At 41.6% G+C, this 276,170-nt stretch overlaps 16 protein-coding genes across 29 annotated transcripts; 9 read left to right on the forward strand and 7 right to left on the reverse strand.

Moving 5' to 3' along the window:
* Window positions 1-8,565: 8,565 nt before the first annotated feature.
* Window positions 8,566-45,997, reverse strand: tbcd (tubulin folding cofactor D). Of its 2 annotated transcripts, none has more exons than XM_049560885.1 (39): window positions 45,520-45,997; window positions 45,365-45,415; window positions 45,171-45,268; window positions 44,888-44,989; window positions 44,635-44,781; window positions 44,336-44,391; window positions 42,449-42,581; window positions 41,573-41,618; window positions 40,506-40,638; window positions 39,858-40,000; window positions 39,712-39,772; window positions 39,494-39,568; window positions 38,933-39,027; window positions 34,145-34,301; window positions 27,920-27,977; window positions 27,801-27,830; window positions 27,390-27,475; window positions 25,958-26,038; window positions 25,780-25,853; window positions 25,535-25,652; window positions 23,944-24,004; window positions 23,833-23,855; window positions 23,716-23,747; window positions 23,509-23,571; window positions 23,336-23,412; window positions 23,098-23,179; window positions 22,884-23,002; window positions 22,651-22,742; window positions 20,993-21,133; window positions 20,128-20,211; window positions 16,233-16,391; window positions 15,904-16,042; window positions 12,001-12,122; window positions 11,727-11,804; window positions 11,554-11,640; window positions 11,367-11,454; window positions 9,055-9,164; window positions 8,880-8,964; window positions 8,566-8,779 (listed from the first exon to the last, which is right to left on the reverse strand). In XM_049560885.1, exons 1-39 carry the CDS (start codon window positions 45,695-45,697, stop codon window positions 8,756-8,758), a joined length of 3,588 nt encoding a protein of 1,195 aa, XP_049416842.1. In that variant the 5' UTR covers window positions 45,698-45,997; the 3' UTR covers window positions 8,566-8,755. The 2 variants fall into 2 exon arrangements, with proteins under 2 accessions (XP_049416842.1, XP_049416841.1); XM_049560884.1 differs by having other exon boundaries at window positions 8,566-8,782.
* Window positions 34,887-38,809, forward strand: znf750 (zinc finger protein 750). The gene is made up of 3 exons (XM_049560886.1): window positions 34,887-35,048; window positions 36,547-37,838; window positions 37,954-38,809. The coding sequence occupies exons 2-3, from the start codon at window positions 36,568-36,570 to the stop codon at window positions 38,540-38,542; spliced, it is 1,860 nt and encodes a 619-aa protein (XP_049416843.1). The 5' UTR covers window positions 34,887-35,048; window positions 36,547-36,567; the 3' UTR covers window positions 38,543-38,809.
* Window positions 45,998-47,144: 1,147 nt separating the features above from the next.
* LOC125879721 (ketosamine-3-kinase-like) lies at window positions 47,145-49,259 on the reverse strand. 2 transcript variants are annotated; one of them, XM_049561740.1, is made up of 6 exons: window positions 48,983-49,259; window positions 48,560-48,711; window positions 48,335-48,426; window positions 48,122-48,204; window positions 47,911-48,033; window positions 47,145-47,825 (listed from the first exon to the last, which is right to left on the reverse strand). In XM_049561740.1, the coding sequence occupies exons 1-6, from the start codon at window positions 49,121-49,123 to the stop codon at window positions 47,487-47,489; spliced, it is 930 nt and encodes a 309-aa protein (XP_049417697.1). In that variant the 5' UTR covers window positions 49,124-49,259; the 3' UTR covers window positions 47,145-47,486. The 2 variants fall into 2 exon arrangements, with proteins under 2 accessions (XP_049417697.1, XP_049417698.1); XM_049561741.1 differs by having other exon boundaries at window positions 48,826-49,126.
* Window positions 49,260-50,379: 1,120 nt separating this feature from the next.
* On the reverse strand, window positions 50,380-53,072 carry LOC125879719 (ketosamine-3-kinase-like). Its single transcript, XM_049561737.1, has 6 exons — window positions 52,765-53,072; window positions 52,344-52,495; window positions 52,126-52,217; window positions 51,922-52,004; window positions 51,704-51,826; window positions 50,380-51,618 (listed from the first exon to the last, which is right to left on the reverse strand). Exons 1-6 carry the CDS (start codon window positions 52,903-52,905, stop codon window positions 51,280-51,282), a joined length of 930 nt encoding a protein of 309 aa, XP_049417694.1. The 5' UTR covers window positions 52,906-53,072; the 3' UTR covers window positions 50,380-51,279.
* A 179-nt stretch (window positions 53,073-53,251) lies between these two features.
* arl16 (ADP-ribosylation factor-like 16) lies at window positions 53,252-55,529 on the forward strand. Its single transcript, XM_049561519.1, has 5 exons — window positions 53,252-53,367; window positions 54,016-54,082; window positions 54,184-54,300; window positions 54,400-54,515; window positions 54,671-55,529. Exons 1-5 carry the CDS (start codon window positions 53,252-53,254, stop codon window positions 54,834-54,836), a joined length of 582 nt encoding a protein of 193 aa, XP_049417476.1. The 3' UTR covers window positions 54,837-55,529.
* A 66-nt stretch (window positions 55,530-55,595) lies between these two features.
* On the reverse strand, window positions 55,596-68,266 carry epn3a (epsin 3a). 6 transcript variants are annotated; one of them, XM_049561239.1, is made up of 11 exons: window positions 67,988-68,266; window positions 63,649-64,403; window positions 61,652-61,770; window positions 60,969-61,046; window positions 60,448-60,537; window positions 59,826-59,909; window positions 58,338-58,467; window positions 58,034-58,189; window positions 57,843-57,920; window positions 56,833-57,069; window positions 55,596-56,702 (listed from the first exon to the last, which is right to left on the reverse strand). In XM_049561239.1, exons 2-11 carry the CDS (start codon window positions 64,238-64,240, stop codon window positions 56,407-56,409), a joined length of 1,860 nt encoding a protein of 619 aa, XP_049417196.1. In that variant the 5' UTR covers window positions 64,241-64,403; window positions 67,988-68,266; the 3' UTR covers window positions 55,596-56,406. The 6 variants fall into 6 exon arrangements, with proteins under 6 accessions (XP_049417196.1, XP_049417193.1, XP_049417191.1 ...); XM_049561236.1 differs by having other exon boundaries at window positions 58,034-58,192; window positions 63,649-64,400; window positions 67,988-68,264; XM_049561234.1 differs by having other exon boundaries at window positions 58,034-58,192; window positions 67,988-68,264.
* A 6,723-nt stretch (window positions 68,267-74,989) lies between these two features.
* Window positions 74,990-76,404, forward strand: rasd2 (RASD family member 2). The gene is made up of 2 exons (XM_049561306.1): window positions 74,990-75,639; window positions 75,763-76,404. The coding sequence occupies exons 1-2, from the start codon at window positions 75,036-75,038 to the stop codon at window positions 76,272-76,274; spliced, it is 1,116 nt and encodes a 371-aa protein (XP_049417263.1). The 5' UTR covers window positions 74,990-75,035; the 3' UTR covers window positions 76,275-76,404.
* A 1,687-nt stretch (window positions 76,405-78,091) lies between these two features.
* On the reverse strand, window positions 78,092-83,714 carry rsad1 (radical S-adenosyl methionine domain containing 1). Its single transcript, XM_049562282.1, has 9 exons — window positions 83,356-83,714; window positions 83,052-83,185; window positions 82,763-82,967; window positions 82,325-82,690; window positions 80,497-80,560; window positions 80,269-80,416; window positions 79,992-80,046; window positions 79,761-79,864; window positions 78,092-79,367 (listed from the first exon to the last, which is right to left on the reverse strand). Exons 1-9 carry the CDS (start codon window positions 83,503-83,505, stop codon window positions 79,217-79,219), a joined length of 1,377 nt encoding a protein of 458 aa, XP_049418239.1. The 5' UTR covers window positions 83,506-83,714; the 3' UTR covers window positions 78,092-79,216.
* A 1,357-nt stretch (window positions 83,715-85,071) lies between these two features.
* LOC125879563 (GTPase IMAP family member 9) lies at window positions 85,072-87,798 on the forward strand. Its single transcript, XM_049561513.1, has 2 exons — window positions 85,072-85,090; window positions 86,697-87,798. Exons 1-2 carry the CDS (start codon window positions 85,072-85,074, stop codon window positions 87,719-87,721), a joined length of 1,044 nt encoding a protein of 347 aa, XP_049417470.1. The 3' UTR covers window positions 87,722-87,798.
* Window positions 87,799-89,259: 1,461 nt separating this feature from the next.
* On the forward strand, window positions 89,260-92,326 carry btr02 (bloodthirsty-related gene family, member 2). Its single transcript, XM_049561770.1, has 7 exons — window positions 89,260-89,396; window positions 90,247-90,519; window positions 90,605-90,682; window positions 90,761-91,009; window positions 91,093-91,240; window positions 91,332-91,358; window positions 91,782-92,326. The coding sequence occupies exons 2-7, from the start codon at window positions 90,250-90,252 to the stop codon at window positions 92,324-92,326; spliced, it is 1,317 nt and encodes a 438-aa protein (XP_049417727.1). The 5' UTR covers window positions 89,260-89,396; window positions 90,247-90,249.
* Window positions 92,327-94,156: 1,830 nt separating this feature from the next.
* On the forward strand, window positions 94,157-95,083 carry cldnk (claudin k). The gene has a single exon (XM_049561771.1). The coding sequence runs from the start codon at window positions 94,171-94,173 to the stop codon at window positions 94,816-94,818; it is 648 nt and encodes a 215-aa protein (XP_049417728.1). The 5' UTR covers window positions 94,157-94,170; the 3' UTR covers window positions 94,819-95,083.
* A 3,424-nt stretch (window positions 95,084-98,507) lies between these two features.
* On the forward strand, window positions 98,508-110,242 carry hgs (hepatocyte growth factor-regulated tyrosine kinase substrate). 5 transcript variants are annotated; one of them, XM_049560606.1, is made up of 20 exons: window positions 98,508-98,665; window positions 100,705-100,789; window positions 100,902-100,977; window positions 101,183-101,275; window positions 102,146-102,269; window positions 102,586-102,638; window positions 102,822-102,890; window positions 103,050-103,174; window positions 104,827-104,938; window positions 105,062-105,160; window positions 105,246-105,341; window positions 105,493-105,531; window positions 105,634-105,798; window positions 105,920-106,133; window positions 106,217-106,389; window positions 106,477-106,617; window positions 106,769-106,952; window positions 107,073-107,209; window positions 107,315-107,497; window positions 108,785-110,242. In XM_049560606.1, exons 1-20 carry the CDS (start codon window positions 98,629-98,631, stop codon window positions 108,917-108,919), a joined length of 2,340 nt encoding a protein of 779 aa, XP_049416563.1. In that variant the 5' UTR covers window positions 98,508-98,628; the 3' UTR covers window positions 108,920-110,242. The 5 variants fall into 5 exon arrangements, with proteins under 5 accessions (XP_049416563.1, XP_049416564.1, XP_049416566.1 ...); XM_049560607.1 differs by having other exon boundaries at window positions 105,923-106,133; XM_049560609.1 differs by having other exon boundaries at window positions 104,854-104,938.
* An 80-nt stretch (window positions 110,243-110,322) lies between these two features.
* Window positions 110,323-112,335, reverse strand: zgc:103625 (methyltransferase-like 26 B). Its single transcript, XM_049560611.1, has 7 exons — window positions 111,973-112,335; window positions 111,682-111,884; window positions 111,313-111,475; window positions 111,162-111,221; window positions 111,014-111,081; window positions 110,852-110,930; window positions 110,323-110,769 (listed from the first exon to the last, which is right to left on the reverse strand). Exons 2-7 carry the CDS (start codon window positions 111,879-111,881, stop codon window positions 110,722-110,724), a joined length of 618 nt encoding a protein of 205 aa, XP_049416568.1. The 5' UTR covers window positions 111,882-111,884; window positions 111,973-112,335; the 3' UTR covers window positions 110,323-110,721.
* A 922-nt stretch (window positions 112,336-113,257) lies between these two features.
* On the forward strand, window positions 113,258-118,867 carry mrpl12 (mitochondrial ribosomal protein L12). The gene is made up of 5 exons (XM_049560612.1): window positions 113,258-113,458; window positions 115,174-115,372; window positions 115,507-115,572; window positions 115,695-115,835; window positions 118,244-118,867. The coding sequence occupies exons 1-5, from the start codon at window positions 113,400-113,402 to the stop codon at window positions 118,358-118,360; spliced, it is 582 nt and encodes a 193-aa protein (XP_049416569.1). The 5' UTR covers window positions 113,258-113,399; the 3' UTR covers window positions 118,361-118,867.
* Window positions 118,868-123,937: 5,070 nt separating this feature from the next.
* slc25a10a (solute carrier family 25 member 10a) lies at window positions 123,938-132,921 on the forward strand. Of its 2 annotated transcripts, XM_049562286.1 has the most exons (12): window positions 123,938-123,986; window positions 124,079-124,295; window positions 124,946-125,065; window positions 126,474-126,588; window positions 126,657-126,705; window positions 127,210-127,251; window positions 127,348-127,391; window positions 127,687-127,757; window positions 127,839-127,931; window positions 129,637-129,714; window positions 129,897-129,953; window positions 130,096-132,921. In XM_049562286.1, the coding sequence occupies exons 2-12, from the start codon at window positions 124,206-124,208 to the stop codon at window positions 130,195-130,197; spliced, it is 861 nt and encodes a 286-aa protein (XP_049418243.1). In that variant the 5' UTR covers window positions 123,938-123,986; window positions 124,079-124,205; the 3' UTR covers window positions 130,198-132,921. The 2 variants fall into 2 exon arrangements, with proteins under 2 accessions (XP_049418243.1, XP_049418242.1); XM_049562285.1 differs by having other exon boundaries at window positions 123,945-124,295.
* A 59,740-nt stretch (window positions 132,922-192,661) lies between these two features.
* On the reverse strand, window positions 192,662-252,483 carry gcgra (glucagon receptor a). Of its 2 annotated transcripts, none has more exons than XM_049561893.1 (14): window positions 252,212-252,483; window positions 205,698-205,845; window positions 205,062-205,158; window positions 201,199-201,306; window positions 200,943-201,037; window positions 200,721-200,815; window positions 199,985-200,174; window positions 199,030-199,189; window positions 198,767-198,827; window positions 196,903-196,972; window positions 195,636-195,724; window positions 195,389-195,533; window positions 193,691-193,732; window positions 192,662-193,594 (listed from the first exon to the last, which is right to left on the reverse strand). In XM_049561893.1, exons 2-14 carry the CDS (start codon window positions 205,749-205,751, stop codon window positions 193,229-193,231), a joined length of 1,572 nt encoding a protein of 523 aa, XP_049417850.1. In that variant the 5' UTR covers window positions 205,752-205,845; window positions 252,212-252,483; the 3' UTR covers window positions 192,662-193,228. The 2 variants fall into 2 exon arrangements, with proteins under 2 accessions (XP_049417850.1, XP_049417851.1); XM_049561894.1 differs by lacking the exon at window positions 252,212-252,483 and adding an exon at window positions 210,796-210,899.
* Between the last annotated feature and the right edge of the window lie 23,687 nt (window positions 252,484-276,170).

Consider the following 276,170-nt stretch of genomic DNA (forward strand, 5'->3'; position numbering starts at 1 on the left):
AACTTTGCCTGTCAGAGTTCACCAAAGCTGAACTGTAATGTGAGGATGCAAATTCACCCTCCTGCTCGCACTGAAGAGAAGTAAACAGGATGCAAAAATTTGCTGGTGTTAATAATTTCGCTCCTGTGTAACTTGACCTCCTCTTAACACAACTCCAAAGCCCTGAAAACAAATAAATCACACCATGACTTATATAAGGATCACAGGATGCAGCTCTGCATGAAATAAAGCATATATTGAACAGTTACAGCCACACAGAAATATGGTGGCAGCCTCTTGCATCACATGACTGGAGAATAAAACTGTGGAGAAGCTGTCAACACGAGACAAAAAGACTCCCAGCAGCCACCGTATCATCTGATTTGAGAGTCCTGTGATGGTCTTTGGGCCCGCAGTTATAAAGTGTCCGTCTGTTAGCACGTCACAAGTTCATGACCAGCCACGGTTCGCACACTGCCCCGGAGTGAGCAACTTTGGCTCATCAGATGCACTCAGGGCTACAGCCTTATCACATGCTCCAACCGCAAACTAGTGACTCCCTGTGACCCAGTTCACGCTGCTAATTGGCAGCCTTTAAATTTGCCAGGAAAAATTAGCGCAAACTCTATTTGCTCCGTGCAGAGTGAAAGTCATCATCTGAGGCCACATGGCTGAGTCCTGCAGATGTGCACGCAGATATGGAGGATGTGCAAGTGGAAAATGAGTCATATCACCTGAAACTTGAACTCATGCTATCTGATGTGACTCATCTGTTTTTCTACCTAATGAAAAATCATCATCACTATTTTAGTATTGCTTAATGCCTATCTGTTGTGTTGTGTCAGATGAATTCCTCTCCAGCACAGCTTTTCCACTTCGACTTCTTTTGACATTATGTATGAATTCATTTCACTGAGTAAATGTATTTGGACAGAGGCTTCATGTTACTTCAGAGCTGTTGATTTTTATTCTCATATAACGTGGACATTGGAATAACAGATTACATTTTCATCAACTGGGGAGAGAGAAAAGGAATGCAAATACCTGTTGAAGCCAAGACCTAATAGTAAAAAAGTCAACGCTGTCAAACACAATTTCAGAGACGTGGGATGAACTCAATTTGACGAAGTGCACTTCTGGTGGGATGGTTTGATGATATTGTAGCAATGAGCTGCAATCACAGCGTGCCTGACCTCGGTGTCAAGCAGCCAAGTCCCCTGCCAAACACTGCAAGCAGATCCAACTGGGTCCAGAGTTGACCCACGGGCCCAGAATAGGACCTCAACTGAGTGACAGATGTTTTTGATAGCTTTCTTTTTTCTGTGCAAACCACAGCTCTGGCTTACTCTAAGTTGTACCCCTGAAGAACGCCTCTCCTCTAGCCTCTTAAAGACCCTCTCTGAATCCAAAATCCAAGCTCCAGACTTAAGACAACTTGTCCAACTCATGGATTTGGCTCACCACCATACACCTATCCTTCATCCCAAGACCCTTTTCTCCCAGCCCTGGCGTCTCCAGATCACCCGCCTCCCTGCTGCGTCAGCCCTCCAACTGGCTGATCCCAAAGAACAGCCGTTAATCTGAGGAGGAACGTTGGAGAACGTCTCCTTTTAATTATCAGAAAGCTCAGAGCTGGGTTGGATAATGGATTCCAAATGGTGAGCTCGGGCAGGAGCTGGTTGCAGGGTTTGGAGGAGGTGGCCATGGAGTGAGCAGGAGGAGGAGGAGGAGGAGGAGGAGGAGCAAAGAGATATGACTCCATCTCAGGTCCTGACCTTTGGCTGCCCCCTCGCTCGTGTGCTTTGCCACAGATTGAGACCAGATTGACTGCGTTAGCCAAGGACATGATTGAGTGACAGAATAATCTCACTAACAGAATCGCACACAGGCTAGTGGAGCTATCTTCCCCCTAGGGGCTATCTATCTGGGCTGTGGATACCTTATATGCTCTAGAGATCTTTAACTCATGCTGATATTACTGACAGAGTGGCACCTCTCTACTCAGAGTAGGAATGGGTTGTTGGAGCAAGCATCTCTCTCTCTCTCTCTCTCTGTCCCTCTCCCTGAGGACCAGAAGCCTATCAGTATTTATCTTCACAGAAAAGATGAATGAGTTAGAACCATAATCTGTTATGTTCTGTCCTCCTCTCTGTTCCCAGGACACACTGGTGGCTCGATGAAGATCTTACAGCCCGAAGGCTTAACACTAAAGCAAAAATAATAGAATCACACAAAAACAAAACACAAGCTAATCATTATGGCTCCGAACACATAACACATACACATTCATTCACACACACGCACTACAAGACCACCCCTGAGAGCTGACCTGGCCATGCCCCCTGCCGCTCAGCGCTGGCGTGTGTCCAGAACAAACTGGGCCTCTCCGTAGGGAACAGCGGAGGCCTGAGGCCGTGCTGCTTAGCAGGCGCCGAGGGGGCGGCAGGCTGCCAGTGGTCAGTCGCTGCCGGAGCTTCTGGGAACGGTGTCACACTCACACTAACCCCCATCCTCACACCAGCCAGCTCCTGGGTTCAGGGCCGGGTGCAGAGGTCGAGAAAGAACAGCACTCCTACGACAAAGCAGCTGGATTCGCTGTCATGGATGAGCTCATTTTGGCCACCGTCCAAACAAGAGGCGAGCCAGCCCCCCCCCCCCCCCCCTTCGACATGTGAGCTGTCTCCATGAAGTCACTCGCCGAGCATAGATCAACAGCAGAAGCACACAGGCTCTGTGCACACGGCCACAAACAAAGTCTAAAGCCTCTCTGAGGTTCAACCAAGGCCAGAGTGATGACAGGATGAGGAGGTACATCTTAAGGACGGACGGATTGGCAACAGAAAAAAGGACTGAAACTCATTTGATTAAAAGAAACTGCAGCGAAGGCAAGGAGGCATACAAGAAAAAAACAGCACGCCTTCAAAGCTAAATGTAGCCTTATCATACCCATAATCAGGCTACTGTAAAAAAAAAACTCCTTTGACAGAAAGACGACTCAAAGTGATGCTAAGTGAGTAGCCTCAGCTTCTTTAATCAAACAGACGCAGCACAAAGGGAGACATTTCCTAGAAGGCCACAAGGAACTCTCAGCAGGCCTCTTGATAATATTTTAACCCTGTCAGACAACCCAGTCTCCGGAATAAGTGTTGGCATTATACGTTTCTGCAAACTTTGGATATGTAATATTTGCACATTATTTTGTACAAACTTAACATTGTTAAATCAATGTTGAAACTGAACGTTTCTTTACATTTCAGCAACACTATGGTTGTTCTGTAGTTATGTTTAGGCACAAAAATCACTTTGGTATGGTTAGGTAAACATCATCTTTGGGCTTATAATACCCAGTTTTGGTGGCACAATGCTGCTGGAAATGCTGCCGATGTCTTGCTAAAGAATAAGTGCTGATATCTCGCAAATAGTTAACTGCTTTTGGTGGCTTAATCGCCGGTGGAAATGCTGCCAATGTCTCACAAAAAAAAAAAAAAAAAAAAAAAAACTTTATGGTGGCACAATTGCTGCTGGAAATGCTGCCAATGCCTCACTAAAAAAAAATAAGCCCCAGTGTCTCGCTAAAAAACAACCACTGACATCTCGCAAAAAAATAAATGCTTTTGGTGGCACAATCAGCACTGGGAATGCTGCTGATGTCTTACAAAAAATTAACAGCTTTTGGTGGCGAATTCGCTGCTGGAAATGCTGCCGATGTCTCACTAAAAAAACAACTGCTGATATCTCACAAAAAAAACCCAACTTTTTGGTGGCATGATGCTGCTAGAAATGCTGCCTATGTCTCACAAAAAAATAAAAAATAAATAACTGCTTTTAGCAGCACAATCACTGCTGGAAATGCTACTGATGTCTTAAAAAAAAAACTACAAATACTTTTGTGGCACAATTACAGCTGAAAGTCCCGCAGATACATGTGACTATGTCACTTCTGAAACATTGATATGATTCCTATGTAACATATCTGCAGAAATGTGCAATGCCAACATTTTCTTGTGGCGACTGGGCTGTGTCAGGTCAGCTGGTTTAACAACCTCGTCCCCTGCTCCCTTGTGCAATGATAATGCACAGACGGACACTGTATATATGCACCTACAAATATTGTTACTGCGAACAGTGTAAATATGAAATGACTGGTTAATATGGACTCAGAGAGGTGCTGGAGCTGATAGTGGCTGTCAGACTGCTCCAGGACAGCAGCTATAAGGAAGGAAGGCTACCTAGAGTCTGCCTACTCCAAGAAGGAAACACAAGCCAAGGAAACAGTTTATCTAAAACCCATTTTCTTTTGTACAGACTACAAGACTGCAGCGATAAGGTGGTTAGACCATATACAAAGTGCCCATTGTAAAACAGGAAGAAAACAATAAGGCTATGAGACAGCGTCAGGCTTGCTCAGTCCACACTTGTGACAGACAAGTGGCTTTCTGTACCACATGGAAAGGAGAGGAATAGCAAAGCAACAGAGGCCAACAGCAGAATATTATATTTCCATTCGATTAGCAAAATTATTTATAAGCATGTGTGTGTGCTGTTGATATAAAAACACACTGCCCATTAGCCCGTGGTCTATAAAAGGACAGAGGCTTAGCAATTAACCCACATTCCCAAACTTAACCAGCTGCCTCCATTTCCAAATGACTATAATTCCAAACAACGTGGTAATTTCCTAGGCAGAGAGCGCATGTCTGGTGTGCTGCTGATTATGGCTTTTTGGAAACTTATAAAGACTGCGGTTTCCTGGAGGGAGACCGCATCAGCTGTCATATTCATAATTATAGCATTTCTGCTATTTCTATCAATCATGTAATTATCGTATCTGCTATTTCTATCAGTCATATAATTATCATATTCGGTCATTTCTACTAGAAACTTTGTTTCGTGAAGTTTTCTTTACAGTTCAAGATCCATGACGGCCAAAACATTTGGGACAGTGTGTGCTGCTTTTCTTTTCCAGCCCATTTTCAAGAGCTTGACTTTGAGTCTTTGACCTGATGTTTGCATAGCTGATCCGCCGCAGACTTAGGACCATTTGACTGTGGAGAAAGACACGTCTTAGCACATCAGGTGTGTGCTGCTGTCTTTACATAAACATTACATACAGGTCTGGAGCGCACACACACACACACACACACACACACACACACACACACACACACACACAGCAGAATCCACTGAAGATGTGTTGATGCTTTTCTAATTACAGCTCCCTTTTCAAATCACTTAATAAAAACTCGCTCAAGACCATGACAACTCAGCCTTAAAAACAATTTATAACAACATGTTTAAACTTTAATTGAAGGGCTATTAAGAGTCGTTAAACTCAAAGCCAATCTAGTTGTAACAGCTGCTCCACAGAACCCCCACGCCATAAATTTAGGGCAATTAAGTCTTGAGCTCTGCTAATGAATCTGACTAACAAGCTGGAGGAGGGTTGGTGTTCTTGCACCAGGTGTCGAGGCCATACGCAGGAAGTCCCAGCAGGAGTTAACACCTGGGAATAATAAAGTCTCGCAGCAGACAACAGGTCCACTCTGACAATATGATAAAAACTTCAGTATATAGAACATAATGAAGCTTAAAGGAGTACTTTACCTGCAAAATGACCATTTGGATATCAGTTAGTCGCTGTGTGTTGCCTTAAATTTTTGGAGAAACCTTTGTTTTCCTTGCATGCCTCCATGGTGAATGAACAAAGAATCCACAAAAGGGCGAACATTCATGCTCATGGAATTAAGTTGTTTATCGCAGCCTATTGTGCAAGCATGACAAATTTTAGTCTTTTTTGGATTCTTCGGGCACCATGGAGGCATGTGAGAAACAGTTTTCTTCACAAATTCAAGGTAACACAGTGAGTAACTGATATACCAATGACTACACAAAGTTTTCTTTTAAACTAGTTCAGTTTAACCACAATGACGTGTGATTCAGAAGTACCAGTGAGTATTCCAGTTTGTACGCAGATAGCTTCTCTAGCTCTAGCTTTCTTTTCATCCAGAAAGGTATTAGACGGAAGTAAGAGGAAAAATGAATGAATAAACACAAGGTCATCTGGAGGGCAATTAGTGTAATATTGCCCCCTTGTCTAACACAGTTGGGCCATTGATTGCGAAGGAGGAAGTGATTTTAATTACATATGCGTCTGTGATGTTGATACCATCAGTGGATCATGAGGGAAAATTAGAAACACTCTGTTTCCAAGCAATAACAGAAACAAGTCTTCTGACTTTATTTACAGTAAAGCTACACAGGCACCCTCATTGTCCTCTGGCACTGAAGACAAGGATGAACCATAATAAAAATCATGAGCTCTGATAAGTTCTGCAATCTGCTGTATGTTGGGGAAACACTGCAGTGAGCGATAATGAGTGTATTATGTGCATATCTTTAATTTTAAGGCTGCATATATAGACATAAAATGATGTATATACCTGACCATGTTCTCTATGACAGATCTCAAGACATGGTCACCCTCTCCATCCCATAATCGTCAACTTGGGCAAACTGCTATGGGTACCACTTAATCTCATAATAACCAGAACAGTGGAAAGTGCACAGAGGTCTTTCCTAATATCACACCAAACTGAGTCAATGAGGGAGCAGCACCCCTCCCTTCCCCACTCCTCTAAAAGGCCACCATTGTGTGTGAAGAATTGCCATGGCTACTGCCGGCAAACTGTAAGCCTTTTAGAATTATTAGCATTCCTGTCTACCCCAAGCACTGTAGCAAAGCTGCTCGCTTTACCATCAATCCGCCTCGAGAGAAACACACCATTTCTTTCATTAGAAACTACAGGAATTTCCATCTGGCTGGGAATTAATTAAAGTTGAATTATGGGCTGTGAGCAATATTGGACGAGCCAGACAAATTCAACAACACCCATGGAGGGTAAGAGTGAATGTGGCCTTGTTAATGAGCATGGTAAGAGGCTAGCAAAGCCACTTGTCAGAGGCACAAACTCTGCGGTTATTAGGCAAGGCGGTGATAAGACAATGTGACCATTGATAGATCCATTTTTCTTGGCCACAATTGATCCTTGTAGCAGCGTCTCTGCTTGATGCTAAATTTGTTTTTCAGAAGTGTCCATTGTATTCATTTATGTAAGAGTAATGGTAACAGCTGAAGCATGCTGAAGTGGCTATAAATTTAAATGACTTCAAAGTGAGCATCACATGTCACGTTAGTACTGTTGCAATACCACGTTAAAGGGACAGTTCATCCCCAAATAAAAAATACATATTTTTCCTCTTACCTATGGAGCTATTTGTCACACCAGATTGTTTTGGTGTGAGTTGTCGAGTGTTGGAGATATCGGCTGTAGAGATGTCTGTCTTCTCTCGATATAATGGAACTAGATGGCACTTGGCTTGTGGTGTTTAAAGCACCCAAAAAATACATTTGAAAAGCTCAAAAGCAAAGTCTCTTTCCAGAAAACATGACCTGGTTGAATGTATTTTTTTTTGGCGCTTTGAGAACCACAAACCGAGTGCCATCTAGTTCATTGTACTCACGAGAAGGCAGACATCTCTACGGCCTGTATCTTCAACACTCTGCGACTCATACCAAAAGACAAAAGGTCTAATTTTATTAATCACCACAGAAAGAAACGAACAATTTATGATACCAGCATTATTTTGTGTTATAGTGCAGAGTTCCCACATTGATACTCAAATTAAGTGATCCATTTTAAAACAGGTGATGTGGAATTTGAAGATCCATTTCAACAGTGTTTGGAATAAAAGTCAATGGTTTCATGATTACTGACTGTTAAAGAATAACTAGGCCATGATGCTGCTGATGATCTGGCAGCACACACAATTACAAGAGCTGCTGAAAGCCAAAAGCATGAGATTAAAATAAAAAACATTTTTTTCCAAATAACTGGCAGTTTCCATGGTTAAATTAATCATATGACAGAAAAATGTAATGCAATATAGTGATTACCAGCTTGGGGAGTTTCTGCAATGTAGCATAAACAATCAGAAACCATCTAATTCTAAAATAATGCGACAATCGTATCATTGTCAGTGACACAGGGAACCTGAGTGAGACAATGTGGCCACTATCAGACTCTAATGAGAAAGCCTGGACCAACGGTGACACAACAGGCTCTGTTCCACAGGCAAGCTGGGAGGCTCCGCTATCAGACCTGGGATTCCTCCAGTCCCTGGCACCTCCACTGATGCAGAAAAAGTAGGTCTGCGTGGGACCCGAGGGAAAGCAGGGCCCCAGTGACATTCCACGGTTCGTGCCAAAACAGCTAAATGGCAACAATTTCCCTGGAGTGCACGCAAACGATAGTTTCGGTTTCACCTATCTGTGTTGTTCCAGGAACAGGTTACAAGTAAACAGCTCCACTGAAACGATCCCCAAAGTCTCACTAGACTGTGACCTCAATGGAACATGTGAGAAAGGTGTTATGTATGGCTTAGTGTGTCTAAAGTTTAGATGTTGCAATAACAAGGGCTGAAACACTATTAATAATGTGATTTACTGTTTTTACTTTCTGACAGTTAAGAGTTTTGATTTGATGCACCTGTGAACTGTGTAATAAAAACAAAACTAGCAGAAATAACTGACATTTTCTCATCCGTTTATTGTTATGTAAAACCATCAGATTGTGATTCACTCCATGTGTTGTTTTTGGCGCATGGATGGACCAGCTGATACGGGGCAGCTTCATAAAGAGCAGATCCATTCTTAATGCTTACAGCATGTCGTCCATGTTGTTGTTGCTTTGCAGCTGGTGTTCACAGCGAGCGGTGATCAGGAAACCTGGACAGGGCTCTGCTGCTGATGAAAGACAGTGGTCAGAGTTAACTCAGCCCAAAGGGGGGGGGGGGGGCAAAGAGATATAAGAGTTTTATCTGCCTACAGAAATCCTGGTTACCTTGGTAACCACCTGTGGCTTGGGGACTCCCAACCAATCGCAAAGCTGATTCCTGTGGGCCCGTACTGTGGCGAGGTCACTCTCCCTGGAACACCCAGCACGACAACGTGTCACACACACACCAAAAGCATTTAACACTTGGAGAATATTTGATAACTGCTATGTGTACACCAACCAATTAGTGTCGCTTAGCAGGGTCATGACATCATCCAGCACTTCTGGGTCTATGACATCATCGTAGGTCAGCAGCATCTCGTACATCTGGCTGGCTGTCGTCTTTCTTATCTACAGTAGTGGGAAAAGAACAGGTATTTATTTTTCTGCTGTAGCTACTGACTCTGCAAACGTTGCAAACATAGCTTTTTTTTTTTAAGTATTTTGGCCTCCTGTCATCACACAAACTGTATTTTAAAAGTCCATCAGCATGAAGATTTTTAGACACTCTGTTTGTGAGGCATTACAAATGAGGTAGCATTTCGTGCAACGATGAACATGACCAGGATATTCCTGGTTCTAACCTTGCTAACAGGACTTCTTAAATAGACAAAACTCCCTCTGCACAGCCAGTCTCAAGGATTAGGTGCTGGCCGGCCGCAAGAACATCTCAGATAAAATCATCACCATAAACCACGGCACACTGAACTGAATTACTGTGATTTTATTAAGAGCGAACAATGCGTTTCGCCCGTGGCTTCTTCAGGTTTGCTCAACACAATCACATGAGCACTCACAGGTGTGCTAAATATACACGGGTCACATGACCAATTATCACAGTTATTTGTTCTTATTATTTGTTATTTATTTGTTATATGTTCAAATGAAGCAGAGTTTTGGCCCTGAACCCTACATTACTTCCTTTCTAACCAGAAGCCAGAGGTCACTGTGTGCTCAGCTGAGAGCTGGTATCTACCCCTCGCTACTGAAGTGGGGCGGTTTACTGCGGTACCTGAAGACAATAGGATATGTAATGTCTGTGATCTGAAAGAGGTTGAAAATGAATTTCATTTTATGTTTTATTGTTCACAGTATGAGGATTTAAGGGTTCCCTTGTTTGATGAAATGCAAAAACAAAAAGCTGATTTATTTTGGGCGGATGATGGTCAGAAGTTGGAGTAGTTATTTAAGACTGAGGTTTTTAAGACTGCTAATTTTATTTTCAAAGCCTGGAATAGAAGGCAATCCTTGCTCTTTAAGTGAGATATATCAATGGATTAGATTAGGGTTCACTGTCCTAATCATGAGGACTGTTGTATTTACATTCTACTATTGTACATCTGTATTATTGCACATTTGTTTTGTATCTTGGTTGTTTGCAACTTGTATGTTTGATCATTGTTTCTGTTTTTGAGATAAAGTGTCTTATAAGCCCATAAGGGCTGGGCTTCTTTGAAGCATGACACTTAAATAAAGAAATCAAATCAATCAAATCAATATTTCACTTTTTCAATACTTTTTCTTTCACATTCTTCAAAAACATTTTTCAAAAGATCTTCTTCTTCTAACCGCTTCATCCTCTTGAGGGTCACGGGGGGGCTGGAGCCTATCCCAGCTGACATCGGGCGAGAGGCAGGGTACACCCTGGACAGGTCGCCAGACTATCGCAGGGCTGACACATAGAGACAGACAACCATTCACACTCACATTCACACCTATGAACAATTTAGAGTTATCAATTAACCTAGTCCCCAATCTGCATGTCTTTGGACTGTGGGAGGAAGCCGGAGTGCCCGGAGAGAACCCATGCTGACACGGGGAGAACATGCAAACTCCGCACAGAAGGGCTCCCACGCCCGGGATCAAACCGGCAACCCTCTTGCTGTGAGGCGAGAGTGCTAACCACCACACCACTGCCGCCCTTTTCAAAAGATCATTTTCAATAATACAAGAGTTACAAGAATAATATGAGACTCAACCTCATCCCATTGCGTAGATGACTGAGACGAAGATTTTTTACATGTTTACACATGACAGTACAGTTACTCTTCCACTGTACTGAGGCAGAGGCGTCAGAATATGCTACGGAGGTCACAGCTCCGGGTAGCCTTCAGGCTGCTGATTGGCCAACATCTTCTCCTTTGAGTGGTTATTTTGCCTGTGGGTTTCGGTTTGGCTTATTGTTAACAGCACTTCAGTTGTGTTTTTGTGCTTTCATTTAGACAGAGATTTTTTCATAACAGTGTGTGTGGATGGGATTTTTTTTTTTTAGAGTGGAGGAGGGAAAAACCCCATTCACAAAAATACTTGTGTCTGTGTTGACTAAGCCTGAGTAAAGTGTGTGTGCATGCAAACTCGGGGGATTACCAAAGTCATTAGGCATAATTTATCTCATAGTTATATAGGGATATCTCAGATGGGAAAAAAATGGTGGACCGACCAACCAACCAACCAACCAACATTGTCTAATAAACCAGAGTGGCTGCAGATTTTGTCAGTGGTTTCACACATCTATTAAGGATGGGTGAGTACTCCTGTCTCTTGTAAACTTACCACAGGGAAGGAATGGCAGAGTAGCATCAGCAGCTGGGACAAAACTTTCTTCCTCACCTCACCCTGGAACTGGATCAGCCCACAGAAGCTGGGAAAAAAAATGTCACGGAAAGTCAACACGGATGTCACATTTCCTCCTCTGTCCGGCGTACAATGCATACGACTGTCAGTGAGGATGGAGACTTACACAGATATACAGGCACGCAGCTTGGAAATGTCTTTGGCTTTCTTGAACTCTTTGCAAAGAGCCAAAAGGTCCACACAGAACGGATGGCTTAGAAAACAAAGACAGAGAAAAAACTTCAGCTTTTACACACATTATTCACATTTTATATTTAACAAAGCGGCTGCAACACTTACTTTGCTTGAGTGGTGAAGATTTCAAAGCAGCTGTTGGCAAGCATCTGATTGAGCATCTTAAGAAAGGGAACAGACACCCTGTAAAAAGGAAAAGCAAAAATATAAAAAAAATAATATAACCAAAGGTAAAGAACAGTTATCAGAATTTAGGAAGTGATTTTAGAAAACACCAGCATGACACATCATCCCACAGTCTAAGATTGAACGGGCCTGTAGTGATGCATCTAGAGAGATCAAGGAGGAAACGAAAGGGTCAATGTTTGTGTGTTTGTACCTGTCGTTGCGGAGATGATCTCTGAAGATACTCAGCAATGTATCTGCAAACTGTGTCAGAGCAGCACTGTCGTTTTGGATCCCTCTCAGGTAGTCAAATAACGACTGGGAGGAAAAATGCACCTGAATGAAGACAGCAGAGAGCATTTAAGGTTAAAATGGTGGACTCAAACGAACAGACTCTCTCTTATTGTTGCAGGGTTGGGTGCTAACTACACCTGTCTAACGCTATCATGTTCTTTAAGGACTTAACTGTGTAGCTGTTGTAACTTGTAGAGTAAGGTACAGAGTCGGGGTGGGAATATATACAACAAATATACAATGGCTCACAATAAAAACACAATAAGTGGATCATGGTGAATTTCCATTATTAGAATAATAGTAAATATCATGTTAAGCGGCACCCTAAGAGAAGGCTGGGCAACCAACAATAAAACAGACTCTGCAAAAATGGGCTCCATGTGCACCAAATAAGATCTGCTTGAACCAATCAAGCATTGGCATTTTTCGCATTGAAAGAAACAATACCATTTCAAACAGTTGAAAAGCCTGGCTTTTTAAGATCGTTTGCCACTGGAAAGGATGTCCCTTAAAAAAAATATGTATGTGCTATCTGTGATGCATTAAAAATATTTGTGTCTTCACTAAATATAAGGTAAAGTGACGCCAGTATGTTTAAGTGCAACTGTAAGAGTTTTAAAGGTCCAGTGTGGAGGATTTAGAGGCAGAAATGGTATATATATATAATATATATAACATATATAACATCTTAAACTTCAGGAGAAGTTAAAGATCTGCAACCTGACCACCAGATGCCACTAAATCCTAAACACTGGACCCTTAAGCATATTTTGATGATTATAAAATCAAGAATCGCATTTATTTTGGCGGAGACAAATGCGACATGAAATTTTTATATAGTCTCATGCCTAGTACAGGGAGCTCTTTACGTTTTACAATTTCCTGAACAATACCTTTGCCATGTTGTAAAATTTTGTTCTCTGTCAGCTTTAATACTAAAAAACAGACGGAATATAAATTACTGATAAAAACTGTGTGTTTATGAGCGAGTGAGGGTGAACCTGAGGGAAAGAAAAACACTTCAAATGATATCATCAGGCAGCAGGAAAGAAAGTGTCAAACCTTGACACTTACGACATAGCAACACAACATAGCAACACATTATGATAAAGATAAACAAAGTTACATGAAACTGATTGCCTAATTCCCCCTGAATACAGAATAGTGGGTTTTTTATATGTGAGTTTCTGTGATTAAATGTAATTCAACACCAGAAATGATGCACATTCATACTGTGAAACACTTGTTGGTACAGTTATTTTTCTCAGTCGTGGGTCTCTTGGGACTGTTTCTGCTGTTTGACTTTTGCACAGCCTTATGATCCGTCTACATTGAGGCTGGCCTTCATGGCAGTTCCTGGAAAGTTAGTGGATGCTTCATCTCTCTGGCGTGTGTGAATATGTGCCTGTGGTGTGAGAATGGTAATCTTGGCTCATGTATTGATGCAGCATTGGCTCAGTTTCCTGCATGCAACCCTGTACAAACATATCAGTCCTTCCCCTCTCCGAGGATGTATCTGTGGCAAAGACAGGCTGGGAGAGCAGGAGGTAAAAGCGAGACAAGAGCCAGATCTTCTCAGAGGGAATATGTTTACAGCCTCCTTTGGCAGATGAGTTTCACTTAACTGCTGCTATTACAGGCTTTAAACGTATTTTCTTTTATTACATCCACAAACACTAAAAGTTAAAAATAACCCAACCATCACAAATCTTCGCAGGCAGGACCTATTTCCAGTGATTGCTTTGAACAGGTTAGGTCATAGTGGAGGAGCGGGGAGAACTTGATCAACTCCGGTTTGGGGCGCCTGCTGTGCCTCCTGAGTGATGCTGTGCAAAGGGTCAAGAGTGGAAAGTATCGGACACGCTTTTTAAGCTGTTACTTAGCGCTGGATTGCAAAGATTTAACTGAAACTCTGGCCTGCCAGCACCACGAGGGACCCGTCAGATCAATTTGTTCGGGATAACTCTGGATCAACGCTTTGAGCTCAGGTGGCTGCCACAGTGCTGGCAGCAGGGACAGGGTAGAGATAAATCACATTAACACAGCCTGATATCTGTGATCTTAAAAATAAGTTGGAAGTGAGGCATTAGAAAGAAGAGTACACAGGAGTGCGTGGACTACATTAGACACATGGCTCCCCCTGTTGGCCTGAAATGCTCCTGAACATTAACAACGCAGTGCTGACTTTGCCAACTCATTACTGACAGCAGGATTTACCACCATCTGAAACAAGAACAACAAATAGCCTGATGGTGTGATGAACATTAAATTCCTAGAATGAAATGGCCCAGGGCGGTACGTGCAAACATCCCAGCTCGCTAATAAGCAAAGTGCAACGATACACCATTAAGCATCTCTATTATATGTACTTTTCCAGGAGGAGGAGATTTCATACCCACAGTAAAACACTGTAAGGGCAGTAAAATGCTAAAATCAATTATATTAGATCCAAACTTGTGTGTTCGGGCCAGGCTGTAATTCAAAATTCCCTCGGCATGAATTAGGTTGAGTTCTTTCCCGTGTTTTTTTTTTTTAATCTTCTTATGCAGATCTTATAGTCTGTGTCATGTCATGAATGTTGTCTGGTTGTGCCGTCATCAACCTATTATAACTAATGAAAATGGTGAGATTTAGATGCAGCTTTAACTGAGAAAACACTAGAACTATGGGGTAATTTGCTCACGTACCATACACAAATTCTAGCTCGCTGCACAGGAGTCTCATGAAACTGGCAATTCTCATGCGTAAATGGCAAGAGTTGCATTGGACTGGAGGGAAAACGAGAGACAGAGAGGAAGAGATGGGCTGCAAAGCAACTTGGTTGGTACTGTTTGAGTCTGCTCCCCCAACAGTGGAAGGGACAAGCGCAACATGCAGCAAAGAGCAGTGACCATCATCTGCAGGCTGCATCGGCATGGACAATTGTGCACACTCAAAAATGGAGACGCACTAAGGGTCACAGCCTGATCTGCCAAACTTGTGTGCGAGACGCAGAGCTGACAACAGACTCTTGAAAACAGCAGGAACATAAGAAGAAGTGTTGTGGGGAAACATGTCAGCCTTAAGCTTGTAATAAATGTTATATTTTAGTTTTTTAACTGGGTTTAGGCCTGAAATTGCTGCCGTGGTTTGGGTTCGGGTCAGGCTGAGATAGAAACAATGTGTGTCCATCTATGGTTTAGTTTGACTTTTTGGGCCAAAAACTCTAATATGTCGTAGGGGAACCATGAGCTCCTTATCATAGATTGTACAAGCTGCTGAAGAGATGGAGTTTAAGCAGTGGCAGGGAAAGAGGGAGGAGGAGCTAAAAGGCAGGGAGTTTTTTTCATTCAACCAAGGGTCAACAGACAGAGTATAATCAAACTGAAGAGGGATGATCATGTCAAACTGATTAGATTAAAGCTGGGGCACTACTGTTGGTAGGGAAACACCAAGACGGGGAATGTATAGAATGTGGAGTGATGAAGATGGTGCAACATGTGATGCTTCAGGACCGGCTGTACACAGAAGGAAGGTAGATGTTGTTGGAAGGAGTGGCCAAGTTGGAAGTGCTGAAATACTCTTTAAGAACTCTCTTTTGAAAAACCAAAATGCCAGAAAAATCATTGACTTTCTCCACACAATGGGCCTGTATCCCAGGATTTAGGCAGTAGGTGCCTGCTAAGGTATAATGACCAACACACCTAATCTGCCATTAAAAACCAACAGAAGAAGAAAAGGAGGAAGGACGGAAATCAATTCTTTCAATCATATTGCCTCGATTGTTGTTTTTCTTTGAAGTCTGCCTGTACATCATACTGCCTTAAAATGACAGTTAACCTACTGTGGATTCGGTGATCCCTCCCACAGACACAGTGAGGCCCAGCAGGGTGTGGTACTGATACTCGGGCAATCCCAGCAGCTGGGTGATATACTGGAAAGCTTGGGATGGAGCATTCCAGTTCAGACTGGTTGAGGTTTCACTGAAAGACAGAGAGAGTAAAGTCACAGATCAACAAGTATCACAGGTTGTCACACATTCAACTGTTCCTTATCAAACCTTAATATTTTATGTATATTGCTAAGACAGTCCGGTATAAAAGGCTGTTTAAAATCACTGCAGCTTGTAATGCTGCTGAATGAGCTGCAGGTTGAGGGCAAGGGGTGACTTACACAGGAAAAATGCTCATCAGCTCCTCTCTGTGGGGGATGTGGGGTACTGCAGGCTCTGTGCTGTGCAGGAGGCGCAGGAAGACGTTGCCAGCATGGGCTCTGTAGCGGTCAATCTTCTCTGCTGACTGCTGAGCCAAGCAGCACATCATACTCTTCACCCTACGTACAGCATAGCAGGAAATGAAGAAAATAAGTCCAACAGTTTATTCCACTCAATCAGAAATCCATGCAGTGAGTAACTTCACTAAACTTCAGTCAGGTATCACCAAATTGGCCATTTGGTGTTCTAACTTATACCAGTGTCTTAACTTTTTTTAGCTAGGGTGCTCAGGGTTCCAAATACCATATGAAAATACAGTAGTGCATGTAAAATTTGAGGTGTGAAACGGCTTACAGCTGCCAACTCTCACAGTAAGACCTCTGCAACTGACACGTTTCACAATCTTTCACGCAACATGTTCATTTTATCATGCAGCAAAAAACAAATATGTATCTGGTAACAATGTGGCATGACAATAGGACACTGAAAGTGCCCAGACAGAGAAGCACAGTGCTATAACAGCACTGAAAAACACTATGGTCAAACCAGCTGTGGCTGCCGAACCGTAGTGAAGTTAGTTTTTAGAGGGAAATTCAACGTTCTCTCCGAGCCCAACTGGGTCTTCTTACTCAGTTTGACCCAATGTAGACAGTAGGAGGACAGTTACTTGTTTATTCAATACCTTCATGCTGACTTGCTAATATTACTGAAAATTATTATTTAAAGGGCCAGTGTGTAATATTTGGCATGGTTTATTGTCAATCTGAATCTGAATCTGAATATTCTACCCATTAATATGTTTATACAAGTGTATAATCGCTATAAAATAAAATTTGTTTGGTTTTCGTAGCCTTATAATTATGCTTTTATATACATATATATAGCAAGGGCCTTGCTTTAGAGAGGTCGCCATCTTGCGCCGCCATGTATGTAAGGCAGCCCAAGCGGACAATCCAGCCAGCCAGAGAACACGTTTCGCGTGTATAAATGAACCAACGGAGACAGCGGAAGGAAGGAAGAAGGAGGAGGAAACAGCAGAGAGTGTTTGTTAGTAGTTCGTCGATAGAGAGTAGTGAAAAGTTTTTTAGTTATAAAGTTTGCAAATGGACCACACTTACCACGCAACAGGAGAGAATGAACCCGAACCGTCATCTGCGAGGAAAAGAAGACGCAACTTCACTCCTTGTGATGCACTCTCTGTGGCGCTTTTCCTCCTGGTGATATATCTCCCCAACGATGGCAGCAGTAGCACTGAATCCCATTCTGTGCATTCAGCCTCTCTTCTCGTCCGCTCAGCATCAAAGACATGGAGTTCCTCATCTGTATGCTCCGGCTCAAACAGGTATGGCTCTGGGTCTGTGTCCACTACAAGAAACTCTTCAAAATCGTGTTCAAAGTCGTCCACTGCAGCTACTATAGTCCGGAGATATTGCTAGGCTAAATAAACAGCTGAGCTCTGTTTACCGGCTACGCTGTCAGTCAGTGTGCGGGCTGGAGGTTGAGCAGAGAGGGGAGGGGGGTCCCCACTGGGTATGGTATTTAGAAATCTAAGGTGAATGTTTATTTAGAAATCTAAGCCATGTTACGATATTGTAATGAATCACTCACGAGCAGGAGACCAGAGGAGCGTTCGGGAAAAAGGCCAGTTTATTTGAGCACTCCAGAAACTCCGGTAACACTCCAGGGGGTAAAAGACTCCGTCCCAAACTCTGACTATTCTGGCGTAACACACACACTCCGTAACTTTACATACATACTCACACATACTATTTACCATACCGAGTGGGGACCCCCCTCCCCTCTCTGCTCAACCTCCAGCCCGCACACTGACTGACAGCGTAGCCGGTAAACAGAGCTCAGCTGTTTATTTAGCCTAGCAATACCTCTGGACTATAGTAGCTGCAATGGACGACTTTGAACGCGATTTTGAAGAGTTTCTTATAGCGGACACAGACCCAGAGCCATACCTGTTTGAGCGAGAAGAGAGGCTGAATGCACAGAATGGGATTCGGTGCTACTGCTGCCATCGTTGGGGAGATATATCATCAGGAGGAAAAGCGCAGCAGAGAGTGCATCACAAGGAGTGAAGTTGCGTCTTCTTTTCCTCGCAGATGACGGTTCGGGTTCATTCTCTCCTGTTGCGTGGTAAGTGTGGTCCATTTGCAAACTTTATAACTAAAAAAACTTTTCACTACTCTCTATCGACAAACTACTAACACTCTCTGCTGTTTCCTCCTCCTTCTTCCTTCCTTCCGCTGTCTTCGTTGGTTCATTTATACACACGAAATGCGTTCTCTGGCTGGCTGGATTGTCCGCTCGGGCTGCCTTACATACATGGCGGCACAAGATGGCGACCTCTCTAAAGCAAGGCCCTTGCTATATATATATATATATATATATATATATATATATATATATATAAAAGCATAATTATAAGGCTACGAAAACCAAACGAATTTTATTTTATAGCGATTATACACTTGTATAAACATATTAATGGGTAGAATATTCAGATTCAGATTCAGATTGACAATAAACCATGCCAAATATTACACACTGGCCCTTTAACAGTAAATAAATGCAGTTATTTTAATAGCTTCCGTGTAGTGTGATCCACTGAATCAAATTTAATATCAAAATAACTACAACGAACATAAAGGTCAAACCTCTCCATATAGGGTTAAAGTGCTTTTGCCATTTTTACAAATATTTTTATGAAAACATTCTTTCCAATAGCTCCCAGTGTCACCTTTACTTTCATTTATATTCATAGACAGCACTGTTGTAATCATGAGAAGTTGGTAATTTAATTAATAAATATGCATAACTATTCATAGAAAATAAAATTTTGCTAGAGCAGAAGTCCTCAATCCTCCCATCATCCTCTGTCTGGCTTAAATACCTGGTGTTTTTTTCCTCAAACTTAAATTCAACTTCAGGGGCTCTGAAGACTGTTTCTATAAGAAATAGCAATTGCTTAATTGTAATTGTACAATATTACTATTCACTGTCACACACTGTTACTTAAAAGACCTACTCGTCTTTTTTCATTTCCTTTCTTTTATTTGCATATCCCCCTTTTTTCTACTGTGCTTCCTTTTTTATATGGAATTAATATTGTGTGTACTGAACCTGTACCTACATGGACTTTCAAGGTAGGGTGGGAAGGGATGAGTGGGAGATAGGGAGGGATGTTTAATAAAGAAAAGAATAATGGAGGGAAAAGTATTGTTACAATTGTAAGTCTGTATGATTTGCAGTTATCCTTCAATAAAAAAAGAAAGAAGTCACCAAAGAAGTCCTAATTTGATTAGGAAAAAGGGTTTCCATCTTAGGTTTGTTGAGATAGTGCTCAAAATGTTTCTATGACCATATAAAAGTTAAAACAGTTTCACTGTACATTATTGTTATTTTGGTTTTGTGGATAAAGAAGGCCAAATACACAAAATGGTGCTGTCAATAACATTTTAGTGAGGGTTAAAAAAAACCTGGTTCTTTGACAAAGATAAATGGTGACAAACAATTACCATAAATTAATCAGCTCTTTTTTTTCAAGATACCAGCTAATGTCCAATCGACACTAAAAGTAAATGTTACGCAACTTTTTTGATCCTGCTCCTCTAATATCATTATTACAAAACCTGCATGACCTGCATTGGATTGACTTAGGCTGAGGCGTGTGGCCACGCCTGAGACACCCAAGTGACTTCAGTGATTACTCAAGCCAATAAACAAACAGCAAGTTTGTGACCGACAGGCATTTTAACTTTTATGGTCACCTGCTGGTGACGTGAAACACAGTGTGGAGTTTCTCTAGACGTTGGTGTTGATCAGACATTTCTGTTTGCTACTCACAGGTTTGGCAAAAGGATCTCTGGAGCACTGCTGGCCACCAGCAAAGTCACATCCATCAGACTAGTCATGGCTGCCTCCCTCACCCTGGGAACATGAAAGAGAGAGTAACTTAATGCTTGCTGTGACATGGGTGTGAATCTACCTTACACACACTGACCTGGGTCATTGTCATCTCAAGACTTAATAATGAGGCAACTCCTTAAAATTTTTTTACAAAGCAAACATGACAACTGACGCAATCAAATATTAATAAAAAAGCTTGCATAAGGACGCATGCCATCATCTGAAGATTGTATTTCAGTGTCGCTGGAGTTGGCAGTTTTATAGTCAAATTAGCTTCATGGCCGCAGGGCACAATTTGTTTATGTGAAATGTTAGTCACAGCATTCATTCAAAAGTCACACCCTGAGACAGGTGCTCAGTGGAGAGAAATCTGTCTCCGTTTGGGTGTGGGCTTGGGGAGGAAAAAAAAAAGGGCAGGAAAGTGTGGTACAGAAATAAAAACAGTAACAGGAGAGATGAGGAAGTGCGAACTAGGAGGAAAACAGAGAGAAAGAGTGTAGGAAAGAAGAAGGTTTCTAGACAGTGTGAAAGACAACGCAGCCCATCCCATGTTGTGAGGACAAGTGACAAGCCTGGTGACATTCCAGGCGAGGTGGTAAGCATGGCCTCGGGCTACTAATGAGACAGGCATGTGTGTCATTGTTATGTCTTTGTGTCCTTAGGTGGAGGGACAGAAAAACACCAGAAGCCTCAGGCAGGGGAGCATTCCTGATCCCTGAGGCAAATCAAAAGAGCATGTGTTTATTTGTGAGCTGTGAGTGTGTGTATTTACTAAAGTGTGTTGATGTGGAAGTTTACTCACCAGGCCCCTACATCCCCTCTGCTGTCTGTCATGTAGTCATTCATGCCGTTGAGCAGGACCCCATACACCTCTGCCACGTTCGCTGCGCATAGAGTGCAGTCTGGGGAGCCATCGGCACAAACACCCGTCTTCACACACACTCTGATAGAGGATGAAAAATGAATACATATTAAGAAAGATTCACCCACAAAATGGCCACTAAAGGAGATACAATATCTGATGAACTGGGGACATTAGAAAAAAAATACTGAACTCTGAAGAAAAACACTAAAAAAAGTTGTGGAGAGACAAATGGACAGACATGACAATCAGGTCATGCAGGTATAGTCAGTCAACTGTTGATTTTAGCTTTACTGCCTACATAACTACGCAGCTATGCTAACAGATAATGAACAGAGGAGAGACTGGGGGACCTTCACAGCATAAGCCTAAACCATAAGTAAATGACAAAAATATTAAAAACTGCAATTACTGCCTTGCAGTTGTATGCCTCCACTTTACACCTATGTCTGTCCAGATTCATACACTGATCAGCCACAACATTAAAACCACTAACAGATGAAGTGAATAAAACTGATCATCTTGTCACAATGCAAAGTTCGAATAGGTATCCTTTGGTCCACGCATTCATGCAAATGCCACCTGACACACACTTCATCCACCCAAACATCATTGCAGACCATAAACAAATCCCTCACAGCCCGATGGCAGTGGCACCCCCAAGCAAGACAATGCACCATGCCACACCGCAACAACTGTTGCAATTGCCCGAATTAATGACAAAGAGCTCATGGTATCAACCTGGGCCCCCAATATGCCAAATCCCAATCTGATCAAGCATCCGTAGGCGCGCTGGTACCCCACTTCACAACCAACGTGACTCAAAGGATCCGCCACCAATGCCCTAGCGCCATACACCACAGGACACCCCCAGAGAGGTCCTGTATCCATGCCTCTAGAGATCAGAGCCAAGTCCAATCAAAGGAGGCCCCACTATAGATTAGGGGTATATCTGGGGTACCAGCACGTTCCACAGATGTTTGAGCTTATTTTAATCATGTGCATTATTAAATCCATAAAGACTAAGTTGTTCTTTATGCTCTGTCATTTCTCCTCTTTTCTTCCCAGTGTAACTTGAGTCACTCACTATCAGTGCTCCCCTTTTTGGAAGTAATTTCTCCACCGTGGAGCCCATAGGAACTTGCTTTTGTCCATGACATCATCATGTCAACAAGCCAGAATACTGCCGTTATGATGAGATGATTTTTTGTTTTATCACATTAAAAATTATACCAGTATTATCTTAAACAATATGACATAACACACCCCTATGTGAAGTTGACCACTGACTTTTATCCGATTAGGTTACATACATATGAATATATACTAACATATGAATTCTTGAGTTTTGGTCAAAAACATTTTGTGAGATCAGAGTGACCTCTGACCTCGACCAAATTCTAGTCAGTTCATCCTTAAGTCCAATGGGACGTTTGTGCCAAATTAAAAGAAATTCCCTCATGGCGTTCCTGATACTGCATAAATGAAAATGGAACAGAAGACTCGAAAACATAATTTCTCTGACAAACAGCCATCTGCACCAGTAAGGCATAAAAAGAAAATAGAGGGAGTAAATAAAATTGTGTATGAATACTCACTGAGAAATTGCTGTGACTGCATCTCTCCTCGCCTCTGTAAAACTCCCCTCCTTCTGGCTGACAGTGCACATCTGCTGGAGGCCTTCAACGATCTAACTCAGACAAATACATGCATGCACGCGCGCGCGCACACACACACACACACACACACATATATACAATCTTAAATTTAAATACTGAGGCAGTGAGATGTTAAAATGGATAGAAAATGTACACATCCCCTCAGCACACACCTGCTCCAGTTTGCTGTGGATCATAAATCTTGGCAAACAGCCCAGGGCAAGGGCAGATCCACAACGAGTGAGCATCTGCGGACTCTTCAGCCCTTCAACGTACTGAGATACCAGGACATCTACACACAAACACACACACATGCCATGCAGAGATTACCCTCTAATTCAGATATACCGCATAACAATTGAAACCAGGGAATAATACTCAACTCACCCTGCATTTGTGAGTCAGCCTGACCCGGCTCGGCCTGGTAGTACTCCTCACACAAGGCGGACAAGGCCGATACCACGGCACCCTACAGACCAAGGAGGATGAAGATCAATGAGTAGTAAATGACAAATAATCTTCCTGAATGAAGACCAGTATTTTATAAACAAATAGTGGGAGTCTTCCAATCCACCATTTTAAAACGTACCATAATGTTACTTCAGTTTCATAAAGCAAAGCTTACCAATATGGCGTCCTTCACACCACTAGAAACAAGATGAAGAGTCTTTATGGTGTCGTCAAGAAGCCACTGCCACCCAGCTGAAACAATGTGTCACCACATTAGAGACAATGAACTAACATGCTTAATATAATAAAACATCTAAAAGCACAAAACTGTTTTAAAAACGTACTTACTGATCACAGGGTCGTTCTTAAAAGGCATCTGGGACAGGGACAGCTTTTCAATAAGACCACACACTGTAGAGAAGATAACACTGATTACATCTACTGCACTACGAAAAAATAGCAATGCTCTTAATGTCTCCTATTTCCTTCAACAACTAATTAAAACAAAAGTATTGTTTTATAAAAGCCATTTTTTAAATCTGTTGTTAGACTTACTGGCTGGCCTCATCAGCTCTCCACCAAAACCCCTAAGAAAAAGCAGAATTTTGATATGAACATTTACATTTTTTAACATACAGCTACTGAAAAATCAAACAGATCTTTTCTGCATACCTGTACTGTTTTCTGTCGTGTAGCTGGAAGTAAGTAAACAAATGTATATCAGCACAGAGGATGTTTTCACGACTTCATTCAACTTGAAACAACTTATTTTTGGTCACCTACCGTCTGGTGAATGTTCTTTAATGCATCCACACATTCTGAAGAAATTATGTCCACCACAGTCCTGTAGGACAAATACAGGAAGGCAACATGTTAGACTCATTCATGTTCAAAGTTTCAGTGTCTGTCATCATATTTCATGATGTCATCACCCTAAATAAATGAAAAAACTACTACTGCAGGTGCGTGCCTTGCTTAGTGTGCAGCAAGTGTGAGAACAAACTATTTTTGACTGCATTAAAAATGTTGTTTTTGAAAGATTAAATGCAAGCAAATGTGGATTGAAGCAGACTATTTAATTAAATAAAAATGTTGTGAATTTTGGAGGTATTATATCTATCTTTTTTTTAATACATTTTTACTTTGGGACTTAACAGTGCTCTGGAGTTATCAGCAATATTTGGATCACTAAGAACAATCTCCTGCAGCCACCACTGGAATCTAATTGTACAAACAGTGTAATACCAATAATATTAGTGTAGCCTAACCTTTATACTGGGTTGAATGGTATGAATAGAAATGAAAAAAAAAAAAAAAGCTGCACAACGCTTGAACGTTCATTTAAAATTCAAATGTCAACGTTTTAACTGAAGCTTCAAAGCTTTGTCTCTTCATAACAGCCTTCCAATTTATAAAGTAGGAAACAGAATTGCAAACTAAGGGTTGCTACAGCTTAAAGCAAGTTAGGTTTAGGACTTTTTAAGACTTTTATAATGCCACTCAGAATGAAATTTATATCAACTGTACAATGTTCAAAATTTAAGAGAAAAAACACCATGAACTAACATCAGTTATTTAGGATAAGGGACCATTTTGCCCAAATGAACAGAACAAGGAAATAGTTGGCATTTGTTGGCACGTTTTCTAAGTGCTTTCTTTTGTTTCTTACTCGCCAAGTGGGGTCCCACTGCCTTAAGTACCATCATGGCAAATCTCAAAAACATTTTGCATAAAGAACATCGAGCCTCGTATGTGTTGCCTTGTACCAGTTTCAGCCATGCTGCGGAATCTTGGTTAAATAGCTAATTTTCCCCTGTCGTCCAGGGTACAGTGACAACTCGCTAGCAGACAGCGCTCTGAGCATAGCAGATAGAAACAAACTATGCATGTTGCTGGTTCTATTATCTTTATCTGTGTGACGTTAATGTGAGAGGAAAAGCAGATTTTTTGAGGTTTTACAGTGAGAAAAACAATCATCAATCAGGAAAAACAGTAAAATCCTACCTCCCATGTCTTAGCATTTTTAAGACTTTTCAAAAATTGATTTAAGACATTTTAATAGCAGTTAAGGCCTTATTTTAGATTAATGAAATCAATGCCTTTAAGACTTTTTATAATTACTTAAGGGTGCAGTTCTTATCATTGAATTAATTATTACACAATGTTTTCTACAGTAGCTGCATGGCCAACAGGTACATTGTGTTGTTTGTTGAGCCACACAGTTTCAAAGCCTTCTGTCTCTAGCTGACATAATAGTTCACGTCATGCCAAATGCTCATCTTCATGGTATATCACCACTGTAGGAATGATTTAAAAATATGTCATATGTATGAACTGGGACATTTTGTTCCACCGGCTAGGTATTAAAGGCTACCTGTTGGTCTGAAGGCCCAGCTTGTAAAGAGCGTGTGTGATCTCTGCGCATGCCAGGATGGATCCATGGCGACTGTGGAGGTCAAGACCCACTGCCATGGGTAACAGCTGTGGCAAAACTGAATCCAACAAAAAAAGGCAGAATATAAATACTCAAGACCTCATGATTATAGGTTTCCAAAAGGCATTTTCTTTTGAGCCTGCTTTCTCCATTGCCTGTGGAACAGGTAAGGTGACATTGTTTACCTGTTGTTGCCATATAATCAGGCGCTTGAGGCGTCAGGTTGTGGAGTGCTTTGGTGGAGAGCTCTCGAATCACGCTGCAAAAACACATACAAAGACTATAGTATTGTGTTCAAAACTACTGTACCTACACAGTCATACTAGGCAGCATTTATGAGGACAGGGAGACACAAACACTCACCTATCCCAGTGGTTGATCTTCATGGCGATCAAATGATCTATCATGGCCTTGGTGTACTCTGGGTAACTAGCTACATAGACACTTTCAGAACAAAACAGAAAGCCTTAGCTGCAAACAACAGAAAATTAATACCAGCTTCAGACATTCGAAAGTAGGGGTAAAAATCATCATTTCCTCCATCTCTGTTTTCCTCTTTATGTGCCGTTCTGTAGTCAGTCATACCCCGAGGCTAGCATCTTTCTCCATTTTCTGCTTGAATGTTTGCTCCACTAGTTGTGACACATTTCTTCCAGAGGTGACAACTCCTGAGAGGGTGTTGGAGCTTCCTTATGTTGGTTCTTCTGATGCACTCAGTTCATTCCTCACATGCCAGATATGTACGTACAAAAGGTGGCAGAGGTTCATATTGGAACACATTCATTATAGGCTAATCGAGTTCAAGTAATGTATGTAGGTATGTATGTATGTATGTCTCGCTGAAGCTTGATAAATATGACCGTCCTTTCTTTTTCATGGTTTAAAATGGGTAAAATCTTGTATCACTGTAGAGCTGCACTTAGCGTAATGCTTCCCTCAGGGCCTCTTTGTCCTGCCCTGTCTTTCTCTCTGTTTATTATGACATGAACTCGCAGGGGACTTTGAGAGTCACACACCCAGTGACAGGGCTAATTGTTAGCATCACAAGGCTAACATTACCTTACAGGTTTAAGGACAGAGATGAGCTGTTATGGTGTTGGTGTGAGTTTGTAACGACCGTTTTAACAGCTCAGTTTCAGATGTTAGCTGGTGGTGCTAACCAGGCAGGCATTGAGCTGTCCGCTCTGTGCGGGGGTGCTGTAGTTGTTTCGCAGGAGCAACATTATTGCATTGCCCTGGCCACAATGTGCAACTCTAACCCAGGCAGCAGCCAACTCCGCTGTCTCATTATCTCCCCCCGTAGTGACAGTATATCACACTTGATACATTTTTTTTAACTGTTTAACGGATAGTATTAATTGGTCCAGATTCTTATTGTTGGTTAACAGTTCAACGTAATTCTAGTTAAACTAAGCAATCTGCACTATGTAGTTCTATTTCTTAAAAGCTGCACATTTCTGGGTACTTAACTGACCATAAATCATGATGTCTGCACACAACTGCCCTTTGACCTGAGTGCATTTTTGCTCACTGGCCAGTGGAACAACAGGTAAGGACTAAGGAGGAAAATTATTTGGCCACAAGTTCAACCATGAAGTTAGACTGGTTTCTATTTGTCACTTCCTTTGTCAATGAGGAAGGATGGGACACTATCTATTGCCACTCCTCTTTATTTTCAAGACTGTTATAACAAGTGTGCTGTCCAAGGCAATTGCCCAAGTGCAGCTTCACTTGAGTATTGTGTGACTAGGAAAGTATCACTGTAAGGTGTAAGAACTGCTAATGTGTTTCTTACCTGATGTTCAGATAGCAGTTGTTGAGATTCCCCACAGCAAAGTAGTCTGCTGCAGTTAAGATGTCAATACCATGAGGAAATGTCCCCTGTTGACACACAAACAGGCAACAACAGCTCAGACGTTTTCATTCAGTGCATTGTAGCTCATGTTGTTTATCACTGAGAAACATGGGAGATAAGTGATTTGGTTTCTAAGTCAAGTGATGATCTAAGATTTTAAGAGAGATTTATGGCTCAAAGACTGCTGGCGAATCAAATGTGTGCCGCTGCCCTGTGGCTGTGCTTGCTTCAAAAGCTTACGCTAACGAGGCAAGTTTGAGCAAGACTGGCATGTTTGGCAGCAAATAAACATCAAATCACAGTAATTCTCTTACTCATAATACACAAGTAGTCAATAGTGTGGTCACAAACCTGTCTGCCAACATTTTCCTGGAAGGCGGCCTGTGACAAAACAAGACATAAAAACTTGTGTCATGCAACTGAATCCTCTTTTAGTCAATTAATGGTAGGATGTTGACCAGAGGACTTACAGAGGCAGCTCTGCGGCAGTTGACGTTTCGGTCAAACACAGCCGTGATCAGCAAAGCGCTGCAGAGAGAAACACAAAGTGTGGAGAGTTTAAATTATCTGATGAACAGACTTGTACCTGGAAGTGTTCAATGAGGTAAATATTTCCTCAACAGTTAAGTGTATTCACAGTCACAGGATCATGGGTAAACCAGGATTTACATTAGCCGGCATATGCTGACTTTTTGCTGGCATCACACGTAGTTGTCAAGCAGATTAAAACATCAACAGTCAAATTGTCTGGTGGGAAAAACACCAAATAAATAGATTCAGTAGTACATTATTAAGTAGCATAATATTGTTGTCTATTGCCAAGACAACTTAAATATAAACTTAAATTATGCAGACCAGATTTTAGAGTTTTAATCATGCACGGCTCCACTACAGCTGTACATTTTGCATCCCTGCCTTTTCACAGCATGCACCACATCCATGGCAGTTAGCATGCTAGGTGTAGGTGACGGCATCACAGATCCCGCACGTTCTCCAGGAAGACCTGTTACACACTGCATAGATCAGACCAGAAATGAGCTTCATCACAGTCACAGAGCTTAGTGTTTCCCTGGATGTTATCACACAGGACTTTACGGTGATGCTTGGTGCGTCTTTAACCAGTACTTTTCCCTTTGCCTCTGCGACTCATCTTCTCTGATTAGTCACTCTGTTCAAGATACTTGATTTGATGGGTTTTGAATGCAAAGGGGTCATAGCGTTTGTGTTTTTTGTGTTTTATTACGGTTTAAGTGTGCGCTATTAGCCTTGGTCCAGACCTTTAAAGGTGCCCACTCTGCTGAGTTCAAGTTGACTTATTCTGGTCTGGCACGGTGACGTAAAACAGTGGTTTCTCAGTTGAAATACAAAACAACCAATCAGCGCCACGGGTGCGACTAACACCTTTGTCAAGCTGTTTTCAAATGTTGTCAAGTGAGTGCACCGCAACCAGCGGACTGATCTACGCATGCCTAAAGGCCTGCCGTTGTTTTGTGGTGAGTGCATTTCCATCACACAGTATAGCAGGTGAAAGTTGTTCACTTTTTCAGGGACAAATCAAATCCCGCTCCCTAACAGAAATCAGTTAGAGTGGACGCAATGTCAGACTGAAGATGGAAACGGGGTGCAACGAGTTGAAAATTCTGTCTGATATCAGGCAGGTATGCTACTGTATGGCTATTTAAAACATTATGTCCACTGGTTGTTCTATATGGCTGCAGTTGTGGAATATTAACAGCCATATTGGCTGTCATAAACAAACTGTTGCATAAACTTTGTGGTGAAAAAACAAAAACAAAACAAAACAAAAAAAAAACAGCGTAATTTCTTCCACTTTAGCTTTTTAAGTGTAAAATGTGCTGCTCTGTGAACTGTCATTCTCAATACTTCCTTAACACTTTGGTGTCATACTTTTATACATTTTTTTTTGCAGCTTGGGAAACAGCTGGTGGTGCAGCTTGGAAGACTGGTGAAAGCACAAATATGTTCCTTGCCCCCCCCCACCCTGGACCCCTTGCAGTTTGCCTATCGCACCAATAGAAGCACAGAGGACGCCATAAACCACGTCCTCTACATTGCACTCTCCCACCTGGAGGGCCGAAACACTTATGTGAGGATGCTATTTGTTGATTACAGCAGCGCGTTCAACACTATAGTTCCACCTAGGCTCGTCGGGAAGCTCCGGGACCTAGGCCTGCCCACAGCCCTGTGTGACCTGATCCTGGACTTCCTGACGGGCCGCCCCCAGGTGGTGAGAGTGGGCAACTGCACGTCCTCCTCACTGAGCCTGAGTACCGGAGCACCACAGGGCTGTGTCCTCAGTCCGCTCCTGTACTCTCTCTACACCCATGACTGTGTGGCCTCTCATCCATCCACCACCATCGTGAAATTCGCGGATGACACGGTGGTGGTGGGGCTGATCACCGGGGATGACGAGACGGCATACAGAGAGGCAGTGGTCAACCTGGGGAAGCTCTGTGAGGAGGACCGCCTCCTGATGAACGTCTCCAAGACTAAGGAGGTCATCATCGATTTCAGGCGGGGAAGGGACCCACATCTTCCTCTCACCATCAAAGGAGAAGCGGTGGAGAGGGTGGAGTCCTTTAAGTACCTAGGCGTACACATCCATGAGAAGCTGAAGTGGGAAGTCCACACAACTGCGGTGGTTGCCAAGGCACAACAACGCCTATATGGACTAAGGCGGCTTAAGAAGTTTGGCCTGAGTCCCCACACCACCAGGGCCTTCTACCGAGGAACAATCGAGAGCCTGCTGACAAGCAGTCTCACCAGCTGGTATGGGAACTGCACCGCAAAAGACCGCAAGGCCCTCAGTAGGGTGGTGAGCTCAGCCGTGCGGATCACTGGGTGCACACTACCCAGCTTGGAGGAGCTGTACAATCAGCGGTGCCTCAGGAAGTCCCAGAGGATTATCAAGGACCCCACTCATCCCCACAACTACTTATACAAGGTACTACCCTCAGGGAGGAGATATGAACATATCAAGACCAAGACTGACAGAAGGAAAAATAGTTTTTTTCCTCAGGCCATGAGACTGCTCAACAAATGAACTCTTTGACGTCATGACTGTATATTGCCTTGAGTTTTTAACTGTTTTAATTAGTTTTTTAACATACCTGCTTTTATCCCTTATTATGTTTATTCTAGTATCATTATTATGTATTGTGTTTTTAAACCACGGAGCAAAGACCCAACATAAGTTTTTCACAGTGTATGTACTTGTACATTATCTTGTGACAATAAAGCATCCTGATCTTGATCATCTTGATCTTGAAAAACTTACACACATATACACATATTTGCTTACATTATCTCCGTCTTCGAAATGCGGTTCCCACACTGAGATATTCATCTTGTGTAACTCTCTCCTGTTACAGTGTCTCAACATCTTAATAATTAGTTATGAGTCAATGACTCAGATAAAAGTGACGTCTAAATCTAGATTACATCACCACCATGAAACTGCCTTTAAATGAGGTGCACAGGTTCCTGGAACAGTCTATGTTTTAAATGCAGCTACATGATTAACCATGACTCTGCAGCATAACTGGAAGTCTGATAATGTTTTTGACCTCGATATCCCTCCTCTCTACACTGCCTCTACAAGTCTCAGGAGGGTGTGTGGATGTCAGAATGTTGAAGGGGGGGGGGGGGGCACCCTACTTCTACATCACCCAGTCACAGCCTGAGACCAACTGCTGTTCGCCTTGTTTGCTCTCCTCCCATGTTCCCTGACTCCTAACAGCAAGATCCAGCCTGGAGCTTTACTAACTGCCCCAGTTTGGCTATGCTAACTGCCCCTGCCCCGAAGGCTTAGAAACAAAAACTTTTCTGATTGCACTCTGGATAATGCCCGAAAGGATATTTTGAATTACTTCTGCAGCTGCCACAATTAATAAGTATACAGTGTAAATGTAACCGTATAAGCAGAGATCTAGTTGTGTGTGTGTGTGTGTGTGTGTGTGTGTGTGTGCCCCCAAGTCACTAAGTCGCACAGTCAGAAAACTGAGTTTTCTGTAAATGTCATCAAGCTGTAATGAACAGAGCAGGAACCAGCTTGTCTGAGCATTGCTGCCAAACGGCGACCGAAACCTACAGCAACAGGCGAAACCTGGCAATCCTGTAGGCTAGGGAAAGGGAGGGGTGTTGTCACAACTGCTGATGATAATGGTAGTCGCAGGGGTTCAAACTGACACTGCAGAGCTGGTCTGCACAGTCAGAGGCCGCAGGTTCGTACATGCACACCGAGAGAAAAGAGATCAAGGAGGAGGCAAACCGTTACTATTGACAAAGACTGAACGTACGTCATTGGATGATACTGCACTCTTGTTTCTCTCCACTGGTTGCCTATCAGAAGTGCAAGTTTAAAAATGTTACTCATTACTGTTCAGGCTGGCTCCAGCTCCTGATCCTGAGACAAGGCTGTCTCAGCCATTTTGCATTCTAGATTAAAAGGATCATTTCTGTCTGGTCTGTGCAGCTGCTAAAACTGCAAGTTAAACTCTTCATTGACCCAAAACAAAACACAAAAGTCATACTGTGCAGATTTGAGTCAGATAAACCATGAGCTCCTTTTAGACATGCACCCCTTTATGATAACCTGATGGAAATCTACCATGTCAGTCTCATGTCTGAATAAAACCTGGTTACTTTTACGCAAAATTCTTTCCTGCAATGTAGGGATTGAAAAAAATAGATGAATATCCAGAAAACGTTTTACACACAGCATGTGAGCAAATAGGAATATAATGAGAGTCCCTACTGCCTTGCAATCAATCAGGGTTTGAAATCAGCACCAGCCACCAGACAAATGCTGGTGTGTGCTAGATTTGCTTGTCTTAACAGCAAGTTAGTTCCAATATATTCCTGCAGTCGCCACACCTACATTTTAGACACACTTTCTGGTAGTAATAATGCCAAAAAAAAAAACAACATACCCATAAATTCCAAAATGTCCTCACAACTAAGGTTTTGAAACTCTACTGTGCATTCCAATACCCATACTATCTAGTACACCAGGAAAAGATTACTAAGTCCCAATACATAGTATGTCAAGCCGCAAACAGATAACAGCTTAACAGCTCACTGACAGATGAGTGACAGCTGTCACAATGACCGATGACAGTGCTTTCAAGGCTTTAAGTTATGAGACAGTAGTATGTCCTGACTGTGTGCATACTGCATGCAACAGTACATACTTTTTAAGGGCAGCTGCAGTACCTACTGAAAGTAAAAAGAAAAAGTATGCAATTAGGAACACACCCCTAGTTTTTGTTTTGAGATATGAAGCCTCTATTAAATCATGTAGCATACAGTTACTGTGTCAGACAGGGCGCACAGGGACACGTACAAAGAACAGCTGGCACTGCTCCAAAACATGACAGCACGTACTGTTTGGCAGCAGTAACAGTTTCATGATTTTCATTTATCGGTGCTACCATTATTAATTACTTTTAGACGATATGTGATGATCACCTTTTGATACCATGATCTTACAATGATATAGGTTTGTGCCACAAACCTATTGTAGCCTACTACAGGTATGTGTGCACACCATCAACACACAGGTACATCTCCTGGTTATGTGGGGACATGCAAGATTGTTGTGGCACAGAAAAACTGGTTTGAGGCATTAAATAACTGCTTAGAGGCAAACCATGCAGCTTCTATGCAAATTATAATGAAAACATAATTCACAAGGAGCTGCACCCTACAAAATCTTACTGATTATTACAATGTTTATTCTGCTGTCATCCCTTGATTGTAGGTATTACTTTTTTGAACAGCTGTGAAATATATTTAGAGGGCATATTATGTACATGACAATATTTACAAAAGTAGGAAATGTGTTTCTAGAGCAAGAGCAAATTAAAGTGGATCAGAAAACAGGTACGTTTTACTGACCTGGCTTTAGAATTTTTCTGTGGGGAAGAGTGAAGTATTATTAAATCTAAAATGTTCATAATTTGGATCATTTACTAATATAAGATTCACTCTTATGTCACTGAAACTGTTAACTTCACAGAGGATGGTGAATCCATAACTGGTTGCAGTTGAGAATCAGTTCAAAATTGTCCAATTGATCAGGATGGTATTGATTCCTTCTACCGATCCCGGCATGTTTTTGCACATTGCAAAACAATAATGTCAAACTCGTGTGTCTATGCTGCGGGAAACTTGCAACAAGATGGGGCCATGACGGACAGGAGTAAATGGTTAAGTGTGGCTAGGCAAGGAGTGTGGCAAGGAAAGTTGACAACAATGCTGCTTGCAGTGTCTGTAAAATGATTATTTCAAGTAACGTGGGCTTAAACTCCTGGAATGCCATGTATTTGACACTCTACACAAGAGCCACTGTTTCCCAGCTGAGCAGCATGTCTGTCACCGAGGGTAAATATCCTATTAAATGATAACATAGTGCCATGTGGGCTAGCTCAGCAGATTTTTTCGTTGCCTAGGAAAACCTAAATGAAAACAAAGGCTATGCAAATATTCTTTCAGTCCATCTGCACTGTGTTCAGACTCAGAGATAAAGAGACAGGTGCGTTGACACTGCAAACCTGTGAAGGCCTTCTTTTTTTCTTTCCACACAGAAAAAAATAATCAGGAATCAATAAGAGAAACTAAATGGACAAAAATGTGTTCTGCCTTTATGGCAAAGAAAGTGAGGGGAAGGTTACCTGGCGATCTGAGGGACATAGGGCTCGAGCTCTTTGGGTTCATAAGCCCTGGCGAAAGACCAGCACACGTAGCAGGCAGCGTCCCGCACATTGGACCCAACGCTGCACGCGCCCCTCTTTTCCTCGTAGGTAAGGGATTTGACAATGAGTGGCACAACTGCAAAACACAACAGAAGTGTATGAGTGGTTTTATCTCAAGACCAAAAAACAATAAGATCAAACGATGGAAGCAACATGTATTGCATTATTCTATGCAATCTGAGAAAAGGAGAGTTCAAATGTCACAATCAGTAACAACTAGCTGAATTAAAGTCTATGTGGGCTCAATGTACTGTTTATTTTTCAACAATGATCAGAGCTGACCATTTTAATTTTCCATACAATAAGCCTCCAAACTGTGGTGGGCATTTAAGAATTTAAGAACGAAAAGTGCTGTAAACTGTTGCATTTTGCACTTCCTGAAAATTTTAAAGAATTTGTGAGAAACAGTTTAAGTTTGAAATTACAGATTTGCACTGCAGGATGAGGCCTGTGTGGTCATTTCCACAAATTATGAGAGATGGAGCAGTTAAGAGGAAGACGGAGTGAGAGCCCCCACCCCATCATGTAAATCATTGCTTGAGGCTTGACTAATACCAGGTACATCGATGTTGCCTGAGGGCCCTGCTGTTGGGCTGAGGCTCCGCCCACTGGTGAGACAACATCCCAGAGAGAGGAACTCACCACACACCTAACACTACCAAATACAGCACACACATGCAGCATCACACACACTCACAAACACGCTCTGAACTTTTCGCACATATTGGAGCAGAGGTCCTGACTAACGCTGGCTGTGGACCGTGGAGCAGCTCTCTGCAGGCTGAACATTTAGGAGAGGACGCCGTTGCTACGACCACAGCAGGTATTTTTTATTAATTTATTTATTTTTATCCTCCCTTCATTAACAAGGAAGCGGCATTAAATTACATCAAAGCCCTTCTGTGTTATTGGGAAAGACTGTCTTTGTAAAAGTGTTGTTAACAAGTTTGTAGTGTGTATTATTTAGGGTAGGTATGAGCTACATATGCACCTGTTACCTATGGATTGTAATCAGCCCCTAGTTGCACTGTCATGACTGATGCACGGGTAATCCTTAAAATACCTGGCCTCTGCAGAAAAATAGTTCAAGATGCTTTGTAAGTTAGTAAGTAAGCTTTAAAAAAACAATTTTGTAACATATACAGACTGCTGAATTAATATAAAACTCATCTGAGCTCATGGGAACATTTTCCTTTTTTATTATGGAAAAACTGCAAAAACAAAATGTTTGACTGGATTATTCACAGTGGGAGAGATTCACAGTTAAAAAGGGATTTTCGAATGAATTTCATTACTTAAGAAAGGAGTGGCTTTGCGTGCTACAACAGTTGGACAGAAACTTGAGTGACAACTTCTTGCGACAGCGCATGACAAGCAGGTTCCTCCACGCGGCGCCCAGCAACACCTAACTCACAGCTTTAGGTGATGTTTCATATCAAAGGCGAAGCTGAAGGGTTTCAAATGCCACCTACACGTCATTGTTTTACTAAAATGCCTGGTTTAAAATACTGTTACTCGTGCAAGCTGGTGCATTACATTTTACACAGTTATGAAAGAATATTTCTCATGCTTGTGTATCCAGAGCTAGTGATCTCATCAAATGGTGGTTGGGAGCTGTGCATCCCGCAGGTGTAGTCATGGGAAGCAGGTGGCTCATGGTTCCCACGCCGACAGCACTGAGTTTAGTAAGGTTGAGATAGAAGGCAAGTTTCTGCATGCCCCCCAGGTCTGTGTTACTAAGTGTCTGGTCTGCCCAACACCTGCCTACCTAGTGCCTTCGCAGCTCTCTAACTGTACGGGATAGATGAGTGAAGTGATACCTGAACGGATAGATGGGTGAACAAGCACCTTGAGGCGTTTGTAAGCTGCTGCCAATCAACCAAAACCACACTGAGACAGGAGTGCACCTAAGCAAACATGTGGGTACACTTTCCCAAACAGCAGATGGGTTTTCATATTTAACTTTGTCTCTGTTTGGTGTTCAACCCAGTGTGAATTAACAGTTGCAGAAATACATTAGCCTGAGGGTGCAGTGTTTTGTGCAGCGAGAGATTTTTCTGCGTGAGCAGCGGAAGAAAAACAGAGAGGAAAAAACATCCAATGAAAACCACTCTCCGCCTGAACCAGTCAAACAACTCTATTAGCGTCATTACTTGACAGTCAGCTCAGTGGGAATCTGGTACAAAAGCTGCAATGATTCATGAGATTCTCTTATATGCTTTGGTGTCACACTCCCAGCAGCTTCAGTGACACAAGGAGCTTCAAAAGAATTTAAACCACTATTTATTCCTTAACTGTAATGTGCTGTATTTTTCTTTCAGACAACATTCATTAGACTCAAGATGGAGACTGCTCAGGAGCGCAAGCCAAAAAGGCCCCACTACATTCCCCGACCGCCAGGCAAGCCTTACAAGTACCAGTGTTTCCAGTGTCCTTTCACCTGCAACGAAAAGTCCCATCTCTTCAATCATATGAAATACAACTTGTGTAAGAACTCCATCTCCCTGGTGTCACAGAAAAATGGGCAAACAGCCAGACAGGTTAAGGCTGCAGTAAAGGGAGCCCCTGTTAAATCTAAGGATGGTCCAAGCCCTCGACCGGCGGTTCAGAACAACAGCCCTGAGACACAGGAAACCGAGGAGGACACAGTTGAGAGCAGAGAGGACACAGAAGAAATAGACGTTGGGTGTGACACTCCGGTCACTGAGGACAGCCCGAGTGTGACAAAATCAAATCCAGTAACAGCGGGAGAGAACAAGGAGAGCACTGAGGCCAACTCTCTGCCGCGCCCATCTGCCTTCTCCCCCGTCACACCCAAAAATGACGGAGTAGAAGCCTTGAAGTCATCTGTGCAGCAGCCAGAGGATTCACCAGCTCCTGTTCCCACTTTCAACCACCCAGGCTTCCCGTGGGGCACGATTTCATCATCCATTCCCTTGAAACCATTTCCTCCTCCCATGGTTCCTGAATACGCTCCTTATCTCCTGCCCGACCGGCCCCTGTATCCACCATACTATCTCCCGGCAGACCACCATGCAAATGAGCCAAACTCTCCGTCTTTCCGGCCAGAGTTTATGAGTCCCCAGAGGCCTGTGGTGCCACAGCCCATTGCCCCACCTCACACGTCCCTCTTTCCCCCATATCCATACAGATACACCCACCCTCTTCACCCGGGCCCCCCTCTCCACTACACCCTATACAGACCTCATGAGCTCTCCATGCCAATTACAGGACCCCGATATCGTCCTTTGGAATTGTACGGCCCGACCTTGTGGCATAAGGATTATGACTTATACATGCATCAAGGTCCAAGTCAGAACAGCCTCAACACATCTACACAGGAGGAGAGCAAGGACGGGCAAAGTGGAGACAAGGAAACAAGGCTGAGCCCTAAAGAGGGCTGTTCAGCCTTGGGCTCTCCTGACAGACCCAGTCACACACACATCATCCAGAGAGACACAGAGGCCCCACACTACACTAGCAAAGGTGACTCACAGACAACCAGCCAAGTGGGACACACAGCTACAGCCGTGCCACCCATCAAACCTGACACAAGAGAAGAGGAGTCTGCGGAAAGCCTGCTGCAGTTAGGAACTCTGCATGTGGATGGAGGGTAGGTAGAAATCAACACATCTTTCTTCCTTGGCTGGAGAAGCACATTGTGTTAGCGATTACTGGTAATTAATAGTAGTCAGTTCTTTAACTCTTTATTTTGCCGTCTCTTTCAGATCAGCTGAGAGCAGCAGGTACTCCTTGATACCTGGTTCTGAGCCATGTCCTGAACCTACAGCAGAGCATGATGAGAGGGACAACAGAGAAGATCTGGCCCCACTCAACCTCTCAACAAGGAACCAGGACAACGAAAACAGCCCATCTGACTACAGGTTAAGGTGCTCAGACACAGGGAAATTAAAAGGGGAGGAGTTGCCTCTGAACCTCAGCCTGCGAGCATCTTATAGCAGCCCTGTGCACAGCTCTGCCCCGAGCACTTCGGAAGATCTCCAGCAGACGCCCGACACTGACCTGGACGAAGAACCATGTGACCAGAGGCAGACTGCAGCACTGGCGCTCTGTCAGCTAGCCATTGCAAGCTCCGCTGCCTCTTCATGTGACTTCAGCACTTCAGATAAACCCACAGAGGATTCCACAGACACTACAAGTTGTGTCTCTCCGAGGAAGACAAAGCACACAACCAAGGCGAAGCCAACTGGCATGAAGAGGGCAAAGAGTAGCCAGGCTGAGAACAAGTGGCATAAACCAAGCAAGAGAGCAAAAACAGCAGGGCGGGCTCTGAGGAGGAGGCCTCGCTGCTGCTGAACTCTGACTTTTACATTTGATAACAAGGGCAGAGTATCTCTAACCTTCATCACTGCAAGCCTCAACTTGAACAGATCAACTTACTGAATATAATAATTAAAATGTTTATAGCACTGCCACAAGAGCAACTGTAAAAACAACTGATGAACACAAAGACTGTATGTGTATATTATGTCTTGTTGTCACACACACAAAGGTGAAATGTAATTTTTATAGGGGTTGTTAATATTTAAATGTGGACTTTTTTTGTACTGTAGAAAGCTGAAAATGGACAATGTAATGTACTGTAAATGTAAATATGTTGAATAAATAAATTACAAAAACTGACTTCCTCACAATATTCCAAGTATCTTAAGATAACTATCTTAATGTCACTTTGTGGTCACATACCATCTGCCAACCTGGAAGGAAGCAGCAGGCCTCTCCTACCAAGTTCTGCCAGTGCCAGGCAGCCTCCATGCCAAGCATTGTCTGTTTCCTGGAAGCTTGAAAAGTAAAATACCACAGCACAGGTCAAAACATAGAACATGTCAGAGCACTAACTTTTTTTAAATTTTTAAATACAGTGTTCTACATCTCTGGATTTTATTCATTTCTGTGAAGCAAACTTAATTAAAATATTAAATAATTAAATCAGAATTGTAGAAATGCTCCTAAAAATAACAGGAAAACTCATCTCAAGGAAATAACCAGCTCCAGATGAATTTAAATTGCTTGTTTTACACAAATTTCATTCAATATTTGAGTTAATTGTACAGTTAATCAGCAGTTCTGTACTGTTATCATTAACATTTCCTTATGGAAAGTGGGTATAGGGCTGCTTGAAAAATGTGCCCCTGTGTGACAGGTATTTTGAAAATAATAATAATTAAAAAAAAACAAACAGAAGAAATGATTAATGCCATAGCGTGACTGACAGAGAGAGCCAATACGCCCCCAGGAGAAACCGACCTGAAGCAGTCCAGCACTGATCCAACCACCTCATCTGCCAGCTCCTTGGGAAGCCTCCCAGTCACCCTCCCAATGCTGAAGGGTTGAATAAAACAAATGACTATTGGAACAGATAAACTCTTTCAGAGGAGCTGTCTAAAGAATACCAGAGACAAGTAGCAACAAGGACGACTTGTTGTCAAAAGTTCAGGTTAGGTGACATGTGAATAAACTGTTACCCCTTTGCTGCAGACCAGCGCACGATTGTTTCCTTATCTTTCAGTCCCACCAGCAGATGCTCTGTGAAACAACATGCAAATTATATTTCCTGAGAAGAGGTATGGCAATAACACATGCTTTAAAGAGAGCGGAGGCTGAAACAGACCAATAACAGTCTCCACTTCCTCAGGAATGTCGTAGTCCTCCTCCAGTTCTTGTGTCTCCACCTCAGGAATCACAGCAGCAGTGACTGCAGTAGACTGGGACATGGAGAGGTTTGCTGCGAGGGAGCGGCTGCCTCTCTGGTACCTGAAAAACATGCATAGAAATGTTTTAAGGCACTCAGCTCTGTGCTTCTGTCTGATCATTTCCCCCCCCTACAACTGTACTGGTGTCGACTGGCTTGGAATAAATCCGGTAATGTTGGTTGATTCAGGAAGTGGAGGGAAATGAATTGATTTGTGGCACACTTTTTCAAGAACATACTTTTTAATCTTTGAGCTTGGAGGAAAGTATCAAGTATTTTCAAGTCAAAAATCTCAAGTCTAAGTCAGGTCACAAGTCATAACTGTTAAAGGCCAAGTCTTTTTGATTTTGTAAAGTCAAGTCCAAAGTCATGAAATTTAGGCCTCAAATTTGACCTGAGTCCAAGTCAAGTGGCTACGCATGGTTTAGATCTAACAAACTGCACACACACACACTGAATTTATTTGGTTATCAGTGTGTTAAACAGATTAAGATTGTGCCAGCTGACTTCTGTTGGAGACCTCGTTTTCATAAATGTAAGATTTAATTTGCTAGCATTATGCCTGACCTCCAGGCGGCCAAACGGGGCTTCAAGAAGGTGAGTCCAAGCCTCTGGATGAGTTTGACATCGAGCTTACTCAGCATGGCCTGGTTGCTCTCTGAAAGACGTTTTTTCTCCAGACACTGCAGGACTGTAGGAGCTTTAAAACAAATAATGACATCAATATATTACTGTTATAACAAAGAAATTGATAAATACATACATGAATAGATGTGTTTAAGAGGTATCTGGCTAGAGGCTAAGAAAAATACAGGTGCCTTTTGGTAAGGAAAAAAAATTCTCACAATGTTGACAATTCAAAGATGTGAATATTTACACAAGAGTGAGTCTGCCACTCCTAACTGCCACTGACAAGGTTCACATGTTGGCTATAACTGGACTGTCCATACACTGGACAGCATGTCGAAGAGAATATAGATCATATTCATGTACGGGATGGCTCTGTTGCTGTACTTTTAAAGGGAAATATCGCCGTATATTTGCATTCAGATATCTCCCTCCGGCTTGGGACATTTAGATAATGATTTGTGAACACAAATAATTGTGTTACCAGAGGCAAAAGCAACTGAACAAAGACTGAAAGTGTGATAATCACATGCTTCAGGAACTGCTGTACAGGATATTCTGCATTTGCTTTAACCTTCACATGGAGATAAAAACTCTCTGAGACCCACCATAGACATATTTTAGTCATTTTTTGCCAAAATAGGCGAAAATAACAAGTGCAAAAAGCTGCATGGTGTATGGGACTAGCATCAAGTGGGCATGCCTGTGAAGGGGAGATTCGAGGGTACCCACAGACTCACTGTCATTCAGGTGATCTTGAGGTAAGAGGTCAAGTGACCCTGTGAAAATGGCCATGCCTGTTTTTACCCTTGCCAAAATGTAGCCTACTTTTGAAGCATTATTCACCCCCCTTCCTGACAAGCTAGCATGGACTGATGGACTTCCTGGATCTTATAGTTTCATAAACCGGTATCTTCACCCTACCTACATCCCGCTAAAGCCTCTGAAAGACAAAAACTCTTGATTCATTGCTCAACTATAAACGTAACAGGTGAAAGGGAACCTACCATACTGTAGGAGGTCATCTCTTTTTCCGTGTTTGAAAAGCTTCGCCTAGGGGACCAAAAAAAAAAAAAAAAAATCAGATGACCCGATCAGTCGAAGAAATTGCAAAGGACACATGATAGCATTAACACTTAGAAAGGCATCACCCATTTTTATTACACTAACAGAAATGACTCTCAAAATCCAAATTCATTCTAGCTAACTTCTTGACAATTCCATATTGTCTTTAAATCTTGATTCTTTGCAGCACTTTACCCTCAAACTACACGCGAAAAACATGCAAGTTTGGGTCCTGTAGGCTTGTTGACTGAATACACAGAGCCAGTTTTGAACGCCGTAAGCACCACATAGGCTGAAACAAGGTTAACTTCACAGACATTAAGTACGAAGAGACACTTTCTAAACATGTTATGCAAGTTTATGTGCCAATGATATGAATGTAATGTACGCGCTCGAGGGCTGCATTAGATTACCTTAGCTGACAGGGAGTGATTTCAAAATACCCTCCATCATTTATACAGATTTCCAGTGAGAACAAGTGTAATGCGAGATGCATCAGGGCAGAAGAGTGGATTTCACTGGAACTAAGAACCCTAAATTCCGCTTTCATTTGATGAAGAACCGTTTAGCTTAGAGCAGTGGATTAAACTGACACAAGTCACTTGAAACAGCAGGTCCCACACATGCAGCAGGTGCATTACACACCTGCCAAAACCACAGTAGGTATTGTGTGAGACATACCAGTCATGCCCGCTCTTGTAAACTACCCTCTGCAGGTTTCAATACAGCGGTACACACAGATTACACTGGCTTCAAACATCCACAGACAGGTGTCAGATCTGAGTGTGATGGGCGAGTGTGTGAGTGTGTGTGTGTACCAGAGACTGCAGGGCACCATCCAGCACCATTATGTCCAACACTGACTGGTCACTGGTCTGGGATATAGTGGTCAGGCTCCAGTCCAAAAAGTCTCCGAGGCACTTCTGTTTCACATCAGGGCGTGTCATGAACCTGTTCAGTCATGAACAAAAAGGCAAGAAAGCAATAAAAGCTTTTATGAGGATAAACACACGCCAGTAAGGACAGTCGCAGGACAACCATGCCCTCTATTGGCTGGAAAACTAATTACAGTTAATTACTTAATCATAGTTGTATTCTGTGTTAATCGGGCAGTGCAACGAAACTTTTAAACATGTAGTCTGACTTGCAAAAATAAACATAAGTAATGTCCTTCCAAATCCAGGTGAGCATGTGGTACATGCTGCTATCAACTGACTATGTCACAGAACATTACAACAACTACTTTACATAAATTATTAATACAGTGGTGCAGGAATGACTTTTATTTGTAGGCCAGCCTGTAAGTTAGGATCGCACTGGTTCTCTTGACAAAAAAATTACATCAAACATGATCAGTTTGATTTTTAATATCTACAATATAAATAGGTTCTTTCTACATTGTTAACATAATTATCATTTTGGCCAAATTTCATATTCACAGAGCCAAATATACTAAAGTTTAATGCTTAAAAAAAACCTCAACATTTCTTCATTTCCAGGAGTGATGCACAACCTCTGTCTGTCATCATATGTTAAAAAAAAAAAAAAAAAGTACTTGTCACTGAGTTTTGGACAGCACTGACTTCACCAAAAGAGAAACTGAATCTGTGTTCACCATTTTTCATATGTTCATAGTGGTCTGTGGGCATTAAGGAAGTCCACTGCCCTCGGTTGAACTTGGGGAATTTTGTGGCTGCAAGGGCATATTCACATTTTATTATGCAGAGCCTTTGACTAAAATTAAGTCTGCAGGAAAGCATTGAAAAACTGAAAGATATATACACTCACCGGCCACTTTATTAGGTACAACTGCTAAGTAACGCAAACAGTTAATCAGCCAATCATGTGGCAGCAACTCAAAGTATTTAGGCATGTAGACATGGTCAAGACAACCCGCTGAAGTTCAAACTGAGCATCAGAATGGGGAAGAAAGATGATTTCAGTGACTTTGAATTTGGAATGGTTGTTGGTGCCAGACAAGCTGGTCTCAGTATTTCAGAAACTGCTGACCTACTGGAATTTTCACACACAACCATCTTGGAATTTGGTGTAAACAACATGAAAGCATGGATCCATCCTGCATTGTATCAACGGTTCAGGCTGGTGGTGGTGATGGTGATGGTGTAATGGTGTGGGGGATATTTTCTTGGCACACTTTGGGCCCCTTAGTAACAACTGAGCATGGTTTAAACACCACAGCCTACCTGAGTATTGTTGCTGACTGTGTCCATCCCTTTATGACCACAGTGTACCCATCTTCTGATGGCTACTTCCAGTAGGATAACGCACCATGTCACAAAGCTCAAATCATCTCAAACTGGTTTCTTGAACATGACAATGAGTTCACTGTACTCCAATGGCCTCCACAGTCACCAGATCTCAATCCAATAGAGCACCTTTGGGATGTGGTGGAACAGGAGATTCACATCATGGATGTGCAGCTGACAAATCTGAGGCAACTGTGTGATGCTATCATGTCAATATGGACCAAAATCGCTGAGGGATGTTTCCAGCACCTTGTTCAATCTATGCCACAGTTCTGAAGGCAAAAGGGGGTCCAACATGGCACTAGCAAGGTGCACCTAATTAAGTGGCCAGTGAGTATATATTGTTAAGGGTATTGTTATTCAGTTGTTTCAAACTGATATTTTTGGAGACAACCACAAAATAAAATGTATTTACTTGCATGGCGTTGGTGCACTTACTTTGATACCAGTACAGATGCAGCATCCCTGGGAGTATCGCTGACAAGTAGATACGACTGGAAAAAATAAATAAAAAATGATGGGGGTTTTTGTCACTGTAAATATGGATATGTCACAGACTCTACAACAGCAGAGGACGCTTACTGTTTTCAAACATTTAGACCATTTATTTAACTATTTCAGAGGATCCATAAATTCTGGTAACAGAGCCAAGCCTTTATGGGGAGCAAGACCTGAACATACAGACCAATCTCTATGGCATATATCAGAATCAAAATTATAACATATACTTAACTTGCCTTTGCAATAGCTAGAATACGCTCCATGGTGGGCTCTCTGGCCCTGCTGCCATCTGACTCCAGATGACCATCCAGACGATAAAGGTCAAAGGGTATGAGGCAGGTCATGGACAGCCACAACAACAACATGTAGCGAGTTTCCCAAGTCTGAAATGAGTAGAGGACAAAAATGATGTATGCATGTGCACAGAGGTGTAATTGTGAAGGCCTAGATTATCTCTTAGTCTCTTAGTTAAAGTAATACCAGTCTCACCTCAGAGTCTTTGGGATCCTGCCTGGACAGCAGGTCCAGAACAGGCTGGACGTCTGCCACTTCATGCGGAAAAAGCTGCATGAAGATTTTATAGCCTCGGACCTGCCCAGGAAAAATCAAACAGATACATACATCCTGTGACGTGTCTCACAAATCAGGGTATTTGATCAGCCGGATAATTTTGCTGTGTCAGTATAATGAGTGTTCAAGGTTTAACTCAGCGTAGTGGAGTCTGGTGGGTTTTCACTGACAAAGCAGAGAAGACACAGCTAATGTGACTGACCTTACAGATGATGTAGAGAAACTTGAAGCCCAAATGAACCAATGAAGGAGGAGACTTCTCACTCCTCACAAACTCCAGTATCATGTTCAGCATCCATTCTAAGACAAAATAGGAAACATTGGAGACATATATACTGCAATGGATCTAAAGCACTAATACAGATTGAAGTTAGAGTTATACTTATCATAGTGTACCTAGGTGTGGGTCCAGTAGATGAGGCTGCTCTTGATATCTGTTCATTATCACTGTGGGAGGAAATGGGCACTGTCATCAATTGTCAACAAGCTAAAACCTCCTGATTAAAATGGTTCATCTAAAGACCCATGTACTCTGTGAATGACTCTCTCACCCAAGAACCTCTGCATGGTGGACTCGCTTGTCACCAAGTCCCCGTGGACCTCCGGGAGGCTGGAGATGAGAGCTCTGGTCTCGCTGCTGTCAGTGAAGCCCCCCAAAACACACGTCTTTACAATAGACTCTCCTCCGTCACCTCCTGAACACCCACTCTCTGTCTCCGATAAGGCCATTCTGCCAGACTACAACCACAACGAGTGTCTCTGTTGCAGACGCTAACGTCAACGTTTGCTGTTATAAGTTATGGAGCAGTTAGCTAGCTAATGTTAGCATTCATGCCTAGCTAAAGGATGGAGGTTAAAATATCTTACGAAACGATGGAATTATTAAACAGGTGCGACACAGACTTAGCGGAGGTATTAACGTGTAAAATAACTGCGCGAAAACTGAAATAAATATCACTATATAAAGCCGAGGCATTAGTCTTTACAGTTTCTATGCAGTGATGCAGTTTGCAGTTGCTGTTGTGTCGCGCCCTGCCCCAGTACGGTAAGCGAGAAGGTACAGACTTATCTCAGGTCGCGATAGGCCAGTCATAAAGGCGCTTCTGTCTCTGAGAGGAAGTAAAATTTGTTTCATGTTTATTAACATTTACCAGTGGTGGAAAGTAACTATGTGCCTAACTATTTTTATTTTATGCTACTTTATACATCTACTCCAGGGGGAAATGATTATTGTAAATATTGTATTTAACTGCATTTATTTGACAGCTATAAATACTAGTTAGTTTTCAGATCAAGGTGTTAAAAAACATGTTAATACATCAAGAATGGGCCAGTAATGTAATATTACAATGCTAAGAGGGCCTGTTCTGCTTTGCTTTTTGATAAGGCTACATTTTTCTGATAATAGCTGTGTGCTTTTACTTCAGTGAAAATGAATGCAGGACTTTTACTTGTAGTTAAGTATTTATATAGTGTGACATCAAACTATTTTTAGTATAGTACAGTGGTAATTAATTTTGGTCCTTATTAACATCCTTATTATCCTTATTATTTTTTAAAAGGAATGCATATCATGAAGAATAAATAGCAACAAAGCATTAAATTAAAAGGAAAAACAAAAGGAAAACGTTAAAAAAAATTGACCAAAAAGTAAATACCAAAAAATAGATAAATTAAATTAAATTAAATTAAATTAAAATAAATTAAATTAAAAAATAAGGAAACAATACCAACATTCCAAAGCAGTTCATACGCAGCAATAATTATACCTCGGTTTTACATTTATGCACCACCTCATTTTTTAAAATATATTTATTGATTTATTGATTGATTGATTTGACCGTTTTAATTCCCTGTCCCAACCATTCCACAAGTTAACCCCTTTGACAGATACATTCCTTGTTTGCCTTTACTAACAGCGCTGTGAATGGTTCAGTGATGCAGCCTATATTGTCAGTATGTCAGACAAATTCATATGATCATGATTTTCTACCTGGAAAAAAAACCTTAAAACATAAAACTTCTTAAGTCTATGGGTGCATCAAAACCTGGGCTATACAAGCTCTGTGTATGTTCAATTTAATTGCAAATAGAAGAGTATAAAATGAAAATGTACATACAACATAATAATGCACATATAAGCAAAGTAGCAACACAAATTAATGTAAGACAGCAGGTTTATACATGTATGTTTATTTTACTAAGTTGCATGTGAGTGCTGGGATGCAAGGTGCACAACAGCCTGGGAGAAGAAGCTAGTGTTCATTCTTGTGGCAGGAGGTCAAACAATCAGTAAGAGGGGTGGAGAGTTCTTCATGATGATGGAGGTCTCCAGGCTACAAATGCAGCATTGTGGGACAATCATTTCACTTCATCCTAGGCTTTACTGTTGGCTAAGCAGCGGGTATTAAGTATTGCATGAATTAATTAAAACACAACAACATTTTGTCAGTGTATGTAGTGTTTCAGTCTGCTGGACATCAATAGTTTGATGCAAGGGAAGTGACTGGGAGTACAGTTATTTCAGCAGTTTCTTCATAACACTTATTGAAGGGCGCCTGTATTCATTGCCAAAGTGGTTCCAGTGATTTAGATAGTTAAAGAGTTGGTAAAGCTGGTTTCTCTGTGCAAAGCCTGGTGCTTTAGGAATCTTTTCATGGTAAGCAGAGTAAAAAGCACTGTTGAAACCACCAAACATTCCAGCAATACCCAGCTCAAATTCTGAATGACCATAGAAAGAGGATGGGTCAAAGATGACTGGGCCGTCTGCACACTGTGCCACGTTGCCTCCCCATAAGTCTCCATGCAGGAGAGCAGGAACAACCTCTATATCTTTGAAGAACAGAGGCATTTTCAGCTGTAAATGACAGAAACACTATGTGAGTCAGATAACTGAAACAATAATAAGGATGCATGAAAAGTGAATTTGAGGGAAGGTGCACCTGTAGCTTGGCCCATAACTCTCTGGCCTCTCTGTCTCCATAGGATTCCTCCACCATGTTGAGCTGGTGCTGCAGTCTCTGCTGTGAGAAGAATGTCACCCAGTCATCCTGCCACTCGTTGTTCTGAGGAGGTAAGGGGGGGTGGGGGGGGGGGATTCAAGCTTAGAGACTACAATACAGTATTATACAGATGCAATATTCATATACTTACCTGTGGAAAAAATCCATAGCATGTAGCTACATTGAAGCCAAACTTCTCAACAACAGCCACATCTGACTGTCCAGCTCCTTTTCCTGTACAGTCATATTGTAGTTATAGTCCATCTTAATCAATCAGCAGTAAACTCTCATCTAAATGTCTAGAGAGTGAAAGATGTTTTTTGCACATTTGTCTGTATTTGCATGCGAGGTTAAAGTGAATTACCCACTGTCTGCTGCTCTTTATTTAATTTTTCCAGCTGTCTCTTGTTGAGAAGATGCATGTCTGCCAGCTGCTCTCCGAGGTGCTTTGAGTACCTGCACGTTGGATATGGAATTAAAGTATTTTATAAAAACAGAAGAACAACAACAACAACAAACTTTTGACTGTTATTTGCCCTCCATTCGACTGGTACAGTATGAAAAACACACTGTATGAGAGAGCTCTTACTTGCTCAGACCTCTCATGTCCAGATGTTCCATCACAAGTACACATCCTCCTGTGTCAAGCTCAATCACCTTCACAGGCTTGGGGACTTTAACAGTTTCTGTCTTTAAAATGGCTTCCAAACTGGCCATCTCCCCATCAAACATCAATTTGGCCTGAATAAAACAAAATAAATCATGTGAAAACGAAATGTAAAAAAGTAAAAAGTAAGGATTTGGGCTGGTAGGCAAAGCAACAGCACAGATCTACACTCGTTGGCATGTACTTACTATGAAATTAAATCCGTCTCCATTTCGCAACGTGTGCACAAAGTTCAGTAGCAATCAAAACTACTGTGCTTTCAGAGGGTGCAGCTTGCAGCCATATAAAAAGCCACTCACTGTCACTATATTGAATTTAAATATTAAAAAAACAATGATTAAATACCTCGCTCTTGTAATTTATCTTCACAAACACCCTCCCATGGTCAGTATCATAACTCTGACCCTCGCAAATGTATCCACCTCCTGCATGACCACATGACTCCAGCATGGATGTCCCCAACTCTTTCTTTAACTTCGATTCCATTGTTATTTCCCCAAAAAACAATTCTGGTGAAACTGTAGTGGTGCTAATATCAACTGCGCGGTGTCCTAGGCTGCACCCAAACCTCCACCATCTGGACCTGCGGACCTACCCTCGCAGTACTGTGACGTGTTCACCGTCATCACGTAAAATCTGCAGCGCTCCAGACTGTTTTACTCGTTGCCATGGAAACGTTCGAGCGACGATTACAGTTATTTACATGGTGGTCGCTGCCGTTATATCATGTCTGCGCATCTGTCCCTGCAGATAATGTGAGTGAAATACATTTCTGTGCAACATATAGGCTGCAGACATCCAAATACAGAGACGTACTGCTATGACTAAATAAATAGGGTGGGCCTTATGGTTACATCAGAAGATATGCTTTTGATGTTTTTCGGCCATTTTCTATATATTTGGCATGACACTGCACAAACTATATCTGCAATAATACAATGCATTTTGATTACCATCTATAGCCTATAGATCAGGCTGCAGAAACTATTTTGCTTTTTTTTCTTGGTCGGTTTTTTTTAATAACGTCACGTCCGTATTGCAATGAATTGTGGGTTATTAAATCAGTGAAGTCGGTTGTAGTCTGCACCTATGGTCTGCACCCCAAGCAGACTTTCTGGAACTTTACAGAAGGTCAGCCTTTGGCACCATGAGGACTGGATGACGTGTAGATTTGGACAGCCCGCAGCACACCCACACTTCCCAGGACGGCACCCTTGTTTCTAACAGGACTGTTATTTTTAGGATAATATAGTGGTAGTTTATTGTAATTTATTTATTATTTCTGCACTACATTGTTTTATTTTTATTTTTTTAATTTACAGAGTGGTCAACAGTTTTATTTCCCTGTCACAACCATTCCAAAAGTTAACCCATTTGATGTATACATAACTATTCCTTAAGTCTGTCCTAACCCTTGTTTCTTCAAATTATTAACCATTTCACATAAGTAAATAGACTGAATACTTACTTCTTCCACCACGTACCAGTTGTTATTATTCATATGGTTCAGTGACGCAGCCTATAATATTATGTCAGTTAAATGCATATAAGATTGTGATTTTCTTCCTAAAAAAACATTTAAAGTATGACAAAACGAATAACACTTCTTAAGTCTGTGGGTGCACCAAAATCAGAGAAAAACAAGTTGTGAGCATGTTTTACTGAACTGCAAATAGTAGAGTATAAAATGAAAATATACATACAACATAATAATGCACATACGAATGCAAATGCAAGACAGCCAGGTTTATATGTTTGTTTATTTTGTTAAGTTGCATATGAGTGCTGGGATGCAAGGTGCACAACAGCCTGGGAGAAGCAGCTACTGCAGGAGGTCAAACAATCAGTAAGAGGGGTGGAGAGTTCCTCATGATGATGGAGGTCTCACAGTCGGATTCACTGCAGTGCTCATACCAGGCTACAAATGCAGCATTGCAGGACAAACATTTCACTTCATCCTAGGCTTTACTGTTGGCTAAGCAGCGGGTATTAAAAACTGCAAGGATTCACATTTTGTCAGTGTATGTAGTGTTTCAGTCTGCTGGACATCAACAGTCAGGCTGTTATTCTGTAGAATAAAATATTGCATTCACTAGGAAAAATTAAATATTGTTTGCACAGCTGTACGATTCAGTCGGGTGCTGGTTGAATGCAGGCAATGAAAAATAATAAAACATTAAGAAAGGGTTCACAGCATAGCACAGCAAATCCTAAGTTGGTCCAGAGCTCAGTTTTTTTGGTGTAAGGTAAGCCTTTCTTTTTCAAACAGTATTGCATGTTAAGGTTTACTTTTGGCAACCTGCAAGTCAGCATAGAAAATACTGAATTTAACAATACTTAGATAAATATACCCTTGTGCAAACATACAATTTATGATAGTTACTGAGAGATGTGGATTCTGTTTTATCACATTTTGAAACCAGGTCAGTTTAGGTGGAGCAGGCAGGGCAGAATTACTTTGTTCTGTTAATTCTGTATTGTCTACACAATATGCAAGACATTACAATGTTAGAATGTTATGATTTGTCTATTTAAATATTAGCCACACTATTTTTTAAGACAAATTAGAGTCTGTCAATATATACATAAAACTTGGTTCAAGTTTAAGACTCTGAAGCTTCCACAAGTGACTGTGAGTGCAGTTATTTCAGTAGACTCTTCATAATGCTTACTGACGAACCCCTGTAGCCACCGCCAAAGTGGTTCCAATGATTCAGATAGTGATAGAGCTGGTAAAGCTGGTTTCTCTGTGCAAAGCCTGGTGCTTTAGGAATCTTTTCATGGTAAGCAGAGTAAAAAGCACTGTTGAAGCCACCAAACATTCCAGCAATACCCAGCTCGTATTCTGAATGACCATAGAAAGAGGATGGGTCAAAGATGACTGGGCCGTCTGCACACTGTGCCACGTTGCCTCCCCATAAGTCTCCATGCAGGAGAGCAGGAACAACCTCTATATCTTTGAAGAACAGAGGCATTTTCAGCTGTAAATGACAGAAACACTATGTGAGTCAGATAACTGAAACAATAATAAGGATACATGAAAAGTGAATTTGAGGGAAGGTGCACCTGTAGCTTGGCCCATAACTCTCTGGCCTCTCTGTCTCCATAGGATTCCTCCACCATGTTGAGCTGGTGCTGCAGTCTCTGCTGTGAGAAGAATGTCACCCAGTCATCCTGCCACTCGTTGTTCTGAGGAGGTGAGGGGGGAAAATGAAAGCTACAGTGATATTTCTAAGGATAACTGTAACATCTCAACAACCTTGAGGGCACATACACATTTTTACCTGTGGGAGATATCCACAGCATGTAGTTACACTGAAGCCAAACTTCTCAACAACAGCCACATCTGACTGTCCAGCTCCTTTTCCTGTGTACATTTAATAGGTTATGCAGAATATCTTTATCAATCAGCAGTAAACTCTCATCTAAATTTTGAGAGCTAACTGTTATTCAGTGTAACAATGGCAAGTCATGGCAAGGTGAATTACCCACTGTCTGCTGCTCTTTATTTAATTTTTCCAGCTGTCTCTTGTTGTGAAGATGCATGTCTGCCAGCTGCTCTCCTAGGTGCTTCGAGTACCTGCACATTGGATATGGTATTAGAGTATTTCATTAAAAAAAAGAGCAAACTTCCTATAATGATTTCACATTGCCCTCCATGCTACTGGTACAGTATGAAAAACACACTGTATGAGAGAGCTCTTACTTGCTCAGACCTCTCATGTCCAGATGTTCCATCACAAGTACACATCCTCTTGTGTCAAGCTCAATCACCTTCACAGGCTTAGGGACTTTAACAGTTTCTGTCTGTAAAATGGCTTCCAAACTGGCCATCTCCCCATCAAACATCAATTTGGCCTGAATAGAAAATAAATGAATAAATAAATAAATAAAAGGATTTGGGCTGGTAAGCAATGCAGTAACACAGATCTAACGTTACACTAGTTTGCATGTGCTTACAACGCAGTTAGATACGTCTCCATTTTGCAACGTGTGCAAAAAGTTCAGTAGCAATCAAATACTATGTGGCTTTCAGAGGGTGAAGCTTCAGGGCATGTATAGCCTGCTATGACACAAGTAACTGTCACTATAATGAGTTAAAATATAACACAATAATGATTACATACCTCGCTCTTGTGATTTATCTTCACAAACACTCTCCCATGGTCAGTATCATAACTCTGGCCCTCGTTGATGCATCCACCTCCTGAGTAACCAGTGGACTTCAGCATGGATGTCCCCAACTCTTTCTTTAATTTAGCTTCCATGGTTATTGCCCAAAACCAATTTTAGTGGAGCTGTAGTGGTGTTACTATCAACAGCGCGGTGCAACCGCACTCACAGAAGTTGAAGGGGCGTTTTCGACGTGTTTTTGGTGTGTTTCCGTCGTCTGAGCTAACGGAACTCTGCTCCTCTGCTCTGGACGTTCGACTTGTTTTTCTTCCGGTATTTGCATGGAGTGGTAACCAATCAGAAACAAACAATTGACTGATTTCTTCTTCGTCCTATCACAGAGACGTATCGCGGTCACGTGAGCGTCGCCATGGTGTCAGATAAAGCTACATGAGCTACGTGCTAGCTCAGGCTTTGCTATGTCTGTGCTTGAAAAGCGAGATGAGCGGCAGTGAAATTTGTTTGCTTCTTGGAGCGACTGGTGTCGGAAAAACGTTGCTGCTGAAACGTCTACAAAATATCCTTTATACCCGACTGAATGTTTCCAACTACAACTTGTAAAAAGTAGTATTAATTTGTTACTGTGTGTCAACGTGTTGTGTAGCTAACGTAGCTATAGCTAGCTAGCTGACGATAGCCTAGTGTAGAGCCGTTAGTAACGTTAGTGATCTAAGTCACAATTAGCTATAGCTAGTTAATTATAAACATACAGACGGGCTACACACTATAGGAAACCCATATAAGGTGTCTCTCACATGTGTGTTTAACTGTGTTGAGATTTGGTGGTTGAAAAGGCTATAGCATATGATTTATGTTATTTTCACACTCATGAAACCATTACGTGACCCCTCATCTCCATAAATGGGGGCATTGCCATCCTGGATGAGACCACTAATTTATTTTCCTTTAAGTTGTCACCCGTTTGTCTATCCATTTTTCCATATTTTTATATCAGTTTGAGTGCATACTCAGTTACTAAACACTTGGTAGACATGCATCCAAGGTAAATAAGTGACATGGTATGGAGGAAAATAAATTATAAATACATGGCATACCCTTATAAAAAGGATTACTACAAAATGCCACTTTCACAACTTATGGAATATATCATATAAGCTGTTCAAATAATATTTTGATCTGCTTTTGTGCATTTAAATTGTGATAACAGTCATAGCACTGGCTGCTAAGGATATTTTTCCTATCAGGTTTTATTTACAGCTCAGTCTGCATGGATTAGGTGAACTGGGGGGACCTCCTTCTACTCTGCCTACTGTAAGTAATATTGAAAGGTAGTTTTAATACGTTTACAGGCTCAGTTTTGATGAGACAGTAGACGTCCATGTAATGCCCTCACTCTCCTTAAACCTCCTCAGGTAGGGACCAACCTGACAGACCTGACACTGAAGAAGAAGAAGGTGACATTAAGAGAGCTGGGAGGCTGCATGGGCCCTATATGGCCGAGTTACTTCAAAGACTGCTCCTCTGTCATTGTATGTTTTTGTATACATGCTGCAACATTTGACAGAGTTAAATGAATTGACTGCTGCAATCACTTGAATAAATGTGTCTTTCTTTGTGTTTTGTTATAGTTCATGGTGGACTCAGCCAACATTGCTCAAATATCCTCCTCCTGTGTCCAGCTGCTGTCAGTACTTTCTGCTGAGCCTCTGCAAAGTGCCTCTGTGGTTATTCTGTTCAACAAGAGGTGACTCTCACATACACACCAATCACTATATTCGCTTGCCATACCTGCAAGATGTCAGTCAGCATGTTCAATACAAAAAATATCCGATATCATAATTTTGTCTCTTGTTGAAAGCTGTTACCATTGTGTATTTTCTTTTTTTTTTTTTTCTTCAGTGACTTGCCTTGCACTATGAGTCTCGTAGAGATGAAGTCCCTGTTCAGAATGGATGACATCATTGCATCTGCGCCTCAGCCAATCACAACAATTGAAATCAGTGCCCGCTCTGGACAGGGACTTCAGGAGGTGCTGAGCTGGCTGGAGTCCATCATAGTCAAGTGAACTATTGTATGTTTGTTTCCTATAACGTGATGCTACTCTCACAGGACTTGGGAATCTCACAGGCAAGCCTGTTGCCAAGAGATGTCAGTATCCTCAGTGTGCAAAGACTGTTAACACACATGTGTTTGATGCTGGACTCACTGAAAAACTGTTGGTGTATCTTTGGTACCAAATAACAATGGTGACTGACTGTTTGTAAGAGTGAATGAGGTAGGAGATGTTTTAGTGGGATGATGGCAAGATGGAATGATTGTGTGGTTGACCTTTTCACATTTGTTAAATCGACACTACTGTAGGTCTTACCTTCAGTTAACAACTATTTATACTGGTTACTTTTACCAATCAAATTCTGCACACATAAACAGTGAACTACTGAGATTCATGATGATCCTCATGCGCAAGAAGTAGAGGGGGTAGAAAGCAGGGAAGGGGCCATTTTAAGTCGCAGGACACTTTACTGTGTTTGAAATGATACAAAGATGGTCTCTTGTTTCATTTTAAAATAAAATAAGCCCTTGAACATCAGTTTAAAGACAAGTGGGAGGAATACGTTAGAAGAGCTTGGCTCGTCAAGAGTCATTACTGTAGGTGATTCAGCAGTGGTTATGAGTCACTACCACCAGGGGGCATAAAATACAAATTCTATGACGGATACTGGGTGTGTGCATGAGTTGTAATGATTTCATGTCCCTGATATGTATTGATTTCAGGAAATGAGAACATACAAAAAAATAAAACCAACTGAAGAATGAAACAGTGTTCCAATTATACCCTTATATTTGATGAGAGTCAGTGGTTCACAAGCAATGAATAAAACTCATGATTCATACATTTTCTAATGTTGCCTTGCTTATAGTAGATTCTGAAGCACTTCCAGTTCTCCCAAACTATCATTTCATTCAGTTAATCCCAGCAGTTCATTGCACTAATGGTAAAATCATGTAGACACTGATGTTCCTCATCAGTTCTGGTTCAACAGAAGCTCCACAAAGTTAACTTGAGTTGATGCACCATCATTTCAAGAATCGGAAAGGTCTCTAACTCTTGTCTCTTTACAGAAATCTATTTTTTATATTTGTATATGACAGCAGCAGTAGCCAGCTAAGCCGAACACACAAACAGCTGAGTGAGCAGGAGGCTTGTTGACTACTTAAAAAGCCGTAATACATTCGCCTGATAATTGTGGCTGAGTGAAGTGATGACAAAATATTATCAAACTGTGCTTTTGTGTATGTGTTTTTTTTCTGAATTCAGTTTGCAGTAGGTTATGGCCTTAAAGGAGGTTTACATGACACTAATGGTTTCTGATACAAAGGCGTTATCACTTTTATATCGTGTTACTGCATATATGATAAGAGGACAGTGTTGCAGTGAGGAGCAGAACCAGCTTGCATCAATCTAAGGGTTACTGTTTTATAACACAATATAAAAACAACTAAGAATAGGGTTTCCATACAAGTCCATGGGACTGACGTTCAGTCTGCAGTTAAGAGTTATATTTCAAGAGCATAACCTAATGGCATTCCCCTTTTTTTTTCCTATAAGACATCTTCTCCAGTTTAGTTGGTCCTCACAAGAAAGGGTTCTGACTGCTCTGTGCAGCCTGTGATCCCTCAGTGCTGGCTGATGAGAAGGGTAACAAGGGCTCAGGGAGGGCCACCGGCAGGCCCAGACCGGGCTGGGTGGGGTGAGTGAGTGACGAGGGGAGGCTGGCAGGCTGGTGGCTCGTAGGCAGGGGCAAGGAGGCACTGTATGGAAGAGAAGTGCCCTGGGGAGCTGAAGAGATGGAGCCGGAGCCCATTTGATTCAGAGTCAGTTTGGGCTGCTCAGCTTGGAATGGATTGTTGGGTGAAGGAGCACTTAGGCCTAGACAGGAAGACACAAAAAAACCCAACAAGTTATTGAAATCCAATTTATCAACACAGCTGATTTAAGTTAGGAGATTCAACTCGTCTTTCCCTCTGGGTGTTGCATCTACAGCCAACAAAACAAATACCTGACAAGAAGGGGTTCAAGGTCTTGGGTGGAGGATTGGCTGGGATCAAGCTGTCCAGGTTTACCAAGGAAGCCGCTGTGGGGCCAAGGAAGGCCTCAGGTGTCCGGCATTTACGTGGGCTGGGGGCGGCCAGGCTTTCTCCGAGACGTGACATGTCAAATAGCTCAGGGCTGCCCTCCCTTCCCCCATTCAAATTCACCTGACCTCCATCCATGGCTTCATCGAACAGATCCCCATCTGACAGCAGGAGAAAAAAACAAGTTCTGACATTGCAAGTGTGTGGGGATGCACAGGATGATAATGACTATGTTTACATGCACAAAATATTCCAATTTTGCCCTTATTCTAAAAAGAGACAATATTCCTAATAAGCTGTTTACATGGCTAATGAAAATGAATTTTCTATTAATATTCCCATTTACACGCATCCCTGCATACTGTGATTAACATGCCCTCATAAGACTTTTCCATCAGTGGCAGAGTTGTTCAACCGTACAAACACAGCCTCCCTCTTTCATTCCTTCAACCACCTTTTTGAAAATGTCAATGATGTGATATTTCTGCATACCAAAATACCTGTTAATATCTAAGTCTTACATAACGTTTAAAAATAGGTGTGTTTTCTTCTGACCAGAATTGATCGCTTTTCTTTTGGGCATGCATCTCTACCCTACAGCTTTGTAAACTGTTGGCTAGCTGGTTTGTGTACAATGCATCCATGTCAATGCACAGAGCTGACTGCAAACAGACAAGAGGCCACATGCTGCAAACTGCGATTAAAACCCCAGCTGAGATTCATATTCTGAATGTGCTGTATACGTGTTCAAGGAATGCTCCCGAAACCTGAATAATACCAGGATATTCCACGTCTTAGTTTGAAAATGCTTCATTCAAAAAAGGCCGTTATATGACCCTTATCAAATTCAGACAATTGTCATATTCAAAATAAGAGTGGAATATTCGTGTGCATGTCAACATAGTCAGTGAAAACAATTAAATGTATTCTTTACCTGAGGGGCTTCCAGTGCGAGGAGAAGATTCCCTGACAGCTCCCTTGAGTGCTGAGAATGGATCGACCCCTGAAGAGGCTATAAAAATACCAAAATACATTATGGGTTTATTATTTTAAATATGTTATTTCAAATATCTATGTGGTGTCTGCTATGTCTCTTTGGCTGAGCTGTTTGAGTGCAGGTATCACCTGTGCTGGCCGCAAAGCCCCATTCTCGGCCTGTGGCGTTGATGTTGTTCGACGGGCCATCCCAGGGGTCAGCTGGAGGCTCCCACGGTGGTGGAGGGCTATTGGAAGGTGGTGGTGCCATCCAGGGAGGATCTGCTCTTGAGGGGTTGGTGCTGCCTTCTTTAGTAACAGAGAGGTGAATTAAAGAGAGAGGCCTGAAATGAATCACTGCAAATGCTTCTGTCCTCAAAGGACAAATATGTAGGTGTAATTAACTAAATATTTCAAACATGATCATGCCATGGTAAGATAACTGAAGGCTCACCCAGGGAGTCCCAAGGGTCTGTGCCCCCCGGGAGAGCAGCTGCCTGGTGCGCGGCATTGTTCCAATGGTGGCCGCTAGGAGGCGGATCTGATGGGACTGCAAATACGTCTACAAGGTCCATGAAGGCAGTCTGACCACAAAGACAAGAAAATATTTGCTTCAGTTCAGCTCTCTATTCCTTAAAGCTACAGTTGGGAACGTGTTTAAAAATAACTTTTTGCCATATTTGCTGAAAGTGTCACTATTTCCACACAGTAGTACATGTAACAGATGGTCTGTGAAAAAATCATGTTGCTCCTCCTCCACGTACTGCTTCTTTATTTGTGGCACAATTTTTTTTTCGACACAACTTGCAGGTACTCATTAACCAATGACTGCTGTCAATATCACAACACATGTAGATATCAGGGCAAAAACAAACAGGTAAATGAACAAAACGGCATAACAACAAAAAAAATATTTAACAAAAACTGTCTGACCTTCTCTTAATGACATCATACCTCACATAACACAGGTCTACTGTTATGACAAAAACAGTAACAGACTTAAGGATGTAAAACAACATATATACCTGCACCTCCTCGTACTGTTTCTAATGGCATATGCAAGAATCCACCGCCCCTGAATGAAGACAACCAATCAGAGCAGAGGAGTCTCCAACACAGCTGTCAATCATGCCAATCACTGCTTGTGAACTGCGGTCAAACTAGGCAGCACTGACCAAATATAAATTGAGATTCAGTCACTGCATTGCCTATTTCTCACCTCAAATGTTTTCAAAACTGTATTTTAGTGTACTGTTTAGCTGTAAAGACAGAACGTTTGTGACCCAGCAGGTGGGCATTGCTTGTTTTTCTGCTTGACTGTTTCCAAAATGGTGGCTGGGTCTCATATTCAGCTCAACGGTACACTAAAATACGTTTCTAAAGAAGCAATTGAGGCCAGAAATAGGCGATGCAGTTACAGGATCTTGATTTGTATGTGATCAGCGCTGCGTGTTACAGTTTGACCGCAGTTCATGAGCAGTGATTGACAGCTTCTTCGGAGACTCCTCCTATCTGAACGGTGGTTTTTCGTCAGCCGCGGTAGATGACTGCAAAAGCCATTAGAAGCACTACAAAGAGAAGGAGGGATGTGATTGTTTTCACAGATTATCTGTCTCACGTACTGTGTGGCTAATATATTTTTTAAATAAAAGTTACCAACTACAGCTTTAATAGCAAAGTGATTGCTGGAATTAATTATTTATGAATTTTATTAAAAGAACACTTCTGAGATTTTCAGTGTTTATTTAGTGGTTGAGATTTAAAACCTGATCTGACTGGATAATCCTGCCCATCATTACCATAAAGCATTGTAATTTAGATTTCAGTCCTTGGTTTATAAGTACATGTTCTCAAAGCATGAGGAAAAACCAAAGTAAACCACAATGTACGGTCACATTTCATCACCCCCCAGTGAGATATTCCATACCCCAATATTTCATACCCCGCCTTTAGTCTCCATCTCACGTTTGCTTTCCTCCAGAGCTTTCTTGAGCAATGTCTCGTCTCCTTGGCGACTGAGTTGCTCCTGCCAACAGATACAAACACATGGTCACCTTTGGGCATGACGGCTTCCGGCAAAATTCACATATTGTCTCGTCATACTATATTTATGACTCAGCGACTGCTCACAAGCACAAAAGCCAGCTTGTATTCTTCCTGGGCAGTGTATGACCCAGTGATAGATGAGTGCAGTGCGCACACACTAGAAAATTCTGTGGTCAAAGAGAGGAGAGAGCAGAGCATCACGGCAGCTCTTTTGTGGCTTAGTGAGAAGGCAAAGACAAAGAGAGTGAGACAGGAAGAGAGAGGTGGGGTAAAAAGGTTGCCAGAGATAATACAACAGAGTGACAGATATAAAACTTAAAAGAAAGAAAAGGAAACGAAGCAAGGGTGTGAAAATAAGTTTAACATTTTATAGTGGAAGATTATTGTCCAAAAAAAAGAGAGAAAAACCTAGAGGATGGTTCCCTAAAGGCAGGAACACACTACGTTATTGAAATCCACGCAGCTCCAGAACAAAAAGTCCCCCAACCCCCACCCCTGGTGACCACCAAGAACCCTACCTGCTGGTGCTCCTCTTTACTCAAGCTCAGGGCTAACTGGAGCTGGGCGTCCTCATCCATCTCCAATGCAGGAGGTGCAGGTGGGGCAGGCTGTGAGGGAGGTAGCCAGAGAGGAAATTTCAATCAGTATTCAGCCTACAAAACTGTAAAATATGCCTGGACAAACTGGCAGCACATTGCATGCACTTCTACAGGTGTCCCAGGGAGAGTAAAGGGGTCAAACCCTTTGCCCTTCCTCGACACTGCTCAAGAAGAGTGTCTGACGTGAGTATCTGCTTAAGTAAGAGGAGAGATTTAATAGTTAGTGGAGCTGAAGGATGAAGCGTCGTTGGATTAGTCGCTGGAAAAAGTTAAATGTCCTTTTCATGTACAGGGAGGAGAGTGAGCAGTACATGCAGCTGTTCCTCAGAAGGGCCCGGACCAAGCCGTGAGGTTGGTTTCAGTGTGCAGAGCAACAAGAGATGTGCTACAGGGCAAAGGATGCAAAGGAAGAGTCATCCCTGGTCCCAGCATACTAATACCTTCTTAGTGTCCTCCTTGCTGAGAGTCATAGCGATCTGGAGCTGGGTCTGTTCATCAATATCCAATGTGGGAGGTGACTAGGGTCAAGCAGGAAGGATTAGAAGGAAGACTAATCAAAGGGAAAGGTAAAAGCTTGATTTTGCTTAAGTGATTCTTAAAGAAGAATAATGTTTTAAGGTAATTTAGAAGAGAGGAGTATCACAGAAAGTGCTGTGTACTGCAGTATATTCCCACAGTGGCCGTCACAGAGGGCAACGGCTGTCCTTGCCATTGAGACTAGGATGGGCTGTGGACGCTTAGGAGTGGATCAATACACACATCCTGTCTGGCTTCTCACTCTTTCACTCGCAGCTTCCTCATTCTTCAGCATGGCTCCCACTGATTCACCAGAGACAGAGTTGATGAAATCACTTTCTGTTAAAGGTTCTGGGAAATGGTGGCCTCGTAGAGACAGGGAGTGGGAGTGCTTCATCGCCACGACGGATAATTTCCAAGCATGTGTGTATGGGAGATATTTAATGTTTCACTTCAGCATTACAACATTAACATGTCAGCAGGGCGGCCGAGAAGCCTCTTTCTGTCAGGCGCATGAGCTGTCGGGATGAGAGTTTTGTGTGTGTGCTCAGTGTGTGTGCTCAGTGTGTGTGTGTGTGTGTGTGTGTGTTGTCTTAGTTAGAGGTACCTTTTCACTTTCTTCTCGGCTCATAGCCAGGGCCAGCTGCAGCTGCAGCTCCTCTTCTCCACTGGTCGCGGGCCGAGCTTGCTCCAGGTCTGGAGCAAGTCGAGGAGAGGAAGAGGAGGCTACAGGGACAGAGGAAGAACACAGGGGATTGGGTGTTAAGCAAGGAATGGGGAGCAGAGGGGTGTAGACAAAAACATTAACAGATGGAAATAAACGGGAAACAAAGAAAGAAACACTTTAGGCTGATTTTTAAGGCCAGAAAAGAGCTGGCACTGTTTATGCATGTTAATTTTTTTTCCACTGCCCGTTGTTTAGGGCCTTTGCTGGCATCGCTTGCCACGGCCTGCCTAACTCTGCCTGCACTGAGAACAATGGAGCGCCTGTGTGGAGAGTTAGGGTGGTGGAGGGGCAGAGGAATGGACGGGTTGGAGTGGGGCCCACCTTATTACCCTGAATCCTCTGGGTGGGTTCCAAAACTTAGGTCCAGGTTTGGAGGAGGGGATGGGGCAGGGAGGGGGCTGGCAGGATACCAGTCTGGGTGTCAGGCTGTGGGTCACGGGGCTAAAAGAGGGCAGCAGGCCACACGTTGGCAAAGTCAGGTCTCAGAAACTAATCATTTCCACTGTGCTGCCCCTCAATATCCCCCGTCTGAGCTGGAATGCGTGCTGCCAATTAGCTGCTGCCAACCTCTTGACCCCCACCCACGCCATCCGTCAGCATTTCATCTACCCCTCCATCCACCACCATCCTTTTGATCTTTAAAATCACATGGAGCAGAGTGAGAAAATTGCAAAAATAAAACTGACAAATGATTTCAGTTTCTCGCTATGATTCTCAGAGTGTGAAATTGTTATGGCTAACCAGCATGAAAGCCTCTCTCTGTTTGATAAACTGAGGATTTAAACTCAGCACTTTGTGGTATTATCACATCTATATGTTTTCCCTGCACATTACAAACCATGCTCCCATTGTACCATCACTAAACCGCAGACTCAGGCTCGGAGGTGGTAACGGTTTCGGCCACATGTTTCCGCTGGCACACATTCTAGCCCAGACAAATATGCAAGGAACGCGCATCAAGTGGAAAATGAATCGGAGAAAAAGGACTTTTTGAGGGATTTGAGGAAATAAAGCAGATACCCATCTGTGGGCATGTCTCTATTTACACCATGAAACCAGCCACAGACATCAAAGTTACCGGTGCCTTCATGAAACCACAGCTCTGCTACTGACTAACTCCTTCTAATGAACACCATACACCACACAGACCACACAAATGCCAAAGTATATGGCACACACCAGACATACCACATTTACAAATGCTACACACAGCTACTTAATGCTTTTCCACGGTATGTTTGAGCTGATAGGTCAATGATTTCCTAACCCTGACACACTGACAGAGGGATCAGTTAGGTGTCATGTTGTCTAGACACCACACCAACATCTCCGTAGTCGCGTAACAGCTCATAGGATCAGCAAGTAAACACGGTATCCAGTTGTGGTTTAACGTTAAATTGAAACAAGCACAAACAGGGCCTCCTCTCTTTTGTAAATCCAGTTTAGCTGACGTGACTGTCAGCAAGAGAATGAAAGGAATGCAGATGTCCATCCGTCAGTGGAGAGTAAAACTGAAACACCTGAGGACACGAGGAGCATTAATACTCATCAAAGCTTAAATGTTGCAAGGTGCTGCTGGTATTAAAATAGCATCGACTTTAATGAGAAATCACAGGTAGGAGCTGATTGATGTACACACCTCAAACACTGGGCAGAGAGGAAATATATAGCTGACAGCATCTCTATAAATCGCCATTTTCAAATGGAAAAACATAGGTGAGGAATGCAGTTATTCTGCTGCATCATCCATAAGATCATACCTTAATTTATCTAATCATGACCTGTCATGTGTGCATTCCTACCACGTGAAAGGTCACATGCCAGAGAAAATATTCAGGTGTCGCTCAGGTATTTGTGAAGATATCCCTGCTACTCACAGTGAAAGGAGGATGGTGAGCCTCTGCACCGACCGGACTCATCCCCATGGGCACCCGCCGAAGTGGGCTGGCTTGTGCGACGCCCTGGGTACGGAGGAGGCAGCGATCCAGAGCCTAACCCACTGCTCGCCATGCGCGTCTTGGTTTTCAGTGCCTGGCTCCTCTCCTTCTTCAGCTTTTCCTCATCCCTCAGCAGAGCCACCAGATGCTTGGCCTTCTCCCGGACGTTGACACCCTGGTCACGTCCGTCTCGGTCTATGTACTGGAAGTCTCTCAGTGTCTGGATGGTGTAAATGTTCTCCCGGCACTCCGTGGCCACACGTTCGGAGCCTGTTTTGATCAGGTAGTCCAGCAGGGTCAGTGCCTTATAAACATGGCGCCAGTTTTTACCATGGTCGTTGAGCCGCTTCCAGATCATCCCCATAACCTCCGTGAATGCCACGACATTGAAGGTCAGGTCTGCAATTTCAGACATGAGCGAGCTGGGAGGGCCCCAGGGGTCGTTGGAGGTTGCCTCTCGGACCTTGATCTCGGCCTCTGTGTAGTTGTTGACCATGTTTTTCATCTGGCGGCGCAGCGATGAGGTCTGCATGATGGCGGTGGTGGTTCACAGGTAGCAAAAGACAGTCTAACAGCAGGCCAGCCCACTGTGTTGCCTCAGGCGAGGTGGCTCGTTAGAGATCAGTTCAGTGGAAAAATGCAATGAAGTCGACCTCCTGTTGGGAACTTCAGTGACGTCCACAAGTGTGTTCCTGCTGGAAAGGAAATCAGATTCACAGAAAGCCATATATGTTAACATTATTGTTCTTACATCAGATATTCACAGATGACACACCACCATCTTCACGCTGCTACAAACAGGACTGGTGACCACAGCTGAACTCTCACACATTTTTTTTACTCAGTAATTGTGTTTGGAAGGAGAAAGAAACAACTCAGCACCTCCCAGCAATATGAAACACAACACCTGAGCTCAGTTTCTCCTGAAACAACTTGCAGAGATCTGTGTGAGTGCACACAGTGCAGTGCTCCTGTGTAAACAATGACCACCTTGACAGCTATTTCCTAAATTCAATTTTCAGAAATATTTTTATTTCTTTCCCTGAAAATCAAATATTAGTTTCAGACTGAGGGACTGCAAACCCAACCTAGGGTAGAAATCTGTGTTTTATCTTGGAGTGAAACTGGGAGGGGGGCGGGGGAGCTCCACCTCCCGTGTTTTTGTGACCTGATTACATCACCGCAGCAGCAGAGGGCCTTCAAAGCATCTGAAGACTCACAAAACTGTAACTCCCACACAGATACACACACAGTAGTCGACCAGAATCACTAATACGTTGCTATTTTTAAAGATTTTACATTAATAATCAAGACAATATTAGTGCACGGTGCAGTACCTATCACTTTGGCCTGGATGTTGGACTGCTTTTCCAGTGAGTCACTTGAACTGATAACTTTCCACTCCCAGACCTGCCTCGCCTATTTAACTAAGAGCTGAGATGCATGAACACGCAGGATCAATCCCCCTCACTTAAGAGTCAAGCACTGTGTCATGAGTTAGCATTTCCAAAATATTAAAAGGGGGCATGGAATGAGAGATGGGCTTTAAAATATATCGATATCTAACCCTTGAGTGGGTGGAACACTGAATATGACAAAACTGATTTATTACATTGAAACTATAATAAAGAAAGCAAACTAAAAACATTATAGTGTTATACAGGCTGTGGGGATACTATGAATAAAAGGGGACAGCACTACATTGGGCCGCGACATCAGTCATACTGTGAGAGAGCTCCCAGAGCTGTAAATAGATGGTGAAGTGGTTGTAAGAGACAAAATGCTTGTGGCTCAGCTGACCACAGGTTAAATCTCAAGTGGTGACCAACCCGAGCCATTCAGTCCCATTAACTCCCAATCCGTACACTGTGTGAGGAAAAACTGGATAGTCGGTTAAAAAGAGCCCTTCCTGTAAATGCAAGTTGGTTAAGCAGAGGTTTTAATGCTGCCAATCACAGAGAGAGGAGTGCTGTAACAAGAGAGATCAGAGTGGCAATTAAACCGTCCTTCTGGCCAGCTTTCTAATCTAATCTGAATGCCTCCACTGCTGTTGTACTCACAACCATAATGAAGATAAATTCATTTTGCGACATATCTGACAAATTACTATCACATACGTCAGACTGATAGTAGGGTTGGTGGGAAAGGCGGCACCAGCTGCCCATCACCATCACTACACACAGAAATGTTGGGCTGGGCGATACATCGTCATGATATTCAGTGGCGCCTCCAACGGTGGGGGCCAGAGGGTTCATGTCCCCTGCCCCCCCCCCCTTTGTAGGCACTCTGGCAAGGATGACTGAAGGCTGATAATACTGTCCTTTACGAGAGGCTGTGGCACACTTATCTTTTAAACTAGTCTAAAGGTAGTGGTATCTTGTGAGACTTGTCATCCTAATGTTGTGTTCACACCCGGTGCGAATAAAACAATTCATGCGTGAGAATTACATGTAAGTCAATGTAAAGACTCAATTAGACATGAATTCCCACCAGGCGGCGAGATGGGCGCAACATGAATGATGCGAAATACGCAAATTAAGCAAGTTTTCGCGTCATACCCTTATTTGTTACAGTTGGAAAATCGGAACTCCAGCAACCAATTCATGCCGCGATAGCCAATCAGCATTGAGATCCTCCAGGGATGTATGACGCCAGGGACGTACCAGCAGGAATTAATTCATCTATTCAGCGTATGACGCCAGTTATTAGCCCGTGTGAAGCGAGTCAGCACAAAATATTCTAGTGATCAAGCTTGCCCCAGTAAGGGGACGTGTTTGGTGTGAACACAACATAAGGCATCCACTGGTGCCAACTATATCTGTCAAGTTTGTTCGAATGGGGCTAAATAATGCTCCGAATTCCGGGTAAATTTTGGTGAGACAACAACTGGCATGGCCATTTTTAAAGGGGTCTCTTGAACTCTCACCTCAAGACATCCGAATGAAAATGGTTCTATGGGTACCCACAAGTCTCCCTAAACTTGAGAAGACTTTTTACCAATTAATCTTCTTTTTTTCCTTACAATCGATGTTCTCCTTCAAACTAAAGCTGTGTATTTGTCTTTTTAAGGACAGGCACAACCAGCCTCTTTGAAGAACAATGGATTACCAAACACATTTACACATTAGTAACACATTAAAACAGGATTGTTGTGGAACTCAACATATTAACTGTACTGGTAGTCTATACCAATTAGATAGTAAGTAATATTAACTCAAAAAAGACACCAAAATATATATTAGAGTGTGATTCCTAAACTCTCCACATAGTTTTCAACTAGCCTGTACTCAACAACAACAGCGTAACATGAATCCCTAAAATTCAGTTACAGCTTTTCATTTTGGTGTGCCACCCCAACATTTTCAGTGGCCCCAACTGTCTATGGCACTGATTATTGATACCTTTAAATGAGATTAGGCTAGAGATCATCTTAGATTTTGGATAATATCATAAGTGTTGTCTGTTCCTGGTTTTAAAGGCAGCATTACAGGAAAATGATGTAATTTGCTGAACTTGCCAGACTGCTCGGGCTATTCTGTTATCTGCCTTTGCACACTTTATTTATTATATTTACAATACTGTTGATTATTTATCTAATATTTTGTGAAAGTACAAATAGTCAGCCCAACAGTGTCATTGCTATATTATTTTAAGGTATTCAGGAAATCTTAATTTTCTTAGGAAAGACAGGAAGTGTGTTCTGACAGAGGTAGGGCTGGGTGATATAGAGAAAATCATAATATTTTAAACCAAAACACACATCCTGTCTTTCCCAAGAGAACAAATATTCCTCAGTCTGCTTGAGTATAACGTGACCTTGACATGATAAAACACTGGATTGAATTCTTTAAGTATCTACTTTGTCTGTTTTCTACTTCTGGGTTTTCCAATTCATCTGTCAAACACATTTTTCCTTGCTGTGAGTGAGCCAATCATTCCCAAACACTCTCGCTATATACTTACAGCAAACTGTTCCCAGATCAGGCCTTCATGCTCTTCCAGGTATGTTTTATTATGCCCTACAGATGTGCGTAAAAACACCAAAAACCGCTGGATGGAAACACAAGTCTCGATTCAACTTGTGTCCTTTCTGTCCCAAACTAGGACGGCTGGAGCCATTATCATGCACGTTGCGTCAAATGGGATGATCGGGTAGGTGAAGTATGTGACCGTGACTCAGCTATGCTTCCGAGTTTAAAAGTTAAAACCTCGACAGGAATAAGGAGAAAAGAATAAATCGCATAAACCCCCTCCTGTCTGCTTCCACTTTCCCTCTTACCTTCATGTCATAGCGCGTCAGTGGGGTCCCAACTTGGGGAGGCTTTGGGTGGAAGAAGAAACGCCTCCGCCTCTCGACATATCCCGTAGCTTTCGGAGAGAGAGAAAGGAACTAGAGTACATACAAAAAAAAAGATATTTAAGGCGCAGAGGAAAGCCGTGTGTGCCGAAAATGTATCCAACACTAGTGCGCAGCGGTGCAGTTTTGTTATCAAACTTAGTTGTGTGTGTGCATATCTCAATCCAGGGCTTGCAGATGGCACAGCCCCCCCTAAAAAAAAAAACACACACACACAGTAAAAATGGATGGAGAGGGAAGGGAGAGGAGAGGAGAGGAGAGGGGAGGGCGGCCTGCTCGGTGCATGCAGAGTCAGACTTAACCCTTTCACTGCCTGGTGGAAACGCATAGGGGAGCAGGTGATCTGGGCACACTCCAGAGTCACACACAGGGATTGTGCTGCACAGGCACAAAATGAGTGGAGACACACTGTGAGGACAAATCTGCTAATGCCATATCTCATATCCTAAATAACAACAGTGTTCCTATATTACATTTCAGCAGATCACTGTGCAGAAAAATCACTGCAAGTAATCTAATATCTAAATATTTCTGAACATACACAGGTAGAAGCATGTTGGATTATTCCAGCAAAGTGTGATACAAAGGTCTGAATGTATATGTGAATACCACAGACCCTTTATTATCCCATAGAGCAATGCTGGTAACTCTTCCTTGCAGGCTGAGTGAACATCCCAGAGGGACTTAGCAGCAGACCACATTTCCTTTTCAGCTGCTTCATCATTGCATCCTTGCTCTTTATTTATTTATCACAGCTAATGGGCTGTTGTCTGAAGTCACATCCCGTATATGCATTATACCTGCATTATGCCTAAACCTCGTCTGTATTCACCTTGGCTTGGGTTCAGTTAAGAAATGCGCAGAGTAATCTCTGTCAGCTACAAGCCGTCTATATGAAAGTACAGAGGGATCATATTGTGACGCTGAGTGGGGTAATGATTACCTAACTGAGGGAGAAGTGCAGGAGGGAGCAGTGGGGCCTTGTGACTGGTTGACCGAGCAGGATATACAGGAAATACCAGCTCCACCTTGAAACAACAAAGGCACGACTCTTGGAGACGACACAAGGGCAAGTGTACAGAGATCAGGAGCTCATCAACCTGTGAAACTGGCTCTTGGAGAGGATATTTCAAGTTGTGATAAAGGGTTGAGGGAAGTTTGTAGTGTGGGAGTTTGGCCTCCGTTTACTTGTTGCAGCTCCCTGTTTGATTTTTATGTGACTCTCACTGATCAGGTCTGTCGAGCTCAACTTCATACACCTCCCCTGGCCCTCCTTCCTCTCTGTCTTGGCACCCTATGTCTTTATTTCTCCTGAAAACAGATGCCTGAACACTCTTTGTTTCCCAACAAAGGCGTGATGAGGTCAGTGCAGGGGGGACATGCAGGCGAGGTCTGGGAGAACAGAGGGGGAGGAGAGAGGGCTGATAAATAACACCAGCACTCTACTGCACGGCAGTGGCGTCACGCAGGAGAGGAAGTCTGACTTCTAATGTGTTTGTGTGTAGGTGCCAAAAACCAACATGTGTGTAAGGTTACTTTCTGTCCATGATAGCTGTCTCTCTTTGCTGCCCTCTAGTGGTTGTGTTTGTTTTCTGGTAGGTTGTATTCTTACCTGATTGTTTCTGTGATATTAAGCTGTATATTATAACTAAGGCTGCACAGGGCCCCAGGTTCACTCCATATTAGATGGTCCTATACAATGAGATTAGAAATTCTGAACCACTTAAACACAGTTTCAACTATCAGGTGTCCCTTTGACCCTGTGTCGAACTATTACATTGTGCTCAACTGTTGTAAAGTTGTTTTTTTATTGCATCTATTTTCTTCTGTCTATCAAGTAATTCTTGCATTATAATATTATTTCATCTATAGGAGCACTCAGTGTTCCTATAGATTTCATTATCATATCTATATGTATTCATTATCATAAGAGACCATTTTCATTATCATTCCCTGAATACGCTCCAGATTGGATCCACAAAATGGGTCCAGATCAGAGTCCACTTGCACAGTAAGACGGATCCAAAACATTTAAGGATTACGGATCCAGACCAGACCCTGCCCAGATCTGATTTCTACCTATTCCGAAGCAGTTTATCCTGCCCAGATTTGGATCCTCAATCGGTATGAACCATTTTGGATGCCTCATTCAAATTGTCTTATCTGGCTGAAACTAGCTAAAGAAACATCTAAAATGTAGCTGACCAACATCGAGATTGCTTCATTAAAGGTCTGACAGTTATTTTCTCCAATAATCAATATATGTTTACAGTATAAACTGTCAGAAAATAGTGAAAAGGGTCCATAATTATTCCCGAAAGCCCAATAAAACACATACAAATGTATTTGCTGTCAGAACAGTCAAAATATAGAAGATTTTTAGTTTACTATCATAAAAACTAGTAAATATTCACATCTGAGAGGCTAATACGCTGAAAAAATGACAAACAATTAGTCAAGTTGATTATCATAATTGTTGCCTATCTATTTACTGTCAATCAACAAGTTGGTTAGTCAGCTTAATCATTTCAGCTTTGTTTGTTCCATGGTGTTGAAACAGCACCAGAGAGACCAGAGATGAGCAAAATCCAGCAGAGTGGTGATGTGAGGTGTGACTCTGCCCCTGGAATCAATCAGATGACGTGTTCAGATGATGCTACAGTGTGTGACTATTTGATGTGTTGATGATGAGGTCATACAGTTTCTATAAATACAAACCTGACTATATAAAAATGGTTTCTATTTTTACAGCTGGGGGGTTGGGTGAGTGAATGGCAGTGTGTGTCAGCTCATACACTATTGACAGCCAATAACCCAGTGTGACGTTGCACTGTGACTAACAGTTTAGCACCAACACAACTGAGCATTTCACTATGAGAAATTACAGTAGAAGCATTCTCCCTTGGGTTTTGCTGATATTAGCTTCATTTCCTAATTGTCTGGGGTCCCACAGACTGCACCACCACTGTATGCAAAAGCTTTTTTTTTCTTAATATTTCTTTCTCTGTTGCTCTGACCACATTTAGATCAATAGGTTGGATGGTCCAGTTTGCTACGAAACAGACTTGAACATTTGTGATAACCGCAACAAAATATGGAGGCTAAAGCATTGCACTCACATGAAATAAAGAAATATTTCTAGTCTTATATGCTATGCCTCTACATGAACAAATATTACTTAAAAAAATCATCATATAGAAACACAATGTGTAGGGGAGACCAGGGGCAATTGTAACATCTCAAACTGCATCCATTAGAAACACGACTGAACTCATTAAGCACATGGTCTGTGATGATTCCTCTGCGCCTGCCGAAGGACAAACTGATGTCTCATGCTTGTCAAAGTTTTTCTGCCAAGACTTATTTTTGAGATATGAAAGTTATTGGTGGCACAGCGGTGCACTGGTTAGCACTGTCACCTCACAGCAAGAGTTCTGGATTCGAACCTGCCAGCCGGCTGGAGCCCCTCAATGTGGAGTTTGCATGTTCTCACCTTGACAGCGTGGGTGTTCTCTGGATTCTCCAGCTTCCTCCCACAGTCTAAAGACACACAGGTTAGGTTAATTGGTGACTTTCAATTGTCTGTAGGTGTGAATGTGAGCGTGAATGGTTTTCTGTTTCAGTGTTTCAGCCTGGTCCAGGGTGCATCCTGCCTCTCACCCAAAGTCAGCTGGGATCGGCCACAGCCCACCCCCCACCTTCAAGTTGTTTTTAGGGATAAGCAGTCACAGTTGATGACTGAAAGTATTTTTTCCCTCTACAGTATTTTCCTCATACTTTCTTATCCTTTAATGTCTATGAATTAAAATATTTCAGTGACCACACTGCTGTCTAACATTTGATGTCTTTGTCAAATATTAGCTGCATTGTTTCTAGCCAGCAGGGTAGCTTGTGTCATGGGTGGTATGATTGGGGACAATTATTAAACTGTGTTACAAATGACCCTGACATCATCAAAACTGCCCTGCTTAGCAACATCAAAATAGATCTTTTCTTTTGCTCCTCAGTCTGAGGACCCTGTTTCAATGCCTGGCAAGAGCCAATTTCTTTTTTTAAGATTATTTTTATTGGCTTTTTGCCTTTTATTGACAAGACAGAAGGTGAAATGGGGAGACAGAAAGAGAGTGGGGACTGAAATGCAGCAAAGGGCCGAACCCGCGGCCGCTGCAGCGAGGCAATGCCTCGCCTCTGTACATGGGGCGCCGGCACTATCCACTACGCTACCGACGCCCCAAGAGCCAATTTCTTGTCCTTTCAAAATCTTCAGTGTCTATGAATCAGAAGTTTTCTTATCTTTAAATACCACCTTACTTGCTGAAATCAACATATTTTTTGAACTATTATTTTTGGTTTATAATAGATGCCTGATATTGAAACTCAGATTCAAAACCAGGTTTGAACCACTTAATTTTTCCACATTTTATACAATGGGCATTCTAACATCTCGCAATGCACCAATCAGAAACAAGACAGAACTATGAAACTCAGCACACGTTGGTGGTAAGTTAAGGTAAGGTAAGGTAAGGTTACTTTATTCATACTAGCAGGTCTACACATTCTCACTCCGATCTTGTCACATATTGACGTTTTGGCCATGGACCAAAGGTACCCTGGGTGCGTTGGTTGTTGACGTTCTGGAATGCCGTGTCAAGTTCTGCCTGTTACATGCATTGTCTTCTTTCAAGATACACTTAACATTTACATACAGTCTCTTTCAAACACCGCAAATTGATATTGTATTTTTCTTCAACAACAAAAACACGTGGTTAGGTTTCGGAAAAAAGAATATGGTTTGCCCTAGCATCTTAAGGGACACGAACACCACTCTCTCAGGTGAAAGTCCATGTTTGTCAGCCCCATCCACCACCCCTCCCGTCCACCCCACTCAGACTTTTGCTGCCTTAACTTTTGTCCTTGTCCCGCTGCGTTTCACCCTGACGCTGCCAGGCATTGTTAAACTATAATGGCAACCAGCCACGTATCATGCCGATGTCAAGGAATACCTTTTTCAGTTGGTTTCTGATGCTGCAGGTCACTGCCCAAACGCTGGACTTCGACCAGAGGGATCAGAGGGTAGATCTGGGTTGCAGTAACAGATGAGGCATCCTTCTTGACACACATTTCTGCTTGCCAACACACAAACTGATGTCTTATACTTCATATGATTAATTAGAATGCTTTAATTAAATTAGAATTAATAGTTCAATGAATAATCTATATTTGCGCAAGTTTATTGTGGTGCATGATATAAAGGCATTACACATGTTGTTACAATCAATATTGTGACTCTCACATTGCTTGTAAAATCATTTGTTGACTGTTAAGTAGCACACAGACGTAAGTTATCTTCATAAAAACTGTATTCAAATAATTAGGTTTTTGAGTAATGACATCGAAACCAAAAAAATGTTACACTTGCCCCCGGTCTCCCCTATAAACGAAGCAGCTACAGAGGGGGTTCATCAGTGAATCATCATGAATTTCAGGGCAGACCTCTATTATACTTTGCATCACAACATTTCTGCTGGTTTCCTCTTGCCCTTGAGCCGCACATGTTGAAACGAGATTGCATTCTCTATGGCAATCAGCCTTTCCTTTCAGTCCGACTGCATATCCCACCCACTCCTCAGGTCTCCAGAAAGAAACTATTATGTAGGCTGCTCATTCAGAGTGGCCTTGGCTTGTGTAAAGCATGGAGAAAAAGCTGCAGTGGTTCAGTATGTTCTAGCTCCTGCAATCAACAGACAAAGGACTGTGTGAAATGTTCAGTTCAGTGAAGTCAGGTGAGGCAGGACATGTCCTTCACAGTGTGCCCTGGCTAAGCTTTCACTCTCAAATACCTGAGATGTTGTTGCAACAACTGCCTTCATGCTCTTCACTATAAGGAAAAGTAAAGGTTCATGCGCTTATAGCAGGGCTGAGCCGCAACTGGGGGACCGGTTTCAATTGACACCTTCTGTGACCCACCCTCCAGGGGGGTGTAAGGGGAATTCACCTCAGGAGAAGTTTGCAGAAACTAAACAGCTAACCAGTTTTCCACTTATTAATACATATGAAAGCAATGAAATAGAAAGACACTACGGTGTTTGACACTGACTGGACCCACAGCAGTCAAGCAATGGCTTCTGCTGGGGTATGGCAACACTGCTTAGACAAAAACAGAGCATTTTCTATCAATATATTTTGAGTATGGGGATGGGGGGCTCCCTAATACATATTATAATTACTGCCTAGCCTTATTGTGTTTTTTAAAAATGTCTTTATACAATGACAAATCAAACCTGAGGCTGTATGAGTCCGAGAGCAGAGTGCGAGCTGTTTCTCCAGTCTTGACACTGAGAGCGTCGTGATCACTGCAGAAAACAGAGAGGTTTGCAAGTGCTGCTCAAAACAGCCTCATGAATAACTAAACCTCAGATGCTCAGTGATGTCAGGCTGCACAGGCACGTATCTTCAAGTGGCTTCTGTTGGGAGAACACTGTGTGATGTGAACACAAAAACACTTTGAAGATACAAACCACAGAACAACTGAAAATACACAAAATGATTATTGTCACCATGACAGTATTTTGAAAGAAGAGAATGATTTAAATTAGTGCTCATCAGCTGTGGCCATGACAACAAGCGTTTGGGCAATTACCTGTCCATCCATTTATTCATAATGAGGCAGGACACATCTGAACAATTATGTTTGAATATATCAGATTGCTATTTTTTACACAAAGGTTTATCTCAGGACAAAATATTCAGAGGCATAATTTAAATGTTATTTGAAGACTCATCTGGAGCTCATCTCTTTAAAGGAAAATTCCTGTAGTTTTAATTAGAGATCTTGAGTGCTGTGTCTGTATGGGGTGCTCATTTGTGTTTCTATAAAAGGAGTGTGTTATGCGTGATGAGACGGTGACGCAGACACTGCGCTTGGTGTGGGTGTATAAGAGGAGCCACTCGGCTCCGTATCGGTGCTCACATGGGGAAGCAACTGGGTCTTCAGACTCATGATAGCCTCTCGGTGTCTGGAATTGAAACAAACATGGAGATGAACGCAACAGAGAAGCTTTACCTTCCCGTTGATGGCATCCTCGAAATGTTCAACCATCTCACCGGGCATCACCATGCAGGCATCACGCACCCAGGTCTCCAGAGCGCAGCCCTCACCCCAGTAGCCCAGCACCCTAAAGTCTCAAGCATATCGAAGGCGGGCATGGGCATCATCAAAACGGTTAAAGGGCGCTGGAGGCAGCAAGAAAAGAGAGCAAGCAGGTCCTCGAGTTCTGGAAACAGGCAGGTATCGAGTGATCGACTCCCGAAACGGTCCGTGGATCTGCTGGAGCTGGGTCTGACCAAGCCCAAGAACTGTCACAGAGTAGTTGTGCTTGGCGCACGGAAAGTGGGTAAAACCAACATCCTGCATCGGTTCTTGGGTAAAGAGTTTGAAGAGGATTATGAACCCACGACGGAGGACTTCCACAGAAAGCTGTTCCACATTGGAGGAGAGGCTTATCAGATTGATCTCCTGGACGCCACAAGTGAGAGGGACTTCCCTGCAAAACGGAGGTTATCCATACTGACAGGTGAGCCCTCTGACTGATTATCAACTGAGATACAATTTTGGTGTTTCAGGAAAATGTTTTTTAACAAAAAAATGCCATGGAAATGTAACCTGTCACTAATTAAAGTGTTCTGTCTCTCTCCAGGTGACACCTTCCTGCTCGTCTTCAGTCTGGATGACAGAGAGTCCTTCAATGAAATCTGTGAGCTGCTCGACGAGATCAAAGCTGCCAAGGCAAAGTTACTGAAATTAAAACATCCCCCGAGAGTACCTGTGGTGATATGTGGGAATAAAGCGGACTTGGAATCGCAGAGAGCCGTCAGACGCTCAGAGGTGACACACATCCTCGGTGGGGACGTCGCATACTTCGAAACCTCTGCTAAAGACGACACCGGACTTGAAGGTGTGTTCAGGGCCCTCGCGGCTCTAGGTGGACTGCCGGACGAGACGAGTCCGTCACGACATCAGATCGTACCCATCCTCACCTACCAGTCGATGTGCATCGGCCAGCGAGGTAGAGGAGGGAGCCGGGGAGTCGGTGCGCCCTGCGCCGCCGTGGAGCCACTGGCGCGCCGCCCGAGCTTCACCAGCGACCTGCGGCTGGTGCTGAGATCCAGCACCAAACAAAACAAACCCGAGAGGTGTCAGATTCAATGAATTTGTGAGCCTTCTCTATAAACCAATTGTAGTAGTATGCTGCAATGTCATATTATGTAAGGAGTTATACTCTGTATAGCACCTGGCTGGACCAGTGCATTCATATTGTTTTTTTGTATGTACCTGTATATTATCCTGTAATAAAAGTATTTCTAATTGTCACATGGGCTTCTGTTCTATCAGTTTATTCCAGACATGCAATGAAACATGTCAATAGGATGGGGATATTGTTAGACTATTTTCATCACCAATCAATTGTCCTCAAGTGGTGGCACAAAACATGACCGCAAGTGTGTGTGGGAGGACGGAGATGACTCACACACTGACCTTACACATCTCCTAGTATTTGTTAGACACCAGAGATTGTTCATATTCCAAATCCTCCCACAAGGCTGCGGATGGCACCAAGGGTCGAGGTGTTACAATGCCCAGTTAGTCAGCACTATAATGGCCTACACTCTCATGTGTCACCGTGGTGTTTCTCAACACATAAAGGTTGGAGCATCATCTATTGAAGAGGGGGAGGTGAGAGACGCATTGAAGTCGGTGAAATCAGCACCATGGAGAGAGCCCACATCAGACTCGGCTCTACTGTAGAGTAGAAAATCAATTTATAGCCCGCCTTAAAAACACTCAGACTTTTCTTCCTCACATATCCAACCCACTCTTCAGGTTCCCGAGAAGAAACAAATGTGTGGGCTGCTCATTCAGAGTGGCCTTGGTGTGTGTGAAAAGGATGGTTTGATGGAGACAAAGCCTTGGTTTTTGAGTTTCCTGCAATGAGCTGACGAAGTTTGGTGCTCCTTGGAGGTTAATGTTCAGTTCAGTACTTAAAAGTGCGTCAGGGTGGCATGTCCTTCGCTGTGTTCCCTTTCTAAACCCTCTCTCGTCAAATACAAGACCTACTGACAGATGGTGAACACATTTGTAAAGCAGAGGTAATGATTTATGCCCTTATACTGATGTTACCAGCATTGTTTAGATCATTTACAGAGTGGGAAATGAAAGCAGACTGCATTTACTGACAGTGCTGAAGAGGACTCATCATCAGGGTTTATGAATCATAGAGCAGAGAGGGAGCTCCAGTCTTGATACAGTGTCGTGATTTCTGCAGAAAACAGCAGGGATCGTATACAAGAACGTTAAAATCATAGATGCAGTTACGTCAGGCTGTACAGCCACATTTGTGCATGTTCATATACTGACTGAATCCACATCAAACTGTCACTAACAATCAGGGAGAAAAATCTGGTTACACTTTATCTTTATGGTCCATAATGTCTTTAAAAAATCTATATCTATATATCTCTACAGTATATATTTCTCTATACCCTGTGCCACATTACAAAGTTCTGAGACTGTTATTTACCTTTACTTTGTTGAGTTTATAATCAGTGTTAGATTGCCAGAGGATTTTGCTTCAAACACAACTGAACATCATCTCTCTCTCCTCCATAATTGTAGTCCCAGATTATCCCGGTTAAGTTCAAAGGAAATAATTACGATATTAACAAATTGCTGACAAAGTATTGTGTGAAATGTACCTACTTATAAGGCTCAATTATTATCTTTATGCAGCCAAAGGGAGTTGGGGTGTATCTAAAGAAGGAGACGCAATTTCCTGTGTATTGGGAGAACAATAATTATGTTTGGATGGCAGTACAATACCTTAATGAGAAATGTCGCACTAACAATAACTGCGTGACAGTACTGGGGGGCTTTTAAAAATAGAATACATTATGTTCTCATCCAAACAAGAGTGATGGCAGTTATTACAGTATGATACAGAGTCAATATAATATAAACGCCCGTGGGGCCTGTTTTATTTCTCTGTACATGTCATCTATACAGCAGCGTAACACAGAGGAGGAAAAACTCAATACAATGTGAAAAATGGCAAAGCCTTTAAGACAGAGGTCAGCAACCTTTACTATCAAAAGAGCCATTTTTTTACCAAAAATAATCATTTAAAAAAATCTGTGTGGAGCCACAAAACATATTAAAGGCTTTTAATGAAGGTAGAACAGCATATCAAGTATAAAGCAGCCTATACTTATAGTCTAAATGAGCATTCATTCATGTTTACCATAAGGTGGCCACTCTGCAGGGCACTATTTATGATTGTTTGGTACTTTAAGTCTGCAGAGCTGGCAGTGAAAGCAAACAAATCTTTCCAGGCAGTACTAAATTCTCTATTGTATTCAGAGACTTTTACTGTTTTGGATTTGAGAGACTCAAGGCTAGCCACTGCTATTGAGGTTCAGCAAAATTTCAAGGAAAATGTGTACGCACATTTTAGCTGCTGAAATGTTAAAACAATTTTATTTGGTATAGAGGCTTCACATTTTTACAGTTGAGGAATATAAGAATTTTTGTAGGCTTGAAGCACTGACACACACAAATTAAAAAGTTAAATATATAACTGTTATTCATTTCCATATATTTTTTTTTGTCAAAGCCACAGGGAGCCATTGGAGAGGGGCTAAAGAGCCACATGCAGCTCCAGAGCCTTAAGAGAGCTTTAAGGTATAGTTCCAGTCTTTAAAAGTGGGGTTTTATGAGGTACTTATTCATAGTCAGTGTATTATATATGCAGTAGATGGTGGCTGGCATATCCCCGATTTGGAGAAGCAGGCAGGTGTACCAGCACAGAAGCTAGGTAATGCACTGCTGTGGACAGGGTTGGCAACAAGACTTATTTTAGCCGCTAAAAAAGGCCCACCTCAAAGAATCAATAAAAGTTTATGTGTATGCTATATTCAGAATATTTTCACTGCATTATCCGAATCAGACAGGTCTTGACAGGAAAGCTGTTAATGGCTTCAGTTGCACATCTATGTGCTCATCACAGTAGGTGAGCCTTATTTATGTGGCTTAAATATGTTTTGCTGCTATCCCCATCCACAACAGTAAATTAGTTATCCGCTCTATCAACATTACTGTCATCGTGGGTTGGAAGTCCTCTTTGTTTGTCCATCAGCACAGTGGTGGTCCCTGTGTAGCCTCTGACTGATTTGTCTTTCCAGCTCCACCAGCAGAGCTGGCAGCATGCTGTCCAGTAAGGCCAGTCCATCCCAGGAGCATCGCAGGCCTCTGATAATATGGAAAGAAGAAAAAACATGGATAAGAGATTCAGTGTAGAGCTGCGATGATTAGTTGATTAATCGATTAGCAAGAATGCCAAACATTCCCTGGTTTCAGCTGCTCAAATGTGACGATTTGATGCATTTCTTTGTCCTATATTACAATTTAAGTGAATATGTTTGACTGTTGGTCAAGTAAAACAAGCTATATGAATACATCAGCCTTCGGACGTGGGGAATTATTTTCTATCAAAACGATTAATTGAGAAAAAATAACCAGAACTTTTGTCCTAAATGAAAAGAATCGCTGCAGCCCTAAACAAGTGAGGTGGGCAATCTCTTTCGCACCAGTGTAAATGTAAAACTTTAAATTCAAGTATTGTTAATGATAGTCATGAGTCACCTGTCATCAAGAATGAGTTGTCCGCTCTGTAGCAACTCTTGGACATCGATGGATGTTCCAAAGACATCATGGAGGCCCAGCTGAGGGCTAAACAACTCCCAGTGCTGTTAAATACCAGAAAATGACCTTGAGATGTGCTGAACATTGAACAAATAAGACGATCACACAGTAGCTGTGCTGAATAGAACATTTTCTTTAGTAGTGTATTTCATGTAGAAATAAAGGGTTCACCTTGTGATGAATGCCCTGGGTCATTCTCATTCCCATCACCAACACCTCCTCCAATCTACCAAAGAAACAGCTTTCATGAGAACAGTGACTAGATGTTGATAATGACAAGGACAGGACACACTGAGTGAAGGGACGAGTCTGATAATAGCCTTTCACAAGGACAGTGTGTCTGGAAAACAAGCACATGTACAGCGACCTCCAACACCATGTTTCTCACATTGTGTAATTTTACTCATTGCAACATACAACAGTGCTGCCTGTAAGTGCAACTCCTCACAGTTCAAGATGGCTGAGGCGAATCCGCCTCCGTGTCCCATGTCCCCTCTGCTGGACTTCACGAATCCAGACGTCAGGCTCCAGAGTCTGGGTCCGCGCCTCCCGGATGACACCTCCCTCCCCCACAGGAACAAACCGTCCGTGTGCTCCTGTCACACACAAACATGTTAACTTTGCCACAAGAACACTTTTCATTAATCACTGCCTTCAATAAATAATAACAGCTGACCTGGGCCGACGCCGATGTACTGTCTTCCCTTCCAGTAACTCGTATTGTGATGACTCACTGCGTTCTACATAGCACAAAGTGAGGTGTTACTGTGCTGTCGTGATTGTTCTTCTCAGACAAATTCATGAGGCAGTATGGTGCGCAACAGAGCAGACATCTGCCTTGTTGATGGAGTGATGAAGGCACTTCATCAGAAACTAGAGCTGGATAACAGTCAGAAATAGGGCTGTACGACATGAGGAGAATATGTGATAACAGTGAATATCATGATAACGATACCGCTTGCGATATAAACAGATATTAGATATACACACAGATATATTTAAGCATTCCTTTACTGAACAAAGTGAACTAAACCTGAGACAGTGCTAAAAACTGCAGTTCCTAAAATGGCCACTTGAGGCTGGCTCCAAAAGGGATTCCACCCGCATTAACACCCATGTTAAAATGCCCAACTTTATAGCAGAAATAAACATGTTTACAGCCTGGTACAAAAAAGTTTTGGTCTCTATAGTTTAATAATAGCATAAAAACATACAAGGGGTTAATTTATATGTAACTCCCATGTTTATACTTAATTAAAGCCTAAAGTTACACAAAGAAAGGACTGCTTGAGTGACAGGCTCTCTGCAAGGTGTTGATACAGTCTGTAGCCCCTTTTACACTGCCAGATTTTCCGCGAACGTTGGGCCGTTTTGCTGGCAAGCTGCAAGTGTTTAAACACATAGAGGCGGAATGGCGAGTTGATCCGAGGTGCCCAATTTTCCGTATTCTGTGTAAACAAAAGTAGGTAGGCGGCATTTTGCCACACTCCCCGAGTTTGTTTTTATACTGCCAAGACTGAAAAAAGACTGATTGGGCTTTCCTGCAAATTTGCACAATTCCTATCTACAAAGGGCTTGAGAGTCAGATCTACCCCTCACTTCTCTACAGCTCCACCCTTGTGTCCAAATATGGTCACTTCTGGCTCCAAAAAAATCAAGATGGCGACGGCCAAAATGCCAGACTCAAAACGTGAGTCGACAAACCAATGGGTGACGTCAGGGTGGCTACATCCATTGTTTTTGTACAGGCTAGGATTCACTTTAAAATCATATTGATTACTTTTAAGGCTCTTCAGGGCCTGGCTCCAGATCACATTTCAGAACTGTTAGTCTCTTATGAACCTTTACGTAGTTTGAGATCCTCTGGCAGAGGTCTCCTGCTTGTCCCAGAATCCAGACTGAAGATCAAAGGGGACAGAACTTTTGCCACCAGGGCCCCGAGGCTCTGGAATGACCTGTTCGAGGATATAAGGCTGTCTGAGTCACTGGCTTCGTTTAAATCCCTCCTAAAACCATATTTCTATCATAAAGCATATCCTGACTTTATCTGAGATGTTCGTCTATGTTATTGCTATCTAACTGATAAAATAAAAAAAAATTCACCCCTGAACCGTTGTCACAAACGGGGAAATTAGCTATTGGGACCAAAACATTTTTTTTGTACCAGGCTTTTAACATGGGTATCAATGGGGATTGACTCAGTTTTTAGGCTAGCCTCTAGTGGCCATTCGAGGAATTGCAGCTTTTAGCACTTGCACATTGGCTTCATTTTTCAACCTTCTTGCAAGCCACTTGATTTTTACTGATATTCTCTATACCTTTATATTAATATTATGTAAAGTTATTTTTCATATTGTGTCTTACATGCTGTAATGTGTTTTTATTCCTTTTATAAAGCATTTTGTCCCTAGTATTCCACAGGTTTTCAAGTGATAAACTTCTCTGTAATCTTTATAAAATAATCAACGTCTTCTTAAGTACGGAGGACATCAGTGAGGACTTACATTTCTTGCAAAGTTAGACACCTCATACTGCAAGAAGCCATGCTGGTGGAGAATCCTCCTGGCGCACTGATACATCTCTGCTGTCACCTCTTCAGCGGGCATTGTCACCTTTCCTGCTTGCACCTGTTTAAACAGCTGGGTGCCTCTCTCCAAGGTCAGCTGGTACAGAGACACGTGGTCATCGGACACTCTCAACAACTCGCACAGCTCATTCTCCCAGGATTTAACGCTCTGTTTTGGTCGCCCAAACATGACATCCACCGACACCCTCCCGGGGCACAGCCTCCTGGCCTCTTCTACAGTTTGCAAAGCCTGATGGGAGCTGTGGTCTCTTCCCAAAACTTTCAAATCTTCATCCTGCAAAGACTGGAAGATTGAAAAAGTTATACATGTGCACAGTTCACAATCTAATTAGTCTTCTGTAGGCTATATATTCACCTGGACGCCGATGGAGAATCGGTTCACCCCTGCATGCATATAGTCCTCTAACTTTGACTTTCCTACAGGAGTAGGGTTGACCTCAAGCGTGACCTCAGCCTTATCCGAGAGATGCGCCAGCCTGGAAACAGTCTCCAGGACTGCAGCAATGGTTGAGGGTGGAGCCAGGCTTGGAGTCCCACCACCAAAAAACACTGAGGTAATGCTGCAGGGATAAATCAAAATTAAGTGTGGGTGATGGCATGTGTTGTGAGCAGAGATCATGTGAAGGTCTAATGAATGAACATACCAGGACACCTGACTGAGCTGCAGCAGTGTTTCAGTCTCCTTCTGAAGGCACTCAGTCATCATGTGGTCATTGTCCTCTCTGGGTATATACTTGTTAAAGTTGCAGTAGGAGCACCGTCTGAGACAGTAGGGCCACTACAGAAGAAGAGATGAGGAAGGTGACTTTGACATGATTTGGGCAAACTTTCTAGACATGACAGTATTTGCATTAGACTGAAAAAAGATTTATGTCAGTCAGTGCATGGGTATGCATATTTCTCTGCATTGAAATATTTAATCAGATCCATTGACCAAAGCCAGCTCACGTGCACGTAGAGAGACGCCTGCTTCGTGAGATGTGCAGAGCCTGTCCGCTCAAATAAATCCTCAATTATTTCGCCGCCGGAAGTCTGAGAGAAGCAGCGCAGCCCGGGAGAGAGGGCACGTCTGCAGGCATGGAGCGTGTGTTTGATCATGCTGGTGTCTGTCTGAAAGTTGTCCTTCACTTCAACACATGGTCACGTGAAGCTGCTACACGAGTCTCGAGGCTCCGTTATAAAAATATAGATTATATCAAAGTGTCAATAATGTGGCCGAAGTTACTACAAAGTAGCGTAAAGTCATTTCGTCCTGTTTACACATCGCTTCCTGGTAGCTGTGACGTCACCCCTAACAGGAAATACATACAATGTGATTTCCTCTTCGTGTGTAACACAGTTTGACCACACAGGGGCGCTGTTTCACTGGTGTAAGGCCTACCCATTAAATACATTTGAAGATAGATAGATAGATAGATAGATAGATAGATAGATAGATAGATAGATAGATAGATAGATAGATAGATAGATAGATGGTTAGATAGATAGAGTAAAACACGCAACAATAAAACAGTTTAAATTAATTTAAATGAGTAGTTTGCAGCCCTGCTCTCACTGGGCAGGTTTATCCAAAGTCGAGCAGCGCTGACTGCAAAGGCTCTAACACCTCTGTGAATTAATCTAGACCTGGGAACAGCAAGGAAAGGTGCATCTGAGGATCTCTGTGTGTGAGAAGGAATGTAGGGCTATAAAAGATCTGTTACATAACTTAGAACAAGGCCTCTCAGGGCTTTGTAAGTTGCCAATAAAATCTTATCTTCTTGGCTTCTAAAAGTAAAAGCCTGTAAAGCTGCTACGTCAGTTTGTATGAAGACTGCAGAATTACCCAAGAACCTTAAGTATCACTTGTACAATGTAGCCTAAATATACGCAAACATCACATGATGAACATGACATGAACATATTTTATTGCATGAGGCTGGTGTGCAGGTTTTTCATTCAAATTCATGCTCTGTTCACACAGGATCAAACTAATTTAATGAGCTATTGATTTCTCTGATTCTGGTGGACTGACAGTGAGATGACCTTGTGGGGTCACACACAAAATCAGAGTGTTCATTTTAACAGAGGAAGCAAAAATCAGCGCAGTTTGAATGGTTATGAAATTATTTTATCATTAGGGTTACAGTTCATTAAATCTCATCATTTTGAGTTCAACTCAGCTTTGTTATAGAACAAACAGCTCCTCAGTTACAGTTTGTCATGTTCAAGTAATTACCTCTGACCATTGCTGTTTGACGCTGGAGAGTTTGATGTGATGATAATGGTTATACAAATCCAATATATGACGTGTGGCAGTGAGTAAATAAATAAAAGAGCCACCACATCAGCCACAAAAAAAGGAATAAATCTTCTCACCTCCTCTCATCCTTCACACTTTTACCAAAGTACAAAACACAGCAGGTCATTATGTACTTAATCTAAATATTTCATTAACAATGTCAATAAATGTGAATGTGCTCACTGCCAGCCTCCAACCCCGGGGACATTTTCCATTTATTATTAAATCTGGCACCAATTACCCTCAGCAGAGAGTGATAGAGACAGAGCGATTGGTTTATACTGAATGCAACAGTTATGGTGATGACTTAAGTCCACACAGAAGCTGGATAACTTTGTGATAATCCAGATCAAAAGAGTGTATCTTTGCTGGAAATCTGCCAAATGGATAAGAGAAAGAAAGGTAAGCTCACTGACTGACTACATGGGGTTACGGGGGTTCACAAATACGACATAGACTCAAGTTGTAAAGCTGTAAACGTGGGGTCATATCAGTTTGCATGTCACTTAGCAGCATTTATGAGCTGAAAGAATTCTGGCATGGTAATGTTGGTCCGCCGGTTGGTCAGTTCACCACCACTTTGATCCAAATTGAAATATCTCAACATATATTCGATAGATTGACATATATTGTACAGATATTCATGGTATCCAGAGGGAAAATTCTAATGACTTTGGTGATCCCCTGTCTTACCGTAATGCTGCCATGAAGGTGACTGTGTATGGATTGCAGTGAAATTTGATGGGGCATTCTTCTGTTCCCCAGCTACTACATAATGGAAACCTGGAAAGATACTCTGTGTTTGCTTGGGTAAGGTTAGGAGACTATAATCATGACTTTGAAAGTGATTTAACTGCATGGCATGGAACTTAGTCTAGATAATGACTTTTTTTGTATGGAAAACAACTCCCCATATATATAATAAATTAATTAACCAGTTAAATGAGAGAAAAAAACAAAAGATGAAAAAAAGAGAAAAACAATTTTTAAACATTCAAGGTTTAGAATATCAATGGTAATTCAGTATTGCCATTTCCAAACAGGTTAAGAATAGGAAAGAGGTCAAGGGTCATAACAACAAATTATTGACATTTCAAACAGATTAAGTTTAAGAGAGAAAACAAGAAGTCAGGTTTACCGTGGGAGACTTATGTTACCAAACTGTTCCCATCCCCAAAGAGGTTACGGTTAGAAAAGGTGTCTAGTATTAAAATTGGGCTAATTTACTGTGTCTCCACCAGAGTAAGATCTAGAAATCAGAAACTGAATGAGAAGTATTTCACTGACACATCAGTAGAATAAAACAAGAATAGAATAAGAGCAAACATAAGGAATATGTACAGTTTTGTGCATTGTATGTTGCTGAAATGGAGCCTTAACCTCTTGACACATTATAATGTGTTTATGGCTTTTACATCTTGACAACTGATATGTTAGAGCATGGTCAAATCTGACCCGAACACAATGGGTTAATTTGTGTTAACAGAATATTGAACTGGAGAACATAGAACACTCTGAACATAGATTCGCTCCCACTTTGACACACATATTAATGTTCTCTTCAGTATGATTCGTAATCACTTTGATGAAGCTCTGACTTTTCACATAATATTTTTGTGTTTTTTGTTAGTTGGTAAAAGTTAGCATGGTGACCATGGCAAGCTTTATACCGGTTTAACATCAGCGTGTTATCATTCTAAGCACGTCAGCGTGCCAACCTTAGCACTTAGCTCAAAGCTTAGCCTCACAGAGCCACTGTAGTCTTAAAATTGTATTGGCAGTACTGTCAATTGGGATACAGCCTCGTATGAGTCACTTGTGTTAGCAAGGAGTTATTCTCCATAATCTGTTTATTCCCCTCATCTTCCAGCCTCTTGTAGAAAACATTACATATGAATTTGATGCACTTAAAAGCATTTTTTCAAAGAAAGACAATGTAAAAACTAGACATACAGTAACAGTTATCAGTGTGAGCAAATGCACATGATACATTTTGCACTTTTTGCAGGGTCTCCTACAGAATTGAGGCTAATGGTGGTGGGTAGCAGTGGACCTCCACAATTCCTTCTAACAAATGCCATACTTGGGAGAGAGGAGTTTTCTAAGGACATCACCGGTATTTCTGACAGCAAGAAGAACACTGGAGAGCTGGCTGGTAGGCGAGTGGCTGTGGTCAATGGGCCAAACATCTATGACAAAGATATATCTCGAGCTAAAAGGAAGAATGAGCTGAGAAGGTCTAAATGCTTGTGTATTCCCGGCCCCCATGCCTTTCTTGTTGCCTTTGACTTGGAGAAAATCTCCCCCAATGATATGAGAGCCCCCAAACTGATGAGGAAACGCTTTGGGAGACACTGTCTGAAGCACTGCATGGTCCTCCTGGCTTATGAGGGAAACCTGGAGGGAGCCGCCCTGGAAGACAAGGTGCAGAAGACTGACTGGCACCTGAGAGAACTGATCGAGAAGTACGGTGGATGCTTTCACTTTTTCAGCAAGAACTGGAGAGACCGCAGCGGGGACAGAGCGCTGCTGCAGAAGATAGAGAGGATGGTGGCCTCTTTAGGAGGGGGCTTCTTCTCCAGCAGAACTTTCCAGAAGGCAGAGTTAGCTGTGAAGAAGGAGGAGAAGAGGCTCAGGAAGCAGAGGACAGCAGAGATAGAAAAGGCATGGACGGAAATGGAGAAGCAGTACATAGCGGAGGAGTTGTATCACCAGAGGGACGCCTACACAGCCAGTGTTGGCGCTGAGATCAGAGCCAAGGCAGAGATGGACAACGGGTGGCTCAGAACCTCCCTGGCACGAGGACTGGGGACGGGTTTAGTTGTGGGAGCTGTCATGGGCGCACTGTTTGGTTCCATAGAGGGGCCAGGGGGGATGGTTCTGTATGGGATCATAGGTGGGGCAGTAGGTGGATCCGCAGGGGGAACGGCACAGGTAGCGATAGAGCATATGGAGGGCAGAGTGGCTCCTCCTGCCAGACTCAACTTTAACTCAATCTTCATTAATCGCTTCTTTGCAACTCCTCGTCCATGACAGCGAGGTATTGACTTATTATGACGTGTTTTTCAATAAAATATCATGTGCTCTTTGTATTTAACTTGCTTATGTAGCTTTCAGGCAGACTTGATACCAAAGCAGATAAGGAAATGTACAACACCCTCTCGGCTGAAACTGAAACTTGACTTGTTGTGCCCTCTGCAGCTCAAGGGGATTACTAATGGTCAACAATATAAACCTCATGGCTGATTTAAACTGTGAATTTGTATTTTGTGTCATGAAAACAACCAACAATTAATCATGTTCTTATCTGTTTGGGTTTTTTGCCATTTCACAAACTCTCCTGTCATTTAAGATTCTTCCCCCTCTTCTCATTGCTCAGTTTGTACATCCTTGATTATTTTCCTCGCCTCCTCTCCTTGTATCATCATCCCTCCCACCTGAGATGCAAGTGGAGGAGGCAAGGCAGAGACACGAGGAAAGAGTTGAGGCAACAGACATCTATCATTTTCTGTTGTGGCCCACTGCAGTATTTCATGACCTCTGTCAGATATAAGCATACCAGTGTTTTTGACAATTTATACATTTATTTCAATTGACTGTGGTTTGTATATCCCAGCTGTATATCTCACCTCTTTTATACATCAGGGGTGCCAAAAAGACTCCTGCAAAAGACACACCTGTGCATCCTCACTCATAGCTCCTCCAGCAAGCCTCCTCTTTCCTCAAAGTGTATTTTAGGGGTTCAATCCATCATGCTCGCTTCCTTTCCTTGTTTCTTAGTCCTTCCCATTGGAGATGCAAGTGGAGGAGGAGAGGAAGAGGCGCAAAGACAGAGGAGCCTTAGCTCTAAGCTCCTCCAGAAGTCTCCTCTGTCCTCTCTCCTTGACTCTTCGAGGTGCATTTAAGGGATTGGAAGATCCTTCATGAATGGGAACAATTTCCAGGTCACGGAAGGAGGCAAAGAAGCATAAGTTAGCATAATGAAAGACATTTGACATTTGAGACATTCTTCAAGATGGCGCACTGATATCGGTTTCCAGGTCAAAGGCAGGAGGGTGGAGGGGAGAGGAGTTGAGGAGGCACAAAATAGAGAAAAGTCCTTTTTCTTCATCCTCATTCCCCTCACCTGGTCCCATTTCACTGCTCTTTTGCCAGGTTGTTAAGTATTTTGCTGCTTAGCTATCCAATGGTTTCTGGCTCCTGTTCAGCCTAATCTCCCTGTGTTTAATCTTAATTCTCAGACCATGCCTTCTCTGCCTGCTTTCCCCTCATCAGATTTGTTGCCTGAGTGGCCCATTATCTCGTATTTTGAGTAAGCTGAACTTGTTTTCTACATAGACTGTCTCATTGTTGTAGTAATAGGTTCCTACCTGCTTGGTTTCCATTTCAGTTTTCAATAAATGGAGTTGTGATTTGTGTCATCACATGTGGGAGTTTGCTCTTAAGCAACATTTTATTTGACCTCCAACATTCCCTGGCATCTCGCTGTAGGTTAGTTGAAGAGTATCAGATAACATTCAGGGTGGAGTTTCAACTGAGAGTGCCATTGTCTAAAGCACTGCCTCTTTCCTAGACAACACAATCACCTCAGCGCACCTGTTCAGTGGACACCATTAGCAGTCTTTACGTTGTATTTCATACCTGAAACTGTGAACAGAATCAGTGCAGACCAGAAGCAGTGTTACCTGGACAAGAAAAACTTGAAAAGGTAAGCCCACACTCTGCTGGGTGAATGGTTTTACAGTAGTTTCTCTTTTATTCCTGGAAAAGCTGCCTATTTCCTGACTGTGAATTTAGACCATAAAATCATTCACGGACACGTTGCATCATCTGAGAGTGTTTCCCAGCGTAAATGTCAGAGTACGATGTGCTCAGGACAAAACATAACATTTCAGAAGTTGTTGTATTGTGTTGAGTTGTTCTGTAGCTCCCTAGTGACGTAACAGTTTGGGTGCTACCTGTTTGACCACATACTTTACATCACATATTTCACTGAGCCGCTTCCGTTCTCTGGTAGTACACCGGTCTCTGATCACAAAGAAATTCCTGAGAAACTCAAGCGCCTGTGACAATGCCAACAAGAAGAATTTGTGGTAGAAAATAAAGAGAGGGATAGACATAATTGTTCCTAGACATAAAGAAGAATTTCCTGTCCTTTTTGCTATCATTACATAATATGAGAGGAGTGCCATTCTGCCCTGAGAACATGACGTCCCATTTGTGCTGCTTATCTGAGCTGAAAATAGCTGTGCTCTCACATTTCAGAGTAAATGCTCCTTTTTAAAGCAGTGAGTGGACAGTACTTCGAGTTTAAGATGATTTGATGCTACATCTCTTTTATTAAATTTGCAGAACTTCTAAAAGACAACAAATTGTAAAAGGTTAAACCAATGTTTTCCAGCTTTTCTGGCTTGTAAACAGTATCTAGTTGTCTACCTAACTGCCTACCTAGTGCCATTTCAAATAGTACATTTGTCAAAAGGCTTTTGACAAACAAACAAACTAAAAGAAATGTCTTCAAACTTTGCTGACATTGATCATGTCACTGTCATTTTCAGAGCATGGCCTCTACAATTAGCCTCCTTCCCGAGAAGCACTTTTTGTGTCCTCTGTGTAGAGACATCTTCACAAGTCCAGTGACCGTACCATGTGGTCACAGCTTCTGCTTGTCCTGTCTCTCCCACTACTGGACACGACACCAGTCCAAATACTGCCCCCACTGTAGGAGACTGTTTGCTGACAAGCCGGACCTCAGTGTCAACCACATTCTGGCGGACATCTCAGACAACTACAGGAAGAATCGACCACAGAAACCACCTGATGAGGAAACGGTACTTTATTGCATTGTCAGTTATTCGGTCATGAGCGATCTGATTATCAATGCATCTAATATATTTGTGTATGTCACCATTGCAGGTTATAGATGTCGAGCAAATGATTCAGGAAAGGCTGCAGAAGATAGAAAGGTTTAAATATGCTCTCGAGCTCCAAAAGGTGTGTTGAATACTTCTACATCATTTAAGTCTCTTTATGTATATCTTTGAATGATGATACATGATGGTGTCCCATCAGAGCTCCTACCTCAGAGAGGTGCGAGAGAGCCAGAAGGTCTTCTCTGCCCTCGTACATGCCATGGAGAAGAGTCACAAAGCAGTTGTTGATGCAATTGAGGTGAGACAGAGAGAAGAGGCAAAGAGAATAGAAACGCTGGTGAAAGAGATCGAACAGGAGATCCGGGAGCTGAAGAAGGAGACCACTGAACCTGATCTGCTGATTCCTGTACACAGCGATCAAAGTGACGATACCAAGCAAGTTACCGTGGTGAGCACCTCTACCTTCTGCAGATGATATAATGATAATGGTGAATGGCTACCATCAGTAATAACTTTGTTCATGTCATGCAGAGCGTTGTTCCAAAAATGTGCCCCTCTGAGATGAAGGACTGGTCCAAGGTTACAGCAGAAACTGACCCTTGTATTGGGGTCACCAGACAAGCACTGACAGACATCATGGAGAAGATAAAAGTAGAAGTCAACAGGCTCTCCAAAGCTGGTGAGTAACGCAGCTTTTATCGTGCGTATTAAATGAGCATTCTGCTATAAATTCAATGACCTTTCTTCTCCCTTTGACTCTTCTTTGACAGAACTCAAGAGAATAGAGAAGTACACAGGTAAGACTTTTGTCTACACAGACACAAATATAAGGGACTGGACACAAGTTATTAGAGTGGGGAGATCCAAATAAAGCATTGATAATGCAGTAGAAAAAATGCAACAAATTGAAATATCAACCTTAGCACCAGAAAAAAATGTAGGCATTGTTCGTGTCTCACCTTGGTGTCACACCATCTACCATTCCCTACACCTCCTGATGACAGTCAGCTCATATACTACATAACTTTAGAAACTTAAAATATAACATATATGAGGTTTGTAGAAACATTCAATGCCAACATTTTCTTCTGATGACTGGGCAAGAAATATAAGATTTAACCCAACTTCCTGATCCCCAGTAATGTACTTCCAGACCCTTAGTACTAAAGATACCCATGCCATTTGACCCATTCTTGACCTTTCTCCTTCTTCTTTCTCAGTGGATGTCAACCTGAGTGCTAAGACAGCCCACCCCTCCCTCTCTGTCTCAGATGACAGAAAACAAGTGAGACACACGGACAAGCTTCAGGAGGTACCAGATAACCCCAAGCGGTTCGACCGTGTGGCGAACATACTGGCCAAAGAAAGTCTCAGCTGTGGGAGGTGCTACTGGGAGGTGGAAGTCGGGGAGAAGATCGAGTGGACTCTGGGTGTTGCGAGACAGTCCATAAATAGGAAGGGCAAGTTCACTGTCTGCCCTGCGAATGGTTTCTGGACTTTAAGCCTGAAGGCTGGAGGCCAGTTCATTGCCAACACCTCTCCTGTCACGCTGTTGGCTCTGGAACAGAAACCCAAGAGGGTGGGCGTGTTCCTGGACTACACAGAAGGCCGCGTGTCCTTCTACTGTGCAGAATCAGGAGTCCACATCCACACCTTCACAGATGCATTTACAGACAGACTTCATCCGTTCTTCAGTCCTGGTCGCCTGCATGGCGGCAAAAACGCTGCTCCCCTAATCATCTCTTCTAGCTTTTGCAGCATATAAACATCATACTTTTATTTTTATATTTGCAAATCTCCAATGATAATGCTTGTGATGATCTTTTCTGCACCAATCCTGTATATGAAATATATTTATTCTATTACAAATCCATATGAAAAACTACAATGAGCCACATTCTGCCTGTCAGAACAGTGAACAAGAGGTTGTGTAAGGACTGACTCCCTACACTCAAAAAACTTCAATGAAACCCATAAACAGATTGAAAAGGACCGAGAAGAAAAGCAAAGACTCTCAGAGATGAACAAGTGAGTCAAAGTCGAAAAAAAGCAGAGAAAATGGGCTGCTGAGTTGGATGGATGCAAGAGGCTGCGAAGTTGGGACAGAGGTTGACGAGGAACAGGGAGGGAGGGCACAAAGAAACAGCAGGGCATTGTGCTCGTACACCAGGCACTGGGAGACACACTCGAACACATTCACTCATTCACACACCGACACGGTCGTGCACACAAGCGCATGCTTCTGCCCACTGCCACACAGACTTGCGCTGGCATCTTGGAGGGCAGCCCCATCTCCAGTACAGTTCTGGGTGTCAGAGCTGATCGACCCTCTCTCCTTCAGTTCACCTTACCTCTGAGATAGAGCCTCCCCTGATCTGCAGCCTTCCTGTGGACTGAACTGAATATCTGAGGGCTGCCATTCACAACACCAAGCAAAGGACCAGTAACAGTAACCTGTGGACCGAGGGGAGCAGCGAGAATCCAATACACTTAATTTGAGGTAAATATCTATTGTATTATCTCCTAGTAGTGCATTAGCGACACTTCCAAAACTGTCAAAATCAATTGGACTGAAAATATGTTTAGCTGTTTCACAATTTAATATAGTATTTAAGTAGTCTCAGTGTTGGAGGCAGGGTTAAGGATCGCTCTCGCCTCATTGCGAGAGCCAATAGTTGTACCAAAGATAATGCTCAGACTCCTAATCTGGGGTCTGGGGGTCTTCTATGCCTTTGAGGGGCTTTATAAATTCATGCACAATCTTTTGAAACAGTGGGAGACTGTGGGCCTGCCAGAATGATTATTCTGGTTTCAATGATTCGATCCATTGTTGTCTGCCCACTTACAAAACAGACATTAATTCATATCAAAGCTACTGTAAATCATCCAGGATCGGGATCTGTTGGCTACATGTTCATCTAAAGGGGGCCCAGTAGATTAAGCTTCTGCCTCTGACATTTTTCTATCCGTCCTTGTCATAAAGCAACCCCTCGACTGAGTGTGTGGTGTGGGTTTGATTCACAGAATTGGTAAAGCAAGGCTTCTGAGAGCTGTGATAAATAGATGACATGGGTCCTCCTGGCCCACTCTACAAGCCTTCATGAAAGATGCTTGTGTTCAGAGTCTCCTCATGTTTTTCTGAGATAATCCACTCACCAGGCAAGGCGTAGCTCGACACCCACAGCTGTGTCAAAGACGGCTATTCTCTGTGGTGCTCAGTGGAATCCACTAAACATGGGCCTTGCAGCCTTTTTCCAAATATTTATGATAAATATATGCTCCATTTGTCCATACTTAACTGAGCTAATGCACATTGTCGTAAGTAGTAAGAACCTGTGAGATTTGCAGCACTATTTGTATGATGAATCAAAATTTCAATTTGCTCTGTTTTTGTCCTCTTCTGAATTTCAGGATATCTGTCCTTGTGTGACTCAGCTGAACTCAACGACATCATCACCTGAAGACTGAGGATCCTGCAGTGGAGCACAGTGTTTTCAGTACTGTAGACTGACACGTTTCTTTGTGGGACTATAAGCTGTCCCACTGCAACAAACAGAGACTGAGATCAAACAGTGACAAATCCATCTGATTCAAACGACACCTTTCACCATGGCGACCACGGGCATGCAGTTGCTGGGCCTAATCCTGTCTCTTGTTGGGTGGGTTGGTGGGTTGGTAGTCTGTGCCATCCCCCTGTGGCGAGTCACTGCCTTCATCGGTAACAACATAGTGACGGCTCAGATCATTTGGGAAGGCCTTTGGATGAATTGCATTGTGCAGAGCACAGGTCAGATCCAGTGTAAGGTGTACGACAGCTTGCTGGCCCTGCCCAGTGACATGCAGGCTGCCCGAGGCCTCACTGTGTTCTCCATCCTGATCTGTGGCCTGGCTCTGGCTCTGGGGGTCCTAGGAGTCAAGTGCACTAAGTGCATTGGTGTAAACAGTGTCAAGGCCCGTATCGCTCGCATCTCTGGTGCCCTTTTTGCCATTGCAGGGTTCCTCTACCTTGTGCCCGTCTGTTGGACTGCCCACTCCATCATCAAGGATTTCTATGATCCACATGTGGCGGCTCCACACAAGCGTGAGCTTGGCCCTGCCCTGTACATCGGCTGGGGGGCGTCAGCTTTGCTCCTCATCGGGGGATCTCTGCTCTATGCTGGGTCAAGTCCCCCTGGCATCCCAGGCTCTCCCACCTTCAGCAGTGGAGAAAGCAGTCCTCGCAGGGCACCTGCCACACAAGTCAAAGGTTATGTTTAAGTTTCCAAAATGTCCAAATGCCTTCAAGTCCCACAAATACGCCCCAAACCTGATTCCTCTCCTTTTGATTTAGCTCCTTGTAATTATTTTATATTTAATGTTATTCCAGTAAGCTTTTTTCTCTGAAAAGCTGCAGGAGGCTACTAGGGGAAAACTGAACTCATTTTATTATTTCATACCTGATATCCTTCAATAACCTTGTTCTCTGTCTGTCAGTGTAAAATACAATAAAATTTTGGTTCTCCAAATCCTCTACTGAGAGAAAGGGTGTGTGTTCACATTTTTATGATATCAGCTTACAACTGAATGTGTTTGAGAGGAGAAGTATAGTAGTTTTGAAAAGGAAATCTTTGTTTTGCTTTCTGTAAACACTACTGGGGGTTCTGCTGAGTGGAGAAGAACAATAGAACAATGGGGGCATGTGTGCATTTGCTTGTGGTGCCATATTGTTGAGAAGAGCGCGTGTGTTTGTGTGTGTGTGTGTGTGTGTGTGTGTGTGTGGTCCACCACCTCCTATCTTCCATCTCCTCTTCCCTGTCTCGACTACCCTGTACCAGGAACAAAGAAAAACACTTTCATTTACAACATAAAAATCCTGTTAGTCCTTCGATTAACAGTGAGCACAGCAAACCAGCTGTCTTAGCACAAGTGATCCCAAAGCCCCCGCTACTCTTCCTCTGAATCACAATGGACAAGAATTCACTGACATAGCTAGCCTCCACCACCTATCATGATAACAGAATGTACAAGTTTGTAATGCATGTCTGTGTGCCTACTTGTCTGTGTCTCTGCGTGTAAGCCTGTAATGTGGGATGTTACGAGCCACAGTGGAAAAAGAATAATCCTTATTCATGAGACATTATTCAGATCGCTCAGATTCTGTGCTCCTTCACTTTGAACTAAATGTTCGTCCACAGACATTTTCAAAGACATTTGAACAGTGAATTGAAACCACCAGAGAGCCTTGGAGTACACAATGAATCATAAGACACATTATCTGAAACTAGATTAACTGCATAGAAGGACCCGGGCGTTTGCTTTTATCTGCTGTAAACAGTAGAATGTTTTTCTTTCTGTCTGTTACAGCAGAGGACAGAGCAACACAATGCCACTTTATAGAGCATTACAGCACCACACTGACAATGGGCACCAGTGTCCCAAGTGCCAGGTAGTGACTCATACATGACCTAAGTAGGCCTATACCAATGTTGGTAGAGCAATGCTGTGGATACAGTAAGGGAGACTGTACTGCTTTACTGTACAATTGTGTGCACTATTTACATTGTAAATAATAATGCAGTGTCTCAAAATAGCTTGAAAGGTATGATATCAACACAATTATAGGCCTATAGTAGCAATTGATTATACAAGTCTACTGATGATTCGTTGATGATATCATTCACAGTGTGGTAAACCGTCCTCAAGGGCAGCCCAACACTACTGATGGAGGTGGTGGGGAGTCAATGACTTGTTCAAGACACATCAGCACTCTGCTGCCAGCTTACATAAGATCAATGTTCTACACAGGTCAGAATTTAGACCTCATATCAAGAGGAACTGTCAGGGAAATAGACACAGGATTGAAATGCAAAAGGTTTAGTTCAAATAAATAAAAAGGTTGTAAAGCCAGTGGTGAAAGACATATCCTTATCTTATTCTTATGTTTACAAGAAAAAGTCCTGAATCTAAGGTATCCAACATATCTAATTTAATTTCTAACATATCACTATGTAAGCAGCATTATAGAGTAACTCAACAGCAGTAGCTGAGCAGTGTCTTGCTGGCTCTCTGGTTGAAAGTTTCAGGAAGTTTCACCTCTGACTGGGCTGCACACTGGTTGGGTGTGGACCAATTTGTTCCTGCTTTGTTGCACCTGTAACACTACAGTACACCTGAATGTCACTGCAGCAAGGTGAGTAGTTAACCACTGGAGGTCAGGAAAAAACAAGATGTTCAGGGTGTATGAAGTTGCTCTTTAGTTAATTTTCACTACTTTATATACTGATGGGTAGTTTAATTACAGTACATCATGTTCTATATAGTTATTATAGATCTGTAAAATCTTAACCTGCAATTTAAGTATTGCATATAGATGTCAAATAACTAAAGAATTAAGAATTGGGGTTAGGGGGAATTGATACATCAAAGTATTGCAATATTTTGGGTGGCAATAATGTATGTATACAAGAACGCCAAGTATTGATATTTTTTAAGGAAGCACGATGTTGGATTTTTTTTCAATCAGTGGCCGATAATTGATATAAATATCAATATATCAACTTTTTCCCCACCAGTGGTCATCAAGTCTCTTGTGTAGTAGAACTAATGTCATATTTTGCATGCATAGTCTTATCGTGATGGCCCTCAAGCAGATGGAGAAATGAAATGAAATGCGTTTCAATGTCTGTAATATTCATTCATTGTGCAAAATAAGAAAAAGCATGTTGGGCGATTCTAATAGTTAATTTTAAAGACAATATCGGCCGATAATGATGATGTGCCAATATCAACGTGCACCCCTAATATTTATTAAGGGTATAAAATATTTATTAATATTATTAAGGGTATAATAAACCTTAATAAATTAATATTAAGGTATAATAAACCTTAATAAATTAATATTATACCCTTAATAAACTAATATTTATTAAGGGTATAAAATTATCAATATTGCAAATACAAATTCTAGAATAATATATGGTAAAACTTCAATTAAAAACTAAGTCCCAATTAAAGGCCCAGTCCCTTTGCAGATGTATAAAACCGTGTTGTTGAACACCTCAAATTATGTGTCCATTTCTCAAAGTTATTCATATTCTTTTAGTCCATAAGGATCCTCAAGTCAAAAGAGTCAAAAGGGTGTTTCATAAAAAGCAATCCAAGTTTTGAATAATGTTTTAAGAGGATAAAGTGGTGCTGTGCTGGTATGCCAGGTGCTGTAATCCTCCACTGCCTTAACACTCTATCTCTTATGCGCTGTCTGTTGGACCTAGATCAGATGAATGACTCATAATTAATATGTGATCTGAAGCCTAATTTTTATACAAGTAATATTCATACTGGCTTAAATACACAATTTGATTGTATTTCCTGATCTTTGCTGATCAGCAGTTTTGTATGAAAGGAAGACTTGTCCCAAATGTAGGCCTGTTGATTTCACTGATTTAAGCAAATAATAGCCCAGGTTATTAAATGAAAATTTAAGGTAATCACCTGCTTTTTCAGTCCACTAGATACATTTTGCTTCATAAAACAACTTAAGTGAGATGAATAGACCAAAAACTTAGGGAGACAAACAGATTTTCCTTTGGAGACACAATTTGCATTTGAAAAGGGTAAAACACTGCAATATATGTTATTGTAATACTCAGCATATCGCAAAACATTTAAAATCTCTATCATGTTACATTGTCACTGAAGTATGGAGATAATATGGCATTGTGGGGCCTCCAGTGAATATTTCCGGAAGTTAGCAACGAAGTCTAAAGAAGCAGAAAACATGCTAGCAGTTTACCTCACAAGTACTGCAAATACTTTCTTCCACGCCCTTGACATATTATTTATCTGTGATAACTGCAAAAAATGTAGTTGTCATTACATTTTCTTTCAGTCGCCAGAGGGAGCAAATCCAAATCCCTCCATGCTGTTGTTCATTGGCCGGAAGTGGGAAGTAGGAAGAGCCATACAGCTGTGCGCTGTGCTCCGTGGCTAACAGATAAGCTAACAAGCTAACACCTCAGCGGTGAAAATACCAGGACCCGTTGACCAAACAAGACGCCTCGACAGCTACTTTGACACTTTGAATCTAATATGGGAAAAGGTGGAGGTACATTTGAAAGGCTTCTGGGTAAGTTATCACCACATCTGTTAGGTTAATAGTTTATTAGCCAACTGTGAGTCAAAGTGCGATGTTTTTCCAGCGTATTGTTTTGACAGACGCTGGGGCTGTGGCTCTCAGGCCAGCTAATTTTAGCCTGCTAACAATTTCGCTGCTATTGTTTGGAGGCCTAAGAAAGGCTCACTTAAATTAGCAAGTAGCGAATACAGTGTTATGTGTCCGATATTTTTACCCTAGCTCTCATGAAAGCTATGTTCCCTTATTCTTGTGTTATCTCCGTGGTACCATCTAAGCTAAACCGGGCTGTCGATTTCCTTTATGTTCACCCCAGCTTCATACACTATATAATATATTAACGTTAGCTAACGTAGTGATTCAGTAATAATGCCACTGTGTAACTCATGACATGGCCCCGGCTGTCCAAGAAAGCCAAGCGGCCGAGGACAACAATGACATTTGAGAGATAATTAACTTGTGACTTTTACTGTTGTAAGTTTTTTAAGTCCCCAACAGGTTGATTAGCTCGCTGCTAGACGAGTATAATTAGTACAGCTAGCTGCTAATCTAGTCTCTGTATAGATCAATGTTACACCGAATTAGGCACATTTCCATGAAAATACAGCTGGGAAAGGTGGTGTGAGGTGGCTAATTAGCTTAGCTTACCTTAACACTCATCATATCATATCATACATGTGCAGCATCTTGTAGGTTAAATTAATAACTAACACATAGTCATCTATTGATAATATTCTTACTTGAGTTTCAGTAGCAATTAAAAAACTGTATGTGGCACAATCAATGCATAAAATGAAACAAATAGTGCTTAACATAAAACCAGACAATAAATGGCCTGTCTTGAAGGGGTGCTATGAGGTAAAAATGACCTCATGAAGCCAGCTTGTAGACCACCCTCTGTGCATTTTGTACAATGTTTTTTTTGGTGGGACATTACCAAGTTTGCTTTGTTGTGCTTTGTGGTTTGTTGTCGAATTTGCAACACAAACATTTAGAAATACACACCATGTAAGCATAGTATTTTTTACGTAATGTCGTTCCCTAAAACTAGATGTTGACACCGGGCTTCAAGATCAGGTACAAACAAATCATGTCAGTGGATACTGTGCCATAGTTGTCCATATTTTCATATTCCAAAAGATACAGTTACGTGAAGTATTACCACGCACCAATTGCCAAACAGTTAAGCAAGGGCTTTTTTTGGTTGTCCACTTCATCAAAGTCACATTTCACAAGATGGAGTCAGTAATAAGACAGTATTTTGGGAAGAGTGCTGGCACCCCCATTCAAAGCAGTGAAATAAGTCCAAACATTGTGTTACTAAATCATAAGGCATCTTTTGAAACTCAGCAAATTTAACATGTATAGCACATGATAACCAAAGTGAAATTCCAGATCATATTTTCTCTCACGTCACCGCATTGCACATTACAAAGTTAAAAACTTGTTTGTTTCTGCATAAAAAACACTGGGATGTAGGTCAGTCATCTTTCTCTTAAAAAGATTAGTCTGTTCTTCTTCTACAGTATTTACTGTGTAATTACTGTTTTCAGAAAAAACATCACTGCGTGTAATGGTAACAAATCAAGAGAATGTGCCTTACACATAAAATACAGTATATGTATTTATAATACACACTTATTCGCTAGTTAATTTAAAAAATAATAGAAACATGTATCAGTATAATGCAATACAGTTGAACAGCACCTCTGTTACAACCTCAAAAATGATCAAAAGGGTGATTCAGCATCTGTAAAAAACATTTATAAACATTTAACTGTATTCAACTGCATTAGTTTCAGCAAGGTGTAACTAATAAACTGACAGCTGAGTGTAGATATTCAATATATCTGTGAAGCTCAAATGGACATTGTTTCTGTAAAGCTAGTCTATTATATGGTATGACTGTGATTAAGAGGAGAGGAGGCCTGCCATTTTTTATGACATGTTGGTTTGGGGTAGCATATACTGTGTAGGAAATATTAGATAGACAATACATGTGTTATAGCTTTTACCATCTGAACTAATTGCAGATAAAGCCACCAGTCAGCTGCTGCTGGAGACTGACTGGGAATCCATCCTGCAGATCTGTGATCTCATTCGACAAGGAGACACACAGTGAGTGATCCTGCCAAGTTCCCTCTACATTCATATCTGTCACTGAAGTTGAAAATAGCTCAGACAAGTGCTTGATTTTTCTACTGAGCAATATTTGTTTTTGTCTTTGCAGAGCTAAATATGCCATTGGGGCCATCAAGAAGAAGCTGAATGACAAAAATCCACATGTGGCCCTCTATGCACTTGAGGTAAGATGTGTGTACAGGAATCAGAGATGCTTTGTAGACTGGGGGAAATTGTGACTATGGAAAATGTACAGCTGTCTATTTTTGTGTGTGTTAGTGTGCTGTTTTTTGTTCCAATTTCATCACTTCTTTTATGAAGAAAGCTGCTTTGGTGAAGTGTGTTTAACACAGTTGGCATAGTGAATGATTTTGTGACCTCACCCTTCAGGTCCTGGAGTCAGTGGTGAAGAACTGTGGCCAAACAGTCCACGATGAGGTGGCCAGTAAACAAACTATGGAGGAACTGAAGGATTTACTGAAGGTGACACTTATCATTTACAATGTACTGTAGTTGTAGTTAATACTTTCTTTTCTTTGTGAAGCTCAATTTGCTGACAAAAGTGAACTGAAGTCAGAATTTAGGGCTGCAACTAAAGAATGTTTTATTATCGGTTAATGTGCCAGTTCCTTTGTTATTAATTGAATAAGGGTAACATCTTCAAATGTCTATTTTGTTTGCTCAACAGAACAAAACCCATATTCACTTTACAATGATATAAAACAGAGAAAAACAGCAAACCCTTATATTTTAGACACCTGAACCAGTGAATATTCATCATTTTTGGTTGATAGAGTATCTAAAACAATTAATCAAATGTCATTCTGTTTGTTTGTTTTTTCTAATGAATTTTGTGTCGATCGACTATTTGAGTAATCAGCTACTTCTTAGAGTTGAATAATATCTAAATATCTATCAACTATGTGTTACATAAACAAGCAGTTGGAATGTTTGGGTACAGTGTTTTTGCCCCATTACACACAGACGGGGTGGTTTGTCTGACCATATTTTGGCTGGAAGCCTCATCACATCAGGCAGCCAGCTGCATAACAGCGTGAGCTAGCAGTTTTTGATTGGATCCCTGCCGTGTCATGTGACACAAGCTCCTGCAGCCCATGCTGGTTGCCACTTCCTGATGATGTCATAGCCTTGTGACCGGAGTTTTGTTATTCATACCATAGGGACTTCCCACCTCAGTTCTTGTTACCAGACACAGTGTTGTTTAATTCAGCTTGTTTAGCCAGCTCAGTTGTACCACTCACTGTTATGTGACAACTGAAACATAGAATATAAACACAAGAGAGGTTTGATGTAGATACTGTTTATTTCACTGTGTGGTTCTTTTACCACCAGAAACAGACAGAGCCAAATGTCAGAAACAAGATCCTTTACCTGATCCAGGCCTGGGCTCACGCCTTCCGCAACGAACCCAAATACAAGGTGGTCCAAGACACATACCAGATCATGAAAGTGGAAGGTAGGTGGACACATTCTGTGTTATACTTGATTTTCTTTCCTTTCAGCTTGCCTGAAAGGAAGATTGAGATTCTCTTTAAGTATGAATCACCCAGATAACTGTTTCTCAACTCTGTCTTAGCTACAGTTACGTTTAAGAAAAACACATTTGTATGTGTATGTTATTACATTTTAAGCAATGTTTTAATGATTAAACTGAACTGAAAGCTCATGAAATATTCAAAAACATGTTATATTGTTTCACACAACAGTTATTATGAACAACAACTATCATACTGTATGCCGAACAGTTTTGTTTTCCGTTTCTTTTCTCATAGGTCATGTGTTCCCTGAGTTTAAGGAGAGTGATGCAATGTTTGCAGCTGAGAGGGTGAGACATTTTGTTTTTCTTGCTCCACTGCTCTAGACTTTATGAAGTGAGTGATATTTGTAGAATCAGCCTGAGTTGTCTGGTAAATACATGTGGCACTGAAGAATTATAACAGAGTATGACTGTGCACAAAGCTCCACTGACCTGAGATCTGTAGTAATATAGCATATCCGCTTTGTCCAGGCCCCAGACTGGGTTGATGCTGAGGAGTGCCACCGGTGCAGAGTCCAGTTTGGAGTAATGACAAGAAAGGTAGGCCGGGCTTTCTTGAAACTAGGGCACGTAAAGGTTTTATTGTTTCCTTCATTCAGTTACAGCACAGTGTGTGTGTGAGGAGTATATGCTTATAGCGCATTTGCGGGAGTTGACCTGGATTTGTGGTTTGTTTTTGGTTTTTTTTGCTTTTTACAGCACCATTGTCGAGCCTGCGGCCAGATTTTCTGTGGCAAGTGTTCGTCTAAGTACTCCACCATTCCCAAGTTTGGCATTGAGAAAGAAGTTCGTGTGTGCGAGCCGTGCTTTGAGCTGCTGAACAAGTGAGTCCCCAGATCTGATGGAGCCAGTGTGAATGTTCAAATGACGGTGACTCTAAACAATTCCTCTCTATCTGTAGAGTGCTGCCTCATTAGCTGCAGTACAACACTGGCAGTGTAAATTACTCTCTTGCGGATGTTATGTTGTATGCTTTTGTTGTTGTCTGAGCCTAAGTGTGTTGGTTTTAGATAACTTTCTGTTCCTTATCACTGTCAGCCTCCAGTGCTTTTGGCTTAGGGTAAAAGCTTTTAAGATTTATTTAATGCAGTGTCTTGTCTGTCATCCTTGCTCACCCTCACTGATGTGTTGAATTTCATTTTGTGTAGAAATGTCATTTTTTGTGTAGTTTATTGCTTTGCGACCTCCACCAACGAGGTCTTGTTTTATCCCTGCTCGTAGTATATTCTGTTATAATGTTTGAATTTGCTCTTTTTCTTTAATGACAGGTCTTCTGAAATTTAGCACATAATACATTAGATGACCCTGATTAAACAGTTACAGTTTTTTTGTTATGCAATAGACTATTTTATAACGATAAAAATGCTCTTAATTTAAGAGCACATGCAAAATCAATAAGCCACTTGATCCTGTAAACGACTCTGTGGAGACATTTTTTAGATGGCTATCATATTGTGGCATTGGGTTTGCCCTGTTAAACCTTTAGAGTCTTAACATTCCTTGGCATGACTGTGTGTTGTTTTTTGATGCAGCTCTAAACCTGAATGTACATTTAGAACTTGTGTTAGTCGAAGAACAAATGCGGAAAGCAAGCAGCAATGACAGGATGGTGTACTTCCTTGTATTGTTCTGTTCTGGAGCCTGTTTACACCTGGTATTAATCTGCTATGTGACTTGGGTGATCCAGTTACAATCAAGACACTCTTAAAGTCTGTCTGTTCTCAGCTGGCATTAGAATGCATCTCCACATGCTTCTTTACTACTTGTGATCGCATATCACGTCCCCACTCTGTCTGCAAATAAACACGGGAATCATTTCTGTTTGCACTGAGCTTTTCATAATGTTGTATGCACACTTAAGTGCCTGCTGCTAGAAGACTACAGCTGTGAAAGTGAAAGCTCCATGCTGGGGACAGTCGGTGAAAGTGTCCTCACACACACAGTGTGACAGGACTTAGCATCACACAGCTAACGTCACCTAAAGGCCTTATTTAACAATACAGTTGAGCTGTTTGCGGTGTTGGTGGGACCGTTTAACATGTGGTGCTGCTGTGTTAGCTTCTGGTAACTGAGCAGACATTGAACTGATCATTGTCCACGAGCAAAAAGGCTCCTGTGACTGTCCTTCAGCATTAACATTGGCAGCAATAGACGGTGGGGAGTCAGATAAGCAATAACGTCAGCTGAGTAGGCATTTTTTCAGTGTGGCCTACTGGCGTACACACTGCTACAAGAATGTGGCCATATGCTGTTCAGACTACTTCTAAATGTAGTCTGAGCATTTGGATCTCAAGACGTATTGAGGGTGCATTTGGTGCAGTCGCACCAGTTCTTAGAGCTGTCCACTTGTGATCCGATCATCCAGGACGCATGTTAATACCAGGTGTAAACAGAGCCTTGTGTTGGTGTCTTATACAGCATGCTCTCCTCTGATTCACAAAGCTGTTTGTCCTCCCTGATCCCTTTTCCTTACCAGCCACCCCTCCCTCTCTCCTCCTCTTAGGAAAGCCGAAGGAAAAGCCCCTGCCCAGGGCACCGCCGAGCTGCCTCCTGAGTACCTGACCAGCCCACTGTCCCAGCAGTCACAGGTAGAAATACAAAATTACAACTTGTCCTCACCGTGCTCTATATTGAAAGATTTTTTTCAGCCACCCATTAATGGATTTTGTGGGCTGTTGCTGGATCTCGCCACTCCTCTGCTTTCTCACCAGATGCCCCCCAAGAGAGATGAGGCAGCATTGCAGGAGGAGGAGGAGCTGCAGCTGGCCATTGCCCTTTCTCAAAGCGAGGCTGAGGAGAAGGAGCGAATGGTGGGTTGCACAGCTGAAATATGCTTGTATTTTCACTGCCTGTTTATAGAGTGAAGGTGACACATATACCTGTGTGTACTTACAGAGGCAAAAGAACTCCTACTCCATGTATCCAAAAGCTGATCCCACTCCAGTGACTTCTTCAGCACCCCCAGTCAGCACTCTCTACACTTCCCCTGTGGTATGACTTCTTCTCATGCTGCCTTTCTCTCTGACAAACTGAATTATTTACACCAACAAATATCTATTTTCATGACTAAAACAATGTTCAACTGTCTGCTGATTGTTGAGAAAATTATACCTGACCAATGTGAACAATATGCTCTCTCCAGAACTCCTCTGCTCCATCAGCTGAAGATGTAGACCCTGAGGTACATGTGGGATTGCTGTCTTCTTCAATATCCACGTTAAAGTAGATTAATGGGAATCTCACATCATGCTTTCAGTACTGATCGTAATATGTCACATTTCAGCTGGCCCGTTACCTGAACAGAACATACTGGGAGAAGAAACAGGAAGAGGCTCGCAAGAGTCCCACCCCGTCAGCCCCTGCCCCTGTGCCATTGGCTGAGCCCCTTCCGCCAATCAGTCAGCCTATAGAAACTCATGTTCCTGTTCAGCCTGTCAGCATAGTGGAGGTATGTTGAAACTTAGTAGTAGTTGTTGTTAGTAGTATGTTTTTTTATGTCTAGCAGAAGTGGAGTGTGCAGACCACAAATGACTTTCTGTGTTTTGCCTCCCACTCATCGCCGCCTTCAGCAGCAGTACCAGAACGGGGAATCGGAGGAGAACCATGAACAGTTTCTGAAGGCTCTGCAGAATGCTGTCACCACCTTCCTTAACCGCATGAAAAGCAACCACATGCGTGGGCGCAGCATCACCAACGACAGCGCTGTGCTCTCACTCTTCCAGTCCATCAACAACATGCATCCACAGCTGTTGGACATCCTCAACCAGCTAGATGAGAAGCGATGTGAGTGTTAGCCATGCACAAGATTGTGTGTAACACCGCATTTCTGTGTGTCCAGTCTCCTAACTATCACATGTTGCCTGTAGTGTACTACGAGGGGCTGCAGGACAAGTTGGCTCAAGTGCGCGATGCTCGGGCAGCCCTCAACGCACTTCGGGACGAGCACAGAGAGAAGCTGCGTCGTGCCGCAGAGGAGGCAGAGAGACAAAGGCAGATCCAGCTGGCACAAAAACTGGAGATTATGAGGCAGAAGAAACAGGTAATGGAGAGAGGCTCTTCATTGAAAATGCACATGTTCATATACTATTCATCGCCGTGCTCACAAGTGTTTGTCTTTGATCTGCAGGAGTACCTGGAGATGCAAAGACAGCTGGCAATCCAGCGCCTCCAGGAGCAGGAGAAGGAAAGGCAGATGCGTCTGGAGCAGCAGAAGCACACAATCCAGATGAGAGCCCAAATGCCTGCTTTCTCTCTGCCCTACGCCCAGGTACACACTGCATACTCCACCATTGGCTGTCAGGCTTAACTAACACAGCACATAGTGCAGTACATTTTATTTTAATGGTCATGTTTTGCCATTTAAATAAGTTGTCTTTGGGAATTAATGTCTGGTAATGTATGTATTCGCTTCTATGCAGATGCAGTCTTTGCCCCCAAATGTGGCGGGAGGGGTGGTGTACCAGCCAGGTGCTCCACCAAGCTACCCAGGCACCTTCAGCCCTGCTGGTTCTGTGGAGGGTTCACCTATGCACAACATCTATATGAACCAGCCAGGGCAGACTGCACCTCCACAGTACCAGGCTATGCCCAGCGCTGCCCCAGGTGACTTTTAATGGCTTTAGAAGTAGACAATATTGAACTGTCCTACTGCAATATATTTGATATTTTTATGTTTCGTTTCTAATGTGCTCCTGTGTGACTGACTGTCCTCTCTTCCTCCAGATCCCAATATGGTTAATGCATACATGTACCAGGCTGCAGGCACCAATGGGCAGCCTGCGCCTCCTCCTGGTCAGGCTCCGCCCACTACTAGTCCATCGTACTCCAACTATCAGCCCACGCCCACACAGGGCTACCAGGTCTGATTCACTCCCACTTTCGTGATATCATTGTTACATAAACTCCTGCCAAATATTGAAAGATGAATAATCAGCCCACTAACCGTTGTCCCTGTTTCTGTGCAGAACGTGGTCTCTCAGGCCCAGAGTATGCCCCCCATGTCCCAGGCTGCACCCACTAACGGTATGGGTTACATGGGCTACCAGCCGTACAACATGCAGAACATGATTTCAGCATTGCCAGGACAGGACCCCAATATGCCCCCCCAACAGCAGTACATGCCAGGCCAGCCGCCTATGTACCAACAGGTCAGTGACTTTTTATTTCTTCCTTTGCCACCAGCTGTTAACCTGAGGAAAACTTTATAAAGAGTTTGTGACATTTGTGGTAATTAGCTTGTGTCTTCCATATGCTGACTCGGGATGGGCATGAGCACTCAAATTGAAAGCCAGTATAAGTTCTACGTATAAAGTAATCCCCATCCAACCTCTAACATATGAACATGAGTTATCTATTTTTTTAATGCCTCTGCGCCATGGCCTAAGGCGTTATGTTTTCAGATTGTCCGTCCATCTGTCCTGTTTTGGTGAACACAATGCCTCAAGAATGCCAAGGAATTTCTTCAAATTTGGCACAAATGTCCTCTTAGACTACACAGTGAATTTATTAGATTATGGCGGTCAGAGGTCAAAGATTAGTCACTGTGACTTTGCTTATTTTCATGAATCCAATATGTCAAGAACATCTTGAGGCATTTATTTATTTATTTTTTTAAATTTGGCACATTTGTGACAACGAGATTCACCTAATATAGTAAACAAGCTTATTATGCTAACGATGGATTGGAAATGTGCAACAGCATTTTTTGCCGACACGAGATATCAAACAAAGCCAGAGACTGTGTCGTATTAAGTTGCTGTGAGCTGTAAATGTACCACTACTAACCAGAAGATAATGTTATCTTGCAACTGAACTGGGCCTCTCCACTTTTTCCGGGCAGCTGCCTTTGTGACAGCAGCTGCCTGGCTAACTGTTAACATCACATGGCTAACCTTACTTAAGGTTTTTTTTTATGGGTTTAATGACTGAGTTGAGCTGTCTGGTGTTGGTGGGAGTTTGTTGGGACCGTTAAATGGCTCACTGTCAGATATTAGCTGCTGGGTTAACTCGTGCTAATCGGGCAGACGAACTGATTAAAGGGAGAGTGGCTTCATGCTCAGGAGGCAGTCCTTTACCACTGCGTCTAAACTATGTAACAGCAGCAACAGAAAGTTTGCTTATTTTTCTTATGTTTGAGTTATGATTTAATAGGCTAATTGAAGTCTGGATATTCAGTAAACTAGTTTCAAATTGAGCTTCTTTTCCCATTGGCCAATTTATGTTCCTATATTTACGTTAGTTTTTTTTTTTTTTTTTTTTTTTTTTTAGTACTCTATAATAATGTAATTCGAGTACTTAAAATGCCAATCCCTAGAACTGACACAAGAAGCTGTAGCTAATGATTTATTTGTGTCTTTGTTTTTACTTTTAAAGTTATTCCAAGCTTAGTCCTCATTAATCTTCCTATTTTGACCTTTATTGTTTTTTCTTGCTAGGTGGCTCCCCCTGGTGGCCCGCAGCAACAGCAGCAGCAGCAGCAGCAACAACAACAGCAGCAACAGCAGCAACAGCAGCAGGTCCCTCAGGTTGCGCCCGGCAGTGCAGAGGCACAGCTCATCTCTTTTGACTGAAGTCCGCACGTTGCAGGGTCTGACACACTACACCCTCTCTCCTCCTTTGGTCTTTCCCCTCACTCTCCGGACTCTCTGCCCTCCTGAAACACACACACACACACACACACACACACACACACCTCTCCCACCTTCCACCTTGCTGTGATGTTGTGGCAATGTAAAATATTGTGATGATGTTGCAGAACTGTTGCTCTCCTTGCCTCTCCCCTGCTGAAGTACGGGAATGCGGGGTGAAGCTGCTAAAGAGGGCACCATAACCCAGACCCTTTCACCCTCTTCCTCCCTCTTTCCAGCTGATATGTATGTAGTATTTCCTTATTAAATGAATTACTGAAGCTCAGAAATAGTCAGTGGTATTAAAGTTTAAAAAAATGAATAAGAAAATATGATAATAATTGAGAAGAAAAAAAAGACAAGACATAACCATCCTTTGTCTCATATTTTTCTAAAGCAAAATTTGCATGTTAAATTTTCATTATTTTCTGGAATGGAAGTGAATTATTGCAACGTATCCCAATTGAGAGGCATCTGTACGTGCTGTTTAAGAGACTGTGGGTGTGAGGGTAAAGAGTGAGGAAGCACAAAGGTCTGAAATAAATGGCATCAACTCACATCTCTGTCAGGTTCACAGCTGGCCATTCCAGTTATAGTTTCCAATTCCATCCCTTCTCACACGTAGACAAACGAGGGTCATCTTTTCTTGTTTTGACATTTATTTGTTGTGCACTGCTGGAATGTCGAGTGTCTTAATGTAGTTTCTTAAATGATGCAATGCATTGCAGGGATTGTACATTATGGGAGGAGTTTCAGATGATTAGCTGGGTGGTTGTTTAACCCTCAATAAATACGCTTTCATAAACTAAATCATGACAGTGACACAACTAGTGACCATAAACTCCACATAATAAAGCAGTACAGCAACTCTTATAACGTCCCGCATCTCTTTTTTAAAATTGTTTGTGTTGTTGCTGATGAAGCACCAACACAATATGAGACTGAAACATCAGACCTTAACCCATAATTAACCACAAATAGCCTTCAGGCACCCCATCCCATGTGCATTTGGTTGCAACTGTCACAGATGAGGACTTTGACACAGTGAGTGCAGGTTGGGACTCTTCTTAAATGTACTCGGCTCTTCCGAAATGTGGAAATGCTTGCAGAGCGAACATTACGTGCCGCATGTATGTACCCAATCAGTGATTTCTGTAACCCTTCAGTTGCCATCTGTGAAATTCTTTACTCCATCATACTGATCTGTCTGACTTTAAAAAGTAATTTTAAAATTATATTTAATAAATATCTGGTTCTTACTGTCAACTTGCTTATTCTCGTTTTTATTCTACAGCTTTCCGTGGGATTTAAAAAGAAAGAGATGTCTGATATGACAACTTTTATTCATGTAAATACTGTGTGCTATGTCACATTCACACATGTTTCAACAAGAGGGGTAAAGGCAATAATATTACATCAGTGACTGAATGGATGAAATATGCTTTAAAGTTCCAGTGTGTGGGATTTAGCGACATCTAGTGGTGTGTTTGCAGAACTGAAACTTGAGCTATGGTGACCAATCTGGAGCCAGTGTTTGATTTGTCCATTTTCGTACTTAATGGAAAAGGACCTGCTCTGTATGTAGATGTTAACGGCTCATTATAAGGTAACAAAAACACAGTTCTTACTTTAAGGTGCTTATAAACTAATGAAAACAATTATGAATATTGTATACCATTTCTGCAAATAGATGTCCCTAAATCCTACACACTGGACCTTTAACATATAACTGCAGTTTGGCTTCTTTAAAATTTTCTGAAGATCAGACATTTGTAGTATTCTTCCATCTCAATCTGGAAATGAAAAACAATACAGGCGTAAGTTATATCGTACTTATTACCAAGTAGTTACCCCAAGCTACAGGAAGTGACTCACCATCCTCTCCATACGCATCCCGTTCCCATAGGCCAGCTGTCTCAGCACATCGATGTCTGGAAGACCCCACTCTGGATTTCTGTGCAGAATCATTAGATAAGTCCATGTATTTACACACCAAGGGCGACCATGTTGTATTAAAAGATATAAACGGCCACTCACAGTTGTCGAAGCTCTGCGTCAAGGTGTTCATTACAACTTGGCGTAATGGTGCCATTAATGGCGTACACCTGGAACATGTTTAAAAAGGTGTCAGCTTTTGCACACTTGTATAATGACATCATGTTATTAAACCACTGTTGGTACATACCCCATATGTCATTATGAGGCCATTTTGTCTGAGGATCTGACTCGCTCCACTGAACATACCCTTGGAAAATCATCAAAAAAAGTATATCATGGATTACTCACACAATTGAGCTCAATATTTTAAGCGATTTTTATGAGGACACCGGGCCTACCTGTGCTGTTTTGAAGGAGCTGTACTGCAGCAAGTTAATGGCAACAATAACGTCACAGGAATTGCGAGGAAGGCCTGCCCATTTCTCCCACGGTTCGCTGGCATCTAGGTGGACAGGCTGCAGCACGTTCTTTGCATGGGTTGCAGCAATGTATGCCTTAATACTGTAAGTGAGTATTCAGACTTAATCTTACATTTTTTATGTTAGAATCAAGTTCTCCTGAATTACTTGCTGCTATTTAATATTTACATAACTGAAAAAATGTACGACCTGTTGCCCATGAAGCTTACTGTCACACACTAGTCTACTGTACTGGCAATCATTTGAATCATTAAGAGATTGTCTAGCATATTTTTTATTAAGACAAACCTGTCCCGAGACTCTTCCTTAATGTCTGATGGCTGCCAGGTAACAAAGGGCATCTTCTGGGCAAAGCGTATGACATGCTGCCCAGTCCCAGAGCCCAGCTCTAAGGCGAACAGCTGCCTGTGGGACTGGTCCTCCAGCACATCCTCAAGCATTAAACTCAGATCCTCCCAGTTCCTCTCTGCCTGGGGAGACAGCAGCATGGTCTGGAGGAGGAAAGCAGAAGGACGTTACCCTATCACCTTGTATTGCCAGCCTATGCATTCATTTTCTGTCTCAGATGATTCCTCTTACCTTCACTTGTGCTGGTTGACCGAGACTAGCCAGGGAATAGCATATTGGTGGAGGGTGGACGTGGTGGATGACTGTAACAGCAGATGGGGTGCAGAGATTACCTGGTTAAGAGGATTCCCTCTGTGCTCCTCCTCAGTGTTCAGCACTGGTGCAGTACAGGTAGGACACACAAACATGTCCATGCAAGAAGACAAAACAGGGACAGAGATAAAGTCATACAATAAGTTTGTGTCTGAACCAACATGATAAATATCATCATAGTGTTTAGTGTCATATGGCATGATATCATCATACCTGAGTGTGTTTAGAATTGTGAGTATTTACTGCCATCTTGTGACCATAGTGAGGAATGGCAACAAAATGTTAAATAATGGTTAACATACAGTGCATTGATTGTATAAAAATATATATAACAATATAAAAATATGCAGTCTATGATACAGGGTTACTCTGTGTAACTGTATATATGTAGATAAGTATATATTTGTATGATATTAATGCAGATACTGTAAACATTACTACTAACTATAAATACACTTACTGATACCTTTAAGGACTTATAGTCTGATATAATCTATATCTAATATAATTAAAGATAGGCCTACTTTAGGACACCATCAACCATATCCAAGTATGTACAAACAAATTCCACTTGCTGGAGGGAATTTTTTTTACATGTAAAAACAATGCAAACTTTCAGGTCAGGTATGTTACATGTAATAGAACAGATTGTGAAAGTGGGGCATTTAGAAAAGCAATGTACTGTTGTGAACATGGACCAAATACTTATCAAAGGAAGAATTATATCTCTTTCAGATTTTAAGAATTACAGCAGTCAAGCTGTAACTCAAGTTACAAAATGAGTAGGAATGAAAAGTTGCTGGAAAAAAAAGATGGCCTTATTTTAAAGTAAGTTAATGACACATTAAACACATAAAAAAATAATTGTATCCAATATCCACAAAACTTTATGTCCCCATACACAATGACACCTCTGACTAAACAGTGTTATTCATTTTGGGCTTTATACAGCTATACAACTGTATTATAAACTGTGCTTATCAACATCCTGTTACAATGTATTATTGTTATTTAAGTATTCATACATTTTAAGAATCTTAAAATAAATAAAAATCATGTTTCGAGAAAACAACAAAAAAAATTTGTTTCAATTTTTTTTAAACAAAAAACAAACAAACAAACAAAAACTAATTGTGCCAGTGATATGCATGTAGCATGTAGCATGTACCTTCTGGGCTTCCGTAGGTTTTCCAACAGTTCACGCACTGCATTGTGGGTAGGTCAGCAGTTGAGAGGACGCCATGTGCTGTTGAGACAGAGGGACTGAAAGGGCTGTGACAGAGCTGTCTTGTAATATTTTTTGAGGGACACCGTGTCCGGGACAAACCGCTCCAGTAACCGTTAGCATGTACTGCACCAGACGCTGCCTCCGGACCGCGCTGCGGGCCGCAGCCACCACACACCGGTACGTAATAGTCAGTTTGTTGGTCACGTAACACCGGGGCAGCGGTAACGGTACAGGCTTTGACTGGCTGCATCCTCAAGGACAGGCAGCCGGTGACTGCTGCCGGTTATTGTGGTTATAAAACATGTTCTGGCTCTGCAGCTCGTGCTAATATACAGGATGTATTTAGTCCAGAGGCAGAGAGGAGTTTCATGTTTAACGGCCGTGTGTCAAGTGTGTTAGCTAATGCTAGCTTTAGCTAACAGTAACTGAACACTGATAAACTGTAACAGTTTTAGCCATAACCCAATATGTTGCATTTGGTCTCGAGAAAACGCTTCATTTTTTACTTAAGTTTGGTCGCGAAATTCAAAGATAGCATCTGTTTCATTCATTTTCTTCCAGCTGGCAGCTTCTGACAATCAAGGTCACACTCGTGTGACTGGAAATTCATGTTTTTGCCTGTCAAATAACCGCAAGCTGTATATCTTAACTTGTTTAGGGCACAACGGTAAACAGGTCATTAACAGGAGCTACAGGTTGTTTGTCCAGGCCAGGGTGCAACAGGAACAGGAAATAATACAAGGTGTCTGTATAACAGCTTTCATCTCATATCATCCTGCTGCATGTTTGACAACCCCCTCCCTGAAGAGTCACAGGAAGACAGAGATACATTAGGGGGATCACAAAGTGGTTAGCAGAATAGGAAAACTAAAGATAATTCATTTTAAAATTGTCTGTTTATCAAGTTTGCGCTCATAAAACAGAAAAGCAGCTGGAACTAAGGAATGATTGGTATTTTTGCTTGAACAAAAAGATAAATTATGCAGATAATCACCAATTAACATAGTCTAGTGATCTATGAATTGACATATCAGATTAGTTGTGTTTTTTTCCTGTAAGTTACTGCATGATTTTATCTCCTAAAAGTGTTCAAATCAGTCTTAAAAAACAGAAATCATTCAAACTGATCTTTGATAGGTGCTCTCATATAGACATATATTTCTTTTTGAATGAATGTGGCCCCAAAGTGCATTATGATTGGGTAACATTTGCTGAATTGGAATGAACTAGTCAGTAGTGCAATGTCACCGAAAATGCATCCGTTATCTGTCTATGCCAGACAATGATTGAAAGTCTGTACTAAGGCTGCAACTAACAGTTATTTTCATTGTCGATTAATGTTGGTTATTTTCTCGACCAATTGCTTCATTGTTTTGTTCATAAAATGCCAGGAAAATTGTGAAATTTGTCGATTAGTGTTTCCCAAAGCCTAAAGTAACATCCTCAAATGTCTTTTTTCCTCCATGACCCAGGGATATTTAGTTAACTGTCACAGAGGAGTAAAGAAACCAAAAAATTATTCACAGTAAAAGCTTGAATCAGATGATTTTGGACTTTCTGAAATTACTCAAACCATTAAGTTCATTATGAAATTAAATGGCAATTAATGTAATAGTGGACAAGTAATCGATTAGACGATGAATCGTTGTTGCACTGGTCTGTACCAAAGTAAAGTAGCGACTGTCAGCTAAGCTTTTTGGTAAACAATAGTCGCAATTTCTCCATAGACAAACTCCAAAAAGAAAAGATCACTCAAGTCACATTTAAGATGCCCTCTGATGCCAGATGTGAACTGCAGCTCTTAGCTGGTTTTATATATACTAATATGTGGATACAATTTGTCTTGTGTCTTGAGCACTGAACACTACAGTAAATCCATTCTCATTCTCCAGGCAACAGCTTCAGCGGCAAGCACCAGCCCTGTGCGCTCTCCGACTTCTGAAGACCAGTCCGGCCACCCACTCAGACGCCATCGCCACCCCTCCTCTAGACGGAGCACCCAAACAATATTCCCCCAAAATCCAACAGCTCGTCAATGACATAGCCAGCCTCACTTTATTAGAGGTGTCGGACCTCAACGAGCTCCTCAAGGTTTGTTGGAAAGTCACTGACTGTAAACCATGATACGCCTGGTCAGAAAGAGGTGGTTGAGATGCATCTGTGGTGTCGTGTTAAGTCATGATTTGCTTTTTTTTTTGTTTTGTTTTGTTTGTTTTTGGTTGCAGAAAACTTTGAACATTCAGGATGTTGGAATGATGCCAATGGGTGCGATGGCTTCAGCTGTACCCGCTGTAAGTACAGGGAGTCGATGATACAGGACCAACCTCCACATTGTATCACTGCAAATTTCAATGATTACCTATCGTTTAAGTGCTAAAATGAAATAGCTATTTTTTATTCTGTGTGATTTTAGGCCGCAGGAGAGGAGGAGGAGGCACCAGTCAAGAAAGAGAAGACCCACTTCACAGTAAAATTGACAGAATTAAAAGCAGCAGATAAAGTGAAACTTATAAAGGAAGTGAAGAACTGCATCCAAGGCTTGAACCTGGTGCAGGTAAGTCTCATCATTGGTGCTTGGGCCTCAGTCCTGATCTGAGTCATTTAAAGAAGCCCTGTGGAGTTTTTGACCACTGATAACACTCAGGAGTAATATGTGTTGATTGACAGTAGGTGGTGGTAACATACCAAGTATTGCAGCAAGGCATCAGCAGACAACGAAATAGAGGGCTGCATGTTAGCAAGCATGGATGTGAAAAGGCAGGTTCAGAATAATGGGGTACTTTATCAGCGTATACACGGACAGAAAGCAACATGAACAAGAAACAAATACAGAATCATCAATGTAACTGACAGTTCTGGAAGTATCTCAGAAAGGGGCCCCAAACCTTCTGATCAAAACTGCCAGTCTGGCCAGCAGAGAGGCAGAAGACAGTGCATGGTGTTGGATCAGAGTCAGGTGTACATCATCCTCTCCTGTAGTGCCAAAGAGGGCGACCAGAGGGTTGGATTGCAGGTCAAAGATGAGGATTGATGATAAGGTTTATAAAAGTGAGTTTTAATAAAGAACACTGAGGTGGCTTGTCTGATTCCCAGTGAAGGTTGTTTCACAGTTGTGGAGCCTTTACGGCAACTACTTCCCTCTATCTTAAGCCTGGCCCTGGGGACAGAGAGCAACAGCTGGTCTGCAGATCTGAGAGTACGAGCAGGGATGTAAGGTAGTTAGGGCATTATAGCTGATCTGGTGATGCAAAATGCTTATCAGACATCAAGGATGCACACAATGTGTCAGGAGGAAAAGCTTTTTTTTTTTTCTTTTTTCATAGAAGAAAACTCCACATGGCACACGTTTAACCCTATGGGCCCTAGGCCTTTTCGGGGTATTTCTACTACCTTTACTTTTAAGCTCATATCACAGTCATTCTAAAGGCTACATACACATGCTATATCTTGTTTTGTTTTTTTTTCCAGGACAATCTGGGCTAACCACATTTGCCATCTTTACATGTCCTCCTATGTGCCTGTATTTTATATTAATTTTTATATCAATGAAAAAAACAAATCTGTGTGACTAAATTCTTACATTTTAACATGCATCTCACCATAGCAAGTTGGAAGTTGACATATTCTGCCATATATGAAGAGGGGAGCCTCTCTGGAATCTGGCAATATAAGAACCATGATGCTGGGACATTCTGTCACTTCACAGCTGTTCAAAACATGTGGTTTGTGCCAGGCGGACATGATTGCCAGTATTTTTTCATTATTGCAAGAAATTCCATTGACTCATTCACAAGTCAAAAATGTGTTTTATCTGAAAGAAACATGCAATATTTACATCTAAGATAACAGAAAAATAGTACAATGATGTCCTCCAAGATAATATTTGTTTTTCAGTGGCAATTATATATTGGGGGGACATTTTGGGCATTGGTGGAGGGGCACGTGTCCCCCTCAATGTATATGGTGACTATGGCCCTCTCATGCATGCATAATTAGGCTACAGTTGTCTGGGTGCGCAAAGGTGAAGTGGCTGCTTTTGTCATACAAAGTTTGATGGAGTGAACTGGACAATATGGAGATATTTGCATCTTGAAAGCTGGACTACAAATGTGGATAGACAGGGAGAAACACACGCAAGCTTAAGACGTGGTAAGATACGATATTCCTCAATATATGAAGTGACTGATAACAAGATGGATTGTAAAGAAATTTGTCAGGTTTTTATTTTGTAGACACTTGATCTGGATTTATAGCGTGATGAGATGACAGCACAATGATGTGTGTGGTATCATTGGAAAGCTCTGCTCCTGCGCTTTCATGTGATATGCGTGGCATTTCTGTGCGAGCCTGCATTCGCGAGTTGTCCATCCAAGAGTATTGTGTGTGCAAAGCTGTATGAAAGCTCTGTTATACATAATTTTAGTGTAACTTTATCTTTTTTTTTTTTTTTTTTTGCTGTGAAAACATTGGACTACCGACAAGTGCTTGGTCTTCTCGGAAAGCTACGATTCCGCTGTTTCACGTGATACGCGTGGCTTCTCGCTATAACGCACGGTCGCCGAGAAAATCAATAGAGAAGAACAGGTGTGAATTTGGACGCACTATGCGTCGTTCAGGCCCATAGGGTTAATGTTCAGTACTTTCTGCTGAGATGGACTCTTGATCCAATACTTGTATTTTCTGACCATAATAAAGCTGCACAGTGCCTAAATAACCCTACTTAACGTGTTATATGACCGATTTAAAGCTCTCAGACACTTTAAAGCTGTCTTCTCACAGCTTTCCTTTGCAATGTCATGTGGTGTTAAATCTGTGGAAATATTAAACGAAAATACTGAGCGGACTCATGAATATTGGTCCCTTTAAACATTTATGTGATTTGTGTCTTTACCACTGTTGACAGTATCCCACTGCCTGTTTTCACAAACTAAATCGTGTTTCTCTCTGTCCTTCCTAAACCAGGCCAAGAAACTAGTAGAGTCCCTTCCCCAGGAAATCCGAGCCAACGCATCCAAAGAGGAGGCAGAGAAACTGAAAGCAGCCCTGGAGGCAGCAGGCGGCACTGTGGTGTTGGAATAGATCCACCTGCCCCCTCCGTTCTCCATCATATTGCTGCTCATGCACTTCATCCATTATTCTCTTGTTTCTTTTTTTTTTTTTTTTTTTTTTTTACATGACAAAGAGCAGGATCCCGGGAAACAAAGAAATGCCTTCTGACATTAATACTGTCTCTTAACAGCGTCAGGTGGGGCGGTACAACTCAGACTGAACTTTACAGGCACACAGCCTGCACACATACGGCCGCCCCGCTGTTTGCTTGTCCTGTTGTCTGCTTATGAGTGTGTCTGATGCTTGTGTAGCAAACGAGCTACAGAGATACTGGCCTGGGTGCCACGTAAGTCAGTCGGTCATTCTGTGTGTGTATGTTTAACTTTTCACAGAAGGAAAGATTATGCTGTAGGGATATGGTTACCATTCCCTGTGTTGAAGAACACCAGATACTGTATCTAGTTCAGGGGATGGCAGGGCTGAGTCCGTATTACTTATAGAATTGTTAATAATGTGATTAAAGTTGAAATATCCATATTTGTCTCTTATGTGTTCTTTTGGGTGATTTCATGCAAAATGAAAATTTAAGATCAATTTAATGTGTGTTGTGTTGCCTTAATCATCGTCATGCTGCAGTACGGAGACTGAGAATCTATAACTGTTGATGGAGGAAGTGATTGTCCTCACCCTAATACTGCACCCTGCTTTACTGCTGCTGACCACTAGAGGTCGTAAGATATCTTTTAACCCATCTGTGCCCACAAATTGAAATTTCCCTCAGTAGAAGACTTCTCTGGGCCACCCAAGCAATGAATCTGAAGACATTTTAAAAGTTTGTGTTATTATGCTGACTGTCATTAGTCTTTGGACATATGGGAGTACTGTTTTTTCCTGAAATATTATGAATAAAATGAATGTTTTATGTATTTCAGTTAAAAACAGTGGTCCCATGTGCCCAAAGACTAAATACAATATGAGAAATTAGCTGTATCTCACAAACTATATGAGCGCAATCAAGTATTTTGTGTCGGTGAACACAGACCAAGTTGTACATCACATATATGTACACATATGCAGTGTAAAAAAATCAGTGATAGTATTTTATTTACTTTTTTAATACTGACTTTGACCACTAATAACAGATGGTTTTTATTATGCGATCTAAAAATATTAGAGTTGTACTGTTAGATAACTCCCTTAAGTATGTCCAAACCAGATTCAAGCCTTCAGACATCAGAAGAAATTGGGCGTTTTTCCTCAGAGTTTTTTTTTATTCCTGTGTAAACTTACAAATGTGTTGTAATTGTGTTGATTTAATTTTGACATGGACATAAACCAGTTGCCAGACTGGAACAGGGGAAAGCAATTGCAAAACTGTCCTTCATCCATTCATTGGCTCTGAATGAATGAATAAATGACTAGGTCATGTATTCCTCTAATTTTTTTATATCACCATTACTTTTGACCATACAGAGTCTGTAAGTGTCTGATAAATAAAGTATAGAACAGACATTGATGGACTGGGGCTCATCCTTAATGTGCTATGTGAGGAGAGCTCAGTCCTGCATGTTGGCAATAGGAGAAGATATGCAGTGTCCCTGAGGTGAATCAACAACTCTCAACTATCAACCATAGGTGCATAGGAGCTCTGGGTCTCTAAGTCCCTGGAACAACAAAGGTGTGTCAGTTCACGAAGTCTGACCACCTGTCCTTTCCCTGACCCAGTAGTTCCCTGACCGAGAATCGAAGGCGTTGTCCTCTTCTCATTGGCAGTTCCACTTCCTCCTAACCACACCACGACCACCAGTGTTAAGCTGACTCATTCCCGCTGACAGTTTATTCCTGTTTGTGAAAGACAAAGACAACAGGTCTACAGTCGTGAATGTATAAAGTTATTTTATTATATTGGAGCTAATTTTGTTATATTTTAACCATTTACGGGGGCACATTTAGATCCTTCCTTCATCCATTCATTGGCTGAATGAATGAATAAATGAATAAACAGTATCATTTTAATTTTATATCAATATTTTGACCATGTGGTCGTTTGTAAGTGTCTGATACTGCCTGAAGTATATAAATATAGACATCAAAAATCAGTGCCATGAACAGGTGTACAGGCCCACCTGAGTTCATCACAAACAACAGGGTTCTTTTTATAGCTGATACAGCTCAGCACAGGTGTTAGTAATGATGGCTCCTCCGTGTTTGACTGTCAGGCACAATGCCAGCACTCTGATCTGAAGCTGCTTCGGTATGTATTAATAAATTATTATGAAATATTGCAATGAATTAACATTTAATCATTTTCACCTGAGCTTTTCCTTACGTGACAAAATGTCCTGTGAAAAGCCTACTAGTCATAATAAAAAAAAGTAATTAAAAAAAATATGACTGCCTAGACCTCCTTACAGAACAAAGTGGGTGTGTACACTGGCTGTTAGAAGTATTGTAGATTGCCACCAGGTGGTGCATGTTGTCTGTATTCAAAGCAGTGTTTGACACTTGTGCCTTGAGAAAGACAACAGTGTGATTAAAATGATGAAAAAGAAAAAAAGTAATAATCTCCCCCTCTCTCATAAATATGTCACTGCCAAAGGACTCAAGTGTTGCTGTGCACTGATCAGATAACATGCTGATTATGTCATTGCAGATAACACATTTAGTTGTAGGCCTATTATTTCTATTTGGCTGTGTTACCTTTCTTTCTTTTTTTTTATTAAATCCTTACTAAGTCCACTGTACATCGACACTATATGGAATGCACTTGAGTTTTATTGATAGCGCATATGAAATTAAATTCAGATTAAACCCAGGGCTCATTTTGCACACACATCAATTCCTCCATCAGATTACACCTGCATTCATTCACAATGATGCACTTTGGTACTACAACCGAGACAATTTATGGATGAACGGAGACAAATACATACTGAGAGTGCTAATGGTGCTAACTGTGTTCATGTGCAATGATAAATTGGTGATTTTGATTTACATTACACTAAATTTGAGCCTGTTCTTGAGAATTTTACCAAAGCAGCAAAACTGTTTTGTCAAAAAGCAGCATTTATAAAGCTGTTCCCTTTTGAGGCTTCATTGCAGGGTTTGCGTATATTGTGAGGCGGCTGACAAAGACGACGAGAGATGAATGACAGGAGTGGACAGGAGATGACATGCAGCAAAACTCTAAGGTTGAATTGAAACCAAGAGCAGCTATGTGGTAGCCTACGCACACCTACGCACATCACTCCACTCCCTCAAGAGAGTGTGACAGCTCAACCAGGAGAAATTTCAGACTGATGTTAAATTACTTTACTTGTTCAGATGCACTTGAAAACAAACTGAAGAGCCTGTTGACGTGTTTTCAAAAAGGGCTGTCCTTTAAGAAAAGTCTACTCTCCGGGACAACAAGCAACATCAGTGTTCCATAGAAGAGCTCATTCAAAGGCACATACCCCGTGCACAGTGCTGTCAGTCCTTATAACTTGGCACAGGTGGCAGGAAACATCAGACTGATAGTAAATAAGCAGATACAGTGCACACAATAGGGCTGAATTGCTTCCTCTTTTAATTGAGTCGTCATTTCAAATGTTACAAAACAACAAGCCTCATCAGGTTTGAAGCCATGGGCGCTGTTTGTAACATTTCAAATGAAGACTAAATTAAAAGAAGAAGCAATTCAGCCCTCTTGTGTGCACTGTATCTGCTTAGTTACATAGGAGGGCACTGATCAAATAAATTTTGGTAGTGAAATGACAGTATGTGAACTGTGGACATGATAAATTAAATTCAAATTAAAAGGTTAAATGCAAAAACTGAGGATTTAGAAGAGTATAAATGGATATGCTCAAACAAAATGGGAAACTGAAAGGCTCAAATTAAAAACACAGGGAAAAGGGAGGCATTTCATTTGAAACTTTGCAGGCCTTCTCGTAGTGGGAAAAGCATGTATTACCAGTAACATTAACAATGGCATGCCATGGACATGACACTGTCCAGGACCCTGAGACTGTTTTATTTACACCTGTGCATTTGTAACTGTTACATGTCAAAATGAGAAACAAGCCCATTGTGACATCTATGAAACAGATACATACACAAGGATGTAAAAACTTTGTGCCGTAAATGGCTTATCATATTTTTCTCTCCTTAGTGAGCACATTCCGTGAAATCCTGTCCTGCTGCGAGTCATAGAAAACTGTCCTGCTGTGTTAGTGGTGATGGTTTCAGGCTGCTTTATAGTGAAACGCGGATCACTGCAGGAAGGCATGAAATCAAATCAAGTTTAGCTGAGATTAGAAACAAAAAAACAAAAACAAAAATCAAACTGCATGTAAAAACTAGATGCAATCAGCGCAGGTAGTTTAGAGAGACACCCCAGGGTGTGACTTAACATTTCACTGCGGTGAAATCTAAAGAATATCAAGTTAGGAAACTCAGACTCATCGTTCTTTTCAATGGTACAACAGAGCTTCAAGTGGATATTCATTAAGAATACGGGCAGTTAATCATAAGGCACAGACGATTGTTATCATGACTGATTCATTTGGGTGCAGTGCAGTTATTGCCTGGAATAACAGCCACGCCACAGTTTTATTTTTATTTTTGATTTTAATTCAGTTTGGTTTCAGTTAATTTACAGTGTGCAGAGTTTGCATGTTCTCTTCATGTCAGCGTGGGTTTTCTGCAGGTACTCCAGCTTCCTCCCACAGTACAAAGACATGCAGGTTAAATGGTGACTCTACATTTGCCATAGGTGTGAATGTGAGCGTGAATGGTTGTCTGTCTCTATGTATTAGCCCTGTGATAGTCTGTGATAGTCTGTCCAGGGTGTACCCCACCTCTCGCCCAGTGACATCTAGGATACAACAGGATAAGTGGTTAAAGAAAATGAATGAATGAATAAACACATTGACATATTTAACCAAATGAACAGACTAAAACTAAAGACATTTTCTGTATATCTTTTTGTTTTAGTTTTGTGAGCACATAATATCATTTCAGTCCCCCAAGTTTAGTTTAGTCTAGTTTGTATTCTTCTTTCAGTTAGCTATTTTTTTTCCACACCTAGTTTTCATTTTTAGCTTCAGTTATAACCTTGAGCTAGGCACACCACAGAAACCTCTCAGAATACTATCGTCTGGTGTCATCACACATTTCAGTTCCTGCAGCACCAAGTGCTCGCTCACGTCTCACCTTTGCTCTGACTTGGAGCGGGTATCCGGTTACTGTTTCTGTCATCTGTCATGAGCCCCCTCCCTCTCTGTCCGCCTCTGGTCGGCACACACACACAGTGCAGTGCCAGGCTGCCCATTCATGCCACTGCTGCACTGCTTATTTAAAACCATGTCATGCCTAAGAAGCAAAACAGAAACTGTTGTTGAATGTTCTTATATGAATAGGCCTGAAGCTATGCATTATGGGTTTGACCTCATGACCCTTTGTGTGAGTGCTGAGCGGTTTAATGGGAGGGTAGCGTCTATTCTTGACAAATATTCATTTGAACTTTATGCTCTGTGTCAAATGTATCCTGGGATGCTGGTGTGCCACATTCACAAAACTAGCAGCACTCAAGATGACTTACTATTTTTATATTAGTCACGTACACTTCCTCCCACAAACCAGCTGCACCCCCGTCTTGGCACAGAAATATGGAGTAAGTACAACAGCTCTGCACTTACTCCACTGGACAAGTTCAGCCATATGTTAATCCAGAATTACCATGTGCATTTAATTGTGCATGAGCAGCATCCAGCCATCACCAGCAGCGCTGAGGGAAAAGGATGAAGAGCGCAGCCTTGGACAAAGTCGTCCCAGCAACCTTTGAGAAGCCGACACTTTGCCTTCTTGCTCTGGACTTTGTTTCGCCAACAACATGCAGCAGAATCGTGTTTCTCGTTGGTATTTTGGTGGAGTCTCCTCCAGCGCAGCCGCCTGTCTGACACATCCACTGGATTTAATTAAGGTAAAAGAGAAGTGACTTTTAATTTAATCACCATTGTAGCACAAATTTCACCTTAAGAAATTAGGATAATGGTCCAGTTAGGCCTCAGTGATCTTTCTGGGGTGCCTTTGGGTTGCACTGTGAAAAATGTTAATAAAATACTATTCTTAATATCCTCTCTTTTCTTGATGAAACTGTGTTTTGAAATAGCCTGCTGTTTTATGGCAAAAATTCTGTTTACCCAATTTCCTAAAATGTCAATAATTTAAAGAGCCACTTTGGCAATGGTGTGCCTAAAATGTCTTGATTATGGCAGTCAGTAGGCTTGTTTGGATGTCTAACCATCTACTGGTTTAGTTTTGCATTTCCTGCAGCTGTTATCCAGCTACTGTATTGATTTCCTTTAATTCAGCACGCTGACGAAATGCTCGTGTTGATGTTAAGAACAGGCTGTAGAAATTACTGCTCCATCTAAATATCACCTTGAGATGTCAGCTATAATTTTAGAGTCATATCTGAAGCAATTTTGTTTGCTTCACGCACACTGGCACCTGCCTGAGATAGGAGCAGACTTCTCACTTCTGCAGGTAGTTATTGCTCCCACAAAAAGTGTGACTGGACCGACCCCCCCCCCCCCCTTTGCTGCTTCCCTTGGTGGTTGTTATTTCCAGGTGCACTTACAGACGCAGCAGGAGGTGAAGGTGAGGATGGTCGGGATGGCTGTTAACGTGGTGAGGAGAGAAGGTTTTCTGGCTCTCTACAGTGGCCTCAGCGCATCCCTCTGCCGGCAGGTGGAAAACTACACACACAAACACACACAAATAAAGGGCCAGTGTGTAGGATTTAGGGGATATATTGGCAGGAATATAATATAATAAGTATTTTTTCTTTAGTGTATAATCACCTGGAAAAAAATGAATCATCAAGTTATCATTATCTTGGAATGAACCATTTATATCTACACAGGGAGACAGAGATTGCCATGTTGCACTGCCATGTTTCTACAGTAGCCCAGTGGGGATAAACTAGACACTAGCTCTAGATAGAGCCATTCATGGTTTAGCATTGGCCACCGTAGTTAGCAGGAGCATCAGAAAAACACAGTGAAACTGCATTATTTGGTGTTTTTAGTTGTTGAAATCACCTGGACAGTTTGTTTTGGAGAGGAAGAGACCACTGTGGATAAAAACTTACAGAACATCTGGATTTTAAATTATCATGGAAAATGGGTGAATCCACATTAGCAGGTGCTGGGCTAGCAGCCTGTCTGTGACATGCAAAGCAATGTAAAGGCCCAGACACATCAAACTGACTTCAAAGAACTAATGGCGAAGAAAGCCCCTTGCTGCATTGCCTTATGTCGCCTGTGTCTCTTCCAAAAAGTTGCATGTGAACACACCGTAAAGACTTCATCCGACAGCCAACCAGTATACGTTATGTGCTTGCATGAGAGGAAATGACTCTCCACACCAGAAGAACAGCAGTCAACTGTCATTGGCATTCATAAAGGGGAACCGGGAGACCTTCATGATGCTAGTTAGCCACTTAGCACAATAACAATAGAATACAATGTTGCCATATTTTTACAGTGTGCCAGTGAACAATAACACAAACCATCATGAACAGTTCCTGCTAAAAAGCTCAATGGCTGTAGAAAAGTAATCTCACCTCATGCAGCAAGTTTGGTTTGATCTCACTCCCTCTTGATTTTAGCTTTTTGTTTACTTTCCTCACTTCTGTTTCTTAACCTGTGTCCCAAGCTGAATTGCCAATCAGAGTGATTTCACTCACTGATGGGCAGTCGCTGATGCCAATTTGACATACTGAATCAGTGGGGAAAAAGCCAGCTAGTGAAGTCGAGGGCCAACAATGCGGGACACACGAGGGCCAACTAACAACCCAACACTGACTGAGTGCGGACTGTCGGCTTGGTGTGTGAGGGCTTTAAGAGAAACACCGATTTGAACGACGTTTCTGGATAATTTGGCTCATATTGAAATCCTCCTGCATAATGAACACTAAGGGAAATCTAACCAGGAGAAGTTTCAGCTGGATACAATGTGCAATCCTCACTGCTAGACGCCACTGTATCCCCCTAAATCTGACACACTATTCCTTTAAATCAAGCACTCACACTACATGTCCGTACTGCACAATCTTGAATAGACTGCTTTTTGGTTTTTTTTCTCCTACATGTAGATGACATACTCTTTGTCACGGTTTGCCATTTACGAAACTGTCAGGGATGAGATGAACAGGAAAAACAAAGGTGGCATGCCTTTCTACCAGAAAGTCCTTCTGGGTGCATTTGGAGGTATGTTGACAGTATTTTGCATCTAAGTCTATATATTATTTTACTAATTAAGGTGTTTTCTCCAACAGGATTTGTGGGTGGTTTCATAGGGACGCCAGCTGACTTGGTCAATGTCCGGTAAGTATAATGGAAAGATTATTTATTATTTGTGTGCTTTTGAGGCTAAACTCTTCTGTGCTGTACATTATTAATGTAGACATGGTGTTCAGCAGGTAGAAGTCACAACCTACACTTTCACTTTCATTGTACAATGCAGTGTTGTTATTGCACTGCTGCTGGGGTGGACAACACTGTGATGGAGAGCTCAAATCCAATGTGGAAAACTGCTTTTTCAGCATTGAAACAATAAATAAATCAACAAAACTGTTGTAATCCTACTAAAAAAGTAATTCCATCTGTTTTAAATTTTTATGTCGAGCAAATACCAAGTAGTATACTGCAATGTGGAATGGACTGGGTTGGTTTTAGGCTTGGATTTGCGTCACCAAGTGAAGAAATTACAGCCTTTTCTGCACACAAACTTAATAGGCCAATTTTTACTGCATTCAATAAAAAGATAATGACTGTAAAGATTACTCATTCTGACGATTGATTGACTTTAAAATATTTCAACGTGCGCAGGATGCAGAATGATGTCAAGCTGCCTGTAGAGCTCAGAAGAAAGTAAGTATAAAACATGGGGATACATCTTTTATTATGGTGGAAACCTTCTGTGTTCATCCAAATCACCACATTGTGAGAGTTTTCTTCTTCTACCAGTTATGCTCACGCACTAGATGGACTCCTGCATGTTTGGAAGGAGGGTAAGATTCATAAAGACTTTTTTTTTCTTTACATGACTAGTTTGTTTCCACCTCATGTTGCACTACATAGGAAAAATGACTTGAAAAAAGCTCTTCGGGTGCAAAAAGGATACATTTATTAAATATTTCAGACATGTAATCAATTGATACTTGGGATGACAAATCTGAGAGAAAAAAACAAAACTTTTTCCAGCATGACAAATATTTTCTAACTTTTGTGTGACATGAAGCCTAAATTCAAGAACAAACTTTTTCACATTGTCTATTTTTTCCTCCATCCTGGCTAAATTTGCAGAGGGAATGAGGAAACTGTTCTCTGGTGCGTCAATGGCTTCTTCTAGAGGTGCACTGGTATCCGTTGGACAGGTAAAGACCTCTGTGTTACACAACTATTCAGTCACGAAATGATATTACTTTACAGCATATGTGTGCATTTCATCCCTGCAGCTGTCTTGTTACGATCAGTCCAAGCAGTTGGTTCTGGCGACTGGTTACCTGACTGACAACATCCTAACTCACTTCCTGGCCAGTGTGTTTGCAGTAAGTACGTCTCTGTCACTGCATCATAGGCTGTGTAATAAAGATAGACAGCATGACAGCTCCCCCAGAGTGATGCCAAAACATGTTGATTGCCACCTGCTGGCTGGCTGCAAGTGCACAGCAATTTTTTCTTTTTCTCAAAAAATGATTTCTGTCATTTAAGGTAGTTCTTATTACGCTTATGTATGTTCAAGTGTTTTCTAATAAGTGCTTATATCAGATATTTGATGCTATAAAAAGGGAGTTTGACGTTGGAGGGCAGGAACTTGATACCCCAGCGATCACCACTACCCAGACTCTGGCTCCAAATGATGTTACTGGCGCAATAGCAGTGTCTGCATCCAAGGCCCCCATGAAATGCAGAGGCTTTGAAGTGAATGGTTTTTTTTTTATAATTTTATATTTTTACTTTGTTAATCCCCGAGGGGAAATTCAATTTTTTCACTCTGTTGTCAATTACACACAGACACAAACAGGACCTATACAAGTGGAGAGATGTCAGAGGGGGGTTGCCCATGACAGGCGCTCTGAGTGGTTGGGGGGGTTCGGTGCCTTGCTCAAGGGCACCTCAGCAGTGCCTAGGAGATGAACTGGCACCTCTCCAGCTACCAGTCCATGCTCCATATTTTGGTCCGGACGGGGACTTGAACAGGCGACCCTCCGGTTCCCAACCCAAGTCCCTATGGAGTGCAGAACTGTGGAATTACGACTTCCACATCTGTCTCATGATGTTATTGGGCCCAAAAGACTTTTCCCCATAAACCTACATTGTGAAATGATTCTTTGGTTCAGTAACATTTCCAAAGTCTTGAAGAGCTGCACGATTAAAGTAATTTACTCCACTCAGGTTAGTGGAGCACTCTATGGGCCCATTGAAGCCTTACCTAAGGGGCCCAAAGTGTGCCAAGAAAATATCCCCCACACCATTACACCACCACCAGCCTGAACCATTGATACAAGGCAGGATGGATCCATGCTTTCATGTTGTTTACACCAAATTCTGATCCTACCATCTGAATGTCACAGCAGAAATTGAGACTCATGAGACCGGGCAAGGTTTTTCCAATCTTCTATTGTCCAGTTCTGGTGAGCCTGTGTGAATTGTAGCCTCAGTTTCCTGTTCGTAGCTGACAGCAGTGGCACCTGGTGTGGTCTTCTGCTGCTGTAGCCCATCTGCTTCAAAGTTCGACATGTTGTTGGTTCAGAGATGGTCTTCTGCAGACCTTGGTTGTAATGAGTGGTTATTTGAGTTTCTGTTTCCTTTTTATCATCATGAACCAGTCTGGCCATTCTCCTCTGACCTCTGGCATCAACAAGGCATTTTCCCCCAGAGAACTGCTGCTCACTGGATATTTTCTCTTTTTCAGGCCATCCTCTGTAAACCCTAGAGATGGTTGTGTGTGAAAATCCCAGTAGATCAGCAGTTTCTGAAATACTCAGACCAGCCTGTCTGGCAACAACAACCATGCCACGTTCAAAGTCACTGAAATCACCTTTCTTTCCCATTCTGATGCTCGGCTTGAAGTACAGCAAGTCGCCTTGACCATGTCTACATGCCTAAATGCATTGAGTTACTGCCACGTGATTGGCTGAGTAGCTATTTGCATTAACAAGCAGTTGAACAGGCATACCTAAAAGAGTGGCCAGTGAGTGTGTGTATGTGTGTATGTTTATTACACTTATTTTCTTCTTCCTCTCTGCACAGGGGGGCTGTGCCACAATCCTATGCCAACCACTTGACGTTGTTAAAACAAGATTAATGAACTCAAAACTGGAGTATGGGGTGAGTGTGTGCACGGTACATGCTGTCTCATAGTTTCTCTGTACACTTCGGTCTTGTCGTTTCCTTGTGGACTCTCTTTAGGTCTCCTCTCATCACTCTGACATGTATGTTTTATTCATCATGGACTGTGGGGAGCATTTCACAGACTGACATGCCTTAGTTTTTGTGTCTCCTTGCTGCAGGGTGTGTTTCACTGTCTAACAGAAACAGCGAGACTGGGCCCGAAGGCATTTTACAAGGTGGGTGTCACATTCACTGTTCATAACACAAAAGACACGATGTTTCACATTGCTGACATGACTCCTCGTATGTATGCAGCATTAATGTCGCTACATTTGGAGACTTTTCCCTCGCTGAAATAATGATCTGATTTGTGTCCAGGGTCTTGTTCCTGCAGCTATCCGTCTCATCCCTCACACAGTCTTCACCTTCATGTTCCTCGAACAACTGAGGCAGCATTTCGGCACAGTGGTTGTTGCCTGAGACTGTTGTAGGGTACAGTTTCACCAGTGTTGGACAGCTTCTGTAATAATCCTGTTCTTACAATACCAACTCAGCAGGAGTCCACTAATAACAAGAACCAGGAGGAAGACACACACCAATGTACGTCTAAAAAACAAAACACATTTTCATGCAACATTTTTCACCCATAGTGCAAAATGAAAGTGACTCATGCATTATCATGCAAGGCACAGATAAGGCACTGCAGTGGGAAGAGTGATTTTGTTTAACTGTCTCCTACAGCATACCAAACACAGAGGACTTGATTTGTAAGGATTGTGTTAACTTTAAACCAGGAACATTACCTGTGGTGAAACGTACAGACACAGAGATTGTGAAATGTAAACCTGTAGCCAGAGGTCTATAAAGCTAATATCCACTGATGATGCTCTCTGTGACATGCTCCAGGCAATTACACTTTTTAATACTAAGCCTTCTTTGCCCTCTTGGGGACAGTGTTACACTGAAAAATAATGTGTGTATGTATTGTGTATTTGTGTGTAACGATGCAGAAATTAAGCTTATTTGTACCAGACCAGTTTTTGGTGACTATTGCCAAAACAATTATTTTTGCACTGTGGAAAATGTTTTCAGATTTGTGGCGTTAAGATAATGGTGTTTATCCCCAGGAGGACTTGTCTGAAGTAGTGCATTCAGAACAAATGCTGTAGTTTACACCATGACTGATTTAATAATTAAAAGAATCTCTCCTTATCTGTTCATGGGCCACTGCCTTGTTGATCATTTGTCTCTCTACTGAGCTTCTGTCAGGCTGAGCGGCTGCCTGTCAGATCTTCTCTCTCTTGAACAGAACTTAAATTGGCTGAATCAACATGTGCCAGACAGAGCAAAAGCACCCAGTTATAGAAACACGTTAATTCAGTTTATAACCATGCTTTCACGAGGACAATCAGCAGGCTTTTCATGTGAAGGCTCATAAATTCCAAGAGGGGTTGAGAGTCTTGCTTGGGTAGCAGTACGTGGGTTTGTGGCTCCTTTTATGTTGTTTCAGGTGTTATTTTAGTATTACCTTTTACAGTGGAGCAACAATCCATCATCTTCAGCTTTGAAGACACCTGATATTTGTCCCTGCCTTGTGGTTTACTTACTGGCAATATCGATGTCAGTGTTTCAGCGATGATCGTTGTCTTCAGGGACATGACAGCTTTACTTTTCTTTCTATGATGTAAAAGTAAACTCTCTTCCTGTGGTCCAACCTGATGAATGACAGATATAAACATGAGATTAATGTGCACGGGGAAGATTATATCCACATAAGCTTTTTTTGTCACTAAGAATTAACGGACAGGTTACATAACTTTGTTTAACAAGTGACATAATGGCGAGACAGTTATCTGTGGTTGTCATGGAGCTCACGATACATAATGTACAGTGAATACCTTCTTTTTCAGCGTACGTCCTGCTTTACTTTGTGGTGAAGACGCAGACGCGGGTTCATGTTTGTAGTCTCCTCTTTATCAGGCGCTGTATCACTGATAGAATACAGATTGACCACTGTTCTGGAAAACATCCACTGGGCATACCATTAATAATGTTAATAATACACTCAGACACACACAAAGAGGAGACAGAGACTTCAAACTCTGATCAAATATTTTGGAAAAAAAATCTGAGGTTTCAGACTCTAGTAACTGTGAAACCAGATGTTGCGGGGTCATATCTCAACAGGAAAAAATGATTTGTAGCTTTGAATTGATAGGATCCCCACTGTGTATATTAACCAACCTGCTTTACTTTTTTTTTTAACTTCATAACAGCATTGAAAATCATCTGAAAACATTTCAGTCTTTGTAAAGGTCTTATCAAAGCGAGCACATTTCTCTCTCACACAGAAACACGGCCTGTGCAAATAGAGGACTAAACATAGCGTTGACTGCTGTTTGATGAAAAACATGCAAAGGACAGGCATTCAATTTCATGGTGTCGAGACGGGGGCATTAGAAAGGTTTTTGTTCCACTGTTATAATGGCAAACACTGATGAGATATTTGCCTCTTAATGGAAAGTCAACACCAAAACAACTTAGGACTCATATGTCTCTTACCGCTATGTGACTGGAATAAAAAATTAAATCTGAAAAAGGCAAAATAGTGAAAAATGCTTATTTTAATGCTTCTACCTTTATCAGGGTCCAGTAGTGATATTTTGCAGCCTGCAGCCTGAATCTCGTGTTTCAGCTCGGTCTCATAGAAATCCATGAAATTGACTATTACAAAATGCATTATGTGATGATAGGCACAAAATGTTAAAATTACATGCTGGCAACACAAAAAAATGCCAATCCAAAGTCAACAAGGATTTTTTTGGGCACACAAATGAAGCATAAAGAGAGAGGAAGTCGGCATTGGAAAGGTTGGAGGGAATGTTGGTATGTGGGTCAAACAAACATGGACTTTCAACCAGGAGGCTGCTGGTCATGTCTCATGTGAATGAAAAAGTCAACCTAGTGTTACGGCTGTATGTGTCCTGTGTTGTTGTCCCTTTTCCCTCCATTGTAGCTCTGCCCAGGTGCACTGCATCACGAGGTGCATTGCACATGGCATAGCAGGTGCTTATGAGCTCTTGTGCCAGCAGTAGAGGAGAGAGGCCTTTGGTGTGGGGACTGCTGGTCCTGCTGCCTCTCAGCCTGTTGTCTTGTTTGCTTGTTTTATTTGTGAATAAACCCCATGGATTTGAGTGCTTTAAAGGCTTCTTATGTGGTTATTTTGCGTCAGTGGTGGAGTTTTGTTTGTCTCAAAGGGCTGGGGGTGTGACACCAGTTACTTGACTTTACAGACTTACAACACAACAACACAAAGTGCAAAAGATTATATCACTTCACATCCCATATGTAGTTACTTTAGCCAAAATTCTTTTCTTGTTGCCACCATGTACTTTTAACACATCTCTAGCCCCCCACCATGTAATGCATTGGGATGCTGTATCCATTTCATGTGCCTTCTGAGACTGTTGAGTATTTTGACTTCTGACCTCAGAAATTAATTTTGCAGTTTGAAAGTCAAAGTTGAGGCTGTCAGTGACGAGGGTCTGCTGAGAAAGTTATCCTCCTCAAACTCTTCTGCAGCCCTTAAAGGAAAACATGTGCTGACAGTATTTACTTGAACTATGACTGTCCTCAACATTCCCCATCCATCAATAAAAGTTTGTTCCATGAGAGCAAACTGCATCCATGTTAAAACTCTCAGGGCCACAGAATGTGCTGTATAATTATAAGCATGTAAGAGCAGTATGTGATTTTATATTTTTCACCTCAGCTCTAGTTTAATAAATACGTATCCCACACCACTGGCGTGCACCTGTTAACTATTTAATTCAGTTAAGATTAATTTAATTGTACAACATTTTCTCATTCTCTTGTGTGTAATAAGAGCCAGTGGGACAAAAAACATCCCCGTGATTAATATGTTGCCTTAATGCATAGAGCAGTGTAGCCTATCTGGCAACACTTTTAGCTGCACTACCCTAAACACTTAATTCAATTGCAAACAAAAACAGCTGCTATTTTCAGGCAGGTTGGTGTAAAGACTCCTGAGCAATGCTTACTGTCGTACCTCTGATGGCACCTTCTGACTAGCTGCACGGTAATCAGCTACTTCTAAGACTGCATCCACACTAATACGTTTTAATTTTAAAATGCATAACTATTGCTACACTTACACTGGGCATCCACATCACTATATTACGTTTTGGAAGGTCCCGATCACACTGAAAGTATTTCACACACAGATCTCCGCTTCCCTGTGGAAAACAAACTGTTTGCTTATGGCCTCTAACCCTCAACCAGAGTTAGAGCAAGTATCCGCTGCCTGTCCATTTTTGTAACTTGCTACTAATTACTGTGAAATGAATAAAATAAAGCAAGCACAGCAAGTGTTTTTTTTTTTTTTTTTTTTTACCAGTGGCAGTCAATTAAAAAAGGCGGTGCTGTGTGCCTCGCATTTTGCAACCTGCAAGCCACCTTCTATGTGATCGGGGCCCAAAGGAGACTTGTAAAAATGTTGCTGACCCTGTTTTTGTTTGAAAATCCTGGGGTTGCATTTTAGTGGAGCAGAAACTGAGACTTTTAAAAACAATCATGCAGACACTAAATTGGCTTCCTGAAAGCGTCTTTTCTTACATAATGTGTCAAGCCCAAACATAATAGCTAGGCCTACATACCTTTTGTGATTTCATCTTTCTTGTGTGGGTACTTTTTTCCCATTACCACGGCTTCCTGCGGTGTTGAATAATACTTCAGGTACTGCTCTATATTGCTGTATCTGCTTTGCAATGACTCCCTATCTTAAGTGCTATATCGTAGGCAAATGGATTTACTTGTGTTTCTTGAAGACGCTTCGCCTCTCATTCAAGAAGCTTCTTCAGTTCTGATGAAGTCCAGTTGCCTACGATATAGCACTTAAGATTACCATGACCTGGATGACTGAGAATCTTCACTGACACGACTCCCTATCTGTTTTCCACTGCATTGACTGCCTTATACTCATACTCTCAATAACACTTCCACTTTGTTGTCAGTCCAAGCAAAGAAATCTCTGGTCTTATTTTTCGCTGTCTCCATAGTATTTTCTAAAACTAAGCAACCGGCCACAGAGTAGACAATCTGCTTCCTGTTAACATCAACCCGTACATGCCCAGTTTGCGTTAATGGTCATGTGATATGTGTTTTCAGGTGTGTTAATATGGACGGAGATTATTTCTGAAATGGTGCTAAAGCGCACGTGTGTATGGAGATTATTAGCGTGGAAGAAAGTGTGACTCAATTTGTGATAATAGGCCACAATGTCGACCTTAGTCTTTTGAAAAGTGGTCCTGCCAACTGACCGTTCACTTAACACCTAACCTGAACAACTGTACAATTATAGCATAACTACACTCCATAGTCATTCTCCTTGATAGCATAATGTTCACCAAACTCGTTGATTAGTCCTACTAGTAGCTTTTTTTTACTTGCAATATAAAATGTGAAACATTCTAGCCCTTTTCTTGCTTGGCAGGGTATACAAGTTAAGCAACAATGTTATGAAAAAAAAAAAAAGGAAATACAGGTCTCATTTTACGTTTTCTTTAACAAAGCCTGGTTAAACTGTAGGATATGTATGCATATTTGTATGTAGCCATGAAGTGCATAATACACCTCCTAACAAGATTCTCAGTTTTATAAGAAAGGTTAAAAAAAATCAGTCAGAGACAACATTTTCAATGGACGCACACAGCTAACGTTAGCCTAATCAGCTAGCTAGCCACAGCAAAAAAAAAAAAATCTGTGGGCAAAGTTCTCATTTAATTCAACCAAATCAATGGTCAGTGGATAGTAATGAGAAGCCTATTTATGTCTACCTTGTTATCATTGTAAATTGCAGATGTGGTGCACCAATGCTAAGTTTGACAGGGGACTGCTGTTTGTTGTGACGGCTCATAATTCTGAAGCCCCAATCCGAAAAATCTATCACCGGATTGAAAGCCTACTACTCTGGCAACAATCCTGATCGTGGGCAATATTTCATATTGGGCTAGTCATTAATTATCATCCTTCGGCTGCTGCTTACAGGAAGCAACGTAGCATGCACATGCCGACAGGGAGGTGACGCTAGGGCGCAAACCAGGTTACCACTCCCATCTCTGGTAGAATTATGGAGATTTCTTGTCCCGTGCAAATCGGACATTTATGTTACAGACATCCTGTGGTAAACTGACATTAGTTCACATCCCTATGTAAAACTAATTCCGTCCAAATAGTACTTAAGAATATCAGGGTAAGGCCGCCAGAGGCAGAATAGGATGGGTCATGCTTTCAGGTCATTTGTTTTCAGGATCCCAGGCTGTCAGAAAAATGGCCTTTCGCTCCAATGAGACATTTTTCAGACTACTGAGGCTTAGAAATTATAGGCTGTCGGAACAATGACATGGCACTGCTTGACAGATGTATGAAAAGTAGGCCTAACGTAGCTTGGCAGAGGCCAGGACCAGGCCAGTTGAGCCCCTTCAGAGGATTTTTGTTTGCTTTTTTATGTCCACGTCTGCAGCATCTTTACTTGTGCAGGACTTGGTCATGGCGACACCTGAACCAATAAATCAATGCTTCTTTTCTTAAGTGTATTAAAGGAGCTTCATAAGACCAAATCTGTGCAACAAAGGAGCCATAAATCTGTAAAATTATATTTAAACAGGAACATAACCAGGCCTCAACTTGACAACAGTATTTGCTTCTCTTCCTCTCTTTAAGTATTTTGTTGCGTCCTTCTCACTGGGTGGTAATAGCGCTGATCTCCTTTGGAACAATAACAGAGTTGAGAGAATGAACGATGGTTTCATATTATGGAAAAGTTTGTGGGCTGGAGAGTGGGAGCCAGGCTCCTCTCTCGAGGTCTGACTGTAAGCCTGCGTTCCTCCATTCTCTGCTCTGGCCTCCAGCCTTTGCAGTCAGCCAGAACAGTGATCACATAAACATGAGCTACTGCCGAAGGGGAGGATGTCACAAATATGTTATATAAGGATCGTAGTGAATCTTGTGACTGGTAGATCAGAGCATCAGTCTGATTTCAAAATTTGGTCTAGAACCAAGTGTAGCAGCTGTAGTAGTTTTTCTCCTATGCCCATTGTACAGTGCCATCATTGGGCTGCATGCAATCAATCACTGGAGCCCTTATTACTGTGCGGCACCACTAAACACTATACACTAAACACCTGGCTTCTGTGTCGCTGGCATAGTCCACAGTTTGGCATCATCTGCAGTTTTGCATGGCTTGTTCAAATGCCATTTACCTTTGCATTTGGGTTCCTATTAAGTGCAGGCAGCCCAGCATGTTTCTGGCATGTTACTGCACAAGTATGAATGGTCACAGCGGTGTAGGCCATGTGTGTAGGCTACGGTGTAGGCTCCATATAGAGCTGACACACAAGTATAAATCATGCTTTACCCTCCCGCTGTCTGAGAAACTGTGCCTCTGCTCTCTGGCACTTGTATGCCAGGCTGTGCATCAAGGCCGTGACTTGTTCCAAAGTCCTGGCCTCCGCTTCCTGGTGTAACAGCTGTTTTGTCTCTACACATCTCTACACCTCCACTTGTTTTGTCTATAAGTGGCTTTGTCTCTGCATTATTTTGTGTCTACATCTTCCCCATAGGTGGTGTTCCTTTTTCTTTGCTTTTGCACTGCATCTGGTGTGGCTCCGCAGCTCTGTCTGCCCTCGCTTCAGCTGGAAGCGGTGAAGCTTCCCTATATCCTACACCCCTACTCACAGCACCCTTGCTCAGAATACACCTATCCTCAAACTTCGCCTTCGTTGTGATCTAGACTACACAACTCTAAAGTTTCGTTAGAGGATTGGGTGTTATTGTGCTGACAAAATCAGTCCACAGACAGACAGACAGACAGACAGACAGACACCTGCCAAAATACTCAAAATGGCTTCTGTGATTGTTTCCTCCACAATACAATAGATGTCACCAGGATCATATTCTGACATGATGACACACACACACACAGACTCACAAGGTGAAAACACTTAGAGCCGTCTGGATGTTGTCTTGGCTGGTGAATAGAAACCTCACAACTTGTTATTCTGTCCTGCAACACATAATCCAAGCACAGTGTGTGCTATGAAGCTATTGTTTGTACGAATTTGAACCGGGAATTAGTCCAAACCACAAACAAAGATGTTAAATTGTGTTTATATCTGTGTGTTCTTGCTTTGAATCACAATTTATGTAATTGCAAAGCAGAGCTAACAAGCTCTTTCAATCTGACAGCTAAATTATAGTGCAGTGCCGTGACCAGTAGAAAGCAGAGTATAAGGCTGCTGCTAGAACTGCTAATGATAATGATGAAGATGAAAAAAGGCAGGAGCCAGCAGGTTGTTATCTCAGTGAAAGCTCAGTATTGAAGACATCATAGGAGAGCAACACTTGGGCCATTAGTCCGGATCATTAGAGATGTTTTGTAGACTTTTTTTGTTTTTGTTTCCCAAAGACTTCCTGCTAACAAAGAATATCAGTCCACCGCGGTTGTGTCATCCAGCCTCCTTAGAAAGGTCAGACTCCTTCATCCAAAATAACAGCTGCAGTATTGGAGACATGATGTGTTACATATCCAAATGTTCAAGGTCCAGTTCCCTGTCAGACTAATTTAGTGTTTGCTTTAATTTTAGCCCATTTTGTGCAGCAGGAAGTGATGTTGCAAAACATAACTGATGACTGAACTGTGGTTTGCATTTATCACAATGCTTAATAACATCAGTGGACATACAGAAGCTATTAGTGGAGAAACGTAATCATATTGCTTATCAACCCGATATAGCCGAGACACTGAGTCAGTGACACTGAACCCTGTTGCCTTTGGCTGTCCCATAATAGAGGCATGTCTACAACGATAGAAAGTGAAATAAATTAAAAAATCATTACTCCCATGATGTAATCCACTTGCTTGTCTTCTAAATTTCACTTGAGATTATGCAGAAGTTTATGAAAAACAGCAAAGTCTACTCAGGCAGATCTTCAGCTCCTCTGACAGAGGGAGTTTATCCAATGCTTTTTATTTTCCTCTTGTTTTTCCTCAGGGGACGCCATTATACAAAGACTCACATTGAAGTTACAACAAATCACATCAGTTTCCTTAGCTGTCCTGAAAAGGCAGTGTGCATAAAAATTATCTGAAAATCTGAATACACGACATATTGCTCTGCACCATGGAGATACTTTTTCAAGTTTTGGTTAGATTTACTCTGCGGAATAAAACAGCTGATGCTGCATCAAACAGTTAATCTGCTATTAACGACATGATTAATCAAAGTGAACCAATTAGTGACCTCACAACTTAACTGTTTTACGTATGTTCTTACACACAAATGACTCACAGATGTCCGAAGCTGGCATCGAGCTGCTTAAAGTCCCTGTGAAACAGAAATCAGAGAGTGTTTAGCTCCTGTACTGTGACGTATTTCCCAGTGAAACAGAATATTTAATCAGTGTACAGTTACAACAGGGATTTTAATCAAACCCTTTCTATTTGATTGGATTGTTGAAAACTGGGTGCGTTTAGAGCTACACAGGATCTCTGGCTCGGAGCCAGCCACACGCACCTTTCTCAGCGTTAGATCAGGAGGAGGATGAGGGAGAGATGAGTGAGTGAATGAGTTAGATTAATGGATGAACAAATCAGACTTCAGCCACACTGTTGGAAATGAAAACAAAGGTTTGAGCGCTGAAAAGTGGGCGTTTCATAACAGTGAGGCCCAGTGGTGAAGCCTAAGGCATAGAGCCATCGTATGGTTCACGTAGTTGCTGAGGCAGTCCACTGTAAAATGCCTTGAGCATAATTTGGTGCAATTACGGTTACCACTCTTCTCAAGTGAATAATTTCGAGCCTGCGGGCTGTAACCCTGATATTTTTGGGAAACAAAGACACACCAGTGTAGCTTGCTGTTGCTAGCTTACTTAATCATAGCTCTCTCTGTGTGGCTTAAAGTTGGAGATTGATTGATGGGTAGATGTCGAAACTGGTTGGCACTAGCTTATGGAAGTGAAACTGATGGACTCCTGACAGCAAGTGGTAAAAACAAAATCTTTTGTCAAACACAACCATACAAACTTGAGCCCCTCTCCCATGGAGCACAACATCAAAAGGGCGCCATGTAACACTCAATTAAGTACAATATAACACAGAAAACATACGTGACAACAAGAGGTGAAAACAAAATCCTTCATCAAATACCACGTAAATTCGAGCCCCTACACAAATTAAGTGACAGGAATATGTTAGCACAAAATGAATTTATGAACATAGCTAAACAGCGCTAAAACATGGAAATTACCATAAGAGCAATGTCTCTTACTTCTCGGACAACAGCAAAAGGGGAGAGGTGAGGTGGGAAACACTGAGGCCTGAGCATGTCAGGTAATAACTACTGGAACAAATTTTGTGTAATTATAATGCTTATGATTACAAAATGTACTTTTTTACACATATTACTGTTGTATAATTGACCCTGTTACATAAGTACACATCATATTTTGTTTACAGAGAGAAAACATACTTGAATTTCAATATAAGAACACAAAAAAGGGTGTTGTAATTATGTTGCCATATTTTTGTTAAATAGGGGCACAAAATGTCTGAACAGCACAACATTTGAAGCAGGAAACAGGCAATGCAGTAACAGAATCTTGATTCATATTTGATCAGCACTGCCTATTTGACAGTTTGACCGCAGCTCATGAGCAGCGATTAACATGATTGACAGCTGTGTTAAAAGCTCCTCGGCTCTTCCAGCAAATGCCTGTCACAGCTCATGTTTTTTTTTATTTCATGCATTCATCTTGTTTCCTGTTTTACTTTGAACCTCACATCTCCCCTTGTTTCAGATCACCTCACTTCCTGCCCCTGTGTGTGTTTTACTTTTGATGACTTCACCTGTGTGTGGTTGTCTGTCCCACCCTGATTAGCCTCGCCTGTGTCTCATTATCCTTCCCCTCATAAGAGTACTGAGTGTGTGTTGTTTTCTCTCTGCTTAGCTCCTTGCATGTCTAGTGTTCCAGCCTTTTGTTTCCCAGTGTCCTTTTCTTCATTTTTTTTTATTTAGTCTCTGCCAAATCCCTATTGGATTTATTTGCCTTCACTGATAATCCCTCTGTGTACCGAACCTTCCTTTTGACCAGTGAAGGCTGTGTTATATTACCCAAACTGTCTCCAGAGTCATGTGTGTCCACTCTCAACTGGTTCACCAGTTGTTATGCAACTATCTGTCTCATGTACTACTGGTGGGATGTAGTGACAGCTTTAGCAAAGATGACAAAACTTATTTTCATAAAAGTTACCAAAGTTTTAGGTAAGATTTTAAATGCAGTACTTTTATTTGTAACAGAGTAATTCACACTGGTATTGCTGTATCGCTACTTTTATTTAAGTAGAAGATCTGAGTACTTCGACCACAAGTGACTCTTCACCCTGGCTACTCAGTTAGCCCCTGTTAACAATCTGCCAGCGATGGAGCTATTCTGATAATCGATGGGGCATGATCTCATTACTTATTGGCTGCCAAGTTGTTTCCAGTGGCTGGTTGCTTTGGAGAGATGGGCGCCCTGGCAGATGTCTCCTCATGTGGAGACAGTGCGGTCAGAGTGGTTTGCTCCTCCAGTAGGATGCATTGTTCTCACCACCTACACAAATGTCATAACACTTTCCTTCTCCTTTATACTGCGTCCAAAAATCTATCAGCAGTGCAAGTTAATGGTAATATCATCTACATTAATTTGACCCAGTGTTGAATAAGGCTCAGTGAGTTTTTAGTCAGATGAGAAACATGAGTAATAAATTCTTGCACATTTAAGTCATTGATCAGATTTAATAGAAATGGATTTGTTGATAGGTAGCACTGAGACGTTGCTGGATCTTTCTCTTATTTATCCCCCTTTATCGTTATTAGTTAAAACATATCTGACATTTAAAGGAATCTCGAATGAAAGGTTCTTTTCCCCTAATTTGGTGCCAGTTTTAACAGAGTATGAAACCACTGACTACCAAAACAAATTTCTGTAACATTTCAGACAGAATTCATTTTTATCTAAATTGCTTTTATTTCTATGGTTAAATGTCTCTGCCTCTCTAAAAAGGCTAATGCATTTGGTGCAACATAGCATGAGTTAAATGAAAACAAGCACAGCAGTGCTCCCCTTCACTTAAGCCTTGTTTGTTGCAACCTGGTCTGACATTTATTCCAAATAGATCTCTAAGATAAAGTCACATTTCCCAGCCTCTGTCTGCTTCTAACTCAGTTTAATGTTTTGCATGAATGTGCCTGGGGACAGTTCTTTACCCATTAACACATGTGAAGAGTCAAATATTGTTTTGTGGCCACATTATAAAACAATTGCTTTCATTTCCTTTCCTTGTATGTTTTGCCCCCGTGGCCAAATTGCTCTGATTTGAAATAAACAGTGGATTCACCTATAAATGCATATTTCAGATGATGGAAATAACACCCAACGTTATAGCTCAAATGTCCTTTTGAAAGCTGCTTGTGGCTGACGTCTTTAAGCTTGTCATTACAAACCTAATATGCCTCCTCTGTTTAACAGCGGAAGAACAGAGTTAGTGGGATATTGTTTTGTTCACATCGTGGCTTCTGATATAGAAACAATCCTGAGGGAGGCGGATGTCGGTCATTAGCAGAGCCGTGTGTCGTCGGCGTGGGGACTGAACATTTTCTGACAAAAGTGTGACAGGTCAATAGGTCTCGGGACATTGTATTGTGAGTGACACACTGAGCTGCAGCAGGCCAACTATAAAGGTGAGGGCTAATTTCAGTGCGGCATTATTCTGCATCTATTACAGAGTTAGACTTGTTTTCACACAGCAGTGAATCCATTTTCAGTAGTGGAAAGTAAGAACACTTTGGATTACAGCCTGCAGCGAACAGGGTAATGACTCTGTAATCTTTTGGACTAATGGTGTACATGGGTGGATTTTGAGACAATGGGCCCTGCGATAGGTAAAGGGCACCACCATCTCTCCTATGTAGGGGCTGTTTTGTGTTTTTGTGTCTCTTTGTAGTCATTTTTTGTCTCTCTGTGGTTGTTTCGCCCATTTTTGTAGTTGTTTTGTGTCTCTTTGTAGCCATTTCTTTGACACAAGTTTGTATCTTACTGAGGTATTTTTGCGTCTATTTTTGTTGTTGTTTTTTTGTTGCTTTGTAGTCACTTTGTGTCTCTTGGTAGTTGTTTTGTCTGTGTTTGTAGCTATTATGTGTCTCTTTGCAGTTTCTTTGCATCTCTTTGTTTTCTTTCAACCTGGTCTCACTCTGAAGTCATCAAAATCCGGCACTTGATCAGTGTCTCCCAGACACTGACGAAAAGAAGCTGTCCTCTCACGTCAGCATGACATGCGGCCGTTCGCTGTTATTGTTAAACAGCACCCAGCAGCATCAGGGGGAAAAACCGCGAGACAATAGCAAAAGTAAAGGCAGAGAAAGTCCGAGTAGGGTGGGTGGGAGTGCTGCTGGATGGGTCAAACAACCATCGACTTTCACCTGGAAGGCTGGTGTTTGCTTCCTAAACTCAACCACGTGTGTGTTCACAAAACATAACCATGTGCATTTGTTGTTGAAGGAAAAAAAACGTAAAATTGCGGTGTTACCGACGTAGTGCATTTATTTTGAAAGAGACTGTATGTAAACTGAAAATTTCCTGTGAAAACAGAAGTGTATTTCGAACAAAGACAATGCATGTAACAGGCAGAACTTGACAAGGTGTCATAGGATGTCACCCGGGGTACCTTACACGTCATATCTGGACTTTGAAAGTCCATGACTAAGCGTCAGTATGTGACGAGGTCGGAACGAGAATGTGTTGACCCCTGGGCCTGTGCCTGGTAGCCCTCTTCTTTAATCCATCCATGATGGTATACCGGTAAAGTATGTTCAATCCCATATATGTGGAATGGAGGTTGCTGCTTGGATGCAACAGCAATGAGTAACTTTTACTTTTGATACTTTAAATACATGTAACTGATGAAACTTTAGTACTTTTACTTGAGTATTTTTACACTGTGATACTGGTGCTTTGACGTCATTAATTTCCGTGTACACTTCCAAGACAAAATATATGCTATAGTCTGTAACAACATAATACTTATTCCATTATCAAAAAGAGCAGGGAGGGGAAAAATAAATGGCCTGCCGTAGATAGTCTGCCATTACATTCAGAAACCTTTTAAAGCACACCATAACACAACCCAGTACAGACCCTTATTAACAGCACAAACATAAACATCACTTATTGAGTCCATATGGTCCAATTACATGGTCTCTATTAGCATCTGAGCACTTCTTCCATCTCTTTTAGTTTTGCCCCTTTTCCCCTCTGACACACTCAAGTGGTGTTTTTTTTACATTTCAAACTAATGTAATTTACCACCACTCCAAGTGTGTATCTTCAAGTAAAACAAATAAAAAGATTGGTTTTATGTGTTTAAATCTGGTGCTGATTAATTGCTGTGTTTGGTTTACCGTTTAGCACCCGTGCCTCATGTTTGATTCTTTAGTTAATGAGGTGCACTTTGTGTTGCATCCAGATGTGGCCAAAAAAGGTGAAGGAATGCGGCGGACTCATGTGTGCGCATGTTTCCCACCGTGGGGGCACTTGATGACATTCATTCAGATACAAGAGAGGCTGGAATGGAGGAGATGATTGCCTTTGCAGCTGAACATCAGCTACTCTCATGGCTGGGGCTATTTGCATTTTATGTCCAGTGATTCTCGGATGGAAAAGTCTCGGGGGGAAAGAAAGGAACAGGGCAATGATCCAGAGAAATGACAGTACAGAGATACGACAGGGCCCGAATGAGAACACTGGCGGTGCTTATCAGGTGGAGACAGTGGAACATGATTATAACCGACTTGCAGACTAACAAGGTGGAGATTTAAATACTGCAAATGGGATGCGATCTGGCCATGGTTCTGTCCGCATGCAGCATCTAACACAGCCCCCGGTGAAATCCTCGTCATCACATAAATGGGCCCATTAAGCCCGCTCAACAGAGGACAACAAGCCTCTTAAATCTCTAATTGATTAATTATCCCCGCTGAGATTCACTCTCACACAAAGATATTCAAACAGTGATGAGTGAAAATGTCAAACGCATAAGCAGAAGCCTGTTTGTGTGTATGTAAGTGTGTGTGAGTGGCTTTTATCATTCAGTTGACAGCAAAAGGTTGTGAATGTAACATTTTGCTCCCCAATATCCTGACATAGCAAGAACAAATCTATCCACAGAGAGTGTGTGTGAAAAGGTGGCAGGGCGTTAACTCTTGGCAGCCTCTTTTCAGCTTTCTGCACTGGGTAATGACACCCAGCAAGCACCCCAAGAGTTCTACAATTTGGTGGAGTAAGCAGAGTCACAGGCAGGAGCTCTCACCATTGACTGCGTGGAAATATGTTTCCTCACACGTCCACTAACGTACAGATGAATCATACAAACACACCATAAACAGTGCTGTATATTCTGAATGACCTTTAAGCATCATTTAATATCCTTCCTGTAATCAAAGCAATTTCCTTCTGGAATTCTTTCAATCTGAATAATAACATATTGGAATTATAATGTGATAATCTTCAATTATAATGAAATGCAGTCTTCAGCCAGTGGTATGGCTCTGTTGGTCAGCCCACCACTTAAGTCCAGACTGAAATACCTCCAAAACTACTTGATGGATTGTGCAGGCATTCGTGGTCATCAAAGGAAGGAGCCTGTTGATTTGGTGCAGTTGACATTTTCACGACACAGCGTCCTCGTTGTGAATGTAGCAAATGTATTTGTGTCCACCTGTGTGCCAATGGGTGTGTAGGTCTTTAAATGACTTGTGGACAGGCACATTGTTGGTCAGTGCTAATTTCGGGCAGCACAAAGCGAGTACACGGACCAACAACAACCTGCTCTAAAATCAGAAGTTGAATATTTTCCTGCTGGTTAAAAGGTGCATTATTCTGATAATAAGAACCCGTTGTGAACCCTCTATAGGCGGGTTCACAACGGGTTCACGGGTGGGTGAAATAATATATCATTAATGAGGAAAATATTAAATACATTCTCTAAACTGTGAACATAGCAGAGAGCAGAGCAGAGCTGCAGAGCTGCTCTTTGACTCACCATTAACAGATGCATTGTGCTCATTTATGCACGAGAAACGGTGTAACTTCATTGATTATTTCAGAAGCTAAAAGTTTATCTGTGTTTCCTCTGCCAAGTTTACAACTACAGTTTTTTTGTTTTGCTACTAAAATGTCTTATGGCACCCAGATTATGCACTATTTCACTGGCAAAAGTGGAGTTGGACACGCCCTAAGTGCACTTTCGTCATGTTCTTTAGACCATGCGCTATAGATTGTTTGAATAGGGCCTGTAAAGACCACACCTGAAGGACATACAAAAGGTACAACCCCAGTTCCAAAAGAGTTGGAACTCTGTGTGAAACTTAAATGAAATCAAAATACAATGATTAGAAACTTCATTTTAACATGTATTCAGTTGAAAACAGTGCAAATACAAGATATCTAATGTTCAAAGTGACAAACTTTGTTTCTTGTAAATCAACACTCATTCTGAATTGATGCTACAAGTTCCAAACAAGTAGGGACACTGTGTTACATCACCTTTATTTTTAACAACACTCAGTAAGCATTTAAGAAAAGAGGACACTAATTTTTGATGTTTTGAAAGTGAAATTCCCGTTCTTGCTTAAGTTGCTCATCAGTCCAGGGTAATACTGGCACTTTGACGTCATTAACTTCCGTGTACACTTCCAAGACAAAATATATGCTACAGTCTGCAACAACATAATACTTATTCCATTATAGAAAAAGAGCAGGGGGAGGAAAACTAATTGGTCTACTGTAGATAGTCTGCCATTACATTCAGAAACCTTTTAAAGCACATGTGCACACATCATAATGCAAATATATATCCTACCCTGTGCAGACCCTTATTAACGTCACAAACATAAACATCACTTACTGAGTCCATATGGTCCAATTACATGATCTCTATTTGCATCTGAGCACTTCTTCCATCACTAAAAGTGAGTGTAGTGTACTGATTGAAAACATTACAAAGACAAGATATTTAACGTTCAGAGTGGAATACTTTGTTTCTTGTAGATGAACACTCATACTGAATTTGATGCAACCCGTTCCAAAAAAGTAGGGACACTATGTTACATCACCTTTATTTTTAGCAACACTTAGTAAGCATTTGAGAACTGAGGACACTAATTTTTGAAGTTTTGAAAGTGAAATTCCTATTCTTGCTTAAGTTGCTCATCAGTCCAGGGTCTCTCATGTCGTATTTTTTGCATCATAATGCACCACATAATTTCAGGAGCAGACAGGTCTGGATTACAGGCGGGCCAGTCTAGTACCAACACTCTTTTGCTACGAAGCCAGATGCTGGCTTTGAACTTTGCACTGGTAGCAATCAGGATGGTCCTTTTCCTCGTCACTCCAGAGGACATGACGTCCATGAGTTCCAAAAACAGTTTGAAATGTGGACTCATCAGACCACACACACTTTTCCACTTTGTGTCAGTGCATCTCAGATGACCTTGGGCCCAGAGAAGCCAGTGGCATTTCAGGATGTTGTTGATACATGGTGTTCTCTGCATGGTAGAGTTTTTACTTGCATTTGTAGATGCAGCAACAAACTGTGTTTACCATTCCTGCAAAGTAACATCCTTTATAATCATCTTAGTTTGTATTGCAGTGCAGCCTGAGGGGTCGAAGGTCATGGGCATCTAGTGTTGGTTTTCAGCCTTGCCCCTTACGGGCAGAGATTCTTTGAATTTTCAGAATCTTTTCATAATATTATGGATTGTTGATAGAAATACCTAAATTTCTTGCAAACGTGTGCTGAATTTGAATTTGAATTTAATTAGTACACAAAATGTGATAAAAACAAGTGTATAAAAATAAACATGGCGGGGATTGTGCAGGAGAGGTAGGAAACCTGAAGGGGCTTATGGTGAAACCCTCCCCTCTAGAATTCTATTACAAATAATATTTCTCTCTTTTACATTAGAATGTAACAGACAACACAAGAAGATATAATAATCATTAATGAAACAGACAAATACACATAACACATCCAACTATATCTTACTATATAATGATGAAAACTGTGGGTGTGTCTGTTCCACGTTTTTCTCCTCACTGACTTGGTCAATCCATGTGAAATCTGGCACATTGGTAGAGGGTCATGGGAGGATGCGAATGAAACAATATTACATCAATTGGCCAGAGGGGGACGCTATAGCAACAGATTGAAATTGCAAACTTTGAATGGTCATATCTCATGCCCCGTATGTCATAGACACATGAAACTTTGCACAGAGATGCCTCTCCTCATGAGGAACAAATCTGCTTCAAGAACCCATAACTTCCGCTTATATAGATTTTCCGCCATTTTGAATTTTTTGAAAAACACTTAAAATCGATCTCTTCCTAGGAAGTTTGACCGATCTGCATGAAACTCGGTGAACATAATCTAGGGACCAATATCTAAAGTTCCCTCTTGGCAAAAGTTGGAAAACTTACTAAAACTGAGCTTCTATAAGGCAATGAATATTGCGGAGGGCGTGGCTCATCACATAAAGGTGCATAACATCTCAAGGGTTTCACCGATCACAACGCAACTTTGTAGGCATATGACCACACATAATCTGAGGGGACCCCTCCATTATTGACCCCATCAAACAAAATGGGGCGCTAGAGAGCTAATTTCTTATCTAGGCCTAACCGCCATATGGATTTTTACTAAACTTGGTAGATATGTAGAACAGGACGCCTCAAGGTGACTGGAGACATTTAACTCTAATTGGCAACTGGGTGGCGCTATAACAACACAAAAATGCTTAAAAATGGCTGAAATGCGACCGATCGCTGTGGCTCCCCCTGTGGCCGAATGTTAGGGTTTTTTTTTCTAATTTTTGGTATGACTAAGTCATGGTATGGTATGCTGTACATAATCATGGAAACTGTTAGTGTGTCATTCTGCCAGTCAGTCATTCTGTCTGTCCCACGTTTTTCTACTCACTGACGTGGTCAATCTATGTGAAACTGCACATAGGCATTGAGGATTGGAATAGGTAGAAGGTGACAAAGCTACCAGTGGGTGTGGACTAGTAAACATAATTAATACATTAACTATGGCACACACTTTTTCATATTAGATTTAAATGAGAGTAATGATGGACAGGTTGAGACATGTTCTTAAATGTTGGACACTGTGGCCATGCAGTTTTTCATAAAGTGACTATCTCTGCTTGTTGCTGTTTTCACAACAGAGAGGCAAGCTCCCTCTGTAAGCATCGACTGGGGAGGATTAGCTGTATGTCTGAACAAAAATGTACAGCAAACAAGCCAGCAAGAGGCAAAAAACCCAAACTGGATGGCTTCATTGCTAGTATTACACCCACTCTCCTTGATTTGTATTCACTATTTATTTACACACACACACATATATATATATATATATATATATATATATCTATATCTATATATATATCTATATATATCTATAGATATATATATAGATATATATAGATATATATATCTATATATATATCTATATATATATATATATATGTGTGTGTGTATATATATATATATATATACATATATATATATATATATATGTATATATATATAAATCCGTATTATTGTGAAAGAGAGAGGGACAAGGCAGCTTTCAGGGATCAGTCAATCAATTGATGATTCTCCTGGCCTTAATTTAGCAGTGTCTGGTATAAACATCCTTTTAGGGAGCAGGCAGCAACACTACTGACAGTCAGGATGCTTCACAGGAGAGAGATCGTGTTACTCCTGAACAATCTGTCCCCTCACTTTTGAAATGATGGCTACATTCCTGATTGTAAGCATTAATTTATCTGATGTACGTCAGGTCTGAGACTTTCAGCTACACAAACACTTTTTAATTGCTTCATTGAATCCAAAGGCTAATGCGGATTTATTCTACAGTATGCAATTACACAGACTGCAGAAAGCCTTGCCAAGTAAATCAGCTTTGCTTTTGTCATTATATGCTCCCAAATGCTATTAAGAGTGCACTTCCATATGAGAATCCGCATGCAAATAACACATACTCATTAAACACTTTGGTCATAGCCACTTTCCAGTCACCGTGTGTGTTTAGAGGAGCAGGAAAAGCCCATCAACACTCTAATCATTCTGCTGCCCTCGCTGCCCCCCTGGTGTTTTCATGAGTGTCTCTACCATGCCAGTGTTGTTTTTAATGGGCGCCGGGCAGAGCACCTCATGCTGTTGACCACAACAAGCCAAAAAGATTAATTACATCTTAGCAGCACCTTTCTCGCCTCTGCATTCCCCCAGAACCAGTTAGCATGCATGGTGTTGAATGAAAACACAGTAAAAGCATGCATAATCAAACGCAGCCCTTAGCTGACAGGGCAATCATCTCGTCAGGGATGATGGTGGTGCCATGGCACGACCGGCACTGTTAACACTGGAGCACGAAGGGGAAAACAGCCCAGAGAAAATCATCCTTTTAACTCATAAACTAGGAAGAGGCTTCTAAAGGGGTCTGAGGTGATGCTAGGATAAGGGCTGCCGAAATGTTACGTTTACATAATGAAATGCAGATGAGGAGCTATTCTGCAGATATTCATGGAAAAACTAAAAGGTCACTTAAGTATGCTGTTCTGACGTCGGGAACTTAACGTTTTTGGAGGCATGTTGGAGTTGGTAATTTACACTGTAGTCTAATTATGTACTCCATACTCCGAGTGTAATGGTCCGTGTGCGCGTGTGACATTGAGAATCATTGCAAGCTGGTCATTGTGTGAGAAAAGAAACGTTTCTGCCTGAAAACTACTTCTCGTTAAGAATAACATCTTAAAATAAATTTTGTTATCATTTCTATGTTTGTAGCTGGTGGCATATTTTTCCTATGACTGCATATGACTAGAAGAATGTACATTTATTTCCAGTCCATCTAAAAAGGACATAGCATGAAAGGACAACTTAAAGCTCCAGTAGGCAACATTGTTTTGGTATAACTGAGTAAAAATTTTATAATATCCTCTAAGCATAATGTAAATCAAGTGGTCTGAGACAAACAATAGGTTTCTGCACCTCACCATGGCTCTGTGTTCAGCCTCTAAAGAATCAGTATCGTGCCGATGTGCATCAACCAATCAAAGGTCAGCTCAGACCAGGGGCGGACTGGGACCAAAAAACAGCCCTGGACTTTGACTCGGCCCAGCCCACAACAACCAGTGCGCAGAAACTCATCAGCCCCAGACACGGGTGTCAAAATACTTAAATCTTAACACATGATGGCGAATATTTCTGTTAACTTTCGACATTTAGAGGCTTCACTCTCTAATTGCCTTTGTTTTTTTTCCCTCACCTTCTCAGCCCCACCCTTTTCTTTCCGTTTTTTTGGATTAATACCAGTATCCATATTGTTCTCTTTCACGCTGTCTCTCCCATCTGCACCTGCTGCACACGGCTGCTCGATTTGCGTGACATCCTTCTTCTTCAATTTGATTGGCGGCCGGACGGCTCATAGATATCTATGGGCTGGCTGGCATCCAATTTAAAGGCTGCCACCTAGTGGACTGGACGTGGAACAGTAGATTATCAGGGAGAAAAAGGAAAAAAAACCCAAAAAAACCAGAGATGACTGTGTGGCGGCCACCTGCCGTCCTGGAGTACCGGCCGTTCTGTGATTCTCCAGAACCTCCAGATGGCCAGTTCGCCCCTGGCTCAGACCACTGCCTTCCTATTGGCTGTTCTACTGCATATGTGCGTTCCCATGCCGCCGGCAGAAGGGGAGAGCAAGTGGCAATGGCGAAATTAGCTATTCCAGCATTGGCTACAACTGCCTACATGGCTAAACCCAAAAAAGGGTGAAGGGTGAGGTGGGGCCAGGCCCGGCCGAAAGGCGTGGGGGTCGGCCATGGGAGCGGACCCGAGGGCTCTCCGCGGAGTGCCCCTCCTACCAGACGAGGGGCTCAGGGCGGAGACGAATGAAACCTAACTCAGATGAGACTCAAAAATCAACTGTTTTCAGGCTTTCTACCTACTGCAGCTTTAATCATCTCATAATCAAAATGTACTTAATATCAAAGTTACAGTGGCATGCAAAGGTTTGGGCAACACTCGTCAAAATTTTGTTTAATGAATTTAATTTGTTAACTTGGGTACGGGAGCAGGGCCACACCTCAACCACACCTCGAATTACCTGCCAAACCTACTTATAACCAGTCAACCCCTCCTGCTTGGTTTGTCTCAGATTTCTCGACCCACCCTCCCTTTCCCTTCCCTTCATCCATCATCCTCCCTACCTCATACTGTACCTACCAACACTCCTTTGCTCGGGTAGAAAAACACCTGAGACAGAACCCCCACGCTGAGTCTCCCTCTGCCCGATCTCCAGTACATCCTTCCAGATCAACCTAACAGAAGACATCCATCTTCCACCTTCATCCCCAACTTACATCCTTTAACCAGTCCTCAACAACTAACTGTTACGAACCCTTAAGGGCCTAGGGGAGGGGAGGTAACAATTAACACAAATAACCAATAACCAGTAATGAAGAACACGGGAGTAAACTAAAGCGACTGCAAGGCAGTGATTTATTTACGATTGCAAAACACAAAAGAAGCTCCCAAATAAGGGGAGCCAACTAGCAACAAGAATGATATAACAGATAATCAATAATCAGTAACAAAGGCAGAAGAATAAACACTGGGACTGGGTCACTAAACACCCGAGCGCACACAACCAAGCACACAGCTACGGTCTGCACTGCACACTGCCGGAAAGGCCCAATAGCCACCGGCTCCAGTTTTCCAGGGTGGTTTTAATCACACCGCTGTGATGGGCCACAGCTGCGGTAATCAGCGGAGGGAGGAGGGGGGGGTGGTACCTGGCGAGAGAGAACGAGAGAGAAAACACAAAACAACACCAAACACAACACGGCACGTAACACTAACACTTCCTAAATTGCAATTAAACATCGAAATGACACATTGTTGTGGCGTGGTCCTTGCTTTTGAACTGTGAGTAATTAAGAAGGTAGAAGATAAACTGATTTGCGAAAGACGACATATTTCTTCAACATTTTAAGCAGGATGACTTTTTGATTTCAATCTTTTCCTGTTTCAAAATAACAGAAAATGAAAAGGACCTGAAGCAAAAGTTTGGACACCCTGTGCGGCCCACTTTGGCAAGTATCAGTTTCTAAATAATTTATGTAATCAGCTAAGAGTCTTTGGATTCATGTTTGAGGGATTTACACATATTCTTTACTGCAAAAGGCTTCTAGCTCTGTGAGATTCTCGGGCTGTCTTGCATGCACTGCTCCTCTGAGGTCTATCCACAGATTTTTAATGATGTTTAGGTTGGGGGACTGTGAGGGCCATGGCAAAACCTTCAGCTTGCGCCTGTTGAGGTGCTCCATAGGGAACTTTGAGGTGTGTTCAGGATAATTGTCTTCAGCTTTTTAACAGATGCTGTGATGAAGAATTTGATGGAATTTAACTGAACTCATTTTCCCCTCTACCTGTGAAATGTTCCCCGTGCCACTGTCTGCAACACAAGCCCAAAGCATGATTGATGCACCCCCGTGTTTAACAGTTGGACAGGTGTTCTTCTCCTGAAATTCTGCACTTTTTTCTCCAAACATACCTTTGCTCATTGCATCCAAAAAGCTCTATTTTAACTTCATCAGTGCATAGAACTTGTTTCCAAAAAGCAAACTACTGAATTTGGGGGAAAGTTTTTCCTTCTGATGACTCTTCCATGAAGCTCATATTTGTACAGGTGCACCACCACTCCAGAGTCTGATAAATCTTCCTGCAGGTCTTTTGCAGTCAAACGGGGGTTTTGATTTGCCTTTCAAGCAATCATATGAGCAGCTCTCTCTGAAAGTTGTCTTGGTTGTCCAGACCTCAACTTGACCTCCTCGGTTCCTGTCAATTACCATTTCATAATTACATCATGCACTGAGGAAACAGCTACCTGAAAACACTTTGCTATCTTCTGATAACCTTCCTATTTTGTGGGCATCAGGAGTCTAAATAATTATAACCTGGCCTTTCCTAATGATGATTATAAACAAGCCATAGCTCTAACAAGCTGATTATGATCTGAAACCCTGGTAAAAGTTCAAACGTCTTGGGGTGCCCAAACTTTTGCATGGTGCTCTTTACCTTTTTTTCCCACTTTAAAATTGTATTGTATAGAACAAAAATAAAATGTCGCTTAAAATGTTGGAGAGCATGTTTCATCTTTAACTTCATGCATTTTGGAGATCAGTTCATCTTTCGTTTACTCACAATGAAATCTTGACCCTGGGTGCCCAGACTTTTGTATGCCACTGTAACTTGCAATCCTGACCCAGCAAGGTTCCACTATGTGTGTTTTCTTCAAACCACAAAACAGGGAAGTCTCTGTAGACTCTGTTTAATAGGTTGCGAAAATGCACAGAAGTAAATTCATTCAATTCATTATTTAAATCAACATAAGGTGGAAACAGGGAACAAGCATGAATCTCCTGTTACATATTTTAATCACAAAACCAGAGTGAGTCAATTTCAAGTCTTAGAGTTACAGTCTACCATATAAATGCCTTTTAATGTGGTTATGTAATTGTATTTTTGTTTGTTCGTTTTTGTCAAAGTGTTTTCATCCTGCTAATTAGTGACAGCTCAGCGCTGCTGATCCTGGGCGTCTCTGTCCCCACTGATGATGCTCTGTTACAGCCGGCTCTAATTTATACTGACTCTGAGCCGACCATGTGGGTTCATGCCTCTAAGGTCAACATGCTAGCCCTGAATAAGAGAGACATCCGGTCTTTGGGTTTAACTCTGTGGTCCTGCATGCTCAGTGTATGTTTATCCTGGTGCCCTGCTGATGTGTTTATATAAGTTTGGCTGTGCATCCATATCAATTCATCCTGTCTCTTATTGCATTTTTATATAACTACTGTGTAACAGCAAATATGTTTTGGAGGAAATGCAATGCTGCTAGAATTGCATTTTTTCTCAACATAATTAGGAAATATTTCAAAAAGCACCACTATCAGGTCTGTCATGATCCAGGGTTTGTTTATACTCTGTTGTCCTGTGGACTTTGTTTGGGAGGTTTCTGTTTGTGTTCCTTGTTTCATGTTGTTCATTCATGTTTAATCTGCTTCCTGTTATAGTTTGTAGATTCTCTCCTCATGTGCCGTGTCTGGTTTTACATCCTGTTTTTATGTTTTTTCCCGCCTGTTTTCTGTCACACCTGTCTCGTTAGTCCTTCCCTGTTCCAACAGTCTTCCCTTCACACCTGTCCTGTATTAGAGGCCGTTTACACGTACACAGTAATTTTGATAAACGGAGACATCTTCCTTCGTTTGTGCCCTACGTTTACACGCAAACGGAGATTTCTCCTCTGAAAACGAGTCTTTCTAAAAACTCCAGCCAGAGTGGAGATTTTGGAAAACTCCGGTTGCGCGTTTGCGTGTAAACTGAGATAAACGGAGTTATAGGCAGCCGACGTCACAGTATGAGCCGGAACTTGCGCCTGTGTCAAAAGTGCGACCTATGTTGCTATGGTGACAGTGGATACATGGAAGGCTTGAGTCTCTCATTACACTGCCACCTACAGGTTTGGCATGCTCTTGTGTATATATACACGGGTAAGTGTAAACGAAGATCTTTTTGAAAACGGAGACGGTGAAATGTCCGTTTATGAAAATAGCTGGCAACGTGTAAACAGCCTCTTAGTCTTGTTTGCTCTACCCTAGTGTTCCCCTCCACACCCTTGTTGTTATTTCTTGTGATTAGTTTTCTATGTATATATACCTTTGTGTTTGGGTTTGTTCTTTGTCAGATTGTCTGTTGTTCAACCTGGGTTCATCCCTGTTCATTATGTTTTTCCCCAGTTGGTTTTCAGTTTGGTTTTTGTTCTGCTTTCATTTGGGTTTTGAGTTGCCTGTCTGTACTGGATGTTTTTGACCAGCTACATTAAAGCTCGCCTTTTGTTAAAGACACTAACTGTCTGCATCTGAACTGACTCGTCTTCATCTTACATCCAAGGATTTCCCACACAATCCATCAACAAACACAATCCATTTGGACAGCTTCACTTAGTATCAAAATATTAGCATCCCAAAGCAAAAGTCTCAAAATCCACAAGGCAGATTAACATAAAATGTGCTGAGTGAAAACATTTGCAACCGAAATATCTCCCTTTGTGGGTGGCACAGTGCTGCAGTGGTTAGTGTTCTTGCCTCACAGCAAGAGGTTTCCTGGTTTGAACCCAGGGTGGAGGTGCACCTCTGTGCAGAGTCTGCATGTTCTCCCCCGTGTCAGTGTGGGTTTTCTCCAGGTACTCCGGCTTGTCACGCTTGTCTGTCTCTATGCATCAGGCCTGTGATAGTCTGGCGACAGGTCCAGGGTGTACCCAGCTCTCACCCAGTGTGAGCTTGGATAGGCTCCAGCTCCTCCATGACCCCAAACAGGATAAGCAGTTATGAAAAATGAATGAATGAAAGAAGAAATCTCGTAATCTTAAAGGCAGATTAACATAAAATATGCTGGGTGAAAACATTTGTGACTGAAACATCTCCGTTTGCCTTTCCTTTGGCATTTGCTGTGGTCCTTCTTGCTCCACTACTGGTACAACTTTTTGATGAGAAATACCTGCAGCCAAGTATTCATGAGCCAGGTGTATGACGGCCTTTTATGGGAGAGCCTAAACCCCTAATAGGCTGTAGTGTTTATCACAATCCACGACACAGGTGGTTCAGACTGAATTAACATCTTTTCTTGGACTGTAATCACACAGGCGACAATGTGAATTTGCAACAGTTTGTTCAATAAAAGGTTTGGCGATATTAATGCCAGCTTATTCTTCAAAAAAAAGAGAGAGATCTGAGGTTCCTTTTGGCAGTGGACCAACTACTGGGACCCTATTGAGCCAGAGCAGCATCTGGCTGGCTGTCTAAAGTAAGCTGTATCATCTAAACTACTGTGAATGGCAGTGAATATGAGTTCCCCATAGTAAACAATTATGCAGTTTATATGTCAAGGGCTTTAAACATTTGTGAAAGGTAAGAATAAAGGTAAAAACAGAAAGTTGCACTGCCTTTGCCAAGACTGAAAGGACTAATTTTGCCGTCATGGTTCAGACTACGTTGCCTCTGTGTTGTTGCTCTGCACAATGTGCTTTTATTTCATCATTCTAAAAAAAAATGATGAGGCTTTTCCGCTGCGTAATATTGAGATTCTGTGTGAAAGTGCTCATGGCAACAGCTTAAAAATATATTGACTTGCAAACTGCAAAAAATGGCCAATATATTCAAAGCAATCAACATTTAAAATACCTTTTTAAATGATGAGTGTCTCCATAAAAAAGTCTGGCTGTTAAAGCTCACCAAAAGAAAAGGCCTTCATTGTGTTTTTGAAAGTTGCCCCATCCTTAAGTAGTATATGGAAAAAGCTCATAGCTCTGATTATGATGACGATAGTGGTGATGATGGCTTGAGCAACGATATGGAGCTAATTCAGTTTTGTAAGATTAATGACACAGAAAATAGGAGAAATCTGTACTTCTGGCCACCTCGATCGATACGTGTCCATGAACCTACTCAGAGCAGGTTAATCAAATGCACCACATTGTTATTTGCGATCAGGAGGGCACAGATGGCCAGCAGACGACAGATGTGGAAGCAGCGGATTGGCAGAGTCAGACCCAACCATGACAGACACTGTTTGCACTCCAGTCCTCTTCTCCTCTCACTGGACATGTTTGATCAGCTGCCGGACATTATCCCGCTCTCCCTTTTCCACTCCACACTTCTTGGACTGCTCACCTAATTCCACTCAATCTGCAGTGAGGTGTTAACCACACCGTATCCTGTGCCAGGGCTGAATTATTACAGCCTGCCTTCCAAAGATAACTCCTTGCTGCCTTCTTCCTCCCCTCTCCCTTCCAGTTCCCGTCACCACGGTGCTCCCACCTGCCCTGCAAATATCACACTGGAGAATCAAACTGTCACGGCTGTGAACTGTTTTCATGTCAGTTTCATGTTTGGTCAGCTTTATGAGCAATATGGAAACCACAGAATCTAAAGAAATGGCTGTTTTGATTCCTGAATACTGACCCTGTCAAGCACATTAAGAGAAGATGCAGAGACCTGGACAGAACAAGGAACCTGCAGGTCAAATGAGGTTTCCACTTACGTAATTACTCCCTTTATATAAACCCCGTTACGGCTGATGTCATTAGAAATACACATACACACAATGTACGTGGCATTTTGCCGCAGCCATCCACACGAGTAAGCAAGCTGTAAACATTGAAGAAAAACTGCTTGTTGCGTGTTCGCTTGGCAGAATCGATATTCCAACAATGGACTTAAGTTTCACAGAATTCCAAAATGTTTCAGAGCAACTGTTTCAGTTTAACAAGTAACAAGTAACCAGTTATGTAACGTACTATGAACAACCATGAACACATTTGGCTGAAAATCACCAGTTAATAAGGGTCACTCATAAAACCGTGACACTGGCACTGACGTGTCTAGGGATGAGCGAGTACACCGTTATCTGTATCTGTATTAAAACCACGTTGATCACAAGAGTAAGAACTGAACAGACCACAGCAAGCTACTAAACATTTTGACTACTACTGGACTGAGGGCACAATCAAAGATTCTACTGTTAAACAGGAAGAGAATTCATGTTTTGTTTGTTGTTGTTAGAGCCATCAACACAAAATGCAGGTACAAACTGTTAGGATGTGAAGTTAGTATTCAGACATACTGGTCTTATGTCCTTCTCTTTGGCCGGGAGGATTTCTGATTTCAAGACACGAACTCAAAGTCTATATCATGGTATTTGACATTCTATACATGACCACAGATAATATTAGCCGGAAGCATCTAGTGACTTGTATGCTTGTTATTTCTTGTTGATGTACACGCTACTTTTCTCCACCAAATACATGTACATTTCTTGCCACCTGCTAATGTCTTCTACCCACTCACTAATAGCACACAGATCTGGAAGTCCGTTGCCATTTGTCAAAGGGTGGATGGGTCCAGCAACACTGATTTTCACTTGAGAAAGCAGCGTTTGTGTCCTGTGTTCTAAAGCCAAATCTTGTTCTTTTTGTTCAGCAAAATGCTGCTGCTCGGATTTGAACTAAAACAAGAAAACATGAGCACATAACTCCAGTCTTGTTCTCACTTCGCTGGCTTCCTCACCTCTTAAGGATTGATTTCAAGATTTTATTGCTTGTTTTAAGGTTTTAAATGGCACGGCACCTTTATGTGAGCTTTTACGCATCCACACACCTGTCAGAGCTTTGAGGTCATCCAGTCAGATGTTGCTGGATGTCCCTAGATCTAGACTAAAAAATAGAGGTGACCGAGCTTTTTCTGTGGCTGCTCCTAAGCTTTGGAATAGTTGCACTATGCACCACCCATGCAGATAAGAACTGCTCAGACCGCTGAATCTTTCAAGACTTTACTAAAGACATACCTTTATTTCTTTGGCTTTTAATGTGAGCTGGTCTTTGACATCTTGACTCCACATATTGTTTTTGTTTCTGTATTTTGTTAGTTTATTTTGTTAGTTTCTTTTATGCTTGTGAAGCACTTTGGTCAACTCTGGTTGTTTTTAAATGTGCTATATAAATAAGTTTGACCTTGACCTTGACCTTGAATTTATTTTGAAAGAGACTCTATGTAAACGTTAAAGTTCCTGTGAAAACTGAAGTGTATCTTGAAAGGAGAGAACTTGACACAGTCAGTACGTTTACATGGACAGTTTAATTCCACTTTTAATCAGAATGAAAGGTCATTCCGATTAAAAGTGGTCATGTAAATGGTCATTCTGACTGAAAATTAAATCCAATTAAAGGGGATGGTTTATTCCGTTTGTCGTTCCGAATCAAAGAATTTTGTGTGCATGTATACACTCATTCCTCTTTATGTTCATTCCGGTCTTTCTGTGCATGCTCGTTTCCTTGCAATTCTGGCGCGATGACATATAAAGCGTGCATAGCAACGGGCTGCATAGCAATGGGCTGAGATAGAGCAGTCGGACTCGTTGCACTCACCGGTTTCCATTCACCACAGCACGGTCTTCTACCTCCTTTCTCCTCCACAACAGATGAAGCATTAGCAGAACAAGGTTGTTGTCGTACTGCTGCTTTAAGAATATAAGCAAAATAAGCCCGAAAAAGGCACTAAGAACGGCATCGTCAAGCATCTTGTTATCAGGAGCGAGGACTACAGTGTAGTACACCTTGCATGTCGTACGTGAACATGGAAAGTCCAGGACCAAAAAGTCAATATGTGACGAGGTCGGAGCGAGAATGTGATAATCAGTTGGTCTTATCAATAAAATTAGTGGTCTGGTTCATTGCAAATGTTTGATATTCATATTGCAGCATTACTTGGGCAGCAACTTTCTTTACAAAAACATTATTAAAAAGATGATTTGTCAGACTTGCCTCATTTAGATTCAGTAGATCAGATTGATCGCTCACTCTGCCATGATTTGATAATCATTTTATTGTTTCTTTCTTTATTGATAGAATCAGATTTTAGCGCTCACTGTTTTATTTGTTTTGTGGTGCGAAGTGAAAGATGAGACTCCATAGATGAAACCATCAGTTCAATCTTTGAGTCTCTGCTCCAGTTATTTTGCTGATCAAGACAGACACAATGCAGTTTGGGCTTTTGAAAAAGAAAAAGACACAGAAAAATTACTCTGAGCATTGTAGCAGAACAGAGGCTGGCAGTCTGAGCCCTGCTGTGAGTGACACTGAAGATTCACAAAGAGAACAACAGGGAGGTCTGAGAATTAATCTCAGAGAAACACAACCACAGAGGAGTATAGCTGCGTTTAGAGCAACACTGTGAATCTGTCTTAAATGTTTCTCTCCTCACACACCGCAGGGTTCCTCTGACATTTGAGCACCATAAAGAGCCATTACAGGACGGAGTCCATTTAAAAGATATTTAGCTGCACTGATCTTAATTGAAAAAGAATAGTTTAGCATATGTTAGCTGTTTGATAGATACAGTTTGGCAATTTTAGTAATCCAATAAAACAGAAAGTGAGCGACACAAGCAGACAGAGAAGGTCATATTTAGAGGGAGAGATTTTCAGGCTACAACTGTCTCTGCCTCCTTTGTCTTATAGGAGTCTCTTCTGGTGATATTAAAGACATTTTTCCCCCCTTGCAACCCATCCTGACACCACCCACCCACATACGCACACACAAACGCACATCTCCCTTATTATTTCCTAGCATTCATTTGCCTGTAATTAAATAATTTCCTTGTATTGCAATTAAGGTGCCTAATGCTTTAGTCTTTCCTGCTATATTAAAATGTGATAATGATTTTTCAGAAAATGAGAACTGCAGTTCCATTAATATCTGAGACCTCTGATGGTGGTATCTTCCCACTGATAACTCTAATTACACTACATTGTGTTAATGGTACATTTGGGATCATTGAGCATATTCAACAGCAAGACTCCCTGAAGCCATTTTAAACAGTAATTAGCAGCACTCTGTCAAACTTTAATACAGTTCAACTTTAATACACTGCATTATTAGGTACTCTTAAATGTCCCTCATCAGTTATGCTAGTAACCCCTCACTGATGCCGAGATAATGATGGCAGCTTTACCACTCGTAATTATGTTTGAAACAGTGAGACCTTACTGTTGCAAGGGCAGCAGTGGTGTACTGGGACTTAAATTTAGCTCTGGGGCTTTGAGATGAACAGGTATTTTATAACACTGATACAGTTTTTGCGGTATAAAGAGAATCTAAAGCTGAAGACCTTCAAGACACCTTTGGATGTTACACCTACCTCCTCAGTTTGTATAAGCACATCCCCACTGCCTAGGTGAGCTCTGACACTGAACCCTGCATTCATGTGTTGCTGAGTTGACTTCATTTTACACAGAAACATGGCAAATTAAAGAAAATATTTGATTAATGGTATGAAACTTTTTATTAATTCACATATTTGTATATCAGTTTTGTGCTCACATGGAATTTGTAATACAGTATTAGGTTATTAACGTTAGTTGCTGTCCACTTAGAGTGACCTAGATTAGTTAGAAAGGTTATTTATAGTCATTAACAAGTCAAGTAAAGCAATATTTTAGTGGTTTTAGGGAATTTTAAGTCTGGGGACAAAGTCTTCCAACTTTTATCAGCCTGTTGTTTATGCTCTGAGCAATAAAATCCAACACATCTTCCTTGTAGTGTAGCGTTGTTTCAAGTTGGAAGAAAGACTTCCCAACTTGGGAAATGGGACCATCCGAGGCAGCCTGAATGCAGCGTAAGTCACTGTATACTGCCAGCTACTGCTAACTCTGTACCAAAATGTGTACAGTCAGAGTGGTAAAGAACATACTGACATATGCACACTCATGTCACATGTCATCAGTGGTCTGGCTAACCGCGGCCACAGCAACCTAGGCCTGTAAATTTGGCACATTTAGCTGCATGTTGCACATTTTCCTCCGTTTGGCTTGTAATTTTTCTGCACCACAAATATACCTTACCTTATGTCTGTTTTCTTTTCTCCATTATTGCTAATTGCATTTATGACGACAGATTGAAAGTGTTCACGATGATGAGGGTCAGTCCAAATTGGGTGGCGTCACTGGTTTCCCCCTGTAATACTGACAGTATTACATTGGCCCAGTCTACAGGCAGCTTTCACTCTGTGCTGTCTGTGGCTGCGAGGCTGTGACGACTGAGGACCATACAGTAAATACTGACATCAGGAATTAAAAAATTAAAAACTCTATGACCACAGGTTGGTTTGATGTGGAATGGGCCAGCTGTCAGGGAGTCTTCCCAAACCTCCTGATGGCCAGTTCTCTCCTGAGGCGCAAAAACATTCTTCTCATTGCTAGACGGTGATCATTGACTTTGTCCACTGAAAAGACTGATTTTTTTTGCAGCTGTAGCTTGATCATTAAGCTGCGTCTCCATGGGTTGTTTTAAAACACCATCTTTTTCAGGTTTTATAATGTTTCCAGTGGACTTACAAAATAAATGGATCAAGGAGTTTTAAATTATGCTCTTAATGGCATCACATGATAATGTGCTAATAGCCAGTGACACAGAAATAAAGAACCAAGGACTAACTACAAGTAAACTAACTAGCTAGTTAGGAGCTAGTTTATTGCTTTAGTACCCTTATGGTTTGAAAAATTTTAGATGAGACTGTTATTTCTTTTCCTTTCCTTTTTTTTTTTGCATATTTAACTTATATGAGGGGAGGCTGTTGAGGACTAAGGTAGGTATGCTAGCTCAGTGGTTCCCAATGGGTGGAAACAGCAAAAGCAGGTCATGGGTCCATTCTGAATGGACCACAAGTGACTTGCAAACATGTCAAGTTTGTAAAAAAAAAAAAAAAGCACTTCATTTTGAAGTTTCTGGCAGAGGGCTTTCATTTTGAAGTGCTGTTTCCTGCTGTAGAGTGAGTGACTAACTGTATGTTCACACCAACAGCGACCGGAGCTTCCAAAGCGGCGGAAGTCATTCATTTTCAATGAAAGCCTGGCGACTTGGCTGATCTGGTCATCAGCCACGAAGTCCGGAGGGGAGTTAAAACTCGTTTAACTTCATGGTAATGAGCTCTGACGCGGTTCGGCAGCACCCAATCAGAATGCTGACGTGAAGCGGGTCCCAGAGAACAAGCCATGTAACTTGGTCCGACAATGGATATCGAGAAGTTTATTACTTGCATTCGCGCCCACTCAGTCCTTTAACTAAGCAACTAAGCTGCTTTCAAGCCAATAGTCCGCTTTGCGGCTCCTTTAAATTGACAAGCACGATCGAACGTTCAATGATTCACATGATGAGCAACTAGAGCAACCAAAGCTGCCACAAATATTTTTGACAATCGTGCTTCTTGGGTGTCTGCGACAGACTTTGCCTCTTTGGAAGCTTCTGGTGTGAATGTACAGTAACAGAAAGCAGCGGCAAACTAGCTCAACGACATGGCGCAATGCAAGTATGAAGCTGAATATATGTAGATCATGAACTAATGGGTGAGGAGGAATCTGGACACCACGGCTGGACCAGTTGGGAACCACTGTGCTAGCTTACGTTACAGCAGACACTCACACTTTTGGTCTTTTGTTTTTGGAGATGGTAACTGAATTAACCACCATCAAAAATCATTATGTGCAGATCTTGCTCTTACTGCAGCCCCATGCTTACCACTTCTGGCATCTGACTATGGGGTGATAACATGCTTTTTCATCACACACTCCTTGTGTTGAGGCTACTTACTGTATTATTTCATGTTAAGGATATTTAAGTGCAAGTTGTGAGCAGAGTAAATGGCAATTGGCTGTCTTTTCTCTTATGCCAGAGGGCTTGTTTTGTTTTTAAATTTCAAGGAACTTGGCATCTGCAATATGAAGCCCCTTTTATTACAATTGAATGTAATCTGCCAGGCAAACTAGCTTTCATTCTCCAAAGGCGAACAAGACATACTCAAAGTGATAACGTGCTGCTGTGTGAATATGTGTGTGTGTGAGAGCGAGAGGATCCATTACTGTCTGTGAGGCTCTTGGGATCCTCCATCACCTCTAAACAGTGCAGACTGGAAACACTTAACCTTGGGGCAGAACATTAATGCCATACATCTATACAGAGATGGAGGTACCCAAAGATAACCAAGTGAGGAAAGGCATAAATAGTGGCCTAATTCTGTCTGCAATGAAGTGGTCTGAGTGCCTCACACTGAGCATTTCCATTACGGTGGCCCTGATTCCCATGGCCTTTACACTATTTGGTGTTGAAAGCCTCTCACAGCAGAGGCCTCTATGAGGCGACAGATGCTCCAGTTAAAGACAGTCAAGCAGATTTATTCATTTATAACTTTAATGTAATTAGACTTGCACATTATTTGAACTGTTGAAGTAAGTATGTAAGTAGCAGCATCATTATGAAAGGCAGAAAAATGAATCAGTGCAATGAATACTAATGAGAGGATTACGTTTTCTGTTACAAGTGGTTGGAGCAGCTGTTTTATTTTTAGCCCCATAACTGAACATGCTGATTAAATGTGACTGTAAGTGAGAAAATAAATGAAATGTAGCTTGACATGTTCACACCTGTTATCTGGGGGTGTGGAAGGGCAGTGTGGGAAATACTGCAATGGCAGAAGATGTAGATAAAGCCAACATTAAAGCTGCTATAACCACTGTTTTTATTGATCCAATGGCTACGCATAATGTGAAAGTACTGCAGTGACAAACCAATAAAGAAATAGCCACCTGTCCCATTCCCTTTGGCTTTGGCTTCCCTTTATTTATTTTATTTTTTTTACAGTACTCATTGAGAAGTTTTTTGCCAGAATTTTTTGATTTATTCTCATCAGCTTTGTGTTTCCAGCTGTAACAGGCAGCTGTTTTCTGCTAAAACAAAAAAAAAAAAAAAAAAATGGATACAGCATTGGAAGCAAGGCCTCATTCATTCCTGTGAAAGCTGCTCAGTGCTGCATGAAGCCAAAAAAGTTCAACTACCTCGTAAAAAAATGACCTGTATGATCGGCATTGTTTTCATACAGTGTGTTTCAAAGAGCAGGAGCAATAGAGACCACTGCTACCTGAGCCAGCATCTTCTGGTTTAGCGCTCTCCTAACTTGAAAGGGAATAAAATGATTCAGTTGATTCCGTTCTTCTAAACTTTCCAAATGTTCGATCGAACCAAATGGATCAAATCTTGATCATGAAATAAGCAAAATTTATCCACTGATTTACAGACACCGCTTTTGCCATGTTAGTCAATGGGAAAAAGTTGTTTTGGGCCACAGGGCGTCACGTGATGGTGTAATTACTGTCTGGCCACTACAAAAGTTGGCTTTAAAGGATAACATTCGCAGGTCTGCATGGGCAGTGTGTGGACAGAGTGTTAGGGTCCATTTGCAAACACAAACCACCCTTTACAACATAGGCATTTTTCCTAAGTGGGCAGAGTATCACAGCAACTCCAGTACTCCATGTCTCCCTGCTTCATGTCCTGCAGAGCCTCCACTGCCTTTTTTTCCTCTCTCTCTCCTCGTCCACTTTTCAATACATATATTCCGCTCACATGAATACCTGCGGCGATCAAATCATTATTGAAATCAGGTAAATAATCATCCATGACAATGACAAGTGACATCACTTACATCTCGTGATGTTTCAGAAAGAGACTTCTGGTTCACTGACTGGGTCAAATGAAAGGTAAAGAGACACTTTAAGCTCCATTTTTTGCTGAGCAGTACGGTGCAGTTCAGTTCAGTACACTACGCTTTTTCTTTGGTTACCACTATGAAAAGTTGTGGATGGTACCAGTGAAACCGTTTTGTACTGTCCCCATTTTTGGTCCCCCCTCTGTTGGGGTACCTATCACACAGATCTGGTACTAAAAGGTGGAGCTGTGAACACTGCAGTCCGTTGATTGGTCAATAGCGTATGGTCACTCTGCAGGGCTGAGTTGTGGCTGGTTTTTAAGCTCATGTAACCACTGTTCATAATGTGGAGAGTTTCATTAGCAGACTGTAACTATAAAACAAAAGGATGTTTTGCTGCCTCTTGCAGCAGCTGGAGTTGGAGAAAAAATAACATCATTCACTGGGCCGACTGCCAGCAACTTTTAAGGTGGAACACTTACTTGTAATGTTACTCAATGCATGAGTTGATGACGTGAATCAGTCAACACACCTTTATTCCATATGACAACTTTGATCATTACTTTAGTTTTGGATTTTAAAGCATATTAATTTCAGCCGGTTTATGTAAACGGAATATATTCTAATCTTCACTTGAAAAAAAAAAGCATTGCAGAGCATTTGGCTCCGGCTAACATTAAACCCCTGAGCTTGCCTTAGAAGGACTAACCGCTATTTTTAAATATCCCATGGAGAGAGACTCTCACTGCAGCCTGTTCTATTTTGTTAAGAAAATGTTGGCATGCAGCCTCATTCTGTGGGTGATAAATGGGGCACAGACTTCCATCTGTGTCACCGGTGAGCTGAGCTGCTCTGTTTCAAAAATAACCACTTTTAATGGACATACAGTGACAATGTTCAGTTGCCCCATGTGCCTCCATTGCAGCACGTTCTGCGGCTGCCGGCCACCGCTGGCTTGCTCAATATTGGACCAATTTCAAACATTGTTGTTTACATCAGTTTCTTAAGTCAGTTAACATGGGGAAATAGGGTCCAGGTTGAAAAATGTCAAAGTTATCCTTTAAAGCCTGGCCACTTCCTGGGGGCCTGTGGTAAACCCACTTTACACTTCCCACCCAGCAGCAAACAGCAGACAGGTTTGGCGACTATAACGAACGAGCATTTGGCACCTAAAGAACCAGAACTTGTTGTATACTATACATTTATTATGGACACAAACACAACTTTGCTAAATACTGTTGCTCTTTGCATGCTCAGTATGTAAATGAGCCACTTTCAGCACATCAACTTGATAAGGTTATCACACCCAAATGGCTCAAATGGCCAAAAAGGAATTAACACAAAATTGGCTCAGTAGGTACACCTTAATGATACGATTCAGATCATATAACAAAGTACACGTTCTCTACAGTGGACTCTTTTATTGGAATAGGTAGTCCCCTTTACGTTCTTCACAGGTCAAACTGAACCGTCCTAGGAAAAAACACAGCCTCTGGGTGGCTGCTATAGTTACTACACTCACATGCTCATTTAAACACAAATAATCTACAGTCACGTACCAGACAGTAACATGAAGGCTACATGCTTGCCAGCACTGCTTCGTGATAAATTATCTTTTCTTGAATCGGGTTCATTGGTGAGTCCAGTACAAAGAAAAACATGTTACAGTCTTGCAATGAGGAGACGTGACTTCTCTCCATAAATGTTCCTGACAAAAAATAAAGACTTGCCTCTGCAGCATGTTTCAGTAAATACTGCACTCACTGACGTATCATTGCCTATGGTGTTGAGTAACAAATGAGAATCTGTCAGTGGAGACGCGGTGTGATTTGCCTGTTCATTGCCAAGGTGCTTGTCTACGATTGATGAACTCCCCCAAAAGCTATCACAACAACTCCTCCTAAAGACCGCTGGGACTGTAAGAGCTACAGTAAGTAAATAAAAGTGTGGTTGGAATGGATTGTAATCAACATGGCCCTTATGTAAAAGGAGACTAGATGTCCAGTTTGCTCTTGGGGCAAAAACCACGACCTCCCTTCAATGGATAATGCTCAGTTTTTCCCCCTGCATCAGGCGCATTTGTTTTTTTTACCACTAACAGTCTGCAGGCATGTTGGCTCTGCTTCACTCCAGGATCCTGCTTGTTTTGCTTCTGTAGCTTGGACACATACGGACATAGAGATAAATGGTTACATTACTTAAGCGTGGATGCAAGGTCATTAAGAGATGTTATACTCAAAATATGCAGTGATGTGTTGCTGGAGGTTCACAGCTGTTTTAGCTACACTCATTATGCTTACGTCCTCGCTTACATTCTCAGTCAGGGGTCTTAAAGGCTGCAGTGGCACTACAGAGCAATTTCTGGCTCTCTGTTAGTACCCTTAAAAACATAATGTATGCTCTGGAATCCATTATTCCAATTACAGAGATATAAGAGCAGCATCAGCTTGTTTATTAAAGGAAACGTTCACCCCAAAACAAAATGTTTAAAGTGGGCTACTCACCTCCCTATATCTATGGTCCCAGAAAAAGTTTGCTATTGCACAGCAGTAAGGATAACTGAGTGTCTGAAGGTGCAAACACACTTTGATGGAGGCCTATTGAATGTTATAAAACGTTGAAAAATCACATCTTGCGTCTGACCCATTCATAGGCTCATGGAGATCCAAACACAGTTATTTTTGCTAAAGCATTTTTGTATTATCCTCTGGAGACGTCCAAATAAACAAATAAAAAAACAACAACAAATAAGACGGAATTTGTTGTACACGTGTTGTGCTTTGAATTATTTGATTCTTTTTAGCAGTGGTAGAGGTGTGGCTGGATGGACCGCAGTGTTGGGCAGTCGCTCTTGCACTTTGGTCCAGACTGAGTCATCATCAGATTAATATTGAGGTTAGTCCAATACTTTGCCTTATGACCAATATAGTGCTGTACAAAAACCTGGAAACGAGTTAGCATGTTAGATTCCCTTATCTTGAAGGATCATTTTAGTGGATTATTTGAACGGGATTTTAGTGAGATGCCTGAAATAAGGTTTGTGGTTAACATAGGCTTAAGATATTTTGACGTTTTGTTCTATGACATAAAATACATCAGCAAATACCCCACTTGTCAATTCTGATGCTTTAAAGTGTCTAAAAAAGGCAGGTGCTCAAAATTGGCAAATTCAGATGACAGAACATCATCACACCAAAACCACGTCAAACATAGCTTAACAGCCTTCTTGTGGTGGTGGTGACATTGAAGTCATGTGATTCTGGTGTCGTTTATTTGTAGCCTTTAGCTTTTTTTTTTTTTTTTGAGCCTGTGTTATTTTCTCCACAATTGCTACCATTTGGACAAATAATAAACAGATATAATATTGCATTATATGCAGATGATATTCAGCTCCACTTCTCAGTCACACCCAGTGAGCCTTACAGGTTCTCTAGGCTCCTTGACTGCATTCACGGGATCAGGATCTGGAAATTTTTTACAGCTCAGTGCTGACAAGATGGACCTGCATAATTTAGGGCTAATATTTGATCACCCAATGTCATTTGATACCCACTTGAAGCACTTGACCAAATCTTGTTTTTTCCACTTGATATATAGAAGTAAACTGAGATCTGTTGTTTCAACTGCTGAACTGGAAATGATTATACATGCCTATATCTCATCTCACATTGACAGCTGTAATCTCTCACTGAATGTGTCTGCTCTTGCTCAACTGCAAGGAATCCAGAATGCTGCTGCCAGACTACTAACTAGATTAAATAGACGCTCTCGTATTACCCTTATACTAAAAGCCCTTCATCGGCTCCCTGTTGAGTTTAGGATCCAGTTCAAAATTCTCATACTGACTGAACAATACACAGTCAGGTTCCCTCTTATGTGGCTGAACTACCACACACATATTTTTCAGCTCGCACTCTTCGGTTAAATACGTTACATTTGTTGTCTGTCCCTCGAGCTTTTGCGGCTGTAACACCTAAATTTTGGAATGCTCTCCCTGCTCCTTTACAATCTGCTGACTCTTAAAAGCCAGCTAAAGACACGCCGGTTTAGACCTATGTCTGCAACAAGCCCTATATAAATACATTTTACTTACTTATCTACTTTACTTTTGGCATTTAGGCTTCTAGAATCCTAAAAGTGGTGTTCATTATCCCGCTGAACAAAACTTGTAAATATCATAAACTTTTGTTTGCCACAGGTCTTATTTTCGGCAATAATCCAAAATCCAGTGAAAAATCCCATATCCACAGATGTAGTTTTTGTTTAGTGCTAATTGTTGAAGAATTTTCAGAGCTGATGATTTAATAGCTGAAGAAGACTTTGATGGATCACACATAGTATTTCATGAAGACTTGATTGAGGAGAATCACAGCTCAACATACAGAGTGTAAGAGGCAGTGTCCTTGCCCAGTTCTTTCCAACTCTTCCTTTGTGACTTGCTACACATTCCCAAATAAGGTTATTCTGTCCTGATTTATGGCTTTGTGAAGTTTCTACAACAAGCACGTACACCTCGCTTGCTCTAAATCACCTCGACTGTTTCTTACAAAATGCACATATCTAAAAGGAGACTCTTGTCTGTTGAGCCTGGAGCATAGGGCAAACTCCCCTCCCCTTAACCTTGGGAGCTATGGCAATGGTGTCGGCACCCTTATCTGGGCAGCTGTACTCCCTCTGCCACAACTGGGAGATGATAGATGGAAGGCGTTCATAACAAAGCTCAAGCAGCCTGACCTCGAGGCCTCTTTTAGGCCTTCTGCTGACCTGACTTTTGCCTTAAGTGTAACTATAATCCACTTTCTTTACTGACCAAGGCTGAAGGCTGTAAAACAACAAACCTCCTTCACACTAATCAGAAAATGTTAGCACACTAAATGCTAAACTAAGCTCCACTCAAGGCACAGTATGGCTGAAGACTTGTGCAAATAGCGGTGCAAATAATAACAAATCTGCAAGCATTCATGATTAGTTCCTTTTACTCTCATCCACACAACTACACAAATTGAAACAAACTAGGCAGACTCACTTCTGGCCTGGTTAGTCCATCCATCTCTCCATGTGGTTTAGAAAATACCAAGCTGTAAAAATGAACATTCACTTGTTTATGTTCTCTAGCTGGGCAGAAACATGGACATGCTATTACGGTAATGAGATACATCACTCTTGAAGAGTAATCCTCAGCGCTTGGGTGTTCACACTATGCGATGACAACAGGCAGAGCAGGTCGAGTTGATGGAGAGTGAAGTGCTAATGTATTTTGCTGAAGCTGCAGGTGGGATCAGGGATAAAACTGTCGACGTCTCAGATGAGTAGACTAATCTTCCCTACTCCTCAGATTATAGAGGCTTGTAGGTGGACTGAAGATAGGACAGCACAGACATTCTGTACACTGAGAGAGGAGTCTGTGGTCAGAGGATGTGGTTTCGTGGAGATGGGGCAATGGCTTGTTTTGTAATCAGGGTTCTTATACTTGATGGATTACACAGAGAGTTGAACGGCTTGGACATAATTTGTTTTTTCCATTTTCATAGAGCAAGCTCTCTTGATTTCCCTTCTTTGGATGAAACCTTTGAACCTGTGTCCATATCACGAAGGATGAAACTTTGAGCAAATTGGTAGAACCTGTAAAGGCTAAATAAACAGATTCACAGTCAAAGAGACAACCATGAGATGCCAGAGAGGTTTCAGTCAACTTAATGAGGAGTCGAGACAGGTTTGGCCTTTGATGTCTTTAGATCTTCCATTTTGACTACAAATCAGAAATAATTTTGTAGTTGTTGGAGTCTTGCCACAGGTTGATTTTTTCCACTTTAGATAAAGAAATGAATTCTACAGCACTTCTTTGGCTTTTCCCCGTCTTGTTTTTGAATGACCTCATTTGTCACTGCCACTCAGGGGAGCACAACATAAGTCTGGACACTAATGAAATGTCTGACTGAAATACAACATCTGTGAATGAGCTGTCTGTAGAGCGTCTCAGTCACGCCATCACTGTCTGCAACAGTTACCTGCCCCGGTGCAGCAACCAGCACCAGGGATTAAGAGCACTCGCGAGCTGTCGTACATGCAGGGAGGATTTACAACATGAATTCAAAGCAGCTAAGTTTCTTTTACTAAAAAGTATCTGCGTTGTAGTTGAGCAGAAACTCCAACTCCCAACAGGTAATCATTAACATGTTAGTTGCTTTGTTTGCATCTCCTACATGCAGAGAGCCAGGAGAAACAGCCTTAATCTCCTGGCAGCTTCTGTTCAGTGAACCTGTTTCTGCAGTGTGAAGCAGCAGCATGGAGCAGAGCAGCATGATGCTAATGTCTCGCTCAACACACAACAGTCTTGCTAAGTACTACATTTATTAGGGGGACACAGGGGATATGTCCCCAACAAAACAGACAAACAAAAGCTGCACACATTGTTTCAGGGTTGTAAAATTTCGTTTGAAGATATCTGTACATGGAGGTTTTGCCCTTCAGTGTGTTCACAAAAAAGCATAATGGATGCACAGACAGATTGCTCACTAAAGATCAAGAGAAGTACGCTCCATTACTAAAAACTGGACAGGAAGGTCAATACAATCTGCTTCACGTTAGCGTCTGATGCCTCTGAGACCTTGCCGTCAGCCTTGATTGCTGCGAGCGGGTCCTGGTGCTGGCTGAGGATGTGCTGCAGGAAAGCCTTCTCGAATTTTGTGATCTGGCTGGGCTCCATCTTGTCCAATTGACTGGAAAGTACCGTCCCTGCTTTAGAAAATAAAAATGTGTTTGCATACTTTGTCACATTTTATTATGGAAAAGAAGCATTTTACTATTCCCCACTGCACACATTTTACTTCATTGCATCACCTTTATTGTTTCTGTACCAAGTCTCTTAATGTGATAGCCTGAACTGTGCCAACATACCATCATATATTACCTTATGTGAAAGTAACTTTATTTTAAAAAGGTGTTCTGTGTGAAATTTCTGCCTTTGACAGCTTTGTATTTAAAAGCCTCTAGGCTCTAGTTTTATTATTACTCTCCATCACCACCTTCCTCCTCAGAGTGCTTTTATACCACTATTTTCCATGGGTGAGTCAATATATAGATCAATTCCATTATTTTTGCTGTGTAAAATATCTGTTACGACCATCCATTTCAAGAAGAGGACTTATTAAAATGATGCAAAAAACATGGTTGTGTTTCGTTCTGTTCTGAGCAGGCTATCTGAAAAACTAAAGCCCTTTTCATGATTCGTGTCTGCACTAACTGTGTCACCCTCACCTTTAGGATTAAAACTCCGCCCCTGCCAGACAGAAATGGCACATATGTTCCTGCTAACTCCTGAGTAAGACCATCAAAAAGGTCATGAAACAGTGAGCAGGAAGTAACATTTGGTCCTTCAGGCAAGGGGTGTATCCATGGATGTGACACTGTAATAAGAAGGTCATAGTCCCATTAAGAAGGCCATACAGATGTCAAGCTGTCCGCTTACAAGCCACAAGCATATTGATTTCAGTAGGCAGGAAAATCCATTTGAGCCGGGGCGTTGTTGCTCAAATTTGGGGGTTTATCTTGTAATGACGTGTACTTCCACATCCAGTACAGAGCTTTTAATGATGTAATTCAGATAATAAAGAGCCCAGCTGTTTAATTCTGATGAATTATGATACAGCTGAAATTCAATACCCTACAGTGATGACTTTATTATGGTTTAAAGCAGAAAGTGTTGGCTTTCATCACTGTTACTATCCACTATTCACAAATACTACTCCAGCAAGCTCAAGTTTCACCTGGAAGTGGTCATAAATATATTGTTTGTTGTAGAAAATGATGGACATATGACATTCAAAACTGCAAAGGATACATACCAACAATCAGAAACAAACAGTGACATGTAAGTTTGATAAGAGTTTGCGTAGTTCACAACTAGGGATGCACAATATGGATCTACTTCAGCCAATACTGATAACCTATAATTACCTGCTTCTTGTGACTGATACCAAAGATGACCAATAATTTAAAACTTTTTATATTGTGAGCATATAGTGAGCAAGCATGGATGATTCAATATTTTGGAATCTTCAAATGTGCATTTATATATTTTTAGTCAAGTATAAAAAAACTTCTCAAACATAATTTGGCTTTTATAGAACTTGACTTAATCTGTCACATTAAACATGTCAACATATTATACACAAGCAATTGAAGTAAGTGCATCCCTAAATACATTATAAAGGCTTTGTGTTTCACATACATTGATTATTTAGTGATGGCCTGCCACAATATCAACAACGACGTGCCAAATTTCGATTTTCCTTCCCTTTTTTTAGTTTATTAAAATGGGTAAACTCTGAGTGTATTGATTCACTCAGCCCCTCCTTGATCTGCTCTCTGCTGCTCTGTTATCATGAGACAGTAGCACGCCCCGTAGTATGCCTGCACACACACACACACACAGTGACAGGGCTAACTGTTAGCATTGTACGGCTAACATTACCTAACATTTATTAGCGGGTTTAACAACAGAGCTGAGCCATTTTGTTGTTGGTGTGCTATCCAGTGTAATGGCAACTACAGAAAGGGATCAGACCCTCGGCACAATTTTGTTGTCATCCTCTAAAACTGTGAAAAATGTCCACACTGGCAGCAATGATGGTCCATCCATCTGTCGGAGTAAGCATGGAGCCAACACTGTAACTAACTGCACTCTCTGAAGAAATATAATCATATTTTTGGAAAAATGAAACAGTGATTGCAGAGAGAAGCAGACAGAGGGGTATACAGTCTGTGTTTGAAGGATATATCCAGGATGTCAAACTGACTCAGCAGCAACAACAGGTTAAAAAGACAAAGATAGTTAGAAGCTAAAGCCGAACTGTAGGCTACAGATCACAGTGTAAAAGTGAACCACCACATCCCTGCTGATCGCCACAGAAGACAATGAATATAAAGGGAAACTTCGCTGATATTGAACCAGCTCTGTGGCATCACAGTGTGTGCAGGTGAACAGTGTTGCTATGCTATGTTATGATTGGCCAGTCTGCGTACACGGGCGGGACTTAGCAAAGGGTCAGTTAATGGTGTAGCTGCTGCGCCAGGTAAGTCAGTGAAGGCAGTAACAGCTCTATCTATGGGCTGTAATTGCAACAATCAATAATAATATAAATTTACCATTAGCAGGCTGGTATATATCATGCATCCCTTTTTCATAACCATACTACTTTAATTTGAGTGATAAATAAAAAAAAAAATAATAATAATTCAATAGATATGTCAAGTGTGAGTAAATTAAATAAACATATTCAAAGATGGTGATGTTTTTTCTTTTACTTTCAAGCCTCTTGAGATTTTCCTCATTTCAATTACATCTTCATCCTTTTATGTATTGAAATTACATTTTTGACAAGCTGTGTTCATAGCTGTTATCAAAGGCTTTTAGTGTTTCTCCGAAAAAACACACACAATGGTCCGTACTTTAACAGAGATTCGATTATCTCTAACATGAACTGTCAGCTTTGAAAAAATGATGATGTCTCTCTCTGAATAGGATGGGTGTCTTTATGTGTTTAAATTATCACTGAGTTACTGCAGGTCAGAAGTTTAACACCGCATAAATGTCATATTTTATATGTGTGCATGTGTAGGCTAATGTGACAGCGCAGGAATAACAATAGATGATAAATGATGACATAGATCATATATAATGTGATTCTTTTTCCTAAATACACCCGACAGTAAAGCATGAAATTAACCTTTGGGAGCTAAGAGGAAGACCTACCTCCTGTACGCCACAATAAGCATTTTCATCCCAACACGGAATTCGTTCTGCACTCATTTGGCTTCATCATCCTCACTGGAATAATTCAGGCATAAACAACACAGCCTGTCCGTGGCTCAGGCTTTTAAAGCGCTTGAGGTGAGGGGGTACAAGTCTCTCCAGGAAACTCTGCTCAGTTGCCCAGACGATTATGGCTACTATCATTCCCCAAAGAAACCATGAAGGACGGCAACATGACTTTGGCATCCCAAACTTTTTGGGATGTTTGCCATACACCATAATTGCTAACTTTCTAACAGCAAGGTTTTGTAGTTCAGCATTAAGCATGTAATAAGAACCCCTAAATCCGTCTAAATTGAAATGTGATGAAAGCCTGGGCCACATATGTTTTTCTTAACTAGTGTTTTATGGAGTAAATAAAACATAAAGTACATAAAGTACACTTGTGCATCCTGTGGAATTGAGTGTGACAAGCCTCTCTGAGCAGGCGTCTCCCTCCAGGGGTGGAGTCGGGTCATCAGGGAGATTTAGCTCATCTGGTCTGACTGCACAGCCATATAAACTGGTGGCAGCCAGCCAGAATATTTCTCCTCTGGCTCCCCTGTTTGGTTTCATTACAATTCATTTGTCATTACGCAAATTTCCCTTTTAGCTAAGGAGAATAAACTTTGTGGATACAGTGAGGTAGATGTTGCTGAAAACAAACAAACAAAAAAGCATACCTGGGAAAAAATCCCTTCATGTCAGTTCAAGGTGAAGATCAAATCAGGAGGAAGAAAAACATGGGGAAACACTCCTCTGTTTCCCCCCGACCTCACCTTGCAGCCTCCGTTGGGACTCAGCATGAGCAAATCTGACTCCGTGTTGCTGCTTTGACACACTGCAGATGTGAAGGGTTTACTGATAAAGGCTATGTTCACTTTGCAAGCAAATGTGGCTTGAATATTTTTTCAGAGAAGTGTGGAGACAGAAATCCATTTTTCTCCAATCACAAATGGTCCTCTCTGAAATCAAATGGGCTTACACATCCAACCACTGTCACAGTCATATCTGAATTCATGGGTGTTTTCCCATACAGCACAGTCTTAGGGCTGCTGTGAAACTGTGCCTACTTACGTCCAAGAAAGGACAGCAGCTGGACTGGACACCCACAAATAGTCCTTGACTATGATCAGTGTACTGTGATGAGGATGTTTCAAGGACCAAAACATTTGCTGCTGTTTTTAATCACTTTTATTACTTTTTGCACTTTGAGCACCCTTCTTTTAGTGTACGGATGTTCTGAATAAATTGATATTTTTTTGGCATTGATCTCAGCCTGTGAATCTTTTTTGTGGCTGTCCAGCCTGGTTGAATTAGTGTGCGGGTACTTCTTCTGCCATCCCTTCTTGTTTTCCCAATGGCTTTCCCATGCAGGCACAGATTACTGTACAGTGTCCGAGATTTTTGCTATTGCTGCAGTAGGCTGCAGGCCCGTAGGTGTTTTTTTGTTGTTCCAGCTCACATGTGTGTGTCATTATCAGTTGATGGCATTTTAAAGGCAGAGCTCCATTCGCACCAATGTCAAATATGGGACACTTTAAACATGAATGTAATCAGTCGATGCAAAAAAAAAATCATGATTGAGCATTAAGCCTTGTAGTGTAAGTATAGCCAAACAAGCAAGTTTGTCCAGGGCAAAGTTGTGTTGAGTCCAAGCGGAAACCTCCAGGGATGAGAAACGAAGCCAGTTCCTTGACTGGTCAGTTAATCCCCATAGACCTCCATGTTAAAATGCCCAACTTCACTGCAGGAATAAACATGTTTACAGCCTGGTACCAAAACCATTTTGGTCTCCTTAACTAATTCCCCCCTTCATGACAGCTGTACAGGGGTGATTCACCCATTTACACTTTATTAAAGGGGAACTAATGTTTTTTTCAACCTGGGCCCTATTTTCCGATCTACTTGTCATGATACTTGATCTACTTGAGTGACAGGATGTTCAATATTTGACATTTCTCCAGTACAAAGCTAAGGCTGACCTGCCTGCAGCCTGTGAGCGTGCACTATATTAAATAATAGGGCACTCAGACAGCGTCAAACAACGTCAAAACACGTCCACTAAAAGTGCATTTTTTTCACACAGATAGGCTCGGATTGTTAGTATAATTATCCGACAACATAACGGAAAGGAGAAATGAACGTCTGTGTTTACCTTTAGCTGGATTCGGACATGTTCCTCTGCCTGTTGCAATTTTAGTATATGTGCTACCGAAGTAACACTGCTGCCTCTCTCCTCGTCAGCTCTTCAATTTCAATGAGCTCTGCATCTGTGTACGTCCGTGTACTCTGTGTTCAAATAAATAAGGACGGTCATCAAATTCAAATGGCTCATCCAGATCCAGTTGGTCAAAATGTCACAGTCTGCTCTCCCTCTCCCCTGCTCTGCTGCTCAGCCACACCCCTCATCAGCTTCACTGCTTTCACCTGCTGCTGTCACCTGCTCACCATCTCCAATCAAGCCAGCTTATATGCAGCCTCACTCCACTCACTCTTTGCCAGATTGTCTTCGCTCTCATGCCTGACTCTCCAGCGTTTGTTTCCGGACTGCTTCCCTGGTATCGACCCGACTCGCCTCCGACCTTTGCTTCACGTCTCAGCCCCGGTAAATCCACCAGCCTTCTGTCCTCGACTACGAGTATTGCCTGCCTGCTTTCTGTCCGTCGTCAGTCTGTGGCTGGTTGGCACTCAGCCTGTTCCTGCTCTGCCGGTAGATCCACTGCGTCAGCTACACCCCGTCAGCTCCTCACCTCTGGTACCGTCAGCCTACCCGACTTTGTCTCAAGGTCCGGATCCGTTCCCAGCCCTCATCTGTACCAACTGCCAGGAAGACTTCCAACAGCAGTGAGTTTGAGACATTTCCCCTCCAACACACTCGTTGAGCCTGTTGAGAACTGTGGACAACTAACTGCTCACGAGCCTCACTGCGATTCCTGCCTGCCCTGTTGGTCTTGTGGTAAAGTCCTTGCCTACCACATGGGAGACCGGGGTTCAAATCCTGCCATACCCACTGACACATCAAGTGATTGTCTGTGTGCTTGCATTTACCTGCTGAATAAAAGCTGTTACACTGCAAACCTGGTTCAATTGTGCTGCAATTGGGTTCATCCTACACCCGTTACACAAAATCGTGTAAAAATTCGGACATGTTTGTTGTGGCAAGTCAAAACACTCACTCAGAGAGTGAAAGAGCTCACCTCTCACGAGATTCTTCTTCTTCTTCGTTGTTGCAGGAAGTTACCGCTGGAGTGACCTTACAAACGCCAGGAGCTACTCTGTTTGGAGTATTCATAGCTGAATTTTTACCTGATTTTGACCAAGCAAGCTGCTTTAAGTGACAGGCTGTCTGCTGATAGCTCTAATCAGTCTTTGAAAACTCTCCAGCTAATCCAGAATGCGGTGGCACCTGGGCTGACAGGGACTCAGAAACGAGATTACATTTCTCCCTTTTAGCTTCTCTGCACTGGCTCCCTGTAAAATCCAGAACTGGATTTAAAATCCTTCTCCTAACTCACAAAGCTCTAAATGGTCAGGCTCCGTCATATCTTAGAGAGCTCATAGTGCCTTATTATCCCACCAGCACACTGCGCTCTGAGAACGCAGGGTTACTCGTGGTCCCTAAAGTCTCCAAAAGTAGATCAGGAGCCAGAGCCTTCAGCTATCAGGCTCCTCTCCTGTGGAATCATCTTCCTGTTACGGTCTGGGAGGCAGACACCGTCTCCACATTAGACTAGACTTAAGACTTTCCTCTTTGATAAAGCTTATAGTTAGGGCTGGCTCAGGCTTGTCCTGTACCAGCCCCTAGTTAGGCTGACTCTCTCTCTCTCCTTTGCTAACATTCATGTCCTATTACTGCATCTTGCTAACTGGGCTGTTCTGGATGTCACTAACTCGGCTTCTTCTCTGGAGCCTTTGTGCTCCACTGTCTCTCAGGTTAACTCATATCGCAGCGGTGCCTGGATAGTGTGACGTGTGTGGTTGTGCTGCTGCCGTGGTCCTGCCAAATGCCTCCTGCTGCTGCTGTTATCGTTAGTCATACTTCTACTGTTATTATACACATATGATTATTGTCACATACATATACTATCATATATTAATATATACCTACAACATATTGTACCAAAATAGCCATAATTATTATAATATTATTACTTTCATTAATGTGGTTGTAAGCTACTGTCATTACCGTCTGTCCTGCATTTCTCTGTGTCTCTGTCTCTGTCTCTCTCTCTTTCTGTCTCATTGTGTCATACGGATTACCATAAATTTATTATGTTGATCTGTTCTGTACGACATCTATTGCACATCTGTCCGTCCTGGAAGAGGGATCCCTCCTCAGTTGCTCTTCCTGAGGTTTCTACCGTTTTTTTTTTCCCTGTTAAAGGGTTTTTTTGGGGAGTTTTCCTTATTCACAGTGAGGGTCCAAAGGACAGAGGGATGTCGTATGCTGTAAAGCCCTGTGAGGCAAATTGTGATTTGTGATATTGGGCTTTATAAATAAAATTGAATTGAACTGATAATGTCCTTGGCTTCTCAGTCAGATCCACCCCTCACTCCTCCACACCAACCGACTCTCATCTACATATGGACACTTCTGGCTCTGAAAAGCCAAGGCTGTGACGGCCGAAATGCCAAACTCAAGCCTTCAAGATAGTCCATAAACCAATGTGTGATGTCACAGTACAGCCATTCTTTTTACAGTCTATGGCTGAGCCATAGTGAGTGGTGCCCCCACAGTATCAGGAGGCATTATTGTCACTTTAAATTTTGGACACACCTCTCAGCTTAAGCTAAACACAACACATTATGTCCTCGGGCTATTCAGGATTCCCCACTGTGCAGTACAGAGTTGTCTCTGTGAAGTAAATGTCAGGCTGACATGAATTAATTCTCTGGTCCACCAAAGCTCAAGGAATAATTTCCATCCAGTCTCATGACCACCAGTATTAGTTTATCTTGTCCATCACAGTGAATGATTCAGTTAGCGGCTAAAAACCCCCCCCACATATTACTTATGTGTCAAATGCTGTTAAATGCATGTAAGTATGTAAGCTGTCCCATTTCTAATGTCATTATCAATTGACAAATTGGTCAACGTACATAATAATTACAGCACTCTCTTAAGTAAAAGCATTATAAAAGCAATTGAAGCCATCATTTATAGCATGTGTTAAACTGCCTTTCTAGAGGCACGGCTTCACCTACATGTAATATATGAAATTATAGAGTGTGACCTCTTTCACTGTCATAGTTTTTTGAAGCTTCTACAGAGGAAATTACTTCTGGATCTGAGTAAATTATCATAAGCAGTTCATCTGTCTTTTTTTTATTATTATTCTAATCTCCTTGGGACACAATAAGCAAAAAAAGCGTTTATATTAAATTGACATGACAGCTTGAATAAAGTTTTTAGATCAGGGCCACTTTGTAGGTGATTGATTCTAATTGTGGTGCTGCCATTACAGCGGTGACAAGTCACAGTGTCTGCTGCTGCTGGTGACAGTGAAAGCAGCAAAGGCTGTTGGTTTTCTAAATTATCTCAGTTTATTAGTGTCAAACTTTGGCATAAACTGTAGACATTATTGTGTGATTGTTTGGTTATTGTTGTGACTTTTAGACAAATACGTGCATGGTTTCTTTCTTTCTAGTAACTAAAGTAAGTAAAACTTAAGGCTGCTACAAGGACAGCTATGTGTTCTGTTTGCGTTTTCAACACCTGCCGTTGTTACAAGCAAACATGACGCATTCTGCTGAGTCACCAGTGAGTTAGTCCTTTACTCATTAAGCAGCTCAGACAACATTGTACATGTTATGTTTGTGATCCCAGCCAAATGTGTTTATACTAATGTATTTCTGAATTAGTTCATTTATCATGTGGGACCACCGCAGCCCCCAGACCAGCAATCCAGGTGTGCCGTGGGACTTTGTGATAACCACACTTTATTAATGCAAATTCAACTGGGTCTATAAAAGTTATGAATGCATTTTTAATTGACTGTATGTTGTGCACACCCATTTTCTAATAAAGTGACAAACTCTAGCTAAAAAAAAAAATTTAATTTAATTTAATTTAATTCCATTTAAAAAAAACTGTCAGGGTTTGAAGTTCTGTTTCCTGTTTTATTTTGACAGTCTGTTGCTTGCCTCCCCATGTCCTGTCAAGTTTCCCGCCACCGTGATAGTCTGATTGCTGTCACCTATGTCTCATTATCTCCCCTGTCAGGGTGTATAAGTCTGTGTCTTCCCTTTATTCTCTGCTAGATTGTCTTGTCCGTCTTCTTGTGAGCTTTACGGTGTTCTTCCTAGTGTGTATTCCTCGTGACATTGACCTTTTTTCGTATTCAGACCAGTGAGTTTTTACCTGTTGATTTGGTCACCTCTTCCTGTGCTGACTGCCTTTTGTGCACGTCTGCATTTGTGAATCAATCATCGTGTCTGATTTAAAAACAAAACAAAACAAAAAAAACCTTCACCTGGCTTTGTCCAAAGGTATGAAAACCTGCTCAGAAGCACCTCTAAAGCTCAAAGTAAAAACAGTTTCTCATTTATTTAATCTATAAAAAAATCTTTAAAGGAACATTTGAACTGCTGTTTCTATTGTGGGATATCAGCAATGGCCTTTTATTCCCTTGGCTATTTTGAGCCACACTGCTGAGCACAGAACGATAACGTGCACTGAGAGCTCCTCTTTTAATCTTCCTCTAAGAGAGGCTTTTGGTTATCAAACTCCCACCCGGGCCTGTGAATTTACCCGCAGCCACGTCAGTCACTTTGCCTCAGTGCTTCCGCTCCAACCACCACACTGTCTGAGATATTGGATTTATTCAACTTATTCTGTGTTTGATGGCGATAATCTGATTGCACATTTAGTTGATTTAATTTGCCTGAGACCAGGCCATGCAGGGCTGTTGACAGACTATTAGGCCATGGCGAGGGGGATCTCTCAGATGAGGCTGTGTGTGTGTGTGGTGAGCGTGTGTGCGTAAACTGAGAGGGTCTTCTTCATATTACATGGGGATGTAGTAGCTTTGGTAGATTGGGTTGCTTTGACCCAGAGTGTGTGTACCCAGGGGACTCTGCTCTGCTTGAGAGGGACGATAACGCGGCCTCTCAAACACAGCTAATGAGCTCTAACAACCTGACTGATGACGCTTGTGCATTAACCAAACCAATGAATCTGGTGTCTCTCTGCTTGCCTCTTGCCTTTCCTCCTCTCCTCTGTCTTCTGTGAAACAGAGTACATTATGCTAATTAAGCTGGGGAAATGTTTTTGTGGAGCTTAGCGACGCTTTTGTATCAGTCGCTTTTATCAGGGGAGACAAAAATTATGGGACTAAATGTTTGCAATTTTGAATTCTGAAGGGGAGAATAGTTGAATTTATCTACATGTGCTTGCTGGGTTGCAGGGTTTCTGACTTTGAATTTGCAAATTGGCACAGTCTGGATCACAATACATTTAAAAAAGACAGGTATTTTTAATTTCCGTTGTCAAATCACAGCCTGTATAGAATTCTGGATGTAGCCACCATGATGTCACCCATTGGTTTGAAACCTCAGGTTTGTCATTTTGGATTTTTGGAGCCAGAAGTGACCATATTTGGACAGGAGGGTGGAGATACTGTAACGCTAATGGTAGCTGCTAACTTGGTGTACAGCTATGAATAACTATAATACTACCATTATTAGATGACATGGTGGTGCAGTGAGTTTTTCATGTTCTCTCCATGTCAGTGTGGGTTTACTCTGGGTACTCCGGCTTCCTCCCACAGTCCATAGACATGCAGGTTAATTGGTGACTCTAAATTGCCCGTAGGTGTGAATGGTTGTCTGTCTCTATGTGTCAGCCCTGTGATAGTCTGGCAACCTTTCCCGGGTATACCCTGACCCTCGGCCAACCCTTAACAGGATAAGCTGTTATGGAAAATGAGTGAATACTAATGCTGTTATCTTGTGGACTTTGTCTTGAGTTTTCTGTTTGTGTTCCTTGTTTGATATTTAATCTGCTTTTTGTTTTATTTTGTAGGTTCTCTCTGGTTTTACTTCCTGTCTTTGTGTGTTTTCCCACCTGTTTTCTGTCACACCTGTCTCGTTAGTCCTTCCCTGTTCCCTGAGTCTTCCCTTCACACCTGTTCTGTATTAGTCTTGTATGCTCCACCCTTGTTGTCAGCCAATTTCCCTCCTTTTGCCCATGTCTTCCTTCTCCAGCTGTGCCTCGTCCTTCTGTGTATATATACCTGTGTTGTCAGTCCGTCTGTGTACCTTCTATGTTTGTCATCCTGCTTTCATCGGTCATCCATCCCTGGACATCATGTCTTTTGTAGCGACTTGTCAATGGTCAGCACCCACCTGTTACTCAAAACAGCCACAGCCTTAATTATAAATTTAAGCCTTAATAAAATGAGTTATGTGAAAATTCACCGCTTGTGCAGTTGTCTTAAAGGGGGAAATTAACTGTAAAGTCCAAAACCGTTTTTATCACCATGCTGTAAACATGTTTATTTCCGCTGTTAACTTGAGCAGTTTAATATGGGGGTCTATGGGGACTGACTCGCCCTTGCAGCCACCCTCAAGAAGCCATTCAGGGAACTGCAGTTTTTGGCACTTCTGTGTCGACTTCATTGTCAGCCCCAGAGGTTGCCACTTGTTTCAAGTAGTCAAACATCTATTCTTTTTGAGATTAATTAACCTGCAGATTGTGTGTACTGGCTTAATTGAAGTGTTTGTGCGTTGGTCTTGGGGTCATTTCTAACAAGCTTAACGAGCCAAAGGGATAAATTAAGGGCACATATTTTATTTCAGGGAAACTCTACACACATTACTGCTCTTAACATACCCAAGGACAGGTTAACTCTGAGATCAGCAAAATATACATGGTTCTTTGGTAATAATATTTGATGTTCCTATTTTTTCCCACGAGAACTTAAATGGGTCTAAAGATAAGGTATATGTCGTGATGTATCCACTGGCTAACCTTACAAAGGATGAAGCGGTTAATGCAGAGAAGTCAGTCCAGTTTTTTGCCTCATTTTGTTTGCATGAGCTGCTCCTGAGTGGGGGTGGAGTGGCGTGATGTATTGAAGCTGCTAAAGGCTGCCTGGTAAGGTGGATTTATATGCCAGTGAGAGAGGCTGGTAATTGATGACTCTGTGAAGTTTTACAGTGATCAATAGCTCAACCAAGTTAGCAACGAGCAGTTTAGATAAGCACCCACAGTATTTAATAGTTTTCCGTGAACTGTTACCAAACAGCAGAAAGAAAGATTTACTTTAAGAAACTTTTTTTTTTGTCATTCTTCACTTTATCTTCTCTTGGAAACATAGATCACACTGAGAAGTACTTTTTACCCATTTAGATACCAAGGAGAATGTGACAACACTGACATCACATCCATGAAGCAGGCCAGCCACCAGAAGAAAATGCTGGCAATGTACATTTCTGCAAACTATGAAATGCATTCGTACATATGCATATCAGTGTTTCTAAAGTGATGGAGTATAAGCTGACTTTGTCACCCAGAGGTGTAATGGATGGTATAACACCTAGATGTGACGCTGACCACTGTCTCAGACAAACAAAACCAGTTGTTTGTATGGGATCTTTCGCTGTTTGTCCCACGGCTTCTTAGTCCCCAAACATGGGTGTTTTTTTTAAGCAACCCGTTGCTGCTTTTCCAGCTGGGATTGGATATTTTAAACCAAAACATGATCTTTTCCTGACCACAATCAAGAAGCTCTGTGCCTAAATCTAACCACATGTTGACAGCATTGATGAAACATAATGTTTTATTGTATCCAGTACAAAATAACTTCCAAATGTAACACATCTTTGGTTTAGAGAATGCCAACATTTTTTCTAGCAATTGAGTTACATGCATATAGCTGATGATATACTGCATGTCACTTAGTTCAAACTAAAACGCTGATGTAATCCCTTCTGATGTAATACAGCCCAAAGCATGTCACAGATCACTCACACTGTTATATAGGCTTTTGAAGGCTTGCTGACATGGTGAGATATGGGGATGTTATATATTAATTTGCAAACATAAGCACTGTGCCCCTCCAGCTGTGCCACGCTAAAGATCCTGGGAACTGATGACAGCACTGAAGCCACCATGCAGCTGCCCTGAAAGCCTGAAAGCCTGTCAGGGAGAGCCGAGGGTGGGGGATAACACACAGGCTTTACAGCCCAATTGCAGGACACAAGACCAGTTCACAGGCCTCAGGGAGAAAACATGAACACAACATCTATTGACCTTTGCTCCATATATTTACTCCATGTGCAGTATGGAGTGCAGAAAAGATGCTGTTTCAAACCACTTCCCATCTTCTCATACTCCAGGGCATGTGGTAATTGTTCCATGCTGAAGTAAGCCCCTGTGGTCTTTGTTATTGGAAGGCAACCCAAGATCACAAGATTCTGAACATAATTAGTTTTAAAGGCACAACATGTTGTAAGTGGGTTGCCACTTCCAGAGCTGAAAAATGTAGGCAAAAGTGCTAAAAACTGCAGTTTCTTGAACGTCAATTTGACGCAGGTTTCACCCCTCACTCCTCCACAGCTCCACCCTCTCCTCCAAATATGGTCACTTATGTCTTTTCAGAAATTCAATATAATGATAACCAAAATGCCAAACTCAAGGCTTTGAAATCCAACACATTCTTCCTCTGACCTCATCACATATTGTCATGTGGTCATGGACCTTCCAAGTCCAGATACAACTTGAAAGGTACCCTGGGTGCGTTAGTGATTGACATTCTGGGATGCCCTGTCAAGTTCTGCCTGTTACATCTATTGTCTTCTTTCAAAATTCACAGGAATTTTACTGGTCACATACAGTCTCTTTCAAAATAAACAACTAACGCACGTAGTTGGCTTTGGGCGACAAAAACACATGGTTAGGTTTAGGAAAAAAGAACAGGATTTGGCTTTAGAATCTTACAGGACACAAACACCACTCTCCTGGGTGAAAGTTGGTGTTTGTTGGATCATCCACCAATCCTTATGCCCACCCCACTCGGACTTTTGCTGCCATAACTTTTGTTCCTGTCCTGCCGCATTTCCCCCTGATGCCACCAAGTGCCATTAATTTATAACGCCAACTGGGTGCGTATCATGGTGACGCTAAAGGACAGCTTTTTTTAGTCAGTGTCTGACACTGCAGTCACTGCCCAAGTGCCGGGTTTCGATGACCTCAGAGTGAGACTGGGTCCAAATAACTATGTCCATTTTTTCATTTAATCTAGAAGCTGGTTTAAAAATTTTGCAGCTAACGACTATTTTCTATGTAAAGATATGATGGAGCATTGGTGTCCTGAGTAGAGAATGAAGTCACCCTATCTCTGTGTGTGTTGTAATCCAGCGCATCCCGCTGGCTAGTTCATTGTGGCTGCTTTGCACTGCTCTCATACTGTGGTTACCGCTGATATCAGGACAGTGTTGTTCATAAACATCATGGGCTCTGTCGGCACAAGTGCGTTGTTAAGCGCTGCTACTGGAGTTAGCACTGTTATAGCTCCATGCTGAGAACTGTGTCCAGACAACTCACAGGCTTTGAACTTCACATGGAACCTCTTTAACTATTGATGCACAAATGAGCAACAACTGAAAACTTTATTACAGAAAGTTACAGAAATGGTCAGACACAGCCCCCTAAATTCTGACATAACTCTTTCTGAAGTTTTTCGACCATCTGGCAAGCAGCTCTTAGGGATACTGTTAAGTTGAAATTGCGTGGTTTCAATATGTCAGTGTGAGTTGACCAAACCAGTGACTCTTGGCCAAAAGCAAAACCACATGTGCTGTGAAACAACGGGAACTGCCCATTGGTTCGACAGCCCATTGGTTCGACATCCCATTGTTCCGACCATATTAAACTCATTGTTCCGAAGTCCGTTCCGAAATCATCATGATGCCCTGTGGTTAAGGTCTGGTTAGGTTTAGGCACAACAACCACTTGGTTAAGGTCAGGAAAAGATCATGGTGTGGGTTAAAATGAAAAAGAAAGTCACAAACACATAAGCCGTGAGCCTGCTGTGCCTCAAGCCGGTCGCGGCGCACCATACGCCCGCCGCGAGCCGTTCAGCACCGTGGACAGTCGGACTAATGGGATGTCGAACCAATGGGCTGTCGAACCAATGACATGGACCCAAAACCAACAGACCTCAGAGTTGAATCAATACTCACCCCTCTTGTAAACCAGCCTGCAGGACCAGCTGACCATCACAACTTGAATCACCAAAAAGCCACGAAGATTGATCTCTACATTATGAATATTCAACAGTACAGAAGACACAGCAACTTAAAATCCTCTTTCACTTACATTGTAATTTATTCTTTCACCATTTCAACAATGTTTGATAAGCAGACACAATATATGATGAACTGTATACACCTGAACACAGCCAGTTATAACTGAACGGTTCCTCACAGCAAATATACTGTACATAACCACCTTTAATAGAAAATAAAAAGGAACATACTGATTTGGGCCCTTTATAGAATACATTCAGACAGAACCACTCTGGTCCAGAAAGGGGAATGACCCAAGCTGCTGGCTTCAAAAACATACATAGTTATGGTCACAGCTTAAAATACATATATTAGCTTGAAATAAATTTAGAAATATATTTTGACCATACTTATATACTCTACTGAATACGATTTTACTCAAGGTGCACAACATACCTGTGTTACTGTTTCAGTATCCAAACATTTCTCCTGCTCTGGAAAACATGAAAAACACTGCAAACGCACCTCAGGGCACCAGCAGCGCCAGTGTGTGTGTCATGCTCCCAGCTCAATTCTCAGTATTTGGTATCTGCCTGCACTATTACAATCCTCAGCAGATGCTGATGAAAAATAGCCTCAGCCTGCAATTTTTTATTTGTTTTTTTTAAGCAACTCAACACCAGCACCTGGCTGAAGCGTAAATGCACAGAGCTATTATCTGAATGACAAACATGCTGCTGTTGTGCTGTAGTTTAGCTCTGAAAATGATAGAGGAAACACTGAGAGTCGCTTCTATAATAAAACACAGAGCCATGGCTTCCTGATGCCGCATATAGGCACAGCTTCATGTGTCATGCGTCACTGTCAGAGTTGGGTATAACGCGTTACTTTTTGCAGTAACGAGTAACCTAACATGTTAGTTTGCTGTTTGAGTAATCAAATACTTAAGTACATTTTCAAACAAGACATCAGTTACTTCCGTTACTTTTAGAACGCTGGTCCTTCAGCTCCGTTAAACCTATCAGTCTGAAAGAAGCCACGGAGCTTGTGGCTCGCTACGTGGTCCGAGAAATGCTGCTGTTGTCTACAGTGGAGTCTAAATAGGTGGAGTAGGACTTGCTGACAGACATATTTCAGACTCAGGACTTGCATTATGCCTGGTACACGCTACACGCTGGTACTCACCAGTTATCCCCGGTCGTCTTTCACGGCGTGTGTGATGTCATCAGATTATTCTTGTCCTATTTTTATTACTTTCACTATTATTTGAGTCACTGTGTCTGTTCATGTGCCAGCCGACATATTGTTGTAGTCACCTAAAAGCGTCAGCAGATGGAAAGAGCTACATTACAGCTACAGGAAGTTCTGAAAAATGTTTCAGAATAAAAGCCTATTTAGAAAATGGAGGGATTCTCTCAGCCGAGGTTATAAGGGGCTGAGTGTGTTGAGTTTGAAATGACGGTGCGATATGTTAACTTTATAAAGACACCGGAGCGGATAAAAAGTAAATATATAAACACACAGAGGGATTAATAAATAACGGAGCGTCTATAATGTAGTCTGTTTCAAATGAAGCTGGGAGCCTCTGCAGCTGTGGTGAGTAAAAGCCCCACCGCTATTTGTTAATGTTATTACTTTATGTCCGACTGTGAGGATGTACCATTGTTTGCTAGCTTGATGCTAATGACAGTAACGTTAACTCAGCGGGTTGACAAAGTGCCTCTGCTGTTTCACACCATCATTTCCCCTTTTTACTCTGTGTGGTAACATCCCTAGAGGAAATATTAAAATGCTGGGGTGTTGTTGTCATAGCTACAGTTGTCTACGGCAGCAGATCGTTGTGTGTTTCTACTGGTCAAAGTGACGGCTGTGATGGGAGAATTGGATCTCAGTGAAGGGCAAGTGGTCCATAACTTTAATTTTGGAGACAAAAAAATGTAGGCATAGCACCCTGTGGTCCATTGCCCAATAGGAAATGTAGAATACTCAAAAGTACTTTAAAAGTGCTTGAGTTACTTTTCTCAGGGAGTAACGTTGGAAGTACTTTTAAAGTAATTGAGTCACTTTACTCAGGGAGTAACGCAGTAACGTACTTTGGTTACTTTTTTAAAAAGTAACGCAGTAACGTACTTTGATTACTTTTAAAGTAACCCTTACCCAACACTGGTCACTGTGTATTCTAGAGTGGGACTGGCAGTGACCTCTGACCTCTGTGTGCAGCCAGTTGTGGTTTATATCAAAGCATTGCTTATTTGGCTGCACCCTGCAATTCATCCAACTGTAACACCTCCACAAATCTGGAATACTGAAACTACACACAATCATACTCACCTGAGAGTACACACACACACACACACACACACACACACAGACATGCTAAGAAATATATTGACAGCAATCAAATAAATCACCTGTATAAACACATATGTACACACAACATTTATCAATTATAAATTAACATTGTGCAAATAGTCATACATACAAAGTCATGATGAGTTAGCCCCTGCAAAAGATTTAGCAACTCAATGTTTAATCAATGCTCTGTGGGAGGCTTGCCTTCTTTAAAGGTCCAGTGTGTAGGATTTGGTGGCATCTAGTGGTGAGGTTGCAGAACTGAAACTTCTCCCATGTGCCAAGCGTGTAGGAGAACTAGCCAGTGTTTGATTTGTCCGTTCTGGGCTACTGTAGAACACCATATAAAGCTCCATGAAAGAGAACCTACTCCATGGGTGTTTCTCAAAGTCAAGGATCTTTTCTTGGGAGGACCCGTCCCCACACTCTGTAATGTTCTACAGTTTTAAACAAATGCATCAGTATTGTCAGAATCACATGACTTTTAGGGAGAATATATTTCTGGATGGTATTTAAGAGTAAGTGGAGAGTAAGTTCTAAATTGTAATTAACAGTATATACTCAGACTCACACACAGAATCACTCTGTCATTTCAAAGTGATCCATATTTTCTGTGTGTATCACCACGCGAACTCCGCCACACTAATATGAATAGCAGATCTGATCTGATGAGCCGTGCTGCTCTGAAATAGCTGACCCACTGCCTGCACATGATACCGCCAGGTAATCCTCTGAAATAAGTTCACCTCAAAACAAATGAGTGATGCTTTATCCTGTAGGATATTCTAATGTGTCTACTCTGGCCGTCCTCACCGCGATTCCCCCCAAAAAACACACCTATTGAAACTGACAGAATGAGAGTGGTTATCATGTGAATAGTCGGGGGAGGAGGGGAGGGGGACACTTAGCGCTCCATCTCTGCTGTGAATTATTCATTTAAAAACTTTTATGTTTTATCTAAATCACATTATTTCAAACAATCTCATTTGGCAGTGGACGCATTGGAAAGTGTACATTATGAGGTTTCTGTCAATATATTTTTTCACGCTTGTATGATAAAAACTCCTGGAGACATTAATCCAAATAAATGACATCTATCAGTCCATCGTGAAACTCGGAAGGATCCTTGACATTGGAACAGTCCCTCAGCGGGGGTCTATGACATAGCATCCTTCAAATTCGGCCGTTTGAGGATCCCTCCTTGACTTTGAGAAACACCCCATATGTGGATATATAAATGGTTCATTTAAAGATAACGAAAACACAATGATTCTTACTTTAAGGTGATTAGAAACTAATGAAAACATAGTTAAGAGTATTATATACTATTATTGTCAGTAAATGCCCCTAAATCCTACACTCTGAACCTTTAAAAAGCAAATACAGTGTATTCAGAGGCAAATGTACCACTGCTAATTTGGCTTTCTTTGTCACTAGAATGCTGTTTGTTCTACTTTTAGGGTGCAGAGTTTTGTTCTAAGTGTCCACAGCGCCTGCAGACGCAGGATAAGGCTGAATATTTAAACACTGTGTATACAGAGTAACTGGGCCGGGCAATCATTAGCAAAGGCTTTCAGAGAGAGGAGATACTGATGTGATGTCACTGTGCGGCACCCATCCTCTGCGAATGACTCACACAGCTTCAAACTTGAACTCACTAAATATGCAAAAACTTGCAGAAACAGCTGTGTGCCAGAGATGTCATGTTACTCTTGAGTCACGGTGTTGAATTCATACTTAATGCATGGGCGGCTTTACAGGTCATGTCTATATGCTGTGTATTTTTATCCTTGATATGAGTGCACGGTTTCCCCTGTCAGCTTTCGTCTTGAGGGTTGAGTGGGCTCCTGTGTGGAAGTTTATATAGTTTCATGCCAAGGCGTTTGAGTCAGAAAACATCTTGATGGCACGGGGAAGAGAAATCATATTTAACGGCACAGAATTGCAACTATCCCCCCTTGGAAAAACAGCTGGCACATTTACACAGTTAACTGTAGCACTCTGCAGTATCCAAGATTGACACCTATGTAAAAAAAAAAAGACTTATTTTTATTGTAAAACACCTAGTCAAGCGATGATCGTTATTTATAATTCACTATCTCTTGACCTCTTGTAATGTTTGTATAAGCCAGGAATGACCTGGTGAGAGCAGCTGCCAATTTCCAATGTCCCCTGGATGAGGCTGCTTGAACAGCACTGTGGTCACCTTACTGTATGAAGTACAGCCAGCACAATGTTTTCTGTACATTTTCATAAAAGTCAGTATGGACAAGAAACCATTTACAGATATCAGAGCAACGCAAAAAAAAAAAAAAAAAGGAAAACGTCTCTGTTCCCTACCATCTTGTTTTGAGTCACTTGTTTGGTCTTTTTTGTGTATGCAGTTCAATGTCCAGCTTGTCTTTAACCTCCAGTACCACAAAACACACATTTGATACACAGCACGATTTAAAGCAGAGGCTCAAGCAAGGACCCTGTTTCTTTTTTTGTTTCTGTAGTTGCTATTTGAGGTTTCAGGTTTTTTTCTTATTATTTTACATGGCTTATCTGCCTTGAGATGCTGTCATTGCACCGTTCAACATGCAGTAGTTTCTTTCACTGTATGGCAAACGTCTAAAAAAATCCATTCGCAAAGCTCACAGAACATTAGACACCTCAGTGTGAGAGTCTGCGGTAATATTCTCCCTTCTCTGGCTGCGTGCCTGCTTGTTCTCTCAGCGACACCAATCTCTGGGCAAAGACTGCTCTGACAGATGAGTCTATCAGCCCAGCTCTTCACAGCCACCCAGGGAGATATGTCAGAGCCAGATTAGAGCTCACGGCCGTCCACCTTTCTTCGTCGAGTTCTCGCTCCCAGTGCCTTTCACAGGTGGCTCTCCATGTTCTTTCTCTGACCCTCACAACACTGCACCTTGTCCGTAGGGCTGATGTCCTCCAGTAGGGTGCAGTTGCTGATGGTTCCCTTGTGAACCGGGGAGGAGCACTGGTCTGCCTCCTTACTGTGGGCCATACCGTTTTGGCATCCACCCACGAGCATGTGCGTCTCCTCGGGGCTGCAGACGGGGGAAGAGCTTTTGGCGATGTCTGGGAGATGAGGCAGTCGAGAGACGTGATTCAACAGGCTGGCTGTCTTGGTGTTGGGGGTATTGCTGTAGGTGTGGCGGTACTCCTCCTCGATGTTCCTCCCTAGCTTCCAACGCTTCCACGTCTTCAGGATCTCTGACTGCACCTGAGGAGAGACAAAAGCAGACGTTATTAATGTGATAGCGGGCGAAAAGTTGGGGGTCGACAAAGGTGTTTGTGTTGTGCAAATGCAGACACTCACTTCTTTGTTGACAAAGCAGTACAAGATGGCCACCAAGAGACCCTGTGGAGACAACCAGTACTGAGTCAGTCTGATAGAAATAGAATGAGAGTAGAACAGACAAATCAACATTGCAAGATACTCAGAGCAACTGGCATTTACCGTTGCCATTGCAATTGTATAGCGGGCTAACTTCAGTGAGTATCTTCTGTCTTAAGTGTAAAGCCTCATGTCTGCACTTGTCGTCTCTGACTTCTTACTGTCCTCTCTCTGTCGCCCTCTTCATCAAGGCGATTCCCCTGGTGGCTGGCTATAACCTCGACTCACGTCATCCGTGTCCTCATAGCGAAGAGGTCACTGTCATTATGTCACAGTGTGACACAGCCAGTTAGCAGCACAGATAGCACATTATACTAATGTAATCCCTCCTGACACTTGAGTAAATACAGGTCCCGGGGGAAGGGAAACTCAGACATGCAGCGACTGGATGGATCGCTGAACAAGCTCATCTTGAACGGCACTTAGACACGATGAAAGAGTAACTTTTTACTGTTAGTTTAGTAAAGCGTGAATGCCAAGATTTGGATTTGATTGGAAGATTGATGTAATTCTTCCACTGAATCTTGTTAGATTCTTGTTAGATTGACTCAAATTTGAGAACAAAGGCAGTGATTTAAACTTGTTTTTTATCCTGTTAGGCATGTCTTACCCATTTATCTCCCTCATCGTTCATTTCACACATCTTCCTCACATGCATTATATGCTTCCTTTTTCAATTTTGTCTCAGTACGCTAACTACAGGGGAGAATTATGAATCATAAGATGTACCACCAATTTCTCAACTCTCATCTACACCCCTGATCTAAGCTGAGTGATGCTGAGCTATTCCATAAATTATGCAGTCTTTGTTTTTGTCTAACTTACCGCCTCATGGTTGTATGCCCCTGCAAACAGTACAAGTTGCAGTTACAGTTACATTCATGCCTGTGCAGGCTCAAATGCTACATATTCTAAAATGTGAATGCTTCACACACATCTTCAACCCGGCTGCACAAAAGATCTGTACAAACAACAAAGTTTCAAGGTGGTCATCCAAGGTTAGTGTCACCAATACAGTAACCGACCAAATGTCTTCCCTTCTGCTCCTGAGTCTTGGCGTTCAACAATGGACAGAAAAGTGTTTTTGCAGAACACTATGATGTCACAATGCCATTTTATCCTGTTTGACATAAAATTTTGTCATAATTGTCATAATTAGTGTATGAATTCTTTAGTTATAGCCAAGAACATGTTTATGAGGTCAGTGACTTTTGACCACCAAAATCTAATCACTTCATCTTTGTGTCCAAGTTAACATTTGTGCCAAAATTCCCTCAAGGCCTTATTGAGAAATCACATTCACGAGGATGAGATGGATGCAAGGTCACAGTGACCTTGACCTCTGACCACCAAAGTCTGGTCAGTTCTTTATCAAGTCCAAGTTAATGATTGTACCATATCTGAAAAAAAATTCCTAAAGGTATTCTTGAACTATCTGCTTCACAAAAATATGATGGACGCAAGGCCATAGTGACCTTGACCTTTGATCACTTAAATCTAGTTAGTTTATCCTTGAATCCAAGTAGATGTTAGTGCCTAATTTGAAGAAATTCCCATGGGGTGTTTTAAAAAAAATTAATGAGACGGAGAGACAAACAGATGTATAACCCGAAAACCAACCTGGAAGGAGGAGAAGAAGAGGTCGCTGAAGAGCTTGGTGAGACGAAGCCCGATGGTGGCTTTCGTGGACTCGTCCGTCACGAAGATGAAGACCATCTGATGGATGCCCAGCAGAGGGATCAGGGTTAGAGTCGACTTAGCCAACCTGAGACGGAGGGGGATGAGAGACGAGGAGAGGGAAAGCACAGAATAAGACGAGAGAATGGTGCGATGTAAATAGCAAAGCTGTTGCAACACTTGAACTCACCTGAATTTGTAATCTGTGTATCTCATTTGGTGCGCTCGAAGTTTTGACACAAGAATTTTGATGATATGGATGAAGATTAGGAAGTTGATCTGTGAAAGAAAGAGACACTGCCAAGCTGAAACCTTGCTCAAACAAAACATACAATAAAAGGTACTTCCAATAACTTCTGCAGGTAAAACCTAAACTACCAGTGCGGACTGATTCATATAGTGGGAAGTGCAAAACATTTTTTGAATCTAATTTGAGTGAATTGACCCTTTAACATTATTACTTACAGTAGAGGCACATCAGGGGAGCCTCTGACACGAGCTGACATTTAAAGGATCAGCAGGTGATTCTCTAATGAAAATCACTTATGACGTGACATTTATATTATAATTAAGTCTTTGCTGGTCATTTGGCTTCAACAAAGGAAGAGAAAGGACTTAATTTGTACATACGGTCATGTGTGCAGGCATTTTGTGTTTATTAGAAACACAGTGCTACTCCACGTACTGTGTATGTACCCCCTCAATGTGCATCAGCATGAACACTGTATGCATGTTATTTCATGTTTGCCTAGACTTTGATCTTTGACCAGTCAGTAACAAAATCACATGCTCTTGCAGCGACACACGCACATACAAGTGTTTACTACTGAGCTTTCTGCTCTGATGTGCACCCTGTTGGGACCAGGACACAGAGGGAAACACTGAAATGGGAAGCAGCCCTCACGTCTCTGCGACAACTCAAACACAGGAATTCCTGTGAGATACAGGCCACTTAGCAAAAAGATTAATGCATGGAAAATGCCAGGATGTCTGTGTAACTGGTCTGGCATAAGAGCCATGACAAATGGGACTTATGTAAAAGCTCAGAACTGATCTTTGCAGAGTACATCTACGATAAAGGGCCTGGTCATGGCGTGAATAGAGTTTAAATGTGTTAGCAAAAATCATATTTCTTTAATCCAAACACTTTTGACTCTGAAGATGTTTCACAGATGTTCCCCCTACAGCACAGACAGCCTTTTACACTTCGTGAATAAATGAGGTGTATTTAATATTGTATACTATATGAATGGGGAAAAGCAGAAACGCAAGAGTGGTGGGTGAATATGAGAGGTTTTAGTGTGAATGCACTTTTTTGTTGATGTAAAAAAACATATGCATGTGGCACTTTGGATTCAAGTGTTTAGGAAAAGGCGTATCATGATGTGAAAGGAACTTGTGTATTGGTAAATAAGCAGGAGACAGCAACAGAATAAGAGTGAGGAAGGTGAAATTACCACAACTGCCAGCAGTATCGGAGAACGGATGATCCACCAGTAACTCATGTTTATATTTTGGCCCCAGCACCTGGGAGAAAAAAAAGTGTTGGAGGGAACATCAGTGAGACGACTAGAAACACCTTTCAAACAGGTTCACTCTGACACACAGGCTTTCCTCTCTCTGGCTGATGAAATGCCAGCGACGAATGACACCAGACATCTTTGGGTTTTTAAGCTTTACATAACAACACATTGTGTCTGCGGTTTTAGAAAGCGCAGCTTTAAAATCCCTTTCACCCCCATTACACTAGACCTTTAGAGATTGCATAATAAAGGTTGGCAACATGAAATATTAAAAACGTGCCAACACAACTCCTACTCTGACTTAGTCTGACTTAAAACGCGCCTGTATGAAAAGTTTAATTACAGCAAACTCTTTGTGTAGTAGTGATGGACGGAGTTTATAAGTTTATATTAATAAAGGTGAAATTTTAATACATCGATGCAGCATCTACTTGTACGTACGTAGGCTATGTGCGCTCATTACATTGTTAAAGAAATATCACTGTCCAACAATTTGTCATTTGAGGGGGGAGTAGCAAACTTCCAAGTAACCTTTACAGCCTTGTGCTGCATTTATGTGATGTCAGAATATTCTGTTTCCTTTGTCTTCATAATCAACGTGTTGTTAAACGCTCTGAGCCATCAAATAAAACACATCTTCTTTCTAAAGCCTATGTTGTTTCCACATTACAATATCAGCTCATGAACAAACCAAAGTCAGAAAAACCACCATTGCAGGAGCACAGGAATACACTGCTGGCATTGTCTGACAAGGGTCTTGGCTCAAGTCTGATTTTATCGGTCCCAGGTTGTTCATTCAGCGCTGTTCCTGCACTACACTATGACACCTTACAGATTCATGAGCACATGAACGTTCAACAGGCTGACCCGGTACATACTGGACACTATAAAGAGTTGTTAAAAAAGATTTGTGTGTTCAATTTTTGTCCATCCCTGTTGCGCAGTAATTACTTGTTGAATTGCACATGAGCTGCTGAGAATCAACGGGACTCCCTGAGAAACTTTTCACCCAGATGGGCGTGGTTTTGCAAGCTCCGTGACCTTTGTGCAGAACAGAGATCCTGAATTAATGAGAAGTTGGACTGTGTGGTAAAGTACGAGCTAGTTTTATTTCTACAGCTTGAAAAATGAGGCAAACTGGACAGAATAATACGCACACAATATGAGCTCAGTTTATGTATATGGTCTGAAACCTGTTTACATGCAATCTGATAGTCTGCCTTGTAAGCCTGTTTGGGCTGGGCATTTTGATGAGAGGTACTACACTGATAACAGACCCCTCCATCTCAGTGTTTTTTTGCCCTTGGATGTAATGTATTTAATCTAAATGTCCGTATATTTTCACACTATTTAATTGTACATATTTTCCAGTGTAACATGATGGTCATTTTGAGAATTTATCAGCTGTTGGGTAAAAGTCAGTTAAAATTCTGCAGGGAAGTCTAACGTAAGCCACGTTTGTATCTTTATAAATCGATGAAAAAACATAACAAGACATCATCTCTGTTTGAAGTTCCTGTTAAGTGTGAGGTCTCTGGTAGGTTTAATATGGAGTTAAGGCAAAAACTAGGTTATTAAACAACATTTTAGGACATAAGGCACTGCCCCTGGGTGGAATTACAAGTTTTTAGGGAGTCTATCTGCAAGCTATTTTTCTGATAAGAGGTGTTGTTATGAGTGTGGAATTACCACAAATTAGCTTAAATGTAAAATGTTTCGCAGGGTCTGATAGCAGCTATGGATGGAAGGAGTGAGGAAATAAAAGAAGAGAGGGAGACAGAGGACTGTGGACACTTACTGTTGATTTTCATATAAGTATTTAGCGATCACCCAGGGCACGAGGAATATTAACGGGGTACCTGTAAAGAAATGAGAGCTGTCTAAATGCAAAACAGTCATTTCGTACACCAGCGTTATAGTTGTTTACGTTTTTCTGATCTCACTGAATTTCCTTTCATGCACAAAGTGTCATACAGCACATAATTACCTTGCATCCTCTGACTTAATATTCCACTCAGACACACCTAAATACACACTCGCAGACACTTAGCAGCAGCTCACCCCAGCCAATGCACAGGTAGATTTTGAAGTAGTTCCTCTCTGTAAACACAGTGATGACCAGGAGGTTGTGGAGGTAGATGCCTTCCACCAGCAGCCAGTAGCTGTTGGCCATGATACTGTACTGCATCATCACCATGGCGATGCGGCAGCTCACCACCATCTGCGAGATGGCAAAGAGGTTTATTACACACATGATGAAATATCGAGCTATCTGATGCTGAGCGTCATTTAGTGATGTGGATGGTGAGAGCAGCGCCGCAGCAGATGGGAGCTCCTTCTGCCGCCAGGATTCAGGCTATGTGCCAGCAGCCACGAGATTTTCCAACAGCAGCAACTTTAACCTCAGCCACATCCAGCTGTGACCTCCCAAACAAACACAAGTACTCTACACATCAAATCACATGGCTGACCCTGGCCCCTTTTATGAATAATTAGCGGCTACAATTATCTCTGTGGTTACCATTACCCCTCACAATAGAGTTTCATTGTACTGTTATACAAATCATAATGGTAGCATCACATACCCTGCTACTATTCTTTGTACAATCTTTGATAGCTCTTATGCAGTTTGATGTTTTTATGTTCTATTATTATGTGCATTATTCATAAGGTATACCATAGACTGTATGGGGTGCACAAGCATAATGGCTACATCAAATAAGCAGCATTATAATGAGTACTTTGATGCAGAGCAGTTCAGCTGCAGATAATTAAATTATTAAAGACACAAAAGCAGCTTTAAGTGCTTTCTAGTTCTATTCTGTTTGGCGCTGTCCCAAATTTTTCACTTTATAACAATTGCTGCAGTGAGGAGGGAGGTTAAATGTTATATTTTGCTTTTTAAAATTTCAAAACTCTCTCTCTTTCTTTCCAAAAAAGACACATAACTCTTCCCATAGCAAAAAAAGAAAAACAAATGACTCCCTTTGTTGTTCAGCTACAGATCACCACTGACCTCATTGCTGACCAGCAGCTCCACTGGAGGAAAGGACGCCTGGGGAAATCCCTGCTCCTGGTCTCTGCCAAAGTCCCGCAACGGTGTGTTGGCCTCCAACAGAGCGTCTTTGATGAGGATGGACAGCGCTCGCAGGATGAAGGAGGCAAACAGGTTCATGTGGATGTTGTTCCTCATGCAGTGCAGTTTTCTTATGAATGAGAAGCAACAATGGTCAGTCCCTTTTCCACCGCAATAATAAACTACAATATAGCTTTCTGATTAAAGGAGTAGTTTGACATTTGGGGAAATATGGTTAGTCACGTTCTTTCTATGAGGCAGATGGGGAGATTGATGCTACTCTCATCTTCACAACTGAACACCACTGTTCTGATTTTTGAAGATGTAAAAAAACTAACATTATGCTGCAAACAAACTTCATCATAGTCACATGACTTCAGCGTCACCACCACAAGGAGGCTCTAAAGCTGCATTAGATGTGATGACATACTGTCATTTAATTTCCACAGACCTCATTTCAGGTATCTAATCAAAAATCAATTAAAAAAACATGATAACTTCGAGATGAGGGCACCCGAAGTGAAAATATGCTAACACATTTCTGTGTTTTAGTACAAATTCCTGCTGCAATTTATCAATTTAAATGTAAGTTTTCCCTTTCCAGCTATGTCAGAATCTACTGGAATTGTTATCTTATACTTCTTAGAAAAGATTTCAACAAAAAAATCATCATTACCTAAAGAATATGAGGATGCCAAGCGCCAACACCAAAGCCACCAGTGATAAGGAATAGCCCACTGTGTACATGATCCGAATGTGGCCATAGTACTGCTGCATATTAAAACACAGACAGACACGTTTAGATGTATTTCCTATGTCAGATTTAACAGGAACATCTCATATGTGCTCTTTAAATGCTTCTTTGTTTCTGTGAAGAATAACAAGAGCTATTTCTTACCTGACCTGGATCATTAAAGTCACACTCGCTGGTATTCTTCGTAGTTGCCCACTGGCCGTTTGCATCACAGTCCTGATATACCATGCCATGTTTAACTTAACACACACAGACACACAGACACACAGACACACACACACACACACACACACACACACACATGGTCTCTGTGATTTACAGGAGGCTTCATTCATCACACACAGCTGTCAGCAAAATAACGGCCATACAGTGTGTATCTGCTGACCCAAGTGTCTCTTACCTTTATGGTACCATGGCAGATACCACGGACATGGCACACTGACAGTGGTGTTGGGGAGTCCATCAGGCCAACAGGCATACAAGCCAAATTCCCTCTGGCACATGAGGCCTGGAGATGAAAGAAAAAAAATTAATATGGGTTGTTTTTTCATACAACAACAGCCCTCACACACTATGTTTTTGTCTGTATCTATAGCCTGGAGTGGTCTGAGGCATTGAATACAGTAGCATGTCTTTGAAGTGATGGCTGCTGGTAGCCATTATGGCGTCTGTACACCTCATGGTCTTTCATTTTGACTTCAGAGTCCATCGGGGACTTCTATCTGCTTACACCACACCTTTCATCTTCTCAACAGAGGATGTAAACAGCGCTGGCTGTTAGTGTATGGACAGGATGTTCAGGTGTTAAAAGTCTCATCTCCTCTATGCCTGCTAATTTGCTGTTACACTCATGGGGGTGACAGGACGGGTGTATGAGTGCCACAGAGTGGTGTGATTTTGTGCGCATTGTGGGAAGCAGCCTTTTTTTTTTTTTTTCAAAGTTGGAGCGTCTGTGTTCCTCACCTCTAGTCCACAAGCTAACAGACTATAATGTACCTGAAGGGCAGCATTCTCCGTGCAGTTAAACGCTGCTGATGGAGCGAACTGAATCCAGAGAGCAGAGAGTGTGGTGCAGCAAATAGAAAACTGTGAGCGGCTGCAAGCAGAGTGATTATACAATGGTTTGAGCAGGGAGCGGAAATTGCTGCCGCTCCACAGTCTGGTGACAGCGCGACCTAATCATTACCAGCTCTACTGCATTAGGTAGTTGCCACTGCACCACAAGGTGAGGGTGAATGCTGAATTTCTCTCTCATGTGAATTCAAATTATATATATGAAAAATATCTCTTGTATATCTAACGTCTAAGGAATGTTGTCAGGGCAGCGGAGATGATTTTGGATTCATAGCGTATCATAATGCTGCCCTTCAATGTTTCTCTAGATAAAAACTTTAATGCCTACAATCTTGATTAATTGCAGAGGGTACAGTCAATAACAGGTGGGATTTGAGATGGGATTTCAAGGATGTTACGCTGTCAGACTGTCGAATGTGTGAAGGTAGGGAGTTCCAGAGCCTGGGGGCAGTGCAGCTGAAAGCCCTGGCACCCATAGTGCTGAGGCGTGAAGTGGGGATGGTCAGGAGAGCAGCAGAGGAAGAGCACAAGCAACGGGAGGGGGTGTACTCCTGGAGGAGGCCAGAGAGATAGGTGGGAGCTAGGTGGTGGAGGGCTTTGAAGGTGAGCAGAAGGTTTTTGTACTGAACAGGGAGCCAGTGTAGTTGGATGAGAATGGGCGTGATGTGGTCAGAAGATTTGGTGCGGGTGACGATCCGGGCAGCAGGGTTTTGAATGATTTGAAGCCTGTTGATGAGTTTGGTGGGAAGGCCAGAGAATACCGCGTAACAGTAGTCAATACGAATGAACAGAATGAAAGTCCAGTGTTTGCTGACCCATCCTAAACCCTAACCTTGGCCTCTGACTTGATAAGTGCCCTTTTTCTTTTAATAATTTTACAATTTAGTTTTTAAATTTGGCCCATGCCATCAATTCTCACTTTGAATCATGTTGTATGCACATGCTGGACACCCATGTGAGTGTAACCCCTTGACCTCCCTTTTCAGCTTCCCTTGTTGTCACAGCTACCACAGTTCCTTCCTTTATGGACAACCTGGTAACGATAATGTTTGCAAGCGTCTGCATTGTTCTTACTAGTATGAAATTAAAACACTTTTAAAACATCTCAATACAGCCAGCCTAACATAGGCAACAACCCACCATTTTGCTTAACAACAAGTAAGATAGCTTGCTGTAAAATCACACTGTCTCGCTCCAACTCTCTCGCAGATTCGGGGTCACCGACTGCCTGAAACGGGCAAAGACAGATGCCAAATTTGCTTTCCCACTTCCATATGTCTCTATAAACCAAAACTCAACTCAAAATAATGTTAACATCTCCCACACTGCAGCTCTGGTAATTCATTTAAACTAATTTGATGTGCTGGACGAACACGGCGTGCACAAAGATGCAAAGGAACAGATGAGCATGTGTCTGTTCTCTGCAATTCTTTTAGAATATTCAAAGCTTATTTAGAAGGTAATTTTAAGAATTAGTACGTGACTGATTACAGAAGGAGAAGAAAATGGGGAGAGGAGGAGAATGTATAGAGAAGAGGAGAGCAAAGAGAAAGGAGTGGAGAATAGATTGATGACGAGGAGGAGAACATAATTGGCCTGATTGTTGCAGCTGAACATAGGCATTTGGAGTGTAGATTGGCTGGTTTGTTGCATTATTATTTTTTAATTTTGTTGAGACTTGTTGAGTGGTTATTGTATAGACCACTAAAGCCTTCACAGTGTGGCATTGTTCTCTGTTGTTGCCTATTATTGATGACTGTAGAGAGGGAATGTGTAGGTGTAGCAGCTGCAAGGTACATCTAGTACAGGCCTTGAGAGAGCTCATATGTAAGCCAGACAGACACCTTCTCATTACTGTGCACAAATGTTCTGTCTGTACATAGTCCTCAAGAGCCTTTCAGGTGCTTATAGAAACTTATAACACATAAAACTTTAAGCGCACAGTTTTTCTTGCTCGCAAAGGTGTGCCCTTTTTATCAGCTTGAGCACCTGCCCAAAATGTCCCTGCATGTCCCCACCTAACTTCTCTCTTGAATACCTATGGGGTCATAACACTAGAAGTATGCTATACAGGATTGTCAATAACTCTTTGCTAACAAGCTCACCAGCTAAAGTGAAAGAGAGTCGCTTTTGTTTGGAATTTTCTGTGTCTCTTAGATGCTTGCTCTTAATGGTCTGGCACCTTTTATAAAGCCCTGTCCTCCCCTGAGTGCTGTAGGGGTAAAGATCTAAACACAGAAAATAAGAAAATAGAGAAAGAGGCCAGAGTCTCTGCAGAAAAATACACTGCCAAACACTAGGTCATAAGTGATGAATGAGAGGGATTACTGCACATTGTTTTATAGGAAAATTCTGCATTAACCACCGCCCATTGCATGACAATGTTGAACCAAGGAATTCATGTCTCCACCAGGACAAAGAATTCTAATTGGCTTTCAGCTGGCACTGTTTCTGTGGTGCTGACATGTTGTTTCAACACAATACGCTCCACCACCGTGTCATGCTAATGGTATTAAAAGATCATCAAAATTTTTAAGTATCTCTGTGAGACCAGGTCGCAAAGAACACAAATGACGAAGACTTTCTTTATGCTTTATCCATTCACAATTCTCTCTCTATCCCACTCCCACCACTTCCACCAATCAGCTGACTATGGGTGCTCCCTCCTCCGGTTAGCCAATTAAACTTTGCTACAGTCTCCTTCAGCCATTCATGCTGCTGCCAAACTTTAAATCTGATCTCCTCTCTGCTCCTGTCAGCTGTCATTTCAGGTGGAATCGCCTCCAGTCACCTTTTCCAGGGCTCAGGACAAAAGCCCACTCCTCTTCATATCTCATCTAATCACCACCATCACCACCACCAGCATCTAAACTCCATAGGGGGAGATCCCTAATCTACCACGTCCTTACCACCCTCCAGGAATAGATGACATCACGATGGGGGTCAAATCACTGAAGACTTTTCTCATTTCTCTTACTTATGTGCACTTTTAAATAATTATTCTTTTCTCTCAGAACAAGTCTGTCCTGATTGACCTCCAAATAAATGTTTATATGTTGCACCGTATCTGCTGGATGTGTAAATAAGCAACTGTATGCTAACAAGTTTGCAATATCAAATGGAGAAGATGATTAGTTACTGCAGTTTTGTCCATTGAAAATGAGTTACATGTTAAGCTGCTAAGCTCACCGGTGCTTGGCGGGTCTCGGCTGATGTTGCGCTCACACTCCTCCCTGTACAATTTCCAGCTCTCCTTCACCTTATCCAGAGAAGCAGCAGGAGACACCTGAGGAAACAGTGGGGCATATGCAACAAAAAACTCCAGTTACACGAGGAGGGTCTGTTATTTGTGTACTTATCGATGTAGTGTAAGCAGGTGGGCAAGAAAAATGTGTGCTTTACACAAACAATGAAGACAGAATGTGTGCAATAACTGAACTGTCATTCATTTGTTTCACTTCAGTAGCTGTAAACAACTCATCCTCAGGATGGGGATATAATCCATCGGGGTGATGCTGTGTCCTGATGTGTCGTCTGTATGGGGGACTTGTACTAATGTATGGACAGGCTGATTTATTGTACACTGTAACACTCATATCATTAAAAAACAGGGACAGACAGTTTGTTTAGGCTCCCACACCACGACTCTCTGGCTTGTTTCGTAAGGCAGCAGCGCTAAAGAAACAACATCCACCTCCACACTGTAAAGGTCAGTGACTAATGGAAGTTCACAGACTTACATGGAGGCTGTTTACCTATGGGAAAAAGTGTGAATATGACATGTATATGTGCCTCTTTGTGAGAGTGCAAGCTCTCTGGACTTACCTCGATGCTGCAGGAGACAATCAGCATCGCCGAAAGGAGGAACAGCCGTGACATCCCTTATTCCTGCTGGTGGTGCTGGGAGGGGATACTGCAGGACGGGGAAGGGTTTTCACCTCATAAGGGGGCTTATCTACGCTCGCCACACTGCCTGCATGACACAGAGACACACAATCCATCAAAGCTCATTGCAAACACACCACTTATTGCCTCGACTGCACTTGGCCGCACAAATCAAGAAGACCAAAACAGGAAAAGGCTGGGGCATAATAACAACACAATTTGAGTTTGCAAGGTGTACAAGCAGCAGGATGGACTACCCAGAACATCCCACACGTAGCCAGAAACCTCCAGGAAATGCTGTTCGTCCCATCAATAAGACAGCTGTGGCTCAGCAGAGTTGTACCCACTCAGGGGACTCACAGTTGGCTGCCGTCCACCTTCATCTTAAAGCCTGTCAGTGTTTGATCGAGCGTGTGTCAGCGTGTGCCAGAGGTCACTCACCTGTGTATCGATCAAAGGCCGCAAAGTCCCCCGAGAGATTTGGTTCGAAGCGGGAGAACGGAACGAAATCTGAAACGTTTCTGCAAAAAACACCTTGACCATGGAAACATTTTTGGCTAAAACGTTTCAAATTCCATTCTGTTCTGGTCTCGTGGCAGGGAGGAGGATGGGCTCGTGTTGACATGTTTGGATTTTCTTTTGTTTACTGAGGCTACGGTGTTTGGGCAGGAGATAAGAGCACAATGCACCATGACAGATGTGCAGTACTGTGTGTAATGTATGTGCTCATGTGAGTTTTTTAGCTCACATTTTGACTGAACATGTCAGCAAGCTTCTAAAGTCTAGCCGCCACAAGGTTCCAGTCACAATGTAAACGTCCACCCTTATATTTCACAAAGCTTTACTGGAAGTCAGACTTCAGATAATATCTTAATCAAAGAGCCATACTTTCTAAATGGCCTGTTCAGTGTAATGACCACAGGATGCAGTTAGCGTTAGCTGCAGTACAGACTGACTGATTGCCCCGGGTGCCTCAGGGATCAGGCGACCTCTTGTCTGGTCTGACATCGGGTCAAGGCTGCTCCAGCTGAGATCATACCACTGACTCTTTTGCCCTTAACACCATCAGACATGTTGGAGTCACAGCTCAGTTACCACTCATATTATACGTTCTGACTTTCACAGCAACAGAAGTGGCTTGAAACACAGAAGCATCTCTGGTATGAGATGTTGGCTTTGATTCAAACACACTCAAGGATCAGTTATGGCTCATTAAAAGCACAGCGTTCATGCTTTACATGACTGTCATGAAACAAAAACAACAGCCAAATTGTGTCAGTCACACTGCTAAATCAAACATCTGTTCTGTAAGTGCAAGTTCTTACCAGAGAAAGTTCTCAGGCATCATTCTGTGAGTGCATGATGTTTAAGCATGAATCTGGGTGCAGATGAGAGGCTGACATGCATGTGGGTGAGCACATGCTCCTGCTTACGGCATGAGTGTTACGCCACTGTGGGGCAGTTTTCCATGGGTTTCCCCCTTCTCTTTCTCGCTCCTGTCACACAAGCACATATAGAGACTCATTTCCCAACACACCAACTGGCCTGCACCACTTTCTGCAACTTAGCACCAAGTAGGAGCAATGATTAACCAGACCCAGCGCTCGGTGCTGCACGAGGGTGACGAAAGAGACCCTGAGAACGCAAGACAGAAAAGAAAGAGTTTCTCAACCCTTTCTGACCCCTTTATTACGTCCCCACAGACACAGGGGCCATTACATATCTGTGAAGTGTCAACAAAAATGAATAGCCCACATTAGTTTTGTTTTTTGTTTTTTTTTTGTTTTCATGTGAAAACAATATCTCTTAAAGTGAAGCATGTCCTACAGTCAGGTGACTGACCACTAACACCGCACTGAAGCCCCTGCTCTGTTTACAGGAATACGTCCCCCACATAATGACCATTTGTTACTCACACCATGTTAAGTTTAATTTGTAAAGAAAACTTTGTTTTTCTCGCAGGCCTACACGTTGAATATGGAATTAAAAAAAGCGAACACTTCTCTTGCTTAAATGACTTAACAGGTGTTTAAATGGGACAAGCCTTTAATTCCTTTTACATATAACTGTTGCTCAGCAAATATGGTAAATGCAGTCAAATTGTTTATATAAACCAGTATGAATTTCTCTTGTATAAAAAATAGGCTTCAAATCATATATTCATTATGAATCATTCCTTTGATCTAGCTCTGGCGGACTGTTTCACAGCAACCGCTGGTTATGGCACCCGGCATACTGACACAACACCACTTGTTGTTTTTGTTAAAACAAAATTCACTTGGATTGATTTTAACAAAAAACAACTTTGATTGTTTTGATCGGTGAACCCTTATGGACCAAAGGAAAATAAGGTGACTACCAGGTAATTGAGGAATGGACACATATTCTGACTTGTTTACCATAGTGGTAAATCTGGATGGATTACTGTCTTCTTTGGTGGTGACGGTTATATTTGTATGCACAATCGAAGCAGCAAACTAATGTTAGTTCAAGTGGGTAGCCAACAACCCAGTTTCATACATTAACACCTTTCACAACTATTTAACCCTTTGAACTCTGAACTAATTGGTGCAAGAAATGAAATGAAAATGAAAAATAAATAGATAAATAAATATACATATAATTTTTTTTTTTTAAATATGGAACATAAGAAAAAAGCTAGGACAAAAAAATTATACTAATAATTATTATTTGCATTATATTTAAAAATTCAAGAGTTATCATAATTTTTAAGAACTTTTTCCATTTCCTTCTTTGTTTGTTTTTAACTTTATTTATATATTTACTTATTTTCTTGCATTTAATTTTCTCTTTTTACTAATTTCTTGCTGATTTTTCTGGGTTGTCTCATTGCCTTTTTCCCACGTTTTTAAAGAAATTAAGTCAGTTCGCTCAGGTTTCAAAGGGTTAAAGAACTTGCTTGGCAATCAGATCAGGCATCTAACTGAGACGGGCGTTTAATTGTTAAAATGCGTTGTCACACCGGGCTAGTAAAAGGGCTTTTAATTGAAGTTTTACGATATTGAGTCAAACGCTCAGTATCTCCCAAACACTTGCATTTTCACTAACACCCTTCTATTCAAAACACTTGCACATTCATGTAGCATGCTTTGGCAAGTGCGTGCATCTGTACTCTGCTCAGGCTCTCAACTGGGTCGCCCAGGCACACTACTCATCCATGTGTGAGACTGTTTATGCAGAAGTGTTTGTTGATGTAGATTTGTAAATGGATGTTCTGATATAGTTTTGCTGTTGTTAACCACGGTCCCCCTTTAACTTTAATTCATCAAGAATTTTCTCTGTTTTTGTATTCCTTATTTAACGTTGAGACATGCTTTCATGAATTCAAGGCAATGCAGTGAGGGTGATATACATACGTTCCTTTAATCTTACTCCCTGACCATCACACCAAAGGTCCTTTCCTTACACTCCAGATTTTCACATCTCATGTCACGGATGTGTTTTCTGCTTTGTTTCATATTGCATCTGTATGTTTTTAGATGTAGCATCACTAAATGCCCCAAAGCTAAACTCAAAATGAGGCTTTTCCTGGGAAAAGCACTCACTGCTTGTAATGCTCAAACAAGAAAAGCCAGAACATGAGAGGATTTTTAAAGTCACACCCTGAGGATATATGACCGTAAGTCTCTCGTGCTTTATTTGTGCAGATTTGTCACGTACGAGTGGATGCTTGGTTGCCTTTGATGCACGATGATGGGAATCACTTCAGCCATTTGGTGGGGGCTGGAGTGGAACTAATGGGCTTGAAGGTGTGAGGCTAATTAGGCTTGTATATTCTGCTGTTGTGATATCCTGCTGGACTCCCACTAAGCTGTGAATCGGTCGGTCTGCTGAGGATCCAGACCATTCGAGGTCCTCAGGAACATGTGTTGTTTTGCCCCGCTAGCTCTCTGTCTGTTCCAGGAAATAACCTGGAGCTCTGACTGCTATTGCTGAACATCTGATTTAAGAGATGAAACGACTGCGGAGAGTCAGGCAGAGCCAGAGGGATTGCTCGGATAGTTTGGGCCTGTTTCCTTTGGTGTTTTTCATCCTGAAACAAGTTAGCAAACCAAAATATTTCACCTTGGCCTGGGGGTGTGTTCAACGTGTGAAAAATGATGCAATGCTTTTTTTTCTCCCCAGACAACTAAAGGGTCGTTGCTCCCATTTATTGCAAGGACAGACAGCTATGTGTATGAATAATGCCTGGTCATTTTATTTATGTTTGTGCGAAAAATACACTGACAATCAAATGAATGACGCAAATTCCCTGAATGTCCCAAACAACATAAAACCTGCTCTTTGTTCAAGTGCATGTTGGATGGCTCAATACAATGCCCACTAACAATTACTGTTGTTTGCTCAAGAGTACTTACCTTTCATTTGATTACACTGTCTAACAAATAAAATTAGAAAAGGGGAGTACGCATGCATGAATGCGGGCTGAGGGGAGAGCAGCAAGGATTAAAAACAAACCTCTTGGAAAACACAGTAACTGTCCACTTCACGAAATGCCCCCGAGCAACAATCCATCATCCACATTTCCAGATGCAGAGGTGCAGCAGTGAGTTGAGGCCAACTATACAACTATACCTTGCAATGATGCGGCCTTTGTGCATTTATCAATACTGAAGCACTATTCACTAACCTAGCTTTCTAAAATATGTAACAGAGACATCAACCAAACAGATGCAGCACAACTCTACAGCCACTGCTTTGTATATTCTGTCCGCTCTCTGTGCTTTGACTAAATAAGCCACGGCAAAGCGCATCACGCTCATACCTTAGGGCTGCAGATGTTACTCTGAGCATGACAGTGCTGGATGAGAGCCTCACTATCAGATAATAGGGTGAGGCAGAGTTCAGAGGAGACAGAACATCGTGCTGCGACACATTCTGCAACTTGGGTTCCACAAGGAAGACGGGCTATCGCTAAAATCTAGGCATTGCACGCTGCAAGACAAATCTGATCTCTGATTAGCAAGTACTCTTATCTGTCCTATTTGTTATTGTACAATAAGTTCCATCAACTTACTTGACTTCTTGACTCTGAAACTGCTGGAGCGTGGGTTTCCTGTGAGACAGCTGTGTGGCAGATAATGAACCGTGCAGGAAACCTCGGTTCTCATTCAGTCTCGGTTGCTCTTTCTTTCAGTGAGATGTGCTGTAACCATTAACACGGCATCTTGATGGATTAACTTGTGTTCGGTGCATTTCAGCTGTTGTTCTTTTATCTGATCACCAACTACCTGTCTGCTTTAACTCCAGTGAGTGATTTTCCCACAAACCCTCTGGAGACATGCCAACATTTTGGAAACCCATTCTGAACTAGTTATGCATGGTACATTACCAACAGCTGTTCCCAGAAAAGTGTCAGCGTGTTTTTGAGGGGGATGTTTCTTCAAAACAAACAAGATTTTAATCACAAAATCAACCTTACTTCAATACGATCAAGGCAAAGTTACAGCTCATATCACTGTGACTCAACAGGCAATTCATCCTGACTAAAGCTTCCTGTTGATGCCCTACTTTACAAACAAACATATCAGCAAATTATAAATAAAAGTGGATCAGTGGTTTCATTTGCATTTTCAGCAGCACACCGAAAATGTTACCAAAAAAAACAAAAGGCTCCTGAGTTCTTCCAGAGAGCCTTTTGTAGCCAAAAGTCCTTCAGCTGTAAAGATTACAATTACACAAATCAAAAGGGAAGCTCTCCCTCAGCTGCTCACTGAACTCAAACTAACAACAAAAGCCTTTTTTTTCTGGAGTGTGCATGTGTCAGTGTCAATGTGTGTCTTGTGCATGAGCACTGAGAGCAGCCACCCTCTGTGTCATCCACATCTGAATATTTTCTTTCTGCAATAAGTCTCTGCCTGTATGACTGATGAATATCTGGGATTCAATGTGAATGCAGGAAAAAAAAAAAAAAAAGCTGCTGTGCTTTGATTCTGAGAAACTGCTTCCGAGGCTGAAAGTTTACTATTGACGTTTCAGATTGCTAACACGCATTTTGTGGTTCAACTGCGTCAGAACTGTGCTGTAGCAATGTGAAATGCACCATCACACAAGAAAACAAACCCAGGAGAAATCTTTACCTATAGAGGACAGAGCTTACAAACTTTTGGAGGAGATTTTACTGCAACTGTCAGGGCATGTCTACATGTAAACAGATGATGGATATTTTCCTCTACATTTTGGCCTCTTGTCCATGTTCAATCAGAGATTGCCAAAGGAGATCACTGAGACATATGTTTTTGAAAAGCGCTTTCTATGGTGCACAAATTTCTTGTTCAGGGGTGCCAAACTCATTTTAGTTCATGGGCCACATACAGCTCGATTTAGGCCCATTCCCATTTCTACCCCTTAAATCTTCCACTTGGTATTGAGCGCCCTTGTTTGCAAGATAACTCTTGATGAGGGAAGTGAGAAATATTAGGGTAGAGATCTTTCCGTAAGTAATGGGACACCATTTCATGCAAATCAGCGTGACTGACGTGCAGGCATATGTCACGCGTAGTAGCGACGCAAGGTACCGGTAGTCATTCAGGTTTGAAAATGCCAGCTCCAGCGCTTGTGTTTGGCGTGTGCTATGTTTATTCTTCTCCGTCTTCTAGTTCTGATCTTTTTTGTTCGGGTAAGTGGATTTGTTTAAATATTTTGACGCTGTCTTCAACCGAGTCGCTGATGACTTTACGCTAGTTCAACCATCTGTTGTTTGTATAGCCTTCATTCCAATCGTACAGTGAAAATGTTTTCCAGAACTTGCCGAAGTTGCTGACTTCGCAAGGTGTTCTGGGAAATGTCATCTTCCACTTCATTGAAAGCATGGGTCGGGGCTCCCTTGGAATCTAGGGCGGATTTTAAGTGTTGGAAACCACTTCCACTACCTCAATTCTGTTTTGGGACACCACTTTGATCTCAGATTGGCCAGACGAATGAAACCATCGCACAATAACCTTTAAGTACCATCAGCTCCAATATTTTCCCTTTTTTAGTGTAAAGAATTACAAGTACATTCTGTAGACATTTATCCTTTTACAAACAAATGATCAGCGTAAGATGTCTTAAGAAAAATAAGTGCAATTTTAACAGTATCAGTTTTTCTACATTCAGTCAGTCTACTGCTCACTATCATTACATGTGCATTTATCCAGACATTTCCTGATACAAATTCTTTTGAACTCAAGCTGCTGGCTGACAATATTTTGCACAATGTTCAATATCTTTAAACCTCATCACAGTAAGTCTTGATTGTTATGTCAGAGAACTGTATTCTTGTCAGGGTGAAAAGGCCTCTAAAGCAGAATTTTACATGGTGTAGGCAACACATTGTTTAACTTGCTCCTGAAACCTGGCACCTCTTAATCTAGTCATCTTGAGGGGTGGATTGGACCCTTTGGCAGGCTGGTTCTGGCCCACAGGCTATATGTTTGACACCTATGCTCCAGTTACTGTTTATCTCTGTGGACCAAGCAACAACCTCCATGGCTGAAAATTCACCAATGCCCATTGTTGCTTAATAATAACCAAGAAACAATAACAACAATGGCAGATGACCGGTTTGTTCTGTTAGCACTGCTTGGTCTAATGACTACTTTACACTTAAACTATTTCTGGACCACTTCACGGACCAACGGAGGCATCTTCTGTGCCCAGTTTTATTTGGTCCACCTCAGCGTCTGTGGTTTTGGATCAAGCTCACTTGAAGCAGCAGATGGTAGGATAACTGTAAGAGTAGGATTGTTGTCTGTGAGGAGTGGAAGGAAAACTTTTGCATGTCCAGAGCATCAATCATATCTCTGAGTGTGCTCCTCTGGTAATATCAAAGGGAAGTCAACAGTGATGAGAGGGTGAGAATAACATAAAGTGGTGGTGCTCTGTAAGCTAATAATGTTCCATACATATGACCTTTTCTCTCTCCCAACCAACACAAACATGCTTGTCTGGCTCTACAGAGTGCTGACAGATGTGTGCTAAAGGGTGCAAAGTGTACGTCGTTAGTCTATGATCTGTATACTTTACTGCCTTTGCAACGAGGAGAGTCTGCAGAAGACAGCTAATTCTTCTCATGTGGACAGAGGTGTTTTGTAAAATGAAGGTCACGTTGATAATAGAGGGGTGAAACAGCCATCTTCATAAATATCTGTATGTAGACAGGGTCTGTAAGATCGGCACCCCCACTCTCAATCTTTACTTCTTTACACCTGCTACATAAAAGTCAGTGCATGAAGAGGAGAATCCACTCATTCCAGTGATGAGTTTGACCATATATAGTTCAAGGCTTCTAACAGATGTAGCTATGTCACCTTCACCAAGTCTACATAATCCAGGACGTGCCTGTGAGGGATAGCACCTCCTGTTACAACATGTATATACACAGCATATACATAAAGCTAACAACCACGTTACCATGCTCATCACAGTTGTAGCCTAATTTGGTCAGTCTGTCTTTCTGCAGGATTCAGTTGTCAGGTCTGTTAGTGGATACGTCATGCACTGCTTGGCTAATCGTTCGCTGCATGCTGGCATTTCTCTGCGAAACGTTCGGAAAATGTGTCAACTCAAAGGTTTTGCTCGCCCCTTTAACACAGGCTTCTACATTTTACCTTTTCCATGCCTCGGTAAAATATGACAATTTGCTAGTGTACTTTTTTTTCCTGGCCTGCTAAAATATTCCATAACTGGGCTTTAGCCACTCTCACATGCCTGCATTTTGAGAAACGTGCTCAGAAAAGTCAACGGGACATTGTACTTCACTGAATATGCAGGTCAAATGTGTCGGCTGGAGGACTGTACGACATTTTGTTGAAGGACCGACACTTCTCACTGGAATATGCAAATGGTCACTAAATTGTGCTTTGTAGTAGTCACAGAAAAAATATCACATCTTTTTTCAGGTATTTCACTCTTCTTCTACGACATCTATGAAACAATAAACGTGTACAAATACAGTGAATCTCTAAGTTTTTGATTATTCGTCACTTGTCTCCTCTCCACAGCCTCCAGAGGAGTTTTTACTGGGAGGAAAACACACAGTATTTATAGCCTCCAATCAGTATGTACAAGGTTGTGTCATTCTCACACTACATATGACAGGAATGATAATGTGTTTGTGAGATGCATGGATGGAATATAAATGGAGATAATGTTAAGCCAAAAACAAAACCAACAAAAAAGTGGTTCAGTTTTCAGCAGCTGTGTTATATGGCTAACCTCTGAACTGCTCAAAACGTTTGTCACTGACCCGGTTACAATGCCACAGAGCAGACCGCGACTCATCTGCATCCCATATGGGTCACGGCTCCAGCTGACCCTGCGGCTGCATGCTCCAAGCCTCCTCATTATTCACAACATTCACATTTCCTATTCAGGGGGTTACGTCTGATGAATGTGGGCGGGGAACAATGACAAACACTTGTATAACATTGGAGATGTACCTGTATTGTGTGAGGGTGAGTGTATGGGGGCTTTTCTGTGTTGTACATGGGCATGTGTGTGGGAAGTACATACACTCTTTGATGAGGTGTGTTAGACCTGTGATCTGTGCCTGCTGTGAGGCAACAACAACCCTACAGGGAACCTTTGATTATCAGTTACCATGTTCACCAGCCTACACTGTTGCTATTGTTTCATACACTGAGCTGCCAGTGTAAAGATTTATATGTAGCAATCATCACTACAGGGGATGAGCCCAGATTTGACTTTTTTAGATTAAAGAATATTATAAATTAATAATAATAACTGATACATATTCAATGAGAATTGCCAGCAACTGCTTCTTTATAATAATTATGCATGTGACATTAAAAGAACTGCATTCAGAGCATTAATATATAGCAGCAAACCACTATTTTCCATGTAAACATATGGTGGAGTAATGGTGTCCTGAGAAGAGAATGAAGTCACGCTACCTCTGCTTGTGTTGTAATCAGAGCGTCTCTGTGGTTTGTTGTGGTAAGCCGGTCTGGCTGTGTGTGCATGTGTGTATCTCAGTGGCTAATTCATCACCGCCACATTGCACTTTGCTCACAAGATGGTTACTGCGGAGTCATCACAGAAGTGAAGTACCCACCCTCTGGTTCACTCTGGTTAACATTGTTAATCATTGTTGCTGTTGTTTAGTGCTGTATATGGAGTTAGCATTGCTAACTAGTAGCTGCCGGCTCAGCCACTTCCATGTGCAGAACCGGGTCAAGACAACTCCCAGATTCTCAATTTCACATGAAGCACCTTTAAAGAACTTGAAACTTGAAAACTTGACAGATATATTCCATTTTCATACACACATGCTAAACCACAGCGGACGTCTGTATCTCCATACAACAAGGCTACCCACTTGAAGGCATGCCCTTAACTGATGAATGTTGACAACGTTTTTCAATTTTTGCTCAGCACTGCACAAACGTACATCAGATGCCCATCAATGTCTCAGAAGACCTTCTCATATCTTGCTGCGCCACCTGTGTTACATCACCCTGCAAGATATGCTCCAAACAGCAAGCAGGGCTTGTACTTCACCCACAGACCAAGTGTTAGCCATTCTTTTTTTTCTCTTTGCTGTTTTTGAGAGACAGTTGAAGCTATTTAAACATATCACTGAATTGTCAATTAATGTTGACACTAAATAATGATGAGAAAGCCCATCTGATGTCACCACAACCCACTTGGAGGCGATCAGGCACTCTTTGGCCCAACTCCAGTTATGGGTCATCTGGTAGGTGACTCGGCACAACTTGGCAAAGGACATGTAAATCAACATGGCATCATTACGATACGATACGATACGATACAATGTGATATGATACAATATACTTTATTGTCCCTGTAGGAACATTTGTCTTGGACTCAGGAGCTGCACAAGCATTGCTGCCTTACAATAACAATCCAGAAAAAATGAAAGGCACACATCATAAAAAAAGACATAAAAACACATACTACACATAACAGCAGTGCACATCAGCCACTAATGTATTGCACATAACCAAGCACACAAAAGAGCACCATACGCAAAACACAACACAACCCCTTAACATCAAGCAACATTATTTAAAATCTGAAAATGAAAAAATTATTTGACTCGATGCGGCCAAAACTGGCAACGGAAAAGCCTTAAAGGAGGGTTCATATATCACCCAGGTCCATATACTGGCTGATATTTGCTTATATATTGTTTTCAGTGTTATGCTGGCTCATAAGTAACGAAAAAATTGCAGTACATAAATGTTAAATTAGGTCTGAGGTAATTCAGCTGGGGTGAGGTGACTGCATGACAATGAGAACACTGAAAACTCAGTGTTTCGACAGTGAAGTGTCCTGCTTAGTATGTATTTTGGTCATAAATCTGTACTGGGATCTGCATCAAGTCTGTCTGTTTTTACATATGTGTTTTCATTCTAAACAAACATCAATATCAGTCTCAGTCTCATTATGGTCAGTGGCGATCCTAAACACTGGTGAAGTTCCAGGCAAACAAGCTTATTGAGGCCCCCCAAAACCTCCTGGTGTCATTTATCCCCCTCTTCCAGTAAGGTTTGGTCATGTCATTGTGCTAATATAACGTAGCTGTTTATGTTTTCTTTAAACCAATACATAATTAAAATGTGAATAGTAAAGTCCCAAAAACATCTAATACAAACAATGACTTCATCCTCTCGCTCTTCGGTCACTGATCATAACAGAAAGCAGGGTTATGTGCTGGAAAACTGGCATTTCTGTTGGCTGTACAGTTTTTTTCCTCTTTGCGGATAACCACTATGTATTTTGGCAACTGTAATAATAAAGCACATTGCAGTGCAATTTCGGTGTCGAATATTACAGGTTTTTTTTTTTCATGTATCAGATCTACATGATGCCGTCATTTCTTCCATGCTGTTTTTGTGACTTCAACATACAATTTGATCTTATTGCTTATTGCTATAAGCTTTTCAACCCCTTAAATGGATGCCATGCTGGACACGTTGATACACAACAATTCCCCAAATCAATCCATCCATGAATGAGAGGGGAATGTGCTCCTTCCCCCAAATCCAACATCATCTGCCCTCAGCTGCTTATTTCAGCTAATATATTCACGGGGTGATTCTTCAGCCTCTGAGCTAAAGCAGCACTTTCCTCCTGGGAGGACCTGTTTGTGCTCTTCATCACGAAACTGTTAAGATTTCCATTACAAGAGGTGCGCTGCTTTTAAAGAAAGGATTATATTGATCATGAACCAAGCCCAGCCAGTCACGCCTCCTGATAACACAAGCCAACAGTTTCCAACTATGCCTTAGCCTCTAAACCACGAAATGAACAAAGATAACTTCTCTGAGACTAAAACCTGATTTTGAGACAACAGTGTAATTACAGTTTGAACAAAGAGCAGGACCACCATCCAGCAGATCCTGTCTGCGGTCTGAGCTTGGCAGGAATAAACCCGTTCAAGCTACAAACAAGAACATGTGGCTTATTTGTCTCTGCCTGTGTACTCGCTGATATTCACTGATTTCGCTGGCACAGAAATGCAGGGAAAAGGACATGAAGACATATCATTATTTGTATTACTTGCACTCACTGTTTCTGTGGTAACCCCACTTCAATTTACATCTCACCAGCCGTGAAGCTGGCCCACACAAGGTCCTCAGCCACTGGCATCACTTGTTACGCATGTGTCAATAGATGCATGTCATCTATACAATATATATAGTATGCCAAGAATCATTATCTGAGAACTTGCATTGAAAGGTACTTGGAATACTCTAATGGAGGTGGACAAAAACACCGCATGGATTGGATGGTTAAAGTGCACCTAATTAACTGGTTACTCAGATTTGTAAGTAGGGCTGTACTGAATGTCTCTTTTTAAATTTGAAGCTTCTTTTGAGGGGTTCAAATGAAGCTTTGAATGTCTCATGATATTTTATAATGTCGTCACCATAAAAAAAAAAATCCCAAAACAAGTGATTCATACAAATGAGTAAGCCTTGTTTTTTTAATCAAATCAACCTTCTTTAATCAATTTAACTTATTTGTTCTGTCCACATAAACACAAGTATGCAGCGGGCTAACCCAGTGACTGTATATGAAAATGGACAACATGTCTCCACATCCTCACACTGTGCAAAACTCAAGCTAAAACATTCCAGATATACGGCCACTGCCATCTTGTGCTGGTAGCATCCTTTGGAGCCAGAATCTGCACAGTGCGAGCTCCATGTTATCAAATTCCCTTTCTTTTCATAACATCAAATAACTAATTAAAACCAAACTTATCAGAAAAATTAAGACTTGAACATATATTAGCATGATAAGAGCTACCTGAAAAGACAGAAACCATTGTTGGAGAAAAGTTATTTGATGTGTACTTAGTTTTTTGTGTGGCTCATGTCCTGTCTGGGAACATGAAGAGAGCAGGATTAATGACCTTGTACTGACGCCAACCACCAGCAGGCTATCCAGATGTTTTGGATTCACGTTTGGGGAGGTGTCATGTCATCCATGTTTATATGCAGTATTATGGGCTAATCCAGTAACGGCATTAAATCATCATTAAATAGTTCTTACGCCTTGTAACATTACGCTACAACAAACATTGCAATAAAACGAATAAGAACTTTTCAAATCAAAGTATTAGCGATTTTTTTTTCTTAATCTGAAAAGTCCAGTGCAGATGTCTGGTGTGAGCAACCCTCACAAATTTTACAATACTAATACAAGTAATATGAGTGTAGCCTGATCATTATCAGCAAATTAGTTCAAACAGAATGAATAGACATGCGAGAAAAAGACAAAGCTTGGCAGAAATTTGAATGCTGATCTAGAATTTGAATGTCAACGTGACGAATGAAGCTTGGAAGCTTTAAACTATGTGGTACAGTCCTAATAGTTGGAATCAAAGGTCTCTGTTCATGGCAGTTTTGAGTGTTTTTGCAACTTCTGCCACACAAGACCAGGAGGGACAACATCGCATCTGCAGAGAACCTCAGTGCATGTATCCATGTATCCACCCAGGCAGTGGGTGTATCATCAAGTACTGTGCTTGAGTGCAAATTTGAGATACTGTACTGCCCAAACAACTCAGAAATCCAGTTGAAAGCTGCTAAATAAATGAATTAGGGTGATATATGCAAATAAAGTGGCAATGTCCTGGGCTGAAAAATGCAGCCAATGCGAAAGTGGCTAAAACTGTAGTTCCTTTAGTGGCCACTTGAGGCTGGCTCCAGAAGCCAATCAATCCCCACAGACACCCATATTAAAATGCCAGAATTTACAGCGGAAATAAACATGTTTACAGCCTGGAACAAACAATGGTTTTGGTCTATATAGCTAATTTCCCCCTTCATGATAACTGTACAGGGGGCAAATTTTTATATAACTTTACATTTTATTAACGCTTAAATTCATATTTAAGGGCAGGGTTGCTTAAGAGACAGGCTGTCTGCAAGGCATCACCACAGTCTGTGAGTCAGATCCCCCTTTTACTCATTCACACCTTGACCCTCTCATCCAAATATGGTCACTTCTGGCTCCAAAAATCCAATATAGAGACGGCCAAAATGCTAAACGCGAGGCTTCAAAATGACAGTCCACAAACCAGTGGTTGGTGCCACCTTAACTACGTCAATTATTTTATATAGTCTGTGATCCAAACCAGTGAGTTGTGACTGTATATTTCCACCAAAAGCATTATATAAAGCACACAGCTCGCTAGTAAACATTTCAGAGTTGTCTCTTGAGTATAAAAATGACTGCTCTGTTACAGCAATAAATCTCCCTGCAACGTTCAAAACGATTGCCTGAGTTTTCGTGTAAACAAGCGAGCAAGGAGCGAGGAAAACACAGCAGTTTCAAAACATTTCACCTGTCAGCACTTGCAGGTTCGCATGACAAGTCAAACACACTCAGCTGTGTAGGAATAGAAAACAGTCCTTACTGTGACATTTACTAAAAGCATTATCTTTGCCAAATGAGTATCGTAAGGCTATAGTGTCAACAGCCTTTTATGTGTGAAAGGATGAGGTTCATTTATTCAGTGATGTTGCTTTAAGTGAATTACAGTAAAAGTCAGGATTAGTAACAAGGGGGCTTTCTTACGATGCTTTGGTACTACACAACTTGGCTTAATAAGGGTTCAAGTTCAGGGACAGGGGCCACTGTTTGACAAACAAACACTGTTATCAGAGCCACATGATAAACCTGCCTAATTAAGTCTGATGGGGTTTGGATATGTTAAGGGAATTAAATAACTAAATACAGAGTTTCATGAAAGACAGAAGAAAAAGCAATCCTTTCACTATCTCTGGACCGAGTTTCTCTCCAAGGGAAATTCTAAAAAAAGGTTTCTATACAAGCGAAATCCCATCAGGAAGAGTAAAATTGGACTTGGCAGGGTGACAAAGCAGATCAGGAAACTTCAAAGAGCCACAATCAGCATTTTCAGGAGATATGAGGACACTAATGAGACTCCTCTCGTTAGATGATTTATGTCCCGTACGAAGGATTGATGGGATTCTGAGAATACAACAGAAATGAGGCTCCATAACAAACACAGAGGCGACGTACTAGAGATGGAGAAAGACACAAAGACGTATGCAAACTTGCTTGACTTGCTGTAACTCACCAAATTCAGAGGTATTCCCAACATGAACTATTCTCACAGTCATTAAATGTTTGATATGTGCAGCGGAGGAACCCCCTCAAGCCCTCCAACAGTGCCCTCTGTAATGTTTAATGTTTATGAGTTAACTCCAAATAGACGTCCTGAATTATGAAAAGGCCTGGGTGATCCCCACACCATGTGTCCTCTATGTGTATCCATGCGGCACTATTGTGTGTCGAGCCCTTATGGATGCTGGCAGTCAGTGTTTATGTGCAGTAATCCCCTGAGCTGCGTCATGCTGTTCTGTCACTCCGCAATAAAGCCTGGAATTTATCAAACACTAGGAGGAAAGTGAGGTTTGTCATACACAGTGGCAAAGCTGCACGGCGCCCTGGACCCCATACATAGATACACTGGCTCTCTTAAACCATATTCAGCAAAGCAGTACAGCCCCAAAGAAAAAAAAAAAATTACGAGAGAAGAGAGAAGCTGCAGAGGGAGAAGTCATACTGTGTACTCAGGGGCTGCTTAATAGCAAGGCAGACAATGAATGGAACATTTAAAAAGAGGTAATTAACCCTGGGTGTTTTTGACATTGGTGCACTTGCGATACTGCTCCGTACTCATGGCTTCACTTACAAAGCTCAAGTAAACAATCAAGATAATGGGTGCTGACGACGACTTTATGCTTTCTTTTGCAGTTTCATTTTTGCATCAAGCCAGTGGTGATTTTTGCTCTCGTAAACACACTACACATCTCCTGTGCAGCAGCGAAGAACCTCCACAGAAGCTTTAAACAGTTCATGTACAAAGCATTTATAAAGTGGATGTTGGTTGAGTTGCTCCTGTTAGAGAGGATAGCCAACAATGAATTTATCCCATTAAAGGGAAATTTCGGTTTATTTCAACCTGTCTCCTATCGTCCTAAATTTGTTTCAAGTGACTAGTGAAAAATAATAGTTAGCATGTTAGCCGTTAGCCTAGATACAGCCGGGGCGCATTAGTAGCATCAGACCTGTTAAAACATAAGTGAACGGGCAACCTTCAAGTGCAAAGTTACAACACTAAACAAGCTTTTCTTCACAAAGACCACCTCATATCGTTAGGATAAATGCCGAGAACATATAGAAAACGACAGGTAAACGTGTTGTCTCACCTTACTGGTGTGCTGCCATGTTTGTTTACCATTTAGCTCTGCTTTCCAAAGCAAAGAACTTTATTGCCATGAACTTTGTTGCACTGGAAGACCAGTTGCTTTGATATAACAAACATAACTGTTAAGTAATTTTTCGATCTCATGTGCTGAGAGGAATAAACAATACTCCTCACTCCGATCTCGTCACATCATTGGGTGCGGTTACATGGCTTCTCATTCAGAATGACATAAATCTGAATGAAATCATTCGGAAATAAAGTTTTTCCAGGTAGTTTACATGGGAAATATTCATTCCGAATGAGGGTTTACACGGGAGATCAGTTTAATTGCCTGTATTCGGGTCTGCGCAAGGTTTGGGGCAGGGAAGATTTCTGATTGGATAGGGGGCGGGGCGGATGTTACGTATTTACATTTACCGGAAGAAAACACTGTAGTCCTCGCTCTGGATAACATGATGCTTGATGAAGCCGTTCTTAGTGCCTTTTTCGGGCTTGTTTTGCTTATATTCTTGAAGCAGCAGTACGACAACAACCTTGTTCGGCTAATGCTTCGTCTGTTGAGAGGAGGTAGAAGGTCAAAGAAGGGAGACAGAAGACCGTGCTTTGGCAAATGGAAACCAGTGAGTGCAACAAGTCCGATTGCTCTATCTCAGCCCATTGCTATGTGCGCTATACATCATGGCGTTTCCGCGCCAGGCAAGGAAACAAGCATGCACAGAAAGACCAGAATGAACTTAAAGAGGAATGAGTGTATACAAGTGCGAGAAATTCTTTCATTCGGGATTAGAAACGGAATATTCCAGCCCCTTACATTGGATTGAATTTTCAATCGCACTGGCCATTTTCATTCTGAATTAGGTGTTTACAAGATCACTTTAAATAGGAATGAACTTTCATTCTGAATGAAAAGGGAATTAAACTGTCCATGTAAACGCACTCATTGACGTTTGGTCATGGACTTTCCATGTCCACATATGACGTGCAAGGTATCCTGGGTGCGTTGGTTGTTGATGTTCTAAGAGACTGTGTAAAGTTCTCTTCTTTCAAGATTCAAAATAAATGTACTATGTCAGTACAACACCGCAAATTAACATTTTTTTCCCTTCAACAACAAACACACATGGTTGGGTTTAGGCAACAAAACCACGTGGTTAGGTTCAGGAAAAAAGACCAGGGTTTGGCTTTAGAATCTTACAAAATGCGAACACAGTTCTCTTGGGTCAAAGTCAGTGTTTGTTGGACCCATTCGCCCCCACTCGCACTTTCGCCGCCTTAACTTTTGTCCTTGTCCCACCGCTTTTACCCCTGACACCATCCGGCACCATATTAGTATAACGGCAACTGGCTGCATATCATGCAGACGTTAAAAGGCGCTTTTTTCGTTGGTTTCTGACGCTGCAAGTCACTGCCCAAGCTCTGGATTTCGGCAGCTTTGGAGTGAGACTGTGCTAGAAAACAACACTATATTCATTATGATGACAGACATGCTGTATATTGATGAAAAGTTATTTAATAAATAAGTACTATAATTAAAGATCCCCCCCATCCCATATGTTTTAAAGCTTGGGAAGAGTATTTTGTGTCTGATATCTTCTTTACTTAGTTTAATTACAGTTGTACCTTTTTAAGCTTGATGTCAGATTCTTAAATTAGACCCTCCCTCATTGAGAAATCTTGAATCTATAAATGGGAATATTTTATCAAGTTTATTTATAAGTTTAATGACTGGACACAGATGTCTATAAACCCAGTAGTACATGAGGTAATTAAAATTAGCTGCACCTTGAAGTACCGCTGGAATAATAAGGCCATATCACATATGAGGGAGAGCTGTCGTAATCCCAGCTGAGCTCATATTCACTACAACAGCCTGACCTCAAGTGCCATTTAGTAGTTACCAGTAATAAGTGGCAACAGATTATGATTTATTTGTTTATTTATTCACTTATTTGGCTCCACCAACACAAACAGTTCTCTGACTGGACTGGGACTGGACTGCTGCCAAGCAACACGTAAACTCTCCTGCAAACTAGCTTGCTATTTTGTGTAAGACAGGTCTACACATTACTGCAGGCCAGCTGCTTTGTATCATCCTACATTTATCTGTATGCTTCCACTTATTGTGCAACCAGAGACACAAGAGTCGCTCCGGTGGCATATGTGTGACTCAGATGAGTTAACAGGTTGAGACAGTATGCTTGGACTTTGACTGATGTCATACGAACACATCTGAAGGCTTGCAGTGAAGCACCAAGGCTTCTTTACTCCCCCTCTCCCTCTTAACGTCAACCATTCATAATTTAAAACAAATGTTATTTGTGGAAGTATGTTCAAGTGGAATGGATAAATGCATAATTTAAAGTGCAGCACTAATGGAGTGCCTCGTCGAATCACATTACTCAGCCAGAACTAACAACTGTATGATAAATCATGATCCAATCACTTGTTTATAATCATGTGACTACTGTGATGCAATGAAATTCAGATGGAGGGCAGTGTGATGGTCACAGCCACACTCTTTAAACCCATTAGTTTGTTATCTACACAGGTTACTTTTATATATGGTCAACCATACCTAAACAATTCACATCACACAGTTGCACACAATTTGCTTTTAACCTTTCATTGTTGTTTATTTAAGTGGACACATTGTAGGGTTACACAGGCAAATTGTCTGATATTAATAATCTGTTTCTTTGTCTTTGAGTTACCGTGTTTGTTTAGGGAGGTCCATTCCTGGTGGAGCAAAAGGTGTAGCTGAGGGCTGAGGAGTCTTAAATCCTGGAGCCAACTCACTGGACAAAACCACGTGCTGTCATGTCATGTCTTGTCATGTTTAGTGAGTTTTGCTTTGTGTTTAGTTGTAGTTGGCGTCCATTTTGGTTACCCCTCGTGTATTATTTGGTTTGGCCAAGCCACTGTATATACTTCCACGTGTGTCATTTGGACAGGTCAGTTTATTCAGTGAACACCTTGTTTAGTTATTACATTATAGTGAGTATAGCTATGTTATGTTATGTTGACCACTTTTATAGCCCTAGTTATTCATTCCTTTGTTTTTAATTGTGGGAGGCAGGTATTAATTAAAATTAAAAGTCATGTTGGAAATGAAAAATATATTTTTTCCCACAACTTGACTGATTTGCCCAGTGTGGACACATTTTTAAAAATGACTTGTCCTCCAGACCTCCTAATGTTACTAACATTACACAGCACGCCAATGAAAGCATACAACAGTCCAGTGCAGTGATTTTCAAACACTGTGTGTCCAAGGCACACCAAAGGGTGTGCCAAAATCTCAAGGCACACCTGTATTTATATCTGTGCACAGTAGCTTCTACAGTGTATAAGGTGTATTATCACTCATATCATGGCATAAATGTTTGTTTTTATTTACTAATATCAAATAGTAATTGACAACTATTACCCATGAAATATTACAAAATGATTCAAGAATTCATTTTGAGTTTGCCTCTTAATTAGGAAATGAGTGTGCACAATGTACTGATACAGTCAATAAAGAATGTATACATAACTAGGCCCAGTTTAATATTACAATAATAATGTGTGGTTATCAAAAGAATCCCACACACCTGGATTTACATCACGTCACACCGTTTGAGAACACATTTTGTATTTCAACTCTGTAATGTATCGCTGTCAGGCTAACCTTACAAGCTAATGTTAGCTAACTTTAGCTATTATTTTCCACCTATAAAGTCAACCGTTCCCAGAGGTCTAGTGAAACGCTGTTAAAAATCTGGACTGTGACTAAACATGAAGATGTCATTGGACATTGTAATTGCATCCAAGTCAGGGCATGATTAGCACGCTTTAATGTTTATGTTTGAAATTAGTTAACTCCACTCCTCCAGACTGAAGACGGAGGTTTTTAATTAACATCTGCCGCTGTTTCTCAGTGCGTGGCCTTTGTTTTTTTCCCCAGTTTTGTTCAACCAGAACAGCCGTAAACAACGCAAATCATTGCCATTTATGCGGTGTCTGTAGTCTTTGCCTCCAGCTGCCCTCCATCTGGACAGCACACTGATGGATGACATCATATGCAAAGAAGCTATAACAGAATAATAATGTAACCCTGATAGGGACCTTTCTGCATAATGAGTCGGACTATAATGCCATTTTGTTGCTAATGCTGCTATGCTTTTACATATGTGAAAAAATAAATGCTTGTAATGCCACTTGTACTGAGGTAAATGCTTTTACCACTGCATGTCATCCAGATGTAATGGCTATTTCATGTGTTTTTAGAATACTGGAGGTGTACCACAAAGAGGCAGATCATAACCTTCAGTATATCAGACTTTAGCTAAACACACAAAGCTTGTTAACAACTTGAATCCATTGTTGATTTTGGTCCTTTTGTGGGATTTTGTTGATAGAACCAAAAAGATAATATCACTGCAACCTTATCTTCTCTGGGAAAAGGTTGTGATTTATTACTTTGCACACCAAGATTGTTCCCAGCTGGTTACTTTCTAACCTTCAGGCCACTAAAGTGGGAGATATTAATATGATATGTGTGTGTGTGCAGCTGCTCCCTAAAATAACTGGTGAGACTGAGGTTCCTTAGAGCTGTAAGCAGCGTCATCCCAAGTGGCAAAAGAGTGAATCCTATTAAGAAACCAATCACTACAGTTTATTAATGTTTTCCAAAATATGGAGCACACTCTGGCTCAGTTGACAGTAATAGTGAATAATTACCTCCTGAACTACAACCTGGCCACAAGCAGACGTCCAAGAGGTTTAAACTTGTATATCTTAATGCGTAATCTGTTGGTATAACGTGGGGATTTTCCCTCTATGAAACACAAAGTAAATTGAGGTGATTTGTCTCGATTTCACTCGACTCCCACAGGTCCTGCCCCTCCTTTTCTTTATCGCTTTTATTCCTCATCTGTGTTATCTCACTCCATTTCCCCCTCTTAGCATCTGTACCATCCTTAATCTAAATGAACTCAATTCCTCACTACCACTTGGCAGAGGAAAGCAGAGCGACTTATCCGCCGCACCATCTTCTCAGTTGTACACACATTGTGCTCTGCCACTTGCTCCCGCTCACCTCTCAAGCGTACCCATACAAACACAAACTTACAGTAGATGCTTAGAGCCATGATTATGTAAACTTTGCCTCAAGTGCGCTGCAATGCTCCCGAAATAATTTGGGTTTGCCGGAGGTGTCTCATTTGTGTTTTGTCATGCATAGATAAGCTGTTGTTTTTTTGTGGCTTCCAGCTGCTTGTTTGTTTCGGGCTACAGAGATGCCTAAATAGGACTCAAGGGCCCGTTATTCTCCCATGAGGAGATACAGGTTCAGTTGTTGCAGCTGACCCCACTTATGAATGAATTAGGCATGCTGGAGTTGCAGGAGCAGACAAGGAAACATCAGCCTGAGATATGATAAGACAGTGAAAAGCCAAAGAGAGATCTGATCCATGAACGTGGGCTGCATGTCGCTGAGCACTTCTGCACTGGTTTGTTTTCAGACATTTAATTAGGCAGCCAAGACCTCCAGAATTATCATTTCCCATGTCTGTACATCGGAAAATAACATATAACATGTCCTGGCTCTCATCACTGTAGAAGGAGCGACATGCGCTGCGCAGCATCAACATCCTCAGTCATTCATGAGAAAGTGTGGTCAGAGGCAAACAAGATATTAACATGTCACGGAACAGTGAGCAGCAGAGTTCACAAGGGGGGGAAAGCAGCCCCGGTAGCTGTAGATGTGATGTAGGTCAGGAACGTTAAGAATAAATCCAGAGCTCCTGCAGTCTGTACATTTTATCTGAAAGTTTGTGTGCTGCTATCATACTGTCATGTCACCAAAATATGTGATTACAGCATATGTAGTTAGGGCAAGGACAGCAACAAACAATTCTTTTTATTATCAATTAATGTTTTAGTCTTCAAAATGTCAGGAAATAGAAAAAGATTATCCAAGGTAATGTCTTCAAATGTCTTGTTTTATCCAACGAACATATATGTATAGTTGCATTTCTTTTTAGTGAAGCAAAAACCTCAGGGTGGAAAAAACAACAGAACAAATCAAACATTAACTAAATGTGGGTACTTGATTGTTTTCTTTTTTACTAGGGACGTCACAAATACCAATACCTCCATACCAAGATGATGCTAAAATTCTGATAATGTGATGTAACTTGTTTTTCTCCAGCACTGTAGATACCAGGGATGCAAATCTTCCGGACCTAATGGGGCAACATATATGTCTACAACGGGAACTGCCCATTGGTTCGACAGCCCATTGTTCCGACCATATTAAATTCATTGTTCCGAAGTCCGTTCTGAAGTCATCATGATGCCCTGTGGTTAAGGTCTGGTTAGGTTTAGGCACAAAAACCACTTGGTTAGGGTCAGGAAAAGATCATGGTGTGGGTTAAAATGAAAAAGAAAGTGGCAAACACATAAGCCGTGAGCCTGCTCCGCCTCAAGCCGGTCGCGGCGCACCATACGCCCGCCGTGAGCCGTTCAGCACCACGGACAGTCGGACTAATGGGATGTCGAACCAATGGGCTGTCGAACCAATGACATGGACCTGTCTACAACTAAGCATTCTAGTCTGCTGTGAAATGTGTGAGGAAGAAGAACACGTGGAAGATGCAAGCCCACGGGAACACTGCCTGGCTTTGAAGCCAATTTCACATAGTGGTCAAGCATGGAATTACAATATCTGTGTCACTGGGTCCAAAGTAGACCTTTTTCCGCGACTCGTTTCGTGTTTTTATCTAATTTAATTCACTTGGTCCGATAACATTTCTAAAGTCTAGACGAGCCACATGATTTTGGTGGAGGGTTTTTTTTTGTCCCCATTCAAGTGAACACTAAATCAGAAGTTACCCACTTGGCCACCGAAACTCTACAGTTCGTTTGGCCCCATGATATTGAAGATCTGGGTAATTTCATCCTGCGGAACCAAGGCTTTGTTGGCTCTTTTATAGGAATGAACGGCACTGTGCCTCCAATGCTGTATCCAGCTCTTTAGACAGCCATGGGATGATGGCAACTAATGCAACTACAGCGTTCTTTGTTAATTCTTTGCAATCGTCAGCTTGATGAGGTGCTGAGCGTCTATTCTGCACTTTCAGCTTTTTCCCCCGGTTGCCGAGAGCTGAAAAATGTTCAACTGTACTTAAAACACTGCGCTTGTTACTGTCAGTTTTTACCCAGCAGTCCAGTTACAGTGGAGGAGGAGTGGGACAGATGGCCTACTACAAAGGCCAACTGTCAGATCTTGTATGTGCTAGTGAACAAAAACAATGGGGGAGAAATACGTTAATATACTGTAGGCTGTATGTTAACATATATAAATGATGAATCCACATAGACTTGTACTTTGCATTCGAGGCAAGCCATCCGGGAGTAAAAGTAACATTTGGATTCAATTTAATTGAAATGTTTGAAATTATGAAGGAGTGTGTGTAAGTACATCAACTTTTTTCACCGTGGTATTTCTCTTATTGTGACATGCCTACTTTCTACTGGCATATTTTGACACCGTTATCTGTGAGAGCGATGTGCAGCGAGCTTTCAACATGTGAGGAACGTAAAGAAAAACGTTCTCCTTTTAGAAATATCATGTTTTTGTTTTTGTTTTGTTTTTTTACATTAAAGCTGGTTAAAAATTGAAATGATGAGCCATGGATGTTGTTGTGTCACAGCTGCAGCAGTTACTTCATCCTGCAAGATCATGCCTGTTGGAAACATTTAGGTGGCTCTGTAATGCAGGTAATGCAATCAGCAAACAGAGACTAATTAGGCAGTAAAACAGATGAGCACATAAATATACACAAGCGCACACACATGTTCTTGTACATCTAGCCTCATGAGGACCCTTAAGTGACTTCACTCTCTCTAGATCCACTAACCCTTCACCATCAGCGCATCATGTGTACACAGTTCTTATTTTACAGCTAAACTAACCCTAAAAAAGAATCACCCAGAAACACTGTCGCCATGATAACTTAACAGACTAGAGGAGGGCATACAAAGAGAAGTGGGGGATTGAATTTTAATGCGTCTATCTTCCACTTGATTATATGTTTGCAGAGAAGATCTGCTGTTCCTGAGAAAAGAGCGGCTGGATGGATGTTGTGTGCAGCTGTCTTGAGCTCTTGAAAGACCTTCAGCAGTTGAACACAGGTCTGTGGAGAGCACGAATAATACTCCACAGAAGAAGTGTGTCGGTGTGCAATGAATGTTTAATGTTTAGTTTACGTCAACACAGCATAGCTAATGGCAGCTCTTTGAGGGAGGGGAGGAGATGAGGGTTGACAGAAGGGAGCTGTAGAGGCAACAAGCATAAATCATTGCGCAGAGAGAGAGAAGAAGCCAGCGCGTCAGTCTGCTGCAGACAGGTGAGGAGGGCCAGGGAGGAAAATAGAAATGCCCCGCTCAGTTCTGCAAGTGTATACACACACGCTCGGCACATGATGCCAGCAGATGGTACAACCAAGAGGAAATTATCTGTGACATCTAAATCTTCACCAGAAGTGTTCCGATGCAGCAGAGACCAAATTTTAGAGGACGCCCAATGACATTTAACAAGAAAGCAGCTGATTTATCATGCCTGGTTATTAAACACTGCTTCATTTATCGTAATAATATAAGGGTTTAATGACTGATAATTAATCTGATAATCTACTATGATACAAGGTGAACTTCTCCACTGCTTGTTTGTGTCACGTGTTTGCTCCCCACGCTGCTCCCATGCGGCATGTGACACACAGTACAGTTACAGAGTGTATTTTCTATACATCTATTTTAAATGCATCTTGGCCCAACTTGACCCAAACTTCACAAACTTGCTTCTCAGACTTTTTTCCAACCTGCTACGACGCTGAGGATGACAATGTCAGTCTGCAGCAAGCACTGGACGGATTACCGTAAACTGCCAAGATTGATTTATGATAATCCTCAGACTTTCCCTCTACCATGAGGTTTGTATTTGTGGTTATGAGTAAAATGTCTCAATAGCTGTTGGATAGTTTGCCGTGAAATTTGATACAAACATACATGTCAAGATTTCAGTTGTCCAGTACTTGGGGTTTCTGACCAAAGAGCCGCTAGCACTGCTGTAGACTCTCAGGCTGCCAGTATCAGAAGTGTTTGTCGACTAGTGGTATAGCCTCTGAAATCTCCTCCTCCCACACATTTCCAGCTTCAGATTAGTGGGGGCTATGTCAGACCATTTCCATACTAAGCAAGCCAGCATTTACACACACTTCTTTGTGTGCCCAGTTCAGGTCAGGTATTCTTCCTTTGCATATTGAAACAGGACGTTGGGTTGGAACAAATGAGGATGATAGATTTTGTTTTTTATGTGATCTCAATGAAATTGAAAATGAAGTTCATTTTGTTTTGTATTGTCCATATTATCATGATTTAAGAGTAAAGTTATTTAACAAACTGGAAGTGGAAGAGATGAGACAGGATACAGATTTGCTGACATGGTTATTTGAATATAAAACATTTTTATTTGCAGAATTTATAGAAAAGGCCTGGGTTAAAAGAAGTATGACATTGTACAGATGATTATGTCTCGTTTTTGTTTTCTTTCTTTGTGTGTGTGTGTGTGTTGTGGTTATGTAAAGTTGAATTTTGTTATGTGTACTGGAAGTCACATATGAAATGTTTTTTTTTTTCTATGCTTCATTGGTGTCATGTAATCCCGTGTGGGATGGGCCACTTGTGGCATGACACGTAAATAAATAAATAAAAATCAATCAATCAGTCAATCAGTCTTGACATGCCTGATATCAGACTCCATTTCCTTTTTCCATCTGAGATTGTGTCCACAGGAACTGATTTCCATGGGAGAGGGGGATTTGATTTTCTCGAACCAATCACTAGAGACTAACATGCCTGAATCTAAGGGGGCCTTCACACCTGCCTTTTGTGGTTTGGTTCAATCGGACTCAAGTTTGTTTGCCCCCTAAGTGCGGTTCGTTTGGGGCAGATGTGAACACAGCAATTGCAATGGGGTGTGCACCAAAATAACCAGACCAAGACTTTCTTGAAGAGATGGTCTGGTTACCATTATGCATTGTTTGGGTCAAACAAGCATGAGCAAGTTACAGTCCTGGAGGATTATTAATGTGCACCTCCTCATGTACTGCCTTAATATGCACATTTGGCGCATCCAAAGCATCAAAACATTGTTTTCTAGTTGGAGCCGCACCTCGTTTTCAAACTGTATGGTTTGACTAAAATGAACAATGACAGCAATATAGTCCACGATGACCAGCACTAAAGTCAACCTGCGTAGTTGTCCCTCCACTGTGACATTAGAAAGTGTCACATTTATCTTGTAAGTGTACTCTTCTTCAACGTTTGGTTTACTTCCTGGATTTTTCCCACATGGAAATTCAGACCAATCAAGAGCAGCTTTCTCACGCAAGACATTTTATCTGGTCCACTTGTAAATGCTGCCGTGAGAACATGAACCATCTTGAGGCAATTATGCAACATTGTAGCTAAATGAGTCCCTGATTCAGACCAAAGCAAGCAAACTGTAGGTCTGAAAGCACCCTAAAGTCATTCTTAGTCCACACTGCTGCATAGCCATGCCAACATATGGATTTTAAGAGGGGAACAGCAATGTCTGCCGATATTGAGGAGACATGTCGATTTATAACAGCGTCAATAGCAGCATATATCTTGTCCATTGCAGTCGCCGTTGTTTTTATCGCGTCTCATTGGTTCCATCCTCAAGCTCGACAACCACTTGACAACCACATGAATATGGCATTAGTCCTATGGTCTGTTTGGCTATTCATTTGTCCCCCTGCTGCACTCATTGGTCGTTTTGTAGTTCAACTGCCAAACCACTGTTTCATGTCATGATGCCAGATGAATCACTCAACTTGGTGGAGTGGGTGGATTACAACGCAACGTCTCCATGTCTCTTTACACTACAATCTCTGCTGACAGCTCTAAGTCTGCCTGTTCACACCTGACATTAGAATGTGTCTCCATACACATCTCAAATGACAACTTAGACCCGATCTCACCTCCCCACTCTATATACTTCATGCTCTCACCAGCAGACAAAAGTCATTCATCTGCTTCATATAGTGTTGTTGACATAACGGCCTGGACACACCAGATGCGGAAGTGCTGCAGAAGTCCTGTGAGTATACTCGCAGGCGCTTGACTGTCCACACAGGCAGGGCATTTCTCCTGCGCTCTCCACTCCGGTTAAACATCGATTCCACTCGTCTGTTCCCGTCAGTACTCGTTTTTTCACTTCAACAGGTCATTTTAAACATGGGTAAGGCCATATTTTAATCGTTTTTTATAACGTAAGTTAATGACAATTTGTCATTGCATGTCCATGTACTGAGCGTGTTGGATAAACACTGAATGAATAGGGCATATTGTTCTGATCATTTTATTCATTATGTCTATAGGCTCGGTGACACAAAATTAAAATTGTAATGAAGTGATTAGGGTAGGCCTATTGAAAAATGTGTTCGGTTATGCATTGTTGTGTTATTTTGAATTATAAACACGGTATTTTCTCCTCACATTCCTCAGTGCATGCTCTTGTTATTTTATTTTGAAAATTGGCCGGATTCTCTCGTCTTTTCTGTGTCCAACTTCCTGTTTGGTACGATCCACGATTTTGCTGTGGCTCAGCATTTAAATAACCTTTATCAGATTTGATGGTTTAGTCACAGACTTTCACAAAAAGTGTTGTGCTTTTCTTTCACAAATGTGGGAATGAAATTGAGTTAAAATCTACAAAACAGTGAAATTTGTCTGGCCGGGCAGCTCTCTGGGTGCTCAGCACCCCTAAACCTCTGATCCTAGAATTGCCCCTGGTGTACACAATGCTGAAAGAATGTGGCCATATGCAGCCAAGACCATCTGCAAATGTGGTCTAGGTGATTGAATCTCAAGATGCATTGAGGACACATTGGGTGTTTTTCACGCTTGTACTTAGAGCTGTCTACACATCACTTATCTGATCACACAGGAAGCACATTCACACCAGCTATAAACAGGGCCTTAGATAACTTAGTAATATACGAAAGAGTGGCAGGGTGACACACGCCAGCAGAACATGCATAAATTATTTTGTTGTGTAAAAATTATTCTTGGCAAACGTGTTTTTTTAGCAAGCCTAAAACAATATTCAAAGAGACATGTTTGTACGAATGTTTGATTAAGTCACTAAAACCAACATTAAACCTTGAGGGTGTTTCCTGTGGTTTTGTCACAGCCCTCAGTACTGAGTGTGTGTTTGTGTGTCGTGTGTGATGGAGGTCAATGTTTCCCGTTGTGTACACAGCACATGAAGGCCCAAGTCTTGTTCCTCAGGACAAAAACACACTGACATCAGCAGTCTTTTCTGTGACGCAGGAGGGCATGGTGGGGTTTTTTTTTAACTTTCACTAACAATCACCCCCACTGAAAACTTAAGAGAAGGGTTTCATTCATCAAAGGTAACGCAGACAAAACACTCCTCTGGAAGACATTAGCCCAACAGTGTCTGCAATTCACATCCTATAACTTGTGTCCAGCCCTCATTCCAAACTGCTGATGTCCTGTTACAGCGCTAACTACAAGCAGCAGTGTTGACTCCTGCAGTCATGTGAGGATATCTGCTTCTGTGGACGATAGCATAGGCCTTGTGTTGCACTCTTAAAGTTCTTCCAATACACACACTCACTTACAAATGCAAAAGAGGACAAGTTGAAAAAAAAATATGCTATAAAAATCACAGAACAAAGACTATTTAAGGCTGAAACTTTGACGTTTTAAAGTGACAGAATTATGTACAAAATTAGCATGCGAACCAGCTAGCTCCAGCCTGTGCTGTCTTGTATCACCACTTTTCCTTAAGTAAGTCACTGTAGCATCCAGTCTGCCCTCAGTCCAACATGAGAGGATGAAGAACAGCTGCCTCGAACCCCCGATTAGTGGCACAGTGAACTACACCACACTAACACGCTTTCATTTTAAAACACATAACTTTTAAAACGAAAAAGATACTGCTGTTCTTGGCAAGCAACCTTTATCACCAGCCCAACCACCACCTCCCAGCAAGAAACCACCTTCGCCGGCAAAGAAAACAAGTATTATACCAAAAAAGCTAAACATAAACACTGGCGTGGCTTTTCACTGCTGGAGACTCTTGGTGCTCTTGGCGAGTGAAGAGATGCGGTTTGATGCTGCACTCACAGTGTTTCTTTTAGAAACACCAATCCAGCCACGGTGTCTAGATTTCACCTTACTCATTAATTCAAGGTTCACACAGTTTAATATATTCAGCCTCATACTTGTGTTTGCTGTCTATGTTAAGTATCCATTAGTCACTTATTCTACAACAGGAAACGGCACTTCAAAATAAAAGCCTTGTGCCGGCAATTGAGTGTACTAACAAACAAAGTGTGGTTTTTTTTTTACCAACTTCACATGTTTGCGAGTCACTTGCAGTCCATTCAGAATGGACCTGCGACCCACTTTTGGACTGCAAACTGCTGTTTTAGACTGATAAGTAACATCTAAATTGGCTGTTAAGCAAAATGTATCTTTAGTGAAACTAATGACGACACAAACAATACCAGAAAACAATGTTGCCATATGGTTTTGATGTGACTGTTGGCCCACGCGAATGTTATTTTGACCGGCTCTCAAAGTTTAAGTCAAACAGTTGGGTCAAATTTTGCACAATCTTGCCCTGCTGTTAGTTAGTATTTGGCTTTTTTTAATATCACTGATGACTGTAAATTAAGGCTCTATAGCCCCAGTAGTAGACCAATAAAATGCTGCCCCCATTTCTTTGCAGCATGTGGCCATGCATTATACACTGCACTTCTGATGATGTAACACATTGTGCTCTTTTCTTTTCTGTATCAATAAAACAAAAGTTTTCCCTCCAAATGCACTTCTGTGTCATAAAAATTCTTATTCCACGTCTGTGGAGCATTATTCTGAAGTTATTTCACGGTGTTGTGAACATGAGTCTTAGAATAGTCAATATGCTTTAGTAGCGGAAATAATCTCTACTGTGCTGCAGTGGCTCACCATACATCGACATACACGCTCTATCTTGTATCAAAATTCCCATGCAGTGCACCCCTGAGACCATGCACAGCGTCTGCGTATTTTAAACACCTCTTTTCTCCAAAGCTGGAGTAAAAGTCAGCCAAGACTCCCTTGGTGGTTTCATCAGTTTTAAGGGAATACTGCCACATTTTCTGGTCGAGGTCTGTTAGCCAAATGACGACCTGAAGCTGTGCTGGAAGCAAAACCTATAATAAATCATCTAAAGTCACGATCCATTTCATGAGCAATGGTTCAGTTGAACGGTTATTTGGCTTTACAGATTTTTTTAATGTGTTGAAAACTGAACAAGAAATACATTGTGTGTAATAATTTACTGGGTTTCACTTCAACAGTTGCTTAGTCTGAGATCATAGTAGTGATCAGACCTTTGTAGTGAAAGGCCCCGAGATTATGCAGCTACGCAACTATTTTCAGACCTTTTTTTTTTTTTCCAAATGTTTTCACTTTCTTCTCAAATACAATTATCACCGAAAACACTGTAATTTGAAAAGTGCTTTGCGCCTGTCTTAAAGAGCAATCACCAGCTCATTAGTGTTTGTGTTTTCCCCCCTTTTCTCTTTTATTTCTTTAACAGAAGCATTGTCTGAGCTGTGTTTGCTGCATGAGGACCTAACTGTCTTGGCTTTTCTTTGTAGTGATCTTATTTTGTGTTTTATATCGATTGTTTTCGAGCTTTACATTTTTATTCTGTGTTTTTGTTCTATGGTGTCTGTCTGTAATTTATGGCCAGGACACTCTTGAAAATTGGATTTTTAACCTCAGGTTTTTCTGGTTAAATTAAGGTTAAATAAATAATAAATAAAATTTTACAGTAAACTGCAGTAATTTCATTATTTCCACTCTTTCAGATGAAAAAACACAACAAGAGAAAGATGCCCAGGGACTTTTTTTTTTTATTTATGAAAATCATTTTAACTCAATCTGCTCCTAATATTTTTGCAATTAATTATTTTCTAATAATTATTTCCATTAAAAAAGCATTATTGTCTCTTGAAATTAAATCACTACACTAACTCCTCAGTTCACATCAGTTACGTTAATGGGACCCACATTATCTAATAATTAGTGATTGATGAGGCTAGAAAATATTACAGGCGGTGCGGATGGGTGGTGCAAAAAGTGACAAAGCAGCGTTTTGAGTTATTAACAGTTTACAGAAACATTGCATGAAGTAGTCCAATTTGTCTCCTCCTCTCTTAGTTTCTCTGTAAACACCATGAAGTAGTCCAATTTGTCTCCTCCTCTCTTAGTTTCTCTGTAAACACACAAAAACAGGGGTGTAGCTCCAAATTTTGGGCCCTATGCATAAAGCTAGTCTTTGTGGGACCTCGCCCTTCCTCTCTTAAATCACGTCTCTCTCCTGTACCTTTTGAAAACATTTTTACAAAGTCAGTTGGCTTTATTTCCCTTTCTTTTCTTTCTTTCTTTTCTTCTTTAGAACCCTGGTTTCCCATTTTTGGGGAAACACATTCCAGTTTATGTCAGTGCCCCAGCACCATAACGAGCATCACTCGGCTCTGGCTGCGTTTAGAGGTTAATCCTATTTCAGGGTTGGACTAAATCATTTTGCAACTTAAGGGGTGAGAGGGGCCTCAGAGAGCTTCCACTATTTTTATATAAAGTTGAGTCCTCTTTAAACAGTTTATTCAGACAATTTAAAGTTAGATATGGCACTACTTACTTAGAAATAAAAAAACACCCCTGCACTCGCACAGTTTGGACAGTGCCATGGCAATTATCCTTATCCCTGACAATTGTGCTACTATAATGTATACAATTTGCAGGTTTGGGTGGATGATTAATGCACATTTTTAACACCCTATGCATCGTTTTTTGTGTCGTTTTATATCCACTCCTGAACCCTGATGCTATGAAATATGACAGCTCGTTTGGTGTTTACTTTCTGCTGAAGTACCTCCACCTCAGAACCACTGAATGTCATTGTCTGTGCCTTTCCTTTGTTCCTCATGTGTCAGCTGTTTTCCCCCTCCCCTTTGTTTCTTGTGGTTCCTTGTCAGTCCTGCTGCCAATCTGCCTGCTCACCTGAAAGCCATCCACCAATCAACTCCAGCAGTACCCCGGCTCTGCAGTCCAGTCTCCACCAGGTCGTTCAGTCTGCCTTGCGGTACTAACCGTGGCCTACTTGTTGCTGATTGCTTTTTTTCCCCTCATGGATTTTTGCTTAAAACTTGTCTTTTTCTGCCTCAGATTGACACTTACTGGTTACCTGTGTGCCTGCCACTTCAGCCTGCCACCTGCTTCAGATCCACATTCACTGGTTACCCATTTGCCTGCCGTGTTTCTCCTGAGAGCCCAGCCTCAACCCCCTCGCTTTTGGGTCCAGTTCTCTCCATTTCATACAACACTGAAGGTTTTTTTTATGCTTGACATCCAGAGCTTTTGACTTTTGTTTGAGTAGTCTTTACTTAATTCTCTCAATTTTTTTTCCCTCTTCTTCTTCATCCATTTCCATGTGTGCACACAGCCCCTGCAGATTTGTGCCCTTTCATAATGATTTGTGGGGTGTTTGCCTATGCTACTTGGGACCAACCGGCACATGCTTTCAATTTAAAAGGACAATGGGATTCATCAGTATGAAAACACAGATGCAAACAGTTCTGCAGTTTAAGAGCAGGTCATTAATCTGACACTGACTTTTCGAAGGACCTTTCTTAAGAACAGATAAAAAAAAAACTGAATGCTTTATCTGCCATTTTAGATGTATCCATCATCATTACTTTTTTTTTTGCTTTTGCCCTTGTATATATGTTTTTAATCCCGTGAAGGCTTTGCGACTTTAGGAAAGAATGTTATTTTATATACTTGATGAAGGACTAGAGACATCGAATGCACCTGATAATCGCATCAAATTTTGAAAATGCTCTGTCTTTATACTTGTGCAATCATTTCACTCAAAAAAAGCAAAAAATAGCAAGAGTTGAAACTGTAATTTAAAAACAAGCATCACCTGAAAGTTTAGAATGAGCAGCGAACCAGAAATTTCAGATAATTTGTTTGTGGCTGGATTAAAGTTGTCATGCGATCCAAAGCCCATGGCAAAGGCATGGTTGCGACAGTTTCCAGTTGAGCAGTTGATGAGATAAAGCAACTGTTGTTTGTGCTCTGTACTGTGATAATAGGTCGTGTTGGGGAGCAAAAGGAGCTGCACTTGACCCTCGACCCACACATGTTGCAAAGGAGGAGGGGTTATTTTTAGTGCCTCACAGTGTGGATGTGAACAAACAGAAAATGGCTCAATAACGTTCCCTTCTCCAGGGTTTACAAAGCAGTTCAGAGAAAAGCAGAACCTTTTTGTGTTCTTTTATCTTCCTCTGCTGGTATTGATTCTCCTGCGTGAGTTTTTTTTTTTGTTGTTGTTGTTGTTGCTCCAATCTCCACCCTGCATGGAATTGTTTCTGTGTGCATTGAAAAGGAATTTACTTCCCGCGGGACAGGCAGGTTAAGTGAGATGTGAGCCAGACATGAACACAACCTTTCAAACTCTCAAATCTGATCCACAACTTGACCAATGGTGACCTGTGGACAGCCACGTGCACGTGGCCTCTGTTCAGTCCACACTAGAGCGTGTAGGTTGGTCATTAGTGAGTAATCATATAAGCCACATTGAGCCTGATTGTGTGATTCATCTTAGAGCAAAGACAGCAACAGTGATGTGTTTCCATCATCACAGCCCGCTGGCTGCTCTCAGGCCAACATGACTTATCTGAGTCCTTTGAGATAATTCCAGTCATGACCTCCTGAGTACGAAGCTACATATCTTATATAAGCTCTGATTGAGTTTAATGGGCAGGCTGATTGTCTGTAGAGGGCTATTTACCAGATACCCAAAGAAGTTTGGCTAAGTATTAACATATGGGAAGGAGCACTAAATTATTACTGCTCCACATCTTTTGAGCTCAAATATCAAAGACGGTTGGCTCTCCACTCTCACTCCCGTACCTGGTTCATTTTTTTTAATCACAGGTTTTGACAGTTTAATTTCTAAGACTTCAAAATGCTATTAATACATCACAGAAGTTGATGTTTTTATCATGCAATCCCACCTGACTGGTTTGTCACCAAGAAAACCAACGTCTTGTTCCATCCTAACTGACGTTTTATACAAAAATGAGGCAACACAGACTTTTGAGTATGACATCCAGTATTGCCTGAAATAATGTTCATCAGCTCATTGTGTTCTACACACCTGAAAAGTGAGCTGTTCATTGAGTGTTAAAGTCAAACTGAAATTAAAAGTAAATTTCCGCAAATAGATCAGTATGTGGGCGTGAGTTTTTCTTTCTGACAGTGTAATTTGATAGATTTAATGTCTGTGTAGTCAGGCACCTGGGGTCGCTACCTGCTGCTTTTTGCTGTTAGTACCATCTGTGATTAAAGTACTATGGACGTCACTCCATGTGAAAGCTTCCACCTTCTGAGTGAAATACAGTGTTAGTAGCACAAAGCAACATGTTCTCACTCCCAACTCCTTAACACAACTCCTTAACTCCCTACACAAAGTATGCAACAAATTCTCACACAACATTTTGCATGCTACCTTACAAAAATACATATATATAATAGTTTGTAGGATATCTAATGACAATGCATGATGATGACTAATGAATTCACACAGTAGCAAACCCTTCGGGGAAAGTCCTGTTTGTTTTACCCATCCACCACCACAACCTGCCTCCTTACATGGACTTTCGGTTTTTATTTCCTTCTTTACTTCTAACAGTGCATTGGTCATGTGATTGTAGCCTTCCTGTTTACGTGGGTTATACAAATGTCATAGTTATACATTCAAACAGTGCATGAGAACAGGCTGTAGTATGATGTACTCTTTCACATCAGTTTTGGATGCTCAGGGACAGTATGTCAGTTTCCGCTCATTACATGCATACTGGCTTTTTCAGAATCACAAGTGTTCACAGGAAACGTAGGTTTTGTCACCAAAACTATTTTAGGTTTAGGCAACACACCTAATTGGCTAGATTTAGAAAAAGATCATTTGGGTTAAAATATGTCATTGATAATTATTTCTATTATTATTGATAATTATGTGATTAAAATCTAGTTTTAAAAAACCCACTGTTTCACAAGACACAAACACCGGTCTCCTGGGTAAAAAGTCCTGTGTATTTTTGAACCATTCACCACTGCTCTCTCCAGACTTCTCATCATAATATGATATTTTGGTTCTTTGGAAAATAAAACAATATTTACTGATATCAAAACGTCTGCCACACTATAATTTCAATTTGATTCAGTTCAAGAGCCTGGGATCGATATGAGATGATATCGGTAAATATCCTCATTGTCTTTTTCTTGGCTGCTTACCATCATCTGAATGGCACTAGGCCGCCAGCACTGTCTGAATGTTTTGGACAGAGGTTACTTTAAACTATGTCATTACCACGGATGGGTTTATATTGGAGCTGGTTGAAAGTCCAGTATGTCTCATACGGACACGACACTGTACCTAGCGCATAAGGATCATTGGCTAATGGACACTGACAAAGCTGTTGTATTTGTTGCCCTAGGAATGAGAACAGGCTGCACTGTGGGTCCTCCAAATGTTTGACGTTGTAGAGCAAAAGATGCCGTACATTACTTATAGTACATAACCAATGAAATGTGAGCTTGTTAAAAAAGGAGGGAAAAGTATCTTCTATCAACATTCGTGGACTATACAAGGCCATGACGTGCTCCAGTCAGTAGCGTAACATGGAAACCGATATCTCCTAACCACACCCTCAAATCTCGGTATAGCACTACCATGGAATCACCTGCCCAGAGTCTTGAATCTTAGGTGCTATATCACAAATGTGTCCATAATATAGTTTTATCCTCTTTCCAAAAACTAAAATAGCTACAGTGTCATTTTTGCTCATGTTTACAAAAATTCAGGGAGTACAAATGTAAGTTCGACTTAAAAAAATGAGCTATCTATAGGCTACAGTGTCTAAACCATCAGTGTGTTCATGTAATAATGATACTTATTCATAACTTTTTCGATTTCATAATATGAATAATCCTTTCCTCTGCAGAAACTCATTCTCTGTAACAGCTCTTCTGTAATGAATTAACAGGATTTCCTTTAAAAGGATGAGTGATTTTAAAAAGCCATTATTAATGACACCAACATTACCACTGAGCGGGTATTGATTTAAAATAATGGATAAATTAATCTCTCTGCTTCCCTGCACAGTGCCAGCTCCAAGAGTCGCCTTTGAACCGCATACACACTGGGACGCTGTAATCCTCAAATTATTCCTTGTGGAACTTTGTTAAAATGATTCAGTAAAGACGGGATTTAGATGTTTCAATGTCTGGCTGATACCCAGAGGCAATGTGGTGAATCTGCGTGCTGTGAGGCTTAAATAGCAAACCTCTTACCGAACCAAGAATGAAATGATGCAGATTCCCCAGAGCATCGCATCACTGCTTCTGCTTTATTTACAATATTGGAATAGGTTTCTTATGATCAGTGTGTGGAGGAATGATGCGGTGTTTCCTAGCTGCGGCAAGAAAAACACTAAGACAAATACCTAGAAAACAATTTAAAAATCACATTTAGCTCCTTTTCGTTGACATCAGCTCAAGTGCTGATTCCTCTTGACTGGCGTTGCAGAAACAATTCAGCCTGTCCACCATGGTGGGACGTACGGCTCTGTCAGTTTGATTAATCTTGTTGTTTCCCGACTGCAGAGCAGGCAACACCAAAACATTGTCTGGATTTGTTCACAGGGGCAGGAGGGTGAGCTGTTGGCAGCCACCCAGACCAAAGTAAGTGATGGAATGTGTTGCACTTCATATCTGATATCTGAGAACGTGGAGGAAAAGCAACAGACGCGACCCACTACTCAAAGCACAATACGCTCTGAGCTGTGGCCTTAATGACATGTTTCGCCTGATGTATCAATATTGAAGCATCCTTTAAAATCCCCAGCAATGGAGCAAGGTAGCCACTGCGCGCATCCTCCGCTTCCACCAGTGGTTTTCCGTTGCTATAGCAAATGCATGTGTTTATTGCTCCATAAAAAACAAATAAGTAATTTGATTTTCCCCTGGAGGTAAAGAGCTGGTTTCGAAGCGGTTTCATTAAAGGATCTGACAGTTGCTCTGCTACTGGCACACTGTTGGGTGCACTTGGGAAGATTTAATAAACTCTTAACTTATCCGTTTAACCCAGCATGTGCCTGAAAGTTGGGCGACAAAATCACCGATCAAGTCGTGGCTCGAAGCAATATGGGAGTCGATGTCTATTCAATAAGGAGTAGATGTTTCCTGCCACTAACAGGAAGGGATTGGTTCTGATATTTCCCGCTGAATTGTGTATACAGTAAACACTGTGTATCTGCACATACAAGTGCTGTGTCAGTTCAGAACAGGCTGACTACTCGGCCTGTGATACTGCTGCTTGCAGCTTTCTGGAAAACTGCTCATACTACGCACTTTACACTGTGCTTATTTGGGTACTTAGTAATACACCTGGGTCCAAAACAGCTATAGATTTATTATGATGTTTTATGTGTGAAAAATATTGAATTTTGTTGTTTTTGTAGCCTGAAATAGCATACAAAAGGCCCCAGTGCACTTAAAAAATATGCAGCTTCTACTTCAGTAACATTAACACCCCACTTCCACCAAAATTAGCCTGTGTACATGGGTTTTTAAAACACGAGTAAACCTGCTAAAAATAGGCTATAGACTCCTTTCCCATTGTCAGTAGACCAGAGCTTTGTCTACTGACAGACAAGTATGCCTTCCTGTGTGTGTGTGTGTGTGTGTGTGTGTGTGTGTGTGTGTGTGTGTGTGTGTGTGTGTGTGTGTGTGTGTGTTTTGTGTTTTGTTTTTTGGTGTGTCATGTCAACATCACAGACAGGCCGGAGAACAGGTTAACAGTAGACAGCACTATAAGACAGTCTCTCTTTCAAGATCAGTGCAGACTATTTTGGATCGATGTTTGAGCACTGCTTGGGTGAAGATGGACGGTGTTGTGTGATGCTGCATCATTACATCTCGCCAGTTAAGGGGCTAAAAGTAGCATGTTCCCATCAATGCTGATCGGAGCGGAAGGCGATAAATAGCTGTGACTGCTGCAGAGTGATTTGACCCAGGTGTGTAACCATTCCCACTGCATTAAAAAGCCACATGTTTTTGTTTGTGTTTTGTTTTTGGTTTTTTTGCAGTGGCAAAAGGGTTTCCCACACATTCATGTATTTGTGGTGGTCTGCCACGATGTCAACATCTAGCGCCACATATTGATTTTCTATTTGTTGAGCTTGACCGTTCCTTAGGTGCACTGTTAGTGTTGTGTGATATTCATTGCATCACACATTCAGAGAGCAGAGTGTACTCTGGACACAGAAGGAGCAGAACGTTGACCTCATTCTAAAAGTTTTCTGTCACTCGCCTCTGCAGCAGCTGCTCCTCTCGTCATCAATCTGATAAGCTATAATCGGATCGACTGACAATTATCAACCCTGTGACTCAAACTCCACAACGTACTGCTGAGAAACGATAAACTCATGAAGAGATCAAATTTGTGCTGGGTTCACAGACCTGCAAAAACCTCAGAATTTAGAGAAGGGGACAGAGAATGATGCGAAGGTACACACACAAAAACGACTGAGTGTTGCAGCTTCACATTAAAAGCATTTAACTGTCGGATCGCAAGTTGACTTTTATTTTGAAGCGGGTCACAGCAAATCCAATGTGTTTTTTCAGTGAGCTTAGAATTTTCCGCTATTGTTCATCAAAAATGTGTCTTCAAAATACTGCATTTTCTGCCAACACATCAGTTTAAAATACTGCAGGGAGCAATGGAAAAACAAGGAGCAGCCACAGTAAGCTGTTAGATGACGAGCTGCAGGTGACAGGCTGCAAACCTCCAACTTAGCAAGGTAAACACAGACTGTATAATAAAGACAGACAACATGACATCTCCCCAAATTGAAACCAAAACATCTTGATCATCCCCTAATGGCTGGCTGCAGTATAGATCATAAACCCCATGTTAGCTGATAGGACATAGGTCAAACTAGGAGATTAAACACGCGTCATATAATTCTCAAAGATGGTTTCTGTCATTTTAGATAGTTATTATCATGCCGATGTGTGTTCAAGTGTGTTTTTCTGCTAGGTTTGGCTTTAATCAGTTACTTGATTCTATTAAAAGTAGTCTATAAAAAGTTTGACATCATGACAGACAGCTGTGTGCGCTAATCGCTATCAATGGCGCTGCTCAAGATTGGTCGTACAGGGCAAAGTCGATACCGCTGTGCAGACTTTAAATTACCTCACCAGTATCTGCTGGCCGTATCTGCGGTATTTTGGCTTAATTTTTCTACAGTGGAAAGAAGTGGAGACTGGTTATCCATCTTATAGTCATTGAAGGTAACCAACTCCTTTCACAGTGCCCAGCTGCCTGCAAACTCATGCCATGTGCAGTGTAAAATCAGACCACGGTTGCTCACAGAATGACAGAGAAAGGTCAGTTATTACCTGACTGCTATATTAAAATGAAAATAGTTTAATTTGCTGCCCCCAGAACTCTGTGACTACGGCTGTCGTCAGATCAACCGGGACTGAAATCTTTGGGATTACCACCGCAGAATTTTGTCTCATACTTGCTGTTTCTGAGGTGTCTGCATCATTAAATTATCCACCTTGCCATTTTTTGTATTTGCTCATGTACCTATTAGTGTGTGCACATGTGTGTGTTCGCAGACAAGGTGTTAGGAGCTGTACGGCAAAGTGGAACCCTGCGGTGGTATCCAGTCAGACCCTTATCACCGTTCTGTTACAATCCGGAGTGACAGCTCTTTGTAGTGGAAGCTATTCTTAGCCCTCCTGGGTCCATTACAGGGGTCCGCTTGAACTGGAGCCTGTGGAGCAGCACGGGACATCCATTGCAACTTGACAGCTGCTGACACCTACAGACCTCCTCACACCTGTCCTCCGCGCCACCAAAGGCCATCAGCTGAGGATCTCCTGATCATCTCTCTCTTTTGTTCTGTTTCTTTTGTTGCTGTCTCAATCTGTCTCTTTGTCTGTCTGCGATCTGTGTCTGTCTTTATGTTTCTTTCTTTCTCAGCTCTATTCTCGACAATACAGCCAAAGAAAAGAAGACACAGAGCAAGAAATAAGCAAAGCCACTGCATCTCTCTCATCTCACTCATCCATCTCTCTCTTTCGCTCCCATGTTGAAAGCTGGCTCATACTCAGGAAACCACAAAGGGCAAAGAGACGTGCAGAGATATGCAGGGCTGTCCTCTCTCTTCCCTTGTCAAGCGTTAAGTCTGTCTTTTGTTCACCTCTCTTTCACCTCAATCTTGCAGCGTGCCAATTATGCACTACAATACGCCACCATGGACCAACCAATGCATTTCAGTGTTACGTACTTAATAGTCTCACAGTGTCCATCAGCTGTGAAGATGCACAGTACGGTTGAGTCCAAAGAATCAATTGCTCCCTCTCATGCATCCTCCCCATCCCTGATTTATCCCACACTGACTGTCTTCACAGTTTATCTCCAGCAGTCACAGTTCCCGCATACACAAAGCTGAATGTTTACAGACAGGATAACTCTTGTCTCGGCAGCATGAGTGCTTGACTCAACAAATTAAAGATCAAAGACGTGCAGGACGAGCGCATGTTCGTGAATGAGGAAAGTCCTAAAGTGCTTTGCAGACAGCACTGTGATATATGTCTGTTTGACCTGGATCTGGATCAATTATACGAAGACATCTCCATCTTCTCATTTTTCTTCTGTAAGTGACTGTATGAAAATTTTTAGAGGGGGAGAGGAGGTCATTAAAGTGAAAGGGTGTTGCATTTGTTTTGGCTCAAGGCTTAGCTATCATTTCTTTTGCAATTAGTTATACAAATGGTTACATCATAAAGAAAATGTTCCCTTGTGCCGGGGCTCATAAAGGTGCACTTTGGTTTGCACTAAGTTCGGGGAGAGCGGGGATAGTTGGGACACTTTTCTGCCATTGCAAAATAACCTTCCATTACTCACAGACTACTTATGCCTGGTTTGCACTACACAACATTTCTGCCCGTTCTGACAGTCACTATGTCACACTACACAGTTGTGGAGTCATAAAATCGTGCTGTGACTTGGCCGACAGACATGACACACTACACGATGGTCCACACCAATTATTCCCGGTCGTGATGTCATCAGGTTATTTTTGTCCTATTTTTTATTATTATTACTATTATTTCAGTCACTGTGTCATGTGCCAGCTGAAATGTTGTTGTAGTAACATAAAAAGCACCACCAGATGGCAGGAGCTCCATTTGAAGTACCATACGCAAACATGCAAGTCACTGAATCCTCCACAACAAGTTCCTGCAAATGTTTCACAATAAAAGCCTTTAAAAAAATTAAGGGATTCTCTCAACCGAAGTTATAATGGGCTTTTAATTTGAAACAGTACAAGAAGTGTTGAGTTTGAAATGATGGCACGATGCATTAACTTTATCAAGGCAAAGGAGCGGATAAAAAGTAAAAATATAAAGATGCAGAGGGATTAATAAATAACGGACTGTCTATAATGTAGTCTGTTTCAAATGAAGCTGGGAGCCTCTGCAGTTGTGGTGAGCAAAAGCCACTATTTTAAAATTGTATTAGATGAAATTATCACTTACGACACTCATTGTCGTTCACGATCCATGCTGACATCATACGTTGCTGCGTCGGGCTATAATCGGGCTGATATCGTGTAGCGTGAAACAGGCATTAAACATTAGTGAAAATAGTTTGATCCCTGTACAGATATAGGTAGCCTATCTACTAAAAATGTAACACGTTAAAACGTTAAAAGCACTATTTTGTTAAATGTACAAGGAGTACATTTTCCCCAGGACAATTGGAACAGTGAGTGACTCTGCTGGGACACCTTGTTCTAAATGTGCAGTGTAAATTTGAACACCTTATATTTATAAAATTGCCTATTCACACATTTCCTTGAGAAAAAGAAAATGTGTAAAATCATTATCTCTTCATAAATTACTGAGATATGGGATTTGGCTTTCTTCCAACTTTTTACTGGTACCCATCAGCTCAATGTGGTTACCATATGCTACATGTAGCTCAAAGGTTTATGTAGGCTATTGCAACACAAAAAAGTCAATAGCAACAAGGGGTTGAACTCCGCATTGCTCAGGGGTTTAAATAAAGTAAAGTAATAAAGTACCAGTATGGTAGAAGAACAACAACAAAAAGGCCAAATTTACGCACTGTTGAATTCAAAACTGTAAATAAACTGTGAGGAATAGACAGAAGGCCTCCACTTTGAGGTAGAAACTGAAGAGGTTGTGGCTGAGTATGAGCAGGGTGAAAGGCATAGTCATATAGCTGCTTTCTCACTAAAAAGACACTGTCCTTACCTGTCCCAACTGACCCCGCTCTCCCCCATGATTTAACAAGTTGCACCAATTTAACCCTGTTTTATTATTTTCAGAAGTTGTTTAGCAATTTTTTTCCCTTAGTCAAGAGATGAGTCATAGAAAAAATAATATGCCTGCTTGGGGATTTGCTTTTTTTTACAACCGCAATAATTTTCATACAGTCCCTTATTCAATTAAAAAGTTTGTCTTCTTAAAACAGGTTAAAATATACCTGCTAGGTACGACTATGTCCCCTGACTCCAACACATCCAATTTTTGTTTCACAATGTTTATATAAATGCCTTTTTAAAATTATTTTACTTTTGTGATTTTTTTTAAAGATCTTACCACGTATTTCTAAACAAAATCTTTAAAAAAATTTAAAAAATCGTCATGAAGGCCAAATGTAAGACTCAAGACAGTTAAAGTTTAATAAATAGTTCCTTGCCCCGTAATCAGGTACAACTTGGGTGATCAGATCAAATGTTGGACAAGTTTTTTATGTCTATTAAACTTAAAAATAAACACATCTAGGATGCCTTACATGTGCTCTCACTTCATGTCACATTTCCTCCAGTGTGGAATTGAAAAGTACCTGATTAAAAAAATAGTTTCCAAGTTTATGTGGCAGTTTCCATTATAGTCCACCTTAATCTGCACAGCTTCTGATTTTGTGGTTATCTGCAGTTTATCCCCTTTGGGCACAACATCTATACGACTGTGACAGGTTCATCTGCACTTGTCATCTGATGACAGCCTTACCTGCTTTCTAAACATCATTTGGATAAAAGCAAGATTTTAGAAAAGCTTCTGCCCTGCAGTGTTTTGACTTTTGAAAACTAGAGCTAATCAAAATGCATGTAAATAAACTGTAACCACCTGTTTCAACTTATCTCTGTGGCTTTCTGCTGAGATAACGTAGAGCTTGCTATAGGAACACAATACCTCACTCTATCAAAGCACACATCCACAACACAGCATTCGTTTTAAACAACTTGAAATGACATCAGAGGTGACAAGTGAAAAAAAGCTTTTGGTATATTTTTGCAGCCAGAAATGTCCATATAGGTATCCTACCACACAAGCACACTCACGCCTCAATGACAATTACAGCTGAGATGACACTATGTGGTACTGATGCTGCTTTGCTCAAGGCACAAAATTCCACAGACAAAGAGAGGAAGGAGAGTGCAGTCATTTGAATACATCGCTTCCCATATGAAATTAGTGAAAAAGACCTCAGGAGGATGGAGCTGAACACTATAGCACTGACGTACAGCACTCTAAAGAGTGCAAAAATATCAGCAAGCACTCGCTGCTTTCAGTTTCAGCCCCTTGACGCCTGATCACAGTCGCAGTCTCACAGTCATTTAGCTGGTGAGCTTTGCAAATGCAGTGTGTTGCATGCATATGAGATTAAAATGTTTATGTAACCTCTGAACAAATGCAATCCTTCACACCAAACTGATCATTCAGCATTTTCACGCGCACACATAATGGCACTCGCAGCTGGGAAAAGTTCACCCTGCTGATTGTAGTAGCACTCAGAGAGCAGAAGATTACTTAATGCATCACAAAACTGCACTTGTGTTTATCTTGTATGCACTGACGCACCTGTACCACCCGTTAATGTTTGCAAATTACCTCTACAGACAACATACAGTGAGGCAGCACTCATTCATGGAGTGCACCTGTACGCACCGAACTGATTCCTCAGCAAGAAGCACGCATCTCTCTTATTACTCCAGCAGATGTGTCGGGGGATATGAATGAATGTGTTTGTTTAGTTATGTGTAAGAGGTGTTTACCTAACAGTACATGCAGAAGGCACTAGGACATGTTGTTCTGTCACTCGCGTGATGCTGCCCAAGTGGGTCTCATTAGGTATTCAAAATCACTCCTGGACAATTAGCTCCCCAAACAATTAAATGTGTATGTATTCAGTGTTAAAGTGTAAACAGAGACTCACTAATGTGTTTATCCTGCCTGGTACATAATGAAACACATTTTTCGAATGTACAGCACAGGATGCCCACACTTCATTTGCCTCAGAGTCAGAGAGTCTATTGTAAAATAAATGTATAAATAAAATAATATATGAGAGAAACACACACAAATATTGACTATTTTCATTCACATAAATAAAAAAAATAAATACATTATGTGTAGCCCTGAGCTTGTGCACATCCTGGCCTCAATATATTTTACAATTCTGCAATTATTTGCACAAAGAGGGCAAGATAACTTATTTAGTTTTGTTAAAAAAAAAAAACTAAAAAAAAAAAACAACTTTGTTTGGTCATGTCTCACAGTCCTAAACTTAGGGTGCCCTATTATTTTTGGTCCTCCGTGCAAATTCACGCTGACCTTAGACTTGGTTTCAGTTTGACAGATCTGGTGTTGTCTCTTAACTACAGCCCTCATTATAAACTGTTTGCATCACACAGTACACAGGGTGGACACAATAACAGAAACACATTACCACAGAACACAATGCAGAAACACCACAACTTACAACAGCACATGCCTTTAAAGTAAAATCTCACCTCTCATTAAAAATTTGCATTGTAGCCTATTTAATCACATTGCATGTGCTGTTTTATTCATCCCTAAGCAGCCTGACTCCTTTACAGCTATTAAATAAGCAGTTTCAGTAGGCTACTATGTAGGTTTCACATGCATCTATGTGCCTGCACTTGTACTTAATATAAAAAATTCTGTTTTGCAGCAATAAATGATGTTATAATTAAAATAATTTAGAAGTGCAGTTGTGTTTAACTGGTGTTTGAAGCCCATTCAGAGCCAGAAAACTCCTTATTTTTATGAATAACTGCATGACTGTGCTCGTAAATAGGGTCACATTACCTTGACATCCACTAAGTAAAACATAGCCTACTTGTGGGTTTGACTGACCAAGTGCAGATCCCAGATAGTGGATGGTCCAGATAATACGGCATTTGAATGGGAGCGATAAGTGACACCACCAGCAGTCACTGTACATTAAATTCCAGGAAATTAAACCATGACCACGAAGTTTGTAAGTCGTATAAATACCCATTTACAATCTCCCTATAAAGTCGCAGTTTTCTTCTTATAAAAGCCCGTGATTTGTTTTAAAGTAAGTGATATTTCAGTTCACTTGCAGCACACGTGGAAATATCATCAAACTGGAGGAAATAAATAGAGAAGTAATTACCGTTGACAGCACAAGATTCCGCTGATTTCCCAAATCTGTACTTCGCTGCTGCTCATCTTCTGAGCAGCATCTGGCAGACAATATTTCCTCTCAGTTCTTCAAGAGACTCCGCTGTAATCCAACTTTCAAAATAAATTACCGCCTGCGTTCAGCTTCGGAGGGAAGTCCTGAGTCCTGTCAGCTGCTGCAGAGAAGTTAACTATCTCTGGGACAACGTTTCAATAAGAGGTTTATAAAGTGATCGGTTGAGCTTTGTGGTCGCAGTTGGCAAGGGGCTGAGTGAGCGCGAGCCGCACCGCTGCAACTTGCGCTCCTTGTACCCTGTGACGTAACCGGGAGGGGGGTAGCTACTAAACCCAGGGATGTAGTGTGTGTGTGTGTGTGTGTATTAGTTCACAGATTATCTTACCATCATGGTTTATTGAAAAAGGAACAAGATTTACTGGACTTCTGTTTTTGATATTTATTGTACCTGTTTGTTTTTGTCAATATGCACAATGTGCATGAAAGGAACTCAGTCAATGTGACGCACAGCACTCATTAAAGTAACATTTTAGGCACATCCGGCCATCAAACTCAGCACAATTCTCCTAAACTGCATCCAAACTTAGGAACTCACTTCTCTCCTACATGCGCACACCTGGTGGTGTAATAGTGGGTCTACACGGGTATACGGGGTATAACCACATTTCTTTCTACGCCTGAAAGCCATTGGGATATATCCTCCCAATACCCTGTGCCCTCATATGAAGACATCACAACAAGCTAAGACACTCAGTATGTTTACATGCACGCAGTAGTCGAGTTAAGCTCATAGCTAGGCTAATCAGTCAAGTCAGACTTCTCCTCTTGTTTTGAGTATACAGAAGAAAAAAATGAATTTCTGACCAAGTACATCTGACTCCGCCTCGATAGTCGGCGCTGTGTCCTTTTTAATATAGTGTTTATTGAACTAGTTCCGGTTCTTGTTCAGAAACTTCTTAAAATGAATCCGCATTTTGCGTTTTCCTACCATCCATAAACTTCAAAATGTTTAGCTCCTTTAGCTGTCGGAGTATGAATGTAGTTTCCTGGTCCGTCCATAATTGCGTCTTCTGCTTCTCCGTTGCCATGATGTTTGTTTGTTTGTTTTTCTGGGAGTTGCTGCACTGCTTCCAGGTGAAAGCTCACGAAAGAAAAAGTGGTGCATGCACAGAACATAGTAATACTGTAGTTTGATTTTCAATCAAACTATTGAAAGTCCAGTTTCAGTCAGACTAAGCCAATAATTCAATTTTCTCAAGCTGCGTGTTAAAGTACTAACTAGAAAGTACTCATTTGAAGAGATTATGGGCCCTATTTAGATGGTCTAAAGTGGACGGCGGAGGGCGCATAATCCATGTCGCAAGTGTCATTGCTATTGACATGCAGGCGCAGTTGTCATTTTCACGCCCTGCGCCCTCGTCGTTTAACTAGCAAATGAACTTGCGCTTCTCTGGGTGTGTTGGTCTAAAAATGAGGAGTGGTCAGGCGCAGTCATGGCGCGTTGCTAGTTAGATGACGTAAAAAGCAAATGCGCCAGTGACCAACAAAAACCTGGTCTAAAGTCAACGGCGCAGTATTTCGCTGTTAAACAAGTTAGTAATATGCGTCTCTAGGCGGGTGCACAACGCACGTGCACTCTGCTCAGACACACACGGAGCAGCCACACATATGTAAAAGATAACAAATAAAAATATGATTACAATGTGAAACGTTATTATTGTGCACATTAAAATATTTATCAGGAACACGTCTTAATGGTCAGTCATTAATCAGAATGATCTAATCGCAGTAATAATGATCATCATAATCCAGGAGGTCCAAACTGCAGTGTCCGAATATACGGAACTGCGAGCAGACCTCCACGGGCTGATGATGCATAGCCTGTAAAATGAACTTGTCTTTCCCAATTGAATTGTGGTCATTTTGGCATGTAAATCACAAACTCAAAGATGAAAACTGAAAATCATCTTGTCAGGAGGAGGAGGAGGAGGAGGAGGAGGAGGAGGAGGAGGATGACCCCAGCTCCGCAGCCAGCGCACAGCCAGACCAGACGGCCCGGGTGCAGCCACGGGACCAGCCCTTCCTGCACCTTCAGGCGGGGAGGGGGGGTCAGGATGCTGGAGAGGGAGCTGGGCTCTCTAACCTCCTGGGTTAAAATAAAATAAATTGAATAATTTACAATTTGTTGACAGCGTTCCTCTCGTGCGTGTGTGTTCTCTCTTTCTCTCTCACAGTCTCACTCTGTTTCTTTTCTTTTGACTTTTCTAAGATGACAGATGCTGAATATATTCTCCCTATCTGATGCTGTGGCTGTTTGTGGTTGGCTGAGAGGGATGTGAACTTATTACTTTGCAGCTGTGTTAATCAAATCAGGTTGGGTTTCCATTACAGGTGCCAAACGTGCCACTAATTCACAGAGTAAGTCCAACCCTTTTAGACTGTCCGCCATGGCACACAGTCTGAAAACGCGCTGTTGAACTAGCAAGTGACTGGGACACGCCCATGCACCGCACGCCTGGCGCTTTGCGTTTTAGACCATCTAAATAGGGCCCAATGACTTTATTATCATCTTGTCTGACAACATTGGGACTTCATTATCATTGACAGTGTTTAGTTTTTTAAACTTATCAGATCCAAATGATGCCAAATAACCAAAAGAAATAAAAAATGCATACCAAACAAAAGTTCTGTTTTTAGGAGGACATGGGAGAGTATAGCCACTACCTTCTCTGTAACCTACTTATCTTTGTAGTAGTACATCTACCTCATCAAGTACCACAACACCTTCTCATCCCAGGTCATCACATATCACCATTTTTCAGTGGACTTTCACATCTACATTTTACATGTCAGGTATCCTCCTGCATCTGCTGCTGATGTTCTAGGATGCAGCAGCCAAGGCAGGAATGTCAGCAAAAGTACATGGTTAGGCAACAAAAGGATACCTGGTTGGGTTTAGAAAAAAAAACTCATGGTTTGGCTCCACATTGGAAGCAAACACTGGAATACCGGGTGAAAGTCCAGGGTTGGTTGGACCCATACACCGGCCCTTATATTACGTTGCTACTGGCAGAATTTCAAACTGACGCCACCTGGCAGAAAGGCAGCTTTTGCTGTCAGTGTCCGACGCCAAACTTACTGACAAAGTGGCAGTATTTGACAACCTTGAAATGAGAACAGGTTTAGTACCACTACACCACTGTGCATACTGAACAAGGAAACAAAGAATAAAAGGTCATGGCATCAGTGACAACATTCAAATTTTGCACTGGCACCACCTCCATTGATGTTAATGGGGCGGGCACGGCAAACAACACTATAACCCATCATATCTTTGTTATTTTATCACTGACTGAAAAATATTTTCACAAAATAAAAAAACAAACATTATATGATGTTGACTGATGTTTTTTTGATTTAATATGCACATTTGCTTTCTTTGTGATTGGCCTCCAAACAGATCAGCAATTATATCCAGATCAGTTTATTTATAGCTCTGATCATTATTCTGACTCATGAAGTAAATACCCACCAAACTAGGACTTTATGCTTATGCTTTGTCTGTTTTACATTTATGTAAGTTATCCTATGTCAGGCTCTATCATTGTCAAGCACAACCATTAAGCTACAACCTTTGCGACCACTCACCAACATTGCAGACCTTGAGACAGAGCCATGATCTGTTTGGAGACCAGTAATAAGAAAAATTATCGCACACATTAAGATAAGAAACATCAGTCAGCATCAGGTAATGTGTGTTTTTAATTTCGTGAAAGGATTTTTCAGTCAGAGGTGAAACAACAAAGATATGATGGGTTATAGGCTATTGTGTCTTGCCGTGCTCACTCCATTAACTTGAATAGAACTGGCACCAAAGTCTGGCTCCAAATTCGAACACTGTCACTGACGTCATGTCCTTTCCTTGTACTGAACTCCATTATGGAATTGCTGCTGAACTGCTACTGAGAAAACAGCATCTTTTTAAACTAGCTTACTCATTTTAACAGCATCAATTGTAGCTTATTTATACTGATTTTAAATCATTGCTGAGCTATGCTATGTTGTTCTTTGTGTGTTTATTGTCATTAATGTTTTAATACTGGTGCTTTGTTACTTATTGTGTGTTTTAAGAGCACCTTAAGTGCTATTAAAGGTAACAGTAAAAAAATAAAATGTACTTTTATTATTATTTATTCTTGCTGAGCATTAAATGAGATCAGCACTAATGTCTGAATGATAAATAAGCTACCAGCAGCCAGCTAACTTAGCTTAGCATAAAGACTAAACACAGGGAAACAGCTGAAAGGTAACAAAATCTGCCTACAGACAGAGCACCTGCAGCAGCAAACCAACACGCCGTCTGCGGTCATTTTCTAAAACCAGCCGCTGACAGTTTGGCCAGATGAGTTGCACCTGACACCATCAGCCAGCTTAAGGTCCCATTTATACGACAACAATTTCAACTGAAAATGACACGACAGCGGCGTTTTGGGTACCTGAAAATGCAACGTTTTGAAAACGGGTTCCAGAGTGCAATTTTTTGGAAACGGCACTGTCTCCATTGTCATGTAAACTTGCAATATGCAGTCCCTCTGAAAACGGAGACTTTTCGCATTGCGGCTCCAGTCACTAGGCATGCGCGAGAAAGTCGACCATCACAACAACAATGGCAGACTCCCGAGCTCTGTTTGTGCTGCTCACCCTATTGAATGTATCAACGCTTCTCCAGCAAAGTGTAGATTTACTGTAGCAACTCCACCTCGCCGTCCATCCAGACAAACATTCGTGCGGTTGCCATTTTCTGTTTTCAGTGGATCGTTTCTGTGTAAATATGGCTTAAGTCAAGCTCAAACGGCCAGTTCACACCCTTGCAACTTTTCTCTGCAATGTTCTAAAACGGTTTCGTCTCGCCACCAATCTTTGGTCCCGACTGGGTTTTAGAGGTGCTGGTGGCTTATAGGTGGAGGTATCTCTCCATGTTTCACTTTGTGCTAAGCTAAGTTAGCCGGTTGTAGCTTCATATTTACAGTAGCCTACGTGCATAGAGAACAGTAGTTATCAATCCTCTCATCTAACTCTCAGCACAAAAGCAAATAATTGTATTTCCCGAAATGTCAGACTACTTCTTGAATAATGAAACATTTATTGACTGAACAGAATTGGTTTTTTGTTTGTGCATCCTCTAACTGCAACGTTTATGTAATGTTCCTAAAGGGACTGATAATGTTTGCATTCAGTGACTCCATTAAACTGTTCTATCTAAAAAGAAATTTCTTCTTGTTCCAGAGAGACCAAACTTCCCTCCATTTTCATAAATAGGTTATTGGCTGAGTGAACTTTGTCCTGCTCTCTCAAATGTCTGGTGTGCCCTCAGTTGTCATTTCGCAAAACTGTTGTGCATTTTTACCCTTGGCAAAGCCATTTCATTTTTTATACCGAGCAGAACGAATGCCTTTATCAAGGGGCTTTGCAGCATGAGTAGTTCTTTATTGCAAATGAGGTTTGAATTTGGTGTGCTCACCACTGAAATGTCAAGTTGAACTAATCAGTGCCTTCCTTCATACCTGTCTGGATCTGAGTTTATGTTTTAAGCAGAGAATCCATTACGTGAGAATGTGGTCTGTGTTGTACCATGAGGTCAGATGGATGTGCTCAGAAAGGATTAGGCTACTGAAAATGCATGGAATACTGTCAGCGTTTCCAGAATTGATGGGAAAATCTTACTTTTCCCACTACAGAGCCTAACAGTATATTAACACTCACAGTCTGGGGAATTTCTTGGACCCTTAACCAACTAATCAATCACCTCGCCCTGCAGTGAATTCGGCGGAGGGTGAGTAAATCCATCCTTGGCCTACAACTGCGCCTAAATCCAAGGGAGGCGTACATGGCTATATGCTGCTGCAGTAAATCCCTGAACAAAACATTGTGTTTCTTCTTGGAAAACACACACACACACACACACACACACACACACACACACACACACACCCCTACAGTTTTAACATGAACCTTGCCCATAAACAGGGTTCAAGGACCGACTGCATGTGTCAATAAACTCTACAGAGCTGAAGCAAAGAGCTTCACAGAATTCTCCCTCAAATATAGTATTGATAACCACAATATTCCTTCATTTATAATACATTTTATTTCTTATGTGATATCATGAGCAGTTCATCATGTGTATTGCATCTAGAGTGTTGCTTTCGACCTTTTAACGCTTTTGTTCTTTAATTTTCTGACTGATTAGAAAAGCGATGGGCCGATTATAGGACATTGGGCCCCTGGGCACAGGTATGCAAAGGAGCCCACCACCTCTCTGACACAGGAGCAAGACACACAGACTTTGTAGTAGTTTTGTGTCTCTTTGTAGCTGTTTGTAGTTGTTAATTTTGTATCTCATTGAGGTGATTTTGTGTCTCTTTGGGGTAATTTTGTCTTTTTTGGTTGGTTTGTGTTGCTTTGTAGTCATTTTGTGTCTCCTTGTGGTTGTTTTGTGTCTCTTTGTAGTCATTTTGTGTCACTTTGTGGTTGTTTTGTGTCTCTTCCTAGTCATTTTGTGTCACTTTGTGGTTGTTTTGAGTAACTTTGTGGTTGTTTCTAGTCTCTGTAGTCATTTTGTGTCTCTTTGTGGTTGTTTTGAGTCTCTTTGTCATCATTCTGTGTCTCTTTATGGTTGTTTCACCTGTTTGTAATCATTTTGTGTGTGTGTTTGCATTTCCTTGCATCTCTTTGTTGTCTTTTTGTGTCTCTTTGTGGTCATTTTGAGTCTCTTCCTGGTTGGTACATTTTAATATGAGTGTTATTTGCAAGTGAAGGCCCTCCTAACACGTTAGCCCCTTGGACCTGTGCCCACCTGACCTGTAATCCATCCATGAGAAAAGCCACAAATTCCCAGTAGGAGTCAACACTGCCAGCAGATCAAATTTCTCCAATTATACATTTGTTTTTATCAGTCATGTGCTGTGACAGCTGCTGTTGAGGATGTCCAGCTTTGAACAGGCCAAGAGATGGCGAGCAGTCTCTGTGACTTTTGGCCTCTTGATTGGTATAGATGAGATATGCAGGAATAAGACTTGACTGATTGGTGATGCTCAAACAGTCTCGAGCCCTCTGAGGCTACAGAGTCCCACAAAAAATGCTCAAAACACGGCAGGCATCACTGCCTTTATATTGAGATGCTTTAAATCAGTTGGAAATAATGAAAAGTTCAGCTAAGGGCCGGATGTACATCGACCCCTTCTGTCCCCTGAGACATTATAAATAACAGCATCTGAGTTAGCCTAGTGGCACTTCTACATTTGACTCTAAATAACAATAGCCTTTTGCTTTACAAGTATGTGATCACAGCACCATCTGTATCCTTTTTTTTCTAGAGGCAATCCATATGCTATAGAGAGAGAAATGTCTAATCATTAAATCCCAACAACTGAGACATATTCCTCGTTCTTTAAAGCAGACCCTCAGGGCACAAAATGGAAAACACATTAAGACTACTCACTTATGCAAAAGTGTAATGTCTCAGACCAGCAAAAGCCATGTAGTATTAACTAGATGACAGTGAACGTCTGTGTGTGTTGTGTGTGGGTGTGTAGTAGGGTGATATGTATGGAGCATCAGGGGAGCAGTCCCCAGACCATCCAACAGAGGGAGCCAATACAGAGACACACAGCTGTGTTAGATTAATAATGACACACATTCCATTATGAAATATTAAAATACAGCTTCTGATGCATTGAAAGACGCACATGCACACAGACAACTCTCTCCCTCTCTCTTTCTCCAGGGTCTCTGCAGGCTGCTATCACATCACAACACACACATCTGTTGGCAAATGTATGCCAGGTTAATATTTAAAGAGAGATTAGCTGGACTGTAAAAGGTAAACACTGGATGTATAGTTAAGATGATTATGTTTTCTGCCCAGAGCAGCTTCAATGTGGCTGCAACAACAGTTTAAAAAAATGTTTGTCAAGGTGTTTGTTTACATCAGAATAACTGGCTTATGCAAATGTCACCAGTGGGACACACTGCTGCAGAGATATGTTCAGACTAAGTAAAAAAAAAAATCCCTGCTACTCCTGATTTACTAAGCTGTTGGGAAAAATGTTGGGAACCGTCAGCGATGAGATGAAAAAGGTCTAAAAAGGCAAGCTGTCAGTGGGAACAGACAGGTGAGAGTGCAGTAGTATGGAGCAGCGTGTCGTGTGTTTGGGTCAGCTGTGGCCTGGCCTCAGAGACAAGCTTGTTTTCAGAGGCTGGTCACGCTCTTTGAGTCTGGCCATTCAACTGGCATTTGGCAGGATTGTGTTTTCCGTGCCAGACAATGAGATCAGTAAGATGCAGCACAGAAATATTCCTTCATAGTTTTGAATCTGATTAGAAGCTTTTTGTTATTACGGCTTGGTTTTGTTATGATATAAAGTGATCAGCCAGAAACTGGGTTTAAATTACAGTTTATCTAAGGCAATTACCTGATGTGCAGTAGGCTACAAGTAAAGCAATAGAGGGAATAAGACAGATGCTGTGTAGAATATAGTTTTGAAGACAATATATATGTGTCTTTCAACCCAGTCGCCAGAAAAATGTTGTTTTACATACATTACATTTGTATTGAATTTCAATCTAAAAGTTCACTAAAGGCCATTAAAGGGGCACTTTGCCAGTTTTCAACCAGCTTCGTATCAAAACAGTGTGGGCAGTATGTGTAAATTGTTTCATATTCAAATGTTTTCAGGAACATTTTTTTGCTTACTTTTGTAGGGGCCCTACACATGCTGCATTTTGTGCTCCCTCAAATCCATTGTTTTCAGTGAGGACGTGCTGCAGGCACACTCAAACGCCAGAGCGACGCCGTCACAAAGAGCCTATAGAGCCTACAAGTTCAAATTTTAGAATGCAGCAGCGCGTACTGCATGTCATGTGACACGGCTCAACCTGTCACAGCCAACAGATATCTTCCCTTCTTCCGTAAATATCAGTCTGGAACAGTCAATCATTTTGGTGCAGGGCTACCCAGAGCTTTACATCTCTTCCACGGATCACAGGCCTACACAAACAGCACCTGGAAGAAGATCAGCTGTGCACTCAGGATTTTGGGTAAATAGGCTATGATACAGTGCTTGTTAAGGTTGCTTAGCAACCTTGGACATAACCTACCACTGCACTCTTGAAAGCTGACTCAAAAAATTGTAGATCATTTCTTGCCAGCCAGCGGCAAGGCTTCAAAAGAATGCGTTTGCATTGCATCACTGACCAGTGGGAGTGTTTATTGGTCTGGTACGACGCAGTGCATTCTGGTAGTTGTAGGTTTTCCCCCTCTTGAGCAAAAGCGGCGTATTGTCTGTTTTCTCTGGTTGTGTAGTACCAATTTTAAAGGCTGCATAGACATCCTAGTTTTATTAAAAGGCCATCTTTCCAGCAGTGAAATACGTCTTTCATTTTTCAGTTCTTACAGCTCAAGCTCTGACTTCTTCTTGTTTCATATATATTAACCTCTTTCACTTTTTAACAGTCTTGCTGGGTCAGAGGATAAACTGAATAGGAGAAAATAACAAATTAATTAACTGTGATCATGTCTAATATTAAAAACAAAGAGAGTCCATACTGAGAATACTTGAGCGACTATGATGGCACGAGCTAATTGACAGCTGGAGCAACATGTACTAGAACAACACGCATTCCCAAACTAGGTAACATGCAAACAACCAGCCTGTGCATGTTTCCATTCAAGCCTTAACATGTGATGCTCTGAGTGTTCTTATGCCAGATCTCCATCAGCAGTAATGGCAGGGTGCTCAGAGTGGAGCTGATGGATGTACAGTCATGCTGAAAGTATATCAGCTCTGTTCTCACCTTGCTACCTCTGACAGCCAGCTGGCCAGAGCATAATCCCCCCTCGCGGGAGACCAGGGTGGGCGGCACTTCTTATCGGACATCAGCTCTCCTTCCACAGGGGCAAAATTAAACTAGTGAACCCTCTCTGAATGTCCATGGCACCCACGAGAGCTTTTATAAATGATAGAGGAGCTTAGATGGGTTATTATTATTTGATAGCATCCCTTAGATTTGCACTCACTCATCATGTAGATGTGCATATGTGCATTACTATGCTTGTATACTTTAGTTTAACCCCATATTTGTCATTTATTTGCAACATATAATTTGTTTATAAGGCATTACAATGTAGTTATAAGCAGACATGAGGACATTTAGTAATTTTATCAGTTATAACTTTTCCTAGGAAGGAAGGAAGGAAGGAAGGAAGGAAGGAAGGAATGTTGTCACATCGATGTGCCCTTAAAATGACCTACAGTCATCTTACTACTGCTTCTTATGTGTAAGCCAGAGGTGGGAGTACATCACACAAGTACAAGTCACAAGTATGTCTTAGGTTTCAACCTTTCAAACAAGTCCCAAGTTACAGTGGTGAGAATCAAGCCAGTAAAACTGAGTCCCTGCCATAAGTCAAACAAGATCGGGCATTGCTCACATCAAACAAGTCACAAGTCAAGTCATATGTAATTCTAATGATCTTGTCAAATGTTAGTATTCATATACCTTTCTCTGTGGGTTTTGTAGTGATTGATGAAGTTGGGTGTTGTGGTGATCATGTCTCCTCTCATTAACATCACTGTCTATGTCATCCTTGAATCCAGATTTTGTTATTTTTGGACGAGCCCCCAAGCATGAAGCTGCCTTGTGCAATGGTCTCTGCTGCTCTGCCATGTCTGGAGCAGGTTGCCAAGTTAGTACACATCACAGTAGAAATTACCCAATCGTGGTGCGAAAATAAAACATCTCAATATCTTGGAAAAAGCAAATATTTTATTAAAAAAAGTCCCTTTGGGTCATCTGCCTCAAGTCTAAGTCCGTCTCTGGTCATGAATACCAAGTCAAAGCTGAGTCTTTTATCAGTGTTGGTCAAGCAAGTCTCAGACTCAAGTCAACTTAGTGACTGGAGTTCTCCACCTTTGGTGTAAGCTAGTTATGATCAAACGGCAACCTCTGGGGCCCAAAAAAGAAAGCCAATGCCGAAGTGCCAAAAACTGCAGTTCTTCTAATGGCCACTTGGCTGCCTCTAGAACCAGCTAATGCCAAGAGACATGCTAGCATGTCCAAGTTTACAGCAGAAATGAACATCTTTCCAGTCTGGTACAAAAATGGTTTTGGTCTCTAAAGCTAATTTTCATGTTTTTTGACCAGTGTAATATAATTCACCACTTACATTTTTCTAAGGCCTAAAGTTATGCATAATTAAGGGCCTCTTGTCCAAATTTGGTCAATTCTGGCTGCAAAAAAAGAAGATGGCGATGCCAGAAATGCTAAACTCAAGGCCACAAGCTAATAGGTGATGTCACAGTAGCTATTATTTTATACTGTCTATGGTTATTAGATGTTTATATACTGGTAAGAAATGCTACACAGTGGTGTTAAAAAGCAGTGCCACATCCTTTAAAGGTATAGTTCAGGTTTTTGGACATGAAGTTGTGTGAAATGCCGACCATCTGTAGCTCTGATGTGATGGTGTCACTACTGTCAACGAGCCTCCTGCTCTGAGAAATGGCCCATAGCATACCGGAGAAAAAGTAGTTCTTAAGATATAAGGGGGACACGTAACCAAAAGGTTTTAAGCTACAAAAAAGTATGCATGCATTTTGTTAGACTATTTCAATAATTGTAAAACATCCCTCGCATTACATCAGACCTTGCTATCAATTGGGACTATTTTCTGGCCAGTATCACTCCGCCGTGCAGGCCAGTAAGACAGCACGTGAAGAGGCAAAAATCGGTGCCTGAAATTGGGCCTGGAGGCTCCCGACCTTGTCTTCAACGTTGCTTCTCAGTTGTCCTCTGATGATGATCTAGTACCTTGGATTCAGCTAATTAATACTCAAAGAAACACTGGAAACAGGCAGAGTCCGATGCAATCGAGTTTAACGTGTTCACAAGCTTCAACAACTCATGAGTCAAGCCCCGGAGCTGGACTGAAAACTCGCTCTCAGTGCGTCTGCTTTTATGCTGGTGGAGACTGGGTAGAGTCTCCACCTCCTTCTGCTAATCCATCCCACTCCAATCCAAATCTATTGGTGGCAACCTTTTTGTTTTTGTCCAATCATGAACAGGCCCGTTTTTAATGGTGTATCACTTTCATTTTGAGCCTGGAATTTCCCAAATCTTCCACCCTTAGCTTTGGATTTGCTTTCACTTTATTTTTAAAAAACATGTGAATCTTAGGGACTTTCTTTATGCAGCGCCTTGTGCTCTTATGCAATATAAACCTTTAAATGTGCATCAGGTAATACAAGCATTTGAATGTGTGTGTGTGTTATCATTATACAGAACATGATAGGTTACTTGTGCTCTTTAGTGTGGATACAATGTCAGCTCATAACTCTGTATTGTGAACACTTTGACATGTATGACAGTGCTTTAACACATATAGATGCGTTTCAATCAGTTTTATAAGAACTTATACATAAAACGTGGATATATGATAGTTATGTGACTTTAGCAACGGCTAACGAAAACTTCATCGGCTGTTTCCAACAGAGAACCAGTAGGCTATTATTAGTTAGGAAAAAGATGTACTAGCCCTATATATACCTACTACTACAACGCAAACACCGGCTCAGGCTCACGACACACCCTCGTCAGCTGCTGTAGGTAAACAGAGGAATACCAAAATGGTGCGAACTTGTGATTTCCCCAGCTGTGGGAATAAAAAACATCGCTGGCTCCCAACTCCATCAGTTTCCTGTTACAGATGTAACCCGGAGGCAACTTTGGCTAACCCACCACCAGAACAAAGCAGAGACTGGTCGTAATCACATATGAATTCACGTTTCTATGTGATTGATTACTCATGTCACGGATTTAGCAGTTAGCCTAATATAATAAACTAAATGCCGACAGTAAAATGAGGCCGTGTATAATGTACTCTCCACAACATAACAGGCTATTAGTTCAATCAAACATTTTGTTTTACAGACAATCAGCTACAGACATCGTTATATAGACTGGTATTAGGTAATATATCTCTCTTTGGGCCCAGCAGTGCGGAAATTGAGTTTTCTCTGTCCATCGGGATCTGTGGGCAGCTGAAGTGAGCTTGACATACGCGCAGTTGCTTCACCCTCGCCGGCTTGGTAGCGAGGTTCATCCCAATTGACACAAGCCAAAGTTGCCTACGGGTTACATCTGTAACAGGAAACCGATGGAGTTGGGAGCCAGCGATATTTTTATTCCCACAGCTGTTCACACCATTTTGGTATTCCTCTGTTTACCTACAGCAGCTGACGAGGGTGTGTCGTGAGTCTGAGCCGGTGTTTGCGCTGTTTTAGTAGGTATATATAGGGCTAGTACATCTTTTTCCTCACTAATAATAGCCTACTGGTTCTCTGTTGGAAACAGCCGATGAAGTTATCGTTAGCCGTTGCTATCCTGCACACATCTGCACAGCGTGGTGATGAACTGTCTAATTGATTTCTGTTGCCATGCTGTCTTGTGGGCCTGCACGGCGGAGTGATACTGGCCAGAAAATAGTCCCAATTGATAGCAAGGTCTGATGTAATGCGGGGATATTTTAAAATTATTGAAATAGTCTAACAAAACACATGCATACTTTTTTGTAACTTAAAACCTTTTGGTTACGTGTCCCCCTTATATCTTAAGAGCTAGTTTTTCTCCGGTAAGCTACGGGCGATTTCTCAGAGCAGGAGGTTCGTTGACAGTAGTGACACCGTCGCATCAGAGCTACAGATGGTCAGCGTTTCACACAACTTCATGTCCAAAAACCTGAACTATCCCTTTAAGGAATGTTCATGTAGGGTCACATCACTGTCATTGAGGCCTTAAAAGTTTGATTTAACCCGCATATCAATGAATGTGAAAAGTTTTCACCTTTCAGTTTCCTTTTTAGGTAGTTACTGCATTGCAGGACATCTTTCTGGGAATAACCTACACTTATACCTGATCCATGAACGCTTAAGAAGTTTAGTTTCTTGTCTGGATGGAGAGCTCTCTCCTTTTTGACAGGGCAGCTCAAACACTGTGTATAATTACTCTGAGAACAGCGGCAGGTGTTTATTCCTGTGGACTACGTAGGTACAATAGGGCCCAGCAGCTCCTGTCACAGAGTTGGACCATGTCCCTGAGTGTAAAAATAGCCTTTTGGTGGATGGTTATCTCGCTTTTCCTATCTTTCAGCCCCCTTCTTCCTCCTTTGTGTTGTAAAATTAAAGCCATACCAGCTCTCTCTCGCATCTCACATTGTTACTATTACAGAAGAAGTGAAATCTTGACTTGATTAGTGGCTAAGTGGTTTATAAGTCTCCAGTAAATAATACAAACACAGACAAAAGAGCAGCCTCTTATTATTCCCAAAAGCTCTTTCTGGCAGCAACATTCTTCTTTTAATACAGTGAATGAATCATAATCTCCCATTACTAAATTACTTCCAGAGCATCTCACAGTCCATTGCAGACAAGCTGCAAAGCAAGTATCTATCCTGTCAAAATATTTAGCAAAGCACTGGTCAGTATACTTTTTGAAATATTCAACAATAACAGCCACATACAATTTAAAAAAAACCCTCAGTGCTTTAATATGTGTCAAACCCTGTTAGAAATGACGGATCCTGCTGTATTAATGGATGGTTTGTATTAGAATGTTTGTTATTGATGCTCATTCTGTTCAGAAACTCTCTCAAGTTCAATTCGGTTGCAGGGTTTTGGGTTTTGAGGTACATTTTCTTTTGTTTGGTGGTTGTGTCAGAGATATTGCCAAGTCAGCAGAGACGTGTATAAACCAAATTCTTGTAGAACTTTTCTCATTGTGCAATATTTGTTTTTATCTCACACTTGCTTTGGCTAAGTAAACATATGTTTCTCATGCCAATATAGCCCTTTTGAGGTGAACTGTACATAACCCTGCACCATCGTTTCCATTTAAATAAACATTCTGCCAACTGGTTTCACACGAGACACAAACTGCAGTCTCCAGGGTGAAAGTCCAGTTTTGTTTGACCCATCAGCCTCCCCTCCCCAGCACTTTGTCGGTGGACTTTTATACGGTAGCTCCTGCGTCTGCTGTTGATGTTTCAGGACGGCGTGTCAATTTATGTGTCACAGTCTGCTTCTCTCCCTCACCTGTTCCTGGTAAATTTCCATTCATCTGCTCCCTGCAAGCCAGCCATGCCCCCCTAATCAAGACAACTCCTCTCACCTGCCTCCTCAGCTGCAGCTCATCAGTCAATCAGCCTGGTATAAAAGACTTACAAAGTTGGTAAAACACCTTGTATTCACGTTTATTTCCATGTTGCAACAAAAGCATGTGATTCGGTATGTGGTTAAGAGTTTGTTGGACCCATCCACCTCCCCTCCAACCTCCCCTTTAGGGACTTCCACCTCCTTAAATTGTGTTGTTACCAGAAGCATTTCAAACTGACACAGTCTGGCAGTGTTTCAAACTGGTGCCATCCGACAGTGTTATAACGCTACTCAGCAGTGTATTGTACTGTCACAAACTGACGCTATCCAGCGGCCTTACAAGCTGATGCGAAAAGTGCCTCATTGCGTCAGTGTCTGACGCCAAAATCACTGACAAAGCGGCAGTATTTGCTGAGTTTGAAATGAGAACAGGCTGTCCCTCCCTACACTTCCACCGTACGCTGACTTTCTCTCTCTTTATGCAACTTGAGTTGCTTTCAGCATCAACGGAAGTGTTTACACTGGACTCGGGTCCCCTAATGATGCTAAAGGGTGCCTTTGGCATTAGTATCACATGCTGAGAGGTATTACAGAGTGTCTGTATTTGATAACCTGGGAATGACAACAGGATATTTTAAGATAAACCTTTTGTTATTTCGAAAATAATTCATCCAGTAGTGAAATGGAAGCCTTATGTTCTCCACACTGCTGCAGCTGAATGCATCTCAAAAATGCATTTAAAACATCATAAAAGCACATCAAGAGTTGATGTCCTGTGACTCTATTATGCCACTGGTGTATATTCAACATATAGAATTATAGAGTTGAACTGAGTAAACATAGACAAACAACATCTTATTCAAAAACAGAACGGAGCTAATGTCAGCATTTCCAAGTGTTTCTGACTCATTCAAATTTTCTGCCTGTCTGCACAAATGGATTCATAATAGTACAGACTAATTAAAGTCTCAGATGGATAAGCACATGTGTGTCCATGAAAGGTAACCACTCCCACTATGTTGTGCTGCTTCGACACTAAAACAATTCTGCAAACCGCTGCAAACAGCCATTGTATATCTTGTAATCACAGCAAAATGAAAACAATCAAATGCTCCATTAGCAGAGGTAATTCTTTGTCAGCATGATTTGATTTTTCCCAACAGCATTCAAAATTAATTCATAACTGCTGTATTGACTCAAATCATCAACATCTACTCTGATGTTTTAAGTGGCAATTGACCTTAAATTCCTCACTCACCCAAATGTAGCACTTTAATTGGGCCAGTAGTTAACCTAACAGGCCTGTGTAAATGGGATTACTGAGAATGTAATTATGTGTGGAAATGTGGAAAGAGCAGATAAAGGCGCAAACAAATTGAAATTTAGGACACTTGATAATTAATTGCATAATGAACTGATTAACAGTGTCCTTCAACAAAAAAGTCGTGTCATATAGACATATGGAGTGAAATAAACTGTTTTTAGGATTTAGAATGTTGTTAGAGTTGTCAATTCTGGATGTGACAAAGGCATGGATGAGAGTTTCAGCAGCAATGGAGGAGAGTGATGGGTGGATAGGTGGAAGAAGGCAGTACTGGTGATTTGAATGACATGTTTTTCGAAAGAAAGGTTACTGGCGGAAATAACTCAGGGGTTGCAGATGTGTGGGGGAGGAATGCAGGAGTGGAGTTGTCAATGGTGAGGCAGAAGTTGTGAGTGGTTTTGGTGACAGATGATGATGATCATGCCAGATTTTTTTACAGTTCAGTTGAAGAAGCTGACTTGAATCCAGGACTTGATTTCATTGAGGCAGATGTAAAGAGTGGAGTGAGATTCAGTGGTGTTTAAGTGGAGATGTAGAACTGGACATCATCAGCGTAACAATGGAAGTTGAGACCACAGCTGTTGTGAATGATGTAATCAATGGGAAGCATGTAGAGAATTAATAGGAGAGGGCCAAGCACTGAACCCTGGGGGACGCCTTGGGACAGAGGAGCAAAGGAGGAAGTGGTGTTATTAATGCTAATGAACAGTTTTGGTTTGGGAGGTATGACCTTAGTCTTAGAGGGCACTACTGGGGATTTTGAGGGATGGAGGAGAATTGTGTGGTTGATTGTATCAAAGGCTGCTGTAAGGTCGAGAAGAATAAGAATGGTGAGGCAACCAGAGCCTGAGGCGAGGATGAGGTTTTTAGTGACTTTAAGGAGGGTGTTTCTGTGCTGTGCTGTGCTTTGAGCAGAAGCTAGATTGAAATGGTTCAGACAGGTTGTTGGAAGACATGTGGGCTTTGAGTTGAGAGGCAACAGCACGTTCCAGTATTTTTGACAGAAAGATGACAGAGATTTGATATTTCATGATATTATATTCCATTTCTGCCAAAATTCCCCCTAAATCCTACAGCAGAGATACTCAACTTGCTTTGCCCCAGGACCACTTTTGCAAAATGACAGACAGCCAGGGGCCAGTTCAAAATAAATTACTGATAATAATGTAGAAATAATTAGCCTGGACCTCTGTCCGATGGTCCAGGGTATTGTCCCCTTGATAAAAAAAAAAAGCTCTATGTTGATTCTTTTCTATGCACTCTGGCACTGTCTTACACACTGCTGCCTTCAATAAAATCTCATTTACAAAACATCTCTGACTCAAGCTGCAACTTCCAGGGCTGAAAAATGAAGCCAAAGTGGAAGTGCCAAAAACTGCAGTTCCTCAAATGGCCACTCTAGGTTGGCTCCACAATGGAGTCAATCCCTTTAGACCCCACTAATTAATCAATCAATAACTAATTCCCCTGTTTATGACAACTGCATGGGATGAAGAATTTTTCTATATTATATATATTTTATGTATTCATCTGTTTAAATTTTATTAAGGCTTAAATTTATGCAAGTAAGGACGTGGCCACTTTGAGTGACAGGCTGTCTACAATGCATCACCACAGCCTATGACGCAGGGCCAGCCTGTTGTTTTGTTTTTATTTTAAATTTTAATGTGTCTGAATAATTCTGCTCTCCAATAGAAATTTTAGTTTCATGTAAAACAATTGCTGTGGTCTCTTGATTCTTACTGAGTGCGACTAGCAGCACAAAGCTGCTTCAAAAAGGCCCGTCTTTCTCAAGTGCCTTTTCTTGTTTGAAATAATTTTTTTAAGAAAAAATGTGCTTGTCTGTGCTTGTATTCTTCTGAGTGGAACCGACAAACTGGTTTAAGTTTTAATAATAACCCACTGCTATGAGTCAAATTTAGAGGCGTATCTGGTGTTCATGCTCTTAATGCATTTTACAATCTAAAAACATGCTTAATCACATCCTGTTGCTTGATGCCATAATCAGTTCCATGCTAAATAAAACTCTGGGTTGTTTGTTTGTTGGTTAGCCACCCCGAGACTAAAAGGGCCATAATTATGGTGATTACTGCATATTTAGGGTGGCATAATTGTATTAATGAGTGGGAAGCTGGTGGGATGCCCTCTTTCTATTTTGGCTGCAGGCCATTCAGTCAGTTTCACTGTATTTGTTCACTTCAGAATCCCATCTAAAGGAGTCGGCTCAGTAGCTCTCCCACACAAATGTCTATTCATCCTCTGGAGCTCAGCAGTAATGCTGACATTCATATTAGTGTAGAAATTAGACTGCTGCACTGATACTGAGAAAATCTGTTGTAAACACATGATGATGATACATAAACTAAAACTTTAAAGCTCTAATTGACATCTGCTGTCATGCATCTGGGGGCAAGGTTTTTGACTGATGACAGTTTCTCCAGGGTGTGTGCTTTTAAAAAAAGAAAAAACCTTTCAGTCCTGTTTCTAATTCAAGCTCTCTTTCTCCCAGCTGCCATGAGTCATGTAGGTTTCTGTTATAGCCAATTTCATCTTTCACAACCATTAGAGAACCTCAGAGGAGCGACTAAAAAAAAATTCACAAGGGCTGTGTGACCTTGTTTTGCGTTTATATCTGACCATACGAGATCGTTTATCTTCACCTCTCTGTCTCTGGATTCCTTTTCATTTCCTGACATATGATTTCAATAAACACTATACAACAGCTTCAAGGATTAGCCACACGCTGTGCAACAGCATTCTTCTGACTTTTCAGGCTGTATTTTCTGCAACAATGTTGCAGAGAAAAACTATAAAAAATGAAAAGTCGTAAAAACCTAGCCTACACCCTGTGGACCAAACCTGGCTTGTGATCGAGCGCCAGGTGGCCCGCCGTCCATTTTTTAATACATAATGAAAATAAATTGATTCACAGTGAGATTGTTTTGTTTTGTTTGTGTGTACTATGAATGCAAATAAGTTGCCAATGTGTATAAAAATCATCAAAATAAAGCTTGATTACCAAAAAATTGCCAGGGAAGAATCCTCTGGCTCCCATAACAAAGGTCCAGGCTAAAATCCTGGAACCCTCCCTGCTTACATCTGATCTGTGTGGGGCTGCTACAACTGGATTTTCCTCTTGGCCAAAATTAGACTGCAAAGGTTGAAACATTGACAACAGGCAATGTATTCAAATATTATTAATGTTTGCTCATTAACTGACTCTAGGCCTCCAATCTCTTTGCAAAAGTGCCCCCCAGGCAAAGCAAGTTGAGTGTTCCTCTGCTAGCGGCTCTATGAAGCAAAATGCTCACATCATGCTAACAAGCTCATACTTTATGTCAACCATGTTCGGTGGTGGTGTGTCTGTGTCACTCTGCAGTTACACTTCTAAAACAGTGGGGTTTCTGTGAAGTGCTATAAAGTTTAGTTGATTCAGAACACATCCAAACACACATTAAACACATATTAAACATGGCTTAACAGCGACAGTTTGAAACACAAGAAGGCTATACAAACCGACTTCACTGTAATTCGCAGCATTCACGGACAAAATGCTTGTCTTTTGCTGGACACATTTTCCCCACCAAAACAACATGCTAACCTCATTAGCACAAGCCTATGGTGTTTTACATTGTATAAATTAGCCTAGTGGCTAGCGGAATTCTCTCTACTCATGAAACCAGGGACAACAGCAACATCTAACAAAGATAACGTTACAAAATTTGGCTCCATAACAAGTCACAAGGTTCACCAACAGAACAACTGTCTTATCCTAAACACGTTCTCCAAACGAATATATCATGCTAACCCTGTTAGCACAAGCCTATGGCATTTCACATTGTATAAATTAGCCTATACTAGCAGAGATTTCCTCTACTCATATTAAGCATTCTGGCATGTTAGCATGCTAAAAGAAGATCAGTAGCACCAAACAAAGACTGCAACCATTGTTGGGAATAATAATAATAATAATAATTAAAATAATAATAATATTAATAATGCATTTTATTTATAGGCACACTCAAGGACACCTTACAATAAAACTTGACCAAAATCATAATTATAAATAGAAGGCATAAAATCATCATAAATCAGTGAATGTAATTTTGCAGGTATTTGGTCTTGAACCAAAGTAAAAATAAAAGTAAACCTGGTGGTGATGCTGGATAAAAAGTAAAATGATCACAGAGAGATAGTTCATCCTGAGGGGGGACATGAATGTGTGTACCAAAATTCATGGAAATACATCCAATAGTTGTCAATAAATTTCATTCAGAACCACAAATGTCACCCTCATGTTGGTGCTAGAGGACCAGTTAGGAGATCACCCAAAACAGTATGACTCATCCTCTGGGTACCATGAACGTTTATACAAAATTCCATGCCAATCCATCCAATAGTTTTTGAGATTTTTCAGTCTGGATCATCAGTGGTGGAATGACAGGCCAACAGGCTGACATCACTTTAAAGCCATGCTACTAGCATGGCCAAAAATCTGTTTCCACTCCACTTTTATTATGTACAACAAGCACTGCAACACTTTGTCCTCTTCCTTTGGGTGTTTATGTGTTGGCCTGTCTGTTTGGGAGTAGGTGGTGTATTGCAGAGTGTTGCAGATTTACCTGCACCTCTTTAATGCTGATGAGGCATAAGTCTTATGAACCTGTGCTGTGGAAAATGTGCTTAATATCTTCAGACAGCAGATATTATTCACAGAGGACTTAATATGACCTAATATGCACAATCAGTTATTGAAGCACTGATACAATAACCAGAGTTTGAAACACTGACCAGAGCAGCTCGTGAGGCACATTCCGGGCATGGTTGTCATTGTTGTTGTGAAATTTTAATGGCATTACAATAGACGATGTTATCATTTCATGATGTTCTGAACCAAAGATTTCACAATGTGATCCAGTGAGTGTGATCAGTTTCTGCACGTTCAGTAATGACAAATATCATTTTAGTTTGGGCATCTTGACCACCTGCAGGGAAATATATGCCTCCTGCAGCAGTGCTCATTTGCTAACATTAATACATTTGAGACAGGACATAAGAGAAAGAGGGAGAGGTTTCCTACCAGCGTGATTTTACAATGTGTTTATGTAAGATGTGACTCAACTCTTAAAATTAAATGAACCACTAGAGCAGACCAGAATACATCCTGTGTTCCAGCGCCTTTTTTATATAAATAGATTGCTCTTGATTGAATCCTAAAAACTATCAAATTTAAGTAGAAGTAGATTTATCCGAGATTAGATTTCATGCGTTCTGAGTCTTTTGTCTTGTTTATTTGATTTTCTGTAAACACATTCTCCACTTGATATGCAATCATTTTACTTGTGTGTTGTATGTTTATTCTTGCCCTGGCAACATTGACTCTGTAGCAGATGCCAGATGATTTTGTGGAGCTGAGGCAGAGATTGATACAAACACATTAAACGGAGGGAATGTGGGAAAATTCTTAGGAAAATGCACAACAGAGCTTGAAATCAGAGATAAGAAATTACGCTGTTACACTGCTGCAGCTCATACTAAGAGTCCCACTGTACCTGTACTTCTAGGAATTAGACAAAAGATTACTTACTGGAAGGAAAGTAGACTTGACAGATGTCAAAGTGTCCTGGGGAATTTCATATAATGTTAACATCATGTCATCATGATTTTAAGAATGTGAATCCTGGACATAGGCATGTAGAAGGCCCCACCTCTTCTCCTAAATAGGTGCAAGAAACACAGACTTTGCAGGTTTTTAGCCTCTTTTTGTTGTTGTTATTATTCTCTCTGCAGCTTTCTGTCACTTTGTAGTCATTTTGCATCTTTTTGTAGTTGCATAGTGTCTCTGTAGTTGCTTTTCATCTCTATGTAGCTGTATTGAGTCCCTTTATGATCGTTTTGCCCCTTTTCATAGTCTGTGTGAGTCTCTTTCTGTCTCTTTGCAGCTGTTTTGCATCTCTTTGTGGTCGTTTAGTGTCTCTTTGTGGTCATTTTGAGCTTCACCAAGTGACACCAAGGGGCCCTGACCTGTGGGCCACTGGGCCTGTGCCCGGTAGGTCCGTTCAGTAATCCATCCATGTATGTCATGTTTGCAAAAGCTTTAAGTTCTGTTGGTGAAACCCTGCTGTCTGCATCAAGTACCTAGTATGAAGTGAAGACCACTACTGCCCCCCTAGACCAGAATTAGGTATAGCAACAAAATGACACTATCCTCTTCTTTGAGTCTCCCTCTCTTTCTCTCTGTCTGTCTTTCCCTGTGTCTGTCTTTCTCTCTCTGGTAATTCAGACATAAATTAGACAATGGATCGATGTGGGCTTTGTCTTTGTGTTCACAAGGGAACAGAACATTGGGTTCTACCCACCTAGGCAGAGGCTAAAATGCAATTAACCACCCTGTAAAACCATCAATCCCAATAAAACTGTGACACATACTCACACACAGGCCTTACACGCCGTGTAAAACAGTGTCTTTGTCCACCTCCAGTTGTTAAGTGATGAACACCTCAGTGGGAGTCTTGGCTGCACTCAGACAGAGCAAGGAGGCTTTTATTTTGCGTCATGGTGATGACAACAAAACCAGCTTAGACATCATTGACATTTGCCCCGAGGCTGTTGATATGGTTCTTGTGCACCTGCGTTCAGTGTTTCCAGTAATGGCAAGAGAGGATGAAGGACTAAGCGAGGTTATTGCTCCAGGAAACCCACTGCATCATCAGACCGGCATTATGACGCTCACTGAATTCATACATCAAGCCCAGTCTGACAACACAGGAGACCAGGGAATGAATGAAAGAGTGGCAAATATATCAGTAACCGTTGGCCCAATTCGACAGTGATGGGAGGACTACTTAGAGGCCTTAACAAACACTCCTCTACAAGTCAAAGTCATAAGTCAATAATATGCTTGAAAGTACTAGAAAGGAGTATAGCTGGAGAAAGACAGTTTCTCATTCCCAACGTGTCAAATGCGAACGTTTTGCATTGGGCATAGAGTGATTTAGCCAAGTAGGACATCCCAAATTGCATTCCTGGGTGCAAATTTGTAAATTCAAGGGTAGCAAGGCAATGACGTGCCTTACTCTCCTTTTGATTGGCACGTACTCATTGCCTTCCTTGGTTGGATTGGTTAGGTTTAGGTAAGAGGAGTTGGATTGGTTAGGTTTAAAGTAAAAATGTCAGGGTAGGCCAATCAGAGGCAGAGTAACACGGAGTAAGTCAGGCCATTCCTTTGCTATCCTATGATTTGTAAAATTCATTCCTGGACCAATACTGCCATCAACCAATCACAGCTCTCTGACAACATCACTGTACTGCTTTTGTGCTTCGTTCAAAACTCCTCTGTCCTTCTTCAGAGCTAAGTATTCCATCTTAAGTTTGTATAATTGAACAAAATCTTCAATAAGGC

The sequence above is a fragment of the Epinephelus fuscoguttatus genome, linkage group LG19, assembly GCF_011397635.1.
Source record: "Epinephelus fuscoguttatus linkage group LG19, E.fuscoguttatus.final_Chr_v1".
NCBI lineage: Eukaryota > Metazoa > Chordata > Actinopteri > Perciformes > Serranidae > Epinephelus > Epinephelus fuscoguttatus.

What these genes read in the sequence shown, in the direction of transcription:
- slc25a10a (XM_049562286.1), top strand. Translation starts at nt 124,206, where the DNA reads ATGCAGCAGAATCGTGTTTCTCGTTGGTATTTTGGTGGAGTCTCCTCC. An exon ending in GCGCATCCCTCTGCCGGCAG is followed by an intron (nt 125,066 to 126,473) that starts GTGGAAAACTAC and finishes TCCTACATGTAG; the next exon opens with ATGACATACTCTTTGTCACG. An exon ending in TCCTGGCCAGTGTGTTTGCA is followed by an intron (nt 127,932 to 129,636) that starts GTAAGTACGTCT and finishes CTCTCTGCACAG; the next exon opens with GGGGGCTGTGCCACAATCCT.
- arl16 (XM_049561519.1), top strand. Translation starts at nt 53,252, where the DNA reads ATGAGCGGCAGTGAAATTTGTTTGCTTCTTGGAGCGACTGGTGTCGGA. An exon ending in AAGACTGCTCCTCTGTCATT is followed by an intron (nt 54,301 to 54,399) that starts GTATGTTTTTGT and finishes GTTTTGTTATAG; the next exon opens with TTCATGGTGGACTCAGCCAA. An exon ending in GTTATTCTGTTCAACAAGAG is followed by an intron (nt 54,516 to 54,670) that starts GTGACTCTCACA and finishes TTTTTTCTTCAG; the next exon opens with TGACTTGCCTTGCACTATGA.
- tbcd (XM_049560884.1), bottom strand. Translation starts at nt 45,697, where the DNA reads ATGGCCTTATCGGAGACAGAGAGTGGGTGTTCAGGAGGTGACGGAGGA. An exon ending in AAGATCAACCACTGGGATAG is followed by an intron (nt 25,854 to 25,957) that starts GTGAGTGTTTGT and finishes GTGTTTTTGCAG; the next exon opens with CGTGATTCGAGAGCTCTCCA. An exon ending in GCAGTCACAGCAATTTCTCA is followed by an intron (nt 21,134 to 22,650) that starts GTGAGTATTCAT and finishes ATCCTCTATCAG; the next exon opens with AGTGTGTGTGAAGACGGGTG.
- epn3a (XM_049561236.1), bottom strand. Translation starts at nt 64,240, where the DNA reads ATGCAGACCTCATCGCTGCGCCGCCAGATGAAAAACATGGTCAACAAC. An exon ending in AGACCCTTGGGACTCCCTGG is followed by an intron (nt 58,193 to 58,337) that starts GTGAGCCTTCAG and finishes CTGTTACTAAAG; the next exon opens with AAGGCAGCACCAACCCCTCA. An exon ending in TCGCACTGGAAGCCCCTCAG is followed by an intron (nt 57,070 to 57,842) that starts GTAAAGAATACA and finishes TCCTGCTGTCAG; the next exon opens with ATGGGGATCTGTTCGATGAA.
- rsad1 (XM_049562282.1), bottom strand. Translation starts at nt 83,505, where the DNA reads ATGATCAAACACACGCTCCATGCCTGCAGACGTGCCCTCTCTCCCGGG. An exon ending in AGGCGTCTCTCTACGTGCAC is followed by an intron (nt 83,186 to 83,355) that starts GTGAGCTGGCTT and finishes CTTCTTCTGTAG; the next exon opens with TGGCCCTACTGTCTCAGACG. An exon ending in GATTCTCCATCGGCGTCCAG is followed by an intron (nt 82,691 to 82,762) that starts GTGAATATATAG and finishes TCAATCTTCCAG; the next exon opens with TCTTTGCAGGATGAAGATTT.
- LOC125879719 (XM_049561737.1), bottom strand. Translation starts at nt 52,905, where the DNA reads ATGGAAGCTAAATTAAAGAAAGAGTTGGGGACATCCATGCTGAAGTCC. An exon ending in TAAAGAGCAGCAGACAGTGG is followed by an intron (nt 52,005 to 52,125) that starts GTAATTCACCTT and finishes AAATGTACACAG; the next exon opens with GAAAAGGAGCTGGACAGTCA. An exon ending in AGTTATGGGCCAAGCTACAG is followed by an intron (nt 51,619 to 51,703) that starts GTGCACCTTCCC and finishes TGTCATTTACAG; the next exon opens with CTGAAAATGCCTCTGTTCTT.
- LOC125879721 (XM_049561740.1), bottom strand. Translation starts at nt 49,123, where the DNA reads ATGGAATCGAAGTTAAAGAAAGAGTTGGGGACATCCATGCTGGAGTCA. An exon ending in AGATAAATTACAAGAGCGAG is followed by an intron (nt 48,712 to 48,982) that starts GTATTTAATCAT and finishes TGTTTTATTCAG; the next exon opens with GCCAAATTGATGTTTGATGG. An exon ending in AGTTATGGGCCAAGCTACAG is followed by an intron (nt 47,826 to 47,910) that starts GTGCACCTTCCC and finishes TGTCATTTACAG; the next exon opens with CTGAAAATGCCTCTGTTCTT.
- hgs (XM_049560606.1), top strand. Translation starts at nt 98,629, where the DNA reads ATGGGAAAAGGTGGAGGTACATTTGAAAGGCTTCTGG. An exon ending in CACTGTCCCAGCAGTCACAG is followed by an intron (nt 104,939 to 105,061) that starts GTAGAAATACAA and finishes CTTTCTCACCAG; the next exon opens with ATGCCCCCCAAGAGAGATGA. An exon ending in TCTCTCTGCCCTACGCCCAG is followed by an intron (nt 106,618 to 106,768) that starts GTACACACTGCA and finishes GCTTCTATGCAG; the next exon opens with ATGCAGTCTTTGCCCCCAAA.
- rasd2 (XM_049561306.1), top strand. Translation starts at nt 75,036, where the DNA reads ATGGGGAAGCAACTGGGTCTTCAGACTCATGATAGCCTCTCGGTGTCT. An exon ending in GAGGTTATCCATACTGACAG is followed by an intron (nt 75,640 to 75,762) that starts GTGAGCCCTCTG and finishes GTCTCTCTCCAG; the next exon opens with GTGACACCTTCCTGCTCGTC.
- mrpl12 (XM_049560612.1), top strand. Translation starts at nt 113,400, where the DNA reads ATGTACTGCACCAGACGCTGCCTCCGGACCGCGCTGCGGGCCGCAGCC. An exon ending in ACCTCAACGAGCTCCTCAAG is followed by an intron (nt 115,373 to 115,506) that starts GTTTGTTGGAAA and finishes TTTTGGTTGCAG; the next exon opens with AAAACTTTGAACATTCAGGA. An exon ending in TGGCTTCAGCTGTACCCGCT is followed by an intron (nt 115,573 to 115,694) that starts GTAAGTACAGGG and finishes GTGTGATTTTAG; the next exon opens with GCCGCAGGAGAGGAGGAGGA.
- gcgra (XM_049561893.1), bottom strand. Translation starts at nt 205,751, where the DNA reads ATGTCACGGCTGTTCCTCCTTTCGGCGATGCTGATTGTCTCCTGCAGC. An exon ending in TTGTCTCCTGCAGCATCGAG is followed by an intron (nt 205,159 to 205,697) that starts GTAAGTCCAGAG and finishes CTGTTTCCTCAG; the next exon opens with GTGTCTCCTGCTGCTTCTCT. An exon ending in GGCATCCTCATATTCTTTAG is followed by an intron (nt 200,175 to 200,720) that starts GTAATGATGATT and finishes CTCATTCATAAG; the next exon opens with AAAACTGCACTGCATGAGGA.
- btr02 (XM_049561770.1), top strand. Translation starts at nt 90,250, where the DNA reads ATGGCCTCTACAATTAGCCTCCTTCCCGAGAAGCACTTTTTGTGTCCT. An exon ending in ATGCTCTCGAGCTCCAAAAG is followed by an intron (nt 90,683 to 90,760) that starts GTGTGTTGAATA and finishes GTGTCCCATCAG; the next exon opens with AGCTCCTACCTCAGAGAGGT. An exon ending in ATACCAAGCAAGTTACCGTG is followed by an intron (nt 91,010 to 91,092) that starts GTGAGCACCTCT and finishes CATGTCATGCAG; the next exon opens with AGCGTTGTTCCAAAAATGTG.
- cldnk (XM_049561771.1), top strand. Translation starts at nt 94,171, where the DNA reads ATGGCGACCACGGGCATGCAGTTGCTGGGCCTAATCCTGTCTCTTGTT.
- zgc:103625 (XM_049560611.1), bottom strand. Translation starts at nt 111,881, where the DNA reads ATGCTGCTGTCTCCCCAGGCAGAGAGGAACTGGGAGGATCTGAGTTTA. An exon ending in AAGGAAGAGTCTCGGGACAG is followed by an intron (nt 111,476 to 111,681) that starts GTTTGTCTTAAT and finishes ACTCACTTACAG; the next exon opens with TATTAAGGCATACATTGCTG. An exon ending in GCTCCTTCAAAACAGCACAG is followed by an intron (nt 111,222 to 111,312) that starts GTAGGCCCGGTG and finishes TGATTTTCCAAG; the next exon opens with GGTATGTTCAGTGGAGCGAG.
- znf750 (XM_049560886.1), top strand. Translation starts at nt 36,568, where the DNA reads ATGGAGACTGCTCAGGAGCGCAAGCCAAAAAGGCCCCACTACATTCCC. An exon ending in ACTCTGCATGTGGATGGAGG is followed by an intron (nt 37,839 to 37,953) that starts GTAGGTAGAAAT and finishes CGTCTCTTTCAG; the next exon opens with ATCAGCTGAGAGCAGCAGGT.